The sequence below is a fragment of the Aricia agestis genome, chromosome 4 (genome assembly GCF_905147365.1).
Source record: "Aricia agestis chromosome 4, ilAriAges1.1, whole genome shotgun sequence".
Classification (NCBI taxonomy): domain Eukaryota; kingdom Metazoa; phylum Arthropoda; class Insecta; order Lepidoptera; family Lycaenidae; genus Aricia; species Aricia agestis.
The window spans coordinates 17,913,890-18,183,662 of record NC_056409.1 but is presented as its reverse complement, the minus strand read 5'-3'; the positions used below and the strand labels follow the sequence as shown (position 1 = coordinate 18,183,662).

General features: G+C 37.3%; 16 protein-coding genes and 1 long non-coding RNA gene across 31 annotated transcripts; 8 read left to right on the top strand and 9 right to left on the bottom strand.

The window, feature by feature from the left end:
• Nucleotides 1–2,539: 2,539 nt before the first annotated feature.
• On the top strand, nt 2,540–14,058 carry LOC121726281 (molybdopterin synthase catalytic subunit). The gene is made up of 6 exons (XM_042113573.1): nt 2,540–2,811; nt 3,451–3,566; nt 8,174–8,349; nt 11,197–11,430; nt 12,517–12,740; nt 13,790–14,058. The coding sequence occupies exons 1-6, from the start codon at nt 2,683–2,685 to the stop codon at nt 13,889–13,891; spliced, it is 981 nt and encodes a 326-aa protein (XP_041969507.1). The 5' UTR covers nt 2,540–2,682; the 3' UTR covers nt 13,892–14,058.
• A 636-nt stretch (nt 14,059–14,694) lies between these two features.
• Nucleotides 14,695–26,388, bottom strand: LOC121725835 (protein sel-1 homolog 1). 3 transcript variants are annotated; one of them, XM_042112945.1, is made up of 14 exons: nt 25,867–26,388; nt 25,611–25,732; nt 25,447–25,534; nt 25,015–25,238; nt 24,648–24,843; nt 22,599–22,741; nt 21,238–21,363; nt 20,313–20,435; nt 19,710–19,815; nt 18,995–19,143; nt 17,929–18,094; nt 17,472–17,637; nt 16,548–16,752; nt 14,695–15,629 (listed from the first exon to the last, which is right to left on the bottom strand). In XM_042112945.1, exons 1-14 carry the CDS (start codon nt 26,135–26,137, stop codon nt 15,489–15,491), a joined length of 2,226 nt encoding a protein of 741 aa, XP_041968879.1. In that variant the 5' UTR covers nt 26,138–26,388; the 3' UTR covers nt 14,695–15,488. The 3 variants fall into 3 exon arrangements, with proteins under 3 accessions (XP_041968879.1, XP_041968880.1, XP_041968881.1); XM_042112946.1 differs by having other exon boundaries at nt 14,695–15,617; XM_042112947.1 differs by lacking the exon at nt 21,238–21,363.
• A 214-nt stretch (nt 26,389–26,602) lies between these two features.
• On the top strand, nt 26,603–39,181 carry LOC121725834 (alanine--tRNA ligase, mitochondrial). Its single transcript, XM_042112944.1, has 14 exons — nt 26,603–26,949; nt 27,357–27,530; nt 27,783–27,928; nt 28,499–28,654; nt 28,896–29,040; nt 29,119–29,252; nt 29,337–29,640; nt 29,783–30,582; nt 30,677–30,826; nt 31,154–31,280; nt 34,801–35,015; nt 35,979–36,180; nt 36,654–36,773; nt 38,658–39,181. The coding sequence occupies exons 1-14, from the start codon at nt 26,755–26,757 to the stop codon at nt 38,772–38,774; spliced, it is 2,985 nt and encodes a 994-aa protein (XP_041968878.1). The 5' UTR covers nt 26,603–26,754; the 3' UTR covers nt 38,775–39,181.
• A 456-nt stretch (nt 39,182–39,637) lies between these two features.
• LOC121725836 (protein CLP1 homolog) lies at nt 39,638–49,807 on the bottom strand. Its single transcript, XM_042112948.1, has 9 exons — nt 49,637–49,807; nt 49,403–49,564; nt 44,631–44,850; nt 43,623–43,793; nt 43,350–43,438; nt 42,244–42,345; nt 42,037–42,168; nt 41,544–41,725; nt 39,638–40,367 (listed from the first exon to the last, which is right to left on the bottom strand). Exons 1-9 carry the CDS (start codon nt 49,727–49,729, stop codon nt 40,256–40,258), a joined length of 1,263 nt encoding a protein of 420 aa, XP_041968882.1. The 5' UTR covers nt 49,730–49,807; the 3' UTR covers nt 39,638–40,255.
• A 780-nt stretch (nt 49,808–50,587) lies between these two features.
• On the top strand, nt 50,588–77,207 carry LOC121726428 (transcription termination factor 2). Of its 3 annotated transcripts, none has more exons than XM_042113797.1 (21): nt 50,588–50,863; nt 50,982–51,074; nt 51,509–51,589; nt 51,671–52,096; nt 56,347–56,519; nt 56,611–56,829; nt 56,986–57,417; nt 57,860–58,069; nt 58,389–58,518; nt 58,771–58,890; nt 59,023–59,223; nt 59,404–59,508; nt 59,652–59,851; nt 60,213–60,422; nt 63,824–64,015; nt 64,416–64,554; nt 65,039–65,223; nt 65,604–65,784; nt 67,655–67,818; nt 68,552–68,709; nt 76,410–77,207. In XM_042113797.1, the coding sequence occupies exons 1-21, from the start codon at nt 50,695–50,697 to the stop codon at nt 76,567–76,569; spliced, it is 3,948 nt and encodes a 1,315-aa protein (XP_041969731.1). In that variant the 5' UTR covers nt 50,588–50,694; the 3' UTR covers nt 76,570–77,207. The 3 variants fall into 3 exon arrangements, with proteins under 3 accessions (XP_041969731.1, XP_041969730.1, XP_041969732.1); XM_042113796.1 differs by having other exon boundaries at nt 51,665–52,096; XM_042113798.1 differs by lacking the exons at nt 50,588–50,863; nt 50,982–51,074; nt 51,509–51,589; ... (2 more) ...; nt 56,611–56,829; nt 56,986–57,417 and adding an exon at nt 57,605–57,709.
• Nucleotides 77,208–78,224: 1,017 nt separating this feature from the next.
• On the top strand, nt 78,225–79,133 carry LOC121726434. Its single transcript, XM_042113809.1, has 2 exons — nt 78,225–78,395; nt 78,653–79,133. The coding sequence occupies exons 1-2, from the start codon at nt 78,293–78,295 to the stop codon at nt 78,961–78,963; spliced, it is 414 nt and encodes a 137-aa protein (XP_041969743.1). The 5' UTR covers nt 78,225–78,292; the 3' UTR covers nt 78,964–79,133.
• Nucleotides 79,134–80,356: 1,223 nt separating this feature from the next.
• LOC121726432 (RNA-binding protein 4.1) lies at nt 80,357–84,905 on the bottom strand. 6 transcript variants are annotated; one of them, XM_042113803.1, is made up of 5 exons: nt 84,786–84,905; nt 83,905–84,713; nt 82,247–82,315; nt 80,844–81,807; nt 80,357–80,521 (listed from the first exon to the last, which is right to left on the bottom strand). In XM_042113803.1, the coding sequence occupies exons 1-4, from the start codon at nt 84,792–84,794 to the stop codon at nt 81,756–81,758; spliced, it is 939 nt and encodes a 312-aa protein (XP_041969737.1). In that variant the 5' UTR covers nt 84,795–84,905; the 3' UTR covers nt 80,357–80,521; nt 80,844–81,755. The 6 variants fall into 6 exon arrangements, with proteins under 6 accessions (XP_041969737.1, XP_041969741.1, XP_041969742.1 ...); XM_042113807.1 differs by lacking the exon at nt 80,844–81,807; XM_042113808.1 differs by lacking the exon at nt 80,844–81,807 and having other exon boundaries at nt 82,247–82,312.
• A 131-nt stretch (nt 84,906–85,036) lies between these two features.
• Nucleotides 85,037–87,949, bottom strand: LOC121726133. The gene is made up of 3 exons (XM_042113366.1): nt 87,062–87,949; nt 85,282–85,842; nt 85,037–85,071 (listed from the first exon to the last, which is right to left on the bottom strand). Exons 1-3 carry the CDS (start codon nt 87,447–87,449, stop codon nt 85,037–85,039), a joined length of 984 nt encoding a protein of 327 aa, XP_041969300.1. The 5' UTR covers nt 87,450–87,949.
• A 1,540-nt stretch (nt 87,950–89,489) lies between these two features.
• LOC121726132 lies at nt 89,490–91,800 on the bottom strand. The gene is made up of 3 exons (XM_042113365.1): nt 91,770–91,800; nt 90,093–91,063; nt 89,490–89,507 (listed from the first exon to the last, which is right to left on the bottom strand). Exons 1-3 carry the CDS (start codon nt 91,798–91,800, stop codon nt 89,490–89,492), a joined length of 1,020 nt encoding a protein of 339 aa, XP_041969299.1.
• A 5,491-nt stretch (nt 91,801–97,291) lies between these two features.
• Nucleotides 97,292–98,784, top strand: LOC121726431 (transcription initiation factor TFIID subunit 7-like). Its single transcript, XM_042113802.1, has one exon. The coding sequence runs from the start codon at nt 97,334–97,336 to the stop codon at nt 98,534–98,536; it is 1,203 nt and encodes a 400-aa protein (XP_041969736.1). The 5' UTR covers nt 97,292–97,333; the 3' UTR covers nt 98,537–98,784.
• A 4,277-nt stretch (nt 98,785–103,061) lies between these two features.
• On the bottom strand, nt 103,062–125,011 carry LOC121726430 (probable beta-tubulin polyglutamylase). Of its 3 annotated transcripts, XM_042113799.1 has the most exons (16): nt 124,880–125,011; nt 124,307–124,409; nt 116,906–117,492; nt 116,418–116,554; nt 116,095–116,312; nt 113,004–113,217; nt 112,104–112,360; nt 111,334–111,533; nt 110,867–110,939; nt 110,034–110,160; nt 107,941–108,121; nt 107,441–107,600; nt 106,708–106,854; nt 106,223–106,555; nt 105,837–106,034; nt 103,062–103,437 (listed from the first exon to the last, which is right to left on the bottom strand). In XM_042113799.1, exons 2-16 carry the CDS (start codon nt 124,402–124,404, stop codon nt 103,278–103,280), a joined length of 3,090 nt encoding a protein of 1,029 aa, XP_041969733.1. In that variant the 5' UTR covers nt 124,405–124,409; nt 124,880–125,011; the 3' UTR covers nt 103,062–103,277. The 3 variants fall into 3 exon arrangements, with proteins under 3 accessions (XP_041969733.1, XP_041969735.1, XP_041969734.1); XM_042113801.1 differs by lacking the exon at nt 124,307–124,409; XM_042113800.1 differs by lacking the exons at nt 124,307–124,409; nt 124,880–125,011 and adding an exon at nt 122,683–122,823.
• Nucleotides 125,012–130,151: 5,140 nt separating this feature from the next.
• On the bottom strand, nt 130,152–131,939 carry LOC121726313 (26S proteasome regulatory subunit 6A-B). Its single transcript, XM_042113623.1, has 5 exons — nt 131,306–131,939; nt 130,964–131,159; nt 130,695–130,891; nt 130,489–130,619; nt 130,152–130,396 (listed from the first exon to the last, which is right to left on the bottom strand). Exons 1-5 carry the CDS (start codon nt 131,858–131,860, stop codon nt 130,189–130,191), a joined length of 1,287 nt encoding a protein of 428 aa, XP_041969557.1. The 5' UTR covers nt 131,861–131,939; the 3' UTR covers nt 130,152–130,188.
• Nucleotides 131,940–143,094: 11,155 nt separating this feature from the next.
• LOC121726661 (ribosome-binding protein 1) lies at nt 143,095–173,096 on the bottom strand. Of its 4 annotated transcripts, none has more exons than XM_042114113.1 (21): nt 173,022–173,096; nt 171,517–171,742; nt 169,944–170,120; nt 169,573–169,746; nt 168,692–168,836; nt 168,218–168,406; nt 167,063–167,214; nt 158,457–158,569; nt 155,954–156,107; nt 155,626–155,706; nt 153,850–153,963; nt 149,924–150,029; nt 149,551–149,645; nt 148,703–148,819; nt 148,045–148,185; nt 147,110–147,211; nt 146,184–146,675; nt 145,856–145,972; nt 144,089–144,184; nt 143,757–143,816; nt 143,095–143,677 (listed from the first exon to the last, which is right to left on the bottom strand). In XM_042114113.1, the coding sequence occupies exons 2-21, from the start codon at nt 171,715–171,717 to the stop codon at nt 143,666–143,668; spliced, it is 2,838 nt and encodes a 945-aa protein (XP_041970047.1). In that variant the 5' UTR covers nt 171,718–171,742; nt 173,022–173,096; the 3' UTR covers nt 143,095–143,665. The 4 variants fall into 4 exon arrangements, with proteins under 4 accessions (XP_041970047.1, XP_041970046.1, XP_041970049.1 ...); XM_042114112.1 differs by lacking the exon at nt 173,022–173,096 and adding an exon at nt 172,675–172,884; XM_042114115.1 differs by lacking the exons at nt 169,573–169,746; nt 173,022–173,096 and adding an exon at nt 172,675–172,886.
• A 2,509-nt stretch (nt 173,097–175,605) lies between these two features.
• Nucleotides 175,606–194,474, bottom strand: LOC121726663 (NTF2-related export protein). The gene is made up of 2 exons (XM_042114117.1): nt 193,891–194,474; nt 175,606–175,621 (listed from the first exon to the last, which is right to left on the bottom strand). Exon 1 carries the CDS (start codon nt 194,308–194,310, stop codon nt 193,894–193,896), a length of 417 nt encoding a protein of 138 aa, XP_041970051.1. The 5' UTR covers nt 194,311–194,474; the 3' UTR covers nt 175,606–175,621; nt 193,891–193,893.
• LOC121726662 (lipopolysaccharide-induced tumor necrosis factor-alpha factor homolog) lies at nt 190,304–191,350 on the top strand. Its single transcript, XM_042114116.1, has 3 exons — nt 190,304–190,386; nt 190,467–190,906; nt 191,023–191,350. Exons 1-3 carry the CDS (start codon nt 190,378–190,380, stop codon nt 191,135–191,137), a joined length of 564 nt encoding a protein of 187 aa, XP_041970050.1. The 5' UTR covers nt 190,304–190,377; the 3' UTR covers nt 191,138–191,350.
• Nucleotides 194,475–201,049: 6,575 nt separating the features above from the next.
• On the top strand, nt 201,050–269,269 carry LOC121726012 (venom carboxylesterase-6). The gene is made up of 11 exons (XM_042113228.1): nt 201,050–201,100; nt 209,193–209,434; nt 210,293–210,531; nt 211,524–211,718; nt 212,526–212,721; nt 214,219–214,353; nt 214,724–214,859; nt 216,167–216,400; nt 237,316–237,488; nt 268,393–268,676; nt 269,016–269,269. The coding sequence occupies exons 2-11, from the start codon at nt 209,315–209,317 to the stop codon at nt 269,191–269,193; spliced, it is 1,890 nt and encodes a 629-aa protein (XP_041969162.1). The 5' UTR covers nt 201,050–201,100; nt 209,193–209,314; the 3' UTR covers nt 269,194–269,269.
• Nucleotides 248,204–249,313, top strand: LOC121726014. Its single transcript, XR_006035473.1, has 4 exons — nt 248,204–248,408; nt 248,488–248,690; nt 248,935–249,012; nt 249,231–249,313. It is a non-coding gene; the product is annotated as an uncharacterized LOC121726014 (long non-coding RNA).
• Nucleotides 269,270–269,773: the final 504 nt, after the last annotated feature.

The window sequence follows — 269,773 nt, the reverse complement described above, 5'->3', positions numbered from 1 at the left end:
TCTATTTTTAAACGTCGAATCGTATCGGTGTCTCTTTCTTCGCCTGAGCTATGACGAAAATTCGATTTTTTCCAGATTGTTCCAAAAAATAATTATTTATCGAGGTATTTATTGCAATCAAGACATGTGGTAAGAGGTTCCATGTGTTTACTTTCGAGTCATAATTGGTACATTTTCGAAACACGCACGACGTCATTTTCAATTTATTTATATAGGTAAGACAAGACGTGGCACGTTCGTGACTGAGCTTGATGCAGATTGCAGACTAAACAACAGACGGCCCGATTGGGCCGTATTTGAATCTTCACAACGCGCGCGGTAGTAACATATCTGCTTTGAGTTTTTCATCATTGACTAATGCCTTATATAGCACGAATAAGGGATTAATAAACTTATAAATTGTCTTTTTAGCTTACAAAAATACCGATTGAAAAGCCCAAAAAACGTTGTTCAAAACTTACGTATTTAATGTTAAATCCACGTGTTTGAGGCATTCTTTGACCATTCTTATGGTTTATTATTTAGCGGAACTACAAAACTCAACAATATCTAGCATTAAATGTTCACTAAAAACCTTTATTAACACTTTTATTACATGAAATATGCAGACCGACTCCTTTGTTATGTCCTAGTAAGTAGGACATAACATTACACGCTTTTAACGCTTAGTTATACACCGATATAAGGCTCTCTCCAGTCTATAGTACCTCAATGGTTCATGGAGTATGATTCATTTCATAGAGTTCGACAAGGCTTTATATGAACGTAGCGAGAAAAGGAACTACGCTAACGCTTCTAAACATGCCAAAAATGACGTCTTCGTATGATACGAAGACGTCATTTTTGGCATGTTTTTGACAGTTCTCCTTTACCAGCAGCGCTCCCGTCAATGTCACCCACGTTCATTTAAAGCCTTGTCGAGTTGTATATAGCTTGTCGATTTACCTTGCTACAGCTCGACAAGGCTTTAAATAGTTTATTTGAATTATGCTGGGATTATGAACGTGGCAAAAAAAGGAATTAACGCTGCCATCATACAAAAACGTCACTTTTGACAGTTCTCCATTACCAGCAGGAAGCAGCGCTCACGCCCACGTTCTAAATACTAAAAGATATTTTTTAAAGTTTAAAAATATTTTGTAGTAAATTTACTATATATTTATATATTTTTAGTTTTTTTGTATATATTTTTTAGTGTTTAAAATATATTTACAGTCGGGGCAATTTAATAGGCCACATTTGACATCTGTCAGAATAATCTCCATAGTGAGGTGAGCTGCATAAAAACATCGACCAAAACGAATAAATCGATACGCACTTGAAATAAAATATTTGAATTTCATATGTTATTTATAAAACCAAAAACGAATTCCTGTCCTATTATTACTTTTTTTTTTTGCAAATTCAAGGAGCAAAATAAGACAAGTACATAATTTACAAGAAAAATGGCATTTATTCACTTGAAATATCAAAACTGTTAAATTTTGTATTATCATTATTCATTTCACATGAATATGTGTTACTTTTCACAACGTGGTTATGAATTTATGGGGATATTTCGTTACAACTAATCAATGCATCTGATTCTACTTATTCGCTTTCGATTTTTAGAGTAACATCCCTAGAGTTTAAAAAGAAAAAAGGTCAGCTGACGTAACATTGTACCGACGTTCAGTTCTTTAAATCATAATTTGTTTTTTATGTTTAAAATTGTTTATCAGTGAAAATAAATAGTAAAAGAACTCGTATTGGTTATGTTTATAATAAATATGTAATCGTTATTAGAAAAAGTGAATAAATTGTGCAGTAATAACAATGACAAAATATTTATTTTTTATGGCGTCGTTACAAGGCTACCAGGCTCAATTTTGTTGAACTGTCAAATGTGGCCTATTATATTGCCCCGACTATAGTAGTAAATTTTTACGCAGGAACCTAGGTAATTACTATTTTAAGCTGAAAAATAACTCAAATATGTTAAATATTTTCGTATGAAAAAATGATTTTGATATTACGTAATGTATGAATAAGAATTTCGAGGCACTACGCAGGTGCCTGGTGCGGCCCGAGCATTACTGTATGGCCATTTTAAAAAAATTCTGTGGTCGTGTCAGTGTCAAAAATCAACAAATTATGCCATTTGTCAAAAAACTGAACGAGCTATTACACGGTCGTGTGATAAAATTAATTTAAAATTTAGATTCTATAGAATCCACGTTTTAATAAATAAGGAAACGGTATGTTTTTTTTATACGTATGAAACATAATATCTATTACATTTCGTGAAAATAGTGATAATTTTGTACTGGAATCAAGTTATAGTTTGGTAATGTTGCACTTTACCTTGGTAATTTTTGTTTATATAGAAATTGCATAATGAAATATGGAATATGATGATGTACCAGTGAAGCTTTTATTTTTCGCAAAGTCCAAGGAACTTTCCGGTACCCGCGAAACTTGTTTTCGGCTACCTGCCAAAATAAGCTACGAAAAACTTCTGAACATTATATCGAGACAGTTCAACTTGGAGACTATTAAAAGCAACATTCTTATAGCGAAAAACGAAGAAGTTTGTTCAGAGTGGAAGGATATAGAGCTCCGACCCGGGGACCACATAGCTGTAATACCTCCTCTTAGTGGTGGTTAAAATAGTTCTTTATTTAAATTGAATTTTTTGAAAAGATGGATCACCTTAAGCTCACAGTTGACAAACTCTCAGTGGAAAGTATAAGTGACTTGGTCGTGGATGATAGTTGTGGTGCTGTTTCTATTTTTGTGGGAACCACACGGGACAATTTTGAAGGAAAAAAGGTATATTGTTTACTTTGCCACTAGAATTCACTTAGATAGAAAAAAAACTTTCAACATACCTATATTTGATGAAGGTATAGTAAAGTTATAACTTTAATTGCTAATTAATTTGTGTAGTATCTCCCCGCCAAGTCCAGCAAAAAAGCGGCATGGCCGTACCATTCTTTTCTTGAAGCAATTCAGGCTTTTTTTGACCCCTCTATAACTTTGTTGTGGATAAAACAACAAGCCTGAATTTTCAGTTGCTAAGCAAGCACTGTATAAACACAGTATATTTCAAATTTTATTGAATTTGAACCAGTATTTAAGAATTATAACTTGTAAAACTTTCTTAATATTGTCACTCACTCACTGACTGACTGACTGACCAAACATCTCCTTGATTTAATGTCAATAGCTTGCACCAATTTCACTCCCAACTTTGAATAGATAATTAGCAATAAAAATTGTCACTTCTCATTGATATGCAAATACCTTAAATACCTTTGTAATTTCCATAGTTAGTTCATTACCTTTGCTTTGAAGTGTGTGGACCGCAAAGGTCATTTTATTTCATAAAATGGATCCCAGCCGAAAGTAATAATTGGTGACCCCTGGTATAGAGCATACATTTATTTCATAATGTAGTGGTTGTTTTAGGTTGTGCATCTTGAGTACGAAGCTTATGAGTCCATGGCACTTAAGGCTATGAAAGTGATATGTGAGGATGCAAGAAGAAAGTGGCCAGCTGTTCATGGAATTGCTATTTACCATAGGTATGTTTTTTGCCAGATCTACAGACTTACAATTAACTTTCATTTCAAAAAGGTTAGGGCTCTCTATTATATAAAAGTTATCAGGGTATAATTAGAATTATTGTTAATTTGTTTATGTGATTTTTTTTATATATATTAATTACTAGATGTCCCGCGCGGCTTCAGACTTTTTACGGCGGCTTTTTACAGAAAACGTACATTTTCCCATAAAAAATATTTCCCCCGTTTTTCCCACATTTTCCTGAGTTTCTTCGGTCGTATTAGTCTTAGCGTGATAATATAATATAGCCTATAGTCTTACTCGATAAATGATCTATCTAACACTGAGATAAGTTTTTAAATCGGACCTGTAGTTCCTGAGATTGACGCGTTCAAGCAAACATACTCTTCAGGTTTATAATATTAGGTAGGTATAGATTTTTTTTTAATTATCGCTTGACAAACTCGAGTCTCGATCTAAAAGACTATGAAATGGTATAATATGGTAGTGATGATGATGATGAATGTAATTTGCATAGTAGCATATGCTTTCCGTTCTTAAAACAACGCCGAAACTCCCAAACTTGTATCTATAAAGACTCAGGAGTTCTCTCAGCACCTTCCGAACCACGGTATAGCAGGTATATCTCGGTGCAAAATCTTACTTGTTGGTAGCATATGCTTAGAATACTTCTCACGAAACCGAAGTCACCACATGTTTCCCTATAAGTTTTGAGGAGTTCCCTCGATTACTTATGGATCCTTCATCAGATCACCACTTTTGTGAATATAATACCAAATTGGGATGATACCAAAAGAAAAATTTTGAAAATCGGTTAACAAACGGCGGAGTAATCGTTGAATATAAGAAAACGAACATAACACCTCCCCCATTTTGAAAGTCGGTTAAAATTGTAGCCTATGTGTTATTCTGATGTATAAGCTATATTATTGTAAAGTTTCATTAAAATCCGTTCAGTAGTTTTTGCGTGAAAGAGTAACAAGCATCCATACATCCACACATCCACACATCCATACATCCAAACAAACTTTCGCCTTTATAATATTAGTAGGATTAGTAGGATTTTTTAATGGGTTTCAATTGAAAGATACTATAGTTATAATGTACCTGTCACACTCAGACACAAACAGTAATTATTACTTACTTAACTGTATTTAACCTCTCGAATACCGGGATGTCAAAATTCTATGGGAACTATATTTTCTATCACCAAAATTTATATTTGTCATCAAGTTGTATCACCTAATAAATAGATCTATCGCCACGAAATATTTTCGTTCTCAGATAAACAAAAATTGTTCCCAGGTATGAATTATCAAATTAATGTTAATATATCATGTGTAAAATAAGAGATCGATAACCAATAAAATTATATTGCATTACATAAATATAAACTTCGTTCTTATAATAACAGTTTTGTTACTTAAATAATAGCTCTGTGCTCAGAATGGTAGATCTGTCACCAAATAAATCGATTATCGATCCCTGACTGCGACTCCTTTTTATTTGATATTTTGTCACCAATACAGTAGTAACATTTTATTTCGTTCAGATATTAAATTAATAGTATTCGTTACCAATTTAATACATCAATTTATAATTTTAATGAAAAAATGATCAAAGGGGCGGAGACAAATTGGCGCGCTTTAAAAATTGACCAATCCGGCCTCAACGATGGGTAGTAGGTAACTAGGTTCGATTTTTTTTTAATTATTTTAACTTTAATTAAGTGTTTTATCTACTATTCTGCTAGCCATAAGCCAGCTATTTTAAACCAGCGCTGATTGTTCAGTGGTAATTATTTTAAACAATAAATATTGATTATTTTGACTTTAATTGTTTTATTTACTACTCTGCTAAAAATTTTATTTAAATATAATTTATACTACCAGTGGAAATTTAGAACCTTGGGAGTCTAGTTAAGTAGCAGAATCTTTTGGTTGAAACGATGATGACAACCCTAATTTTTTATTTGAACTTAATGCAATTTTCTAGTAACATAATATGATTTATTGGTGATCTCTTTAAATTGGTTTGCTTAAATACTTATTAGGACACACCTATTATAATACATACAAAAACATTTATTTGGTACTAGACCTTATATCTCAGGATTTTAGGTGATTTATTGTGGAACTGATTTTGCATTGTTTGGTGACTACATTTTGGTGACAGATCTACTATTTTGAGGACAAACCCTATTATTTAAGAAACACAAAACTAATTAAATTGGTGATAGCTTAAATGATACCCAAATTCTATTGAGCCTCAAATACCCGCGTTCTATGGCGCCATTCAAATTTTTCGAATTTTTTTTTTCAAGTTTTACAAAATTGCGCCAATCAGGAACTAATTTAGTGCATTCTTTTTGTAGCCAACTTCATACTCTTAAAAATAATGTATAGAACAAACGAAATTAAATCTTAAATACACTAAAATAAGTTACAAAACAGCGTGAGGTCGAGTGCATCAGGTGGCTCATTAACGTGCCGGTGGTACACAGAGGTATTTTTACGGGTAGCACGTTAAGGTGTCGGTGGGGTTCGAGAGGTTAATGCGGGCTCTACACTCGCGGCGCGAAAGCCCGCGAAGGCCGCGAACCGCGAGTGTGGAGGGTTTCGCAGCTTCGTGTTTGCGCTTCGCGGCTTCGTATTTGTACGCATCGTATTCACGGCGCGTAGCATCCGCGAATCGCGGCCGCAATTCGCGCCGCGAGTGTAGAGCCCGCATAACATAAGCTCCATGCATGGTCTGTCTAACTCTTCATTAAAATAAAGCTTAATCATGATTAAATGTCTTTGGGTGTGGCCGTAAGTAAATGTGTAGGGCGAAAATCATAAACTCCAATTTTAATTAACAAAAATGTTGATGTCTACTATCATTTTTGGTGCACATAACATATTTACACAACAACACTCCAGAGCCCTGTCATGCTGTAAACAAATTTGTAAGAGATAACAAGTTACATCACCTTCTTATCACAAGGTTCTTAGACTTGAACCATTTTATCTATTTTATTTATGAATGTTGTTTCCTTTATCATGTTTGATAACAGTACGACCTAGTCTAATTTTGTAATTCAGTTTAAAAGGGAATGCTTATAATAATTATTACAAATATAATATTATTATTATAATATTTATTATTGGATGTTTCCATCAGCTCATATCTACAATTTGGCAAATATATATATATATATATATATATATATATATACAATGTGTCCCGACACCGGTGTCCGATCCTTTGATGTCACGATGTATGGCATATTTTATCGACAAATTGGCTCTCAAATTTTTTGTCTCTCTCACGGTTGTGAAATGGCAGCCATTTTAGTTTTTCTCGGGCTTTCACACTAATCTGACCAGTACTTATCGTGTAAATATCCTATGAAGATAAAAAAGGTCTCATTTGATAGCTAAACTTGTGAACTACGCTTACATAGGCAATATGTTATAAATTTCGTGGAATTAAACATAGAAAAACGAAAGTTTAGGAAAAAAAAAGTATATTTTTTAATTAATGGCTTTTTGTTAAAATCTAGCGCATTAAACTGGTTATTTCTTATTTTAAAAAGATAGAAAAGGTTTTCATCTTAAATAAATTCTTTACTTCAATGCTCTAAGTCAGATAGTTTAGAAGTTATAACGATTTTCCTATGAAGTATAGGTCAGATTAGATGGAAGCCAGATAAAAATTTTTTTTCAAAAGTTGGCGAAAAAAAATATTTGAAAGCCAATTTTTTACTAAAATATGCCATAAATCATGAGTTCCAATTTTTTTTTCTCCAACTTTGAATTTATATATATATATATATATATATATATATATATATATATATATATATATATATATATATATATATATATATATATAATATATAAGTATATGACACATAGTATACTTAAAGACTAGCTGGTACATGATGAACTTTAATATTATACTAGTTACAAACTTAGTAGTAATATAATTTAAGTGATCAGTGCCTTTATAGCATAAATAACAATTTTTTACCTAATTTTATAGCCTTGTGGGTATTTTTATAAATTACACTAAATAACCCGCATGTTAAATCCCAGATAATCATGTGTGCCTATGCTACTAGTCAAATACAGTTCTAGGGTAAAAGAAGACACCATAAAACACCTGCACATGGTTGGTCCCAAATGCATTGACCTCTGGACTAGTCCAGTATATGCTGCTAAATATATATTTTATGCTTGGAAAACCATAGGGACATAAAAATAACCTGTCTCAAACTGTATTTGAAGAGTTGATACATTTAAAAAGTACTGCATTTACAACAGATGCAAAGGTCTTAATTTTATATACTCGTACATTTGTTTATGTATGCGTAATTTATCGCCATACATTATGGTCCACGTGAAGTATGATGGTACAAATGATTTTGACCTCGACACGCGGCATTCATAAACATGTCGCATAATTTATCGTTTTCATTTGTCGTTTATTGTGACAACAGTTAAATTAAAAAAAAAAACCTGCCGCCTTTAGATATCTGCACATTTTACCGGCGAAATATCGCGTTTCTTTTATTACGTATGTAAATTCAAGAAAGCGTTGTTCATCGACGGTTTTGTTCCAGGTTAGGCAACGTACCTTGTCGCGAGGCGTCAGTGGTCATCGCAGTGAGCAGTCCTCACAGGCGGGACTCTCTCGACGCGGTGGCTTTCTGCATAGACCAGCTGAAGGCCAACGTGCCTATTTGGAAGAAGGAGGTGTACGACGGCGAGGAACCGGCATGGAAGGAGAACTTTGAATGTGCGTGGTCCAGTAAACGTAGACCTATCAACGGCAATGCCATTAAAACGTAGACAGTGCCAGTTTTAGCTCTACCAGCGTCCTGGGCGAAATTTCTTCGGCGCCCAGGGTGCTGGTAGTGTGTAGGGGTTGCGGCGCCCTTTTTGTTTGGCTTCTGCGGCCCTTTTTAACCGGCGCCCTGAGCGGTCGCCCAGCGTCGCCTCCCCTAACGCCGCTACTGAACGTAGATGTATTAACGGCGATGCTTCTTAAGGGGGCGACTAACCCAAAAAAATCAAACATCATCCTTCTCTCTTCACACTCACGCCCGTCTTTCATATGCCAGGTGAAAAAGGACGACGCGGATTCATCGCCAAATTAGTTTTTTCTCAATAACTCTATAAATATACAACATTTTAAAAATCCGCTAGGTCGGTTTCTCAATGATAGAATTTTATACAATGTGTTAAAATATTGACTTAGTTTAATGCACGGTTATGGCAATAAATGAAAAATTCGTGAAAATTAGATGCATCTTTGTGATTTTTTTCTATCGAGAAAATTTTAAGATTTCGTGTTTTTGCTCAAATCGGATTCTTAGAAATATAATGTATTATCTAATTTTAGAAAATGAAACAATTCGGAGCTTATTTTCAAGTATAAAAATGAATTATAAAATCGAAAATTTTGGGTTAATCGGCTCCTTAACGTAGATATTATAATATACATATAGTAATTCTTTGAAGACATTGATGCGTAGAATTATGTTGTGTTATAATATTAAATATTATGTATGTACTACAACCTTTGTAGTAAGGTACTACAACTAACTATATTCTTGCCTTTTTACTAAGTGTTAGGAAATATTTATACAATGTTTTTTTCTTTAGTTTAATTACTACTTAAAAGAATTAAAGCTTAGCTTTGATTAGAGTGATATAACTGATATAAATCATAGATGAGTGATGACAGAACAGAACTGAAGATTTTATTTAAGTATTTAGATATTGCACACTGCACTAATTCGACTTACACGCTGCATTAAGAACACAAGGTTAATACACCCAATTACAATTTTTAATTGCATTTCGTGAGTACATAACAAGTATATAAGTACACATTATACCACAATAAAATATGCACGCTCAATTGGCATGTTGCCACCTAGATATTTGCAAGTTTTGCTGCCAGCGCCACAGTTATAATAATCGTTTCCAATTCATGAATTGCAATAATGAAAGGAAGTGTATTAACTGTACATTATACATATGTTACTAGTTTTTTAAGTGGCCAGTTCGTGCATGAATGCTTCAGAGTTTTTGCTCGACTATAGTTGACTACATTATAAATGTAGGAGGTATAATATGTAGGTAAGATCTGTAGATGGTTGGTTGGTTTTTTGTTAAAATATTGATAGAGAAATATTATCGCATGAATTGAGGAAGGAAACATTTATACCTAATACCTATAGACCTAAATAGCACACTACTATTAGTAATTTTGTGCCTATAGTACTTAGTTGACCCGTAAGAGTAAACTAGATCTGATAATAAAGGACTTTCATAATGAAATAGGTTTAAATTGTTAATTGAGTAAAGTTGTGCATAATAATAACTAGTTTAAGTATCTAGGGTCGTCGCCCGCGTCCGCGATCATACTATTTTTCATTTATGCCGCGGCCGCATATGCGTAGTGCTTCGCTCTAAAACCGATACTATTGGACGATCTGCGTATATCGTCTCATAGCACGAAGCATCGGACGATAGACGCAGGTGCGGCCGGGCCGTAATACACACGCGAGCGCCGCACGACCATACACGTCGCAATTTAGTTACTACCGTACACGAAATGCGGCGCGTACGTTGCTGACAAATGTGCGATCACCTTTATATTGTTGTGCAGCCGTCTAGTTAAAGTAGCCAGACGTTTCGTTACTTAGGGCTTCTACGAGTTTATCTTTGTCATCATCTAATAAGAATATTTACAAGGGAATATATTTCACTTTACTGTACTACCAATCAGCTAAAAAAAGTTAATTTACTTTTCATGTGTTTAATGAACTGCCTGTGGCGGCATCGAGTTGGCTGGCTATTTAACTGGATGGCTGAGACAGGATATAGTAATAATATCTCAATGGTGATAAATGATAATATTATATACTTAGTCGTATATTACACGATGCGTGAAATTTCTGGCAAGGTGACTTGTGACGTCACTCATTGCTACGTGCATAATAATATATACCCCTTTAGTTTTTTTCATAAAAGATTAAGTCTTTCAGATATTATATTTGTGTATCTATATTTTTGAATTATAATTATGTCCAAGGTTCTTTTAAGCTGTATAATGTAGGATGAAAACTGCTTTTAAGCTAAATGCTTAAAAGCAGTTTTGCATCATTTTAGAGGTATTTTTAGTTCCTTTTTACCTTACATCATATTATGTTACGCTTTTTCATTGAAGTTACATACTTTACTTACATTATTTATTTATGTATAAAATATATTTCTACTTTATTTATAGATCAAGAAAACATTATTTAGCAATACATAATCAGATCATGTTTATAGATAGTTGGTATGTTTGGTGAAACAGGAAAATATTATAATTGTTACCAAAAATAATTGCGATAAACGATTAGATCGTCACTGCTGTGATAAGAATAAATTAAACATTCGAATTTGCCTGATATCTTAAAGATGTTTAAACATTTAGATTTATCAAAATTACTTTTAGCTGTTTTTAATTAAGTTTTCTTTAAGATTATATTTTTATTATATGTATATAGCGGTGTTTGTGTTGAAAATAAACGTTGTTAGAAAAGCATCTTTTTATTACAACCCTTCTCACGTGTAGTTTTCGTTGCAGGTGTTCAAGCACCGACTGAAATTATAGACAAAAGTTTGGTACAGATCAATGTATCGAACGAGGAAATAGAGAAACGCATAGAGAACTTTATAGAAAGGAAGAGAGAGCAGGTGAATCTGAGTAATATACACGACTTCATACCGAATAAGTGTGAAGAGAGCGAGGAGTCTGACACTTGTGCACGAGTCAGAACGCAGTTTGTTAAGCGTAACGATTCTAAAGGACATCTTAAAAGTAAGTTAGTTGAATTAAAATGTATTTATGAGAAAGAAAAGTCAAAAAATCATTAGATAGTTCTAGATGAATTATGTTAGTCTCCAACTAGGATGGACCTAGGTCCCCATGACCACAAAGGGTCACTTCACACTGCGACACAGGAGTCAAGGGCGCACGCGCGTGTGAACAGATTAACTCTTTCAGAATGTCGCGTCGAGTCCCACAAACGAGCCGAGACGCATGAGTTATGTTATAAGTAACCTTAATAAACATCTGTTCAATTTCTTAAAGTAAACAATGACACAGGCTACAATAATTTTTAAAACATATTATTGTGTTTATCACATTTAGCATAAAAAATATTCAGCGCTTTAGGAATAAAGTTTCACATTTAAGTGATGTGAAAGTACGTTTTAGCCTTAATCATAATAATATGAAAGTAAGACTGATCACTTTCTATTTGACCTTACATTTAATCACAAGCCCAGAAAGCAATAAGTTATGTGACAAAAAAACATTCGAAAATATATTGTGACGTGCTTACTATTGATTATACACTGCCAGTTTAAAAGGTAACACTGATTAGCGTCTCACGACTACTGCATATTTAGCAGGTACCTACACATAATTTAACTCTATTTGCTAAGTAGTTACACCATAGTAAATCAGTGCCCTGTTATGAAAATCATGACCCTTTGACCACTATAAGTCTTATTTGCCCCTGTCTTGGCAAAATTAATCATAAATCGTGGGTTAATATAATTAAATTAATATAAGACATGGTATTTTGACAAACTCTAAGCAATAACCCGGACTGGCGTAAGTGGCCCATAGGCCATATTGTGGCACCTGCTACATAATATTATTTCGGCCACAATGTCAGTGGCTATACGTCTATTACCAGTGGCGCACAATTATTAATAAAAGACAATACATTATACTGCTTTATTGACCATTGACAATCGTCAGTGACATGCAGATTGAGAGCGAGACAGTATTGTTCGTGGCTACTGAGTACTGGCTCCTGTCTGAATCTATGCTTATCATGGATGTAGTATATTATTTGTAGCTCGTACGCTCATGATGCTAATATCTCCATTACAGTTCGCAAGGTGCACAACGAGTGGGGCCCGCAGACGGTGCGGCTGGACGCGGAGCCCGCTCGGTCGGAGAGCGGCTTACCCCCCGCCATTGCGGAGCGCGTGCTGGCGGTCGAGACGTACCTCGGCTCCGGGCCTATACCGCCCGACATCTACCGCCGGCTCAAGGCGCTAGAGGACAAGATCGCGCACCTCCAGTCCATCTCGCCCGAGTACGCCGTGTTTTGGGTGAGTTGGTAGTATTAGGAGTTCTAGTTTTGGGGGTGTTGGTAGTTGGTAGCATTGACGCGAGGCCCCCAGTTTTGGTAGTTTTTTCTTATGAAATTAGGTGGGCAAACGAGCAAACGGGTTACCCGATGGAAAGCAACTACCGTCGCCAATGGACACTCGATAACATCAGAAGTCTTTAGTGTTGGTAACCTTGACGCTAATCCTTCTCAAGTTTTCTGCCGCACTCAAGAGACGAATATTAATTACTTAACTGTAATTAAATGAAGATTTTGATATAAACCCCATACAATTATCTAACAAATTCTTCATTAAATTAAAGTTAAATCATCATAAAATGTCTCTGAGGCCGTTTGTTTTGTAACTAGATTCTAGAATTTAAATCTCGAATGGTAATTTGCAAGCGTGATAAGCATATTTTAATCGACCACCTACACAGCTATCTAAGTATGTGCATTGCACATGCATCATGATTACAGCACTAGACATGTAAGAAATAACAAGTACCGAGTAGCTTAAACAGTTTATCAATGATCTTGAAATAATTTTATATCTATAGTTACAAAATAATTTTAACGATTCTACGTAGAAATTAAAGATACATTAAAGACGTACGTGGAAGAGCCATGCTTATAAGTGGGAGAGCCATGCTTCGGCACGAATGGGCCGGCTCGACCGGAGAAATACCACCTTCTCACAGAAAACCGGCGTGAAACAACGCTTGCGCTGTGTTTCGCCGAGTGAGTGAGTTTACCGGAGGCCCAATCCTCTACCCTATTCCCTTCCCTACCCTCCCCTATTACCTTATTCCCTCTTAAAAGGTCGGCAACGCATCTGCAGCTCTTCTGATGCTGCGAGTGTCCATGGGCGACGGAAGTTGCTTTCCATCAGGTGACCCGTTTGCTCGTTTGCCCCCTTATTTCATTAAATAAATAAATAAAAATAAAAAAATACCTATAAATTATTATTGTAGTGTCCTTATATAATATTATATAGGCGCAGTATGTATTAGTGTATTTATTACGTCATAAATCGTGATAATGTTGCAGAAAAACAACAAGGAGGAAATAAAACAAGAAAATCTCGTCGACTACCAGTTCTCGGCCGACGATATTACACGCAAGATTGAAATGTTGGAGAAGCAACAGTGAAATGGAATGAAACAGTTACAACCAGTATTACTGTTGTACTCATAACTTATAAGCATAGATACTGAATGTTGTTTTTTATATTTGAATGTAAGTGAAATAAACAACATTAAAGCGTGGTAATGCGAAATGTAAACTTTCAAGAGCTGAAATAAAACAAGTTTTTTATAGCTTAATTTATTTATTTACAAATAACATAAGTAACAAATTAAAAGTAACATTGTAGCTTTGGAAATAATATTTTTATTGACTTCTAAAGCTTGACTATGAAATGGATCGTTTTGTTTAAATGCCTGTTACATTATAGTTCTCTTTATTTCCTCGTCTAGATCCAAAATATTGTATACCGTAAATAGTAGTATTGAGATCAGCCATCTAGTATTTTAATATGACAAAACAAAAGGAAAAAGATAAAAATATGTCTCCAACCGAGTCCAAAACATTATACAATTGTGTTAAACCAAGTCGTGCAATTGATTTCGTGCCTGCGACATAAAACTTATTCATTTATTTTTATATGGACTGAAACACAGGAAAAAAAACTAAAATATTAAATATAATCTGTGCAATTTATATTTTTGTGTTCACGAAGAAATGGAAAATTAAGATAATAATGTATGTACTCTCCATTCACAGTAGCCGATATTTTGTGTGTTTTGCTTACATGCAATATTTAGGGCCTGTTTCACCACTTCCTGATAAGGCAATCCACCAATTAACTTGACAGATCAAGTATGGAGAATCTGTCAAAAAAGTTGTGAATAGTCTATTAGGCACTTTATCAGAAAGTGGTGAAACAGGCCCTTAAATAATAAAAATAAAACAAATATAACAATAATTTTAATTACTGATAGTTATTAACAAAGACTTTTTTCATTTATGATTTAAACCGTTTAAGGATAAAACCAATGAACACTGTCCATTTAAGACTATGTAATACTCGGGCATGGTTAGCCACAACTTCTTAAAGATTAATCAGACAACCATGTATCACACTAGTCCATAAAATTCTGCGATTTATGTCCTAAATCCACATCGATATACAATAAATTCTTAAGAATATGTCAAAGTACACCAATATGGTTACTGAATCGTAGGGTAGAGGTAAGAATTTATCTTGTATGACTTCCGTTAATAAACCCGAAAGGATTTCATACTATGCCGTTGGTTCTTCATCGCAATATCAACGATCTGTATCGTAGTTTTTAGGCTAAACAATCATTAAAAATCCGGGATTACAATAATTCAAACATCGTGATAAATATAGAGCGTTTTGAGCAAGCGATAGTGTCCACTAACGCCATCTACATTAGGTTTTACGGATTACCAAATTTTATTATTTTCGTTTTGATAAATTTCATTATAAATAAAGTTGATCGCACATTTGTCAGCACCGTACGCGCTGTACGCGTCGAAAGCACAGCATAGTACACGAAATGCGGCACGTACGATGCGGGCGAATGTGCGAGGTGTTATACAACGAATTCTAAAATGCGGCACGTTCGGCGCGTGCGTGCTAATAAATGTGCGATCAAACTGTAAAAGATACCTCCTACCTCTGCCCTGTCATGAACGAATCTCAAACAGTGCTAACGCGGCCCTAGGCGGCGGCGGGGCGGCGCAGGTAGACGACGAGGCCGAGCGCGCCCGCCAGCGCCGTGATGAGGTACAGGTCCCAGTTCGACAGGAGCGGCGACTCGCCCGACAGGAATATCACCGCCAGCGGACTCTGCGATACATACTGACATCATTCACACTTTAGGGAGATAGCGTTGCGTACTTTGAGTTGGACTGCAACAGGACAAGCGCATCCATCGGATCGGAATCGGAGCGTACGCAGCGGACGGATTTGTTGTTTTGTATTGATTCCTATCGTACTGCGTGCACAGGATCGTCATTTCTGCGCCTGACAAATTATAAAATAATGAAGACGCTCCGTCCACACCATAAGCTCCGATTTCGACCCTGTGAACTTGTTTATCGCGCAGGAACCGTACATTTTTCCGGGACAAAAAGTATCCAATGTCCTTTCCCGGGACTCAAGGTATCTCCACGCCAAATTTCAGCAAAATTGGTTGAGCGGTTTGGGCGTGAAGAGGTAACAGACAGACAGACACACTTTCGCATTTATAATATTAGTATGGATGGATATCATAAATTTGACATAAACAGTACCAATATCGTAGTACCTGCCAACGAATCAACATCACAGATGGTACGAAGTCGTTATGCTGGCTTCTCACGGCGCATAATATCACGAGCCGCAAAGCGCCGAGCCGACTTGTACTATCGGAGAAGTTGATTCCTAGTCAGATGGAGGACCTACGTAGTTTGGTCGCGTTACGTCAAACCCAACAGACACATCACAATAATTAACATTGAATCGACATGATCCGACCAAATGAAGTTGGTCTGTCAACTGCCTAGGAATCAATTTCCTCAATGGTACATACGAGCCAACAGGCGAATCCGCGCTACCCGTTCACGGCGCGTAATATCACGAGCCGCGCCTTTAAAGTTACCGACTTCAATCGGATCGGATCGCCAACCCGCGCCACCTCGAACCACCCCCTTCACACGGCGCGTTGCTCGAGTTGGCGCGGCGCGGCTCGTGATATTACGCGCCGTGAGGCCAGCATTAGAAAAATGGTGGTCTCACCTCAGCGAGGCTAGTGAGCGCGGCGGCGGCAGCTAACCGCGCGGACGCGAGCGCGGCGGGCAGGCGGGCGTCGGGGCTGGCGTCCGCGGCCAGGTCGTAGCAGCGCTTGGCGAGGTGGGCGTCGCGCGCCAGCCCCAGCCCGCGCTCGTGCATGTAGCCCAGGTTGAACGTCGCCTGCGCGCTATGCAGGTGCTCCGACGCTATCCTGTGACAAACGGTACGAACACACTTATGTACTGAGTATAAACTTACTATGATCTTATACATGTCGCAGTCGGATTGTAAAATCTGCCATATTACATATCGGCTAGCTGTTCAACAACAGGGCCTTTTTAATTCGGCGGTTCAACGATTGGTCGGTCGGTCAATTGTTTTTAATAACAGCTAGCCGTAATGTAATATGGCGGATTATGCAACCTGACAAATAAATTGTAACTAATGCTACTGTCTCGTAAATTGTCACTTGATAGTCGACTGTTGCGAACAAGTTAACCAAAAACCTCTTGCATTCACGCACCTCATGGCAATATGTCATCTACAAGATTGTTGTCCATATGTAGCAGCTACAAAATAATTTAAACTGTCTCAACACGATTGCACTCATGACTCACAACAAGCAACATGCACCTTGTGTTTGCAATCTCTTTTTAAAGGCTTACTATAGCAATACTTGTATAATATATGCACACACACACACACTCGATTTTTTTTTAATCTTTTCGCTTGCAGCAGGCTTAGCATGGCCACCATGATAGAAAGGTTTATTCTTACAGTAACGTAGACAAAGTGATGTATTAACAATGAAAATCTGTCAGTTTGTCTGCAGAAACTGTCAGCGTTTCTATTCTTTCGCATGTCTACTGTAACCGTGCTAAGCCTGCAAATGCGTCCGTAGATTAGTAGGAGGACTATTTCCACCCTCACCTGTAATGGTGCGCAGCGGCCTCCAGGTCTTGCGGTGTGCCTTGGCCGTAGTAGTGGTAGTCACCGAGCTTGACGCGCGCGGGGGCGTGGCCCTGCGCCGCGCCCCGCCCCCACAGCTGCAGCGCGCGACGCCAACGCTCCTCCGGTCCGAACAGCTGGACTTCGCCTGCTCATATAAATACATATAGCATGTTATTCAAATTTTGAAATACATACCACCTTATTAGTAAAGTTATGTATACAATGGATTCCTTTTACATTTTTGTCTTTCGATCTACCTTACAATGTATTAGAGAAGAAACCTTGTACAATTCGTTTATTAAGTAAATATTATTATTGTTCTAAGGAACTATCATTTATTCACAGATACCTTGTAACTTGATAAACAAGAAAAAGGGCTAGAGTATATGTATGGAGGTATTCGAGAGAAAGAGATAGAGATATAAGAGAGGCGTACCCTCATCTAGTAAGTAGGCGGCATTCGTCTGCGCGAGCTCAAGGCCGCGTTCAGCCAGCGCAAGGTACTGCAGGAATGCGGAGTCGGCGTCGCGCGCCCGCCACGTCGCGTGCGCTCGCATCAGGCGCGCCGACCACCGCCCGCGCTCGCACACGTTCTTGAACAGCTGGTGAAAGTATCATCAATTAATTTTTGAGTAGATTTTGTAAAGTGTCAAGTTGAAAGTCTAAAGGCCTGTTTCACCACTTCCTGATAAGTGCCGATTAGGCTATCCACCACTTAACTTGACTCTGTCAAAATCTGTCAAAAAAGCTGTGGATAGCCTATTCGGCACTTTATCAGATAGTGGTGAAACAGGCCCTAACAGCCATGCCACACGACGCGGTGCAGTGCCGCATCAGAGGTCATCTCGCCGGACTACCGGCCATACGGTGTGTGCGGCGCCGCAACGTTTTGCAGTACTGTAGCCGCGACGGACCCGAGCTCCACCAATACATACACCCCTCCCCGCCTCGTCTCGACTCCAGTGCGCGTGCGGTTCAGCGCCGGAGCGCACCGGACGGCGCCGTGTGCCATACCATACATTTTTATATGTAGTAGTACACTGGAGCGGCACCGGTCAGCCGCCGCACCGCCGCCACACCGCATCGTGTGGCATGGAACTAAGACTTCTTACAGACGAACGGCATTTGTCGACAGCCGTCGACGCGTGCCGTATGATATCTTATTCGAATCAGATAAATATAACGGGCAGAGCGGAGTTGTGCGGTAATCAGAGGAAAGGAGTGAAGGGAGCAGCAAAGGCGACCAGCCTCCAGACCAGACCTCGAGCCACCCCCTTCACACGGCGCGTGGCTCGAGCTGGCGCGGCACGGATCGTGATATTACGCGCCATAAGCAGCCATCATTATCTAATAATTACGGTTTCTAAATCGTAAATGACAGGTGTTTAGTGTAAGAGTATAATTTCCTAAAAACCAAATACGGTGCAAAATTGTTAAATTATATATTATGTGTCTAGTAGTGTAGGGGCGAGATCGATGTATGTATCAAGATGATTTATCACCTCGACGGCAGTAGTACAGGAGCGCAGCACGCCGAGCCCCTGCGCATGCAGCTGGCCGAGGTGGTAGAGAGCCAGCACGTGGCCGGACTGCGACGCCAACGAGAAGTACTTGTTCGCCTGCTTGAAGTCGCGCCGCACGCCGATGCCGCCTGTAACCGCGTGTGTATTATGGGTACAAGACAACCATCATTTTGCGGCAGAATCTAATCAGAACATCTATCGATCAGAAAACCGATTGCTCATTATTGTCAAATAAAGAGTCATCGGTTTGTATCTTGATTATTCTGACAATTAAGACGAATCGGTTTCTAAAAAAAATATAATTTCTGACAATTCGGGTATTTAACTGAAGACACCCACCGAGTAGAGTGGGGAGACCATAAAGTTCATTCATGTTCAATCATGCTTGTGTAAGTGTATACACACACATATTTTTCACACAGATGAAAACCAATTTTGGTTTCGTTTGACAGCTCGAGATTGTTGCTCTATTTGGCTAGGTATATTAACTTTATGGGGGAGACAGTGCTCTCGGCCAATCGAATTGTCTGTTTACACTGTTTCTCCACTGTCTCGTCACTCTACTCGGTAAGTGTTATCCAGGCCTGAAAGTCGCGGCACAATATAGTGAGCGAACGAGTCACGCTTACTCGCTATCGCTATAATATGTAGAGTGATCACGGTATGGTAGATTAAGCTAAAAATCAATACTTACCGAAATACATAAATCCTAAATGCAGCTGTCCTTCCACCCAGCCCTGGTTGGCCGCCATCGCGAAGTATTTGAAAGCGGTCGCCGTGTCCTTCGGCACACCGCGACCCTGCAGGAAAAGTTGGAGCATACAATTTACTACTGACATAAACATTTTTTAATACTCTTTTGTAATAATTGTGATAATATTGGACTAATTTGGAATGCTATATATTAAAAAACTTGTAAATAACTTTTGAGTTTACCAAATACTTTCAATTTACTATAACAATAAGGATAATATCCGTCACTCGCAACTTTAAAATTGCTTAACGAAACTGTAAGCCTACTACGAAACAATTTTGAGACCCAAACAATCGGACGAGAACGCCGCGTCCTGCTCTAACAACGTCATTTCACGTTTGTTAGAGTAGGACGCGGCATTTTCGTACGATTGTTTGAGTCTCAAAACGGTTTCGTGGTACGGTCCCTGAATAGGGCTATCTGAGCATAGAGCTACCAAAAACTAAGTAGCTTATTATTCGTCTCATCGAGTGACTTAAAAATCGAACACTGAGCATTTCCATTAAATATGAATACCAAGCGATCTAAAAGTTGCTACTATACCTGCAGATACATGATGCCCAGGCCGCTCTGTCCAACAGGGTTGTTGAGTTCCGCCGCTTTCCGGAAGTAGCGTAGAGCCGTCTCGTTGTCCGCCTTGATTCCATCTCCACCCTCCAGATATATCTGAGAATTAATTATGTCAAAAGCTTAAATATTGTAAAAAGTTTTTGGTTCTATTGAAATGAATTAATGGGTTTGATTGATAGCGAAATAAATAATAATCCAGCATAAAATTAAAGATCCTTTCATATCATTTTCTATTTTTTACTTTCACTTAATAGCTGGGATTTAAATTCACGGGACCTGAGCATGAGGCCAAAAAAACAATATGGTAGATCTGACCCAGGCACAGATATTCATCAGTCATCACTTATCTCTTGAACGAATCCAGCTCAATAACTAATGAGCCGATATATTACATACATAGAAGACATTATTTTATATGTAATTTGAAATTCACTTTATAAATCTGCAGGGCGATTAACGATTCCCGTTTGACACGGATTCAGAAACTTTACCATGCGGTCATTCCTCTGTGGCTGTTGGTGAGCGAGTTGGTAGCTCAAGCCGGGGGTCGCGGGTTCGAATCCCACCGACGGAACAAAAAAAAAGTTTTAAATGTTATTGGGTCTTGGATGTGTATTAAATATATGTATAATATAATAAAAATCTTAAATGTATGTATAGTATAAAAGTATTAAATATATTTCTGTTGTCTGGTACCCGTAACACAAGTCCTTCAGGTACTTACCACGGAGCCAGACTGAGGTGGTGTGAAGCGTCCATAGATATTATTATAGATATTATTGGCCTAGCACGGCGAGCGTTTATTGGATGTCGCGCGATGAAGTTTCCGAATCCGAGTCGAATTACGCATCGTGAATCAGGGGACCGGTAAGATAAGGTGAGGTAAGCAAGCACTTGCCTTGCCGAGGAAGGCGTTAGCGACAGCGTTGCCGGTCTTGGCGGCCTGGGAGAAGTAGTGTCGCGCCTTCGATATGTCCAGCGTGACGCCGCGACCGCCCTGGAAGTGGAGCTGACCTAGCCCCACCTGTAACAAATAGTCCATGCTAATATCATAAATGCTTAGTGTCTGTCTATTTTTCAGTTTGTTAATATGTTACCTCATATTATGCTTAAACCTCATGATTCGATTCGATGTTGATGAAAATTGGTGTGGAACAATTGAAAGTCCAGCGAAGGGACATTACATAGTTCTTGTTATGGGTAAATGTATAAGTACTCAGAATAGTACTCTTATGAAATAATAACTTATGAAATAATCATCGCATATTCTTGTTGATAGTAAGTTTACTATCAACATGAATATGCGATGATTATTTCATAAGTTTTATGCTTTTCTGTTTCGCTCTTTTATATTTAAACACTGAGCAAGAGAAACAAACAAACTTAGATAACTATCTAAGTTGATTCTCGCAATAATGCTGCGGCCCGCCATAGAGTGCGATAATTATAATTAGATTGATATTGATGTGTTAAATGTGAGAAAAAATGTAAATAATTTTAAAACTAAAACAGACATTCACTGCAGGAACACTAGGAATAAGCACAAGCTAGATATACCAATAACCAGGCTTAGCAAAGTGAGTAAATCTTTCAAAGATCAATGTATACGTTTATACAATAAAATCCCAGAACACGTCCAAAATCTTTCAATTAATAAATTTAAAAAAGTTGTTAAAGAACGTTTGTGTGCTAGGGCATAATATTATAACTGATGTTCTCAATGATAGGCGATAGCACACATTGGGAAAAATAAGCTGACTGATTGTAAGCTGCTTCTATAATAAACTAGCTGTCCCGGTGAACTTCGTGTCACTTAAAAACCTTCCCTGGACTTCTACACGAATATTTTACGACTAAAATTAGCCCAATCCGTGCAGCCGTTCTCGAGTTTTGCGCTTAGCAACACATTCAGCGACTCATTTTTATATTATAGATATTGACACATTCTTACATACTTTTTGTAAAATTGTTTAAGTTACTATTGTAATTTTCCATCTTTTTAGTAAAATATGGCCCCTTGCGAGTTACTTACGCCGGTTCTTCTCGCCGTGTTAGTTCTCGAACCGGTGGTAGGCCTCATGTAGACGTTCTAAAAGTGTTAACTTTATTAACCTATTTAGAAATAAATATTTTGGTACAAATTGCATGCAAACTTTGATACGATTTGTGCAGATTTATTTCCGCAGCCCTAACACGCTGCAGCTCGGCATAGCGTGCCTTAAACCAGCATTATTTTAAGACTGCTAGTGCTAGTTGTACCTGGGCCTGCACGTCGCCCTTCTCGGCGAGCAGCTGGTAGTACTCTATGAGGTCGGAGTCCAGCGCGCCACCCGACTCCGCCTCGTCCGCCAGCCGCGTTCGCTGGATCGCCGGCCCACCGCTCAGCGTCACCGAACCCGCCACTGAAAAAAAATTCATTATACACTTCTTTTTTTAAAGTGATTCCATAGTAAATCGCCAATGTCATTGAATAGACGAAGTTAAATGTAGGCCTGCAAGAATGACACGTATTAACACCTCCATCGTGGTTATCGCAGACAGAATAGATTTTCAATTGTTACGCGGCAGCCGGCTGCCGCTTGGTAATCGATGGGTCAATGGAAGCCTGGATGTAAAGTAGCTGAGACTTTAGCCGCATAATCTTATATCTTTATACGAGCAATTCTTGTATATATGTTACGCTTAAAGACAGAAATCGCTCAATGAGCGAAAAAATGGCTCACAACGCGTTGTGGTCACAGTGAAACAGCCACGACGCGAAATTCGCGTCGTGGCTCTAATGAAAACGGCCACGACGCGTTCTGGCAATCACAAAAAGACCATAACGCGAAATTCGTGTCGTGATATGCTATTCGTTTTTCTTGATTTGTTATTGATTGATTAATCGTCCTTAGGTATGGAAGCTAATATTTAAATTACCACGCGTACTACAATATATTATTTCTTTTACTAAATCACTGCATAACGTATTTTTCATATTATTTGAAAATATTCATAGTTCCATAATATCCGTGCTAATATTATTACTGTCTGTATAGACAGTAATAATAATATGAAAAATACGTTATGCAGTGATTTAGTAAAAGAAATAATATATTGTAGTACGCGTGGTAATTTAAATATTAGCTTCCATACCTAAGCTACAATATATTATTTCTTTTACTAAATCACTGCATAACGTATTTTTCATATTATTTGAAAATATTCATAGTTCCATAATATCCGTGCTAATATTATTACTGTCTGTATGTCTGGCGCTGGTGATGGATTTTTTATAAATAATAATGATAAACACGTTATGCAGTGATTTAGTAAAAGAAAAAATATTTTGTAGTACGCGTGGTAATTCAAATATAATCTTCCATACCTATGGACGATTAATCAATCAAGAACAAATCAAGAAGAAAAACGAATAGCATATCAGCCACGACACGAATTTCAAGTTATGGTCTTTTTCTGATTGCCAGAACGCGTCGTGGCCGTTTTCATTAGAGCCACGACGCGAATTTCGCGTCGTGGCTGTTTCACTGTGACCACAACGCGTTGTGAGCCATTTTTTCGCTCATTGAGCGATTTCGGTCTTTGAGCGTAACATATATGTAATAGGCATGATGACTATTTTTTTTCTTATCGGTAATTGAAAGACACTTAAAAAATAGAAACATCGTTGAAAGAATGATTTTGATAGCTTAAAAATTCACCAAGATATGACAATTCAAATATCTCGTAAAAAAGACCTGCCCGAAACACTCCATACAAAGTGCTACGAAAGTATGACGTCAGTCTTTCGTAGTTTGTACGCATCGGGAGACAACTTTGTTCGACAGGTATATTAAATATTGCGTTTATGAAAGTGGTTTCATAACAAAAGTTGCTTTTAATTGCATAAGTTATCGAATTGTATACAAATATTAAGAAATTTAATTGAAAAAAAATTCGACTTGAATATCCAACTTTGAAGGCGCATAACAAAAAAAATACAAATGCTATCAAGCTGAAATTTTGGGAACACTTATTTTTTACCGTGATTTCTTCATTTTATTAACAAAATTCGCTAATCTTTGACCTTGTCATCATCCCTATTGGAATCTCAGAATCGGCTCCAACGATTTTCATGAAATTTAGTATATATGGGGTTTCGGGGGCGATAAATCGATCTAGCTAGGAATCATTTTTAGAAAATGTCATTTTATTCGTGTTTTATCGAATACCGAGCAAAGCTTGGTCATACAGCTAGTAATTTACTAAAAAAGAACTTTTAGAACAAACAAACAGATTTTTTATTTCTGGAACCTAAAAGTCACCAACCTTTAGAGGCCACTTTCATGTATAGCTCCAAAGCTTTGGGGCAGGATGAGGGGAGAGTTGCCCCGCTCCAGTAGCGGTAAGCCAGAGCCATCTGAGCAAAGTCGCTATCACCCAGCGCACCAATCATGTAGTGTATCAGCGCACGACCTTGTGACACCGGCACACCAATGCCAGTTGCATACAAAAATCCTAGGCCCTGAAATTAAAAATTAAAAATTTTTTTGGAGTTAAACTTTTAAGCACAGTATGAATACTAAATACTACAAATTTCATTTTCACTATAAAATTAGAATTATTTGTCTTATATGTATATATATGGACATTTTCAGCAGCTGGTTTTTTAAAAGATGTGTCTAGTTTAACTCACAGCATGTGCATCAGCATTGCCTTCTTCCGCCAACGTCTCAAATGTTATCTTTGCCTTCATTATGTCATGTTCGACACCTTCTCCAAAGAGGTACGACCAAGCCAGCTTGATTTTTGCAGGTGCATATCCATATTCCGCAGCTCTCTTTATTTGCAATATAGAGCCCAGTAGGTCTGGCGATCTCCTCTCTAATTTTTTCACAGCATCATCATATATTTCTTTGGCTGCAAATACAGTTTACATTATATTACAATAATACCATTACAGAACATCTTTATGTCCTGTAACAGCCAATTATTGTTATAATAACAGAAGGATATTGATATTTGTACTATATTAGATATTTTACTTTCTTTTAACATATATAATTACTAAAATATTATTTAGGATTTAGATGTGCATTTACAATAGCAAAAAAAAATCTGTTATTACCTTCTTTTAATTCCGGAGACAGCTCTGTTTCTTCTTCAGGAAGTTCTGGTAATTTGTTCAGTAGCTCTTGTGGGTCTTCATCCAGTTTCTATAACAAGTAAATAATAAATTATTTTATGAGTTAAATTAATTAAAAGGTTACCTTTAACTATTACAACAGTTACCTCAGGTTCACTTTCGAGACGAGCCTCTAGTTGCAGCAACGCACTCTCTGGTTTTATTTTGCTCTGCAGCCATTTTAGTGCTAGCTCCATCTCCTCAAGTTCCTTTTCTGATATTACCGCTTCTGTAAATAAGTCATTCTTAAGAAATAGTTACATTTTTTAAACCTTTTAAATAAAAAACGATAATACAACAACTTCTGTAGAATTTTTTTTGAGTTACACTCGGATGTTTTGATGCACTTCTATTAAAAATTACCATTTGGATTCAGTTCCTCAACTTTTAGCTGTCTGCGATTCTTAACTACGTTATCTAGAAACTTGTATCCTGCATATACATCATTATTAATAGTTTCCAGAGTTTTCTTTACATCTTCGGCGTCAACAGCTCGTTCGTTTTCTACAGTTTCGTCATCTTTGTCATCGACTTCTTTCTGCTTACTGAGCCGTCTCCTTGACTCCGGACCCAGTAGCTCAGAAGCCGCCAGAACAAAGCAAAAACATAAAACATAAATGTTTAGTAAATTCATTTTTGGACATTTATGTTTTTTGTCCAAGTTGTAATAAAATTATGTTTAAATGGTATTTTGACTTCTGAGGGTGTTTGTTTAAAGTTATATACGAATAAAATCACAAGCACTGAATAACCACTAGTAAATATACACGTGTACTTCAGCGGCTCATTACATGTTTGTGGAGCATGTTTAATTAAAATTTATAAAATCAAGCACAAAAATAATTCCATTTCTTGCGATTTGTGACGTTTTTCGGCAATCGACTGTTGACAGTTGACAACAGGTGACCCATGACCATTGTCTTTTATAAGTGGATGCGGCATTGGTCTCTGGCTCTAACGCATTCCTTATTTAAAAAACGTATTTGTCAAAAGCAAACAAACTTCAAGTTGACATTTGTCGGTAAACTTTTGTTTTCAATCAAAAGAATTAATAAAAAAGAAGAAGAAATAATGTTTATTTAGAGGTATTAAATAAATTAAATATAATTCAATTAAAATTGTATTAATTGTGCAGTGTTAAAATCTACCCTTCCATGTAACAAGTTATAAACAAGAATAAAATCACTTTTTGTTAAAAAGTTTTGACCATGTAAATTCAACAAAAGTTCTCGGTTAAGAATATTTACCAAAATGTTGCGGCTACGTGGCTTCACCGGCAATATGAAAATAAATATTCCAAAACGTCTGTTGTCTTCTAGCAGTCACATACGAACCACCTTTGTTGATCATTTCGTTCAACAACATAACCACAAATATGTCAAATCCAGTTCAGTCGTTCCTTTATATGATCCATCTGTGCCTTTTGTAAACGCTGGTATGAATCAGGTAATAATTCAATAATTATAACGTCTAGCTTCACCCTTCACTTCCTCGAAAATGCTGTCTATTTATGCTTCCTTCCTTCCAAGCACATACTCAATGCATACTTCCTCATAATATTTTTCTTCAATATACAAGCTATCTCAACTATGCAGTTTGATTATAATTGCAGATATTTATGATGGTCTACATCATAAATCTCTATTAGGGGCTATCCACTTAATACCACATCACACAAAATTAAGACCTTTTGAATATTTCGCCCCCATGTTACAATTTCCTAAATAGTCTTGACAAATTAATACAATTTGTTAAGACTTAAATTAAATAATTTAATTTTTCATTCTCTATTAATTCTTTCTCACTCATTAATTCTCTTCTAGAATTAAATAATTCTTTTATTTGTTTTTCAGTTCAAAAGTATATTTCTGGGTGTGATAGATCCTCCATACCCACGCGCTGTGAACTCTCAAAAGTGTGTGAGGGTGGGGGGGAAGCACAATGATTTAAATCTGGTGGGATTAGATGGTCACCACCACACCTTTTTTGAGATGCTCGGCAACTGGTCTTTTGGAGATTATTATAAGGTAAGTCATATCATAAAGAGAATTTAATTTTTAATCATCACACAGTTAAACATATTATATGAAGTATGTTTATTGACATTATCATTCTAACTATTACAAGATTTTAATTTTAAAGACTATATTGATAGTGATTGTGTGAACTAAATTCCTCACTTCATCACTCTTAAAAATTTAATAATACTCCATAATAAAGGTACAAAATGTTGCCTAAGTGAATTAATTTTTTTATTAATAACATTTAAATAATTTCAGAAAGAAGCCTGTCAAATGGCTTGGGAGTTACTGCTAGGTCCTTACAGACTGAAACCTGAGGAGCTCTTGGTGACATACTTTGGAGGAGATTCCGTGCTTGGGCTTCCTGAAGACAGGGAGTGCAGAGATGTTTGGAGACAAATCGGGTGTGTAGTGATAATTGTGGGCATAGAATAATACTGGGTGATTTTTATTCCATTTAAACTCATCATAATATTATAATAGGTATCTACAAGAAGATGAGTACTTTAGTAATAAGCTTACCTAGTATAAAAAATTAGAGTCAACTTGTTTTTTACTGAATAGCAGTAAAATAGGAAGATTTTTTCAACATGGTGTACCAAGAATGTAGGATGAGAGGCAGCCTTATAGAAACACTGGTTACTACAATGTCGATGGAATTGAGAATTTGTTCGTCTTAAATGAAAATAATCATCTTTGGGGACATCCACTAAAGCTATGGAGAACACCACATAAGAGCAATCCCCTAAAACACTTCTTACCTAATAAAGTAGTTTCTGAGTGGAACAAGCTGCCTGATAATGTAATATTGGCCCCTACAGTAAATTCTCTAAAGAACAGACTAGACAAACTTTAAATTGTATGATATAATGATACACATTACACACGCATCAGCTTATAAGCTGCTAGTGTGCTTATTGATATTATAATAATAATAAGAATCATAATAATTTTGAGCTTTTTCTTAATTCTAGAGTCCCAGACAGTCACATTAAAGGTCTAAGTGCAAGTGACAATTTCTGGGAGATGGGAGCCACTGGCCCATGTGGTCCCTGCACTGAGATACATTACATAAACCCTGATGGCAGCTTGACTGAAATATGGAACATTGTCTTTATACAGTTTAACAGGTACCATTTAAACATAATATCTGTATTTTGGTCTTATATTTTTTACCTTCATTGTTTATAAATAGGTTAAGATCTGACTTAGGTTAGTTTCTAAAGAACACTCCATTTAAAATTATTTGTGATAATATTAAGACTGGCTCCAAGATAAAAGGTATCCTACTGTAGAGACCAGAGCCCAGTATTGAGAATGCATATCTGAACTACTGTGGGTAATAAAGTTATTAACATTATTACATTTCAGAGAAGCCCGTGGATCGGTGAGACCTCTCAGTAAAGTTCATATTGACACTGGCTTGGGCTTGGAGAGGCTGACGACGCTGTTGCAGAAAGTACCATCCAACTATGACACCGATCTCTTTAAGCCCATCATAAAATCTATTGAACAGGTGATGCTCTGTTTTCGTTTATTATTTTCATAAGCTCTAAGCTGCAGTACGATACATTCATGTAAATTTTTTCGACAGAATAGCAAGAACATGTCTCCATACTGTGGAAGTTATAGTCAAGATGCGACAGTCGATCAGGCCTACCGCCGACTAGCAGACCACTCCAGGATGATCAGTGTCTGTCTTGCTGATGGTGTCTTCCCTTCTACTAGGTGATTGCAAAAAAGTTCAAGCCAAAGAGCTGAACAAACTCAGTTTTAAGAGAAATGTTGTTTACTTCTTATTTTTTTTTTCAGTCTCAATTTGAAACAAATAATGAGGAGAGCATTCAAATTATCATCAGATGTGTTCAAAAATCCCAAACTTCTGATACACCTATATGACCACGTGGCTGACATCTTGGGAGAGACATATCCCGAGCTAGTTGCACGACAAAAAGACGCTAAACTAGTCATCGAGCAAGAAATGGAGGGATATGCGAAACTAAGATCTGATCTAGCAAAGAAATGGAAAGATCTTACGAAAAGATACCCTGAAGTTGAGAGTATGAGTGACGTTGAAATGGCAGGCTTTGCACTTGGCTATAAGGAGTTTAAAGAGGTTTGTTAACAAGTTATTCTATGTGTAATTACATATTATGTTAAATTAGAATTTTAGTAGAATGTTAACTTGTATGATGCTTCAAAACAAAAAAAATATTGTATGTATCGATTATATTGAAAAGAGAATTATTATCTTCCAGACAATGTCAAAAACAGATTCCAAAATTCCTGGCGAACTAGTGTTCAAGTTGTATGACACTCATGGTTTTCAAGAGGACATTATTGAACGAATAGCAAAATTAAATAATTTAGAATTAGACAAGAGAGGTTTTATGAAGTTATTAGCGGATCACAAATCACGACACAAAACTGCATTAAAAGAACAAGCAAACACAAAAGGCGTCTTGTTTGATAAAGTGATAGAAGATATAGTCAAAAAGGGAATCAAACAAACTAATGATCAGCCCAAGTATGATTACATACACAAGGACAACGAAATTTATTTCGAACCACTAAAAACAAAAGTTATCGCATTACTAAATGAGGATATAGAGTGGCTAGATTTTGCAGAGCCGAGCATAGATAGACCTTATTATGTGGTAACAGAGAGCACAAACTTCTATTGTGAAGAGGGTGGCCAACTAGCTGACACTGGCCAAATTTTATTCAGTGGCAACATCAATTTTAAAGTAAATAGTGTTTTTAAAATTCGAAACTTCGTATTTCACAAAGGTCATTTTGAACTAAGCAAGACCGACTCGCAATATGTAGATAATAAAAGTGAAGTCGTGTTGGAAATAGATAATTCTAGAAGGTTGAGCATTATGAGAAATCATACGGGAATACATTTACTCAACGCAGCTATTAGAAAAGTGCTTCCTAATAGTGTAGTATGTCAAATTGGATCTAGTGTGACGGATAGAGGGCTATGCTTGAATCTTTCTGTTTACGGTGAAAAGTTGTCCCAAGATGTCATACTTAAAGCACAGCAGCTAGTTAGGTATGTAATATGTATTAAAAATGTGCTTTACAGAATTTTCATTAAAAAAATAAGGCTTTGTTTGAGTTGATTATAAATTATTTGACACTTACAGAGAATCAATAAATTCAAATGCACCAGTGCAGACTCAAATACTGAACAGTACACAGCTCTCATTGGAACAAGATGTGCTGACTGTGCCCGGTGAAACCTATCCTGAAAGTGGCTTGAGAATGGTCACCTGTTTTCCACCATTACCTTCCAAGTAGGTGGTAATAGTTTTACCTTCTGCTTAAAGACAAACGGCCCATCAAGATATTATTATCATTTCGGGTGGGCCATTTTTATTTCTGAAACTCTTTGCTTAGATAAATGCCTGTTAATAGAACATATTACATTATTATTCACTACATTACAGTATCATATCCCTATATTATTTATTAAAATTTTGGCACCTAATGTCACAATATATTATGTTATTTCTGGATTTGCCAAAAAATATTTTTTATCGGCATAATATGTAAGTATGTTTGATGTTCCTGGAATGCCAGTTTCCTTCTCTTATAATACATCGTAACGTACGATGATGCAGGGAGTTGTGTTGCGGTACGCACGTGTCGAGTACGGGCGCTCTGCGGGATGTGTGCGTGACGAGCGTGCGCGCCGCCGGCTCGCGCTCGCCCGCTGTCATGGCTGTTACCGGGGACGCTGCAATACAGGTATTAGAATTCAGTGCAATGTATATGCGAGCGTAAATTATAAGTGTGTTTGTTCATTTTATAGTACGTTACTGAAATTTACATCATTTTGAGAAAATATATTACTTTGAAAATAAGAGGTGGAGATCTGCTTACGTATTAAACCAGTCAGGTTTTTAAAGAAAATTTTCCTATTTTTATGTCATTCTATAAGTTTTAACGAATCTAGTAAATCACAAACTTCGATAAAGCAAACAGTAAGTATACATAATATATATGTCGTAGGATGATTTGATAAATCGGATTATCGCGATAATTCTAGGGACTTCGCGAAAACATGGATAATTAGACAATGATGATTACATTTTTCAACCTTACTGACAAAAGGTCGTTTTTCGCGAAAACGCGAGTCGCCTTAGTAAAATTGCGAAATGAATCGTTAGTTATTATCGAAAAAAATCACTGATTGGTCGGTTTAAGCGTCCCACAACAACATCTTCTCTGATTGGTTGAAGACTTGACGTTTTAAGTGTCAATTCATTGTCACGCGTTGTTTTGTTTGTGGTTGTTTTTGTAAGCGAGCTAGCAGTTTTTGATAATTAATGTGTTTAAAATTGCAGTTGGACTTGAAAAATAGTGCGAAAAATTATGTAAAAGTGTGTCTGTAAATACAACATGACTGATACAAGACGTGAAATTAGTGCTGAAATTTCAACAAAACCAGAAACTAATTCTGAGGTTATGGTTGAGATAAGAAAAAGGTTAAATAAAAAGTAAGTTCCTATGACGAGGCATTGTCATTGCTTACACTTTATTATTCTATGGTGTAATACCTCAAAGATACATATAGGAAAAGATAGTAACCAATCAGAATAAGAGTTGGCCAGTAAGCAAAAATCAAGCCAATCAGCGTTAAGAATGTGCAATGTTACTAAGGCAACTCGCATTTTCGCAAAAAACCTAACTTTTTTAGATTTTTATTTTTAACAAAAAATTTAAACCGACTTCCAAGGTAAAAACAATAATAACATCCTTATAATATTATGAACTAAAAAGTATTAAATATTTTTTCCTATCTAATAGTGCCTTTTTACGTATTCGGCTAAAACTCAACTAGGTATTTCTGTACTCAATCTTCATCATTTTGAAGTCGGTACCAGATAGCTGAATCTTCAGTTTGCCAGAATATTTGAAACTTTTGTAACTGGCACCGACTTCAAAATTATGAAGATTGAGTACAGAAACAGTTGAGTTTTAGCCGAATACAGAAAAAGGCACTATTAGATAGGAAAAATTATTTAACACTTTTTAGTTCATAATATTATAAGGATGTTATTATTGTTTTTACCTTGGAAGTCGGTTTAAATTTTTTGTTAAAAATAATAATTTCACTCTTTTTAGTTACCTAGTAAACTATCGCGTACTATACGTAGAATAATTAATACACTATATTATTCTACGTATCTTATTACAAGCTCACCGGTGAGCGAGACACAATAGAATAACAGTAGTTTTCCAAGAATCCACGATCGAAGGATTAATGGGAGTATAATCAGTAAAACCGTTTCGGAAGAATAAGGACACGAGAATTTTAAATAATTTATGAAGATAAGAAGATGTACTTATTTATTGTTTTAAATATTAATATTATAAGGCACTTATTTAAAGGGGCAGTTGTAAATTGCAGTTTTGGTAAGTTAAAAATTATAAATGGCACGTGTAATAACTAGTTAAGCAGTTAAAACTAAGCAGTAAAGTAAAGTAAAATGAGTTATAAAAAATACTGAAATGGATCATTGAAAACATTATTGAACAGTAAAATATTTAAATGAGCGATAAAAATTAATAAATGAGTGGTTACGTGTGGGCAGTAACGAATCGGAATTTGTCACTAAAAAATCTCATTCTAAGCAGTTTTTTAAACAATGAGGTGGTAAAATATAATAAAATAGGCCAAGTGCAAGTCGAACTCGCATTATACAGCGTATACTCGCGTTATAAAGCGAAAGTAAGGCGGTCGCCGGCTGCTGCTGCAGCACGCTCGCTCGGCTCCCTCTGTGTTGTGGTCTAAGTTCTAACCTAACCTACTCTTGGACTTGCTGGATTGTGTTTGTTTTTGTTTTGGCGGGGGGCTGCGCCCCCCCGTCCCCCCGCTACGATATCCGTGGTTAAGTAGGCCTTCTGTTAAGTCATTATCGAACTGCTCATTCCATCATTTTTATCTCTCATTCAGTTATTGGACTGCCCAATTATTTTTTTATTACTGTCCATGTTTTACAGTCGCAATAATTAATCAACCGCCATAAAATTAAATAACTGCTCAATATTTTTTTAAACTGATCATAATAACATCTCAAATATTTAAATAACCGCTCAAAAAATTAGTTCCCATATTATAATAAACGTCATAACTCATTATCCTAAAACGTATATAAACTACTTAATAGAACAAAAGTTCTGATAAAATTCTAATAGTCTAATTCAGCAACTCCACAGAATACCTACACATTTGTATAAGCTACTCTAATTTAACGAAATTATAAATAGTTTCTTTTAAACACATTGACTTATAAGTGGGGAATTATATCGTAAAAGAAACACAAGCACGAATATTTGTTCGTAATTTATTTATTTGACAACTACTTTGCTACATATCCCCCAATAGGAGGTGAATTTGTGTACGAATTCGGACATCTACCGGCTGAATTTGTTATGTTTAATTTTGGTGACATTGGTGACCCTGACGTGGTAATGATGATGTTGATGATAAATGTAATTTTCATAGTAGCATATGCTTTCAGTTCTTAAAACAGCGCCTAAGCCCCCAAACTTGTATTTATAAGGAATCCGGAGTTCTGTTAGTATCTTCGGAACCATAGTATACCTCGGTGCAAAATCTTGCGTTTTGGTAGCATATGCATAGGATGCTTCTTATAAAACCAAAATCACCATATGTTTCCATATAAATTTCGAGGAATTCCCTCGATTACTCATAGATCCCATCATCAGGTCACCACTTTTGTGAACATTCGAGTGAATCACAAATTGGAGTGAAACCTAATACAAAAAAAACAAAAATTTCGAAAATCGGTTCACAAACGGCGGAGTAATCGTTGAACATACACAAATAAAAATATAAAAAAAAATATCTACAGCCGAACATATAACCTCCTCCTTTTTGGAAGTCGTTTAAAAAATTGAAAAATACAAACAGCATTATCTAATTATCCGTGTTTTCGCGAAATCCCTAGAATTTTCGCGATAGTTCGATTTATCAAATCATCCTACGACATATCTATATATATAAAAATGGATTTCCAAATGTGTTAGTCGCGCTAAAACTCGAAAACGGCTGAACGGATTGGGCTGATTTTAGTCTTAAAATATTCGTAGAAGTCCAGGGAAGGTTTTAAAGTGACACGAAGTTCACCGGGACAGCTAGTATAATATAATAATGTATTATTTATGATTAATCTCAAAAATGAATATGAATCTCCTTTTTAGGAGTCTTACTAACATGAACAGTGTCACAAACTTACAGGCGCGAGAGTTGTTTTGCCGGGCGCAGAATTTGTCGCAAGTGGCGGAGTTGGCCGACTTTGAACAAGTGCGTGAGGAGGCGGGGAGCATCAGGCGCGAGTTGGCGGAGTTGTGCGGCGGCGGCAAGCCGTGCGGCGAGTACGCCGACTGTATACAGCTGTTAGACCGCTGCGTCAAGCGCGCGCAGAGCAGTGACAACACCGATGGGGCTTTAGAGTAAGTGTTCATTACGATACGGAATAAAATAAACAGTTTAAGGGTCAATTCTGACGCGTAGATGCATTTCTAAATTTCTGTTGAATTGACAGATTTGCATGACGTCTCACGCAATTGAAGTCTGTCAAATCGCGTCGTGTCTGTTTGGTACGCGTCAGCGTTGCGGTCAGAATTGATCCAGAGCCTCTTGACATTCCGCGGCGCCATATAAATGAAATATTATGTAACATACGGGGCTTGTCTTGTGTTATGATGTAATACGAGTTCCAACTTTGAGATCGCGTGTCGCATAATACATTGGTTCTTACACCAACACACAAATATTAGAAGTTTGTGTTAATTCAGACCGCAACGCGACGCGTAAATGCATTCTTAGGTTGGGTTGCACCAGAGGCAGAGGTTATAGTTAAAGTTAAATATGGCGTCCAAACACCCCATATTCTCATGCGACATCTGTCAATTTTTCCGGTTATAGTTAAGGTTAAAGTCAAAGTTAGTTGGTGCAACCCAGTCTTAATTATGGATTTGACAGATTTGCAAGACGTCTCACACGTTATTGTGATCTGTCAATTCGGTACAAATTTGGACATGCATCTACGCGTCGCGTTGCGGTCTGAATTAACCCTTAAGGTAAGACGCAACGCGACTCGTTACGCCCACATTTTATTAATATGAAATCGTAAGAGGAAAACCGCATGTGGCAGCGATGCTTCACGTCAAAAAAAAATTAGTTCTATGGAACTAATTGAAGTGTCGCCTCGCGTCGTTGTCGCATTAGTGTGGTTTTACCTTTAGTATGGGACATATACCTGTATTTGTCGTTTGCCTGCGATCGGTCTTACCCTAGATATTAAAGGTGACTTCAGTGTAAGTGTATCCGCTCTATTACGTCGTACACGTTAGAGCGGATAGTTATAAATTTTATTTACGTCATAAGGTACGACTCATAGAAACTCCTTCCAGAGCGATTGCGAAAGCGGAGATATCTGAAGCGATATCAGAGGCGGGGGCGTCGGGTCGTCGTTTCGCGGTGCACTTCCTGCGATGCGCTTACCTCATGCCGGCGGGGGGCGTGCGCCGGCTGCTCACGGTCCCGCCCCCCTGCCCCGCCCTGCTGCTCGCCTGCGCCGGGGGCGTTATTGTCGCGACTGCGCATGTTCCACAGGTTCTGTCCAATTCTAGACCCTGATTATCACAATTGTAATTGGCCTAACGGCTAACACTAACAATACATAATGTATTTCGAACAGTAATAATATTTCGTATGTCTTGTATTTTAAAAAGTAGAGAAAATTTAAATAGACATTTTCAGTTTTTAGTGTTAAAGCTTTTTTTTCTTAGTATTACTAGAAATGACTGGTACGAACATAATATTATTAGAATGAAACGATGAGTGGTTTATCACTAGAACAAAACTATAGTCTATATCAGTGTTTCCCAAACTTTTTCATCCACGGACACCTAGCTTCCTAGTCGAAGTAGATATATAGCATAGTTTTTACGGACCTCCTTAATAAAATAAACAGCAAAATAATCGGATTACGTATGGTCCAGAGATGTCTTGACTCGTGATGATTCGTCCAGGGGTCCGCGGACAGCAGGTTGGGAAACATTGGTCTATATAATTATGTTTCACAGGAGCTGGTAACGTCGAAGTTCACGGCGTCGTCGTGGCTGGGCTGCGTCGTGCCGGTGTTCGGCGCCGGCGTCGAGCGCGCCGCCGCCCCGCACACATTCGCCGAGATGACCGCCACTAAGGTACTGACTTAGGCCTCAGCCTCGAAATTAGCGGGCAGCGGCGCGTGGCGTACACGGTGGCTTCCCGCGCCACCGCCACCGCTCCCGCCCGCTAAATTCGAGACTAAGGCCTTAGGGCTCGAACCATAAAGTTATTATACCTAGCGGAATAAAGCAACAGTCTCAAACTGTCAAACGAAACCGAAATTTATTTACATCTGTGTGTAACTATTTGTTTACGTATACACTTACACAAGCATCTTTCTAAGAGATTAAATTGTCAACGTGCCGATAAGTGCCGACTGTACGTCAAACAGATGAAAAAAATTAGTTCCAACTGTCATGTATCACACGTCTCTTTTTACCGTGCAGTGTTACTGATAGTGACATCTCGCTTGCTCAGGCCTTTGTTTCTCTATTCCGCTAGGTAGATATATTAACTTTATGGGCTCGATCACGTAACTGCGATTTCGCATCGCAAATATCTGTGAAATGTTCATAATTGTTGTCACGGTGTGTCGGGGGACCGCCAACAGTGTATTTTGTATTTTTTATCGCCATGTCACTGATTGTCTCGATTCGGTTTGCTGTGAACTGACCCTTAAAGTAAAATGTTATGTGGAATCAAATATCTACATTAGCGGTCCCCCGACACACCTTGACAACAATTATGGACTAAAATATCACTTTACACTTAGGAATTATTTAAACTTAAAGTCAGTAAAATATATTATTTCATTACTTTTTGAAGTTGTTTGGTGGGGGTTTTTTTAAATTTCTTAATTTAATTTTATTTCATGCTTTTTAAACTTGTGATGGTTATAGTGCAGAATAATTCCTAACAACAGGATCATATTATATCCCAATGAATACCATCTACGAATGTCCTTTTGGATGAGGCCGTCAATATGAGTCCAAACATGAAACCTCCACTTTGGGTTCATATGGAGCTCGACTCCTATAGAATCCAGGTGATGCTGCAGCAGCAGCATGCAAAAATTTATTGGTTATCTACGTCTTACTAGTCGTAGCAATTCAAATGAGGCCAAACACGAAACCGTTGCTCTAATTTGGTGAGGAGTTGGGTATCCTATTGATTACCAGGTGATGCTGCAGCACCAGGTCAACTTTCCATCAATGTGTAAATATTCATAAATGTCACGAACTAGAATGCAATAAAGCCCACCAAACGACTGCAAGTTGCTAATCGGCCCTTCACGAACCTGATGAACCGCGATTTTTCAGCACGGAGCAGGCTGATGATGATGAACTATAGCTAAGAACACTCTCAATGAAGTCAGCTTTCAAACAAAAAAAACTAGATCAAAATCGGTCCACCCGTTTGGATGCTACGATGCCACAGACAGACAGACAGACAGACAGACAGACAGACAGACAGACTGACCGACAGACAGACACGTCAAACTTATAACACCCCTCTTTTTTGGTCGGGGGTTTTTTAATTTCTTCACTTTCTTGACGGACTATACATTAATATATTATAAATGCGAGTGTGCTTGTCTATTTCCTCTGCACACTTAAGCTGTTAAACCGGTGATGAGATTTGAAAAGGAAATGCTTTGACTCCTGGAGAAAGGGCATAAAATATCTCAGGATAAAGGTAATTATTTTATCGTGCATTAACATATTTTAACTGTGCAACAGTTAACGCATGGTATACAAATTTCGTTATGGGCAACATAAGTGGGTCCCTAGACGAGCAATTTCACGTAACATTATTGATTGTCTAGAGCTGTCTGATATTGAACATCGCGCGCCTTCAATCTAATTGTCAAATAAACTGTTCAATAACATTTAAGCGTAATATTGACAATACATTGATCGTCTAGGGGCCGGCTTAGATATATATATTGCTTATTCACGTGATTGCATAACGTTTTGCAGGTGAGTCTGATCACGTGCGAGCAGCTGGTGCAGGACGCGATGCGTGTCGCTATCAAGTTTGCTCAGTCGCACCTCTGCGCCGCCGACGACAACACGCGCGACACCAGACAAAACTAGTTCGTGTGAAAATACTATAATAACTAGCAGTTATGCTTCGGCCAAACCTGCGCGACCAAAGCGACTGCGTCTTCAATCTTATGGCGCTTTGAAAACCTGCGAGACGCCGCCGCCGCGCGGTAGACGCTCCCACTTCGCAGTCGCTTTAGTCGCGCAGGTTTGGCCGAAGCTTTAGGCGGCCCTACCTATGTAAAAACAGTATACCACGATAATCGTACATTTACCCAAGTATCCTATCAGCTTCCTCGCGGTCCTGTAGTTTCAGAGCCTTTTCAATGAACTGAAACTCATGGTTTTTTTTCAATAAGGAAGTATTGTGAGAAGTTGTGACTAGACTATATACACGATTAAATAGAAGAACATGCAATTCGTAGATTAAAATTATTAATCTACGAATTGCATGTTCATGTGCATAATATTATTTCTCTATATAAAAATGTAGATACATACTTATTTAAATGTAAATAAAATGTCGTGTTATATAGTATAAAATAATCAATCTGTTATTATAGTTTTTATTATTGGTAGGCTATTACCATATAATTCGAGAGACAAAATTGTCAAATGTTGTAGAAGGAATATGTTAAAAACATGTCCTTTAAAATTGTATATTGTAGTATTTGAAATTAAACAATTTTCTATTTAAAACTTCGTTTATTTAAAAACATTAATATCATATTACAATTAAATCACTATCACTTCATTCAGTCATAAAAATATACAACATGATGGTAAAAAATGTATTCCATATATTTTCATAGCGGTATGCTTAAAATTACACTCTAAAAGTCCTAGGCAATATTTTCTTAAAAGATTTTTAATTTTATTTTTAAGTAGCCTCGCGCATTTTGGTTTTCTATTAATTTGTGATATCTCTCTGCAACTTGCAATTGCTTTTTTTTTTGATGCGCAATTGCAAAAGAGCAACCGATAGAAAACCAGTGGCAAATGGCAATCTTCAAACAATTTAATGGCTTTTGTACTTATTACATACCTATTATAGATTCGAAATAACTTTTTTCGGTGACAGCCATTTACTTTACTAAAATCTAGCAGTTTATCTAGTAAAACCCAGGTTCTAACCTCCTTACTGATAAAAAAGATACAGAGTGAATGAGCTTATACAATGTGTGTACCATGTTTCAAGTAAATTTTTCAATGTATCAAAGAAGGACAAAACATTGCATAGCGTATCCGCTTAGTGTTCATACTTTATAGTTACACAGACGAACGATACTTGTCGACGTTGCCGTTCGTCTTTCGTTAATAATTTAATTAGTAAGAGAGTTACGCCCCTATCATTAGTCGTTTTCTTGAGATTGTTTCCACTTGACTCAACCTTAATCCTCGAAAATGACCTTTTATTGAACAAACGACATATCAACGACAATCTCGAGGACTAATGATACGGCCGTTAGTGTAAGGTTCAACACACCACGAGCATGCTCAATGGGCGGCAGACGCCTAGACGGTAGACAGGACTAGTGGTTGTCCATATACTGGAGGTCGGACAGCAGCAGCACTGTCGCCGGCAGCGGTCGCGGCTGCGGCGACAGCACCGTCAGCGTCTGTCGCTCCGTGTCCACTGACGTGCTGAAAACAAAAGGTTACTTTAGTCCCAATGTCAGGGAACTCTTGTTGTATTTGATGCAAGGAAGTAAGATCAGTGTTTTAGGCTGGTATAAATAGTCAGTACTTAAGATGCGACCCGGTCTCAAGACACGATTCGGCTCTTCGATTGGTCCAAATTTTGACAGCCAACCAATCACAGAGCCTGAACCGTGTCTTGAGACCGAGATGCATCTTGAGTACTGACTATTTATACCGGCCTTAGACCCAATTTCACCAACCTCTGTTTGTTAAATCCTAACAAGGCATTACTTAACGGACCTTGGAAAATTAAACAGACTGTTAAAATACTTATGTCCCACAGTAAAAATTTAACAGCGGATTAGTAAATACAACGTTAAGTGAACAACGAGTGAATAATATTCAATTCGTTCGTTCTTGTTATAAGGCGACGAAATTGCAATGTACAAGTTTAATACGACATGTTGGCTGCAATGTGTCATTTTCACCTTATTCGTCATATACCTAGGGGAATAGAGAAACAAAGGCCTGAATAAGAGAGATGTCACTATCAGTAACACTGCATGGTAAAAAGAGAAGTGTGATACATGACAGCAGCACTCTTTTTTTGACGTCCAGTCGGCACGTGCCGCACGTTGACAATTTAATCTCATAGAAATCATGTTCAATCATGCTTGTGTAAGTGTATATGTACACATATTTTTACACACAGATAAAACCAATTTCGGTTTCGTTTGAAAGCTCGAGATTGTTGCTCTACTTCGCTAGGTATATTAACTTTATGGGTTACGCCAACTGTTTAAGCAACTTGTTGGTGGCGTTGCCATGGCATTACATGATTTGGACATGCGCAATAAAAGGTCTTGTGGCGCATGCGCCGAAAATAGAGACAATTCTGATATTTACCTCTATTTCTTTCGAACAAGATGCAAAATGCAAAAGCGTTATTTGGGGCTTTTACGTTTCATAGATTCGGGTGTTTCCGTGATTACGACAATTTGCGAAGATTGATGTAATCACGGAAATGATGCGCATTATTAATTTTGGAGTACTGTAATTAATGTTCCACTCTGAGTGCGGCATGCAGTAAGACATTTAAAATGTTGCCTATAAAATAATTGTTAAAGCAGTTTTTAATGTGAGTGTGTGCTGTAAATTGTAATTTAGGGGTACACTTACACGCAAACAAATCCGGCGAGATTACAGTGCAGGACGTGGTCGTCTGGTGCGGGGGCGAAGGACACGGCGAGCAGGCGGTGCGCGAGCGCGGCGGACGGCGGCACCGCCACCAGCCGCGTGAGCGCGTCCGCCGCACGCATGCCCAGCGGCAAACACGAGTCCGGCAGGGACGGGGCGCCCACCTGCATGTTAATTGATCGTCAGACTTGCATGACGTGTTGCACACCATTATCCAAGTAATCTATGCTACTCCATATCAGTTTTGTGAGTGTGGCTGAGGCCTACCCGAATGTCTCTATCTAAATAATCCATGTTAATATTATAAATGCGAAATGTCTGCCTTATCCATCTTCAAGCTTTGATGTGCTGCATCAGTTTGGAATTTGGTATGGAGATACTTTGACTCCTCGATAAGGACATGCGAAACTACTAAATATATTTTATTTAACGATTAAATTATAAATTGATTTATTTTGTCTGGAATATATCCTACCTTATAGATTTTCAGGTCACTGAATTTAACATCAAATGAATGTGGATAGTAGGGTGTTCTTTTGCCGTAAAAGTATTCCCTTATTCTCGAGTCACGCGCCTCGGCTCGCTGCGTTGACGACCTCTCAACAACCTAAAAATACAGTTGTTAATAGGAAATAAAATACACATATTTTTAACAATATTCAATCTACCATTGTTTACTTACCCCTCCACTCTTTGGTAAATACACAACTTTGACAAACTTAGGCATGTCTCGTTTGAGTTCATTGTATAGTCTTTCATTATCCAGCACTAAAATAACATCTACCTGAAACATTACAGCACACAGATTGAAGAAAAATTTACAAATTTCCATTATAGCTATTTACAGATGTGTTAAAATAAAAAAATCGGCCAAGTGCGAGTTGGACTCGTCCATGAAGGGTTCCGCAGCAGCAAAAAGGTTTATTTTTATGACATTAAAAGGTTTTTGATTTATTTTTATATTTCAGTTGATTTAATTAAAGTTAAATTAAGGTTTAACACTTATGACATATAAAAAACTACTTGCTAGATCTCGTTCAAACTAATTTTCGTTGGTAGTTTTTATAGTAATGTATATTATATATTTTTGTAGACTTATCATGCTTCTACTATAGAATTTAGGGGGGGCACACATTTTACCACTTTAAAACAGTCTCTCTCGCAAACTATTCAGGTTAGAAAAAAATCATGTTAGAAACCCCATAGATACCCCACACGCATAGGTTATATCAGGGGTCACCAAATGGCGGACCGCGGTCCGCATCCGGACCGCCGACCTATTGTGTGCGGACCAAGCATTTTCAAAGATAGCTTCGTTTAAAATAAATTGCGGTCTCGATGAACATCTCCAGGATTAAATTCCAATAGCTTACACCAATTTCACTCCTAACATCGGAGAGATAATTAGCTACAAAAATTGACACTTTTTTTCATTGATTTGTAAACTTTACATAATATTTTTTTGTAATGTGTGGTCATTTTATTTCTTAAAATGGACCCCGAGCGAAACTAATTGGTGACCCCTGGGTTATATCATGGGGACCCCTAAAATTTTTAATAATTTTTCCATTTTTGTATCAAAATCATAATGCGGTTCACAGACTACATCTACTTACTTTAAAAAAAACCTGACATACAGACGGACAGACAGACAAACATTACAAATCCATAAGGGTTCCGATTTTTGCCATTTGGCTACGGAACCCTAAAAACGTTATAAAAGCAAGATAGAAAAGAAGGTCTCATATTTTATTCATTTCATTAGTTATAATGCAACAAGATGGTTACCTCAAATGCCTGTGCAGCATGCGTCAACACTTTGTACCCTGCACCCTTGATCCAACCACATGTATTTATTATCACACCTGATGAGGAAGCTGAAAAGATTTAAATTCTTACTTAAACATTACTTAAAAGTTTAAACGTTATAAAATATGTATTTTGAAAAGGCTTTCTTTGAAATGTGATGAAAAGGATAACTTTTAATTGGTAACATGAAGAGCTACCTTAGGCAGCATTAGCATTTACAACTATATCACATCAATAATATAAACCACAAACCTTTTTTGTTATTCTCACACCTCTCAGTAATAACTTCTGCTAGCCTTGAAACAATAGTGTTGTAGAGCTCTAAGTTATCATTGGGTGAAGTATGCCCAAAGTGGTACACCAAAGGTGCCTGCTGACTAAAACCTTCCTCTATTGATGCTGGTCGCTCAACTAATAATGCACCTAGAATAAACATTTTTATCACATATATTTTTAAGTGTATGAACAGTAGTCAAACGCTAAAATTAGAGGTAGATTAACATACCTACACAATCACTACATATTATAAAACAAAGTCGCTTTTTTCTCCTCATGTCCCTTTGTTCCCTTTAATCTTTAAAACTATGCAACAGATTTTGATGCAGTTTTCTTTAATAGACAGAGTGATTAAAGAGGAAGGTTCATAAGTTTAAAAACATGAAATAGTGGAGCAATACTGTTATTTTTGGGGTTTCTAATGTGATGTCGTAAATAATTTCATTTTTTTCTACTAACATATTTTAATGTGATGTCGTAAATAGCAAACACAGGCTGAACCCTACGAGATTTATCAAAATAATGTACAAAGTATTGTACTTTGTACATTATTTTGATGTACAAAGGTCTACAGAAAACTCCCTGATGATGTATGTCTATCTCTCATGGATATCCCACAATAACATTTTTTTGTCATTTACTTTTAACTACAAATAATGGCAAATTTTCAAAGCGATTTCAACCAATACGGCATTAATCCTATTCCAATTAAATATTTTAAATACATTATTGATTTAATAAAGATCTATATGGCCCTTTACAGCATATGATTTGAATGAATATTTTTGAAGATATTATTACAGATTTTAAAAATTGCGGGACATAGCTTTTGCGGCGCTACCACGGGTAGTAATGAATATAAATCAAAACTATCTCATGAATCAATTTTAATAATTTTTTCAGTGAGTGACATAGGCTATATATATTTTATACCTGTGCGAAGCCGGGCAGGTCGCTAGTTTTTTTAATATAAAACAGACTTACCAATTGTTCCAGGAACACTTATGTGTCCTTGTCCCACATCCAGGTCCACAAATATAGGTCTTCTGCCCATCCTGACTGCATAGTTGAGAAGGATTTTTGTTAAGGTAGACTTGCCAACATCACCCGGTCCAACTACCATAGTTACGGGTCCTCTGGTATTCTCCTGCTCAGCAGCAACCCTTTGTTGTTCTAATGCTGCATGAACATTCAAATATACTACCTATAATGATATCAGAAAAGTCTTGTAACATGATAATATAACATGTATAGGAACTGGATACACAACCTGAAAGGCGAATGCCCAAAAGTGGTACCAATTTGTCTCATGCTTCAATATGAAAATATAATAGTACTTAATTCTTTTTCGAATTTTTCAACGTAATTTCACGCCAGGAATCCAATATTTGAACTGTAAGTATAATCCATACTAATATTATAAATGCGAAAGTATCTCTGTCTGTCTGTCTGTCTGTCTTGCTTTCACGCCAAAACTACTGAACCGATTGCAATGAAATTTTGTATACAGTTATTCTAGAGTCTGAGAAAGGACATAGGCTACATTTTGATGTGGGAAAATATCTTATTTCCATGAAAATATCGATGAAAATGAATTCGCATTGCGCGTGGCCAGCGCTCATCCCGGGGGTCCTGGGTTCGAGTCCCGCAGACGGAACAAAAAGTTTTCAATGTTCCTGGGTCTTGGATGTGTATTAAAATAAAATTTCAAAAATCTTAAACATATTTTATGTATAATATTATAAAAAATCCAGAAATATATCGATGCAATGAACATTTTAGTTCTAATACGATTCAGCAGATGGCGTTTTATTTTTTACTTTATTGTAACATAGAATTAATCATACTTATTAGTTAGTATGTTTTTGTTTATAGTTTTTAATACGTTAGAATATTATGTTTAATAATATTATCACTTGGTATAATAATAATCAATCTATCTTATCTTATAGAACTCCTACTGCATTTCTAATATATGTGACAAGTTGACAACAGAAGGCGCTCTAAAATAAAGGAGTTCGAGTGTACCGTGTTGGCCTATATTCCATCCAGAAAATATATCAATGCAATCAACATTTTAATTCTAATATATGAAAACAGATGGCGTTTTATTTTTTACTTTATTATTGTAACAGAACTAATCATACCTACTTTACTATATAATATTGTTTTTATTCATAACTAGCTGTTGCCCGCGACATCGTCTGCGTGGACTTTAGTTAATAGTTTATAGCGCGCGGTGTCAACAAAATTTGTGTCAAATTTAAAAACTTTTTAAAACCCTGGTAAGTGGTACCCCTCTTAGGGCCGCGCTACACCGGAATGGCAGCGCTGAAAGTGCTCGCCTCGCATGGCAGCGCCATTCCGGTGTAGCGCGGCCCTTAATTAATCAAAATACCCAAAAACAGCTGTGCAGTGTGCACATAATCTATACTAATATTATAAATGCGAAAGTATCTCTGTCTGTCTGTCAGTCTCGCTTTCACGCCAAACGCCAAAAGTATCTCTGTCTGTCTGTCTGTCTGTCTGTCTGTCTGTCTGTCTGTCTGTCAGTCTCGCTTTCACGCCAAACGCCAAAACTTCCGAACCGATTGTAATGAAATTTTGTATTTTAAGGCTTTAGACTATCTGAGTCTAAAGCCTGAGAAAGGACATAGGCTACTTTTTTACTGGAAAAAAGGGTTGTAAGGGGGTGAAAATGCGTAAATTTGTTTAGTTCCAACAATTTATAATAGATGGCGCCGTGCGTCTTCTACATCGCGCTGACGCTTGCTCAAAAGTCTTTCTATAAGACGTGGTATCATCTTACATTTAAGTTTCGATTTTTTTCGATTGTTATATCTATTCTACGGTATTAAATAACTCAGTACTTTATCTGTGCAGTGACGTAACCTTAAATCTATCAATGATAAATAGTTTATGGGTAAAGTTGTGTAATTGGAGGGCTAAATAAGCTTTAAAATTTGGCATAAAATATAAAGTTTAATATAAAAAAATGAAATACTTATTGTGTGCACACTGCACAGCTGTATTGATTTAAGGGGTACCAGGGTTTTTTTATAAAAGCTTTTGACACCAATTTTGTTGACATCGCGCGCTATAAACTGAAGTCCACGCGGACGAAGTCGCGGGCAACAGCTAGTTTAAAAAGCAATTATTATTGCAATCGTTATAAATAGGGTTCCGTTACCCGTACCATTATAGAGCAAAATTAGGCCATAAATTGTATTTTTTGTATGGGAAATTTTATTATTAAATATTAAAGTAAACATATAATTAACGATTTTGTGAAAAATTCCTGTTGTCATTATTAATATAGAGCAAAAAAGGCCAAAAAACACATTTGTGGTATGGGAAATTAAATATTAATTTTTATTTGTTTTTTTTTATGAAATAAGGGGGCAAACAAGCAAACGGGTCACCTGATGGAAAGCAACTTCCGTCGCCCATGGACACTCGTAGCATCAGAAGAGCTGCTGGTGCGTTGCCGGCCTTTTAAGAGGGAATAGGGTAATAGGGGAGGGTAGGGATGGGAAGGGAACTCACTCGGCGAAACACAGCGCAAGCACTGTTTCACGCCGGTTTTCTGTGAGAACGTGGTATTTCTCCGGTGGAGCCGGCCCATTCGTGCCGAAGATGGCTCTCCCACGTATAAATTTTTCTTATTTGTTGTTATAGGGGCAACAGATATACATAATCTGTGAAAATTTCAAATCTGTAGCTATTACCTTTCTTGAGTTACAGTCTGAAGACACACAGACAACGAAGTCTTAGTAATAGGGTCCCGCTTTTACCCTTTGCGTACGGAACCCTAAAAAACCAGCCAAGTGCGAGTTGGACTCACCTATGAAGGGTTCCGCAGCAGCAATAAGGTTTATTTCTATGAAACTACATAAAAGGTTTTTGGTTTATTTTTATATTTCAGTTGATTTAATGAAAGTTAAATGAAGGTTTACAATTTATGACGTAAAAAAAAACTACTAACTAGATATTATCTCGTTCGTGTTTTTTTTTTCATTTTCTTGTCGGACTGACTATTTAACTCAATATATTTGTCGGACAAGTTGATATAAGCATTGAGAATAACATTATCTATCATTGGTATTTTTGTCCAAAAGTTAGTTTTGTAAGAAAGTTCGAAAACGCAGCAGCGCCGAAATTTTTCGCATGGAAAAGTTTGTCGGACTCATCGTAAACAAGGCACTCACAAAGTGGTAAATTTGTGTGTATCAGAAAAAAGTTAGTTCCGTGTACTGGGGACTATTGTGTTACTGATTAATTATTATTGTTCTTAGAATAATTAAGCCCTTTGTGTAATTGCCCTTTTTTCCTTTTGTTTAAAATAACAACTGTGTTTTTGTTAATGTTATAATAAAGCCGCTGGACGTTTAATGCATATATATTATGTATTTGTTATGACAATGTTTGGATAAAATAAAAATACATTGTTTGTTTTATTTTTGACTCCAGTCAACAGCATGCTCCTTGTGAGTATAGTATTCCTTGACACTTGACAGCATGAGCATAAGCCCAATAGCACACACGACCAGGTCGTTCAGCCATCGAGGTAGATACCTTAGTATGAAACTGCCATAGACCAGGCTCGCACTTGGCCACGAAGCAGAAACACCATACTTTCGATGGCTGCTAGTGCGCTATTGCCTTTTGGGCTATGTGTCCATTGTGAAAAGTATTGCGACTAAAATGTTACTTACATATTACTAATATAAGCATTGAGAATAACATTATCTATCATTGGTATTTTTGTCCAAAAGTTAGTTTTGTAAGAAAGTTCGAAAACGCAGCAGCGCCGAAATTTTTCGCATGGAAAAGTTTGTCGGACTCATCGTAAACAAGGCACTCACAAAGTGGTAAATTTGTGTGTATCAGAAAAAAGTTAGTTCCGTGTACTGGGGACTATTGTGTTACTGATTAATTATTATTGTTCTTAGAATAATTAAGCCCTTTGTGTAATTGCCCTTTTTTCCTTTTGTTTAAAATAACAACTGTGTTTTTGTTAATGTTATAATAAAGCCGCTGGACGTTTAATGCATATATATTATGTATTTGTTATGACAATGTTTGGATAAAATAAAAATACATTGTTTGTTTTATTTTTGACTCCAGTCAACAGCATGCTCCTTGTGAGTATAGTATTCCTTGACACTTGACAGCATGAGCATAAGCCCAATAGCACACACGACCAGGTCGTTCAGCCATCGAGGTAGATACCTTAGTATGAAACTGCCATAGACCAGGCTCGCACTTGGCCACGAAGCAGAAACACCATACTTTCGATGGCTGCTAGTGCGCTATTGCCTTTTGGGCTATGTGTCCATTGTGAAAAGTATTGCGACTAAAATGTTACTTACATATTATAATATTAAAAATTATAAATTGCCCCTAGATATAAGCGCCTTACTCTGTTTTTAGAGCAATAACATTCGCTTGTGTATGACCTGTCAATAAAATAGATGCTTTGAAGATTTTGAGGTTATTTTAGATTTTATCAAATTACTCTGAAACCACAGTTTGTTTACAAAGATATTTTTATAGGAGCTAATATGATAATTATAGACTCTAAAAAACCAAGTTTGGTTGTGAAGCAAAATGGTACAGGGTTCCATATATTTTTGGGCATTCTCCTTTACAAAATTCCTTTATTTGAATCAGTGGACAGGAGAAGACTGGAGAAGAAGAGAGCATAAGAAAATATACTTGATATTTTAGATTTTGGGGAATAATACTATTCATACCATTGGAGTTTCCTTAGCTACATAGCTAACTTCGGTCCGACCGCGCAGCTCGACGGTGCATCCGTGCCACGTAAAAACTGCTACTTTTGCTCCAGTGTGGAATTCATATGGCTTGGCTTTTACGAGCTCCGTCCCGAACAACTCTGCATAACCACTTTTAACCTGAATAAACGACAGAACCCATGCAGTATTATTAACAATAAACAAGGAATTTAAAGGAATATAAATATTTACCTCCAAAACAACTTTCTCGTTTTTGGACTCAACCTCAAACCTTAATTCGGAATCTGGTTCTAACTTAAATTCTTGCAACTGAACCTCAGTCATTTTATAAATATGTTAACTCATTAATAATAAAACCAATAATCAGAAAATGCTGCTTTTATTGTAAGTAATTCAAGAAGTATAAATTTAGCCAAAGTTCCGTCGCTTTGACATTTGCTTTTGTTTTGACTCAGTGTTGCCAGACGGCCAACTCGGTTTCTCCCCAAGTGTTCCCCGAAATCCCCCCAAAATTCGGGATTTCAAGAAAAATCCCCCCACAAATTATAAAAAAAAATTTTGTTCATTATGAATGGGAATTTCACAAATGGATACGATGAATCTACACTATTTCTGCAATAGCGTCCAATCTTTATAGAATCAGCATCTTCGCGAGCTCCTTGATCATTTTTATGGTTCCGTAAGTCGTAACCAAAGGGTAAAAACGGGCGCATAGTACTTAGATTTCGCCGTCTGTTTCCAGATTTTTTCCTCCAACAATCCCCCCAAAAAATTGTTCCCCCCAATTTTCCCCCCATCACCTAAAAAAACCCCCAAATTTGGCGGGATTCCCCCCAATCTGGCATCACTGTTTTGACTTCCTGCTTCCAGTTTAAAATAAAGTACTCTGTGGTTTTGACATTTGTTTTTTTTTAAGTTTAAAGTCCCAACGAAGCGTTTAGATATTTTTAGATGAGTCTAGGCCGAGTGCCGACAAAGATATTTTTATGTTTATAAATAATTAACAAGACCACTAGTAACTGATTAAGGAATTATTAGTTATATTAACAATACTTTTATGCGTTAAGTTCAATTTAACAAAATGTGTTTTTATCAAGAACAAACTACAAAGTACAAACTGACATTTTGCTATGAAAAAACTCTTCTAGCAATCCTAGCAATATCAAAACGTTACAACGACAAGTGAAGTTTTGAAAAATGAAAATTTTGGAAAGTTTTTAAAATATGGTTTTGTAAATATTGCGTGCTTTACAAAAAGTATTGCTCTATAGTTCTTTTTATAAATTAAAATGGAGAGTTCATTTTTTGAGTACCGTGACGATACTATTGACGGCAGTGGTGATAACAGTGAAATTATCGATGATAGCTATTTGGACGAATCGTTTGCTCCTAAGAAAACTCCTGCTAAGAAAAATAATACAGCTTACATACCAGAATCTGATGATGATATATCTGGAGGTAATTTTAACAACTATATTATCAACAGAAATTTCAGTCTAAAAAAAATAATCATGACATAACCTGCTCTCAATAAACGACGAATAACGCAATGTTTTCTTTTCTATTCTTATTACAGAAGACTCGGCTGAAGAACAGAAGGAATTACCCAAATCAAAATGTCAAAGGAGCAACGTGAATAAACCATTGGTTTTGTCTGGCAGTGATGATGGTATGTCCAAAAAAACTTAATTAATTGTATACTTATTTAAATAATTTAACTGTCTAGAAATCTAGTGTCTAAAACAGGGATGGGGAAACTACGGCATGCGGGCCATCTCCGGCCTGCGAAGGTTTGAAATCCGGCCCGCGACCATCAAACAAAAACCAAGAGAATATTTCGTATTGTTAGTTGTTAGTAAATAAAAGTTTAATTTAATTACAATTTCTAATTTCTTTTTTATTCCAACAGTTATTTTGTAATATTTGCACAATAAATTAGTGTTTCAGAAAATATTTTTATTTCAGTACTTATTAACATAGTCAAAAATGCAACAACTTGGCCCGCCATATATTTTGTTAGGATTATATTGGCACGCGAAGGAAAAAGTTTCCCCATCCCTGGTCTAAAATATAACTTTTGTTTGCACTATTTTCCTATCTTAGATAATGAAAAGAGACATAGTATGAGGCGACATGGTAACTTCACTACAGAGAAGATTGTTACCAGTTCATCAGAAGAGGAAGGTAAGCAGGTTTTGTATGGTCTAAAATCCTTAATTTTTATTGTACGGACACCATAATGATTACATCATATCAAAAAAACAGGTCCAGTTTCTCCGGAGATGGTACCACGAAGGCGACCTATGACAAAACCTCGGAGGTCTACAGAAGAATCTTTCATAGGGCGAAAAAATAAAAAACGCATAATGCTTATTGAATCAGACACAGACAATTCAATTTTAATTGAACATAATAAAAATAGAAAGCTTAAGTGTTTGCAAGATACACCCATTAAAATCGACTCTGGAACTAATATGTTAAAGGACATTAAAAATATGAGCATTGAAAGTGATCTCAGCCAGTCAACGGATGAAGAAATAAGTTACATTCAATCAGACAATACAAATGATGGTGATAATGATAGTCATGTAGACAAAAATAAAAAACAAGAAAAAGATAAAATAGGAAATGTTACAAAAGACAAAGTTGAAAACCCTGAAGTTACAGAAAAGCATGAAGTCACAGATGATGGTAAGACCAGTAGTAAAATTGATGCAGGTGTCTTGACATGGGCTCCTAAGGTTGTTTACACACACGCCGCAGCGGCAGCGGCACCGCCACCGCGGCGATGCCGCTGCAATACTCATCATTGTATTTCTATGGGCCCTTACACACAGCGCCGCAGCGGCAGCGGCACGGTATCGCCGTGTGTAAGGGCAAATAAATAATCGGCACCGCGGTGGCGGTGCCGATACCGCTGCGGCGTATGTGTAAACAGCCTAAGTGATAAGAGTGTTTGAACCTGTCAGAATCGCCTCAATCCATATTAATATTAGAAACATGGAAGTGTGTCTGTCTGTCTGTTACCTTTTCACGCTCAAAACGTCTAAACCGATGTTGCTGAAATTTGGCATCCAGGAGATATTTTGAGTAGAAAAAAAACATAGGATATTTTTTTATCCTGGAAAAATGTACGGCTTCCGCGCGATACGCGCAACGGGCGTCATCTAGTAGTGTATTTAAATCTATTGGCTAACACTTGGTTTAATTCATCAAGCAAGCCCCATACGGTCGCCGGAGACCGAGACACAATAGAAATTCTATTGTGTCTCGTTTTTCCAAGATCGACGGGTTAAAGAAGCTACAACCTAAAAATTCCAACTCAGATGGTGATTTTTGGAGTTTCGATAATCAAATAAAAATTTAGCGATTTTTTCCTGGGAAACTTTACTAACTGAACTGCTAAGAATAATACTTTTTAATCCTTTTTTAATAATTTTAACAAATCCCTCGGCTTGGCCGTTACTAGAAGGATGATAAACGGGTGAAAAAATGTGAGTAATATCTACCATTCAATTTACAAAAATTCGCGAATTCTAATGACGTAAACGATGTACCATTATCAGAGACCAAGGTATGGGGAATTCCAAATCTAGATATCACATCTGTGAGTTTCTCGATAACGGTCCTGGAACCATAAGAAGAACTCACATTGTAACATTCGACCCATTTAGAATAAGCATCGACAATAATTAAATACATCTGATTACCGAATGGCCCCAGAAAGTCTAAATGTATCCTATGAAACGGGCGCGGCGGGTAAGGCCACGGTGAAAGCGGCGCGCGCGGCGGAGAGGGCCGCAGCCGCGCGCATACTGCGCACTCGGCGGCCAGTTGCTCCAGCCGCTTATCAATGCCTGGGAACCACAGCCGCTGACGCGCTTCAGCTTTCATTTTTACTATTCCGAAATGGGAGCTATGAAGATCATTACATACTTGATCTTGTAAGACTGACGGAATTACAACCTTATGTCCGCGCATTAGGCAACCATTTTCGACGGATAAATCCAAACGGCATTGAAAATACGGTTTTAACGTAGCATCCGAAACCTTTCGTGGCCAGGCGGTCATTAAAAAATGTGTGACTTTACTTAATATCGGGTCCTTAACCGTTTCCTCACGCAGACGCTGCAATGTGACGGGCAAGCTGCCTTCCACTACGAAGTTGACATACGCTGCTCGCTCTTCGTAGTCGCTCGGCTCCGACCCCTCTGCGTCGCGTGTCGCGCCGGGCGGCGTCGCCCCCACCGGCGCACGCGAAAAATAGTCGGCGTTGTTATCAGCGCTGCGCACGTACTCAATAACGTAATTATACGCCGCTAAAAACATGGCATAGCGCTGCAAACGGTTTGCGGTCACTTCTGGGATACCACGACTTGGGCTAAAAATTGACAGCAGTGGTTTATGATCGGTTCTCAAAATAAAAGGTTCAGCTCTGCCATACAAATATTGGTGAAACCGTCTTACTCCAAAAATTATGGCAGTAGCCTCCTTCTGTATTTGAGAATATTTCTTTTCAGCTGAAGTGAGAGTTCGAGACGCAAATGCTATAGGCCTCTCCACACTACCATGACAAAACTGTGACAAAATGGCACCCAAACCCGTTGGAGATGCGTCTACCGTTAACACTAACTTTGCCCTGGGGTCGAAATGAGCGAGAACTTGCTCAGAAGTCAGAATTTTTTTAATATTCGTAAAAGCCTGATCGTGTTCAACAGACCAAACCCATTCGGTTTTTTTATGAAGCAAGTTATATAATGGACTTAAAATGGAAGAAGCGTCTGGAACAAAACTACGATAATAATTTACCAGCCCTAAAAATGACTGCAATTCTGACACGTTAGATGGTTTTGGTGCTTCCACGATAGCTTTTATTTTTTCAGGTGACTTCCTTATACCATTCTTATCTATTATGTGGCCAAGATATTGAATTTCATTTTTGAAAAATTCGCACTTATTCAACTGCAAGGTAAGGCCGGCCGCTTCTAACCTTTCCAGCACCGCTATTAACCTTGACCTAAGCTGGGACGGGCTACCACTCACCAAGATATCGTCCAAAAAACAGACAGTGCCTTCAATCCCCGCCAGGATGCATTCCATCGCTTTTTGAAATATAGACGGTGCGCTGGCCAATCCGAACACCAACCGCGTATATTTAAATAATCCGCGGTGGGTATTAATACAAGTTATGTCCTGTGCATCATCCGATAAAACGAGCTGATTATAAGCCATTGAGAGGTCGAGCTTAGCAAATTGTTCACCTCCGTGAAGTTTGGCGAACAGCTCATGTACCGTAGGCAACGGGTATTGCTCAACAATCAGCTGTTTATTTATTGAGACAGAGTAATCAGCGCACAGTCTCACTCCGCCATCCTTTTTGAGTACCGGAACTACAGGAGATGCGAACTCAGAGTGTTCGGTAGGTTTTAGCACGCCTAAAGTAAGCAGACGATCAATTTCCTTATCAATTTTACCTTTTAATGCGAAAGCGACCGGGCGGGGTTTGAAATAAATCGGCTTCGAATCCGGTTTTAATTTTAAGTTTATTTTGTACTTATTAAAACAACCTAATTTATCAGAAAAAAGCTTGGGAAATTTTTGTACCAAATGACGATCAAATATCTCGTTTGATTCATAAAGATAATTTACAACAGCGGGCCCTAGCTCAAGGTCAAATGCACATATGAAGTCGCGGCCTAGCAACGGCGGCGCGGCACCCGCGGCCACGAACACGTCCAGGCTGCGTGATCGGCCTTCGTACTCCACCGGCATGCGCACTATCCCGAGACAACTTATTTTGCCCCCCGTGTAGTCATGCAACTGCCTTTTAGTTACTGACAATGGTACATTGCTAAAATTCGCGTCATACATTTTCTTTGAAATTACACTAACGGCCGAGCCGCTATCAATTTCGAACTCCAAAAACAGACCGTTCACGGAAATGCGCGCTGACATAGGTTTACCCTGAGCACAACGAATATTGTGAACCGACTCACCGTCATCTCCTTCATCCACAGAAGCCTCCTGAACGTAATTCACTTTATTTGACGAGCACATACGACGCAAATGGCCTTTTTTTCCGCACTTTTTACACTTGTAAGCCTTGAACCGACACTTATCGCTTTTGTGGTTGCTATAACCGCACACACTGCACTTTTCGCCATCGGAGACGCTGAACACGGGCGCGGGTCCCGCGCCGGCCGCCGCCCCCGCACCGCCGCGCGCCGACGCCGAGGCCTCGCGCGCGCACCGCACACTCTCCGCCAACTCAACCGCCGTGTTCAAGGTTAATCCCTCCAGATTTTGCGCAAACAGCTTGTCCTTCTCGTGGCCAGCTACCATACCCATGACAAATCTGTCCAGCACGGCCTCCTCGAGACTTTTGAAGCTGCAGTGAGCCGCCAACCCCTTGACTCTGGCCGCCCACGCTGAGTGACTTTCACCCGGCCGCTGTACCGCTGCGTAAAAATGGAACCGTTCTGCGAAACCACACCTCTTCGGGGTGAGATGTTCGTCCAACAGTTTTACAACACTGTCAAATTCCACTTCTTCTAATTTTCTCGGTAGGGCCAAGTTGCTAGCTAACCTATATGTTTCCTCTGATAATGCACTGAGCAAAATCGCCCGATGCTTGACCTTGCCCTTGTCCTTGTCTTCATTCAAATCATTTGCGATAAACCACTGGTTCAATCTACACTTGTAGTTATACCAGTCCTGAGCCAGGTGGTCGAAATTCGACAGAAATCCATACGAAGCCGACATTTCGCGAGGATCCGGTTCGTCGCCACGTGTTTTATATTGCAATTTGCAAGGGAAAGGGACGCGTGCAACAAACACCGTAGCTAGTTTCACACTGCTTTAATAAATGGCCGACAGGGCGCGCTCGCAGGTGCGCCTCCTATCCTATGCAACTATACATACATAACAATTATTGTTTACAGAGTGTACAGACAACGTTAATAGATCAAGTGATGAAAATCATATTGATGTAACTGATGAAGAACATGATGAGGAGGAGGAGATGGTCATGTGTAGAGCAACCAGAATGAGCATCATGGGTATTATACCAAAAGAAAACGAAAGTGACGATTCTGATTATATACAATCAGAGGCAGTGAGTACAAATAAATTTTTCATAATATAGTTTAATATCAATGTTATTTTTTAAAAAATTGTATTTTACCATGATTATTATTTTATTCTAGTCAGGACGTACATCCCATGGTGGATCAGAAACGAGTTTGCCTGAAGTGACTTTAAAATCACCAGAGAAGGTTATTAAGGATATCAGACGTAGTACTGAAAAACAAATTAGCGTAACTGATGGTGAACATGAAGAAAATGCTAAGGCTATGTCAAATGCAATCCGTTTGAGCATCATGGGTGTGGTACCTAAAGATAGTGATTTCATACAGTCAGAGGCAGTGAGTACTCTCCTAAACTTGTAGAGCTTGTCCATAGTAAAATGACATGCCCCTCTTTAATATTTACAGTATATTTTTCTTAATAATAAAGTTGGAAAAGGTCTTTAATGCATAGAACTATTAAAATTTTTCTTGATTTTATTATTTGTATTGTAGTTAGGTTGTCCACTCCATGGTACATCAGAAACGGATCTACCAGAGGTATCTCTTAAATCACCAGAAAGGCTGTTGGATGATAGCAATTCTTCGAGAATATCTTGCTCTCCCTTCAACAGCCCCTTTCGAGACGTCACAAATACTGAACCTGAATCAGAGAAACCTGAGGATGTGTGTGACCTTACTCACTTTGACTCACCAGAACTTAAAGGGCCAAATAAAGAAAATAACTCAAATTCCAATAAAAAACAACTGGAGAATGATGTGTACGATTTAACACGTTCAGATACTTACGATATTCAGAGTAAAGTGAAGAGTAGGTTAAGTAAGGTCAGCAATGTTAGGAATTTAAGTGAGGAAGTAATAGATGATGATATAAAAATCATTGACCAAAAGCCCGAGGTGATTGCACTGAGCAGCGATGATGAAGAGGTTTGTAATATTTTATTTAATTATCATTTTTCTTTTAAATTAAATTTCTCAAATATTATTATTGAATTTCCAAACGCACGCGTTTTACAAATTTTATAAGCTGATAACAATAAACAGTTTGCATTGATGTAATTATAAAAAAAAATCTTTTGACAATTATTGAGTGAAGGTAGTTTTAAAATTATATAAAACGGTTACTTAGCGATTTGCGAGTTTATGAGAGGACCATGATATAGAAGTTAGATTTTAATTAGTGAGGTTTTAAAATAACAGTGTAAAAATGCCGAAAACAGTAAGTTTTTAAATAAATTTCTAAACTTTGGTAAAATGGACTTTTAATATTGTATGGAAAATTGCAATAATTCATGATTTGTTGTTGAGTCGTAACCGTTTTCGTTTAATAAATTACTTAACAGCTGATGCTTATGTTACAATTTGCCAGGATATACAAATAAAGAAGTCTAATAATCCCAAAAAGTCTCCAAATCCAAAGAAATTGGTAAAAGATGAGCCAGTTAAGCAAGATAGTACAATCAAGCAATACTTTGTGCCCACCAGCTATCCAAACCAAGTGGTGTATGTTAAAAAACATGTGAGAGAGAATGAACTCAACAAACTAAATGGACTCAAAGAAGATTTGCAAAATATACGGGTATATTTCCTTTATTTTAGCTACCTTAGCTACTTTTATATCTGATTATTATTGTTTTGAATGTATCTTATTTTATTTTATACATGAAAAACTTACAGCTACTGATTACTGTTAAGCGACTATAGACATAGTGCACTGCAGTAATAGATACTTTTTAACTTACTTCCAAAAAAGGAGGAGGTTATAAGTTCGGCTGTGAATTTTTTTATATTTTATTTTTGTTTTATTGTTACTCTTGGAAGCCATTCCATGCTGTTCAGCACAATTTGCTAGCTTTACAACGATCTTGCCCCGTCGTTAACTTTGCTTGTTGCTTTAGTACCTGTTGAGCAACATGGACGTGGACACCCTGCCGGACGGCGGGGTCAAGCTGATCGAGCGGCTGACAGAGCTGGAGGAGCAGGTGCGGGCGCAGGGGGACAAGGTCGCCAACATGATCGTCGAGCCGGGTGAGTACCGCGAGTGTACACCGCCAGTGTAGAGCCGATTCATGCCTGTCTGCCATAATGTCGTAGCCGTCTAATTGAATCGGTCAGCCAGTTCGTGAAATTCATAGAAACCAATTATGTTATAAAAATAAAAAGTAATATCTATAACCGTAAAAAGGTCACATTAAAATATTTAATTTCAAAACGCATTCAGTAAACGGACCTCATACAAAATGTTGAATAGCATATTTTCATTACAAAATGTTGTTGTAGACACTGTCACGCCGGACGTGATAGCGAATGACGGCTTCGGGAAGGACATCAAGGGTCTCTCTTGGGAAGAAATCCAAAAAGCCAGCAATGCAGTGCAACCGAGAATGTTCGGAAAACAGGGTAAGATTTTACGTGTTTAGACCTTATATTTAATTAATTAAAAATTTCAAGATCTTGCAAAGGCAACTCAGTGCCTTGTCTTCAGCTGTGCATGTAGATAAGATGTAAACGTGCCGTTCCTTTTGTTTGTAGCGATGTCGACGCACATGGCGGAGCGGGAGGTCATCCTGTCGCGGCTGCGCAACCTGCACGAGTCGCTGAAGACGCGGCCGGAGGAGGGCGCGCTGGCGGTGCAGCCCGCGGCGCTGCGCTCCGAGCTCATGCAGCACCAGCGGCACGCGCTCGCCTGGCTGCGCTGGCGCGAGACGCAGAGCCCGCCCGGCGGCCTGCTCGGTGAGTGTCTGAAGTGAGATGATCAAGACGCGGCCGGAGTATGCTGCACTTCTATGCCTACGAGATGGTGGCGCCAGTTCAAATTTTGGTCACGTGCCTACAAGATTATTGTAGGACTGTACTTTTTATTTAATTTCAAGTTAAAGTTGCCCACATGATTTAACGAACGTTTTGTTCTAGCGGATGACATGGGTCTGGGCAAAACACTCACTATGATATCACTGATCGCGAGCGACAAGGAGAAAATACAAGATGATGATGACGACGACCAGGTTAACAAAAAATGTGAGTTATTTTATTTAAGACATGTATTATTTGTTCACAATTAGTACTCTGCAGTCATTTCTTTGTTCCAAATATTCACTGGTCTATCTTGCATACATAAGTTTGAGTCCAAAATTGTTATTTCGTCAAAATATATTGTTTAGTGGTGCGCGGAGGCACGCTGGTGGTATGCCCCGCCTCCCTGGTGACGCAGTGGGCGGCCGAGGTGTCGACGCACTGCGCGGCGCACGCGCTGTCCGTGTGCGCGCACCACGGCGCCGCGCGCGCCACGCAGCCGCACCGCCTAGCGCCGTACGACGTTGTCATCACCACGTATAATATCCTGCAGCGGGAGGCTGAAAAGGTTTAAAAAAATATGTGTGCTTTATTATACAGATAAATTACAAACATTATTATTACAGAGCTGTAAATTAAAATGCTTTGACCAGTCTCAAAGCACGCGAATTTACAGATGGTCACTGAGAATTATATTCTTTTGTAAGTACTAAAACTTAAAAGCTAGTACTTGTAAGTACTTGTAAGGTAAGCGGAAGCTATGATTATAAAGAAGGCACTGATTGCTGATTTAAAAAAAAGACTTGTCGTCGAGAAATATAGTATTAGATGTAGATGATCCGAATTGCGATCTTTTATTTATTTATTTATAGGATGCTAGAACTTCTCTGCAATCACGGTCGATTTAATATTGCTTGTTGACGTTACAGAACGGCGTGCTAACGCGCGTCGCATGGCGTCGCGTGATCCTGGACGAGGCGCACGTGGTGCGTAACCACAAGGCGGCGACGTCGCTGGCGGTGTGCGGGCTGCGCGCGCGCCGCCGCTGGGCGCTCACCGGCACGCCGCTACACAACAAGGACCTCGATCTGTTCGCGCTGCTCAAGTTCCTGAGATGTACGCCGTTCGATGAGCTGCCAGTGAGTGACAGATTAATTAACTGTGGAGAGTTATACGCACGTCAACAACTAAACGACTACTTAGACAAACACATAGCCCAAATTTCGCTTCCCATCATCCCTTACGGTAACGCTCACTTAAGATAGCTCAGCAAGGTTTATGGTAGTAATTTGCGTTTCTTGGCTTCAAATACATTTAGACTATTATATGAAAATACAGATTTATCGAACTCCTTTGTCCCACAATTAGTGCGGATAATAATAGAGGATCTACTGTTATTCGCTATGAATACAAGTCATAACCTAAACTCTCTTTCCTTAGGCTGCGTTTCCACCAGAGATGTGTTGCACGAAATGTGCTTTTGAGAAGCAATAGAATCGCTTCATTGACTTGACGTTGCAGTGACCTCGCTCAGTGCAGCAATCTTATTAGATCTTAAAAACACATTCCTCTTAACACATCTCTGGTGGAAACTCAGCCTTATGCTAAGGTAGTTAATGGTGCTTATAATTACTGTTTATATATTTATTTCTGCGTACAATAAAAACTAAGGAAACGTAACTCCCATACTTCAACTGTTTTAAATTTGGCTCCTATTCAGATTTTCGCCAAGGTCGTATCCCAGGTAACGTACCATAATATTGCGCGCCGGACGACAGCCTGCGCGGTTATAGTCATTGTCATAGTTATAAAACCAATAATTGTCAAAAGCGGATAGTATTATGCAGTATACACCAAGCACATCTACTATCAGAGCACATAATAATTATTTTAAAATCAAACATTTTCCTCTGATCCTTAAGACATCGATAATAATTATAATATACATGTAACAATTATGAACAAACCTTGTACGACTCGGGCGAATCTAAAACTGTCCGAGCACCTAGAGAAGACGTTTTCAGATTACAAAAATCTATGTGCTAAATTATTACAGAATTGAAATTAAAAACTTACGTAAATTTTGTACTTATAACTGACAATTAATTAATATACTTAATATGTTAATAACAGTTATCATTTTTTTATTTTTGTTCATTTACAATATTAAAGGAAACTAGAGATCGCCCAATGGTCGAAATTCGACCTTACCTGCAACGACATTAGGACTACTACCTATATTTTGTAAAAAATATTGACTTCATCATAGTTTTTTCAATTCTTGTCTCTGGGACTCAGCTGATCTCAGACTGGCCGTTTAAGCATTGTCTAATAGTATCTAAAATTAAATAAGAAAAAACAATAATCCATTTTCAATTTGTCAACTTGTTGTCAACAGACTTCAACCATAAATTAAAGAGTATAATTCGTATGTATAGGCTTGTCACTCAAAAATCTGTCATTTTTCCTAGTAGTAGTGTCGTAGTGTGTGTAACGTTTTATTTGTTAAAAATATATACGATAAAAGCATAATTTTAAAATAATATTAGCTCGATGCACTCCTTCACCATATAAACTATAACTGTGCGAAATTTCATGCACCTACGTTTCCCCATTTTTCGTAAAAAGGGTTACAAAGTTTTTCTCTCACGTATTAACCGTTTCCGTGCGGATGTCACCGATAGGCATCATAGGTAGCTTTTCTGTATGGCGGGTGACGCCCGAGAGGAGATAAAATGTTTACCTGTAAAACTGTGATGAAATTACATTTTTCAGAGGTTTCTCCTCAATGAAAGTGGCTTTATTTGTTACGTATTTTACGTGTACAGTGTTAGTTTTAGGATATTGCATAAAAACTTACACTTCAGGAGTCCTAAACATTTTATAAATATATAACGCCAACACCAGCAAAATCTCACATCAACATAATATATTTTTTGATTATTGCACTTTTAGAATAACATGGAAATATAATAAGACAAACACAAAGAGACCAGCTTAATTTTATGCAAATACCCTAGCATCCAACTTAAATAAACCATCTGTTTTGGGTCGACAAAAATAAAAGAAATTTAAGCATAATTTTAAACAATTCACTTACAGATGAAAGGTTATTCCTGTATTAAAAGTCGTATCTGTATGCCTTCTACACCATTTCACAGGGCATTTAGGCATTTTAACAACAAAAATATTGTAAATAAAAGGTAAGTAAACAAACCTATGTAAAAAATTGTAAAATAAGTTTGACAAAATTGTCATGTCAACCTGGTTGAATGTCACTGGAGTATATATACACATACACGAAAAATGTGTAGGGGAGAGGGGGGCTAGATTTAACAGAGGTAAGTATTAACAAGCCTATAACTACTAAATTAAATGACGATACGTTAAGACGTTCAATGTTATAAGTTCGGGCGACGTTGGCGAACAATTTGCGACAATTGAGTTGCCCATCGGCCGCCGCGTTGTGAAGTTACTGTACGTCGGTGCAAAAATACAGGTATTCGGACTTTTTTACGTCTCGAATTTTTTGATTCATGCTTTGATTATTTGGTTTTGCGATTATAGATTTTTATATAATTAATGGTTATTTAGTTGTAAATTACATTACCGTGTTATTTTACTTCATATACCTATAGTTTTTTTTAAATAATTAGTTATATGCAAAAAGGTCCTCGGGGGCTAGTTTTAACAAAAGGAACGGGGTAAGTATTAACCCGTTAATATTTGGTATTACAAGCCAGTTGGAGCTGCCGCATCTGCCGAAAGAGGTACGTCGATCACTCTGGCGGCAGCAGTACACGCTATCGGCAACACCATACCACCGATGTTCATAATATATCCGAGCATCAGATTCAATTTTTGTTGCAAGCGGTCCACCAGAATACATAGGGACTGAAAACAGCTCAGGGTGAATGACAGAAAAGGAATTTTATTTTATTTGAGAGAATTTTTATTGTTATTTAACATTTGTATGTCAAAAAATAAATAAATTACCATTTTATTGTTTTGTTTTTTTACTTCCATGGTTAAATGAAATTCTGACAAGTTTTGCTAGCGTTAATACTTAATATTTGCCCCCGAAACGGGGCAAGTATTAACCGCTGACTTTAAAAAAAAAATGCGTCTCCCTTCGAATCCAAGTAATTTAGGTGAATTTTTAGCTTAGAATATGCAAGTCATATAAATTTCCGTTACTCGGGTATAAAAATAATAACATAAGGTTTTCAAATTAAGAAGATAAGTGACAATATATAAAATCTGTTAGAACTAGCCCCCCTCTCCCCTACCGAACACATGCATAAATATGCATGTATTCGGGTCACATTTTGTAGTCTTTTGGTGCATTTTTTTTGACGGAGTTACTCTTCCTTAGTTTTTATTATTCGTAGATTTATTTATAAGGTTTTAATCGCCACATTCCATTTTTAAATGTTTAAAAATTGCAATATAAGTTTCAATAGCCACATAACTTTTTATATGTTTAAGAATTCAAATATTATATTTTGAGAGCAATTATATTAAAGTCATCGATTATTAGATGTGGAAGAAGTGGATCGACAATAAGAGCGCGGGCGGTCAGGAGCGGCTGACGACGATCATGCAGTGCGTGATGCTGCGCCGGACCAAGCTGCAGCTGCAGGAGATGGGCCAGCTCGCCTGTCTCCCGGATAGAGACACCATAGACAAGGACGTCACGTTAGACAAGGAGGAGATGAACGTGTATCAGAAGGTGGGTACTAATAAAAAGTTTAAATAGGATGCATGGAAGTTGATCTAGTTTTCTGAGTTGATCTTAGCCATTCATCAACTTGCTTGCTGCTTAAAATTTAAGGGTTTCTCACAATTCTAATAATTATGTTTTGTGCAGGTGGAATATTTTAACATTATCCATTAGGAGTGAATATCCATGAAAAGAAGCAGCTGTTAGTATATATTATGTAGTCAACTTTGTAAGTTGAAAAAAATTGCTGTTCCATATGAAACAACTTAGCTCATTAGCACTTTTGTTTATTCACTTCTTAAGGTTTTAGGTTTGGATACTGTTTAAAAATTCTTCCTGTATTATATATTGCATATCATAAAATAAATAAAGTAAAGGGGCTAAATACTAATATGAAGTGACGTCACAGGTGCTAGTGTTCTCGAAGACCCTGTTCGCGCAGTTCCTGCACCAGCGCGCGGAGCGGCAGGCGGAGGCGTACGGCGTCACACGACCCAGCAGAAACGAAGCCTACGATAAAATGCACAAGAAAATGATCGCGCTACAGGGTAAGTGGGCATTAGCTTGCTCTGGTTCCTGAAAATTACTTGTAGTCTTTTACCGGTTGCGTAAACAACCGTACACGTAACCAGGGGCCGTACCACAAAACCGTTTTGAAACTCAAACAATCGTACGAAAATGCCGCGTCCTACTCAACAAACGACAGACAACAAAAAACAAACTAACAAACAAGAAATGACGTTATTAGAGTAGGACTCGGCATTCTCGCTCGATTGTTTGAGTCTCAAAACTGTTTCTCACTGGATCACGAGTCTTAGTTTAGCTGTTATAATGAAATGGCCAGTCACAAAAACTGGTGCGGGAGAGGTTATTTTTGCAAAAGGCACGAATCCACTGTCAATCAAAATACAGCATTTTTTATTGACATCTGATATTGTTCATCACCTGATGTTTTCGCCCGTTCCATTGCTGTCGCAAGGTGTAAGATCACTTTACCGGACTTCAGAGCAGTTTAATACAGAACATTTGCAGGTGCCAAGCCGGTAAAATCCCACGAGATTCTGGTGCTGCTGCTGCGGCTGCGGCAGGTGTGCTGCCACTGCGGCCTCATCGCCGCCATGTTGGACGACAGCGAGGACGTGCGCGAGGACTTGGGCAGCAAGGACCTGCTCGCCGAGCTCAACAAGTTGTCACTGGAAGATGGGGATAAGAGGAAGGTGGGTGACTGGTCTTGTCGGAATAGAAGCCTCCTGTGGACCCACGTTTAACGACTATGGTAATGTTGTAAATGCGAAAGTGCTGCTGCTCGTCACGCTTATACCGCTGAGCCGGTTTTAGTGATATTAAGTATAGAAAGTCTTTTAGGTTCGGAACAGGTGTTGGGAAATCATTACATCCCGGAAAAGAAAAAAGAAACAAATCCCGGAAAACAAACAAACTTGGTATCAGGGGATAATATTATCCGGGAACCTGTTGCTTCTCATGCACATGCTGTACAACAATTACTTGAAACAAATGCTAACCGTCAGCTTATATCGTCTGGAGGTTTGCACCTTAACACGAATCTATAATAAGAGCGTTATTCTTTTGTCTGTAGAGCGTCGGTATCGACGGGGACGAAGAGGAGGAGGGCGGGGAGGGTGGGGAGGGCACGAGCGTGGCGGAGGCGATCCGCTCGGTGCTGTCGCCGCACAATCCCGTGTTCGACCTGCTCAAACAGTCCTCCAAGATCCGCGCCGTCATGGCCTGCCTCAACGAGCACGTGTTCAGCAAACCCGGTACGTGTTGAATTTAGTTAGTCTAAGCCCTAAGGGCTTGTTTCACCACTTCCTGATAAGTGTCGGATAGGCTATCCACAACTTATCTGACAGATACTTCATAGTCCATCTGTCACATAAGTTGTCGATAGCCTATCTGGCACTTACAGGATGTGGTGAAACAGCCTCTAAGTGATGTTGAATTTAGTTAGTTTAACCCTCCGTGTACTAGGTGACTAATCTCACCATGCTGTACCTACTATAGTTTGTGCGTTGTAAGATGATATGGGTGACAGTTTTCATGTTCCTTGCTACAGGTTTTTTACAAGAAAACAAAAAAAATCAAAATGTAATAAATTATATTCCATATACAAAAACAAATGTTTCCTATAATTGTAAATGAATAAAAATTAAAAGATGCTAAATGCTAACTTATTAATAAAAATTATAAATATTAACTGTGAAATAGGAGTATAAAATTATTGTTACGAAAACATTTGAAAAATGTCATATGCATGAAACGGAACTTATGTCAAGAGAGCTTGACTCTGTTGAATCGAAATCAAATCGATAAAAAAGGGCGGCCATCTTAAATCGCCGGCACCACTGAAATGTCAGTACGAAATCGGTAATTTCGATTGCAATTCCTTTACGAAGTGATTCGATATTTTTAAACTATCGATTAATTTTTGTTAGGTAACTTCCCTACTATTGTCAATTATAATGTGTCACGCATATCATCATAAAACGCACAAACTATAGGTGGGGTATGACATACCCCAACAATGAAAGGCAGTTAAATTCGAAAAATTGTTCCTTGTGATTGTAACATAATAAGTAATATATTTAAATATCTAATAATGAATTGGTCTAAGCAAAGTAAATTCAATTTTACATTATAAAATACATTTTATAAGCAATAGTCCAAAAACTTGACTTTTTCTTCAAACTGTAAACTATGAAATCTTTTCTTCAGTACAAAAATCAAATGGAACCTATTACAATCAAATTCTTCTCAATTTCTAAGACTATAGTATATCTAGTTTTAACCTATTTATAATATCAATTTAAAATAAACAATATGAAATAGATCTTGGTCACTTAAGTTTTCGTAATATTGACAGTTATTTAGACAGAAAAATTAGTATGTAAAATAAATAATATGGACATATTATATTTTTTGCAAATGTGCCCAGTATTCCTATATATTCCAGTATAGGCCATATCCGGTATCCCTGATTTGATCTTCATTACCAGCCGATTCTTGTTCGAAACGCATTAGCTCAGCGTCACAGTCATCATCTTCTTCAGTCAGTGCTCGTAATTTTTTTTTTCGATAACCGAGATATTTTTAGCAAAAGTTATACCAGAAAATAATATTTCATCAAGTTAAACACCAAATTAAACATATAAATAAATAAAAACAAAAGAAGTTACACTTACTTTTTTAGCTACGTGCTGTACTAGGTGGGGTATGTGATACCCCAGCGCACTTTAATCACATTTAACAGAATTGGTGATAAACGTAGGACTGAATATTTGGTAGGAATTAAAACAGCAACGTTTTATTTGCAGCTATTGAGTAAACCAACTCGCATACTTTTTTCGTTTAAAAATGCTATCAATTTTTTTTAGCGCTGGGGTATGTCATACCCCACCTCGTACACGGAGGGTTAAGTAGGTGATGTGTGTAACCAGATGTAATGTAGACTATGTAGACTGTAATGGTGCTATTGTGGGAATACCGGTGGAGGCCGCACAGGTAGATCTTCCGACCGAGCGAGGTGATTATTATGCTCGGCCAGGCTGCAGCTCCCTCACGTTATTTCAGACGTAGTAAAGTTGTTTTAAACAATTTAATAATGTTATCAGTTATGTATAAAACCAACAGGCGAGAAGGCGGTGGTGGTATCACAATGGACGTCGGTCCTGTCACTTGTTGAGCGGGAACTAAAGCGGGAGAACGTCAAGTGTGTGACGCTGAGCGGCGCCGTGCCCGTCACCAAGCGGAACGCGCTCGTCACCGCACTCAACGACCCCAACTCCAACACTAGGGTTAGTACCACAGATGCTCGAAATAACTGAGTTATGGCGGCGTCGCCAAATCCTGGACAATCCATACTAATACTATTAATGCGAAAATGTGTCTGCCTTTCTGTTACCTACCTCTTCACGTGCAAACCGCTGAACCGATTTTGCTGAAATTTGGTATGGAGATACTTTGAGTCCCGGAAAAAGACAATAATATCTATGGACGCTTCACACCACGTCAGTCTGGTCCCGTGCTAAGTACCTAAAGGACTTGTGTTACAGGTACCAGACTACGGAAATATATTTAATACTTTTATACTATACATATATTTAAGATTTTTATTATATAATACACATCCAGACCCGGGAACATTGAAAACTTTTTTGTTCCGTCGGCGGGATTCGAACCCGCGACCCCCGGCTTGAGCTACCAACGCGCTCACCACTGAGCCACAGAGGTCGTCAAAGACATAGGATACTTTTTTATGTTAACACGCGATAAACGAATTTTTGCGCATCAGAGTTGCGAGCATCATCTATAGTGTTGAATAATTCATCTATTCAGAAATACGTAAAATAGTTTTAATACATTTGTACCCTCTAACACCCCCCAGGCAGCTCTGGATTTATGTATAGGCTGTATAGGCCATGACCATGACGGCAGCGTCCTAGGATGGCAGGCAGAGTTCGTACTTAGCGGCGGCAAAATTAATGTGGCCTAAACTAATAAAAAATATAAATCTGGCCCTGCCCCCAGGTGATGCTGCTGTCGCTGTGCGCGGGCGGCGTGGGGCTGAACCTGTGTGGCGCGAACCACCTGCTGCTGCTCGATCCGCACTGGAACCCGCAGCTCGAGCAGCAGGCGCAGGACCGCGTCTACCGCGTCGGACAGAAGCGGCCCGTCACCATATACAGGTAAGTCATATTTTTTTTTATTCCGGTAATCTATCATAACAGACCTTTCCCTAATGCGATATTTTTTTTTACTCATAAACATTTTCATTTAACACAATTACTAAGAATAGTATGTAATCAAAACACAGCATATATGTCTGTGAATCAAAATAAAAATCAATCTTCCTGTCTTTTGTGTTTGGACGTAATGAAATCAAATGTTGATTTTGAATCATGAATCAAACAACAGTTATTTTTGAACCCGACACCAACATTGTGGTGGCCTTCTCCGTGTTGTTTCAAATTTTATTTCAGTGAAAAATTTCCCATGGCTATTTTGAAATGTATTTCGAAGCTACTCCAGCAAATACCTTTGAGCACAAATTGATATTTCCTGCCATAAAATGTCAGCAGGCGATACCGCGTGGACACTTGCCAACTCGTGATCGATGGGATATTCAGAAATCTGTGGGCTTAGCATATAGTCGGCGTTACGGCTAGTGACGAAATCTTGCACCTAACGGACAAATGCAGATGTGGATACTTTTTAAACTGTAAAGATATTTTTACGGTCAATGTGACGCGACCGGAACCATTCACAAGGAAAATTCCGCCGGTCTGCTGACGTCACGCGAGGATTCTCAACATGTCTTAAAAATAATAAAATGTTCCTCTCGTAGTTTTTAAAAGAAAATTATATTTACTTTTTCTGAAAGGAAAAATCGCTAAAATACGTTACATTATTCTCGTTAGTTTAACGGCTTGAATATTATAATAATACCATTTGCTACGTACCTATGTTTAAGGAAGGCAGAACGTAATATAAATAAATAAAAACAGAACCACAACAACGCAATAGAAATAAATAAAAACAGTTTGAGAATCGTCGTGTTTTGAGCGCCAGATTTTTTGTTCACACGAGCGGGAGAGGTTCATTGAGAATGCGAGTTCGTCACACTACTAATTACCAAGTTTCGGTCGAAATGGCTTCATTAACATCTATAGTGGCTCCTAGATGAAGCGTACATAATAAATACTAGCTGTTTGACCGAGCTTTGCTCGGTATCCGATGATAATGACATTTTCTAGAAATGATTCCTAGCTAGATCGATTTATCGCCCCCGAAACCCCCTATATACTAAATTTCATGAAAATCGTTGGAGCCGATTCCGAGATTCCAATTATATATATATATATATATATATATATATATATATATATATATATATATATATATATATATATATATATATATATATATATATATATATATATATATATATATATATATATATATATATATATATATATATATATATACAAGAATTGCTCGTTTAAAGATATAAGATTATACGATTTAGGTACTATAGAGCGTGATTTTTAGAAGGCTAGTTAAAGGCCTTTCTGCACGTTAGGCCATCGAGGATACGCCGTGTATTTTAACTATTGATTAACAGAACATAAGATTTAAATTTTAAAGTATGCGCTTCGACTGACGACGTCCTTCGTACCACTGATCGGACATTAATTTTAGTAATCTCTATCAAATCCTGTCACATTAATGATAATACGAAACGAAATATTTTTGTTGCCAAGAATTCTCACAAACGGGACGCGTCGCCCCGGGTTGGCATCGAAAAAATTTGGCTGTCCGATGTATATGACTAATATTTTCTCAAACTTTGTTCATTTATACGAAGTCTACAGTTTTATGATTTAATTATATTATTTCCGCACTTTTATAATAATTTTAAATTATTACCTCCGTAATACTGACTGACCTAATGTCTGCTCAACGTCTCCTAAAACTCGTAAAGCTCCGAGTATATACACAAGATGTTCCGCGCGGCTTCGCCTGCGTTATTTAGGAATTTCACGGAAACCGTACATTTTTCCGCAAAAAAAAAGCCTATGTTCCTTCACGTGGTCTATTCTTCATGTGCGCCAAATAAGATAATAAAACCAGCCAAGTGCGTGTCGGGCCACGCGCAATATAGGGTTCCGTAGTGCCGCTAAATTTTTGTATGGTCAATGAATGTACGTATTGTAATGAATTTATAACGTGTTTCACACTACTAACAACATCATCTCAGTTACTTTCAAGGGAATTTGAACGAAAAGTTCCTTTATACTTCGCCGAATACAATTTTTAGTTGATCGACTATTACTCACTATTTTATGAAGTCTTCTTAGCCGTGATAGTGTGGTAGACACGCATCAAAATCCATTCAGTAGTTTTTGCGTGAAATTCATCTTTAGAAACATTCCTTTTCATAGTGATGCGCTTATTTAGTTACTCTATAGTTTAGTACAGAGTTAGTACCTCGATCGTGGAAATCGCAGACAGTAGATTTAAGCCGGGTGCCGCTTGAGGATTGATTGGTTATTTGGTTAAACGGTAAACCTTTTAAATCTGAGCATTTTTATACTTTAACAGCATCAATAGGAATTTAAATCATTGACTGCCGCACTCAGAGTCGAATATTAATTACATAATTGTAATTAATTTAAATTAATATATTGACAGTAGCCCCATACATTATCTGACAAACTCTTCATTAAATTGAAGTTTAATCATCATTAAAATATGTATCTGAGTGCGGCAGTGAGACGTTTTTTCTGACATTATAATATTCACTAGACGTTCCGCGCGGCTTCGCCCGCGTAAATTAGATATTTCACAGACAAATTAGTACACAAAAAAGTCTATGATCATTCACGTGCTTTACTTCTTATGTAACCCAAATAACAGAAAAAATGCTCTAATAGTTCGTGAGATAGGCCCTTTCAAATAATATCCCCTGTTTTTTTCCACATTTTCCTCTATTTTTTCCGCTCCTATCAGTCTTAGCTTATAGCCTTTCTCGATAAATGGGCTATCTAACACTGAAAGAATTTTTTAAATCGGACCAGTAGTTCCTGAGATTAGCGCGTTCAAACAAACAAACTAATAAACTCTTCCGCTTTATAATATTAGTATAGATTATATTTGTTAAAACTGTAAATGTTACCAATAACAGAATGCCAATTTCGCATTCTTGCGACATAGCTTGAATATCGGACATAATGTATGGCAGACAAGGCGTTATAACAACACATTAATTGTACATAGTTCGGTATGTATCACTTCTTAAAATATTTCCACGTAGGTAAACATCGTTCCTAGAATTTTATCCGGCTGAAATTCCAGATTTGTAATTCATTTTATTGAATCTAACTAGAAATATTTAACATGGTTAGCGCGTAAACGTCAAAAATAAAAGTTAGTCATTTAATAATAATAATAATAAATTATAATATATCTATAGACTGCGACAAGTGATTTTGGCAGTCCTCTTGTGGTGTCAACCTGACACTGCCTAAGGAATTCTGCAGCGACCGAAACAGGTAGAAATCTGAAGGTGCAAGGTCAGGACTATACGGCGGATGCATTAACACCTCCCAGCCAAACTCCCGTAATTTTTCTTGAGTGGCTAAAGATACGTGAGGTCTAGTGTTATCATGGGAAAAACCACACCCCTGCTGTTGATTAATTCCGGACGCTTTCTCTCAACTTCTTGCTTTAATCTCATCAGTTGTTCGCAGTACAGTTCAGAATCGATGGTCCTGCCTGGCGGTAACAGCAATGAATAATGCCCTTCCAATCCCACCACACACACAGCATCACCTTGTTGCGAGTTAACCCGGGTTTCGCCACAGTCTGTGAAGCCTGACCGGCCTTTGACCACGATCTTTTTCGCTCGTTCTTGTTGTGCGTGATCCACTTTTCATCACCAGTTATCAGCTTCTTCAAAAATGTTTAGGTTTCATTACGTCGTAATAAAGAATCACAAATGAGTACACGGTTCATTAGGTTTCTTTCAGTGAGCTCATGAGGCACCCAAATATCGAGCTTTTTTGTGTACCCAGCTTTTTTCAAATGCGCCAAAACCGTTTTGTGGTCAATCCCCAGTTCTTCAGCTACATCGTAACTACTAATATGCCGATCTTGCTCCACTTTTTCAAAAATGGCATCAGTTTTGTCCGCAACAAGGCGACCTGCCGAGCTAGCACGGCCACCAGTAGAAATGCGAAGGTATAGACAAACTGTGGAGATAAACTTAAGGTGAAGTTCTGATCTTTTTTCGTTCAGAAAAATTCAATTAAAATGCCACTTTATGACAACCTATAGTCCTAAAAATTCAAATAATATTCGGAGCGTGCGAAGTGGGTGGAGGGGGTAAAGAAAGCGATTGCCACGCTTGCCGCGGCAAAAATATGCAACCAAAGGGGCTCAGCTAATAGTCAATCAAACATGTCAATCTTGTTTTGAAATTTTTAGAAATTGGTCTTAATTATTTTTGTATCGTAGACTGCAAAAATAACAGCAGAAATAGGTAGTCACTATACAAATTTAATGTTTTTCCTAAATCCACTAGGAAATTAGATCAGATATAAATGAATAGCTGCTGTAAAAATGAAAAAGTATGTGATTCGATATAACCTAAAATTGCATTATCAGTCAAGTCAATTTTATTTGAGTTGCATTTTATAAATATATGAATTGAGTACCTAACTATTATTTTAGTGTTGATGAATGATGGATCACCATGGTGTCTCTCTCTGGACAAAACTTGCAGTGATAGTTTCATAGAATATTTCATTTTTAAATCCAAAATACCTATCAGTTGGAAGAAATAGTGACTCACAAATGACGATAAACCAGATACTCTGGTTTAACTGATCTTTTAGAAGCTGGAGATAGAGTATTGAATGAAAAAGGTTTTTCAAGTTAGCAAGTTTTAGATGAAAGGAGTAAAAAAGTTAAAATTATTATGCCCCCATTTTGAGCAAAATAAAACGAGTACTCTCAAGAGGAAACCGAAAGGACTTATGATATTGCTCGAGTAAGAATCCATAGTGAAAGCAATGATATTCTATGTTACTATTTTAGAAACTCATTGATTGAAAGTGTACCTAACTCAGAAACATGAAGAATGTTTGCAGTTTTTTAGTAAATAATTTATAGACTCCGATTTTCTTCAAGAGTATTAATGTTGAAAAAAATAAATAAAAACAAGATTTTTAAAAACATTATATTTATTTTTTTCAAGTGTAAAGTATTGCTCGTATTTTTGTTACTGATTAAAGCAGCAGCTGGTTATAAACGCAGCTGCATTTTACTCCAGCAACAACCCGATGGCCGATCATTATTATCTATCTGTAAGAATGAATAAAAATGTTTAGACTTGCTTTATCCAAATGTTTAGTTACGTTTTTTGGTTGGTTGAGTACTTACGTTTGAACTTGTTTTATAGGGTGCTAAAGTCACCGATGTTCGGCGAATTATATTGGCTCGTATTAAATAACATTGCCATTAGTTCTTAGCTCTTCTACATCCCTTACATGTCCTGCTAACACCAATTTATTTCCTTTTAGCATAGATTGGGCCTTGAAACTTATTGGGTGTTTTACACTCTCAAAACCAGTTTTTTTATGATTTATTCATTTTCCACAAGTAGTTTTTAACTAAATATAACCCAAATACCGTTAATTATTGTTCTATATATATTCTATTTGCTTAATATTTACAAAATAAACAAACTCTTGTTGTTTATTTTTTGACACATGCCCCTAAAACTTCTTTTAAAATATGTCACTACTGATGTGCACGTTCCGAATATCCTACTTTATGACAAATATTATAAGTCTGTCATAAAGTGGCATTTTAATTGCATTTTTGTCGGTCGCGATTAGCCGCGGTAAAGATCGGAACGGACCTTAAGTTTATGTCCACATAGTATTATCCTATGATCAAACTGTTATCCTATGATCCGACCGTAAAATCCTGCAGGAATCGTTTTTTTCGATCAAATATATTTTAAAATAATCTTTAGAACGTATAGAATGGATTAATGTTGGGTTGCCTTGTCAAAAGTAGCCGCAAGTACCTCTAATTAAGTTGAATGTTCATGAGATAAATGCATAATTTGCATGTATATTTTTTTTCAGTAAATTTTACATCATTTGAAAGAAAATGACGTGAGAAAATAAGATATAAATGGTTGTCAGCTCTAAGTCGGCCGCAACCTAGGGTTGCCAGCCCGTAAACAGACATAGTTCTTCATCAAAATTGAAGCATCGATTTTTTTAATAATGTTGATACCAAATTAAAGCTTTATGCATTTTGTACATGAATATCCATGGTTGCCAGTTGCACGATAGCCGCAAACTGGGGTTGCCATCACTTTTATATATAACAAATGTTCAGGCCTACAATTATTATGCCTGGCATTATTTGAGGACGTCGAGAACTCGCAAGATTGCTATTTTTATTCAACAGGCGTTTTTTATTTTTATGTGTATTGTCCTGTCATTCCTCAATGTCATTCCTTCTTAATTCTCTTACTTTTCTATTGAATACACGCAAGTTTGTATTACGGGTTCATTTTGCTCAATTAGAGGTACTTGCGGCTACTTTTATCAAGGCAACCCAACATTAATCCATTCTATACGTTCTAAAGATTATTTTAAAATATATTTGATCGAAAAAAACGATTCATGCAGAATTTTACGGTCGGATCATAGGATAACAGTTTGTCCATACTTTCGCATTTCTACTGGTGGCCGTGCTAGCCCGGCAGAGCGACGTACATCTTTGATATCAAAATTTCTGGATTGAAAACGCTTAAACCAAATTTGCGCTACTCTCACAGATACTGCATTAGGTCCATAAACAACACAAATTTTTTTCGCTGCTTGTGTTGCATTTTTTATTTTTTTACCTTTTTTTAGGGTTCCGTAGTCAACAAGGAACCCTTATAGTTTCTGTCCGTCCGTCAGACGTCAGACAGACACCGTCTGTCTGTCTGTCCGCGGTTTTGCTCAGAGTCTATAGGACCTACAAAGCTGTAATTTGGCATGAATACACATATTAATGATGCCGACAAAATGGTACATAAAATATATTTTTTTATGGTACCTCCCCTACAAATCAAGCGGGGATAAATTTTTTTTCGCGCCCACCCCATCGTGTGGGATGTCGTTGGATAGGTTTTTTAAAAATATTATGGGTATTCATAGATCATTTTCTGATTTAGAGATGCATTTGTGAAATATTAAGTTTAAAAATGGAAAAAATCGTCCGGGGGACGATCTTCTACCAGCTAAACGGTTGTTTCTGGAAATGTGAAAAAATTCACGGGAGTAGGAAATATGCTGAATTTAAAAGGAAAACTATCACGGTTAAGAGCACTTCATAAGTTATTGAGTAATAGTCGATCAATTAAAAAAAAATCGGCGAAGTATAAAGAAACTTTTCGTTCAAATTCCTTTCAACACAACTGAGATGATGTTGTTAGAAGTGTAACACGTTATAAATGTACATTCATTGACCATACAAAAATTATCAAAAACTAGCGGTACTACCGTGGAACCCTATATTGCGCGTGGCCCGATACGCACTTGGCCGGTTTGTGATAAAATTTTAAAATGTACCTATCGAATTTTTTCATTACAATCACTCATTTTAACAATAAGAAAAACAAACGAAAATCTCACATTTACCTAATTTGAATGCGGAATTGTCTTCTCTTAAATTAAAACTTTGTAGTTTTTAATGATACCAAAATCAGCCAGATACAATTGGTATAGCCCAAGAGATTTTATGACAAGTTCATACATACTATAATACGAAAAGATTTTATCATAGTCCGCTACACATTTTCTTAATTGTGCTTCAGATTCATGTGCTTGGACACGGTGGAGCAGTCGATCCGTCAGCTGCAGCGCGCCAAGCTGGACATGGCGGACAGCGTGCTCACCGGGGCACGCCCGCACGCCTCCAAGCTTACCATCGAGGACCTGCGTATGCTCTTCAACATGGGACCCCAAGGGACATAATCTCGACGCAAAGAGGCTATACTTCTATCATAGGCTACCGAGAAATGATCCCCTGGCTGCGTATACTCTTCAACATGGGACTCCAGGGGACATAATCTCGACTCAAAGGGGGCATATTTACATCATAGATTACCGATAAACAGTCCCCTGGCTGCGTATACTCTTTAACATGGGACTCCAGGGGACATAATCTCGACTCAAAAGGGTCATACTTATATCATAGACTACCGAGAAACAGTCCCCTGGCTGCGTATGGGCCAGGCCACAACACTGCGTTGCAGCGTCGCATCGCAAAAACAAAATCGCACAGAAAGGCGATGCCATGTGACAACGCAAAAATTTCATCGGAAATGTCGATGACCGGAGCTATACCAGAGTATGAGGCTCTAGGGTCACTTACATTATTACACCAAAGCAATGAGTATAGCGTCCTAACCTTACTATAAACGGAAATGTCTAACTATAGTACTAAGAGACTTGTTCAGAACTCTCTAGAATTATATGAAGATAAATCGCGCCTAGATATCAGTAAAGTTTAGGTATTTACTCATTTTATGTGATACGAATGCAACTAGATTAGACGCTATCGGAAAAGCGACAGTGTCAAAAACATAAATAGTATTTTCATAAACTTTTCCCATGGCTCGAATATGTCTGTCAGTTATATTTACTATCTGTATTTTTAAAGGTTATTCTAATCTTCGACCGTATCATTGTGTTTAGAAGTTAATCTTATTTTTTATTTTATCGTAATTTTTTTATACTATCACATTGAAATTATATACGCAGGTTACGCGATCAGTTTTTCATCAATCTGATCCTTCAATCCGGTAAATATTGATGGAAAACTGATCGTCTAACCCACGGATTGATAAACTGAATTTTTTTAATACGTACTTTTTATAACCATCAGTATTCCGTCAATCACATTGATGGATCAGATTGATGAAAAACTGATCGTGTAACCTACGTCGGTTAAGTAATGTAAAGCTATACAAGTATCTATAATGATTATAATTTGTCTTGTCTTGGCTTAAATATCTACGAATTATTCTTTTTAATTTTAATAGAAATCAAAATTGTCCTATTCTAAAATCGTAATGTTAATATTTTTCACTTTGACATTATTTTTTGTGTTTAACTGTTCATCAACAGGAGGATTGTAGTTACTAGTTACTAAAGCCAGAGGAGACGTCTTTAAAAGTATATTTTCTTTATATTATAATACCTAAGTCTTATATTATTATGGGCAATGAAAATTCGAATGAAAAGAGCTAATAAATAAATATTATGCTACGAACAAGTTTTATTTTTATTGGACTTATTTTTAAAGTCCAAATTAAAGCCAAACTCATTTCAAAATAAACTTAGTTTTTAAAGAATAAGGAAATCTATAGTAAAAAAATCTTAAGTTTTATACAACTCGCTTAACTATAAAAAACCTAAAAACTATTCATATTTGTTTACTGCGACGAATGTCTTTAATTGCTAGTTTTCACTAAACTCCCACTGGCGAGTGTTTTGACGATTACAAAAATTCGTAACGTTTCTTGGACTTCTCACATACCACGAAAATGACCGAAAGCTTTCGTAAACCGCAGTCGTTAACATCAAGACAATATTGTCTAAATATATCGCGGGATTCACGGGCGGGCGTTAGTCAGTGCGCGCGCGCAGTGTCTGGAGACCGCTCGCAGTGTTTACCGTGCTGCAGGCTGCAGCCATGAGCATAGAGCACCGCTCCATCACGGGCTCCGCGCCGCATGTCACCAAGCGTCTCTGCACTGTGATCTTGTCCCTCGTCGGTGTGATTTGCGTCCTCGGAGGTGAGTTTGCAAATTATTTGGCCATGTTATCTTTGATGAAGATTTTTTGCAATGATATGCAATATTGAACTTGTTAGTTGTGTTTAGAGTTTTAAAAGTTTCGTTATTGTGCCGGTCGTCGATGTTTTGATAAAATCAACAATAATTTACTAATATACATAAGTTAGATTTCATTCATTTAATTAAAGTATGAACTTGTAATAGAGAACCATAAAAATTACGAGTAGTTTTAAAATATTTCACACTTTACTTTCCAGGATTCCTCCTCGGTCGGATGGCGCAGAACCAGGTGAGGAAAACCAGCGATATCGTACCTATTAACCTCACGACGTCCGCGGAGAATCTGTACAAGAAGGCCAAATCGATCGCGCCCAAAGCGATCCACCACTACGATCCGGGGAAGGTGACGGCGCGGCTGTTGGACGTGTTCCACTGCAGCGCGGCGGAGTGCGGCGCCGTCACCGAGCACAACGCCGCCGACTTCGTCAAGAACGCCATCAGCATCGAAGTCAACAAGCTCCTGAGGTCCATCCAGAACGCCTCCGCGTATCTCGACTCGTTGAGATGACAGTGAAGTGCGCAGACTGTTTTACATAAGTTTCTATTCCATTTTATAAGTGTTAATTTTAATGAGCCAATGGCCATTAAAAGTGCAGCTCTACTGTCGATTTTGGTGCTGTGCTGTTTGTCACAATTATTAAAAAGGGGAAATCACATTGTCATAAAATATTATGTTTTAATATTATGAAGCTTTAATAAAACTTTATGTATGTTATGCTCATTTTTAACACAACTTCTTGGTTTTATGATTTTCATATTTTAAATTAAAAGTTAGTAATTGGGTCAACCCAGCTACTTGTATTATAAAAACTAGATGTCCCGCGCGGCTTCGCCAGCGTAAATTAGGAATTTCACGGAAACCGTACATTTTCCCATAAAAAATAGCTCTTATGTCCCTACTCCCTTCACTTGCTCTACTCTATATCTGTGCCAAATATTACCATAAAAATTGCTCCAGTAGTTCGTAATTTCTAATATTTCCCCCGTTTTTCCCATATTTTCCTGAGTTTCTTCGGTCGTATTAGTCTTAGCCTATAGTCTTACTCAATAAATGAGCTATCTAACACTGAAATAAGTTTTTAAATCGGACCTGTAGTTCCTGAGATTAATGCGTTCAAGCAAACATACTCTTCAGGTTTTTTAATTATCGCTTGACAAGCTCGAGTCTATCTAAAAGACTATGAAAAGTACCAATAACATGGTATAATATTATGGTAGACGTGATGATGATGAATGTAATTTGCATAGTAGCATAATATGCTTTCCGTTCTTAAAACAACGCCGAAAATCCCAAACTTGATCTATAAAGAATCAGGAATTCTCTCAGCACCTTCCGAACCACGGTATCCTCGGTGCAAAATCTTACTTGTTGGTAGCATAATATGCTTAGAATACTTCTCACGAAACCGAAGTCACCTCATGTTTCCTTATAAATTTTGAGGAGTTCCCTCGATTACTTCTGAATCCTTCATCAGATCACCACTTTTGTGAATATAATACCAAATTGGAATGATACCCTATATATCAAAAGAAAAATTTTGAAAATCGGTTAACAAACGGCGGAGTAATCGTTGAACATAAGAAAACGAACATAACACTAAATTTTTAATTAAAAAGTTAAAATTGTAGCCTATGTGTTATTCTGATGCATAAGCTATTTTATTGTAAAGTTTCATTAAAATCCGTTCAGTAGTTTTTGCGTGAAAGAGTTACAAACATCCATACATTTATACATCCAAACAAACTTTCGCCTTTATAATATTAGTAGGATTTAAAAACAGGACAAATATTATGTAAATCGTAAATGATTCGGCAAAATGCCAGTCTACACGATTGTATCCCTGTAGGGCACTGATATTGGCATACCTATCAGTTTAGGGCAAAATGTAAATGAAACAAAATTACATACAGATAACTATTTTATTTCACGCGTTCATCCCCTCCATAGTCTAAGTTCTTTAATCCCATCCATGATCTATCCATAAGAGCTTACTTTGGCAAAGTACCCTTCTTGAATTGTTCCTTCCAGCTTCTTGAGTTCAATCCTTCACCCAGCTCCCCAATTCCTGTCAAACAAATATGAATTAGAATGCAACCTGACCATTTTTTTTAAATCAGGTTTAGCGAATTGAAACCCATGTCAAGGGAATAACAGTGACGGCTTGTGTAGATTTTAACACTAGAAATTGAAAACGTTTCATCTCATGTAGTTATGGTTACGAAACCGTGTCTATATTATTTCTGCGTTTCTTCTTAAAACCGTCCTAGATAACATTCATATTTTTATCCCTAAACCTTCTCCCTAGGAAGGAAAGACGCACAAAAAATGTCGTCACTATATAAAATGCGATAGTGAATTCCGTTAGGATCCGTCAGCTCCGTACTTACGATTGTATCATTCGCATCCCTCTATCTTCGGTCGCCGTCGCCTATCTACACGCCCAGACCTGGCTAGAGCCAGTTACCGCCGAGGCGCCGCCGACGACCGCTACGCTCAAGCCGCTCTGACTGAAAGGACTCGCACGCACTTTCAGGTTGAAAGTTGACGCTCGACAACGTTTAGTAAAACATTTGCAACTATGTTAAGTTTCCGGACCGACTACCGACCGCACTGTTCTACCTAACAGTCGTAGCGTCGGTTCGCTCAGAGAATCTACCGTCTACTTTGATGTTTCTCGTCCTTTGAAACGTATCAAACGATCGTGACGATATGTACAGTAAAATCAAACAGTAGATTTCTATAAGCCGTGACGTTAACTTTACGCATAAGTGGAAAGGAAGCTATGGGAGGCCCCGGGGGACTGTCGCAGGTGTCATGCAGTGGACTCGTTACACAGGAGTGGTTGAAAGTCAAAACAATTTTTTTTCCAAAAGGAGTTTAATCTAAAAGAAAAATATTATACACATCTCGATTGCCTTAATTAATTACAATGATTAAAACGCAAGATTTCGCATGTTTACGCAGTAACGCCTAGATAAGACACGTCGAACGAGATCGCTCGACGGCGGGAAAAAAAACGCCGCTTCATATTAATACTTATTTATTTAAAACGTTCGAATGTATTCCTTGTTCAAATCCTTAAATCGACTGAGTCGAGAGTTCGCACCGGGACGTACGTCAGATACCGTCTTACCGTATGATTAGCAACGGGTCGGGCGTATCGCGGACGTGACGCAGAACGCGCACTAGAACGCGCTCGGGAAGACTACGCTAGGAGGTTAGGTTTTGTTCGTGTGGCGGGTCGTTAGATCGGCGAGTACGGTGCGGACGTACCGCCGCGCGCCGCCGCGGGCGTCGCGCTAGTAGTGGCGGAGCGCCTCCCGTCCGCCGCGCCCTGCCGCGCCGCCGCCGCTAGTCACACACACAACACGAGCTCAGACGCATCCGCACTGCCGTGCCGCCAGCCGCGACATCTCTTATCTATCTAATCCGTTTATGTTGCTCGAGTCTATGCACATCTTAACATAAGAGATGTCGTGTTGAGCACCACACGATAGCAGTTTATTTAGTACTATTTAAGTGATGTCTTAGACTTATTTATTGGATTTTAGATTAATAATTTGACTTTGAAAACTTTAAAATGTTTGTACTTAAAATTGCATGATTTGATAAGACTAAGTTATACTTTAACAGCAACCAGAGAGGTGGTTGTAGAAAAATAGTAGTTTTTTTTTAAGAATAAAATAACCTTTAGAACCTTTTTTATATTTAAGAGGTAATTTAGTTTACAAGAAATGTAAACAATCTCTCTGGTTACGTCTAGCTGATATGGAAAATATGAGAAACTTACCGTCCCAGGGGTGGGTACTGTTGAGCATATGGGTCTCTGTCATAGCCGACAGCTCCGGCTCCACCCCTCCTGAAATAATTTACTTCCTATAAACACCTATAGCATAATATGTAAACGGATTTTTTTATGGCTTATAATAACTGATCACCAGAAATAGTAACATTTCACAGACAAAAATAGTAAACGATCACCAAAATACAGACCACCATTTTAATGTAAAATGATAGCCAAAGATTTAACATCTTAAAACCAAAAATAGTAAATGATCACCAAAATAAGTAAATGATCACCAAAATTAGTAAATGATCACCAAAATTATACTAGCATTTTAAAGTAAAATGATCACCAAAATTAGTAAATGATCACCAACATTATACTAGCATTTTAATGTAAAATGCTCGCCAAAGATTTATTATCTCGCTATACTATTTATGCAAAATGACTCCAAATAAATCATTGTTACTTAAGCCAAAAGTAGTAAACGATCACCAACATTATACGTTAGCATTTTAATGTAAAATTATAACCAAATATGTTAATTTTATTTAGCAAATATCCTATTAAAGAGAAGAAGACAGATAGACGGACAGTAGGACAGACATCGAAGTCTTAGTAAAAGAGTCCCGTTTGTACCCTTTGGATACGGAACCCTAAAAACGGGACTCTATTACTGAGACTTCGATGTCTGTCCTACTGTCCGTCTGTCTATCTTTCTCTAGGACCTAGGCTGTAGCTCAAGAACCGCTCCAGCTAGACTTCTAAAAATTTCACAGATTGTGTACTTATATCTGTTGCCGCTATAACAACAAGTACTAAAACAAAATAAAATTATTATTTAAGGGGGGCTCCCATACAACAAACATTGTTTTTTTGGCCTTTTTTGCTTGATATCAATATTGACAACCGGTAGGCACGTTGATATTTTCGCAAAGGCCTTGATTATATTATGTTAACTTCAATAATTAGGTAATAATAATAATAAAATATTTTAAAAGGGGCTCCCATACAAAAACACAACTAGGTCTAATTTTGTTCTATAACAGTACGGAACCCTCCATGTCCGACTCCCACTTGGCCGACTATTTTGTTAATAATATGCTTACATGTTTTGTCAATCGTAGTGATTTATTTGGACAGAAATATCGTATTGATTTGCCCACAAGGATTTGGTGATCATTTGCTATATTTGGTGATCATTTTCTATATTAAGTGATCATTTACTATATTTGGTGATCATTTACTATATTTGGTGGTCATTTACTATATTTGGTGATCATTTACTTTATTTGGTGATCATTTACTATATTTGGTGTTCGATTACAATTTGAAGTGTTGTCATGACTAAAATAGCTGGTAGTATTGCAATTTGAGACTTTATTTTTTTGGTGTTAATTATCTTTTTTTGGTAAACAAGTTTAGGGTATCAGTGCATTTTTTTGTGGTCATTTTTTTTGTTCCCTTTTTTTATGACAACTTTTAAATAGTCACTATCTAATATAATTATAAAATTCTCGTGTCACCGTGTTTGTCCTCCAAAATATAGTTTTTTTACTTCATAGACAATATTTTGTCCTTATTTCTGTAACTAATAAAAGTTCAATATTTCTACACAATAATTAAATTTTATTATTTATGAGTGTAAATGTAAAGAAACTTACATTGCTGGTGGTGTCCTTCTACTGTACATGTCTCCATTGCCCATTGGAGCAGCTCTAGGCGGTGCTCGGTCATAGCCAGTGGCAACAGGTATGGGGCCACCTCTCATCGGCACTCTTCTGTCCATCATGTCTCTCTCGTCAGGGTACATGGGCGCTCGTCTGTCATCGGGGTACATCGCTGCCATGTCGTCGACGGGCGCGCCGTAGCCACGTCTGTCGTCTCCGTACATCGGCGGGGGAGCACCGTACTGGTCTCGGGCGCCACGACCGTCCATTAATGCGAAACCTCGCCTATCTTCACCGCCATAGCCGTTGTAACCTCGGTCGTCGTAGCCTCCGCCACCCATCGAGCGATCCATACCTCGGTCGTAAGGCGCGGCGCCACCCATACCACCGTTCCTCATAGCTCCACCGCCCATAGGCGGTCCTCTCATGTCGGCCCCGCGCATGGGTCCCATGCCCCTGGAGTCCCGCATCGGCGGGTATGGCGCGTCGCGAGGCGGACCGCGCATTGGGCCTCCACCTCGACGATCTATCGATCCGCGCATTCCACCTCGCATACCGCCTCGACCTCCTCTTTGCCCGCGTTCTTTGATACGACCGCGCTCGACAGTAATAACACCGCCATTGAAGTTGGAATTGTTTAGAGCGCGAATAGCCGCCGTCGCTTGATCTTCTGTTTGCATATGTACAAAGCCACATCTATTCATAATGTCACATTCTGTGACTACTCCAAAACGTTCAAAAAGCTTTCTCAAATCTTCAGGTTTTGATCCTTGGGGTAAGCTTCCCACAAACACCTTAGTTTGCTAAAAAGACGCAATACATGAAATATGATACTTTACGATGAAACATTATGTATTAATGAAAAATATACTTACTGCAACCATTTTGGAATTCCAAAAGTATCACTTATCTTTAAATTATAATTTGCACGTGCGAAAAACTATACGGCTTCACCAGTCACCACAATCGCAAGATGGCGGTTACTTTGGAGTTTGGGCTTTTTTTTTTTTTTTTTAATTTATTGGGAGCTGGAAACGAGTCCTTTGCTCCAAAAAAAATACAATATTAATACAAAATACAACAGATTAAAATTAAAAAAAGGAATGTCTTTCTTCTATGTTGGCTCTCACCACAGGCTCTCACCAATGTTCACACTAAGCACTATTTACAAAAAAAAAAAAAAAAAACAAAACACTACGGTACCTATTTACAATTATTTTTAAACTTTTTCCATCGTTGAGCATATATAACGGTATAAACATTTGAAGAAATTGTAATTAGACAGTAAATCTTCTGGGCGGCGGGGTACACTTATATCTTCATCTTTACAAATTTTATCTATTTCAGAGCAGAGTAAAATTCTGTCCAGACCTAGTGCTTTGCAATCATAGATTATATGTTTGAGGTCAGCATCATTTTCTAAGCATTTGGGGCATTTTGCATCATCTAAAATTCTTAATTTATGGAGGTGGGAGGGGACCAAGCAATGTCCAAATCTCATCCTTGTTATTACTGATTTGAATTTTCTTGATTCAAACTGTACAGTGTAATACCATGGGATTGAAAAATCTTTCTTTATGTCACTGTACCATTTACCCTTATTAACCTTTACTATATTCCAGATTCTTTTCCATAGCTCAAACATTTCATCTTTGACAGTCAAAAAGAGGTCTGTAAATGGCACTTTTATGATGTCCTTATGATCCTCATCTGGTGGTCCTCTAGAGGCTGTATCCGCCCTCTCATTTCCAGCAATTCCTCTGTGGGAGGGAACCCATAGAAATTCAATATTAATGTTATTACTGACTAATTCATGTAGAATGTTTTTGATCTTAAAAATTAAATAATTACTTTTGAAACTTAAATTACTATTATCTAGAGCTACTAACACACTTTTACTATCTGATATTACAAGAAAATTATTTACATATGACAAAGTTTTTATATATGTAATTGATTGTACTGTCGGTTCTTGGTGGAAATTCATGTTGTACACTAATAAAACACACTTTTCTTGCACTTTTTCCACTATATTAAGATATTATTATAACTTTTAACAAATAACACGACCGGTTTCGAAATTATTCATCATCAGGTGTAAGTTTAACGTCGGTACTTTTAAAAAATTAAATATTATCAAAACAAACATTAGGGTTGTCAGCATCGTGGTACTTTTTACAATTTGGTAGAATTTTTATTCCAAATAAGACTATTTTCTACTAATGTTAAATTAATATTTAGTTGGATTTACCCATTTTTTATATTGATAAATTAATAATGTTGTGCTGGTAATGTCACATATACAGATTTCAGAGCCTAAAATTAAGTAATAATTGTTACATTTCTAAAATTATTATAATTAAAATAATTATGTCACAAAATTTCTCTAAAAATTATTAAATGTCAAATAAATTAATATAAACAATGTCAAACTAACAATAATAAAACTTAATAAGACGATACAATTGTCTAATTACATCACCAATAATTTAATTGAATTGTCCATAATATTAAAATTATAAAAATTAATATCTATATGAATGTCAAATAAATTAAACTAAATTAAATCATGTCAATAAATAAAATATAATGTCCATAAAATTATATAAAAATAAATATCATGTCAATAAATTAAATTAGCGGTGAAATGTAAATTGAAATTAATGTATAAGTAATAATAGTTTATATATCCTGTAATAAAATTGAATTTGAAAGGCATGTTTGGTCGTTTAACAAGTTCCCATATTTTTTGTGTCTGTTGACTTCGATTCGATCGATTCGACCAGCACAACATTATTAATTTATCAATATAAAAAATGGGTAAATCCAACTAAATATTAATTTAACATTAGTAGAAAATAGTCTTATTTGGAATAAAAATTCTACCAAATTGTAAAAAGTACCACGATGCTGACAACCCTAATGTTTGTTTAGATAATATTTAATTTTTTAAAAGTACCGACGTTAAACTTACACCTGATGATGAATAATTTCGAAACCGGTCGTGTTATTTGTTAAAAGTTATAATAATATCTTAATATAGTGGAAAAAGTGCAAGAAAAGTGTGTTTTATTAGTGTACAAAGTTTTTATATATTGTAATGCCATATAAACAGCATAACATTCGGCTGTGTAGATAGAACACATATTACTGATTATAAAACATTTGGTAACATCCATAAATTCATCATAATAAGCCGATTTAACCTCATCTATAGTTTTCGACCCATCTGTATAGATTTTGTAAAAGTCTGTTTTCTTTTCTATAAAACTGAGAAAGTCGGTCTTACCATAGATGTCTCCAGTTGTTACCAAATATTTTTTCTCTAGAGAACCTTCAAAGTTGTCATAAATTGGCCATAGATCACTAGAATAAATGTCATTTGTCATATTTAAAACCAACTGTAACAAAGTCGGCATCTGTGGCAAAATCCTTGTAGAAATAATTTGTGATGTTATTACAGAAGAATCTAATAAACTAGTTATTTCCTCAGATACTTTAAGTTTTCTTACAGGAAGTGAGGACTTAATTGCAATCATCTTAAACAAAGTATTTCTTAGCTAACATGAGTCGTCTCAAGAATAAAGGAGGAATATAAGTTTCAACTTCCATTGAGTTTATAGGGGTGGATTTCATCGCACCAGTTATAATGCGCAGTGCTTGATTTTGAATGATATCTAACTTTTTTAGAAGACTAGCGCTAGCATTAATATATGCTAAGCAACTATAGTCAAAGTGGCTCCTAACTAAACTTTTATACAACATTGAGAGAATTTTTGGATCAGCACCCCAAAAAACTCCTGCTAAACATCTCAATATATTGAGTCGCTTGTAAGCTTTATTACATATATAATCTATATGTACATTAAATTTAAGTTTGTTATCTAAAACTATACCTAGAAATTTATGTTCATTTACTAGTGAGATGATTTCATTATTACATTTAACTTGAACATTACATTGACTTTTACCAAAAGTCATAACTGAGCTTTTTGAAGAATTAATATTTAGTTTTAGTTTGTTATTATAATAATTTAACAGTTGCTTAAGAGCTAAATTAATATTACAATTGGCCGAGCGTAGTAGACGATTAATACAATAGATAACTATATCATCAGCATATTGTAGAACATTAACACCTAATACTTTTACATATTTACAAATTTGTGATGTATATAAATTATACAGGATTGGAGACAATATCGCTCCTTGCATTAAGCCTTTATGTGCAAATTTTGGACCATGTAGTATATCATTAAATTTCACATAGACAAGACGGTGATTTAAGAATCTATATATCCAATTTAAAAACCTACCAGGAATCCCCAATTCACTTAAAACCTTAATAAGTACAGACAAATTAACATTATCATATGCACCTTGCACATCTAAAAATACACAAATTGCATTTGAATGAGCCATTATAGAATTCTTAATATCATTTATAAATGAAACAAAGCCATCAACTGTACTTTTTCCTTTACGGAAACCTAACTGAAAATCTGGTAATATTGAATTAGTTTCTGTAAAATAGTCTAACCTAACTTTTATCATATTTTCAAAAACTTTTCCAATGCATGAAGTGAGTGATATTGGACGGTAAGAATTATGATCATGGATTGGCTTATCTCTTTTCAGAATGGGCAAAACACACTGAGTTTTCCACTCATCGGGAATAACTTGTTTGGACCATAGGTGATTGTAGATATTAAGAAGAACTGCTTGTGCATTTTTGTGTAAGTTTTTAATTATTAAATATGGAAAATTATCCAGTCCAGGAGTAGAATCTCTTCTTGACATTAAGGAACTATAAAATTCATCCCAGCTAAAATCTTTCATAAAGAAGTTGAAATATTCACTATCATTATTACTTTTAAATATATCTTCTAATGAACTTTCACATTCTTCATCATTTGTAAATTTGTCTAAAAATTCTGGTACAAAACTATCACATTTACTATGTATGCTAGAATCTACACGCTTATATTTTTTGATAAAATTCCAAATATTCGTGACTGGGGTGTATCTATTAAATGTAGAGCATAAATTTTGCCAACTTTTTCTCTTTTCCTCTTTTATAATCCTTTTTTTGAGTGCATCTAATCTCTTATAATTTATATAATTTTCCATACTTAAATTACTTCTATATTTTTCCAAAGCTTCTCTACAATCCTTTACAGCCCTATCACAAATATCATTCCACCATGGAGTAGGTACCTTTTTTTAAAATTTTTTAGATGAATTAGTTATTATAATTTTTGGAACACATTCATCTCTTAAAGTGTTTAGTAGATCACAGAAATGATTATAACTTTCTAAAGGATTTTGTAAATTATATTCAAAATCTTGAAATAGATCTTTTGACATATTAAAGAACTTATCCCAGTTAGCTTTTTTGAATAAATACTTATTTACATTTTTATTTATGTCATATTGCATAGGAGAAGTATTAAGTTTTGTAAAAGTTGGAAAGTGATAACTTCCCAACGGATCGTCACCGACATGCCATTCACAATAGGGAGCCAACTCTGGACTCACTAGTGTAACATCAATTGCAGAAGTGTTATTGTTTGGTCTGCCTACTGTAGTAGCACAACCTGTATTTAAAATACATAAATTATATTCATCTATAACTTCATACAAGTCTCGTCCTCTTGTATTATTTATTGTACAACCAAAAGCTATGTGATGGGCGTTACAATCACCCGATATGATAATAGGTTTAGGAAGATTATTAATTATTCTTTTTAATTTTGTTTTATTAATTTTGTTTCTAGGTGGACTGTAAATGCAAAGGATTGTAATGGAACCTATACCTGTTTCTATGGTTATGGCAATAGTCTGTATATCTTGATAATTTGGAGTCGGATGCTGCACATACTTTATAGAATTCCTAATAATTATTGCCACTCCTCCGTGTTCATTTGTAGCATTTTTATAAATGAAATTATACCCAGGGAAATGAACCCAAGGACTTGAAGTTTTAAGCCATGTTTCATTTAATAAAGCTATATCTATTTCTTTATCTATTAAGAGTGATTGAAGTAAAGGTTTTTTATTATTTAAACTCTGGATGTTATGCTGTACAATATTAATACTATCCATTACTTATTAAAGTTTTTAATGAATGTTTCTTTAATATGTGTTGTAGTCTTAATCTCATTAGAATTTCCTATACTTACAATAGTGCTTATTATGGCTTCTAAATTTTTTTGATTATTAATAATGTCCTGGGCTGATATCTTTTCTGGAACAATTTTAACATTTTGAGGATTAGCTTTTGTAAGAGGTGGGAAAGATGTTAAATTATTTGTTATGTCTGCATAAGTAGAATTATTAACTCTCAAAGATATGTTTTTCTTAATTTTAGAAGCCTTAATTGGGCACTCCTTAGAAATAGCTAGGTGATTACCTCCACAGTTTTTACATTTTAAAACTTCTGATGTGCATTCTTTATAAGAATGATTCTCTGCACATTTAGAACATGCTTGTTCATTAAAACAATATTTTGCAGAGTGATTGAAAAGTAAGCATTTAAAACATTGTAAAACTGGAGGTATATAATTATGAACCTTATATCTCCATCCATCTAAGAAAATGCATTGTGGTAATACAGTGCCAGAAAAAGTAACAGTAATAGTATTTAACGGAACAAATGTATTATTTTCTTTTTTCATAAACCTACGTACACCAATAATATCAAGATCACTACTTATTTTTTCAAATAACTCCCTATTGCTAATTTCTTTAGGAATGTACCTGACTACCCCAACCCTTTCCACAGAGGCAGCTGGGATATATGCTCTTAAGTTATTCTCTTGTATAAATTGGGCATTGAGGAAATCATTTGCTAGTGCCGCTTGTTTGAATATTATTTTTATTTTGCGGGCGCTTATTCTAGATCTTTCATGGACCCCTTTAGCATTTTTGAAAATTTTTGATAAATTTAGGGGGTTCATATTCCCTATTTTGGTGTCTTTATTGCAATGCTCTACGAAAACTATGAATTCTCCATTGGAGGTAGTATCGGGATATTTTCTTGTGTAAGAAGGCTTTTGAAATGGTTTATACTTATCGCCTGGGCTGTCGAAAATTTTTCTTTTCTTTGATGAAGACGATTTGTAACTACTTGCATCATCTCCATCGCTTTCACCTTACATTTTGTTTGTTTTTCCTTTTATTTTATGTAAGAAAACTAGCAAATAAAAATTTTAACAAATTTTTGTTCAAAAAAGGCGCCTTCCTCTTCCCGCCAAAAAACTGGAGTTTGGGCTTTGGGGCAGTGTTGCCAGATGGTTTCGACCTTTTATCTGTAGTGGGAAGTTGGGAACTGCTAAAATCTGTATGTCATATAACATATTGTCTCAATTTTCTGTATAAAATCTGTATTAAAGTCAAAAAAAAATATTCATTTTAATCATTATCCACGCTTTTTATGAAAAAAAAAAGGGATATGCATTGACGTGATAAGGTGATAATCGTATAATAAATAAAAATATACTCGTACATATAAATTGGTAACTTTTTATTTATAAACATTTAAAATCTAATAGAAAAAAAAATTAACACACTAAGGGCCTGTTTCACCACTTCCTGATTAACGTACCGGCGCGCGGCGGATAGGCTATCCACAACTTTTATGACAGATTCTTCATACTGACATGTCGAGAAAGTAAAGTATCCGGGACACCTATCAGGAAGTGGTGAAACAGGCCCTTAACATAATAAAAAAAACATAGCATTAAGATAGAAATATTATTTTCATTAAAATTTTTTATTAAATTTCGACAGCAACTGCTCATCAACCTCTAAATTATAGCATTGTTTCGCACCAATCAGTTACTTTGTATGCAAAAGACCTTCAATGGTGCCCGATTTAGCCTGTTTCATTGTTGAATTTTTACAAAATTAATCATATTTACAAAATTCTGTAATTCTGTATAAATATCTGCATCCAGTACTTATCAGTTATCTGTATTACTCACCAAAAATCTGTTTAAATACGGAGAAATCTGTATATATGGCAACACTGCTTTGGGGAATGGGGGCACAGATTACTAGTATATTATATTTGTTTGGTTGTTTTGTTTGGGGGCTTTGGGGCTTGGCAGTTGGCGCGAGAGTCGCCAGTGATGCCAACTCTTTAAAAAAAGGAATATGTTTTAAAATGTATGAAGTCTGGTCCAAATTTCCACCATTAACGAGACCTATATAGAAAAATTGTCTACTAAATACTGAATTATTATAATTTATAACCAGACCGCAGTAAAAATACCCTGTCAGTGAAAAATTATGACTGAATGAAAAGTCGTGTTTTTTACCATTTTGTATGAAAAACATTGTGGATTAAGATGTAATAATAATGTATTGAGTTTGGTGCAAATGTCCACAACCAATAACACTTACGTAAAGCTTGCTAAATATGGAATCATTGTAACTGGACCGCAACCAAAAATAAACTGTAAGTAAAAAGTAATGACGGAATGAAAGAGTTTTCTACCATTTTATTCCATAAAATAGTGTTAATATGATTCATTGTACTTTTTAACTACTCCATCTATGTTATGACATGCCACTTGGCATTTCCTATTAGGTTTTCGCTGAAATAGATGAATATTAATATCAATATTTTCGCTTAAAAAATATTTTTTCATATTATGGTCATAACTCATAACTTTGTCTCATAATGAAAGTTACTCTATATATGAACAATAAGTCAATATGGGTCTCGTTAGTGGTGGAAATTTGGACCACTTTACTGCATTCTCCTTTCCTGCTAAAGCATGCAACTCAATGTGAAGCATGGAATAAAATAAAAAAATACCGTAACAAGGAAAATCAGCTTTTTTCAGCCTAGTGTGTTTAGACACTTACTGAATTTCAACCGAAATCCCCCAAATTTAATAATCCAAATATTTATCACGGGGTGCGTTTCTAATTTATGCTGAAAATACTACTTCAGCTGTTCCACATGGCGACCGTAATTGTGATTGCCGCAAAAACGTCACTCATAAAATATTAAAAATGTTCATAAAATAATAAAAACGAAAGTAATATAATATTACACTGCAAAAATGTTACCCCAAAATATCCCAAAAAAATGTACTCCTAATTTTTTTTACGTCCGTGCTAAAACCCACTATATTTATTTTTTATCACTAAATTTAGAGGGAAAATCCCCATAGTTGGCAACACCTAGGTACCTACCTAAACATGACCAGTTCGAACAAACCATGAACTAACCTTCACTCTTCACTCAACGGATACCGGTTCAATGTTGCCAATTATGACTAAAATATTTTAGGCGCAGAGGCGCAGACTATGGCGGCTCTCGACATAGGCGAACGCGTTGGCCAACGCGTCTGCAGACGCGTTGGCCCAATGTGTAGAACGGGCGTTCGCGCGTTGGCCGTAGGTATTTAGACGTTGGCCAACGCGCGAACGCCCGTTCTACACATTGGGCCAACGCGTCTGCAGACGCGTTGGCCGTGCGCTTGCAACGGCGTTTGTGAGTAATCCACATTACACGGTCACGTTATGGCGGCTCTCGACATAGGCGAACGCGTTGGCCAACGCGTCTGCAGACGCGTTGGCCCAATGTGTAGAACGGGCGTTCGCGCGTTGGCCGTAGGTATTTAGACGTTGGCCAACGCGCGAACGCCCGTTCTACACATTGGGCCAACGCGTCTGCAGACGCGTTGGCCAACGCGTTCGCCTATGTCGAGAGCCGCCATTACATACAACCGAAAGGCCCCATCCCCACTCGCGCGCAAACCGCGCGCGGCGCCGCGAAATTCCTGCGAAGCATGAGTGAGAGATCCGATTCGCATATGTATCGCACTTCGCGGCCCGTTCCCCGATTGTTACCTGCACAAATTTAGCACCCCATCGAAGGATTTTTGAAATCAAAATGACCTTAATCGATAGGTCTACGTTAGGTCCGTATAGGTCCACCATAATTTTCGTTAGGTCCCCTATAGTTTTTTAATAAATATTTTTTTTAATTTTGCAAAAAAAAATTGCATCTTAGCATCTCATCTAAACCGAAACTGATTATTTTTTATATTTTTGCATTCTATATCGTTAGGTCTGGCTAAAATGGTCACATTTAGCAATTCCTCTCAATCAATTCAGCAAATGAATTGTCAAAACTGTCAAACTGACAAATGTCAAATCAGTACAAAAATACAGAAATGAATTGCAAGCAGAGTTGCATTTTGCGATTTTAGAAAAATTAATCATATTATGATTCATATCATGATTCTTCAAAGCGACCATTTTAGCCCCGCTGTATAGGTCCACAATAATTTTTGTTAGGTCGCCTATTATATAGTTTTTTTAATAAATATTTTTTTTAAATTTTGCAAAAAAAAATTGCACCTTAGCATCTATATTAATTTACTTGGTGCGTTGAGCGCATGCGCCGCGAATAAAAATAATCAAATGAATACTATAGAAGCAAAACCTATAGAGCAATACTGACCTAACGATAAAGAATGCAAAAATATAAAGATTAATCAGTTTCGGTTTAGATGAGATGCTAAGATGCATTTTTTTTTTATAATATTTAAAAAATTATTTATTAAAAAACTATAGGGGACCTAACAAAAATTATTAACGACAAAGAATGCAAAAATATAAAAATTAATCAGTTTCGGTTGAGATGAGGTGCTATGATATCATTTTTTTTTGCAAAATTTAAAAAATTATTTATTAAAAAACTATAGGGGACCTAACGAAAATTATGGTGGACCTATACGGACCTAACGTAAACCTATCGAATAAGGTCATTTTGATTTCAAAAATCCGTGTTGATGGGGTGCTAAATTTGTGCAGGTCCGATTGTTGTCGGTTTTCTGTCCCGCGACAAAGAGATTTTTTTTAATCTTTATTTTAATAAGGGCTTTTGCCATAAAAGACATGCCAGCATTGTTTAGTGAACAGAATATAATTAATCCTACTTTAATAATAATAATAATAATAATAATAATAATAATAATATCATTTATTTGCCAGAGTGAAATGTACAGTTGTATGGTCTTCGTAATACTTTCTTTTATTATTATTCTTTATTACTTTATACTTTATACTTTATATACTTTATTACTTTATTTACTTTATAATATATTATAATATATTAAAATTATAAAGGCGAAAGTTTGTTTGGATGTATGGATGTTTGTTACTCTTTCACGCAAAAACTACTGAATGTATCTTTTTGAAACTTTACAATAATATAGCTTATATATCAGAATAACACATAGGCTACAATTTTAACTGACTTTCAAAATGGGGGAGGTGTTATGTTCGTTTTTTTATATTCAACGATTACTTCGCCGTTTGTGAACCAATTTTCAAAATTTTTCTTTTGGCGTACAGAGTATCATCCCAATTTGGTACTATACTCACAAAAGTGGTGATCTGATACTGGGAGCCATGACTAATCGAGGGAACTCCTTAAAATTTATATGGAAACATGTGGTGACTTCGGTTTCGTGGGAAGTAGTCTAAGCATAATATGCAATCAACAAGTAAGATTTTGCACCATGGTATACCATGATTAGATTGGGAAGGTGCTGAGAGAACTCCTTTGCATTGCTTTAAGAACGGAAAGCATATGCTACTATGCAAATTTGAAATTACATTCATCATCACTACCATATTATACCTTATAAGTTACATGCATCCCATGATTATGAGCCTATTATGACTTATTGGTACTTTTCATAGTCATTTAGATCAAGATTCGATTTTGTCAAGCGATTTAAAAAATATTTGTTTGTTTGATTGATCACGCTAATCTCAGGAACTATTGGTCCGATTAAAAAATATATTTTAGTGTTAGATAGCTCATTTATCAAAGAAGGCTATGGGCTATTTTATCACGCTAAAACTAATAGGACCAAAGAAACAGAGGAAATGTGGTTAAAACGGAAAATTATTAGGAAGGGTTTATCTCACGAACTACTAAAGCAATTTTGTATGTTATTTGGCACAGATATAGAGTAGACTACGTGAAGAGAGATAAGCTATTTTGTTGCGAAAAAATGTACGTTTTCCGTAAAATTCCTAATAATTTACGCGAGCGAAGCCGCGCGGGACATCTAGTTTATAATATTAAGATAAATACGGCTCAAAAGCGCAAACTATAGTGCGTCAAGAAAGTGAAGAAATTAAAAAGTGGCAACATTGCGGACATGTCGCGAACTTTGCGAGTGTGGATCAGTAAATTTGGCAGTATGCGCGATTCGCGCCGCGGTTCGCGGCGCGCTGTCGCACGCGAGTGTGTATCGGCAGAAATACTCCCTAGTCCCTCGTCAATACTGTGGCTTGTGGGCTGCAGCATAGCCCTTAAGTAGCCGGTAGCCGGTAGGTACCTAAAGTTTTAAAAAAGGTCTTTGGTTTGTGGCAAAGTACACCCTCGGTGTCAGAGCCAAAAGCCAAAAAAAAAGAAAAAAAGATTCAGTGTTGCCATTTTAGTGCTTTCGGCACTAAATCTAGTGCATTTTTGGTATGTTCAGTGCGCATCCAAGATTTTTAGTGCATAGTGCAATTTTTAGTGCTTTTTTCATGTCTGCTCTTTAATTATGAATAAATTGATATAGTGGCCTTTTTCTGGAATCATTTCACCGCTCACGCTATCTCTCGCATTTATAGTCTGTCAAAAAAGTTAAGAAATTAAAAAGTGGCAACATCCTAGTGTCATCCCTTTTTGTTCTTGATTGATTTGAAAGATAAAAAACGATAATATGACACTACGATGTTGCCACTTTTTAATTTCTTCACTTTTTGACAGACTATACACGAGTTGGATATCGATGATGTCACCACTCACCAGTCACACACTAGTGTCGCTCTCTGCTCTATGGCCGGGGATTTTTTTCAGTACTCAATCAAGTCGTTCTTTAACGCGTACGTACATACGTTTTGTTTTGCGTCAGTTACATTGTGTCCCTTGATAAGTGTTTAGTTTGAACTTTTATACTTTCTGTTGACTTTAAATATTTTGAAATGGAAGTAAGAAGTACTTTGGAAAAAAAAACTGTGTATAAACAAATTCGTATTAAAATGTAGGTATTAAAAACTATATTTTGAATTTTATATGTCTTTCTTTTGAAATAAATGTCAATTTTAAATATTTAGTGCTTTTGAAGTCGAATTTCGAAAATACCACAGATCTAGTGCAATTCTCACCGCTTTTAGTGCTCTACAGACATTGCCTTCTGGCAACACTAAAAAGATTGTCACCATAGTGATTATATTCTTTGATTGTCACTGTCAAAAATGTCAAACTCATGGCAGAAGTCATTTTTAAAATCAATATTTCAATAATTTTCTTGAAATTCCTGCGAGTTGCGAAGTTTATGTTTTGTAACTGTTTTGTAACTCAATAAAACAAACTTCAAAGGTAAAACTTAAAAAAATGAATCGCGATAGGAGGGATGTAGAGTATCCGACTGAGTTGGAGTCCCAATTTATCCTGAGATTACCCGAAGAACCAGCAAAAGTTCTGAGGGATGTCTTAAAAACTGGTGAAAATCTGAAAAATCGCTTAACGATTCAGATAGAAAACGATATGAGACATGGAGAAGTCAGATTTGATCACTGGTTAATGCACGCTAAAATTGTAGACCTGCCAACAATTGTTGAATCTCTTAAAACAATAGACAACAAGAGCTTTTATAAAACGGCCGACTTATGCCAAATGATGATATGCAAAGAAGAGGCGGATCAGACGCCAACAGAGGAAGAATCTCCTACAAAAAACAAAAAGAAAGATCCCTATAAAGTAGACAAAAAATTTCTTTGGGCTCATGGAATTACACCTCCAACAAAAAATGTAAGGAAACGTAGGTTCAGGAAAACATTGAAGAAAAAATATGTAGAAGCACCGGAAATAGAAAAGGAAGTTAAAAGATTACTCAGAGCTGACAATGAAGCTGTTAGTTTCACATGGGAAGTTATCCAGGAGGATGATGAGCAACACTCTAAACCAGAAAAACCATCTTCAAACAAATCAGAAAGGAAACCTAAAGTGGAACGTAATGTTAAGAAGGAAGCACCAACTGCAACAGTTACCTCTAACTCTAATCCCTCAAATGTAGTTGACATATTTGGTGGTGCTGTCAGTGACAGTGATGGCGAAGATGATAATGCACGGGCTAATATGGAGGACAGTCGAATGTCACCATATGACAGTCGCATGTCTGACAACAGTTCTATGATGGGAATAGGGGAGATCTCCTCTAAAAGAAATTCTTTACCTATTGAATTTGACTCCCAAATGTTTAACACCTCCCAAGGGCCAAAAAAGAAATCCTCTAAGCCGAGAGATTCAATGCCCTCTACATCAGGGTTGAAGAGTACCCTGTCTTCAGAGGATGATGGTGACTACCAACGTGACATGCACAAGGACAGCATGACCCTTAGGGCTGAACAGCTCAAGGAGGAGCTGGACGAACTCAAACAAAGAAGACAGAGAACCCAGCATGAGATAGCAGGCATGGGGAATTTGGCATTGCGGCAAAGATTCCAAGACATCTTGCACACGTTAAATCAGGATATAATGTATAAAGAAATGGAGTATCAGGGAATATTGACTCTGCAGAACTCTGAAGATATTTAGATTAATATAATGATAAATAATAGTCTATATTGCGATAATATAAAATCATTGACAACAGCTACTTATTATTGTAATGAATAAAAAAATAAGGTTAAATTTTTTTGGCTTCATAATATGATAACTTAAAAAAGGTATTGTTTTAATAACATTAATCACTGATTGTTACCATCTTATCCTAGTTGATTCTTCTCTTTATTATGTGTATTATATATTATATTATGTGTTTGAAATATACTCAGTACTAAATTGGGTGTGACTGTTATAAAGGTAGAATTTTGTATTAAATAAACCAAACCAAAAGTGAAGAAAAAAAGTTGTTTATTTCTGACACTATGAAATAGAATAAATAAAACAATTTATGATTCATTATCATATTATTGTATTCAGCATATTGAAAATATATTCTGCAGATGAAGTACATTAAATTCATTATAACATTTATCACATCACCTAAGCAAAGCTTATTGCTTTTGAACTTGATTGCGTGCAGTGTATGGCACTACATTGACATGTCAGTTTCACCAGGGTCCAGGTACAATCTTGATAAGGCCATGTGAATGCACATCCTTTAAGCTTTCTAATTAAAATTTTATTTCTATCATATTATCTCCCCTTGTTAAATTATTTTTAATAAAATTAATCCACCCAGTAGTAAACTTAATCAAAATAATTTGATGAATACTTTGATTCAAAATACCAACATTTAAAAGCAGCAAAAAAATAATGCTATTGCCGATTTGCTAATTCTTTTTCCGATTTAAATACAGGATGTAACAAAACTAAGTGATAATACTTTGGGGTGTGTATGAGTTCCTAGCAGAGAGTTCACTGTGTAAGTAGCAGTACCTAATTTTTTTTCACCTTTGTATGGGCAAGTGCCCCTGCGTCACGAGGTTTCCCATACAAAAGTGAAAAAAATGGTCTTTCAGCGCTGCTACTTTCACAGTGCTCTACAAGGAACACAGTCTTACACACCCTAAAGTATTATTACTTAGTTTTGTTACACCTTGTTTAATTAAGGTGAGACCGCATTTTTCAAACGTCACTTCTATTGAACATGAAGTGCCGCGTCGTGTCGCTGCCGCGTATCGTCGCGTAGTGCGGTCTCACCTGTATCGTGTTATCCAAAGACTATTGAGTAATGGCGTTTTTGTACTTACTATAATATAATATACTATATAAATCGTGAACAATATTTTCTAAATAATTGCCACAAAACTAGCATTCAACTTTTTGCTAAATGGGTAAGAATAACCTGTCACAATATTATGTTTTTAATAATATATGTATGGAAAATACTGTCACAACAATGTTTAACTAAATAAGAAATACATAATAATAAAATATATCATGAAGAATGTAAGTATAAAATTATATTATATGAAGTAAAAATTAAAGTCTGGAAACTCTGGAAGAAGCTCCTCAGAGCAGAGACAGTTCAACATTGCTCTGTTGCGTAACATCGCCGTCGGATCGGCAAGGTCGCGTCATTTTACATACATGTTAATGAATAATGATATTCTTTAGTGCTTCGAGTCAGACGGAAATCTTCGTTATATTCGGATACGATCCGTCGACGCAAGGCGCAGGTGCAGTGTGGCCGCGCTCTAATAAAAATGTTATTTGACAGATCTTTTATAATTTGCAGACCAATAATTATAATGCCTCATATTTATCATAGTATCAAGATTCTAATCCTGTATAATAAATAAGCATAGACCAGCGGTCGGCAACACGCGGCCCGCGAACGTCTCACTCGCGGCCCGTGAATGTGTTATGAATAAGTTATATTATGACAAATCAAAAACAGTGTTTTCTAATATTGCCAGTAGTAATTGCCTCTTAAGAACGTAGCTGTTTGTGTCATTTTATAACAAACACTAAACTTATTTCCCATCATAATGACGGTGTAGGTATACTGAGCTTCTAGGGTTAATACGAGTATGATGCCTGCGGCCCGCCTTTAGTTTGTTTTGCCAATTTGTGGCCCTTCCCTACCAAAAGGTTGCCGACCGCTGGCATAGACAATCAATAAAATCTCATTATAAAGTAAACCAAGTGCGATTCTAAACATGAATTAGCAACATTCCCGTTCAGAGCTTCGTTGTTTTTTGCTAATGAATAAACCAAACATAACAAACAATAAATAATTCAAACTTAAAGCGAATAATTATTAACAAAACTAAAATATAATATTTAAGAAAACTTTGACAGTCTCCGAGAATGGTAGATTTCAGACCCATTTCTAATTTAAGTACACAGACAGCACTAACTACTCAACGTCTAGCTACCTTAGCATGGGCGTACCGAGGGGGGGGGGGGGGGGGGGGCAGTGGATCATGTTGACGTCCCTACTAAGTATATTATCTGGTACTTTTATCCATAAAAATAGAAAATTAAGAATACGAATTTTTGCCATTTGTTTGCAATATTTTTACAACTAAAAATTATTAATTTTTTATATTATTCTAGCTTATGAAAAATCTGATTTGCCCCCCCCCTGGCCCAGAATCTGGGTAATTTGCCCCCCCCCTGGACCAGAACCTGGGTACGCCCATGTACCTTAGGGTCACAGCACACATATCAACTCGGAAAGGGATCGGCAGCGTATCGTCTCGAGCCGTTCAATATTGTTTGTATGAAATTCCCTACTGCAACGCAGACTACGCGGAATCGTAACGTAATCGCCTCGCCTGTGGGTTAGGACATTAATGCTTAACAGCAACCAACTGTTATTCTCCAAAAATGTATAGTGGATATTTTAAAGATTTTTAGAATTAATTCAAATTCAGTAGGATTATAGCTGCTTTTTAAAAATTGAGCTTAATTTTATGGCATGGTGTTGCAATAGTCAAACATTCTTAAGTCCCCATTGTGTACAAACGATTTTACGTTTCTCTAGCACCTCCCTCTTAAAAGTGACTGCTTTTGTAAATATATTTATATTAAGTACAGGTGTATAACATTACGTCTTTGGTGTAAACGGTAAGCATAGGTATGTACTAGTGATTTAAAGATCGAGGCACAGTTTAACATTACAAGAGCGTTTGACATCACTGATGTCAGGTATTTAATACCAATGTCAATTATCAATGCAACTGACCTAGCCTGACCTGCGTGTACCATCGAAGAAATTGATTCATGCAGACGGCGAACCTATGTCATATGGTCGGATCATGTCAATTTAATGTTAATTGTAATCTGTCGTCTGGATTTGACATAATACGACCAATAGTCAATACATGTCCGCCTCCTCGACAATTTTTTCCTATTTCCAGGTCAAGCTTTATACATTTAATACAATCTCGACAATAATTACAATTAGTTGTATAATACGTAATTTGATGATTTATTTGTCAAATTGTACCTAACATCAGTGTAACCAAGTCACCCAATGTGAAATTATTGTGTTTAATCCTATTCTACAATTTATTTCTAAACATTAAAAATTCTATCTATTTACCATCCCCGCGTCCTCTCATGATATCACATAAGGAACTTATCACCTCTTAGCAAAATTAAGGCTACGTGATATAGCGTGTCGCTATAGAGGCAAACAATTTTTGGGGCAGGTAGAGTTTATACTAAAAAAATAAATTTTATTTTAGCTACACGATCACTAACGGCCATTCCCAATATTTGATCTATCTCTGGTTTTGCCCTACTAGAGATAGGAATAGCTCAAATTAGACATTAGAGACATATATTTTATGTCAATTGTGAGCTATTCCTATCTCTAGTCCCTACTAGAGTTTTGCCCTCAAAACCAGAGATAGATCAAATATTGGGAACGGCCATAAGACTAGACGATTCGAAACCTTAAGCATATCGACCACAGATCATTAATACTATTGACACTCGGTGTGACCATTTAATTACACAACTTGGACAATGCCTATTGGCAGTTTTGTTAATTGAAAGATCCATTATCTGATCCGATATCAGTATCGTAGGCTGATATCCGATATCCCAGGCCAAGCTAGCTAGCTTAACACGCAGTTGCGTATCATAAGTTGACCTGTCGTTTACGTTGGTACCATATCGCATCGGATAATATAAAAACTCTCTTACCTCGTAATTAGTAATGATACAATTATATCACTTTAAAATTGCGTTTGCACTACGTTATCTTGTTTATATTAATAGTACTTTATTTATTACGATATAATTTGAAATAATAAAATAATTTCTTTAATATTCAATCACTCATCATGACTAGCGAATTCAATTTATTACTAAGTCTATAATAACTAGTAATAAACGAAACATTGGTCAAGCAATATGAATTATTTGAAAACAGAATACAAAATATTAGTCAAAAGGAATTTTACTTAGTTCGATTCACATAAAATGATTATAAATCTTTTTTTAACTTGCCAATTTTTTCGTCCATTACTTTCATTTACTTAGATAAGATTTGAATGTATTAAAAATATAATAGCGATTAGCGTCCTACTTTCAACAGTCGCGTAGCAACCTCCATCGTGGGTATCGCAGACACAATAGATTTTCAATTGCTATGCGGCAGCCGGCTGCCGCTTGGGGATTGATGGGTTAACAAAATATTTTTAGCAGTGTTTTAAAAACCTCAGCAGGCTCCTACGAACTAGATTTCAATGCATAATCAAATAATTTCACCGTTACCATTATAAATCAATAACATAATATAGAAGATAGATTGTGAAGAGTGAAGACGCGATGTCATCGAATATTTGGAAAGATTGAAGTGTTACAATGTCTGTTATGACTTCGCATACTTGAGTGCTTCGTTAAGCGGTTTCTCCTCTAAGAGTGAGTGTTTGAGGACGGCGGCGGATTCGACGGGAGCCGACTCGGAGTCTTGGGCCGACGACTCGTCCGGATCCGATCGAGTTGACGTCTCCGATGCCTCGTCGTCCGACCTGAAAAGTTGACGTACTGTTTAAAATATTAACTATAATAATCATAATATTAATACGCGAGCGAAAAACTTTGTAACCCTTTTTACAAAAAATGGGGAAACGTAGGTGCATGAAATTTCGCACAGTTATAGTTTACTAGAGATCGCCCAATGGTCGAAATTCGACCTTAGTTTCAACGACATTATTACTACCTACATTTTGTAAAAAAATATAGTATCTAAGATTCAATAAAAAAAACTGTACTTAATCCATTTTCAATTTGTCACCTTGTTGTCAACAGACTTCAACCATAAATAAAAGAGTATAATTCGTATGTATAGGCTTGTCACTCAAAAATCTGTCATTTTTCCTAGTGTGTGTGTAATGTTTTATTTGTTAAAAATGTATGATAAAAGCATAATTTCAAAATAATATTAGCTCGATGCACTCATTTACCATATAAAATATAACTGTGCAAAATTTCATTTACCTACGTTTCCCATTTTTCGTCAAAAGGGATAAAAAGTTTTTGGTTCACATATTAATATATAGATATGGTGAAAGAGTGCATCGAGCTAATATTATTTTGTAATTATGCTTTTATCATACATTTTTTTGAAAAATATAACATTACACACTCTACAACACACGCACTAGGGATAAGCCTATACATACGAATTATATTCTTATATTTATGGTTGAAGTCTGTAGTCAAATTGAAAATAGATTTAGACCCAATTTCACCAACCTATGTTTGTTAAATCCTGACGAGGCATTACTTAACGGAGCTTAGAAAATTGAACAGACTGTTAAAATACTTATGTCCCACAGTAAAAATTTAACAGCGGATTAGTAAATGCAATGATAAGTGAACAACGAGTGAACAACTATCAATTCGTTCATTCTTGTTATAAGGCGACGAAATTGCAATGTACAAAATTAATACAACATGTTTGCTGCAATGTGTCACTTTCTTCCATAGTAGTATAATAGTAGATAATGCGACCAAATTAAAATATCACTGCTCGCATACATTTGTTACGCTATAATAGTTCTTCTTAATTTACCAGGTTAACACCAACGACTGTTAAAGTTAACGCTCGAATTAGTATCACGTTACCTCTTTCGTTTTTCTTATGAATGAAAGAGAAGACTTGACATTTTAACAAGCTGTTAGCACTAACAGACGTTGGTGAAATTGGGGCTAATAATTATTATTTGTCAAAGCTGAAAACATGAATCATAATACAAACTTTTATTTACATATTTCGGTTTGGTAATTTTGATACAAGTTAGTATATTTGCAATGTCAAGGAAAATCCAAAGGCTAAATTTTTGGCAAAGTGAAAATAAATAATTATTCATAACTATGAAAATAATTAATAATAAGGACGTAGCGGAAACATGGCGGAAAGACTCAAAAGTCAAAACAGATTCTTTTATTGATATTGCATATTATTGTCTTTGAAAGTTGTTATTTTGACTCATATAACAGCCTGTTAAATATTTAACGGACCTCCATAGCAGGAATTAAATTTAACACCGTGTTAGGTGATTTAGCATGACATTAGGGCATGGTGCAACGCTCGATAGCTCTAACAGGCCATTAACTGATTTAACAAGCCATTATTTATTTAACATTGCTTGATGAAACTGGGTCTTAGTCTTTTTATTGAACCTTAAATACTGTTAGACAATTATTACACGGCCAGTCGGTCATCATTTGACTTTATTAATCTGAGACTGTCGCAGGAATTATGTCTAAATAATTGGCCAAGTGCAAGTCGGACTCGCGCACGAACCTACGGTTATAGAGATAAAATTGGCGAAAAATTTTATTTTTCAGGGAGCCTCCTTAAAATGTTTATTTTATTTACATTAACATACATACTACAGATAAAATTAAGGATATTGTGAAAATTTCCAGTGCTTAGCTGTTCCTATTATTGATTACGAGCCAAAAAAGTAAAAAAAATAGGTTTTTGTATGGGAGCTCCCTTAAATATTTAATTTATGTTGTTTTTAGTATTTGTTGTTATAGTGGCAACAGATATACATAATCTGTGAAAATTTCAGAAATCTAGCTATAGTTGTTCTTGAGATACAGCATCGAGACATCGGACAGACAACGAAGTCTTAGTAATAGGGTCCCGTTTTTACCCTTTGGGTACGGAACCCTACAAATAATAAAAACAATGTTTTGACAATAGAATATCAATACAAAAGCGTTGTTTTTCATCTGAGGTCGAATTTCGACCATTGGGCGATCTTAGTAATTATAAAAAAGCCACTTCGCCTAATTTATGATAAGGTTAATGTTCCTTTGTTTCTGGTCTAATAATAATGCGTAAAATTTCTAATCGCAATTGAGTCACCTTAATTAGCATGAACGAAACATGTCTCAGGATAAGCATACTAACCTATATCTTCGGCAGTTGCGGTGTGTGAGCGCAGCGAGCAGCCGCAGCAGGGCGGGGCGGTCGGGGCGCGTGGCGTGCGCGCGGCGCGCGGGCGGCAGGTCCACGCTGAGCGCGGCGCCGCGCCCGTCGTCGAGAAACGTCGCGACGTACTTGTCCGCGCGCAGCACCGCCAGTAACACCTCCTCCAGATCCGCCTCGCTGTTGACAGTTGAGGACGTAAAAAATATGTCCTTAGGATTTTTATTTAGAACAATATGACGAAATTTAACAACCCTATAAGACAGTGAAATTCGCATCAGTAATTGTTTCAACCGTTCCAGTTATCATCCGGAAACTATTTAATGAACAAACAGACATTTATTTGTATAAATATATGGGAGCATCACCTGGCAGCATACAGGAATTGTGCGAAGTGGATATTGGGGACGCAGCCGGCATCATCATCGCTATCGGTGTAGAGGTCAGTTTCACGGCAGTACATGTAGAGAAAGTCGTTGAGGTGGCTGGCGACGACGGCGCAGCGGTCCTTGTCGCACATGGTGGGCGGCGGTGCGCGCACGCGGTACGGCGTCCGCAGTGCGCCGCTCGCCCGCCGCAGGAAGCGCAGCACGAGCGCCGCCTCGCTCCCGGCCCCGCCCCCCGCCCCGTCTTGCGCGCGCGATAGACGCTTCAGCACGTGCGTCAGGTATAACCCGAACAACCGCCGACCCTCGCCCGCACTGCGACGTCAGATTACAATCCGATAACTAAACGTATTAATCAAGTGCGTAAAAATAGCTCATTATCATTAACTTTCAAGACTTCTGAGAAACAATTTTCAACATAATAATCATAATTAATGCTATATCATATGGTTATTATTGTTTCTCACGTGAGTCGCAGGCCGCTAGCCAGCTGCCGCTTGATGAGCTCCTTGGCGTGTCGGATGTCGCGCGGCGGAACGGGGCGCGGCGGCGCGTCGCTCAGCTGCACCGCCGGCGCCGCGCCCGCGATGCTCACCGTCTCGTACCGCTTCAACCTTTACCATAATAATACGTATAAGGCTACGAATAATAAAAACTAAGGAAAAGTAACTCCGTCAAAAACATGCTCCACAATACTTGTCAAAAAAGTGTACCTTAGGTTCACATTTTAGTACATTTGCAATATTTAGGTGACCTTGAGCGGTACTCTGCCTCTGAGGCTGACGTTACATGACAGATCAAAAGGAACCAAATTTAAAACGGTAATAGTATGGGAGTTACGATTCCTTAGTTTTTATTATTCGTAGGTATAAGGTCATAGTTTAAGTGGGCCCTAGACGATCAATTTTATTGTGCAATAAATTTGTTAATAATAAATTTTAATTTATTGCACAATAAAAAAAAAATTATTGTGCAATAAATTAAAATAAAAAATAAAATAAAATTCTTATTACTCGTTACAAATAACCTAGGCTCCAGCTTAAATATGTACACCCGAGGTAATCGATTTCTAGACAGTTAACAGACCTACGTCCGCGTCGTTTGGTCGGCTTATGTCAATTCATTGAAGCTGTGATCGGTCTGATGGGTTTGAATTACCGCGACCAAAGTTGATTGGCCAACTTCTCTGATAGTACATACCTCTCCGGCGTGTCAGTGGGTGCGGCGGCGTCATGGAAGTGCGGTAACACGTGCGCGTGTACGAGCAGGTTGTGGTTGCGCTGCACGTAGCCCCCGCCCCCCGCCCCGCCCGCGCCGCCGCCCAGCGACGTCGAGCACATCGGCACGCCCGACACCGGGTCTAGTGGTGGAACTCGGTTAGTGTCGGATCAAGTTACCCCCTCATATCCATTAATATTTATTTAAAATAATTATCTTTATTCCTTGTAATAAAGATAATTAATTTACGCAGCGTATTATTATTATTTCAGTTACGGCGTCTAATTTGTCTGTCGTGTGACATTTCCAATGTATGTACCAGAAAATGTTGTCTTTCGTTATTAACATATTCTGGTTAGTAAGGGGTATTGAATTAACAAATGAAAGGAAAAATGGCTATTTTTCAAAGTATAAAAATAAAATTATAAAATTCATAAATTACAGACACGTAATTAAACCAAAATAGTGGAGAAGTTTCATACCTAGATACTGGGAGTACTTCTGCCAGGAGTTCTGGCTGGGGAATATCCGCACGAAGCCGCCGCGGCGCGCGTACTGCGCCCGCACCGCGCGCACGAGCCGCCGCTCCTCGCTCGTTAGCCCCGCCCCCGCGCCCGTCCCCGCCCCGCGCCCCACCGCCTCCGCCGAGTGCACGCGCCGACCCTGATGTAAAATAAAATCACAGTCATATAAACAAATACCTGAAGTATAAGTACGTGTATTATGTGACAAGGAGAAGCCATCTTGCATTGCCGCCATTTCCGGTCCATGTCAAAAACTTGTAATTTTCAATACAAAGCCACGATTAACAACATTTGACACTCCATTGTCAATCGCGGTTTATATAGAAAAGGGTAGTATTTAATCGAGTGACTGTAAATTACAGTTTTAGGTGTCAAAATTACTAAATTTGGGTTATAGAATTACTATTTGAGCGACTGAGAGTGAGTGACTGGAAATTAACAGAACAGCAACTTAGAAATTATTTATTTGAGTTACTTAAAATACAAAATGAGCAGCTTTATAATTTTTGAGCGACCTTATATCTGTTTGAGTGTCAACGTTACGTCCTGCTTTTTTTTCAATATTGGGCTAATGTAATTTTTATACTGAGCGGCATTTTATCCTAAATGAAGTGTTTCGAATACCAAAAACCACTTTCAAAAATACACTAAATATTTAATGAGCCGAGTATAATGACCACACATTAAAACAAAAAAAAAATGAATATGAAATAACTATTTGATGAAACACTTTTATTCAGGGACTACTACAGACAGGGATAGAACAATTTTTTTTTTATTACTATGAAGCAAATTTTTTGTGAGTAGCTTCATGTGGATAAGAGGCTCAACAATTTTATATGTGAAAAAAAGTGGTAGGTAGCACAGATAGAAAGGATTTCATACTTTGATTTGATGATCCCAAAATATGTATTGTTCTATTTGTAGGAACTTAAATTATATAACGGTAAAAGATTAGAATCATACCCAACGATTTAGAGGGGCAGAGGAGGAGGGGGGGGGGGGGGGGCGGTAAACCCCGTTTATATATAAAATCATTAATAAATTACACAAATTATAATCCTTAATGGAACGTCAAAGAAATGGGTAAAATTTTAATGGCGACCTATACCAAAAAAAAAACAACTGGCTTCAATTATGATTCGACGTATATTCGAGTAGGAGCCCCGTGTATGGGTGGCTTACAAAAAAAAAACCACGATGGCTAAGGCCAGGCCCGCCTTAGCCATCTAACCTAACCCAAAAAAGTCGTATTGGTCCGAAGCCCAACTGCAACGATTCGTCGGCCCGCCTCCATTCGGATTCGCACGCATTTAACAATATGTAGTTTTCATTAAAACACGTATCAAAAAATAAAATATAAAGCCTCAAATAGAATATCAGTAACCAATTATCATTAATAAAGCAGCTCACAAAAGTTTGCTCAAAATGAACTTTTTAGTAGCTCGTAATAAATAACCTCACTTAGAAAAATTTAATCTATATTTAATATTGAAGTTGCCCGCTATCTATTTTCAGTCGCTCACTTAGTAATACAGTCGCTCGGATAGAATTTTAATATCTGAAATAGATTAATCGCAATCCACATTTTGTAAGCTCGTTTTGGATTTTATTATAAATCAATATTAGTCGTTAGTTTAGTTTATTTTTCGCTTAGTCAAATTAATACCGCTCATATTGTTATTAAAACAGTATGTTCATCATCAGTCGTAAAGTAATTTTTTATTCGCTCGTTTTATTATTTCCCTATAGAAAATGACAAGTTTTTTACAGGGTGTCAATGACCGCTACCGCCATGTTTCGCCGAGTACAGTAAGTATAGAATATTTAGCTATCGGGATATGTAAAAGTTCAGACTCAAAAACTGTCTGAGGTATACAGATTACAGTATACTAAGGGCCGTAAATAAAATGTAACAAGAGAGACCAATGGAATGAAATGCAAGAAGAGAACATGGTAAACTAATGTGCGAATTTCGACCACGGACCTCTCACACAACTAAATAATAATTTATGTATGAGAATTTAGCCAACATGTTGCCGTTGTCTGACCTGCGGCGCTCTCGGGCGGTGTGCGTCGCGGGGCGCGGCGGGCACGGCGGGCAGCCCCACCAGCGTCAGCGTGTCCGCCAGCAGGGCCGACTTCACGCGCGCGTCCAGCGGCGACTCGCACGCCAGACTGCGGAAAATATGTAAATGATGTAAAATGTATTTTTAATGATTATGTTAACTAGCATTGATGACGAGAAATTATGTTTTTTTTAATTATGTTATTTCTCTCGTTCTTTGTGTAAGAGAATGCTTGTCATTTTAAAACAGGCTACAAGTTTCACAGTTTGGCCGCAATTAGCCTAACATTCCTGCATCGCGCTATCGAAGTTTTCTGAGCGCGTCGGTATATACGACAGCTGAAATGTATCACGTGGGCTTCGGCTTGACCGAGCATACCACCTCGCTCGGTCGGAAGATCTTCATTTGCGGCCACCACGCACATATTGTTACAAGCCGTTAAGGTTCCCCAACACAGGCGCGTTATTATCTAAGGTCGATAATATCGCATGCGGTATTGCAATAATGGGTCCCGATTCCTTGCACACAGCTACATTTTTACAGTCCGATATTTCTTACGAGTGAGCGCCGGTTATTATCGCAGTTGTGTGTACGGTCGTTTGCGTTCTGATACAAATCATTCTAAAACTCATATCGGAATATCGCAGGACGGAGAAACGCAAGGTCCTACTTCCATTGCGGCGTTATTATCGCAGCAGTGTGTAACTACATGGCCATCCTAATACAAAATGTATTGAATACAGATATCGCAATAACGCGTGCGATATTATCGACCTATAATAACGCGCCTGTGTGGCCTTTATACTACCGCTTACCTTGGTGACAAATTAATTTCCAGTAGCCAAGGCTTCAGCATATCGTCTATGAGGATATCATAACCGAACAGTTCTGTAACAAACGTTATTTTAAAAATAAACTAGCACCTTGACTGACTGGTGATAACACAACTACATATAAAAAAACCTTGAATCGCTGATTAATGATGATACACATTACACATAAATAGAAATTACTATGTTTAAGCACAAAACAATAGGCGTGATCGTTTTTTCGTAAATGTATTACAAATGTAAACATTGTGGGATACACTAAGGCTCGCTTCGCTCGCCCTGATTATTATTAGTGCCATGGGAATTGGGATAAAAAAAATATGAACTCTAAATATAAGTGCAGTTGTGTTCTTTCCCGGAACGCAGAAAATCTAATTTGATCCAAATATGAAGGTTTAAGATAGAGTGAAACTTTAACACTGTTAATATTATCAGTATAAATTATAACTCACCGAAGCAGTTAAATGTGTGCGGCACGAAGACGCGCGCGGCGGCGGTGATGGTGTGAGCGCCGGCTAACACCGACTTGACCACCAGGTCCTCGATCGCGGCCATGAGTGCGGCGGTGTCGCGGCCGGCAGCGCGCAGGTGCCGCAGCAGCGCCGACAGCGTCCACTTGTGGCCCACGTTGCCCGCCGTCGCGTCTGAACATCTAGACAACGAGTGTTAGGTTACGTTACGTTGTAGTGGCGTCAAGGTTCAAAGTTTAAAAGCACGCATCCCATGAAAAAATATCACCTGGATAATCCATGTCCTGGCCAAAATACTAGTGGACTGGTCGTATTGGCATAACGCTGCGTCTTGGCGTCGTATCACAAAAACAAAATCGCACAGAAATGCGATTCTCATGAAATTTTGTGAGCATATTCACCCTTTTAAAATTTTTGGACGAAATTTTTTGTTTTTATTTTTTATAATGTGGCATTAAAAAATACATACAACCCTAAATTTTTACTTTTTTATCACAAACCCCTATAATTATTAATACTCGAGACTGACGGCGACCATTGTTTGTGCGACGGGATAGCCGCGATGGTCGTTGCCATGGTGACATACTTATTTAGTCACTTCAATAAAATAATATGGGCGAAATACTTTATAAAGCAAAACAACGTTTGCCGGGACAGCTAGTAACCTTATAGCATTGACATCTCTGGCTTTCTACTCATCTCCTCTTTTTATTATTTCTAATTATTCCTATTACTTTATTAACATTACTCACTTGATATAGTCCGTGTGGTATTTGTTAATGCTGTAGTTACACAGGTGCATGCAAGGGTTCCAGAGGTTTTTATTTGTGTTGTCGTACTTTACAGTGGCGAAACGCACCAGCCCCTCTTCATACAAGTATATGAGGAGCGGGTCTATAGACGTGACGCACACATACAGCCGCAGGTCGCACTTGTGTCCGCCAATCAGGAGGGGTTTGTCGATGTACTTGGCCACCACTACGTTCTCGTCCTTCGGGATTTGTTCCGGCTGGAAATGAATAATACAGGTTTTTTTTTCAAAATAAGATTTTTTAAAATTCAATCTAGTGATATTTACCGAAAGATTTTAATTGTGTTTCGGTTATCAAAATCAAGTTATCAACTTTACTAGCATTTTCGATAAATTCTGTTTTACATTACATCTTAAACTGATAAATGATAATTATAAATTCAACCTGTATAAGTAGTGTGCATTGGGTAACAATATATAGAACAATTCTATTGCATTCGTCCATTAAGCTGCACATTTTCTAGTAACCTACTTATGGACTTTTCATCACGTAATCAAGATTCAAGGCAAACTTTAGGCAATTTTTGAAGCCATTTGTGTTAGTGTCTAAACACACCATGCCGAAGTTCCGCGGCGGAAGTTGACCATGATTAAGCATGCAATGTATTTTAAATTACCGATGACACATGCGTTTGACGTAATCATGCCGAACTTCCGCCGCGGAACTTCGGCATGGTGTGTTTAGACTCTTAGTGCCTTACTCAGTGCCGAATTTATATTTTTATGAGAGCAGGCCACTTTATTTCCGCCGCCCTCTGGATTTCTGAGATCTAGGCCTTTATGGACGCTGCCGCCCTAGGCCGTTGCCTGTAACGGCCTATAAATCCGGGGCTAGCCTTACCGTATTCACGATGTATATTCCCCGGCCGCGGCTGGAGGCGGCGGGTTTGACGATCCACGGCCCCTTGGTCCGGTAGTGCGTCGTGCAGAGCTCCTTGTACTCCGTCGGCATCAGGAACGACGTGGGGATGAAGTCGAAGTTCTTGTAACCGCGGAAGTACTGCATCTTCTCGATGTTCTTGAACAGTTTGTCTTTGCGCGTGAGCTCGTACGATCTGAAAAAGCACAATCTGGAGCTGTAGCAAGGCTTGGCGCCTATAAAATTGAATACAAAAGTTTAGTCATCGATAAAGACGAAAGAACAGAAATTAGTAGTAGGTGTTGGGGAAACTAATTTGTCAAACTAAGGGCCTGTTTCTGATAAGTGAAGAATAGGCTATTCACCAATTAACTTGACAGATGTAGTATGGAGAATCTGTCAAAAAGTAGTGAATAGCCTATTCGGCACTTTATCAGAAAGTGGTGAAACAGGCCCTAAGTCAATAGACTTTTGTCTACTAACACAATTTTGTAGTGACATGAAATGGATGTGTGCTGACATTGAAATGTTAAATCCTTTCTCCGATACACATACTTTTGTGAGTGACGCTAACGGCTCTAAGCGGTGGCTAGATCACTGCGTGGTAACAGGGGTAGCCGCTCACTCGGTCAAAAATGCGTATGTTAAATACGATGTAATGTGGTCGGATCACTACCCATTAATAATTCAATGCAAAATAGATATCGTACCTATAACACCAGCTGTACAGCGCTCTAAAGAACATAACCGGGTAGTGTGGGGTGAAAGAAGCCCCGAACAAATAAAAATCTATAGACAGGAATGTCATAATCAGTTAAGACAAGTTGATATCCCGCATGAACTTTTGGCGTGTTGTGACAAGATGTGTAGTGATCCAAAACAGAAGTATTATAGATAAGTTCTATGATAAAATTGTAATTATTTTGAAAGAATCTGCCGTGATAAGTTGCGCAAATAAGAAATGTGCAAAACGAGTAGTGCCAGGATGGAACAAATATGTATCTGATGCTCACAGAGAAGCTCGGCAAAAGTTTTCTCAGTGGGTAGCCCAAGGGAAACCTTCGTCCGGCTATTACTATCAAGAAATGAGTGATGCTAGAAGAATCTTTAAATCGCGCTTAAAATGGTGTCAAAACCACGCCGATCAAATAAAAATGGATATTCTGGCATCACATCATAAAAGAAACGACTTTCGTTCCTTTTGGAAGCAAACGAATAAGTTGCAGCCAAAGCCGGGCGTCCCAGTGAGCATCGGAGGGTTAACTGGCCACGAACAAATTGCGAACGCGTTTGTAGACCATTTTTCAGTTAAATCTCCGCTAGGAAGCTCGGACTGCGTGCTGGATGCTGAAACCGATATGACCAGGATGATCAAAATAAAAACAAGTAATATCTATAATATTATAAGGTCTATGACAAGAGGCAAATCACCTGGTCATGACGGTCTCAGTATCGAGCACTTGCAGTTTGCTGGCCCACACTTACCACGAGTTTTGTATTTATTATTTAATTTTTGTCTGAGTCATAGCTATATGCCGAGTGACATGATGAGAACGACAGTGGTACCTGTAGTTAAATGTAAAACCGGTGACATTAGTGATAAAAATAATTACAGGCCCATTTCGTTAGCGACTGTCATCTCCAAAATATTTGATAGTGTTTTGAATGCGCAGTTAAACGCCTATGTGGAGCAACACGATAACCAATTTGGTTTTAAACCGGGTCTATCGACTGAAAGCGCTGTACTGTGCCTTAAGAGTACTGTTTCTTATTATGTAAAGAGAGGAACACCTGTCATCGCTTGCTTCCTTGACCTTTCCCGAGCTTTTGACCTCGTTTGTTATAATATCTTATGGCAAAAGCTCCATAACTATGGTCTACCAATAGAACTTATAAACATCCTAAAATATTGGTATCACAATCAAGTCAATAGTGTGCGATGGCAGGGCGTTTTGTCGCGTGCCTATGGTCTCGAATGTGGTATGAGACAGGGGGGGCTGACGTCACCAACCCTGTTCAACATCTACGTCAATGATTTGATACGTGAGCTCAGTGGCACCAGGGTTGGCTGTCATATAGACGGGGTCTGCGTAAATAACATCAGCTACGCAGACGACATGGTGCTACTTAGCGCATCTGTATGTGGCATAAGAAAGCTGATATCCATCTGTGAGTCATATGCAAATTCTCATGGCCTGATATATAATGTAAAAAAGAGCCAGGTCATGGTCTTTAGAATAGGGGGCAGGTGTCCACCCAGTGTCCCATCTGTCTTTATTAAAAAAAGCCTCCTAGAAAGGTTCTATAAATTTAAATACTTGGGACACTACTTGACACCTGACCTTAAGGATGACTGTGATATTGAGAGGGAACGGAGAGCGCTATCAGTGAGGGCAAACATGCTCGCTCGTCGGTTTGCGCGTAGCTCACCTAATGTCAAGGTGACCTTATTCAGGGCTTATTGCACCTCCTTCTATACGGGTAGCCTGTGGGCCAGTTACACCCAGAAATCGTATAGCGCTCTTCGTGTCCAATTCAACAACGCGTTCAGGGTGTTGTTGGGTCTGCCTTGGCGCTGCAGCGCGTCAGGGATGTTCGCTGAGGCACGAGTAGACTGCTTTTATGCAACCATGCGAAAAAGATGTGCGTCCTTGGTGCGACGGGTGAGGGGCAGTACCAACAGCATACTGAGGATGTTTGCAGAACGTTTGGATTGTCCTTATGTTAATCGATGTGGAGCTGTGTCACATGGATTAGCAAAATAGTTGACAACTTGTTAATATTATACTAGCTGTTAGCGACCATTTTGTTAAATTAAATTAAAACCTTATTTATAATTTTTTTAATACTAACATTAGCTTTTAAGAATAAAGTGTTACTAACAATTGGGCCAAATGTAGTCTGAAAATAAAATTTATTATTATTATAGAATTAACTGATAGTCATGAACTACATCTTATAATTACGTCTGATATAGCGGTATTTTTAAAACGAGAAATTGGTCCACCAGTCACCACACATTCCCTCCCCCGCTACTGCCGTTAACTCCTGATACAGCGGTAGCGTCACCTACCTGGGAAAATGGTTAACCCGCTGGTAAGGCAGCAGCGCCCTCAACACGTCCGGCTTCGGATGCAGTCCCGACCACATCAGGTTGAACTCCTTGGAGTCGGAGGTGGACTCCAGCAGGCCGTGCGCCTGCAGCAGCCGGTGCAGTAGTTTGGTCTCCGTATTCACTAACTTGTACTTTATCCTGAGGGTGCGCGCGGGCATATCGCTGCTGTCTAAAACCTTTAACACGTCTTAAATTAAAAAAAAAAAACGTGATGCTTAGGTTCACAATCTTTGCAATTATTAGGTTAGATTTTCCTTTTTTCGTAGTTTTAAACTTTTTACCTTTATATGATCGACGTCCTTGATGACCATATTCTCCCAGTCGTTAGCTTCCACCGCCGGTAACGTGTCCCTTCGTTGCATCTTCTTGGTAGTTTTGGCTTTGCTATTTTTGGTATATTTGTTCTCGTCTTTTCCATCTAAGAATTAGAAATAAAAAGAGTTTTAACCGAAAGGTTCAAACAGCGATTTAAATAGTGTATTACCGCATTACATTTTATAACGCGCAATGGTCTAAAAATACGACCAGCAAACCTTGAAGAAAAGAGCGTATTCTCTCTTAAAAGGCCGGCAACGCACCTGCAATCAATCCTCCTGCAATCTTCTGACGTTGCTAGTATCCATGGGCGACGGTAGTTGCTTTACATCGGCTAACCCGTTTGCTCATTTGCCTCCTAATTTTATAAATAAAAAATATGACCCAAGGTCTAAACATTTTTTATGCCGCGCAGACCGAAGTGCATTAATTCCTAAACGGGATGACAACTCACCTTTTTCTCGGGGCGGCGCCTCTTGCGTATATTTGATGCTAGGTGTGGAGTATTGTTTGGTTAAATTATTTTTTTTGAGGGTGATCTTATTGAGGTCGTTGAGAACGTCCTCGATGTTCCTCTTGCGTTCCGCCTTGTCCTGTCCGCCTGCGTCCTGTCTGGGGACGGTGTCCTGCTCGCCGTCGCTGGCGTGCTTCACGATGTAGGCCTGGCCGGTGTACTTGTTGTTGCTCCCGAAGGTCTCCATGACCTCGTGCATGATGTTCTTCTGTTTGATGTTGATGGAGTTGGGGTCCGCTGAGACGAGTCTCTTGGCCATATTCTTCGCCTTGTTCAGGAGTATGGTCGTCCCCGTTGCGGAGTGGTTCTCCGGTTTTGCGGAGTCTGGAGGTGCTTTTGTGGCGAGGACGCAAGATCGGAAGACCAGCACGGCTCCCCTGGCGCCGACGGGCCCGCCGACGATCCAGTCGGCCGCGGCCTCCTGATTTTCTTTCCCATTGTTAGGCGCCTCCTCATTTTGTCGCATGCTCGAGTTTGGTTTTCTTTGGCCCGACGTAGACGGAGCGGTCGTTTCTGATACATGTGGACTGCGAGAAGAAATATTACAGAAATTAACATACATTAACTAAAATTAATTACAAATGAAGGTTGGTTCAATGAAGTGTTTGATGCCTAGGCATAAACAAATACGAACATCTTAATGTAGGTGTTACTCCGCTCGGTAAAATGCTCGAGAAGTTCATGAAATGGAATCAGGAGTGCAAATTTATGATATATGACCACGACATAGGTAATTAAGTCTAATTTTGATGTCAGAATCGACTAAATGAGGCTGATAGGATATATTCTTTAGGAAAGCACTCGTTCAAATGAATGACATTAATGGTAATGTTTAAGAATACTTAATAGTTGTTCTATTTTTATGGTTGTTTATAAAACAGTAATAGCATGTGCTCACTATTCCTAAACATTTCACTACAACGCCACGCCAGTATGTTACATATTATTCTATTATGAAGCAGGCATCGAAATTGGCATTTAAGCTGCATTGCGCTAGCCTGACTCGACGGCATTTGCAATTTTGCCTTTGACAAAGTATTTTTGGTGAGGTAATATCACAAACCAATTTCCGTCGAGCATTGTATAAATACATTTACGAGCCTTCAAGAAAAAATGCTGCCTCATGTAATATGTATCGCAGACACTCGATTCGCCTTGAACTGATCGATCCGTGTATGAAAGCATCAATTAACTAAGTCGCTGGGTGTAAAAATATAAAGTTGCAAACTACAGCTAATACTACATATTTTCAATTAAGTAATTGTATCGTGATGTCACTCAATAACAGTTGAAAAGAAAAGAAATACTTCGAAATGTATATAATAGTTTCCCGAACAGAAAGTTTAATAGGTTATGGGTTAATGATGAATATTTCTAATAGCCTTTGAATCGGACAAGAGCCCGATTTAGATATTACTCTATTAATGAACCTTCGAAATAATATTTAAATGTAGTTGGCAGAGTCAAATATTGAAGTCTTTAGATTATGAGCAGGTTTGATCGACGTCTGCAAAATCATAACGTTTACAATATAGCGACAAGTCGGGCATACATAATGCACCAGCAACTGGTCGGTCGCCATATGGCGAGTCAATAGGTCGCTTGTGATCAAATAAGGACACCTACAGCCATTCGGAATTGTTAATTCTAGTAAACACGTATCCCTTTGATAAAGTATAAAGATAAAGTTTGACGACCTCCGTGGCTCAATGGTTAGAGTGTGTGGCAACTCAAGCCGGGGGTCGCGGGTTCGAATCCCGCCGACGGAACGAAAAGTTTTTCAATGTTCCTGGGTCATGGATGTGTATTGAATATGTGTATGATATAATAAAAATCTTAAATATATGTATAGTATAAAATTATTAAATATATTTCCGTTGTCTGGTACCTGTAACACAAGTCCTTCAGGTACTTAGCATGGGGCCAGACTGACGTGGTGTGGTGGAGCGTCCATAGATATTATATTATTATAAAGTAAGTATCTCATTGTATGATGTTAGGAGGTGGATTTAATCTTATTATAATTTATATATTTTTGAATAGAAGTTAATAATTTGCTGTAAAATAAAAATGCATCGGCGTTACTTATATTTCTTTCCTATTCAAAATCTAAAAGAAACCTTATAAAATTAAAAATTATAGTATATTTTGCTAGGTGTGGCTGTTGAAAAACACTTAAAGCTTGATGAGCAGGCTATTGTGTTTTTGTCAACGATAAACGATCCAAATTACGGTATTAGATGACTAATATCCGTCATGAGCATGGCGGAAACCGTTTAAATATTCCGCACAAACTCGACGTGCACTTCGACAGCCGCGGCGGGCGGCGCGCGGCGGCGTGACGTTACAAGAGCGAGGCCACACTGCTCTGATGCGCTGCGGACTGCGGTACGCATTGGCTTGCGGTACATCAGAATGGAGTAACGAACGCAGTGTTGTGGCCCCGCCTGGTACTATGCAAAGCGAATAGGACTGAGCCACAACGTCGTATCGCAAAGAATCATTGCACCCAATGAAATTGCGGCTTGATATACCCACAGACATAGATCAAGATAGATATCGCATGTTGCTCCATCTGTATGAAAACGAGCGTGCCACTTTTTTATAGCAACTGTGACGTAGGTACCCAAGAAAAGAAAAGTGCCCATTATCTAGGCCAACGTTTCTATTTGAATTTCTTCAGCTCAATACGGCATTTTTAAAATTCCGATTGACGTCCGATTCCGATAGCAGACTAAAGAACAGACTTTCGAAAGACGAGCATTGCTCGTCGTTTGGGAGCGCGATATGGCACGCGAAGTACATACACATGCCGCATGCGGTATCTATCATTATCTATGTCTGTGGATATACCATACCAGAGGTACGGCGACGTACGTTACTTACGTTACCCAACATATGACAGTAACAATTCATCATTGAGTCTCCTAGACCACCACGTCTGAGTTCTAATGACTCGACGCATCAATGTCGCATGGTAAGAAAATAATGTATGGCATACCGACGCTAGAGCGACGCCCGCTGCGTTTACGCACCGCAATGGAGCAATGTGGCTTCGCTTTAACTCAAGCGATCCCCAATTGCATGTCTATTTACGTTCATTAGTCACGAATTAACTCCCAGCTCATCCCCCGTTGCTCTGGCGTGAGTAATAAATGCACTAAACAGAACACCACATATCTAGACCAAACATTGCTAAATTGTACACTATAATAAACCTATTTCAGTATCAGAGTCCTGAGTGTGGGTTCGGACTGAGTCCTCGTTGTAACAAAAACTTCGGGACCAAGATAATTGGTCTTTGACAGAAGCACTCTTTTAGCATTAGGAGAATATACTAGATCTAGAATGACACAATTATGATGCAATGTTAAAAATTATAATATTATTATGAAGCCGTTTTCCTCATGGTGAAAATAAAATTACCCTTTTCAACTTCTTCGCCAATTTGAGGGCCTCGTGCCTACGTAATACGAGGAATTCTTATCTTGGCATCGTTCGCACGTGTTAACCCCAGCCCACCCTTCCGTTTCTGGGCACGTACCCCTAGTAACAGGCCATTAAGTATAATTATTGATTAGCGTGATCGGCGGAACTCTCGCGAGTTCACTAGTGCTACAAGTGACTAGCGACTATCGCATTTTACATGCAACCCAAAAATGATATAAGTCGAATGACTGGTTATAAATATTAACAGTCCATATTAACCGGCTTGCGTAAACCAACTGCAGTTTTGCTCATGTAAATTACTTCAGAGCAATAGAGACCATACAATCGTAAAATACTATTGCGAACACTTTTTGCTTGACCTACATCCAGACTTTTTTATTTATCTTATAACATCCCAACATAAAAGCACAGTTGTTTTCGTTTAAATAAACAGCTGTTTTCAAAAATACTGACCTTCAAAAAAAGAGCAGAGCCTGGAGTATGTAGACTGTAGAGGTTGGTCAGTTCATTTGCTAATTGCTACAACTCGCAAAAGCATAGTAGACCGTCTCTAGAGGGACCAAAAATGGGATGGCTCATGGCTCGTACTAATCATACCCATAAAAATAAACGAAGGATGGCATCATTCAATCATACCCCGAAAATAGAATAGGTAATTATTAGGGAAGTATAGTGTGTAAATTGTACCATCGAGAAATTAGCCACTGGCCTTATACTTTTTAGTTTTTTGGAATATTTATTACTCATATTTTTCTAGAACTCAGCATTCAGCTATAATTATTTGAGAAATCTACTTCAACTTCAAAACCACGTTTCAGTAACAAAAGTATAGCATCTGCGTGAAGTTACGATTATCATAATTGTTACCAATGTTCACGGTTTAAAATGTAGAGCAATTGCCTTTCGAAACATTACCGAAAGGTTGCCTGCTTTTTGTTTTTTTTTCCTTATACATACGTATCTGACTGTGAGGGTGTGCACAGTGCAGTGCCTAGTAGTTATGTCTATTGTGCTCCCTATCTTATTAAGTTTCGTATGTAGTTCTATCTGCATGTTAATTTTAGATCAAATCACTGTCCTAATTTCTAAAACCGTCAAACAGAGCGGAAAAATCCGTAACCTCAATTCCTTAACATTTATTGTACCACCAGCAGTGACCTTTAATTGTGGACACATTAATGTCTTTATTGGTGTAATTTGCAGCTTAATTCGTTTATGTAACACACGTTGATTTCATAAATATCGAGTTCGGCCTTAAAAACAATATCGTTTACGAGCTCAAGTGGGAAGCGTATATTCTGTATAGCTACAAAATTCATGGGTCGTAATGGTCCGGAGACCAGAAGTACGACTGGCGATAGTTTGTTCCAAAGTTTTATTACCCTCGGCAGAAAATTTTAGGTATTGCGCTTAGAAGGCTGATATGCCAGCCGGCCAGTCAGTGGCGTAACTATAACATCCGGGGCCCGTGGCAAATTGATGGGGCCTTATCAGTAAAAACCATCACATTAATAATAAAACAATGTGTAAAAAATTTCCGAACTCACGGCCTCTTGGGCTTTTGGTTCGGGGGCCACCCCTGCCACCCTATAGTTACGCCACTGCTGCCAGACATAAGAATGATACTTTGTCGCGTGGAACGCAGTAAACCTGCATCAGATAAAAGTCCCATAACTTTCTGGGTATATTTCCGTGAAATAAATCAAGCTTAGCTCTTTGAGACCTATTTGATATGGCACGCCTAGACCGTAGATGGGATGGTCGTCGAAGTCTGTACGGAGATATCAGATAAAGATCTGCTTAACTTAGGAATTGCTGATACAGCGAGAGCTGACTAACTTAAGTGACAAGATTCACAGTTCTAGGCAAAACGAATATGCGTAGGTATTACATACGCAGATTGGAAAATGCGCGATATCCATAATAGCGGGAAACGATTTTGAGAACTTTAAGGTGGTGGACGGCATTTATGCCCTGCCTGATTTCGCAGAAAATGTACAGTAAATTCTTACTCGACAACAATCTCATTAAAATTATTTAAAAATTAAAAACAGTAGGTACTTAATTAATATGCAGCTCATTTGAACCAAACGCTAAAATACTCTTTTTATTGCAATGAGTAAGTAAATAAAAACTTATATCTGCATCAGTAATCAAAATAAAACAAATCTACCATCCACAACCTGTACACTCAGAAATTAATGAGAGAAAAGACCATCCAAGGAAACATTTTTGGTTTGGGAGAAAAACATTTACGAAAAACTTACAGGAAAACCTTTCCCATCGTCACGCGGGCGCGTCGTGTACAGCACACGTTGGGCGCTCGCTCCGTACGCTACTGATTACCAAGTTTCACTGCTCAGTGCTGACTGCTGAGTGGTCGTGGCCCGTGGCTCATGACACACCGTCACGCATCGCCGCGCTAGACAGGGGCACCTCGGTTTTTGTTATGATTTTTGGCAACGATTTGTTCAATTATAAAAAGTATGACAATAAAACGGCCTTGGCGTTTTACGGGATGGAAAGGCGTAGCGAATATCGCGGATTCGCGGGTGACTACGCGAGGTGGAGTCGGACGGAGTGGTGGGAGTGGTCGTGGTGCATTTCTCGATATCCCATTTTCGATTCGATTTTTTCTTTCTTTTGCCCTAGTCAGGTAAATAGGGTCAGAGTTGTGAATTATTTGCTATCTACGTTATAGAAAGTGATAACTGATAAGACGTGATAAGCGACGAATACTAATTTGGAACAGGAAAGAAGTTTAGGCAGAGATCTCGCATAATTTCTATCAGAGAACGATGGAAAAATTTGTATTAAGTAATTTCCACATTGTCGAAGCACGTAACGTAATAATATGATAATACGCATTCTCTATGAATAAAAAGAGCAGCAATATGGCTTCCATAATAGGGATTTAAGAAAAGAATGCTGAATGATATGAACACTGAAATATTTAAACGTCTTGATAGAAATATGATACTGAAAAGATTTTTAAACATTGTAGATATTAACCAGTTTTGAGTTTACCTTATCATTCTAAACCACTCTCTCGCAACTATAAAAATCGGCCAAGTGTCGGACTCGCGCACGAAGGGTTCCGTACCGTTATAAAGCGAAAAATAGTGTTTTTTGTATGAGAGCCCCCCTTAATTATTTAATTAATTTTATTATTAAATATTAAATTACAAATATAGTTAAGGATTTGTGAATATTTCAAGTGCGTACCTGTTGCCATTATAGAATACGAGCAAAAAAAAGCCAAAAAAAAATCATGTTTGTTGTATGGGTGCCCCCCTTAAATATTTAATTTGTTTTATTTTTAGTATTTGTTGTTATAGCGGCAACAGATATACACAATCTGTGAAAATTTCAAGTCTCTAGCTATTACCGTTCTTGAGTTACAGCCTGGAGACAGACAGACAGATGGACAGACAGACGGGCAGATATCGATGTCTCAGTAATAGGGTCCCGTTTTTACCCTTTGGGTACGGAACCCTAAAAATAGCTTACCACTGCAACCTGGTTTTCACATAATATAAGAGTGAATGTTTGACATTGTTTACTATAGAAAAACAAATTACTGGAAGGCCGAGTTTTATTAAGTTTTGCAATGTTTTAAGTCCAAAAATATGTTACTCCAAGCTAATAATTTCAGTGTTTGTGGTGTATAAGTACCAAAGTTGGATAGCCATGCAGAAACGATATTTTTACAGCATGTGCACCAGTATGAGACGGCTTTCCTTTACAGGCTGGGTTTAGCTGAAGAAAAACTTCTGTATCAGTATATATATAACGCAGGGCTTCCCAAACTATGCATTATACAAAGGGTGCAAAATCTGAGTAAAATAAATATGAAAATATAATAAAATAAATATATAATACAATATTAACCTGGCATGTGGACGGTTGTGGTTGATTTTACTATGTACTTTTGGTAAGTCACCTGCAGATATTTTAAACTGCGGCTTGAGTTCATCTTCATGTTCCATGATGTCTTTGTGGAAGCAAGTTAGGCAAATAAAATATATTTAAAATTTATTAGTAAAATTTTAAATTTAAGTTGTGAGGATCTACCCCCTAACTTACAAGATTTATAATATTATTTACAGATCCATGGTGAGTTTTATTTCAATTCTAGTAATAAATATAAGTACCCTGTTTTATAAACATTATTATATTCTAGTAAGTTGATGTTTATCTTGCACATTATAAGGGTAGGTATAATATTATGTATATTCAGTATCATTTCAAGACGCCAATATACATTATAATAAGTAATTAAAAAGGACGGGATGGAAACATCGTAAGTGGTAATGTCTAACTAGAATTTTTAATCTTTCTCTTATCACCGCATTTTAGGAAACATCTGTTAATCAATAACATCATGCGGCATTTCACTATTTTACTAATAAATTTGTCTGTCATTTCACTAGCTAAAGGTAAACAATCAGTAAGGTTACTTACGATTCGCTGGTAGGTATAGCGACGAAAAGCGCCCGCGATTTAATGCACTTGCTGAAAGACTAACATATCTTTAAATGTTTGTGTAGTTTTTAATTTAAAATAAATCATAGCAAATTAAAACAAAAAATTTTCAAGAAAGATCTCTCTGCAATAAAATTTGAATTTTTTTTCTTGCATGGTTGCATGACAAACGTCAATGAAAATGTCAGCTGTGAGCTGTCATTTGTCAAAAGGACCATAGACTAAAGCCCAATTTCACCAACGTCTGTTAATGTTAACAGTTTGTTAAAATTTCATTCCTTCTCTTTCACTCATATGAAAAATGAAAGAGGCTACGTTATACTAATTCGAGCTGTAACTTTAACAGTCGTTGATGAAGTTGGACCTTAAGATTTTTTCATAAACTTTTAATATACGGTCGTAAAGCGGGGAATTGACTATCGGGCCGCCCGCTACGGCCCGTCCGCCCGCTACGGCTCGTCAATTCCTAGGTATGGGCACAGAGTCTGTGCCCGTACCTAGGAATTGACGGCAGACATGCGACAGACCTGCCCGTGACGGGCGGTCCGTAGCGGGCGGCCCGATAGTCAATTCCCCGCTTAAGTTAATGGATTTTTCCCGTTTCCGTGCTGCAGAAACCATAGCGCTATTCCACTTATCCTAGCTATGAAGTCCTAACTAGGATCCTAAAAAATTTAGTCAAGTGGAATAACATTTAGAAAGCTAGGATCCTAGCTAGGATAAGTGGAATAAGCGCTTTAGCAATACGTGGCAATACCTTAAAATTAAGCACTTATTCTACCTTACTAAATTTAGTAAAGTGGAATAAGTGCTTTAATGGCGCATATTACACGTATCAATATATCACGATTCCGTGATAATATTGATGGTGTATTAAGCCGAATTGTAGAATCATGATCTGATCTGATATCACAGAGATTTCAAAAATTCTTGAAATCCCATGAAGTTAATATACATATTTAACTTTATGTGAAATCCACGCGATACCTACTGGGGCCTGGGTGGCGCAGTGTGCTGAGTATTCATATTATAAAGGCGAAAGTTTGTTTGGATGTATGGATGTGTGGATGTATGGATGTTTGTTACTCTTTCACGCAAACTACTGAACGGATTTTAATGAAACTTTACAATAATATAGCTTATACATCAGAATAACACATAGGCTACAATTTTAACCGACTTTCAAAATGGGGGAGGTGTTATGTTTGTTTTCTTATGTTCAACGATAACTCCGCCGTTTGTTAACCGATTTTCAAAATGTTTCTTTTATATATATAGGGTATCATCCCAATTTGGTATTATATTCACTAAAGTGGTGATCTGATGAAGGATCCCTAAGTAATCGAGGGAACTCCGAAGGGAAAATTTATAGGGAAACATGTGGTGACTTCGGTTTCGTGAGAAGTATTCTAAGCATATGCTACCAACAAGTAAGATTTTGCACCGAGGTATACCTGGTATACCGTGGTTCGGAAGGTGCTGAGAGAACTCCTGATTCTTTATAGATACAAGTTTGGGAGTTTCGGCGTTGTTTTAAGAACGGAAAGCATATGCTACTATGCAAAGTACATTCGTCATCATCATCACTACCATATTATCATCATCACTACCATATTATTATACCATGCATCGTCCCATGGTTATGAGTTATGACTTATGAGCCTATGAGCCTATAATGACCCTGTTATTGGTAGGCACTTTTCATAGTCTTTTAGATCGATCCTAATTTACGCGGGCGAAGCCGCGCGGGACATCTAGTATATTAATAATATACTTTTGATAAATAAAGATACTTAATAATTAGATAAGGAATTGTTATAACAATAAAATTGTGACTCAGTTGGTGGGCTGTTGGTAGCTCAAGCCGGGGGTCGCGGGTTCGAATCCCGCCGACGGAACAAAAAGTTTTTCAAAAAATTCCTGGGTCTTGGGTGTGTATTAAATATGTGTATCATATTATAATTACTTCATAAAAATCTTAAATATATGTATAGTATAAAAGTATTAAATACTAGATGTTCCGCGCGGCTTCGCCCGCGTAATTTCTGAATGTCACGGAAACCGTACATTTTTCCGCAAAAAAGAAACCTATGTCCTTTCACGTGGTCTATTCTTCATGTGTGCTAAATAACATAAAAATTGCTCCAGTAGTATCTTTCCTCCGTTTTTTACACATTTTCCTCTATTTCTTCACTCCTATTAGTCTATTAGCGTAATAACATAATATAGCATATAGCCTTCCTCGATAAATGGGCTATCTAACACTGAAAGAATTTTTCAAATCGGACCAGTAGTTCCTGAGATTAGCGGGTTCAAATAAGTCCTTCCAAATAATTTTCCCCGTTTTTTCCACACTTTCCTCTATTTCTTCGCTCTTATTAGTCTTAGCGTGATAAAATATAACCTATAGCCTTTCTCAACAAATGGGCTATCTAACACTGAAAGAATTTTTCAAATCGGACCAGACACCAGTAGTTCGTGAGATTTGTGCGTTCAAATAAGCCCTTTCAAATAATTTCCCCCCGTTTTTTCTACACTATTCTCTATTTCTTCGCTCCTATTAGTAGTAGCATGATAAAATATAGCCTATAGCCTTCCTCGCTAAATGGGCTATCTAACACTGAAAGATTTTTTCAAATCGGACCAGTAGTTCCTGAGATTAGCGCGTTCAAACAAACAAACAAACTCTTCTGCTTTATAATATTATATAGTATTAGCTGTTGCCCGCGACTTCATCCGCGTTAGTATAGTAGATCACGTCCCAAGTATTATTTATTGTACAAAAATATTCAATGTACAGCATTGACTTTCCTACGATTTTATTATATATAGATGTTCCGCGCGGCTTCGCTTGCGTAATTTAGGAATTTCACGCGACCGTACATTTTTCCGCAAAAAAATAGCCTGTGTCCCTTAACGTGGTCTATTCTTCATGTTTGCCAAATAACATAAAAATTGCTCCAGTAGTTCTTAAGAATCTTAAGATAATAAGCAATTTCATATAATTTCCCCCGTTTTTTCCACATTTTCCTCTATTTCTTCGCTCCTATTAGTCGTAGAATAATAAAATATAGCCTATGGCCTTTCTCGATAAATAGGTTATCTATCACTGAAATAATTTTTCAAATCGGACTAGTAGTTCCTAAGATTAGCGCGTTCAAATAAGCCCTTTCAAATAATTTCCCCCCGTTTTTTCTACACTTTCCTCTATTTCTTCGCTCTTATTAATCTTAGCGTGATAAAATATAGCCTATAACCTTCCTCAACAAATGGGCTATCTAACACTGAAATAATTTTTCAAATCGGACCAGTAGTTCCTGAGATTAGCGCGTTCAAATAAGCCCTTTCAAATAATTTCCCCCCGTTTTTTCCACATTTTCCTCTATTTCTTCGTTTCTATTAGTCTTAGCGTGATAAAATATAGCCTATAGCCTTCCTCGATAAATGGGCTATCTAACACTGAAAGAATTTTTTCAAATCTGACCAGTAGTTCCTGAGATTAGCGCGTTCAAACAAACAAACAAACTAACTAACAAACTCTGCAGAATTATAATATTAGTATTGTTACGGTACATGGTATACGGACACGTGGTGCCATCTAGCGACAAACCAGCGAAGCTTACCGAGGGAGCACAGGCAACATAAATCCCCTACTCAATACTAGATGGCATGAGGTGCGCAAGTACATACTCGAACCTTCTAGAAAGGTCCAATGTTTGTTTACCGTTTATTAGCGTGTTTACGTGTTTTAATTTAGACCTTATGACTGAGTCCATAAGGTCTAAATTAAATTCAACTTACTGCACTTATCGTAAGGACGGCAGTTTTATTGTGGTACATGCCCGAGCCTCCTAGAAAGTTCCCACGGTTGTTTACTTGTTTACGTGAATCGGGAACTTTCTGGAATTCGTCTCGCCATATAAAAAGAGCCGCAGGCAGGCCCGGCAAGTCAGTTCGTTTCGAGCTATCATCAAGGCGATTTCGGAGTGACAGCAAGTGATCAATAGTGAGTGAACCAGTGAAACCTGCGACTTGGCTACGATCTAGGACAGTGATAGTGCTTAGTGATTGGACCTAGTGATTAGTGTTTGGACTTAGTGCTAAGTGTTGGACCTAGTGTGTGCTTGTGTGACCTAGTGATAATAAAGTCTTCAAGAGAGAGTCACCAGGTCTTTCTCTCCAGATCCTCGAACCCTAGCACGTAACAGTATAGATAGATTATATTTCCGTTGTCTGGTACCCGTAACACAAGTCCTTCAGGTACTTACCACGCCACGGGACCAGACTGACGTGGTGTGAATCGTCCATACATATTATTGGCCTAGCGCGGCGAGCGTTTATTGGATGTCGCGGCTCGCGCGATGAAGTTTCCGAATCCGAGTCGAATTAGGGTGAAGCCAAACGAGGGTAATTTGTGAGTCGCAGAATTTCTGCCAGGCAGAATTCTGCCCAGCAGAAATTCTGTTGGACTGCCACACAAACGTAGTTTTGTGAGTCGGGGTGAATTTCCGTCGCAGAAATTTGTTGGGCTGCCAGACGAGTGCATTTTATTCAGTTGCAACATTTATACCAGGTATTTGTGAAAATGCATCTCAAAAGGTGGGTCACAGTTTTCAAATATTATGAAATTCTGCGACTCACAACTCACAAATTACGCTCGTTAGGCTTCACCTAATAATATAGTAGGAACTGACCGCTCGAACGTAGAATGCGAATGCATTGAACGCTTGAACGCGTGACCGCTCTCGCCTCGTCTGATAGGTGGTCAGAGGTCGAGTGACGAAAGCGGTAGCGTGGCACTGGCTACAGCACACGCCCAGGCTGAAATACACAAAACACTCGAAAATACCTTTATTTATTATATTAATTTAATAATCAGAAAAAACCAGACACACATCCACACTCGTAAGGGGCCAAAGAGCAAAGGGGGTCAATCTGTTATAAAATGTCAGATCTGCAAATATAAATTATTATTTTAAAACTATTACATTATTTTCATCAAAAGGAGTAAATTATAGTTGTGTTGGGGAATAATGTTTAGGGCGTTTGCTGCGTGAAGCGTGCGCTCGGCGCGGCCACCCACGAGGGTGCTTGTTTCATGTCATCCCATAGAGCAGCACTGTGTTGAGTGGGTCAGCCGTCGCACGATTACTATGGCGAGCTGTGCGCTCAGCCGCCGCAGCCGCACCGGGCACATGCTCAACGCAGCGAACGCCCTTAAAGGAATTGATAAACATAATATTTGTTATAGTACTAAATATGCTTTTAATTAATATAAAATGTTAAGTTTAAGCATAATAGCTAAGATTTGCTTTCTTCTTGGCTTGTACTTCAAGAATAGCATCCATAAAATCTTCATGGGTGACTGCAGTGGCAGAGCGTCTGAGAGCAATCATACCAGCTTCCACACAAACTGCCTTGCACTGGGCACCATTAAAGTCATCAGTGGAGCGAGATAATTCTTCAAAGTTAACATCAGGAGATACATTCATTTTCCTTTAAAAAATTAGAAACAAATACCATGTTATTGTGTGCTTTAAGTTGTTATAGTTTGTAAATCAACAATCAAATGAAATATTTAGAATTACCTTGAATGAATCTGCATGATTCTGGCTCTTGCTTCCTCATTAGGGTGGGGGAATTCAATCTTCCTATCAAGACGACCAGATCTAAGAAGAGCAGGGTCCAAAATATCAACACGATTTGTGGCAGCAATGACCTGTAATATTTATTAAATAAATTGATATTTGCATAAAATTTTAGTAGTTTTGCTTATTTTAGTATATTCACGTACCTTAATATCAGCAGTTGAACTGAAGCCATCCAACTGGTTAAGTAGTTCTAACATGGTACGCTGTACTTCACGGTCACCTGCTTTCTCGGAGTCAAATCTCTTTGTACCAATAGCATCAAGTTCATCTATGAATATGATGGCTGGGGCTTTTTCCTTGGCAAGTGCAAAAGCATCACGTACCAGCTTTGCGCCATCACCTATAAAGTAATTTTTTTTAATATTTTAAATTCTTTGAGGGCTACTCAGAAAAGAAAAGAAAAAATACCTACCAATGAACATCTGCACAAGTTGTGGTCCAGCAAGTTTCAAGAAAGTAGATTTTGTTTGTGCAGCACAGGCTCGGGCAAGGAGCGTTTTACCAGTACCGGGAGGCCCATACAGTAGTACTCCTTTAGGTGGGTGGATGCCGAGGTTTACAAACTTCTCCTTGTGAGTCATAGGCAGGACCACAGCTTCAATCAGTTCCTATAACAAAAGAGACAATAGTTAATACTTTATTAAATTAACTATTTATGGACAAAATCTGTCTCAACCTAAGATGAAACTGTATACATCTAAGTGATTAAGGCTACTTTAACAATAAACCAATAACACAACAATGTTTTACTTGCCTGAATTTGTTTATCCAAGCCACCAATGTCAGAATATTGCTCGGTAGGTCTTTCATCAACCTCCATAGCCTTAACACGGGCATCATATTCGGCCGGCAACGTTTCCAAAATTAAGTACGAGTCTTTGTTGACTCCAACCAAATCACCTGGCTTCAGTTTTTCTGCATCCACCAACCCTATGACTGGTAAGAAGTATGTTTGTCTGGTAGAAGTTTTAATGACTGCACATTTTCCTTTCCTTTGGGAATCGAGATCGACGACTGCGCCGTCTTCCTCCTCCTCTTGGGGATCCACGTCGAGTAGCTCGATCACATTGGACACCAAGTACGGCAGAGTTTTGTTTACTTTTATCTTTTCCGTATTCTCCTTAATTTTATCATTTTGAGCTTGGAGCTCATGGGAAATTCGCATCACTTCGCTCTTCATTATCTTAATTTCATTGTCCAGTAAACGAGTCCGGCTAATGATCTCTTCTGTTGGCATACGTAGAACTTCATCGCTGAGTGCTTCCTCCCCATCCTCCCAGATGGACTTGTCTTCGAGTGTGGTAGTCATTCTATGATTTTATATTTATTTTTTGAAATTGTTTGATTAAAAAATAACTGTTTGACGATTTTCTTTTCGAGAAATGGATTGTCATGACATTAGACGATAGATAATTTGTCATTTTGATAACGTCAATGTGACATTAGTATGACCACAGATTACTAGAGTATGACCATAGAGCAGTTCAAACTTTCAAAGCAAAGACGCCGCGCTGCGAAGCATCAAGCGAAGCATACATCGTGTGAATCCGATTCGCATATTTTTCGCACTTTGCACACAAAGTGGCGCGGCGAGCGGTTGCAGCTGAAGTTTTGGATGGATTCACACAAAAAAAAAAGTATCGCTGATATAGGATAACTTTACTAGCCTTGGGCAAGATTTTGAGATTTTTCAATTTGACCTTATAGTATTGGATCCGACCGTAAAATCCTGCATGAATCATTTTTTCCGATCAAATATATTTTAAAATAATCTTTAGAACTTAAAGAATGGAATAATGTTGGGTTGCCTTGTCAAAAGTGGTTCGCAAGTACAGTCTGTCAAAAAAGTCATGAAATTAAAAAGTGGCAACATCGTAGTGTCATCCCTTTCAAATCAATCTAAGAAAAAAGGGATGCCACTACGATGTTAACACTTTTTAATTTCATGACTTTTTTGACAGACTGTACCTCTAATTAAGTTTAATGTTCATGAGATAAATGCATAATTTATATGAATATTTTTTTCAGTAAATTTTACATCATTTGAAAGAAAATGACGAGACAAAATAAGGTATAAATGGTTGCCAACTCTAAGTCTGCCGCAACCTAGGCCCGTATAAATAGTTGGCTCTTACCACTAAGAGCTCGCTTAAAACGTGTTTCAAGCTGCTATCCTTATTAATAAACCTCACTTGAGTACCTACAGCTTTTAAATGCCTTTGATCAAGTGAGTGGACCAGCACCCCATCGATTTTTGAAATCAAAATGACATTAATCGATAGGTCTACGTTAGGTCTGTATAGGTCCACCATAATTTTCGTTAGGTCCCTTAGGGTATGCGCGCACGGGCAACTTAGTTGCTCGGCGATTTATTTGTCTCTTGATGAAGTCTAGGAGCTAGTATGAAAGTGCGCGCACGTAGCGACGCAACTCTGGGCAACTTTTTCGTTGCCCAGAGCCCGCGACGCAACTGTCTCCTTCCCTATTGGTTTCTATGCAAGTGCGCGCACGGGCAACAAAAAAGTTGCCGATCGGCCAGTTGCCACTCGACTGCCGCTGCGTGAGTTTGTGTGTACTTGCAGCAATGAGTTTCTAAAATACTAGAGTAGCAATAGCAACGTCTTACAGAATATTCTCAGAAATGCGTAACCATTTGATAGCTCAAAAGACAATGTCAATTCATAATATTGTTATTGTGTCATTATGTAGGTCAGATATGCCTGCAGACATCTTCGACCACTTCGAAGATGGCTCGAACGCGTTGCTGCCGTAAACTGCCAATCTAGTAAGATTCTGCACAGTTCATCGAAACTTTCGACACTCAGTCTAAAGTAACTAAAAATTTTTTTTGGGTATGCTCTCAATTTCATAAAACTAGTATAAAATTTCCCGAGAGTCAGCCGATCGCTCCATAGTGGATGCACCCATTATTCTATTTTTCGACGCTTTCTTCGGTTTTTTATAGCGAGTGCAACGACCACTGCAGCCGCCGTGAAGTTGCCCGTGCGCGCATGGTCTTATAGTTTTTTAATAAATATTTTTTTAAATTTTGCAAAAAAAATAATTGCATCTTAGCATCTCATCTAAACCGAAACTGATTATTTTTTATATTTTTGCATTCTTTATCGTTAGGTCTGTATAGGTCCACAATAATTTTTGTTAGGTCGCCTATAGTTTTTTAATAAATAATTTTTTAAATTTTGCAAAAAAAAAAAAACTTAGCATCTCATCCATAGATTAAATATTATAGTATAGATGTAGTCTTAGCCCGTCATCGCGTGGCCATTTTGTGCTTATTTTCATACAAGTAGTGTGTTTATTTTCTTGAATATTTCTATTTGTCGATTATTTCGAAGCACTTTATGATACAGGAAAGAAAGTCAATTAGTTCATAATATCGAATAACTATAGTTCAAGTGATGAGAATCCGTAAACACGCGTAAAAAGCTATGCAATTTTTATAGCCAAATTATTAATTGATGTGATATTTTTAGCACTAATGCCTTATATAGCACGAATAAGGGATTAATAAACTTATAAATTATCTCTTTAGCTTACAAAAATACCGATTGAAAAGCCCAAAAAACGTTATTCAAAACTTACGTACTTAATGTTAAATCCACGTGTTTGAGGCATTCTTTGACTATTCTTATGGTTTATTATTTAGCGGAACCACAAAACTCAACAATATCTAGCATTAAATGTTCACTAAAAAGCTTTATTAACACTTTTATTACATGAAATATGCCGACCGACTCCTTTGTTATGTCCTAGTAAGTAGGACATAACATTACACGCTTTTGACGCTTATACACCGATATAAGGCTCTCTCCAGTCTATAGTACCTCAATGATCTCATCTAAACCGAAATTGATAAATTTTTATATTTTTGCATTCTTTATCGTTATGTCTATAAAGGTCCACAATAATTTTTGTTAGGTCCCCTATAGTTTTTTAATAAATATTTTTTTAAATTATGCAAAAAAAATTGCATCTTAGCATCTCATTGTTTCTATGCTAAGATACCATTTTTTTGGAAAAATTTAAAAAATTTTTTATGGTGGACCTATATGCCTCTTGGATACATAGACTTATTATATATGGATATCTCTAGTGGCGCGGCGAGTGGCAGATTCAGGCAACACGTGGGTGTCAGAACTCAGAGTGCGATCAGCTGTGAAATACGGTTTACTAGTTAAAAATTAAAACACGTTGAAAACGTTACAAAGTGCTTTCACGAATCCTAGATTGGGAATTTTTGCCGCCGCCCATATTTTCCTTATTTAGCGTTTTATTCGTTTCTGAGACGGAATTGGGAAACGTATCGAAATCAACATACCGATTATTAATCATGCTTAAATCTAATTAACGCATAAATATTTCTAAAATATCATGTGCAAGTTATTTTTAAATATCATTGTTTTATGTATAATAATATATTGTAATTGAAAAAACGATATAAATAAAATTATCGTCAGTTCAATATTTATTACTAATTCCTTCAATATTCACTTTCGCATTTATAATATTATCATACTAATATACTAATTACTGATATTTCTAATTTACTAATAATATTATAAGTGCGAAAGTGTGTCTGTCTTTTACCTCTTAACGCCTAAACTGCTGAACAGATTTTGCTGAAATTTGGCATGGATAACTCCATAATATTATATTCTTAAGAGTCCCGAAAAAGGACATAGACAGTGGCGTAACTATAAGAACCGGGGCCCGTGGCAAATTGATGGGGCTCTATCAGTAAAAATCGTCACGTTTATAATAAACAATATTATGTACTTAAATATTTTTGCCAAATTTTAAATGCACAACATCAAGCATGGGGTAGTCATAAAGACAACTCATGGGGCAATGTATTGCTGGACTTGGTAGATTATCACCAACTGTGCATTCTTAATTCCGGCCATCCAACCCGTCATACTGCTCCTCATGAAGGTTGCAGTGCTCCTGATTTATCCATTTGTTCACCTAATCTTTCATCTACTTTTTACTGGAGTGTTTTAGAATCAAGTCACGGTAGTGATCATTTTCCCATCATTTCCAGGTAGAAACAGTAATAAATCGCCTTATCATAGTCAGTCCTCAAAAAAATACAATTTAAACAATAATTCAGATTGGGATAAATTTATAAATTTACTTTCAAATCAGTTGCCATTCCTCCCTGACATAAAATCAGAAAATACATCTATTTGTGCAGATGCCTTGGCCAAGGCATTCATTAAGGCAGCTGATGACACTTTTCCAAAAAAGAATTTATCATCTATTCATCCACCATCTCCACCTTGGTGGGATCAAGAATGCACAGTTGCTATTAGGAACAGGAAAGAAAGTGAAAAACTGTACTCGTACCTATAATAGAAACCCAAATATAATTAACTATCAGCATTACCTTGATTGTGTTAGAGAAACAAAAAAAACTATTCAGGACAAAAAAGATAACAAGCTGGAGAAAATTTTGTCTATCTCTAAGTCCGGATGTACACCCTACCACAGTCTGGAATAACATAAGACGATATAGATCAGCATTTAAACCTTCCTTCTATCCCATGCCTGAATCTCTGTCTAGTAACTTTCTAGATAACTTAGCTCCTCCTTCAGTTTCCTGTCTATCTCCATCTCAATGCTAAATGAAAATTTTGAGGACCTTAACTCTCTTTTTACTCTGGACGAACTTAAAGGGGTAGTAAAAAATTTAAAAGACTCTTCTCCCGGACTGGATGGTATTCCTTACAGTTTCTTTGAACATGCAAACGACGAAATTTTACAGTATTACCTGAAATTAGTTAATGAAATTCTATTATCAGGGAATATACCAACTTCATGGCGGATGCAAAAAGTGATACCCATATTAAAGCCTTACAAACCACCGTCCTCCGCCACATCGTATCGTCCCATTATATTGTCTTCAGTATTATTAAATATTGCTGAACATTTAGCCAAAAATAGGTTAATTTGTCGTTGCTTGTTTTCTGGACATAAATTCGGCATATGATAATGTAAATTTATTTATACTAAAAGAAAAGTTAATTATTTTGGGTGTGCCAATAATTTTGGTAAATTTTATCATAAATCTACTGTTGGAAAGAATTATAATTTTAAATTTAGATGACCGTACACAAACAAGAGTTGTCCGTAAAGGTATTCCGCAAGGATTTGTTTTAAGTCCTTTATTGTACGACTTATACACTGCTGACTTAGAAAAATGCTTAGACTTAAATAACATAATAAAACTGTTACAATACGCAGATGATAAGGCTATTTACATAATTTCCAATTCTATACGTGATGCTTGTAGGGATCTGACAAATGTCTTAAAGAAATTAAAAATCTGGATGGACAAAAATGGCTTACAGTTATCGGTTGATAAAAGCTCGGTGGTTTTATTTTCACGGATGCGTATGCCTCCGCCTGTAACAGTTTTTTATGATGGAATTCTTATTCCTGTAAAAGAAAATGTAAAATTTTTAGGATTGTATTTAGATTCAAAATTGAATGGTAACGCACATTTTGAATACATCTATTCAAAATGTGAACGAAACCTAAACATGTTAAAAAGTCTTTCCGGTGTTTGGTGGGGATCCCACCCCTTTACAATGAAATTATTCTATAATGCAATGATAAGAAGCATATTAGAATATGGGACTTTTCTTTTAGAGCCATGTAACTTGAGTGCATTACAAAAAATTGATAAAATACAAGCTAAAGCTTTACGCATAATCTGTGGTGCTATGAAATCATCTCCTATAAACGCTCTTCAGTTGGAGTGTTGTGAGCCTCCTCTTCAACTCCGACGACAATATCTGGCAGATAAATTTTTCCTTCGCTGCTACCAACTTCTTAATCATCCTTTAATTCCTAAACTTAATACTCTATCTCAACTTTGTTACGATAATAGTAAATACTGGCTTCATAAATCTAAACCCCCACTCATTCATAGCTATCGTAAATTCTTGATTTTGGACGCTCCTACTTATCGCTCCCCTTTTCCGTTATTTGAATCTTCATACGAAGCTCTAACCCTTATGCCCGATGTTCGTTATGATATCGGTATCAAGAAGTCTGATAAATATTTTGCTAGAAATATATTTAAGTACATAACTAATAACAATTGGCAAGGATGGCATCATTTATACACTGATGCGTCAAAGAATTCTGCAGACAGTCATGTAGGAGTAGGGATCTACCATTTACAATATAATATTGTGCAAAAAGTTAAATTTCCTCCCGAATCCTCTGTTTTTACTGGGGAGTGTTATGGTCTTTTCAAGGCTATCGAGTACATTCTACTCGGTAGGCTTGAGAAGGCTCTAATATTTTCTGATTCCTTAAGCGCTTTGCAAACCCTAAATAAGTTCCCTTTCAAATTAAAAAAACTGTTTTCCTATTATTATTCAGATTCGTAATCTTTTATATAAATGTAAATTAAAAGGCTACTCTATTACTTTTGTATGGATACCTAGCCATTGTGGTATTATAGGCAATGAGTTAGCTGATAAAATGGCAAAAGACGCTATATTCTGTGGAGACGTATTTCCTTTTCATAACTACACGATCATGATTTGGTTGCTCTTGCCAGGAACTCTCTCGTAGAAGCGTGGGATGAGTCATGGAGACTGAGCAGTCAAACAAAAGCAGTTCATTATCAAAAAATTCAACCCGTAATCCCAACTAAGCCTTGGTTTGCTAAAATTCATCTCTCAAAAAACGTAACATCATCGATTATTCGAATGAGACTGGGTCATTTGTGCATTCCTATTTCCTACACACCTTAAGAGAATTGGCGTTCGACGTGATGATTTATGCGAGTGTGGCGAAATTGGAGATTTAAACCATATTATTTTATCCTGTCCTCTCCATGATCATTCCAATTTATATAATAGCTTATCATTGATTCCTACGAGGGCTGCTATTTATGTATCCGGAACTGGCCACTTACAAGAACAATATTTAAAAAGTAATTACAACATTTGAAAATAGAACTCTTTGGTTGAAGAATACATTTTGTTTCATGTGACTGTCAATTATTTTTCCATTGTGGCGTCATTTTGAAAATTGCGTGTCTTCATTTGCCATGGATTTAACGCGTGAACATTTTCGTGCAATGATTTACTACGATTTTCGGCGTGGGCTAAATCAACAACAGTGCTTTATTCAACCCACCGCAACTTTTGGAGATGAAGCACCATCAAAAACCACTGTTTATCACTGGTACAGTGAGTTTAATCGTGGGCGGTCTATGCTCACGGATGAAAATAAAGAAGGTCGCCCAAAAACAGCTGTTGTCCCACAAAATATAGATGCTGTGCGGGAACTAATAATGCGTGATCGTCATGTTACATATCGCGAGATAGAGGCGTCCTTAGGCATAAGTATGACGAGCATACATAAGATATTACACGAACATTTGGCTGTAAAAAAAATATGTTCGCGTTGGATTCCGCACAACTTGACAATCGATCAAAAACGGGCTCGTGTCGATTGGTGCAAAAAAATGATAAAAAAATACAACCGTGGTACGTCAAAAGCCGTTTATAATATCTACACAGGTGATGAATCTTGGATCTATGCATATGACCCCGAAACTAAACAACAGTCAACGGTGTGGGTGTTCCAAGATGAGCCGAAACCAACAAAAGTTACTCGTGCAAAAAGTACTTTGAAGCAAATGGTCGCCTGTTTTTTTGGAATTAATGGACATGTGGCTACAGTGCCATTAGAGAATCGTAAAACGGTTAATTCTGAATGGTATACGACCATTTGTTTACCAGAAGTCTTTGAAGAAATAAGAAAGGACAACCGACAACGCAGAATCATATTACATCACGACAATGCTAGCTGTCACACCTCAGCTGAAACAACTCAGTTTTTGGAGGGTCAAAAGATCGAATTGACTGGTCATCCGCCGTACAGCCCTGATTTGGCACCTAACGATTTCTTTTTATTTCCATACGCGAAGAACAAATTACGTGGTCAACGTTTTTCGAGCCGCGAAGAGGCTGTTGATGCGTTCAAAATGCACGTTTTGGAGATACCTCAATCAGAATGGAAAAAGTGCTATGAAAATTGGTTCCAGCGTATGCAAAAGTGTGTCGATCATCGCGGCGAATATTTTGAAAAGCAATAAAACCATATTAAATGATATATGTTTGTTTCTTTTTTTAATTCCGGATACATAAATAGCAGCCCTCGTATCCCATTTCCTACTTCTGTAAATACTCTACTTCATTATAATAATAAACATGTATATATTTGTTTAAGTAATTACCTATCTGTAAATAACATTAAAATTTAATTTTGTATTTCATTGTAATTTATTTACATGTAAAGTTAAAAACTATTTAATTAACGTATTCCAAATTCCGTTCCTGTTATTCCTTCCGCTAGTTCCTTACCTTTTACTTGTCTGTGGCACAACATACGCAAAATTGTGTTAAGTTGCCAAGAAAAAAAAAAAAAAAAAAAAAAACCCTAGCGACGATTTTCGTCATAATACGTCAAATTTAAAAATTTCAACATCAGTTCTAAGTAGGCATACTCTATCATTCTGTCTACTCTGGCTCCACTTTCACGTCGTAATAGTCGATTACCTACTCTGGTCTGTGGTATTTCTTTTACACGGATGATTCGTTCTCCATCATCATGGATTTCGAAGACTTCATGAACATGATTACTTTGGTATTAGTTTGTGCTCTATATTTTTTAATTAGGTAAACAACCTGTTTTTAGTAATAAGTAATAACTAAGAATATGATCTTACAAATAAATAAATACAAAATAAAAAATCATATTATTCAATGAACTAGAGATCGCCCAATGGTCGAAATTCGACCTTAATTTCAACGATATTAGGACTACTACCTATATTTTGTAAAAAATATTGACTTTATCATTTTTTTCAACTCTTGTCTCTGGGACTTAGCTGATCTCAGACTGGCCGTGTAAGCATTGTCTAGTAGGTATCTATAAGATTCAATAAAAAAAACTATAATCCATTTTCAATTTGTCAATTTGTTGTCACTAGGACTTCTAAATAGGACAATAATTGGAATAAGGGCTTTACTCGGCCGCATCCACACTCGCGCGTGGACCGTGCGCGACGCCGCGAAATTTCTGCGAAGCATGAGTGTGGATCCGATTCGCATATTTTCGCACTTCGCGGCCCGTTCCCCGAGCCCCGAGTTTGTTAGGCCACATCCACACTCGTAAGTCGTGCGTGGACCGCGCGCGACGCCGCGAAATTTCTGCGAAGCATGAGTGTGGATCCGATTCGCAAATTTTCGCACTTTGCGGCTCGTTTCCCGGCCACATCCACACTCGCGCGCGGATGGTGCGTGACGCCGCGAGATTCCTGCGAAACCATTTAATTGTAAAGCTAAAAGTGTCTGAACTATTACTATTGTAAACATCTTGTGTAACCACTTTTACTGCAAATAAATGATTACTGAAGTATGAGTGTAGATCCGGTTCGCATATTTTTCGCACTTCGCGGCTCGTTCCCCCAAAGTTGTCGTTTTTCTGTCCCGCGACAAAACTGCGCATCCACACTCCCGCGCAACAGCACGGCGCGGATCGCACATAATGCCAAATCTACACTCGCAAAGTTCGCGACAGCCGACATCATGCCGACATGTTCGCAGTGCATCATGCATTAGCTATGTCCACCCTGTGCACTTTCATCTTCAATTTTCATCATCAACTTTCATATCGGCGCATTCAATAATTGAATGCGTCAAGAAACGCAACGCCAATATTGTTATTTTTGAAGTTTTGGATACGGTCAGAGGGCATGCCTCACGTTCGCTGTTTTTATCATAAGTCTATGGTCCACACTATGTGCTTTCATCTTCAAATTTCGTCATCTTCTTTCATTCAACTTGAATGCGTCAACGAACGCAATGCCAACATTGTCATTTTTGAAGTTTTGGATACGGTCAGAGGGCACGCGTCGCGGGCATGCCTCACGTTCGCTGTTGACTGCGCTATAACGCATGTCCTTGACGAACAGAAAAAGGCACAGTGTGGACAAAGCTGCTATTGTCTATCAACATCGCTTTCACGAGAAAGAACACAAAAACAAACTTGGAAGCAATGATATTCTATGTTACTAAAGGAAGTATGTTGATTGGAAGTACTGGGTATCTCAGAATTATTTTTTCAAATTACCTATCGTACCGATTTTAGTTGATAACACTATAATGTATTAAATTGATACTAGAAATAATTAATAGTTTGTAAAACACCCCACTCGTTTTACGAACGTCAGTTATATTAAGGAACGTGAAGGGCTGAAGGCGCTTTGCAGACGACGGGGCGGGGCGGGCCGGTCAATTTCGATGCGTACGCCCGTCGATGTCTGCGGCTGCCCGCGACGACCCCGTCGTCTGCAAAGCGCCGAAGTGTCGCGCAGCGTCGTGTCGTGTTAGGTGCGGTCTGGCCCTAAATGCTAAGACGGCATAATTTACGAATCGCGAATCCCAGACAGCTAGGCAGTAGGTAAGTATAATAATTGAAATAATCACTTCTCAAATTATATTATTTTATTTAATAATGTCTTTATTTAATAGTTATCATAATATGAATCTTGATATAAACTGCCTTATTATAAAAATTAATGCTACTTATAAAATACATATTATATAAATATAATATAAACATCCAGGACATGGCAATCATTTCTGTCTAGTCTGGCATTGGCCAGTGGTTGGTAAAGATTACGTTAGACGATCGGTGTAGTTTAGTAACAGTGAAATGGCCTTACATTACATGAATCGTAAAATATACACTTCAGTTGGTTATTATAATTAAGGAGAAAATTATAGCTGTAATTATTATACTACAAGTGGCTACCATTAAAAAGCATTTGATTTAATAAAATGAACAAAACGGTCGGCATAAAGCATTATTATAAAATTCTTATTCTAAGGCACTGACTGAAAAAATATGCTTTGAAATTAAAATTAAAAAGAAAATTTACCTAGGTGTTTATAAACTATACATTAAACAAGGAAATGCACACAAAATTTTAAATTCGGTATATCAAACAATATAAATTTTAACAAGCTAACTGCTAAATAACACTAGAATTTGCCAAAAAATAACAAACTTTTTATAAATACGCATGTTACACTATTAGTCTCTTCAAAGTTCAAAGTAACCATCTTCATCTATGCTGTTATATGAGTAATGTTCTGCTCCTTTTAACGTTACTCTATATTAATAATTTAAGTAAATATTTTTTTTTAAATATGTCTAATTCAAACTACTTAAATACTATATTGCCTCAACAGTATTCATAAAACATACAAATCATAAGTAGTAACTTGTGGCACAGCAACCAACAAAAATTAGGTATGTATTAATTATTTATTGTATTAAAAAAATACAATAAAAAAATCGATATTGGAGTTTTCTTTTCCTATTATTTATCAAAATAACTTAAAAACACCACGTAACTCAATTACAGCGCATTTTTCACTCATCCAGAGTCATAATATCATTATTCATATAACAACAAAACATCATTTTTCGATTTTACAATTATGCTAAAGTAAGTCGTTACCAAAATCAATTGATACGATTTACTTACATTAAAAGCATTTTAACTATGATACAACTAATATGTTATAATTGCATTGACTTAAAAATAATTATATAAGCTGATTTATTATTTTAAGAGTAGCACACCTACTCGATCTTTACAATGAATAGTATTTGAACATCGGTTTTGTGTGGGGTCGAACAACTGGGTTACTGCGACTTTAAATTTGAACTTTGTATGCGATCACTGCGGCAGTGGCGGTTACTTAGCGGCTCACATCAGTCCACGTGCTTCAATACATGTCAAATAGAATTCAACGGTCGCGCGTCGGCAGACGGTACTAAATATAAGCAAAGTTTATTCTTGTGATGCCCGGACGAATAAACTTTACACAAATCTTATTTTTAGCGTGCGTAAGGTTAAATTTTAATTGGCAAGTTTTCACGCATGAAGTTGGTGTGATAGCCTCTAGGGGCGGGGCGGGCGGCGCTACCGGCGCGCGCCGTGCGACCGCCGCTGTATTTCTATCTCACAATTTGTGCAGACGTTGTCTGTTTGTTATTTGCCGACCTGAAAAAAACAAACTCAATTAATAGTACGTCAGGGCTAGTACGTGATATTTATATGCATAAAAATAAAATCAGCGTACCGCTAATGGACCATTGTGAACATCAAGTTTTTCAGTTAGTCCCACTGACATCAGTTTCTCCTGTAATAAAAAGAAAATTCTTTAATTGACCTATAATAATTATCATATTTTATTTTAATTATTATTAATGCGTCTAATAGTACTTGTAATTATGTCCCAATAACCAGCAGACGAGAACATTCTTGTAGGTTTAAAATTAATACACTTAAAGCCGAAATATTACAGAAAATCCTATTATAGACTTTGGATTTGGACATGGATTGGCATACTTTTTTGGAACTTTCTAAATGCTAATAATAATAATTGTAAGTGTCCAAATAAAAATACATTACCTGTGCGATTCTTTCAGAGTCTGTAAAATTGTTTATGTGGTTAGGTTTTTGTGCCTGCTTTAGTTGAGCTTCCAATGTGTCGATCTTGCTCTGGAGCTGAAAGTTAATATAATAATTTACAAATGAAAAATATTTCAAAATATAATATTATTATGTATCTAAAACAATGTGTTTAATATAGTTTTATTTTCTGGTACGGTCACCTACATAAAATGCTTTAAAATTTTCAAGTGTTTTTAAGCCCCCACCACATTTAAAACATTAACCTCGAACGTCACTGTAAACCCTTTCAGTAAAACAACAAAAAGAAAACCCAACAAGATTACATTCTTTCTGTCAACATTTGCTCCTATGAAATGTGATGAAAAATGTGGTAACTATGAAATAAAATTTAAAATCATATGAAGGCACAAAGAAGGATAAGTGTTAAGTATAGAAAGACTCCACGATACAAACTGTGGACACGCAGTAGTGTGCGTTCTACCTCGTCTACGATGTTGTACAAGGACTTTTCCATGCAGGAATATGCGAAGGCCAGGGGTTCCTATGTCAAAACATTCATGTTATTTCTTAGCTACTGCGTGACAATGTAAATAATACACCACGTGGTCTTATTTTTTTAGCTATTAGTCAAGTTTAATAGTTTTAGGGAGTAACTATTTTATGTTTTGTGCCACAAATAAAATATTCCTAGCCCCCGATGTGGTGCGCACGGGCTGGCGATCACGAATTAGTTTTAAGAAGTAATCATTATCTAAGATTAGCTATGAGCTTCTCTTATAAAAAAATTAAACGAGGTTTTTTTTATTTATTTAATTTGGGGCCGTCTATGGGCACTGCGCCCATATCCTTTTTAGGGTTCCGTAGCCAAATGGCAAAAACGGAACCCTTATAGATTCGTCATGACTGTCTGTCTGTCAGACCGTATGTCACAGCCACTTTTCTCTGAAATTATAAGAGCAATACTATTGAAACTTGGTAAGTAGATGTAGTCTGTAAACCGCATTAAGATTTTGATATAAAAATGGAAAAAATATTAAAAATTTTAGGGGTCCCCATAGGTACAACTGAATCAAAATTTTTTTTTTTCATCTAACCTATGCGTGTGGGGTATCTATGGATAGGTCTTCAAAAATCATATTGAGGTTTCTTATATCATTTTTTTCTAACTTGAATAGTTTGCGAGAGAGACTCTTCCAAAGTGGTAAAATGTGTGCCCACCTCCCCTCTAATTTCTAAAATAGGGGCATGATAATTCTAAAAAAATATATGATGTACTATAAAAACTACCAACGAAAATTGGTTTGAACGAGATCTAGCAAGTAGTTTTTTTTTATACGTCATAAATGGTAAGTAAACCTTAATTTAACTTTCATTAAATCAACTGAAATATAAAAATAAATCAAAAACCTTTTAATTTCATAGAAATAAACTTTATTGCTGCTGCGGAACCCTTCATGGGCGAGTCCAACTCGCACTTGGCCGGTTTTTTGCTATCTTTTTATTGTTTTTCGCACCAAGGATAGTTGAAAATTGAACAAAGTATTAGTCAGTGTGCTGATTCTGAGTTTTCGTCACCAATTTACACTACTCACAAGCTAGTACCCGTGAAGCAGTTAACTTCGATTTGTGTGACATCGAAACAGCGCCTCTAGCGACAAACGTTAGTAACTAATTCTATTTCATACAAATTGAATCTGCTTGTAAACAGTGACAAACAACTCGGGTATAAGCACACAATATGTGAATGTAGAATGTGGTTGTTACCTGCAGCACGGTGGTCTGCTGCAGCAGGTCGAGTTCGCGCTGCTTGTCCGCGAGCAGCTGCTGCCAGCGCTGCTCCTCGCGCGACACGTTCGCCTGCAGCCGGCTCAGCACGCCCTCCTGGCATGTTACACACACATGAGCTTAATGTTCATAACCTAAGACAAGGTCTTTAGGCCAACAGTGTACATAATAATATAATGTAAAAAATAATATAGAGTTGATAATTATAGTCCTTTATTTTCCAGCAATTTACACCTTGATCTGTCTAGTGACTATTACTAAGAGAAGGGGGACAGGACACATGGAGAATAAAATGAAAAATACTAACTGTATCATCGATAACCCTCTTGTACTTGTCCACGAGACTCTGCAGGTGCTTGTTTTGTGCTAGCAGGTCTGTGACCCGAGAGTTGTCTGTACTCGAATTTTCACATAATACTTTTTTACTAGCTTTCTCGCTCTCCTCTATTTTCTTTCTCAATTCAGTCTCTAATTTCACTCTAGCCTCGTCTTTTTCCTGTAGCTTCCTCCTCATTTCCTGTTCTACTTGTTTCTTTTCTGATTCCTTCTCTCTGATCGTCTTCTGCATGTCTTCGAGCTGCTTTTTGACTTCAGTCTTCGGCGTCGTGCTGCTGAGCTCCGCCTCGAGTTGCTTCCTCTCCTCTTCTCTCTTCTGGAGCTCCTTCTTGAGGTTACTGGCGAAGGTGTGGAGCCAGTCTGCGGCGGGGGCGGCGGCTGCGGGCGGCGCGGCGGTCGGGCACGCGGCGCTCAGTACGCTCACGGCCTCGCTTATCTTCGACTCCTGCTCCTTTGTAACTTGCTGTTGGACCGAAAGAATTCGATGAATTATATTCATTCGTAAGTTATCTCCTCTCCTATTTACGTAAAAAGGGCATGAATATGTCTTGTAAGTATGTAGTTATGCATGCTTAGTAAGCTCATCTTGGCGATTATTATTTACATAACTCATACAATAATATAAATAAATACAAAATATATTTTACATAAGTATAATATTTATGATATCTGATAGATGAAGATATATTTTGTTGCTTAGATTTTTAGTTTCTATTGTACACGAACTCTACATATTATTATATTACGACTTGCTTGACATAATATTATTTAAGGAGTTTTTTTTTAACATTAACTAGGTTCTCGAGATTTTAGAAGATATATATATATTTAATGAAAGCGGCTACAGCTAGGACGCGAGGCCGGCCAAAGATCTGTGTATATGTAAGGTGGACTTACGTTAGGCATGTCTTGGGCCGGCGCGGCCGCACATTTCGCCTGCAGCGCCCTTTCGGTAGTTTGTAACGCCTCCATTATTTTCCAATTTTTAGTTCTCAACTCCTACCAATAGGTTAAACGGAAAATGTATTGTTAATTATCTATTGTTCCATTTTTAAAACGAAGAATGTTTAGAGATAAATAATTATGTTATAATAAAATAATATTTGGCCATTGGATAAGTTATAATATCATTGTTAATACATGCAAAAGTCGTCACACATGTTAGAGATTTCCAGACAATTGTCAAGCTCTTGGAAATTATCAAGTATTTAATAATAAACTATTTTATATCGTTATGATATAAAATAGTGTATTGTCACTGAGGTTATCAGACAATACAAGCTTGTAACGATTTGTAAGTACTATGATGTAAATGCACGACTGTCCTTATTTTTTTACATATTTAATTTGTTACAGTCAAATATCAATTAAAGGCATCGCTGTCTTTTAAAAGATTCAAATTTATATCTTAAGATATATCTTAATATGTGTAGTACAAAAAGAATAATAGTATACGACTAAAAGTCGATAGTCGACACTCAAGTTAAGAAAGAGTATAATTAGTAATTACGCAAATCATACCTAATGACTTTTAGTTTAGTTACATCTAGTAATTGTAGTCAATCTTTTAATTTCACAAGTTACTGATAAACTTTGACATTGTAGATGGCCACTCTTTTTAAAGCGAACAGGCTATAGTGAACCAAAGCGAAAGTTACGCTGCACCGAACTCTGAATCGTACTGGATTATAGTATAATCGAAGTGTATCTCGAGTGAACAACTATTGAATAATAAATACGGGCGTAAATTCCATTTACAATTTATACAAAAGTAAAATTAAAATGTGGTGTAGAGTAAAAATCGCCCTTAATACGTAGTGGATATGGCTTACGTCGTTCTTGCGGGCGTGGTTCGCCAGCTGTTCGCGGAGCTGGGCGAGCTGCGCCTGCTGCTCGGCGCTGCTGCGCTGCGCTGCCGACAGCTCCTCGCGCAGCGTCGCCACCACGCTCTCCACTTTACTTAACTCCGCAGCCTGTTTAAAAAATATAAACGAATTTAATTATGTATAACGAATACATAGCTGTGCCGGCAATGTTGTATTGCCATATAAAGTATTTCGCCCATATTATTTTATTGAAATGAAGTTAAATAAGTATGTTACCATGGCAACGTCCTTCGCTAACCCGTCGCACAAACAATGGTCGCCGTCAGTCTCGAGTTGTAATAATTTACTATTATTTTTTCAACAAATGCACTTATCAATATAAAAAAATAGCCAGTAGCCGATTCTCAGACCTACCGAATATGCATATAAAATTTGATAAAAATCAGTAAAGCCGTTTCGGAGGAGTACGGTAACTAGCATTGTGACACAATAATTTGATATATTATATTAAGAAGAAATATATACTACAGGGAATAGGCTATTTTCTATAGCTTAAATTACACTGTTCTCGTGAGATTTTATGCTGCGTACAAAGTTTATCACTATGTTAGTAATAAGTTTATTGACAATAATGACAAACAGAGGTATATTATTGTGGGCGTACTTTGTCGTCGTTGGGCAGGCCGTTGTGCGCAGGCGCCGCCCGCATCGCTCGCATCTCGGCCAGCTCGCTCTCCGCGCCCGCCAGCTGCTCGCGCACCGCACGCACCTCCTTACTCAGCTGTAGCAAAGGAATACCATCTAGTTAGTTTATTATTTAGGAATAAGTGCATGAAAATTGTATATATTTCATTAATTATAAGTACTGTGAAACATGAATGTCCAAGAAGTTACAGTACATTTAATATCATAAATATTATCTAAAAACTTGTAGCTAATCTAAGAATAATTACTGACGGTCTAATATGTCTGACGTTCAAGATTGTTTATGAAAAGAAGGTGAAGTTTTAGCAAAGTTGAATATTTTGACGCGCTAATTTTAATTATAGTCCGTCAATAAAGTGAATAAATTAAAAAGTGGCAACATTGTAGTGTCATCAGTTTTTTTCTTAGATTGATTTGAAAGGGATGACACTACGATGTTGCCAATACACTATACTTTTATTATTCGCATTAAAAATTTAGTAAATAGACCAACAATATAAAAGGTTGAGAACTCGTGTAGATGAACACGCCTGGCATGTTCGCGGCATTACATAATAAATTATTTTCGATGACATAAAAAATATTAGATCATGGAACCACTTAAGAATTCATTAGCTTACGGCACAAAGTTTGTGCTCTGAGCGTTTCGGTGAAAAACACTGTCTTATCTTTGAGATATTGATGAAAAACGGAGAGCACGCCCGGCGTGCTCGCGGCATAGAGATAAAGATTAGTGTGGACAGTGTCACAAGGTGTGTTAGTGGCACTAAATGTGTTAACTACATCGATCAATAGAATAAATATTACCTCAGTTTTCTCTTTCTGTAGACCCTCCACCTTCTCCATGGCCGCCTCGGCTATCTGTGCCAGGGACGTGAGCCGTTGCACTTCATTTTGAAGTTCTATAAAAAAAACATGTTAGTAGACTGTAGCCATGTTAACATTTTTCTTATTAAACTACTTGATAAACGAAATGAGTGTATAAGGGAAATATAAACAATTACAGTCAGAAAGAGAGCTATATACCTACGACGTCACAGTGTACACGCCTTTTATTACAAATGGCGGACACATTAACACAATGCGACGTACGTCATATTGGTTTTTCATGTGTGTGTGTGTGTGTGTGTGTGTGTGTGTGTGTGTGTGTGTGTGTGTGTGTGTGTGTGTGTGCACTAACCGGCGCGGCGGTCCCGCTCGGCGCGTAGTTCCTGCTGGGCGAGCTGGTCGGCGTGCGCTGCGCACTGCCGCTGCTGCTCCAACTCGCCGCACACGCGCTGCGCCTCCTGACGACGTATTATATATACTAAGTACTCACATACGGTTTTGCTCGATCGAGCAATCACGTCGAGCAAAACCCGCGGCTTGGGCTTTCGTCCACACATTGAGCATTGCTCGATATTTTTACTCTAAATCGATAAGTATAATATTTAATTCCATCGAGCCGGCTCGATGCGCGCCTTCGAGCTGTGAGTTTTGCGGTCCACACAGTAATTATTAGCAGTGGAGTACTTAGCATTACACATATTAGAATTTAGATCATTAACGGCCGTTATCAATATCCTATCTATCCATAATCTTTTGCTACTAAAGATAGGCAAATCTATATTTTTGTCCATACTTGTGTTTCAATAACGTACTGACAGATACCATTTCCTATCACTGTAGCCTATCTACTATCGGCGGGAGGACGGACAGCCTACTAGAGATAAGGAAGCTCATACAAAACTTTGTTACCTGCAATCTGCATTTCAATTTGAGTTTCTAGTGTCTACTTACTCGCCGATAGGCGGAGCTACGAGGGCTGCATTTTAAGGCCCGTATAAATAGTTGGCTCTTACCACTAAGAGCTCGCTTAAAACGTGTTTCAAGCAACTATCCTTATTAATAAACCTCACTTGAGTACAGCTTTTAAGTGCCTTTGATCAAGCGAGTGGGCAACGTATTAATAAACCAAATCTTGCACTCAACTGTACTGTCAAACTGACGCTTGAGCGCGCAACGTATTAATAAACGAAATCTTGCACTCAAATGTGCTATCAAACTGTTGCTTGAGTGGCTAATTCGTGAGTGTGGGCAGACCTTGACTTAAGCGCGCTCAGGGATACCAATTTAGGGATTTTTCCCACAATTAGGAGAAAAATACCATCTTGGGGATACCATCGTAGGGATTTTTCCCACAATTAAAAGAAAAAAAAATAATTTCAAGAGTATTTTCTGGGGTATGGAATGCTTATTTTTAAACACAAAATTAATATACCAAGCTGTTAATAATAATATTAATAATATTATTATTATTATTATTATTAATAAATATTATTATTATTAATATAAACCGTGCTCTGCAGATCTAATTTTGCCATAAGTACTAATAAAGGCTTATGTTGTCTACTGAAATTAATTAATAAACAAATATAAGTACTTTATTGTGCAAAAAAATACAATAAATCTTAAATATTAACAACAATTATTGATAAATAAGACATATAGTACACAAGGCTGCCATTTTACATAGAAGCAATTTCTTCCAGGCAACCTTTCAACATTCAGTGATAAATCCAGGAAAACGGTAATGTGCAAAAGTATAGTTACCTACTTAAATTAAAAACTATCAAAAGCACAAAATTAAACATGCGCCTTAAAATACATTAATAAAATTATATAATAAATAAATAATATACTAATAAATACAATACATACAATAAAATATTTAAGTTAGGAAATTACAGGTTTAATGCCAACTAGTAAGGTTATATTATATTGCCTAATGCCTTCGTCATCAGTAAATGAATTAGTAAGATAGACTTGCTCTGTGGACTGTGCTAAAGTAACAGAATAATACTAGGAGGTTTAATTAAAAGTCCCTTTCTAACTATTATAGTCCAAATGACACTATTGGGACGGATTTTATTTGGTAAAATAGGTTCTTTAATCTTTTCAAACACCACAGGTTAAGTATAAGGTAGGGATTATAAAATAATCTTTTACTTCATCATTATCTTTATTTTTACTTTTAGCATATATGTTTCATCAGTTACATTATAAACCCTTAGCCACAGAAACAAAACAAAATATTTAAAGTATCTTCTAAAAGAAAATGAAAATTGTTATTGAAATTTTTAATATTTAAAGTTTATACTGTGTCTGTGTTATCAAGTTCTAAAGTAAAGAAAAAAGGTAACTTCAATTGTTTAGTTGGATGTAGAAGGTCCAAAGAATATTTCACTCAACTTACTGAAAGACACAAATGGATCAATCAAACTTCAGAGCCGGATATAAGTAGTTATAACTTCATAGAGATATAACATCATCTTGCCAAGATCTTAGGGTTAGATAAACTCACACAGCTCTGTGTCAGCTGTTGATAAATATAATCTATAATTTTGCTAACAAAATTACTACTAAGTAATAAGGGCTCAAGCCCGGGCTGTAAGACGGATGATCTAAAATTTCAACGTTTTGGGTTCACATAAACATCTTTGTTTGACCGGCGATATGCGAACATGCGTTGTCATGGCCAGGAACATACGACCTCTGAATCGTTTTTTTTCGAAATTCGGTGATGACTTGTGGCAAACAAGCTGTGGTATACCAATTACCAGTCAGCGGTAACCGTTTTGCAATCTTCGGGTATAATAGTGGCGATGTGACCACCCTTTGTCACAATGGAGGCGAACAATTTTTTTTAAAGTGCTCTGTGAGTCCATGACTTTGGTCGATTTTGGCTCATTCTAGAAGACCCAGACAGTAGACTGCTGCTTAGAATTTGGATCATAAGCATATATCCAAAACTCGTCACCATTGAGCAAATTATAAACGTGCTTTGACTCTCTTCCTGTGTGAAACTAACACGTAGTTTTGCGACAAAAACTAACACGGGCTGTTTTTGGCCGACGCTAAGCAAACAAGGTATCTAACGAGAAATCACAATTTTTACTCCAAGTTTTTCGTGCAAGATTTTTTGGACAGTGGTCCCTGAAATGCCCATGGATGCCTCTATTTCGCGATATGTCACATGACGGTCTTCGAGGATTAGCTGCTGCACGGCTTCAATATTCTCTTGCGTTACGACGGTTTTTCGACGACCATCACGTGGCTGGTCACTGAGGCTAGAGTGTCCACTTTAAACTTCTAAATACCAGCGTTCTATAATCAGTACTGAAGTGATCTCCTCAAAACGCCGAAGTCGCGATAATCAACTTCGTTAATTGTAAAAAATTATCGCACGGAAATTTTCCTTTAATATTTCCATTTTTTGTTTTTGAAATCAATACAAGGAGATCAAAATCATCTGCGCGTTCTCATCGCGTTTTGGCAGACATTACACATTTTTTTGACGCAAATGAAACGCGCGTTAGTATCGATACAGACGCAAGTTGAACGCTATTGTAACGCGCTTTGAACACGCGTTTGTATCGATACAAACACACTGCGACTCAGCGGGGAACGACGGGTGGAGGAGGGGCGCCGTGTCCCACACCGCGACACGAACGCGATATAAACGCGATACAGACGCGATACCAGCGCGCGCTTACAGCACGTCCTAGTTGCGTTTGAAAAACGTGCGTTTGTATCGATACAAAAACAAGGATCGTGTGTAAAGGTTAAAACGTGTCGGCTTCCTTACGTTTGCTGAGCGTTCAACTTGCGTTTGTATCGATACAAACGAGCGTAAAATCTATCTTTAACTGTAGATACGTTATTGAAAACGGCCGTAAGATAAACTGTATTTAGATAACATCATGACTATATTAATTAGTGAAAAGGGGAGCGAAATGTATTATTAGTAATCTCAGGAATCGCTACCGTCAGACATTTGTGTTATAAAATCTGCCTTCGATTTAGATATTACAATTCAATTTGCGATAAATGTGGAGCACAAGCAACATTTTAATTGTCCCGCAAGTATGAATAGGTTCAACCAAAATAAGTATTAATTTTATGTAGTCATATTAAACATAAACTATGCAAGAGTAACTTTTTATTCGGCGCTACACGACATACTATGGCTGGGGGTGGATCGGTGAGAAATAAGCCACATCGATCCGAGTACCACCTAACAACGTCGCTTAGCCAATACTCGTCCACCAGCGTTGCTGCCTTTACCTGCAGCTGCTGCGCGAGGTCTGCGGCGTGCTGCTGCGCCAGGCTGGTGTCGACCACGCGCGCCTGCAGCTCCGCCTGCAGCGCGCCCAGCTGACCCAGCAGCGTCTGCTCCGCCTGCACACAATCCATACTAGTATTATAAATGCGAAAGTGTGTCTGTCCGTCTGTTACCTCTTCACGCTTAAACCGCTGAACCGATTTGCTGAAATACTTTGAGTCCCGAGTGAGGAAATAGGATAGTTTTTATCCCAGAAAAATGTACAGTTCCCACGCGATAAAACGATTTTGGCGTAACGGAGTTGCGGGCGTCATCTAGTTGCAATGTTTTAAATTTAATTAGCTTAGACAGCAAACAAATATAGGTCTACCAGAATCTGATGGCAAAAAGTGAGAAAATAAATTGACTCTTAGCAATACTGGGGTAATTGGAATAAAACATTTTGATCCTTTTTTATCTTATAGCGGCTGATTCTGTGTGCTATATATGCAAATATAAAAATTTCTCCAATGATCAAGGATATTTTTTGAAAAACTGCTGTCAAAAATTGCCATCAGATTCTGGTAGACCTATAGTTCTGTACGAGGGCTCGGAACCGGTATTTTTGAACCAGGTTAAAAAGCTCTTTAACCTTGTTTTTGGACAAGTGTTCGCTCGGAGCGAAACCGAGATACCAGCGGTATTGCTTCTGAAATTAGCCTGGTTAATTCCTCGCGGAAAGTAACTAGTGCAGTGATATTATCTTCTATCCCTTTCTAGTGCACCATCTAATAGCCAATATGCCTGGCTTATTTGTTTTGAATGTGTGGACAATCATGGGTGAAAGTCGTGGTGTGTGTAAAAAAAAGAGTGGGCGGGGCGAACATAATCGCGAACGGTTCTAACCGGTATATTGAGCAGGAGCAGTTTCATTTTGCTCTTTGAACGAAAACCAGTAATAATTTCGGTCCGTTCAGAGCGGAATCGAAATGAGAACGCTCTTTTGGAAATGTATGGCGTTTTTAACGAACAGGATCGCGAAGATTAACCAGGTTTCCGAGCCCTGGACTTCGACGTCTGACGTTTCTGTCAAGCGCGCGCGCTCCAATGGCGCTGCCGAAACGTTTAACGATGAAACCAGCCTATGTGCTAGTAGCGCCCTCTGCTTAGTCTGCTTCGACCTTTGCATACTATTTCCTATAGTTTGTGCGTTTTATGATGATATGCGTGCCACATTATAATTGACAATAGTAGGGAAGTTACCTAACAAAAATTAATCGATCATTTAAAAATATCGAATCACTTCGTAAAGGAATCGCAATCGAAATTATCGATTTCGTACTGACATTTCAGTGGTGCCGGCGATTTAAGATGGCCGCCCTTTTTTATCGATTTGATTTCGATTCAACAGAGTCAATCTCCAATGACATAAGTTCCGTTTTTCAAATCTTTTCGTAACAATAATTTTATACTCCTATTTCACAGTTAATATTTATAAATTTATATTAATAATTTAGCATTTAGCAACTTAACTATATTTTTTTTCATTTACAATTATAGGAAACATTTGTTTTTGTAGATGAAATATAATTTATTACATTTTGATTTTTTTTGTTTTCTTGTAAAAAAACCTTTGGAAACAACGTTTGCAGTAAGAGTCAAGAGATGACAAGTATATGTATTGGAACAATTATGAGTTATTAAATGTCACAATTCACAACTAACAGGTATCTCGGTGTAACCAAAAATATTTGTGACCTGTACTATCTTCGTTATTGAAAAAAAAATTGAAATATTACCTCAGACAATCTTTGAATATGCATTTCCATTTGGACTCGCTGCGCTTGGGCCTCAGCTTCCTCGCTCAATTTCGCTTGGAGCTGAAAATATAAACAACATTTATTAAAATCTATTCAGAAGTTTCGAAACCGGAGAATTTTCTTCTTTATAACTTTCGGATGGATTCCTAGCCCGAATCGGACAATCCAGGATAAAATCAATTTAAAAGCTAAGCTTTATTTTAATTATTGTAAACGGAATAATCAATTCTCTACCTAATTTGTTTTTTTGCAATTTGGAATAAAAGTATTATAAAAGTAAACATTTACGCAACACTATTATACGCACCACGATCTTTTCCTGTGCGAGTGCGCGGTTGTCCTCCAAGAGGCGTTGCAGGCGCGCCTGCTGAGTGTGCATGGCGGCGCGCCCGCTCGTCGCCGCTTGCTCGCTCGCACGCACAAGCTCCGCTGAGCGTGCGCGCTCAGCGTTCAGACTCGTACTGCAATACCAAAGATTAGTTCATAACATGAGAGAATAACTACCGCTCTCAGAGACGAACATTAATTACGTAACTTGTAATTTAATGAAATGAAATATTGCAAGAATGTAGTGCATAACATAGGTCCTTAAATTATAAAATACTGTTCTAAACATTCTGCCATCAAGGTGGCGTGCAAAAGTCAAAGTAAACATTATTGAAAGTTATTTATAGAATTAAATTAAGAATCTATTACAAAACAAAGTCCATAATTATTAATTTATTTTTAAAATATTCATTAGAAGTCAAAATAAGTAAAATTCACAAAAAATAAGTAAAATAGTAGGTATTGTGTCAAAATGTCAAAATTACACTTATAAATTCAAAAAGTAAAATTTCAATCTTAAAGCTATTTACAACTATAATTCATATATTCTTGGATACTATAAAAACTTTTTTCTGCTAACCACTTTGTAATTTCTCTTTTGAAGACTAGGTTATTAAGGTCTTTAAAATGGTTTGGCAATTTAATATATATTTTGATGGCATTAATGTATACATTTCGTTTAAAAATATCAAGCCTACACTGGGGCATATATAATTTAAATTTATTTCTTGGTGGGACGGTTCTTCCATTTGCATTTGCACTTAGTATGAAGTACCTATTCTGGATGCTGTTTCACAAATACATTAATATCTCTTAAGTACATACAAGGTAATGGTAAGATGTGAAATTTTTCAAATAATGGTTTACAGCTATCCAGTGACCACGCTCCACATATTGCTCTAACCAGGCCTGTCCCACTCGCGCCTTTAGGTATCGAACTGTAAGTACCCCTTTAAAGGGGCAGATCACAAGGGACTCACAAGCGAGCGGTGACGCGCGCGCAAGATTTTTTCGTCGCATATATCTACGTACTGATTTAACCGCTGTGACAGAATCATTATTAATCTGATAAATATGAACAATTGAAAAAGTCAAAGAAATATTTCAATAAAGTAATTTAAGACTTTAAAATAAAAAAAAAAAAAGAGAAAAAAATACACTAACATAGCAAATAAACCAATTTGTTATAAACAAACCACATACTACACATAAATAAACACAAGTTACTATGTTTAAGTTGTAAAAAATTCCTGACCAGCTCCTACACTATAATCGAATATAAAACTATTATAAAATATATGTTGGGTTACTAAAATTTGATTATTACTATAAAAAAGTTTGCTATTAGTAGCTATAGTAATTAAAAGAAGATTATTCTATTTTCTAAAAGGTGACAATCTTGATTTCGTCAGAAAGGGTACCTCTTACGCGATAGAAAGAGAGCGCACATGTAGGCAAATATAATTGTAGGCACCTAGCACTGCGCGGTCGGAATTTGAACTTTATAGTATCGCAGCAAGAGTTGTTATTTTTTTAAACGGGTTTCACGAGTTGGGCTTCTGTTGGTACTACTAATATATATTCGTTGCTCTAACGCACTGTTTTTGTACTCTAAAAGCACTTTCAATTTCAACTGAGTTGCCCTACAATTAATGCAGATTAGCAGTCGAACTCTTCATTTAATCACCATAAAATGTCTCTGAGTGCGGCCGTAAGACGAGTAGCTACATAATTGAAGGGAGCCAAGGGTGCTATTCGTGTAGTCACTCAAGCGTCATGGAGACCTAGTAGGTTTTTTACATTAGGTAAAACTGATAAAAAATAATAAGAGCGTTTTTTTATTTTAGCGGTGGGTTCAGACACTGCAACTATTTTAGAGTTATGAAAAAGAAATTAATATATTCAGAAAATTGCTTATTCAGGTAAATTATTGTAACAAGATTTTAGACAACAACAACTAAATCATTTAGTTTAGTGCAACATAAAATGTCTGCGAAGCTAAGTTAGGAAAATATTAAGCTTTATGATTTATATTTTAAAATGTACAGGCTTACCTAACCTTTCAATCTTCAGTGCTTTATATGAAAGCTTCTTTAGGATATACGTCTAAGCATCCCCTATCTTAATCTGACAGCTCCGATGACATTTCAATATTCGAAAATAACGTTTTTTAACCCACCACGTGAGAAACCCGATTTCTATACCATGATAACATGTCGGAAGCCTGTACAAGCTTAATTTGACGCGCTCGAGCTTTTCACGAAATCTCCTCTTCCCCTCCCTAACTGTACAGTGGCAACGTCTGACTCAAAGGTATTTGGATGATGGTCGGAAAAATGTAAAAGGTAAGTTAAGTAGATAGGATCTCACTTTTCAGCTATCGGGACACCATACAACACCGTCAAGAGATTGACAGACAAACAGACAGACACACTTTCACATTTATAATATTGGTAAGAATTATTACTATTAAAAAGACATACCGAAGCTCCTTGAGTTTGGCGTGCAGCGCCTGCGAGGCCTCCACCTCTTCCGCCAAAGCCTTCTCCTTCTCCGCCAGTTGCTTCTTCAACTTCTGCATCGGATCGTTGGGTCCCTGCGCCAAATGAGAGGCATTTGTTAAATCTCTAAATAGTATAAAACAAAGTCGCTTTCCGCTGTCTGTATGTATGTGTGTATGTATGCTTAGATCTTTAAAACTACTCAACGGATTTTGATGCGGTTTTTTTTAATAGATTGAGTGTTTCAATAGGAAGGTTTATATGTATAACATATGCATAATATGGTAGAGAAACACTGATAATTTTAGAGGTTTCTAATGTTATGTCGTAAATAAATTCATTTTTTTGCGTTTATATTGCAAACGCTGGCTAAACCCTACGAGATAGATCAAAATAATGTACTACAGTATTGTACACCTTAATAAGGTAAACAAAAAAGTCCGCGATGGTATATGTCTATTTCTTAGGGATAACTCACAATAGCCATTTTTGTTCTTTACTTTTTACGAAAAATAATGGCTTATTTACGAAGCGATTTTAACAATTTACAACATTAACCCTTATCCAAATAAACATATTTGGAAGCTAAGACATTAAATGTAGATTATAATTGTCTTTTACACTATACAATTTCGATCAATACTTTAGAAGTTTTCAAACGTATAAACTTACGCGGAATCAAAAAATATGTCGCGCGGCGGCGGCCGAGGGACATAGCGTTTACGGCGGAACCGGCCGGGGGCTCTCATAAGCTTCGGGCTTATGTTATTGTAGTAGATAGTGTATTTCGTCATTGTGTGGTTGTGCAGACGGTAACGCAGAGGAGCAACCACAGCGCTTTCTTTCAGATATTCATTGTTTCTGGTTCTTTGGTTTCTGAATTGTCGATAAAAATATATTTGACTTGGTTAGAAAAACGGACTTTTGTTTTTGCTTTGCGATTGGGTTATTTGTTGCTTTGTGGGTATTACTATACGATCATGCCTGGAAGACGTCGTCGTTCGAACATAGGTCGTAGTACAGTGAATGCCAAAAGAGCACGTTCAGCAAGAGATGAAGAATCGTCAACGGAACGTGAGACTCGCCTCAGCCAGAATAGTGATAGAAATCGGATACAGAGAGAAAGAGAATCGTCTGTAGAGCGTTAGGCTCGCCTCAGTCGGAAAAATGATAGAATTCGGATACAGAGAGAAAGAGAATCGTCTGTAGAGCATGAGGCTCGCCTCAGTCGGAAAAATGATAGAATTCGGATACAGAGAGAAAGAGAATCGTCTGTAGAGCGTGAGGTTCGCCTCAGCCAGAATAGTGATAGAAATCGAATACAGAGAGAAAGAGAATCGTCTGTAGAGCGTGAGGCTCGCCTCAGCCAGAATAGTGATAGAAATCGAATACAGAGAGAAAGAGAATCATCTGTAGAGCGTGAGGCTCGCCTCAGCCAGGATAGGGATAGGCATCGAATACAGAGAGCAAGAAAATCATCCGCACAGACACATAGCAACACCGAACAAAACGAACAACCAAACAGCCACAGACCCGAGAGAGTAACTAATTCATGGGTAAATAAAGAAAATTCTGCCATTTTTTGCGAAACTTTTATCGTTTACGCAGCACAATAGGAAAAATCACCCGATTTTGAAACATTCTTCATTGGTGCTCCGCTTCTATTGGTCTTAGCGTGATAATATATTATAGGCTATATCCTACAAATATTATAAAAAATTTATTTTATTTCTAAAAATAGTTTGACGACCTCTGTGGCTCAGTGGTGAGCGCGTTGGTAGCTCAAGCCGGAGGTTGCGGGTTCAAATCCCGCCGACGGAACAAAAAGTTTTCAAAGTTCCTGGGTCATGGATGTGTATTAAATATTTATTTTTTATTTATTTATTTCTTTTCTCTTATAATATACATAACAGTTATACACTTCCTGCAAAACTGCTTACGCAGTTTGACTGCAAGTTACAGTCTCTTTAATGTTTAAATATCTAAATACTTATTACTTATATTACTTACTTATATTATAATGATATGTGTATGATTATAATAAAAATCTTAAATATATGTATAGTATAAAAGTATTAAATATATTTCCGTTGTCTGGTACCTGTAACACAAGTCCATCAGGTACTTACCACGGGGCCAGACTGACCCGGTGTGAAGCGTCCATAGATAAAAAAAATCTATACCTACCTAATATAATAACATTGAAGAGTATGTTTGTTTTAACGCGTCAATCTCAGGAACTACAGGTCCGATTTAAGAACTTATCTCAGTGTTAGATTGGTCATTTATCGAGTAAGATTATAGGCTATATTATATAATATATTATCACGCTAAGACTAATACGACCGAAGAAACTCAGGAAAATGCGGGAAAAACGGGGAAAATATTTTTTATGGGAAAATGTACGGTTTCTGTAAAATTCCTAATTTACGCGGGCGAAGCCGCGCGGGACATCTAGTAATAAATAAATAAAACTTTATTTCAGACTAATTTGTCCATAGATTTGTTAGAGATAGTTAGTAACAATTAGCTTATACAGGGTGTAACAAAAATAAGTGATAATATTTTAGAGTGTGTACGTGTTCGTTGTAGAGAGTACACTGTGAAAGTAACACCGCTGAAAGACCAACATTTTTTTTCACTTTTGTATGGGAAAACTCGTGACGCTCGGGCCCTTGCCCATACAAAAGTGAAAAAAAATTTTGGTCTTTCAGCGCTGCTACTTTTACAGAGAACTCTCTGCAGGGAACCCGTACACACCCTAAAGTATTATCACTTATTTTTGTTACACACTGTATAAGTATGTTAGTAGTGTTAGTAGAGTCTGTAAACTATAATATTTACGACATCAAGCCTATCCCTATCTCCATCCAGTATTTTTGAATGGGACAGTCTAATTTAGAGGCAATGTTAAAATTTGTTTATGTATAATTGAACAGTACATTTTTCCGTATCATTTCACAATACAAACTATGTCCTTTACCAGGACTCAAAGTGACTCCATGACAAAATCAGTTAAGCGGTTTAGGTGTGAAGAAGCTAGACTCTAGAGGTAAGGTTGCACATTGCTAATGTTAATTGCACCAATTAACCTATAATTGGTTCAATAGAACGATAAACAGAAGCTTTTAAATGGTAGCCATCAAATGTGTACTTACATTAAAATTTTATGGAAGTAAAAAAAAATTAAGGAATGGGAATTTTGGCAAACAATAGACATTAGATCCGTATTCTTAAAACATGTTTTTAACAGTTTATGTTTGTGAGTCACTCTCTTGTGAGACACTGACTGGCCAATGACTTTTATTGTAATCATATAAACTAGCTAGCTAAAATGAATAAACTACAGAGAAAGTATATATTATACGAAAGTACTCAAAGCTGTGTTGTGAATACCTACACATTATTTATTAAAATATTTTAATGCATATTAATATACTTATTACTAATATCATAAAGGCGAAAGTTTGTTTGGATGTATGGATGTTTGTTACTCTTTCACGCAAAAACTACTGAACGGATTTTAATGAAACTTTACAATAATATAGCTTATACATCAGAATAACACATAGGCTACAATTTTAACTTTTTAATTAAAAATTTAGTGTTATGTTCGTTTTCTTATGTTCAACGATTACTCCGCCGTTTGTTAACCGATTTTCAAAATTTTTCTTTTGGTATGTAGGGTATCATCCCAATTTGGTATAATATTCACAAAAGTGGTGATCTGATGAAGGATCCATAAGTAATCGAGGGAACTCCTCAAAATTTATGGGGAAACATGTGGTGACTTCGGTTTCGTGAGATGTATTCTAAGCATATGCTACAAACAAGTAAGATTTTGCACCGAGGTATATCTGGTATACCGTGGTTCGGAAGGTGCTGAGACAACTCCTGATTCTTTATAGATACAAGTTTGGGAGTTTCGGCGTTGTTTTAAGAACGGAAAGCATATGCTACTATGCAAATTACATTCATCATCATCATCATCACTACCATAATATTATACCATGCATCATCCCATGATTATGAGCCTCTTCATAGTCTTTTAGATCGAGGCTCGAGTTTGTCAAGCGATAATTTAAAAAAATCTATACTTAATATTATAAACCTGAAGAGTATGTTTGCTTGAATGCGCTAATCTCAGGAACTACGTCCGATTTAAAAACTTATTTCAGTGTTAGATATAGGCTATATTATATTATTTTATTACCACGCTAAGACTAATACGACCGAAGAAACTCAGGAAAATGTGGGGAAAACGGGGAAGATATTAGAAAGGGTTTATCTCACGAACTACTGGAGCAATTTTTATAGCAATATTTGGCACTTATATAGAGTAGACCACGTGAAAGGAGTATTTATAGCTATTTTTATTCGAAAATGTACGGTTTCTGTGAAATTCCTAATTTGCGCGGGCGAAGCCGCCCGGGACATCTAGTATTAAAATATTTTTATTAAATAATGAATCATTTACTTATATAAATTAATAAAAGTACATTGATAAAATTTGTTATTATATCATTATGTGTTTGTAGATAAAGAATATTCTAAATAGAATAATGCAAACATGAAACATATTAGGTATTCTCAAACTATGTTATATATTACTAGCGGCCCGCCCCGGCTTCGCACGGGTGGACATTGATTTTTAAATATTTCTTTTTCAATCTTTATTTCTTAGTCAATCTTTATGTTAAGCAGAACATAAAAATGGTTTACACTATTTAGCCTGTAACTACTATATTATAATTATTATACACATTTTTATTGTATTTTTTTATATTTTAAGTGTTATGTTTGATTTATAATTATAGAAATTAATTGTAATAGCAATCAAAAATAATAGTCATTCAAAACGTAATGAATTAATGAAGCATTATAATATTATCCCATCAATGAAGCGGCACCCAGCTGTCGCATAACTATTATATTATAAATCTATTGTCTCTGCGATTCCCATGATCGAGGTAATAATAATTAATATTTACGTGGACTCTCCGGGCGAGCACACCCGCGCGGCGCGCCTTGACGACGCCCAATTCGCAACGTGCAGCAGAAATCGTAATATTTTAATTTCGCCATAACATTAAAACCAAACGTCCAATTTTAATCATTCAAAGACCAAATATTATCTACATTAACTGTACTTAGTAATGAAATAATTTATTTTGATAAGAATTAATGCCATGAGTAAAATAAAGGCATTTAAATGTAGTCCAAAAACATTTCAAGATTTTTTAATAAAAAAATGGTTATTGTGTTTCACTCAACATAGATAGGTATAGTGTGTCGCGGACTTTTTTGTAGATATTTAAAAGATCTACAATTACTTAGAACATTTTATGGTTCTATCTTTTATAGTTTAGGCAGCGTACGCGAAAAAAGTAACATTTCTGGTTGATTTTTTACACCTTGCGTCCGAAAATCCCAAATATATTACGGAACCCTATTTTTTTCCAAAATAAAATTTAGCCTATGTTCTGCAGAATTAATGTAGGATTCCAATGGTAAAACAATCTTTTAAATCGGTCCAGTAGTTTCGGAGCCTATTCAAGACAAACAAACAAACAATCAAATCTTTCCTCTTTATAATAGTAGATGTTTGTACTGATAATAAATATGATGATTGCATAATTGGAAAGTGTTGTTACAAATAATATCTATGACCTCAATCATGATAAACTTTTCGTTTGCGATAAAATGGTCCATTTTAACACATTGTTGTTCACACAAGAATATTTAATTTTGTTCAATTCCGTCAGAATAATTATTCCAAATTTCATCATTTTAGTCACAAAATGTTTGTTAAAAATAAAACTATATGCTACAAACAAGTAAGATTTTGCATAACATTTATTACTTACTAGAGATCGCCCAATGGTCGAAATTCGACCTTAAATTTAATTATCTTCTTTTGGCTCCCCGTTTAAAGTATTCACTATTTCAGATTTAATAAAAAAAAAACAACAATCCATTTGTAATTTGTCAACAGACTTCAACCATAAACAAAAGAGTATAATTCGTATGTATAGGCTTGTCATTCGAAAAGATGATAGTGTGCATAATGTAGTGTGTGTAATGTTTTATTTGTTAAAAAAATGTATGATAAAAGCATTATTTTAAAATAATATTAGCTCGATGCACTCCTTCACCATATATAAACTATAACTGTGCACAATTACATTTACCTACGTCTCGCATTTTTCGTCAAAAGGGATCCAAAGTTTTTCCCTCGTATATCCTACTTCCTACTAATATTATAAAGGCGAAAGTTTGTTTGGATGTATGGATGTGTGGATGTATGGATGTTTGTTACTCTTTCACGCAAAAACTACTGAACGGATTTCAATGAAACTTTACAATAACATAGCTAATACATCAGAATAACAATTTTAACCGACTTTCAAAATGGGGGAGGTGTTATGTTCGTTTTCTTATGTTCAACGATTACTCCACCGTTTGTTAACCGATTTTCAATTTTTTTCTTTTGGTATATAGGGTATCATCCCAATTTGGTATTATATTCACAAAAGTGGTGATCTGATGAAGTATCCATAAGTAATCGAGGGAACTCCTCAAAATTTATAGGGAAACATGTGGTGACTTCGGTTTCGTGAGAAGTGAGTGAATACCGTGGTTCGGAAGGTGCTGAGAGAACTCCTGATTCTTTATAGATAAAAGTTTGGGAGTTTTGGCGTTGTTTTAAGAACGGAAAGCATATGCTACTATGCAAATTACATTCATCATCATCATCACTACCATATTATAATATGGTACACCATATTATAATATTAGGTAGGTATAGATTTTTTTTAATTATCGCTTTACAAATTCGAGACTCGATCTAAAAGACTATGAAAAGTACCTATAACAGGGTGGTATACCATGCATCGTCCTATAGTTATGACTTATGAGCCTATAAAGACCCTGTTATAGGTACTTTTCATAGTCTTTTAGATCGAGTCTCGAATTTGTAAAGCGATAATTAAAAAAAATCTATACCTACCTAATATTATAAACCTGAAGAGTATGTTTGCTTGAACGCGTTAATCTCAGGAACTACAGATCCGATATAAAAACTTATTTCAGTGTTAGATAGCTCATTTATCGAGTAAGACTAAAGGCTATATATCATCACGCTAAGACTAATACGACCGAAGAAACTCAGGAAAATGTGGGAAAAACGGGGGAAATATTAGAAATTACGAACTACTGGACCAATTTTTATGGCACAGATATAGAGTAGACCAAGTGAAGGGAGTAGGGACATAAGCTATTTTTTATGGGAAAATGTACGCTTTCTGTAAAATTAGTAATTTACGCGGGCAAAGCCGCGCGGGACGTCTAGTTAATATCATATACAATTCAAACATGTCATTGCAATAGCTTTAAGTTTATGGTTCCTGAATATTACCATGATAGATTTTGTTATATGTAAAATTATAAAACTTATTATAATAATATAAGCATCAGGACTCAGGAGTCAGGAGACGACACTTTGAACTAGCTTCACTCCTTTAGGCTGCGTTTCCACTGAAGCGGAGCGGAGCTTAGCGGTGCCGAATTGACCAATCACCATGCTCGAAATCTTCGATGTCATTCCGCTGGAATAGCACGATTGGTCAATTCGGGCACCGCTAAGCTTCGCTCCGCTCCACTCCGCTTCAGTGGAAACGCATCTTAGTGGTCTACTCGATTCCTCCCCTTACATTAAACTTCAGTCCGCAAAACTTGATCTGTATGTAGTACACTACTTCCTAACTTATCATAATATTCCTAACTTATCATAAAAAGGTAAACCCTTCACAACTTTGCAAGTTTCTTTCGCCGAGTTAAGGTTTAAAAAGGCGCTAATACTCACATACGGTTTTGCTCGATAGTTTTATTCCGAATCGAAGGAAATATATTTGACATATTTAATTCCATCGAGCGGGCTCAAAGCGAGCCTTTGAGCTGTCAGTTTTGCGGTCCACACGGTGGTTATTACTTATTGCTCGATTTGGAGTAAAACTACCGAGCAAACTGTATGTGAGTACTTAGCATAACACATTTCAGTTGGCGTCTAAAAATGACAGTGGACTTTCTAATAAAATTATTATTTTTAACAAAAAATTAAAACCATCTTCCAGGGTAAAAACAATAATAATTTAAAATGCAAAAAATATTAAATAATTTAAAAATTCTTACTCTTTGAAGTGCCTTAGGCATAATTCTCCTAAACCTCAACTATTTCTGTACACAATCTTCATTATTTTGAAAACGGTACCAGCTAACAATACTGAGTTCTATGACAAAACATTTTTTATATTTAAAACTGGTACCGACTTCAAAATAATGAAGATATTGTGTACAGAAATAGTTGAGGTTTAGGAGAATTATGCCTAAAGCACTTCAAAGAGTAAGAATTATTAAATTATTTAAAAAACAACTGTCGGGAGTTGCAGTGTGTGGAGGGCCAATCGCCCTTCAATGGGATATTTTACAGCAATGTTTTGTTCAACATCGATATTGTGATATGACGTTTGCTGTGTATGTGCTAGTAACGCCCTCTGCTTCGACCTTTGCGTAAAATTCCCCATACCCACCTCAGTCCAATCGGAATGCTGCGGCAGGGGATCGTGGTGTCTGTCGAGCAGCGCGTCTATCAGTATCTGGACCTCGGTGCGGGAGAGCGCCGCCGCGCGCACCGCACGCACCAGCTCCGACACGCCCACCGCCGCGCCCTCTCCTGCCGCCGCTGTTCGGTGATCGAAAAAATGCATCTAAAACCGTCTACTATTTCTATATTATTTTGCGTCGTAAGTCAACCGTCATAGGAGGTTAAGTTACAGACTACGGTTGACTAATCCCATGCTAACAGTAGTATAAGTTAGCATGGGATTAGACGTGGTGTACACGGCCTGCTTTGTACTATTGTTTGTGTGGATAACAAAGAATTTGAATTGAAAGTCTACTATTGGAAGTCAAAGACGAGTAAGCAAAAGACGTGGCGAGACCAAGTAACCAAGTTTTTAGGGTTCCGTAGCCATATGGCAAAAAACGGAACCCTTATAGGTTCGTCATTTCTGTCTGTCTGTCCGTCCGTATGTCACATCCACTTTTCTCCGAAACTATAAGAGCTATACTATTGAAACTTGGTATGTAGATGTAGTCTGTGAACCGCTTTAAGATTTAAAAACGGAAAAATTATTAAAAATTTTAGGGGTCCCCATAGATACAACTGAAACAATTATTTTTTTTCATCTAACCTATGCATGTGGGGTATCTATGGATAGGTCTTCAAAAATCATGTTGAGGTTTCTAATATCATTTTTTTCTAACCTGAATAGTTTGCGAGAGAGACTCTTCCAAAGTGGTAAAATGTGCCCCCCCCCTCTCTAACTTCTAAAGTAGGGGCATGATAAGTCTAAAAAAAATATATGATGTACATTACTACAAAAACTACCAACGAAAATTGGTTCGAACGAAATCTAGCCAGTAGTTTTTTTTATACGTCATAAATGGTAAACCTTAATTTAACTTTCATTAACTCAACTGAAATATGAAAATAAATCATAAACCTCTTAATTACTAAAATAAACCTTATTGCTGCTGCGGAACCCTTCATGGGCGAGTCCAACTCGCAGTTGGCCGGTTTTATTTCTATTGTAATATTGAACTATTTTACTGATACTATGTGTTCTGGGCCTATTAAAATAATACATTTTCTGTCTCTAAGAATATTCAACATTTACCATTACCTATGAGCGACGATACATTCTGTTCGTGTTTCTTCTTCTTGTTCTTGGCGGGTTGGGGCGGGGCAGGCTGGGCGGGTATTGCCTGCTTGAGCAGCTTGTCTGTGGTGAGCTCGCTCGGTTGGGGCGGGTTGAGCGGCGGCACCACCTCCTCCACTACTTCAACTGGCGCCTTCTTCTCTGTTTTTTTTGCTATATTGGATGAACATTTTTGAAGGTGCCTTACATGACATAAGCACACTAAGCTTAGAGCGCTTAAAGACGAACGGCACTTGTGTCGTTCGTCTGTAAGAAGTCTAACACGCCGCACAATGACCAACAAGTGATAATAGTAAAGCCAGTCGTTTTATCGAGGCTCTTCGACGCCACGTAAGCAAACAGAACGCCCAAAGAATTTTACCGAGTAATTCCAATTAAGGGACTATCATAAAATTAAAATTTCGAATAGTAAATGCGGCTTAGGAATTGTTTTTTTACCTTTTCTTTGTTCCATTGGTGCCTCAACAGATCTGTCGCGTTGCTCCTCTTTTGGTGTTTCGACAGGCGATGTTTTAGCTGCCTTCTGTTTGCCATGCTTAGACTTTTCTTTCTTCTCCACTACCTCTTCTTTCTTCTCGGGAACCTGTAAAATTAAGCTCATATAGCATAATTCCTCCACCACACCTGTTTAAATATTGCGGGGACCGAAATGCGTCAATGTGTTTGACGAACGTAACGTTGCGTCAATACATATTTACTTAGACATCATAAATGAATTAGCAATGTCTAGGCAAAGCAGCAAGAACATTTTATTACTAAAACTTTAGGCAATTTTCGAAAATTTGCAGTGAAATTATGTAATTCATTATAATTATAATTTATAGGTGTTACAACAACAAAAAGTCTACTTGAGAACTTGTGCTTCAAAATCGTCAATTTAAAAATATAATTTTTACTATTACTTATTTTTCTTAGGATTTTATGAATTAGATTTACAGCTCAAACTAAATCGGATATTTTGTGTCTATGTCATGCAAAATAAAAAGATACTTAAATTTTACGTTACATTTTTATATCATAGACACTTATTAAATTAATAAACCAAAATGTAAATATATCTAAAATCACTACTCATAACTAATACAATATGTTTGTATGTAATGCACTATAATATTATGTTAAAAAAATATAACTATGGGACAATAGACGAACGTTACAACAAAACATACTACTACATGTTTAACAAAAAGTTAAGAGGTTCTTACACCCAGGAAAAAAATTTAAAGAAATGAAGCTTGTTGGTGTGTCTCCCGTTAATGGGTTAGGCTGGGATATGTACATGGGTTTGACACAGAATACTGACGGGACACGCAACTCACTTTTTCGGCAACAAGTGATGATTGCATCAACTCGAACTCATCTTTGGGTTGCATTTCTTCAAAGTGGTTGGAGACATTGATGGTAGACGCTGAAGTCGGATCGCTTACGCAACTCGGATCCTCTTTATTTATTAATATTGGCTTTACTTTAGGATCCTTGCCGCGTTTGCGGATCTGTACAGGAAGTATGACATGGCATTTTTGAATTAGGTTTTCACAGCTTCTATTTTATTTTATGTAACTTGAGGCTTCTAATATGATTTGTAGCCCTATTTGTTATACATAGGAACTTATGCATTTGTCTATGAAGTTATGACTCCTTGAAATTTAAATGGCAAAATGTATAAGATAGTTAATGATGTATGCTTTACCTTAACCAGCTGGGGTGGTTCATCAGCTGCTACTTCTACCACAACAGGGGGGGAAAATTCAACGTGAGGTTTAGCCGGGACGGAGTCATCATCAGCACCACTCTCTGCCAGTGCTTCACTCTCAACTTCACTCCCTGTCACTGCTGCAATTTCCTTATTCCTCTCTTTCTTTGCTAGCTGTGATAACAGCAAATAAACATAGAATTATACATAATACAGCTCAGAATGGCAAATCCATACTTCCATACTAATATTATAAATTCAAAAATGTATCTGTCTGTCTGTTATCTCTTCACGCCCAAACCACTAAAGCGATTTTGCTGAAATTTGGCATGGAGATACTTTGAGTCCCAAGAAAGGACATAGAATACTTTTTACCTCGAAAAATTTACGGTTCCTGCGCGATAAACGGTTTTAGGCGCAACGGAGTTGCGGGCGTCATCTAGTTAATAATAATTTAAAAAAATATGCATTGTACATTAAATGTGATTAAATGCTGATGATAAACATTTTATGAGATTTAGGAACTTCCATTTTTCAGCAGATGACTGCCATAGTTTGGAGTTAAAGATTACAGCATAGCTATATATACAGTATATAAGTTATGTAACTAGAAGTGATTAACGCGAGCAAAACTTAACACTAACTGTTAAACTATAGGGCAGTGTTTTTCAACCTGTGGTACAGAAGCTTCGCTATCCCTCAAGGGTACACAAAGCTTCTGTATCTTCTGATCGGTTGCCAGAGATCGAGAGAACTATTTCAGTAAAAAAACTAGAAAGATTAAAAAAATATATACACAATGTGTCCCAACACTGGTGTAGAAAAAGGAGGCTCGCGAAACATTTTTTCACACCAGGGGTCGTGTCATAAAAAAGTTGAAAAACACTGCTATTGTGTAATAATACTGATAAGAGCTGTTTATACTGCAGAAAAAATAAAACTAATTTTAACTGTTTCACTGTCATGTATGTAATGTGAGTCACTGTAATGATTTCAAGACTTGCAAGCTTTTATCTAAAATTTATAATAATAATAATTAATTAATATAGTGGAAAAACTGCATGTCAAATTGTGTTTTATTTGTGTTTAAAATGAATATCCATCAAGAATTTACAGTACAATCAATTACATCTATACATTTTTTGGTGTATGGCTTTTTGAATTGCATTTTATTATATTTTTAATATTTTCAACATTTTTAAATTTACTCATCCATATTGAAGTGGTTAATAGAGCTTGGCTCTAGACTTTGGTGGTAGTAACTTTTATTCTCAAATTGAAACACCAAAAAAATTCAGTTGGGTTAGGACAAAACAGGCCAATCACCTGTCAGTCCAGCATGAAAGATAGGCATGTAAAGTCAGTCCTACAATTTATCTCTCAATAGTATTGGTAAAAGAAAAGAAAGTGTGAAATGAGTCTTTATTGTGCACACACATACTGACTATTACTCTTGAGTAGGTGGCCTGGGTTTTATAAATCTGGGCACCCGCACTATAATTTAGTATAAAACATTAAGATCATGCAGAAAGGAGTAATCAAGGATCAAAAGTACAACCGAAATGCATACCTTCTTATTAGCTTTCTTATTGGTCTTCTTATTCTTATTTTTGCCATCAGCAAGTGCAAGTAGCTCACTTGTAGCTTTGCGCTGCTGAGCAATAGCTTCTTCATAGCTAGTTCCCGAGGTGGAAAACAAGCCCATAAGAAGCAGCACTGCAATCCCTGCCACTCCAACGCCGCATAGCACTAGCAATGCTTGCAGTTCCATTGGATCTGCCGCATATGCTTACATACTACAAAAAAGTAACAAGATTAAGAATAATAATTTATTTTAAAAAAATCATCTGTTACATTCATCACCTTCACACTTTGACAGTTACAACTTTATAGAAAATTAAAGATTACAGATTTAATTTAATGAAAGTATTTTGGCGCTTACTCAGGGTGAGCCTGTCCTGCAAACCATACAATCTGTATTGAACTTCTCACAAAGATGTCAGGTTTAATCATATTAATATACCTTGCTCAATATACCTAGCGGAATAGAGAAGCACAGGCCTGAGCAAGAGAGATGTCACTATCAGTAACACTGCGTGGTAAAAAGAGAGGTTTGATACATGACAGCAGCACTCTTTTTTTGACGTCCAGTCCGCACGTGCCACACGTAGACAATTTAATCTCATAGAAATCATGTTCAATCATGCTTGTGTAAGTGTATACATACACATATTTTTACACACAAATGAAACCAATTTCGGTTTCGTTTGACAGCTCGAGATTGTTGCTCTATTCCACTAGGTATATTAACTTTATGGGTTTAACAATAAAAAATTCCTGCTTCTATTGTTAAGGGTTAAGGTTAATTAATTTTCATTTAATTATTAATAATGTTTATTAATGTTATAGAGATGCGCTGTAAATAAATCGAAGTAAGCCAATAGTAAACATATACCATCTCTAAAAGCATATAATTATAACTTCCTATAGCACATTCATGACATTCAAAATACCTTACATTTGTTGATATTAAGGGTCACAATTAAATGTATCAACTCTCTATTGGAACGGCAGTACGTGGCTATTTTTATTTTTACAGTAATTATTTTAAGCCGCTACATAATGACCAAGAAGTGATTACGAATATTTGAGTAAGAACAAGCACATATACAATACACGTAAGCTTCCTTGTAGTACTACTCATAGAAGCTTTAGAAAGGTTACTTACAAAAGGAAACTATAACTGAACGATGTAATGGCGTTATTATTAAATTTAGGAATATTTAACAAGCTTTAAATTGTACTATTTGCTGAGCCCGGATTGCGACCGAAAGACTGACACGTAAGCAATGACACATGTCAAAGGTTATTGACAGTAAGTCTTACTATTTGGTGTTCTTTGATCGGCGTCCAATCAAAAGAAGATTCCAACGCCGTATATTTTCATAACTTTATTAAATTCTAGCAGGTTATCAATATAATATACATATTTCATCGTAAGACTATAACTCCAAGCTTTCCTTGTAAAAGTAGGTAGAAAATTAAAAGAATCTATGATGCAGTCAAACTTCTTACCAGTAGGGTATCTCGATGATTCTTAATAGTAATTATATTTTTGAAACACTATTTATTATACTAAATAAACACAAAAATTAGGAAGAAACGTTTCGAACGACAGCCGCACAGCCAACCACAGAATACAAATTACTCAAGCCAACTGACGTCTGACAGTGACGTAAATCATAGAGTAAAGACTACACATAGACTATGTAGAGTCCACAGACTACAATATAGTCTATGATTTACTTCTCGTCACGTTTATGCCACGGCCGCACATTGCGCATGCGTTTTTAAAAAACAATACCTGTATAATATTTATCTTAGTGCTGCCATCTAGCGTCATACAATATCCGCTGTGTGTTAGTGTATTATTAGACACTTTAGTTTTGCCATCTACCACTAGATGGCAGGCGAGTCGTTGTAGATCGCGCTATAGAAGTTACTTCAATATTAATATAAGTATCCTCATACATTTGAATAAACTTTAGTTTTGCCATCTACCACTAGATGGCAGGCGAGTCGTTGTAGATCGCACTATAGGAGTTACTTCCATATTAATATAAGTATTCTCATACATTTGAATAAAAACTTGATCCGTACTCAAACCCGAGTTTCATTGACACACCTATAGGCGCCTATACGAGTTTGATCATGGTCCTATCGGAGCCGGATGTCAATCGCGAAGTGCCGCGTAATTGTTTTTTGAGAAAACTACTTGCGGGCAGTGGATCGCTGTCGCAAACGCAAGTAACAGGAGCCAGCCGAGGCTAAGTGCAGCATCGGCGAGCTTCAGACCGTGTCTTCGGGTGGAAGGCGCTGGTCAGGTCACGGTGGGCGGAGCCTGCCCATCATCAACACAAGCTTCTGGCGCGGGAAGTGACCCGCGGAGGTGCCTCAGAACAACTGCTGCAGGAGCGGATCAGCGGGTACTGAGTTCCGAGGGAATTTAGGGCTTCCCTCCCTCGGTACATCACCAAGTGCGTGTGATTAGTGAGTGATAGTGTGTGTTCGCTATAATTGGATTGATCCCGTATCTGAACAACTGTAAGTACTTTCAACCTTATAACTTAAAGGAAAATAACTTAGAAGAATTTCAAGCAAAATAAGAAACTTATAAAAACTTTAATATCGTGGACTTAGAATATGTTGTGAATTTTGGACTTTAAAAATTTGTGTTAATTTTAACTTAGGTACTTAACTTTCACGTAGTATTTAGACTTAGAATAATTTTCAATAAAACGGAGGTACGGGGAACCTATGCCCGATTTTTAAAACAATAAAATTACTTAGAAAAATTTCGTGAAAATTTGTACAACAAGATAAAAACACTTAGAATATTTTTATAAAAATTTGTAATACTCTTGATAAAAGATCTAAAGTTAATTTTCACTTACCTTTTAATTTTTAAACATGGAAAACATTATTAGCTTTCAAGAAGACTTGTACCAACGCATGGTAAAGGCAAAAACTAATTTTAAGAAATCGCCGAAAGAGCGCATTACCAAAGAATATGTAGATGGTAGATTAGAAATTCTTGAACAGTTGTGGTTTGAATTTTTGTCTGGTCACAAAGACTTAATGAGAAATTATCCAGCCAAAGATGTCAAAAGCTCAATTTATGTTACCAATGATTTTTATGATAAGGCTGAAGAATTTTATTTAGAGTATAAGTGTGATCTCAAAACTTTATGCAAAAAATTTGAATCAAAGGTAACAGTTAAGGGTAATGAATCGATATCTTCAAATAAAACGCATGCAAACTATCCACAAATAAACATACCTTATTTTTCTGGAAATTACCAAGAGTGGACATCGTTCAAATCTCTCTTCAAGTCTCTTGTTATAAACAACGAATGTTTTGATGAGATTCAAAAGCTTCACTACCTCAAATGTTACCTCAAAGGAGAAGCTGAACAATTAATTAAACATGTAGCTATTGAAGAGGGAAGCTTTGAGCGTTGTTGGCTAATGGTGAATGAACGATACAACGACAAAAAGTGGATATGTCATCACGTTCTAAAAAGACTTTTGAGTCAAGGAAACCTCACCACCGAGTCCAGTAGTGGGCTTAAGGAACTTGTAGACACTACAAATGAATGTATGGCTTCTCTGGCAAGTTTAGGTATTAAAGTTGACACGTGGGATGTAATTGTAATACATCTTATCAATCTGAAGTTAGACCCAGAAACGCGACGTCAGTGGGAGTTTTACTGTACCGCAAAAACTACTTCTGACGAATTGCCCACTTATAAACTTTTTGAAGGTTTCCTCAAAGAACGGTTTTCAGCTATTAACCGATTGTCACAATCAAGTAATAAACCTTCTAATATTACTACTAAAATAAAGTCTTTACATATTTCTAATACTGTAACTTGTGTCCTCTGTAAAGACTACCACAGAATTAACCAATGTACGCAGTTCCATAAAGCGTCAGTTGACACACGCCGCAAAATCGTCACTGACAATAACTTGTGCTTTAATTGCTTGGGTAGTGGTCACTCTGTCAAAGAATGCCGCAGCAAGGTGAAATGTCGGGTGTGTAAACGAGCACATAACTCTCTTTTACACCCTAAGGGTGACAACAACGGAAACAATGAAGCAAGTGAGAGTGTTGCCGCGTCTAATGATACTTCCACGCAATTAGTCTCATGTGTTTCATCTAGCAAACGTACTTATCAGCAAGTATTACTTGCAACAGCTTTAGTTAAAGCATCTTCCCGAAGCGGAGAAAACTTTATATTACGAGCCTTAATCGATCAAGGATCGCAGTCTTCATTCATAACCGAATCGGCTGTACAATTCCTAGGACTGAAGAAGATATCAGCTGAGGGACAAATATCATGCTTGGGTGGCAGTGCAACCATCGTCTCCAAAGCAACAGTTAATATTCAGCTCCAGTCTCTATATGACCCCTATTTTACAATAACAGTACGGGCATACGTGATTAACAAATGTATCACGTCCTTTCTACCCAGCAAAAAGGTAGACACTATACAGTGGGATGAACTACATTCCCTTAATTTAGCTGATCCGGAGTATAATATTCCGAACAAGATCGACATCCTTTTGGGCGCAGAAGTGCATGCGCAGATAATTAAAGACGGCCTCAAAAAGGGACCACTTGGCACACCTTTGGCTCAAGCAACAAGCTTGGGATGGATCTTATCAGGTGTAGTCAACGGTAATGCTAAACCGAGTGGTCAATTTACATCACTACATTGTTGTACTCGCTCGGACGATAACAACAATCTCTTAAAGAAATTTTGGGAAATTGAATCAGATATTCAAATGCCAAAGGAACGTTTATTTACTCACGATGAACAACGATGTGAAGAATACTTTGCGAAGACAACACGTAGAGATCCAGATGGTCGCTATGTCGTTCGTCTTCCGTTCAAGAACCAGAATCCTCAAGTAACATCTTCACTGGAAATTGCAGAGAAAAGGCTGAAATCACTAGAACACAGATTAAATAAAGATAAAACATTACAAACCAAATATAATGAAGTAATAAATGAATATCTCATTCTTAATCATATGGAACTTATACCTGAAACAGAAATCAACAATGAAAATGCCGTTTACTTACCACATCACGCGGTCGTGAGAGATGATAAAACGACTACAAAGGTGAGAGTTGTTTTCGACGCGTCCTGCAAAGGAAAAAATAACAAATCACTGAATGATCACCTCCTAGTAGGACCGACAATCCAACCAGAACTTAGACATATCATCATGAAGTGGCGCACGGCACCCATATGTCTTTCAGCTGACATTATTAAGATGTTTAGGCAAGTGAAGATGGATGAACGGGACAATAATTATCAAAGAATCCTATGGAGAAAAAATCCTTATGAGAAAATAAACCATTATAGACTTACCAGAGTTACTTTCGGTACAGCTTCTGCACCTTACCTGGCTGTAAAGGCACTCCAGCAAGTAGCGCGTGATCACGAAGAAGAATATCCTATAGCAGCTCAGAAAACATTAAATGATTTCTACGTAGATGATTTTATGAGTGGAGTTCAAAATGTGAACGAAGGTATTAAGCTGTTTAAGGAAATGAATGAGTTACTAGGTAAGGCGGGTTTCAAACTACAAAAATGGATAAGCAACAATGAAAAACTTAATGAACTAATGGAAGGAAAGGATGGGACGACAGGAAAGGGAAAGGATAAGGAAATAAAAGAAGATGAACTAGTAAAAATAATGGGACTTACCTTTGACCGAAGCGAAGACGCGTTCCGTTTCGTAGTAAACCTCCCGACGCTGCAGGAACCTGTAACAAAAAGAAAAATTATATCGGACATAGCACGTTTTTATGACCCGCTAGGGTGGGTTGGACCTAACATATTATTAGCCAAGATAATGATACAAAAGCTGTGGCTCGCAGGTATTGACTGGGACGAAGTCGCCCCAGACAATTTACTAAAAGAATGGTTAACTTACCGTAGTGAACAAATTAAATTGACTAAAATACGTGTACCAAGATGGTTGGGGACATCTAAAGCTGATCGCGAAGTTGAGCTGCATGGTTTTTGCGACGCATCTAAATCAGCGTACGCAGCAGTGGTGTACATTCGAACTTTGGATCCTGAAGGCAAGGTTAACGTCTCATTAGTTACAGCAAAATCGAGAGTCGCACCTGTGAAGCAAGTCTCAATACCGAGACTTGAATTATGCGGTGCAGTCATGGTAACTAGATTGTTAATCGAAGTAGCAACCATACTAAATATTGCAAAACCCAACTTGCACGCCTGGACGGACTCAAATGTCGTTCTGGCATGGTTAAATAAACATCCCAGCAAGTGGAGTGTGTTTGTAGCAAATAGGGTATCAGAAATTTTAACAAACTTAGACCCGCCCAATTGGTCGCACGTTAGCTCTAAACATAACCCAGCTGACTGCGCCTCTCGCGGTCTAAGCCCAGCTGAATTGATTAACAATTGGCCAATATGGTACAGCGGACCAGAATTTTTAGCTAAACCAACCATTGCCTACAATAAACCTAACAAATTAGAAACTGATTTAGAGATTGTTCAAGCTCACTGTACTACGTTAGACGATAATGCTTTACTAAATAGATTCTCTACTTTAACAAAGGCAAAAAGAGTACTAGCCTATTGCATGCGGTTCATCAATAACACTAAGAAAACTACTACTAAAAACGCTACTACTTACCTTACAACTACAGAATTAAATGAAGCCTTAAACATTTACATTAAAAACTGTCAATTAAGCTACTTTAGTGAAGAAATAAAGAAAATTAAATTAAAACAAGACTTACCCAAAAGCTCCAATATAAAATCACTTACGCCATATTTGGATGAACACGGTATTTTGAGAGTAGGAGGACGATTACATCAATCAGATTTGTTAACATTCACGCGAAAACATCCCATCATTATACCAAAAAACTGTCGCCTTGCTCAACTCATTGTGACTGATGCCCACAAAAACTCTCTTCATGGAGGACCGCAAGCCACTTTATGTCTCGTTCAGACGAGATATTGGATCATTGGTGGCAAACAGATGGCAAAATCTCACTACCGTTCATGTGTCATATGTGTCAAAAACGCCGCCATCTCAAAAACACCTTTGATGGGTCAACTACCTACAGCTAGGATCACTCCATCTCGACCGTTCAGCCACAGTGGACTGGACTACGCAGGCCCAATCCAAATAAGAATGAGCAAAGGCAGAGGCAATCGATCGTACAAAGGATATATCGCTTTGTTTATTTGTATGGCAACAAGGGCCATCCATTTAGAAGTTGTAAGTGACCTAACATCAGAAGGCTTCTTACAGGCTTTCAAGAGATTTGTATCCAGACGTGGCCATTGTTCAAATCTTTGGAGCGACAATGGCACGAATTTTATTGGAGCATCAACTGAGCTCAAAAAACATTATATAGCTGAGCAGAAGCAGCTGCTCACAGAAGTTGCCGAAGCATTAGCAGTCACTAATTGTGAATGGCATTTTATACCCCCCCATTCCCCCAACTTTGGAGGTTTATGGGAGGCAGGTGTAAAATCGGTAAAGTACCACTTGAAAAGAATCGTTGGCAACTCCACCCTAACCTACGAGGAGATGGCAACGGTCCTTGCTCAAGTGGAAGCATGTCTGAACTCTCGTCCGTTGTCGGTGATCAAAGACGATCCAGACACCATTTTGACACCCGGACATTTTCTCATCGGAGAACCACTGGTAACAGTTCCTAATCAGAACCTAGAGACATTAAATGTAAGTTCATTAAGGAGGTGGCAACACGCTCAACGTATGCTTCAGGCTTTTTGGCGACAATGGTCGCAAGAATACCTCACCAAATTTTTAGTGCGATATAAAGCGAATTCAGCGTCCATTCACCAATTCAAAGTTGGTGACACTGTTATCATTAAGGAAGATAACATGCCTCCCTGTCGCTGGCTTTATGGCAGAGTGACTGTCACTCATCCTGGCAAAGACAATATAGTACGTGTAGTTACTCTTCGAACGAAGTCAGGTTATCTTAAGAGACCTACTTCAAAACTTTGTATACTTCCCATTGCGGAATAAATATTATGTACCCATAAAATTGTTCTCATGGTTTAAAATAAGAAAATGTAGATACTTACTTTTATACAGTCCATTTACTTGTTTGATATGTAACACTATGACAATCTAAAGTGTATTTTTAAAATAGACTTGTAATTTTTATTTCAAAATTTATAAGTCCAAAGGTCTTACTTAAAACTTTGGCCTTGGTGGGCGGCATGTATAATATTTATCTTAGTGCTGCCATCTAGCGTCATACAATATCCGCTGTGTGTTAGTGTATTATTAGACACTTTAGTTTTGCCATCTACCACTAGATGGCAGGCGAGTCGTTGTAGATCGCGCTATAGAAGTTACTTCAATATTAATATAAGTATCCTCATACATTTGAATAAACTTTAGTTTTGCCATCTACCACTAGATGGCAGGCGAGTCGTTGTAGATCGCACTATAGGAGTTACTTCCATATTAATATAAGTATTCTCATACATTTGAATAAAAACTTGATCCGTACTCAAACCCGAGTTTCATTGACACACCTATAGGCGCCTATACGAGTTTGTTCAATACCATTGCTGCATTGGCAGAGCTTCATAACGTTATCGAATACCAGAAAAAATATCGTTTAGTATAGTCTGTCAAGAAAGTCATGACAGGCGGGAAATTTTTTTCAAGTGAAAAATGTGCAAGGTGACAATATTTAAAATGTAATAAGCGTTCTCTGTAAAAATATAAAGAAAAAAATATTCCTTTAAAGCGTGATTGCGTTTAGAAAATTTTCCCGCCTGTCATGACTTTCTTGACAGACTATAACGTTATTTTCTTAATGGTAGTCAGAAAACGGCATTTTTTAACGATATCTAGTAACATAACGAAAATTATCGTTATAAAAATATCGGTACTTAAATATAACGATATTTTCTGGTATCAGGTATGCGACGTTGCCGTTAGCGTTGGTCGGGCGCGCCTTTTTAAATTCTCAGAAGTATAATAGTAATGTATGCGTTAGCCGTTAACGCTTTAGAGTTATGGTGGTTCCTTTCCCATAAAAAACAATCGACATTAATTAGCTAATTTCATACTATTGCTGCATAAATTTATATGCACATCTATTTATTTTGCAATACCATTCCCGTGAAATATATTATAAAATACTTTATTTCACACAGAAGTCACATTTTTCTTGATTTTTTTATAAAAAGTGACAATTGTGGCTTATGTTTGTTGATTGCATGAAGGTATAATACTATTGGAGGGAGGGAGCCTATTTTGACAGTTGATAATGTTACTCTTTCTTACTAGCGATGCAGTAAGTTGAGTGAAATAGAAAGCTCATATCGGTGTGTAAACGTCAAAAGCCTGTAATGTTATGTCCTACCGAGTAGAACATAACAAAGGAGTCGGTCTGCATATTTCATGTTTTAAAAGTGCTAATAAAAGTGCTTAGTGAACTTTAAATGCAATATCTTGTTGGGTTTTGTGGTTCCGCTAAATAATAAACCACAAAAACGGCCAAGGAATGCCTCAAACACGTGGATTTAAGATAACATTTCAGGAGTTCTGTGCCACTTACGACGGTGTTAAGACAGCGCGCTGTTAAATACCGTCGTGTGTGGCACTACAAGTCAGCAGACTGGGATGGGATGCGGTCGTTTTTTGCATCCTATCCTTGGGGGCACGTGTGCTTCTCGCCGGATGATCTCGACAACACTGCCAACTCTGTTGCCGATGTGGTGATGCAGGGGATGGAACTTTTCATTCCGACCTCTGTAGTGCCAACTGGCGGCAGATTTCGTCCCTGGTTTGGTTCATCCCCCAAAAAAGCTTCTCGCCGGAAGCAGGAGGCTTACCAATCCTGGGCCAACGCAGTGTCTGCTCGAGATTTAAATACCAGCACATATAAAAAGGAGTACAACCTTGCCTCTAGGTCCCTCAAGAAAGAGATTACTCGGGCAAAGCAACAGCACGTCAATAGAATTGGCAAGAGACTTGAGCGCCTCCCCTCGGGAACCCGTGCATTCTGGTCTCTGGCCAAAGCTATTGAAGGAAATTTCTGCAAGCCAACCCTACCATCCCTACACGTAGGAAATGGATCGTTGGCCCAGGACGCAAAAGACAAAGCCGATCTTCTGGGCAAGCTCTTTGCGTCAAACTCGACCCTGGGTGACGGGGGGCAGAAACCGCCGACCATACCGCGATGCACGAGCATCATGTCGGATATACGGTTTCATCAGCGCTCAGTGCGAAAAGCCCTCTGTTCCCTTGATATCCAAAAGTCGAGTGGGCCTGACGGAATCCCGCCTATTGTGTTGAAAAAGTGTGCTCCAGAGTTGGCTCCGGTCTTGACGCGTCTTTTTCGGCTCTCCTATTCTACTGGCATCGTCCCGGCTTCCTGGAAGACAGCCTTGGTGCACCCGATCCCCAAAAAAGGTGATCGCTCAAATCCTTCCAACTACAGACCAATCGCTATAACCTCTCTCTTCTCGAAGATAATGGAATCCATTATCAATAGCCAGCTTCTTCGATGCTTGGACGGCCAGGGATTGCTAAGCGACAAACAATACGGGTTCCGTAAGGGTCGCTCGGCTGGTGATCTCTTGGCATACCTGACTCATCGTTGGGCTCAGGCAATTGAGTCGAAGGGAGAGGCATTGGCTGTTAGTTTGGACATTGCGAAGGCCTTCGATCGGGTTTGGCATAAAGCGCTGCTATCAAAGCTTCCATCATACGGGCTACCCGAGAAATTATGTAAGTGGGTCACTAGTTTCTTAGCAGACAGAAGCATAAAGGTCGTAGTTGACGGCGAATGCTCGGAAACTCAGTCTGTTAATGCTGGTGTCCCTCAGGGCTGTGTGCTATCGCCTACTCTATTCATACTGCATATCAATGACATGTTACAAACCAAAGGCATTCATTGCTATGCGGATGATAGTACAGGTGATGCTGTATATACCGGCTCCCCTAATATTTCTCGGCAAAATGTCACTGAGAGTCGAAACGAACTTGTGTCTAAGGTGGAGAATTCATTGGAGAAGGTCTCTGAATGGGGTAGACGTAACTTAGTCCAATTCAACCCCGCCAAGACACAAGTCTGCGCGTTCACCACTAAAAAGTCACCAATGGTCGTTTATCCTCGTTTCGAGGGCACATCTTTAACCATCTCCCCTAGCATTGAGATACTTGGCGTCAACATATCGAGCGAAGTCCAGTTCCGATATCATCTTGAGGGTAAGGCCAAATTAGCCTCAAAGAAGCTTGGCGTTCTTAACAGAGCGAGACAGTACTTCAGTCCGGACCAACGCCTACAACTCTACAAGGCGCAGGTTCGGCCTCATATGGAATATTGTTCTCATCTCTGGGCAGGGGCGCCAAAATACCAACTGCTCCCTCTGGATCGTATCCAACGAAGGGCTGCTCGAATTGTTGATTGCCATAGTGTTTCAAACAGCTTGGACCCCCTGGAATTACGCCGAGATGTTGCTTCACTCTGCATCCTCTATCGGTTGTATCACGGGGAGTGCTCTGAGGAATTGTTCGGAATCATACCACCTGCAACTTTTCGCTATCGTCCCACGCGAAAAACATACCATCCTCATCACCTTGATGAGTGGCAGTCTTCCACAGTGCGTTTTTCGCGTAACTTTCTGCCGCGCACTGTAAAACTCTGGAATGGGCTGTCACCAGCAGTATTTCCGGACCGATACGACCTGCAAACCTTCAAGAAAAGAGCGTATACCCTCTTAAAAGGCCGGCAACGCACCTGCAGCTCTTCTGATGTTGCGAGTGTCCATGGGCGACGGTAGTTGCTTACCATCAGGTGACCCGTTTGCTCGTTTGCCCCCTTATTTAATAAAAAAAAAAAAAAAAAAAAAAAAAAAAAACATACGTAAGTTTTCAACAACGTTTTTTGGGCTTATCAATCGATATTTTTTGTAAGTTAAAAAGAAAATTTATAAGTTTAATAATCGCTTAATCATGCAGTTTATGCCATTAGTGATAAAAATGTCACATCAAGTAATAATTTGGCTACAAATATGGCATAGATTTTTACGTGTGCTTTAGGGATGCACCTTGCTTGAAGTATAAATTTATATCGATAAAAATATTGTCATGGACTAAATGTTTTTTTTTTCAGGATTTGAAAATGCTTCAAAATAGACGATGAACAGAAATATTTAGACGCAAGTTTCATGCAAGTTTTTAATCCTTACTCCCTTATGAAGGCATCACAATATTGGGATTATCATTTCAAACGTAAGTTTGAAACAATGATTTTATTGAAATAAAAAAGTTATATATATTCAGTTGTTATGCGGCACCTGGGTTCCGCTTGGGGCTTGATAGGTTAAGTATGGAAAACTTACATAAAACATATTGCCCCGTATACAATATTATAATATGTGTATATTTTATAGTATTAAGTACATTTAATGTCACTAAACCAACTATTTTTTAGGTTTTTGGAATGCTTCTAAAGAAAAGTTCAATATGATGGTGATGACGGAGAGACCTATAGTGAAGATAATATTATTTTTAAGTTTAGATTATAACCGAGTAATCTGGTGGTGAGATGGAGTGAGGAGGGATGGTTTAAGTGAGGGAAATCCCCCTTATCACTACCACCCTCAGTAGACCCCCCCGTTAAGGAGGGGTGTTGTCAACTGTTTTCAGTATAATTCTCGAGGCATACTAAGGTTAGCTAAAGTTTATATTTTTATAATATGGATTTAAGTATTCAATACTCGTATGTACTCGCAGTCATTAATTGTGGATCAACCCACATTTTTTAAGTTATGGATGCCATTTTAAATGATCTAAAGAACATGACTGCAATACGTAATATTTTGTAGCATGATACACAAATTCAGTCATTAAACAGAGGCAGACAACCTTCCCCGTAATCCATATTTAAAAATTGCTAATTTCATATTTTTTAATTTAAATCTTGACGTGCCAAAATTTTGTAATGTGCAAAAAATGGAATAAATACTTTTTGAATATTAATACTAATAAACAAATTATTTTTAGTTTAAAGAAATGCTCCTAGAGAAGAGGTCAATGTGATGATGATGACAATTGGAAACCTATATAAAAGTTAATATTATATTTACTTCAAAAGCTGCGACTAAGAACATATTCAATAAAACCTTATGTTTGAATATTTTTTATTTTCATTTAATTTCTAATTTTTAAGTGTGTACTGTGTAATATTATACAATGTGTCCTAGCACCGGTGTCCGATCCTTACATGTTATGATGTATGGCATATTTTATTGACTGAAAGATCGGACACTCGTGTTGGGATAGTGGACACATTATATTATTGTGTCCCGTCACGAGTATCCAATGCTTGAACGTCTTTATTTCTTCGATAATACATAATAATTGTTATTTTACAAAATTGTTGTTTAATAGTAATTAAGTTTAATAAAGTATTTTTGTTCTTCTGCTGTTTTCTTATAAAAACTGTTGATTTTATTGATATTACACTCCGGACAAGCCTTCGTGGCTTATGGAGTATACATATTATGTATATTTTAAACAATCTGTGTAATTATATACTTAAATATTTTATTTATATTAAAGTATTTTTATTTTTCATATACTTTTGAACATGCGGGTCGAATTGATAACCTCCTTTTTTGATGTCCTAAAAATCTATAACGTGATAAAAATCTATAACATAAAATTATGGTCGACTATTGGTCGATAGCTGTAGGCTAATTTTATATTTTTATCGATTACGCCCATCTCTACAACATAAAATGGCCACGCGCTGGCGAGCTAAGAATCCATCTACCTATATCCTTAATCTATGCTGCCGTCCTTCATACATAACGCATCTGCATGGCGGTAACTTTCGAGTAATTCGCGCCTTAAGTTTTATTCCTTTTTTTATTGTCCCTTTGAAACTAACAGGAATATTCCAAATATTTTTATTTTGTTTGGTGCCTTTACATGTTAACTTTGCATATGCGATCCTATATTTAATATATTTAAAGACGGAAAATTGTTTATGACTAGAAAACATGGATTGCATCTTAATTTACTAAACTTAACCAACCATAGACTTAATATTATCCAACGCATGTGTGACAGTTGCGTTCAAAGAGAATGTCATATACTACGTAACAAGAGGTCGGACTTAGAAGAAAAAAAATTAACATTTATTATTTTTTTAAATTGAAACTAAAGTTAAAATTTTTAAGTGCAACCTTCTTCAAACCTTCCACTCTAAACATACCAAAAATTAAAAAAAAAAAAGAAATGAGCTCAAATAAATGTTTTATGCACATAAAAATTATTGAACATATCTAAATAAACACAAAACAATAAAACAGATTTAATCCACAAGGTTTAGGCAACAAATCCGTCCGCTGCTTACGCTCCGATTCCGATCCAGTGGACGCGCATCTTTATACATACACACATAAGTATTATTACTTTGTTTTGTTACACCTTGTACATACGACAGCTGAAATATATCGCGTGGGCTCAGGCCAGCTGTATACCACCTCACTTGATCAGAGGATTTTCCCTTAGTGGCCGCACCTCTCATATTCCATACCTTCCTTCTCCTCCTCCTTAAATCTTCTTAACAACCATTGCCTGCAGACTAAAATGTTGCAAACTAGTACAGGGACCTAAAAATCTTAAATTAATGAAAAGTTTTTCATTTACTACATTTCCATACATAAATTATTATAGTTCATAACCTTAACGTGCAATTAATTACTACAATAAATAAATAGACACATTTCAACATTTTCGAAATTAACTGCATACATACTGATACATTATAATATTTTCCATGAAATAATAGTCTATCTTTTTCATATTATTATAGTTTAAGTTGTAAATTATTATACAAATATGCAAATAATCACTATGACATACTTTGTATTAGAACACAGTATGACATAGTTATGTTTTGCTTCAATTTATCAATTTACGGTTATATTTACATTTTACAATGGCTTACCTTTTGTTTTTCAATAATTAATCCACTAATTTACAATTTTTGAAAGAGTTGCTACAAAATAATTTTCACTAACTGAAAATCGAACTTTGAGTTTTAAACTTCTTCTTCGTCTTTTTTATCAACCAATCACAGTCGATCTTGCTTAAAAATTGCACAGATTATCCAACTTAGTTGCTACGTTTAAATATTTTGGAACCCAATTTTTTTTTGTTCGAAAGTTTCACCCACCTGGTTGCGTTGTTTATGTCTTGTGATGCTTATGCTTAGCAAAGATTAGGGAATTACTTACATTTAAGTTGCAAATACGTTCAATATGACTAGCGAAGAATAATAAGATCAGCTCACATGCATTTATTTTTTTTGTAACCGAACATAAAAGAAAACAACTTTAAATAGATGCATAGCAATCCATGAACCGGTACATTATTTCTTAACCCTTAATCAGGCCCCATGTACACTGACATTAAAAAATGTTTTTAAATATTATGGTGTGGTCTTAATTTTACCTGTACAATGTATACCTAAAAACTGTTTCTTAAAAAATATTAAAATTAAGACAAAAACTAAGTGGTCCTATTAAGTGGCAGTAACGAAATGCCCTATGCCTGTGGAGCTCTCTGGCGTTTTATAATTTGTTTCCATTTTCCCTATTTTTACTTAAGAAACTGCATACTTTGAACTTGGATCTCTTTCTCTGTCATAATAATTATGAGGTGGTGAACTATTCATAAAAATTGAAGAATTTTGAATACTTACCTATTATTAAAAATATTTTTTAGTGTTTAAATATTTAGTACCTAAGATTACTGTTTTGTAAGCGTGTGTACCACACGTAGTATCGACTAGAAGAATGTAATTTTTGTTAAAAATAAACCTAATAATAATTAACAATTCTATTTTTATTTCAAAATCATCTCTTGTATAATGGAAACAGTGTCCATATCATACTACCGCCAGACAAATGGCATATAATTACCACTTACTTAGAATAATGATTTTTCCCAAAATGAATTGTTTAGTAAAAAATTTTTAGCTTCATACGAAAGATACAAATAAATTTAAAAAAAGACAAAGATCACTATAAAACTCCAATTACCTAGATGGTTGATAAAGCGTACTATGCCTGATTAAGGGTTAATTTATTAGTTGTACTTACTTTATCACAATTATTTTCATGGCAATTCTTAACCTAATAAAAGTTGTACTAAAAATAAATGAAAATATTATAATAGGTACTCAAGGAAAACCTGATCTCAATTATTTTAGTCATATTTTAGTACAACTTTTATTAGGTTAAGAATTGAAAAATGATTGTGATAAACTAAGTACAACCACAGAATATACGAGTATATTAGTAGTACCAAGTACAACGAATAAATTAAGCAATAATGTACCGGTTCATGGATTGCTATGCATCTATTTAAAGTTGTTTTATTTTATGTTCGGTTACAAAAAAAATGCATGTGAGCTGCGGGGCTAATATGGTCGCTTTGAAGAATCATGATAATATGAATCATAATATGATTCATTTTTCTAAAATCGCAAAATGCAACTCTGCTTGCAATTCATTTCTGTATTTTTGTACTGATTTGACATTTGTCAGTTTGACAGTTTTGACAATTCATTTGCTGAATTGATTGAGAGGAATTGCTAAATATGACCATTTAGCCCCGCAGATCTTATCATTCTTTGCTAGTCATATTGAATGTACAGTTCGACAAGGCTTTTAATGAATATTATGTCAATGATGTCAATGGGCGCTACTGGTGAAGGTGTCCTATATGATAGTCTGTGCTGATTGCTATGAATGAGCATAAACAAGAGTGAGTCTATGGTCAGAGCAGCGGGGTTCGCACAATGACCATTCCTGAAGGACAAGATGGAAAAAGTTAAAATTAAAAAAGAGAATTGTATTAAGTTATAATAAAGAAGATGTTTAAGTTTTAATATACTTTTATTCCATTTCATAATATTAAACAGAAGGAGAACTGTCGAAAATGATATTTTTGTATGATAACAGTGTTAGTTCCTTTTCTCGCCACGTTCATTTAAAGCCTTGTCGAACTGTATGAATTGAAAATTAGATGCATCTTTGTGATCAAGAAAATTTTAAGATATCGTGTTTTTGCTAGGTCTGATTCTCGGAAATATAATGTAGTATCTATGTCTACAAAATGAAATAATTCGGGGCTTATTTTCAAGTTTAAAAATGAATTATAAAATCGTCAATTTAGGGTTAGTCGCCCGCATAAGATAGTGATAGGGTATTAGAGCGAGCGAGAGAAATGCGTAGCTCGATTTTTATTCGGCGGTATCCGCTTTTCTGACATTTCACTAGATTTAGTTTAGTGAAATGATATATCACTAGATTTGCTTAGTAAGAAGAAGTAAGAAACAAGAATATTCGGTATCTACCGCGATTTCGTGATATCCCTAGGGATTTCGGGATATCTCTGATATCTTCTTTTCCCTGCGACATATTATAATTATTTAATAGGACTTTAACAAGGAATACGTGTGGCACCAACGGAGACTCGTAAGGAAATGAACAGATTTTTAATAATATCGTATCTTATGCCGGCTCTTGATATAGGCGAACGCGTTGGCCAACGCGTCTGCAGACGCGTTGGCCCAATGTGTAGAACGGGCGTTCGCGCGTTGGCCGTAGGTATTTAGACGTTGGCCGACGCATCTGCGAGCTTGCCGCGCGGGTCGGAAATGTCGGCAAAAGATCAAAGGACATTTGTCGCAAGCTTCGCGCTCCATCCACACATAGGCCGCGCGATCAGTTTGCCCGGAGTTATAATTATGATAATTATTATAATATGTAATAATTTTTGTATGTAATAATTTAATAAATAATAAGTAGGTAATAAAATAATTACTTATATTATTTTAATATTATAAAATATTATGTAAAAGTGAGTTTATTTCTTTGTTTGTTACGTTTTCTCGCCTTTTATTTATTTATTTCCAGAATACTCTTTAAAAACTTTTTCTTGTCCACATTTACAAAGTAATTATAAGCTGTGAATAAATAAACAGCTGCAGCTGTTAGCGACTAAACATCCATTTTGAATCCGTCCGCACATTGGCGCGATCCAAAGCATACTGAACGACCTTCCTATGTGTGGATTACTCACAAACGCCGTTGCAAGCGCACTGCCAACGCGTCTGCAGACGCGTTGGCCAACGCGTTCGCCTATATCAAGAGCCGGCATTAGCCGTGTGTGATAGCTTAAGATACTATAATATTTTATATTTGGGCATCTTAAGATAAAATATTATCTTCACCGTCTGTGATGCGCTTAAGTAGTCTGTGTCCGTGAGTAATTTGTATTCTGTGTGACATCAATATATACTAGTAATCTGTGGCAGTGATGCCAGATTGGAGGGAATCCCCCCAAATTTGGGGGTTTTTTTAGGTGATGGGGGGAACAATTTTTTGGGGGGATTTTTGGAGGAAAAAATCTGGGAACAGACGACGAAATCTAAGTACTATGGTCCCGTTTTTACCCTTAGGTTACGACTTACGGAACCATAAAAATGATCAAGGAGCTCGCGAAGATGCTGATTCTGTAAAGATTAGACGCTATTGCAGAAATAGTGTACATTCATCGTATCCATTTGTGAAATTCCCATTCATAATGAACAAAAAATTTCTTTTATAATTTGTGGGGGGATTTTTCTTGAAATCCCGAATTTTGGGGGGATTTCGGGGAACACTTGGGGAGAAACCGAGTTAGCCGTCTGGCAACACTGATCTGTGGTGACATCCATAAAAAATTACGTAGGTATGACATTGTTTTCTATTGCGATTGCGTGTAAATCTATGAATTTTATTTAGTGCCTTTTATGAAAAAAGTAAGTTTTATTATAAAAAAATACTTAAAATAATTGAATGCCTGTTTAAGTATTCTACAAAATTGGTTGTATCTTTGCAGATACTTTACAACAATATGTCTGGAAGTAATCCAACTCCGAGTGTTACTACAGGCGCTCCAAATGCTCCTGATCTTAACGACCTTCCTCCTCCTTATTCCGCAGTAGTTGGTAACCCACAATATGGATTTGTCGTCCCTCCAGAACAACCGTTCGCACCAGGCCAACAACCCTATCCACCCAAAACTTTCACTGCTCCTGGGGTGTACCCTCACCCTACTCCCGGAGTGTATCCTCATCCAACCGACGTACAAAACCAGCCGCAGAGCAGTGATTTACTTGGGCCGAGTGTGCCTGTTGGTGTTGTAATGGCCCCAGCTGTTGGTAGTGACCCCACCACAGTCACATGTTACAACTGTGGGAAAGTAGTGACAACCAGAGTAACATACAAAACAGCATGGCATACACACCTAGTAGCAGGATCTATATGTGTTATGACAATGTAAGAAATGTATAATAATATAATTTTGTCTTGTATTATTTTTAGTTTACATCTATGTTTTTTTAATTCAAATTTTTGTTGAGCTATCTATGTTATTAATGTACTTTTCTTTTCAGGGTTTGCTCCCTTTGCTGTCTGGGACTGATTCCATACTGTTTTGATACATTCAAGGATGCCGAACATTACTGTCCAAATTGCAACACATTTATTGGAAAGAATAACAAATGTTAGTTGCTGTAATTTACTGTGCCAGTAAGACCTTATGATTTATTTTTTACTTAGTATTTATAGAGAGTAAAGAATCAATTACTTCAATGTTTGAGATGGTGATTGATCATGTTAGTAAAAAAACATGGGATTTTTAAAGCCGTAGAAATATTGTGTGTGACACAAAGCCATAAAATTTAATATTATTTTGTCTTGCTCGAATACTTTATTTATATCATAATATAATGTATACAAAATCAATCCATATCATTTTTAAAGAAATATCCATGTAAAAAGCTTCATGTTGAAATAATTTTGGTTTGCTTAGTTTACCTAATCATTGAGTCGATAGCACTAAAATGAAAAAAAAAAACACTTTTAGTTTTATGTTGTATCTGCCTTGTTAATTTCAAATATTGCTAAAGCAAATTTTGTATTATATATACCGTTAAGTCATTTAGATTTTTCATGATAGAATATTTTGGTACTCAAGTCTTTTGGTTTTTGGTGTAAGTTTTTAGATCTGTAAGCGGGCCTCTAGATGATCAATTTTATTGTACAATATCACGTATTGTGCAATATTATTGACCGTCTAGGGTTGATATTGAGCGTTCAATGTTATTGTCAAATAAATTGTTCAATAATATTGCACAATAAAATTGATCGTCTAGAGCAGTGTTTTTCAATCTGTGGGTCGCGACCCCTAGGGGGGTCGCGAAGCCTCACTTGGGGAGTCGCCGACAGAAAGAAAAAGCTGACGTATTATAGATCTTATGCCAAACTAGAAAAAATATTACTTACCTAACTTAGATAGCCTCTTATTAAAATTATTTCTTTGGCTTTCTATGACACTAGGGGGTCGCCAGTATATTTCAATCTGTACAGGGGTCTCGAAATCAAAAAGATTGAAAAACACTGGTCTAGAGACCCACTAATGACTAAGGTATTACTGATTAGTGATTACTGATGTTTAAGGCCTAGATTATAAGCACTTAAATTGCTTGAATCATTTTGTTATTAATTTAGAACTTAAAATTATTTTTCTATCCAGTTTCTTTTAATGAATTGAGGCCCAAGTAATTTCATATTTAAGTGTCATTGTTTTTCCTATTCACCAAAGTATAAACCAAATTTTGCATTCCTTCAACAAGTTATATTAAAAAAAAGAATGATAAAAGCTGTGATATTATTGTAACAAATGTATTGCTGATGCCTAGATGGGTAGAATTACTGTTGCCCATAAAGATTTTTTTTCCTTTACCTTTCAAGTTTAATATGCAACTAAACAAATTTTTGGTTGAATATTTTCTTCAACTGTAAAGTCAAATTAGCTACGTAAGTTCTTTTAGTATTTTAATTAAAATGTATTCATGGTTCTATTTCAATTATTATAATTAGCATGTAATTTCCTATTTATTTCTTTATATTATGTTGACTATTCTTTATATACGGTATACAAAATAAATGGCAGCCATAGTGAGTCCAGTTTTATTTGTAATTTATTACCTTTATGGTCATATTCAATAGTACATTATACATATTATACAGGGAATGTATAATAAAATACAGTAAATAATGTATGACTATGCTTTATTTATCTACAAAAAGATAAGATAGTAGCGACAAACGACAGATAAACATTAATATATAAATGGTTATCTAATCAATATCAGGTGCGTTTGAAAATGTCAAAAGTGAGTTGAGTTCACAACAAAATAATATGAATATACAAAGAAACACAAGTGAAACACCAGGAAATTGTATTGAAATGGATACAATCGGGCACCCTATACACCCAGAGCCACCACCTCCCTATACACGAAATGACACCACAAGCCAACCACAAGTAGTGCATCAGACAATCATAGTGCAACCCCCCTTCAAAGATGTGCCCATTTATTTCTCGTGCCCCAGCTGCCATAAGAGAGTGTTAACAACTGTTCAATTGGTTAACTCACACAAAACACACATGATTGCAGGATTTATCTGTGGCTTAACACTGTAAGTATTGAAATAATTCAGAAACTACAAATAATAAAAACTAAGGAAGAGTAACTGTGTCAAAAAATTTGTTCCACAAGCTACAAGAGACCTGAATACATGCATAGTTTATGCAAAAAGAGCTATGCATGCAAGAATTTTGTGTAATTATAGAAGTGACAATTTTTATTTCGTGAGTGTAGTGCTTGTATAATGGAGATCAGTGTTGTAGTGTTTTGGAGCTATTGTCATATTTTAGTGTGTGAAAAGGAACCAAATTCAAAACAGTTGAAGTATGGGAGGGGAGTTATGTTTCCTTAGTTTTTATTATTCATAGTTTATTGTTAAACATTTCTTGTTTCAAATGGTGTCATACAAAATATATCATGTAAGGTAATTTTTTTTAGAAAACTTTATACTGGAAATATTTGTAATAAGCTTGCACACCATAATACCATAGTTTCAAGAACCTCTAAGGAGTTAACAATAACATGCAGATTTGTTTGTAATTTTTCAGTTGGTGTATGCTCTGCTGTCTGGCTGCTATTCCATATGTTATACCAATGTTCAAAAAAGCGGATCACTACTGCTCAAACTGTAATTACTATCTCGGGAGTTACACAAAGTTGTAATAAAACAATACTTACAGAAATAAAATACTTGTTATTATAATATAAACCTTATGAATACTTTTACAATCAAATGTCACAAATATTTTTCATTTATGAGTTTGACTGTATTAAACCTATTTTCAGATTTAAATTAGAGGTTGAGTAAATTCAATGTACAAAAGTAATTTGTTAACTGCTGTATGGTACTTGTAATCTGAAGCAATCTGAAGCTATCTTCCATTTTCCATCTACTGCCACAATTAAAAAAGTTTGTTGAAATGGTTTCTTGACATCATCATTTTGATATGTTACATCACCACAGGCTTGTATTAGGTAAGTCAGCTTGTTGTATCCCAGATTCTCTGATATGGGCTGAGCGTCTAATGTTTTCAGAACATGATTGCTGGCAGGTAAATCCATCAGAAACTTCTGAATATTATCACTTCCATTTATTCCATTACCATTCCAAACTAGCAGCCCTGTCTGTAGATATAGTTTGGACGTTAAATGTCTACTATTATCAACTTGTTTGTAGAATACCCTTGTAAACTCTTCGGCTGTTTCACAAGCATTTTCAATATTTTTTGCGTTGACATCCGTCGACATAGTTTAAAGTTATTTGGAACTGATATTCACTTCCAAAGATTTCCTGTGTAGGTAATAAAGGGCCACTGAATAATAGAGATTACTTTAATATTAAGTGATACTCCTTAGAATAGTTCAAAGATTTAGATCTAATTTGTTTTTATAGAAACAATACTTTGAGGTTATGTAGATGACAATTGTTTTTGACAGTTGACAATTTTTTTTAGAGCTGTTAGCTAGCCAGCACTAGCCATGCACTAGCAAACCGTACCGTATCATCGTATATAATATTATGTAAGGTAGGTACGTACAGTACAGTCGGTACTGCAGGTACAGCTCGACAAGGCCCGGGCGCGTACTAGCAGCCAAGCCGCAGCGGCCAGCGGGCCAGGTCACGGCGGCCATCGAGATAGGTACCTTAAGCCGCCATTCCACCGCGGCGCACGCTGTGCTCGGCCACGCGGCGCACGGATTTATTAGTTTGACTACGTGGGTCAACGTTTCCACTGCAGAGGGCCGAGTGTGAGTTTTTGTTTCATATTCGATCGTGAACGCGTTTGGCGTTTACTAAGATTTTATATAGGATTTGTACAGTGCCACCTAGCGATGCTCACGGGAGTGAGCCCTGCTCCCATACAAAATTTTAGTAAATGCCAAACGCGTTCACGATCGAATGTCAAACAAAAAACTCACCCTCGGCACACAGCACACGCTATGCACACGGCCACGACTATGTACAACTGTAGCGCAGCACAGTTTTGAATACTATGTACACGCTTCCGTGTATCCCGTGCACAGCATGCGTAGCGTGGCCAGCGTTGAGCTACGTGTGCACCATATCCGAGCAAGCTACGTAAGTCAATTCGTGCGTAGCGTGTCCGTGGGTTGCAGTGGACACAGTCACATATATTTTCTTACAAAGCGAAGCTTGACGCACGTGCGTAGTCTCTTCATGCGCTGCGGTGGATTGGCGGCTTTAGAATGAAACCGCCATAGACGACGCGCACCTGGCCGCAACACGACCTGCAGCCACACCATACTTTCGATGGCCGCTGCGGCCTGGCCGCTAGTGTGCGCCCGGGCTTAAAGTTAAAGCCTTTAAATGAACGTGGGTGACATTGACGGGAGCGCTGCTGGTAAAGGAGAATGAGGCATTTTCTTATTTTTTTAATTTGATTGTCAAACAGTTTTCATTTAAGTAACTAAATTGCGTATGGGTACAGTTCGACTAGGCCACAGTAGAGCAATATGACATATCCCTACAGTAGTAAAACGAATGTACTTGCGCAGAGCAACGGAGGGGTGGGTACCCGCGGGGAAGCGGGCAGCGCGGGCCCGCGTATACAAACTCGCGGAGTTTGTATACCTGCGCGCACAGGGGTGACGTTGGCGCGTTGTCTACGAATTTTGTGTTGTAAAACGATAACTTATCTTATAAACAATGGAATATTATAATAAATGTTCATTGTACGGATGTAAATCTGATTCAAAAAACAAAAAGGATTAAAATTTTCATAAATATCGGCTCACAGTTTATACTAATATTGTGTTGGCCTTGGTGGCATTTATTTGCATCTCTGTTTTATTGTTTACGTTGTAAGAAGTGTAACAAGGAGAGAAACAATCTATACTAATATTATAAATGCGAAAGTATCTCTGTCTGTCTGTCTGTCTCGCTTTCACGCCAAACCTACTGAACCGATTGCAATGAAATTTTGTACACAGTTATTCTAGAGTCTGAGAAAGGACATAGGCTACATTTTGATGTGGGAAAATATCTTATTTCCATGAAAATATCGATGAAAATTAATTCGCATTGCGCGTGGCCAGCGCTCATCCCGGAGGTCCTGGGTTCGAGTCCCGCAGGCGGAACAAAAAGTTTTCAATGTTCCTGGGTCTTGGATGTGTATTAAAATAATATTTCAAAAATCTTAAATATATTTTATGTATAATATTATAAAAAATCCAGAAATATATCGATGCAATGATCATTTTAGTTCTAATACGATTCAACAGATGGCGTTTTATTTTTTACTTCATTGTAACATAGAACTAATCATACTTATTAGTTATTATGTTTTTGTTTATAGTTTTTAATACGTTAGAATATTATGTTTAATAATATTATCACTTGGTATAATAATAATCAATCTATCTTATCTTATAGAACTCCTACTGCATTTCTAAGGAGTTCGAGTGTACCGTGTTGGCCTATATTCCATCCAGAAAATATATCAATGCAATCAACATTTTAATTCTAATATATGAAAACAGATGGCGCTTTATTTTTTACTTCATTATTGTAACAGAACTAATCATACCTACTTTATTATATATTATTGTTTTTATTCATAACTAGCTGTTGCCCGCGACTTCGTTCGCGTGGAATTTAGTTTATAGCGCGCGGTGGTACCCCTCTTAGGGCCGCGCAGCGTGCTACACCGGAATGGCAGCGCTGAAAGTGCTCGCCTCGCCGCTGCCATTCCGGTGTAGCGCGGCCCTTAATTAATCAAAATACCCAAAAACAGCAGTGCAGTGTGCACATAATCTATACTAATATTATAAATGCGAAAGTATCTCTGTCTGTCTGTCTGTCTGTCAGTCTCGCTTTCACGCCAAACGCCAAAACTACCGAACCGATTGTAATAAAATTTTGTATACAGATAGTCTAAAGCCTGAGAAAGGACATAGGCTACTTTTTTACTGGAAAAAAGGGTTGTAAGGGTCGTAAATTGGTGATGGCGATGGCGCCGTGCGTCTTCTACATCGCGCTGACGCTTGCTCAAAAGTCTTTCTATAAGAGGTGGTATCATCTTACATTTAAGTCTCGATTTTTTTCGATTGTTATATCTATTCTACGGTATTAAATAACTCAGTACTTTATCTGTACAGGCAGTGACGTAACCTTAAGACCAAATTTCACCAACAACTGTTAAAGTTAATGCTCGAATTAGTATCACGTTAGCTGTTTCGTTTTTCATATGAATGAAAGAGAAGACAGGACATTTTAACAAGCTGTTAACACTAACAGACGTTGGTGAAATTGGGGCTAAACCTATCAATGATAAATAGTTTATGGGTAAAGTTGTGTAATTGGGGGGCTAAATAAGCTTTAAAATTTGGCATAAAATATAAAGTTTAATATACAAAAATGAAGTACTTATTGTGTGCACACTGCACAGCTGTATTGATTTAAGGGGTACCAGGGTTTTTTTATAAAAGTTTTTGACATCAATTTTGTTGACATCGCGCGCTATAAACTGAAGTCCACGCGGACGAAGTCGCGGGCAACAGCTAGTATAGAATAAATTAAAAATCTGTCAAATACCCTGTTACTTTATACTAATTATATACCTACCTAGCTAGGTAGGTACACACACTAAGTGTAACATTTTGTCCTTTGGACCGCCCTTACCGCGCACGTAATAAGAGTTTTGAAGTGCTTCTGTTACACCTGACGTGTGATTACTGATTAATTATTGGATATTTTATATATTCGAAATTTCGAATGCGTCTTCATTATTTTAATCCTTAGATCGTGATTCGTGGATCCTTGGAAATCTATTGTTATTCTATTGTGTCTCGCTCACCGGTGAGCTTATGAGGCTTGATGGGTTAATTCAATTTTTAAATACAGAACTAAAATCATCTAAAAATAAAGTTTCACGTAAATATCTGGCAGTACGACATAATATGTAAATATAACACGCTGATTAAACAGATTAAATGATAACATTTGCATTACAAGCACAAACAATATTTTATTTTTATTTTATTTCCCGTTCCGTGGCAATCCTGGCATATCTGCTCGGTACCTACATCGGTGGCGACATCAAACTTCAAAGGCGTTTCGTTACTGTAGGGACTAATATTAGCCGTGTTCGTTTCATTTTTTCGCAGCTCGGCAGCTGACTGTCAACTTCATAATTGAGTGTCATGTTCTAAAATACCAAAATTGCACCAACTAACTTTAACTTTAACTGTAACTTTAACTTTGACTACAGTGCAAATGTCAAATCTTTGGGTAAAATTAAAAATGGACGCCATCAAGACGCCATATTTAACTATAACCATAGAGCTCGACAAGGTTTTAAATGCAGGTGGCGAAAAAAGGAACTAACGCTGTCATCATACAAAATCCGCCATTTTTGACAGTTCTCCTTTACCAGCAGCGCTCCCGCCCACGCGCATTTATAACCTTGTTGGATCAGCTGTCATCTGTCAATTTCTCCGGGCAAAGATATGGGTAAAGTTAAAGTTAAATTCACCTTAACTATAACCATAAATTTAACTTTAACTTTAGCTTTACCCACGCCTCTGGTGCAACCCAGTCTAACAATTTCTGTCAGATTTTAGAACATGACACTCACACTGACACTAATTTTTAACTTTGCGAAAAAACGAAACGAACACGACTAGCATGGCGGCTAACGCACTTGTCGGATTTGGTCGAGTTTTTGAATTTAAGCTTTTGTGACCTCTTCTAAACACTGCACTGGTGCAAAAAAATTCTGACTATAATTAATATAAAAAAAAATCTAACTCTACTGGGGTACTATGTAAGGGGTTTATTACATTATCATTTATATATGATCATTTCTATGATCATATATAGGATCCAATATATATGATCATTTGATCATATCTGCATATAATTACATTATCATATTTCATTGATCCTATTTTACGTCATATGTGGTTTCAATAGCCAATGGAGAGCGCTAACGCTGACAGGTATTGACGTCAGGGTTACTAGATCTCAGAGAATTCGATTTGTCAAAAGACATCGTCATTTTTAATATGGCTTGTTTTTTGTTATTTCAGCAAGATTATTCAAGTAGGTATATAATTAGAAAAATAATTACATTACATTATTTGAAACATATTAACGAACAAGAAATCAAAAACTCTTTTTTATATTAAATAACTGGCAACACCTATTTCTATGACCGTATTGGATCCAATCTCTCAGCAAATGTCAAAAATCTATGATCAAGGAAGAAATGAATCATATTATGTCTATATTACATTATCCAATATCATTGACTCAATGATCTCGGATCCAATATATATTATGATAATCTAATATCCCCCTTAGTAGTTAGTAGGGTAAAATACGAGTCATTAGAATTTTTCAGTAGAGGAACACTAATTTACACTTTGATCGTAAAAATAAAAGTTTGTGGCTTTATTCGACGTAAATAATAATGGAATCGATATTGAGGGGCATTCACGTTTCAATATAAATAGAGTATTTTTTATCAGGTGGCGGTGTAACCAAAATAAATGAGCTGCTGCTTTTAATACTGCAGCACCTATAAGTGACTTAGGTAGTTTAAATAAAGATATCCAATAGACTTCTTATCTACCGACTAACTAAATATAGGTAGTTAATAAAAAATCCACCTCGTGTTTATGTCGCAGTCATCTGGTTGAAACTGCTATTAATTTGATTGAATGTCTATTAACTAGCGACTTCATTGACTGAAATCTTTAATTTATCTAATGACTTGTTAAGTTGTTGACTGTAAACCACCTGTAAACAGTTCGACAAGTCTTTATAAGAACGTGGCAAGAAAAGGAACTAACGCTGCCATCATACAAAAACGTATTTTTGACATGTGTTTGACAGTTGTCCTTTACCAGCAGCGCTCCCGTAAATGTCACCCACGTTCATTTAAAGCCTTGTCGAGCTGTAAACTAAATTACATACTTACTTACTTTTTTAAGACACTTCTTGAGTAGAAGTCTCTCCTTCTGTCTCCTTCATACTAGGTACTTGTATAGTATAGTATATACCTATATACTATACCGGGTGTAATAAAAATAAGTGATAATACTTTAGGGTGTGTACGTATTTCTTTCTTGTAGAGAGTTCACCGTGAAAGTAGCAGCACTGAAAGACTGTATGGGACAACTCGTGACGCTCGGGCCCTTGCCCATACAAAAGTGAAAAAAAATCCGTCTTTAAGCGCTGCTACTTTCACAGTGAACTCTCTACAAGGAACACGTACACACCCGTATTATCACTTATTTTTGTTACAACCTGTATAAATGCAAAAGTGTGTCTGTCTGTTTGCTTATTACACGCTTCACGCTTGGGTCAATTTATACTAGGGCAGAGTCGAATCGCATCGAAGCGAATTCCCAAAAACTGAACATAGACAATTCAACCTTAACTCCAGAGCGCAACGCACACATTACTTCTGCGAGACCAATCAGCGTTGTTCGGGCGCATTCACGCGAATTCGCGTGTATGCGCGCGCCTTTTAAAATTCTCAGAAGTATCGTTTACGCTTTGGAGTTAATTGTTGAATCTATGATGTTCAGTTTTGGTAAATCGCTTCGATGCGCTTCGACTCTTCGCTAGTATAAATTGACCCTAAACCACTGAATTGATTTTAATGATGATCTTATTTCTTAAATTATATCATTATTAATATAGGCTTGATAAAATGTGTCCCGCGAAATCTGAAGGCGTCTATAAATCACACTGAGTGTTATTAAATAATAGTCAGGTTTGTGGTGGTGGATGGTGTTAGGTAAGCACTGGGTTGGAGCGACCAGCCAGTGTGCGTTAACCTCACGTTCCCCGCCCGCGCTCGCTGTGCCGCGGCTGTCTTGAGTTTAACTCGACAAAATTGTATGAAAAACACCAAGTTTTACATTATTTCGAGATTGTTACGAGTTATCAACATACGGTGATAGGACAGTTTAACGAAGTGATTCTTGGAACTTATTGTAATTTGTATATAACCTGAATATTTTAGCGTTCGATCGTGTGTGAATTTGGAATATTGGATTGCAAAAAGTAAGACTTACACATTTCGCCAGGTACGTACTTTATACGTAACGTATTGCATTTAAATATTATCGTAAAACCTAAATACTAAGCTTTTTTCTTTACGTTTTTATTTACAAAATCTACATAATTAATTTTGGAGTCCGTACCAGGTCAAAATATTGCAATTGAAACAAAAACGTTAAATAAACAATGGGGTTGAGTACCTAAGTCAACTATTGCATATTATTATCAGTGGTAAGTATATTCTAAATTATGAAGATTAGGTAGAGTACCTTTTAACCAAAAAGAAGAGGGCAATAGTTTAGACACTAAGGGTCAATACACATTGCAAAGAGAGTAACGAGTCGCGGCGATGCGATGTACTTTTTAACCGACTTCCCAAAAGGAGGAGGTTATACGTTCGGCTGTGGACATATTTTTTTAATGTATGTTCAACGATTACTCCGCTGTTTATGAACCGATTTTCGAAATTTTTCTTTTGTTGTATATGGTAGTGTTCCGAGTTGGTACCATGTTCACAAAAGTGGTGGTCTGATGATGGGAACCATGAGAAATCGAGGGGACTGCTTGAAATTCAAATGGATACATATTATGTTTATGATTCCTTATAGATACAAGTTTGAGGATTTCGGCGATGTTTTAAGAACTGAAAGCAAATGCTGCTATGCAAATTGCATTCATCATCATCATCATCACTACACCATGCATCATCACATTATGACATTATTATTGGTACTTTTCATAGTCTTATAGATGTTTTCGATCATTATTCTGTAGTTTGTCTATTGATTTTAATATTATTTTGATTTTTGAAGTATAATACTATTATTTGAATTTGATGTTATGGCTACCAAGGTAGAATCATGTTGTCTTTACCTTGGAAGTCAGTTTTAATTTTTTGTTAAAAATAATAATAAGTAACCCATTACAAACTAAACTTTATTGACTATCTTAGAAGATGCATATTGGTTTGACATACTTACTGCTCACGATGTCGGGCTTTCTGCGAATGCATCGCAACGCCGATTGTGACGTTTTAATTTTTGCATAATATTTTTTTCGTAATGGTAACTTAGGTAATTAATTTGTGTTTTCCTAGTGGTTGAAATTTTCATGAGAACCACTTTTGGGTTGGGACTAAGGAGAGTCACTAGCACTGAAGAAAAAAACTTATTGGGTATCTAAAACATAATAAGCATCCAAGAGACGAGGCTTGCGATCACGAAATGTCGCGGTAATGTTGCTCAATAATTCTACACTAAAGTATTTGAAAGTGCGAGAACCTTAACCTTTCGGTTTTGTTAACCTCCATTGTCAAATTAGCACCTAATTATGTAGAGTTTAAAGTATTATAAATTGCAAAACTTAAATTATTCAAAGTATCTGGTTCCACAGACAGCACAGTAGAGCCCCCGCCAATATTACTAGCAAAATAATTTTACGCGAACTGCTAAATTCATAAACCACTTTGTTTGTAAAGAAAAAAAATATATTGCTCTCAAAATATCTCAAGATAGGAATGTTAATTTTTCGCAATAGTTAACGAGATTCTAAAATTCGCCTAGGTATGAGCACATTTTTGCGTAATATTGATCGCAAATGCTTTCTGGCATCCCGCGTTGATTAAAGAGTATCACAAATCTCAATCCTTGTGCCTTTTACAGCCTGTAGTCAGCGGCTTCCGTTCACTCAATTATGGACATTGGCCTCCTTTGAGCCCAGCTCCGAGAACTTCGCCACGATGTATTACGTCGTGTGTGCTAAAAGTGAAAACTAAAATTTAGCACTCATCACTTAGGTACGTGCAATTAATCTACAAACTTAGGGAACTTTCCGTGATTCACATTTGTTACGTAAATTACGGCACAACTGAAAACTGTCAAAATATAATAATTATTATTATAGGCCACTATAGGCTATAGCGGCCCGTCCCGGCTTCGCATGGGTGACCATAAGTTGGATTACGTTAGTTAAGTTTTAGTTGATCTCTAATATTTTATAGCAATAAATATAGCCTATGTTACGCAGGGTGAATGTAGTTTTCCAACGGTGAAAGAATTTTTGAAATCGGCAGCAGATTTTGAGTTTACAAACATACAAAAATACAAATCTTCCCTCTTTATAATAGTGTGAAAGGTCCATCCTTACGTTAGGTCATGATAGGCGGCCATGATTTGCCATTGCCACTATGCTTTCGCAGCTTTCCACTGAAGTAAACACAGTAAACGCAGCACTAAGTACATATTATTGAAGGGCTAGCAAAATGCCACTGGCCCCAGACTCAAGAGGGTACCGAGTTCCGACCCAAGAGAAACGAGCTCAGAAATAAACTACTGTCCCAACTATATGTCCTTTCCCGGGACTCAAAGTACCAAATTTCAGCAAAAACAAAACAGACAGCTGACAGACATACTTTCGCATTTACGTATAATATTAGTATGGAAGTATGGATTGTACCTGTGATAGTGGAAATTTGCCACGGGCCCAAGATGGTCTATTTACGCCACTGAACATATCGATGGGCAATTTAATTTAGCCTCGGAAGGGTATATACTCCGTATTCGAATATGCCGCTCACGTTCATAATCGCCTGTATTTTTTCAGCATGAGCCTTATATTATGTCGCTTCTATGTTCTTAATCTTTGCTGCACTGCACGTCTGGATGAGGCATACCACTTTAGCTTTTTACTGTGTACACAAAAGGTGACCATAGGACTATAGAAAACCTAATTATTATTTATCTTTATATAAAGTGTTTTTATCCATAATATTTACACGTACTCTTTAAAACGGGTAGGAAATAAAAATCATAGGACTGGCCTTGCCTAGTTCGGGGGACCGAAATTGTAAACGTTTTATAAAACATTATTATTATTATGGTCAATTCACTATGTGTGATTGTATTTGTTTAAAATAGCTGTCTGTTAATTTGCGTACCAGGCTTAGTACACCAAACAAGTCAACACTTATAACAATTAACAACCTTATTGTTATTTTGATCACAGCTATCCTGACCTCCTCTATTTGAGGTTCAAGTTCGGACATCGATCACGAATCGGCCGTTATAACACGCCTCTAGTTTGTTTATGTATTATGAGTTTAGACAACTATCTCGTACTAATAAAAATATGCGTTGCATAATTTCCTTCTAGTAGATTGTAGAACAAACACAATAGACTTTACGACATACAGCTGCGGGATCCTGTTTACATTTTAAATTATGTATTCTAGTTTGAAGCGGTGAAAGAGTAATATTCTCGACATACATGTTGTAGGCACGTTGTAGGTATGTTACATAGAGTAAGAGCCGGGAGCATGCAAACGTTCGTGATTTTGTGAAACTGAAAGTTTTTCTGTCCATGTCAACTGTAGATATAAGAACATGTTGTACTTATACTGGGTTAAGGGTTTATATCTAACTTACGTAAGTATAACGCTCAATATTGTTATTTTCTTCCGGAATAATCTAGGAATCTCGTCTTTCTCTGCCGGACACTTATGAAAGTCAAAGTTGTTATCCCATAGTTACATAATGGCGCATACACACTCTAAACTCTAAAGTAATATATCTAGACGTGGGAGAGCCATGCTTCGGCACGAACGGGCCGGAGAAATACCACGTTCTCACAGAAAACCGGCATGAAACAGCGCTTGCACTGTGTTTACTGTTTCGCCGAGTGAGTGAGTTTACTGGAGGCCCAATCCCCTACCCTATTCCCTTCCCTTCCCATTCCTACCCTCCCCTATTACCCTATTCCCTCTTAAAAGGCCGGCAACGCACCTGCAGCTCTTCTGATGCTGCGAGTGTCCATGGGCGATGGAAGTTGCTTTCCATCAGGTGACCCGTTTGCTCGTTTGGCCCCTTATTTCATAAAAAAATATATCACTTATTGTAATTTTGTTACACCCTGTAGATGTGAAGTACAAAAGTTTCTCGAGTCCGGAACGACAAATGTAGAAAGTTAGTTGTGGTGAAGTGTCAACATCCGAGCGGCGAGCACGGAACTCATTTCCCTCCCCAGCACACGGAAGGTCCCCAGGACTTTCACGTAACGCTTACGTAACCCTTCCTTAAATTCGCTACCACATAATAAAGATCACGTAATCCGGCGTAATCGTATCATTAGCCTCTCGATCGTGGAACGTACGAGAGATAGATCAATCCACTCCGATGATTGCCAATAATTTTCTATATTACGAAGGTTGGAGATCACGTGTTACCTAACAGAGTTAGTTGTGGCTCATAATTCTCCTGCAATTTCGAAAAAGAAAATCCCCGAGACATCTGAGACGTTGAGTAGGCGTGTTGAAATTCGTCGTTTAAGGATGTAGAGCGTGCCTAATGCCTTTAAATAGCAGCATATACTCTAAGAGGACTCGTGTGGTTTATATTATTATGTAGTTATGTAGGGTCGTAACTAAAAGTATTATGCATCAAAGCTAACAGCTTAGATGTGTATTAACAATTCATCTCTTTACTATATGATTTGGCTCTTTGGTTATAGTATGAAGGTAGGCACTAGGCGACCGCCCAGGGCACCGGATAAAAAGGGGCACCGAAGGCAGACAAAAAGGGACACGCCTTTTTTTAGCTCTACCAGCACCCTGGGCGTCGAAGAAATGGCAACTGGCAATTTCATACATATATATATATATATATATATATATATATATATATATATATATATATAACTATTTTTTTTATGAAATAAGGGGGCAAACGAGCAAACGGGTCACCTGATGGAAAGCAACTTCCGTCGCCCATGGACACTCGCAGCATCAGAAGAGCTGCAGGGGCGTTGCCGGCCTATTAAGAGAGAATAGGGGATGGGAAGGGAATAGGGGAGGGTAGGGAAGGGAATAGGGTAGGGGATTGGGCCTCCGGTAAACTCACTCACTCGGCGAAACACAGCGCAAGCGCTGTTTCACGCCGGTTGTTTGTTTTCTGTGAGAACGTGGTATTTCTCCGGTCGAGCCGGCCCATTCGTGCCGAAGCATGCCTCTCCCACGTATGTATTGATGTAACTATTGATTGTAATGAATTAAGAGCAGCGCAGCAACAGTACAAAGGAATTATCGTTGCAGTAATCAGGAGGTGAGGTGACGTAAGGCGTTATGTTACTTATGTCATCAACTTTAAAACCTTTGTTCAGACAACCTCCAGTTTACAAAACGTTACATAATATTGGATTAACATAACGTTATGTAAAACCATTTCAGCCTCGAGGGTATTGAAAATACTTTGCATGTACCTAAAGAATTAAAAAATAATTACTGTCATATTTTATGTTACGCTTGTGCTGTCTGAATTTTTTTTAATAATTATTTTTTAACAATCGAACTGAGATTTCGTTTTAAATGACTGATTAACTTTACTTTACTTGATTTACGTAGTCATAAAATTATTTAACTAAGTGCGGCTCAGTTACAGGTGTGCAATGAAGTGAGTTGTTTTGCCATATAAATTATTTGTAGTATCAATATAAAAGTAAATAAAAATCTATTCTCACTTCTCAGGCCTAATGAATGTACATACAAAATTTCATTAAAATCGGTTGAGCCGTTTTGGAGGAGTTCGCGCGCACAAACACTGTGACACGAGAATTTTATATATTAAAAAATTAATAAGTATTTACAAATAATTGTTTCCACGAAGCTGTTTGTACAGCTTTAGTTCTCCTGGGAAAATTGTAGTCATTTTATTATTGACCTAGTGACACGTTAGTCGTTACTATAGAATATAGTGTGTTCCTTCAACCTCTACCTGCCGGTATTTTTGGCGGTTTAACCTTTAGTACAACATTAATGAGTATGTACTTATTACTTAATGAGCACTTTACCTTCACTATTGGGCAAGTAACATTGAACCACATGCACGTGCTTATAAACTACCTACATTTTATATTATTTGTCTGTTGTCATTGAATTAAATTTTTCGTTAAGTTTAATTTTATTCACACGCCATATCCGAAGTAGCGGAATTTTTTAAGAATTGTGGAAATAATAATAATTATGTATTATACAACACATGTTTAATTAATGTTTAGTATTGGATATATACGCTATATAATTATTATTAGTATACTTACGTATATTATACTTCCGTTTTTTGATATTCGAAATTAGAATGTTATTCCTCTTGAAGGTAGATAATAATAATCAACGTTGGTCGTGGGTGCAGCGTTCATAATTATTATTATACATATTTATGAACGCCGAACGCGCGTTATTTATTATTTTATAAACGCACGCGCGTTGATGTCTTTTACTTGGCGTAGCTAAGCCCCCGTAGCGCGTAGCCGCTAAAGCCAAGAATAATAACATTATTATTATTCGTATTCAATAATTTCGTTATACACTAATAAAACACAATTTGCGTGCACTTTTTCCACTATATTAAGAAATTATTCTTGATATACCTAGTAGAAAAAGTGCACGCAAATTGTGTTTTATTCACAGATGTTTCATTAGTGTTGAACATGCATTTCCACCAAGAATCAACGGTACAATCAATTACATATAATTTTGTTATAGTAAATGATTTGAATATTCCTTATTTATATTGATCAGTAATAATATTAATTTTTTTGCTGATAAAACCATAGATGGTAAATAATTGTAAGTTAATGGGTCACAACTCACAAGTCGTACGAATTTTGGTAGCGCATTACGTAACATGTTCGGTAGTTATTTTCGAATCAACAATGTTTTTGCTTAATATAAAACAGTATATAGACGTGACGTGCGCCGGCGCCGGCCGCGGTCGGCACTCGGCAGTGAAAGTGCTGTACAGTTTGTATATAACAATTATAAACAATGGGAGCACAACACGGGTGATTGCGTCTGCGCCGCCGAGCCGGGCTCCTCTGACAAAAAGGACTTAAGGGGACCTAAATACCCGTTTTCTAAAATGTAAAATGTAACGGCCGCACTCAACATTTAATGATAATATTATATTAACTTTAATTAAATGTCATAAGTCCACCCATTTTCTGTCTGCATTTAATATTATGCATTTATGCATATTGTAATATTTTGTTTACGTGTATTAGTACCGTTAGACATTGCTCGATATCCGCTTGACGGTAAAGAAGGAAGCGACGTAGACTTCTCCATTTTCTATTATAATATAGCAGTTAATACTAAAGTTCTGATAAAGGAAGTCCAGAAGCAATATGTAACGATAAATGGTTTTATTGAATTAAGATGATTTAGCAAAATAATTTTGATTTATCGATAATCACTTGGCTGGCGTTCAATGATTGAAATATTTATTGCAACTGAATCCATACTTATATAATATTATGAATATGAAAGTGTGTCTGTCTGTCTGTTAATTACCTCTTCACGCTCGAACCACTGAACCGATTTTTCTGAAATGTGTGGAGATACTTTGAGTCCCGGGAAAGGACATAAACATAAGATACTTTTTATCCCGGAAAAATGTACGGTTCCTGCGCAATAAACGAATTTTGGCGCAACCGAGTTGAGGGCGTAGTCTAGTAGTTAATAAATATCTGCAGTTATTAATAAGATACTGTTGACTGTAGTTAAAAGTTTGTCTCAGTGTTGCGGTCCCCTTGCCCTCGGCTGCGCTTGCGCAGGCGTTACAGCACCTACAGTCTACACCGCTTCACCGGGCAAACGCAATCGACATTCAATATCGGAGTCGGCCGCGGCGTGTCGTATTACAATTTCTTATTTTGAGGGATTTGTAATTTCAGATTGTTATTTCATTAATTTACTTAATAAAATAGCAGATATTTTTTGTGAGGAGTGTCTCCAATCGCTGAAGGTTGCGGTTGGATAGGCCGAGGTGACCTCAGTGTATTCGGTCCAAGCATTTCATTCGTTCGCCGGACGACATGGTTGCTGGTGTGTTGGCTACTACTTATTACATATTTTAAGCACGATTTCTCTATTTTGTAGACTTCATTTAAAAAAAAAACTCTTTTTAAGTATTGGATAGTACTCATATTTAGGTTATATTAAAAAAGGTTTCAATCATTGCTTCTGTTAATACCCATGGCCGTGCAACTATTCCTAATTTTGTTTGGTTCCTCCCATATTGTATCTGATTTTTCCTATTTTTTTCAGAATTGTGCTACAAAGCTGACAGTTCCAGGCTTCCCGGCACGAAGCCCAATGTGACTCAAGTGACAGTGTAGTGACAGTGAGTGACAGTGAGTGACAGTCGGAGATAGTGTACTAGTGTAGACATGAAGTTTTGGCGCGTGGTGTTGTGCGCGGTGGTGCTGCTGCTGCGCTGCGACGCGCTGCCTCCCGCGGCGCTTGGAGATGTCGTCGCCAATGCCGCGACCAGCCTCAACTCTATGAAGGTGGGTGTGGAACCGACGTCAGTGTGCATGTGTGAGGGTGTACCGATTATGTATCGTCATCAACATCATCACACACATTTAAATTTGGGTGTGTGTCCGACGTAAGGGTACATGACGTGCGACGTTGTACCGACGGGATGTTGTTATGTTCACACAAAGTAAAATAAACATATCGAATAATATATAATTTAATTCCTAATAAAAAAAAATCACATCAATACTGTCCTGGATATTTACTTAAATGCGAAAATCAATCATCTCTCTGTGTTACTTATTCAGGCTTAAATCACTGAACCGATTTCGATAAACGAAGATACTTTGAGTGCTGGTAAAGGATGCGATAGTTTTAATCCCGGAAAAATCAACGGCTCCCGCGTGATATAAGAATTTTGGCGCAACGAAGTCGCGGGCAACATCTTGTCTTGCACTTAGCTCTTCTTTATTGAGCATGATACACGAAGATATTATTTCGCAACTTCAAATTCACGTTCATACTTCTATAGCTCGTTAGACTTATTTGGCAACGCTAAGTGCTGAGTGATCGTTATTGTAAAGCGACACAATACATACAAATTCGTTACGAAATGTTAAATGATGATCCTACGCATACCTATACCTATAATTTGCAGATAAGAGAATAAACAATCTTCAATGACTAACATTTTTAATTTGTATGTACTCCCTTTTTGTTGTAACTAGGAAACAAATTGCCCATACAAAAATAAGTACCTAACTCTTTATCCGCGCTGATACTTTCGCAGTGAACACTGAACTCTATACAAGTGATACATACATACCCTAAAGTTTTATCAAATTGTTTTGTTACACCCTGTACATTTACAATGGCGACTATCGCAGGTGACAGGTGCATGGCGGCGGCTGTCCAGCACGGTGAGCGAGTCCGTGGGGCTGAAGCACGCGCTGCGGCGGCTGCAGGCGGTGCCGGCGCGCGCGGCGCGGCTGGTGCACGCGCTCGTCGACCGCATGCGCGTCGGCGGCGGGCCCATGGTGTCCACGCGACTCGGCACGCTCCGCGGACGCAGGGTCGTCGCGAGAACCACGAGTCAGACGCCCTATTACAGCTTTAAAGGGATAAGGTAAGGCTGTTCTAAGACGCTTGCAGCTTGACCTCCTTCAGGAAAATCCAAAATTCCCTAGTAAACACTTGACACCTCTTCCTGTAGTTCGGTAACTTAACTGTTGCTACTATTGCTTGATCACTTCTTGATTAAGACAGTAAAATGTATTAAAAGATGTGAAGAAAGTAATTACTAGATAAAGACCCCCTTGAACTGATTAGGTTTGTCCAAACATTTCAGCTCTCTCTCTATTCTTGTGATAAAGGCATATTAAGTTCGGTAGCAACTGTGGCTATCGTTACCTAAAAACTCCTTGATGAAAACAGTAAAAAGTGCGAAAGAAAAGAAAGAAAAAAATCAGCCAAGTGCTAGTTGGACTCGCGCACGAAGGGTTCCGTACCATTATAGACCAAAAATAGTAAAAGTGATTTTTGTATGGAAGCCCCCCTTAATTATTAATTTTATTTAAATTTTATTATTAATTATTAAAGTATAAATACAACTGAGTATTTTGTGAACGTTTCAGATGTCTATGCTGTCATCATTGATACCGCGCAAAAACTGTTTGAAAAATCACGATTGTTGTCTCAGAGCCCCCATTAAATATTTAATTTATTTTGTTTTTAGTATTTATTGTTACAGCGGCAACAGAAATACATGATCTGTGAAAATTCAACTCTCTAGCTATTACCGTTCTTGAGTTACAGCCTGGAGTCAGATAGACAGACAGACGGACAGACAGACGAACAGACATCGAAGTCTTAGTAATAGGGTCCCGTTTTTACCCTTTGAGTACGGAACCCTAATGAGGTACCATAACATATTTCATCATGAGTCATGCTCTTGACACAAGAGATTTTCAGAAGAGTGGTCCTCAACCTTAGAATTAGATCACTTTCAAGGAAGACTTGATTGGATTTCATATAATTAACCGACTTCCAAAAAACAAGGAGGTTATTTTTAGGATACCCTTGCATCATTACAATAATTATGTAACGTTTTTGATACAGATACGCGCAGCCACCGCGTGGTTCTCTCCGGTTCCGTCCGCCGGTACCACTGGAGCCGTGGTCTGGGATACGAGACGCGCTGGAGGAGGGCTCGGTCTGCCCGCACCGGTTCATGCTCTTCGACACCTACAAGGGCGACGAGGACTGCCTCTTCCTCAACGTATACACGCCGGCTCTGCCAGATTTACTCACTGGGTAAATATGTCATAAACTTACCTAGTCCTACCTATGTTACAATCATTGTTTAGGCTTTTTTTTTATGAAATAAGGGGGAAAACGAGCAAACGGTTCACCTGATGGAAAGCAACTTCCGTCGCCCATGGACACTCGCAGCATCAGAAGAGCTGCAGGTGCGTTGCCGGCCTTTTAAGAGGGAATAGGGTAATAGGGGAGGGTAGGAATGGGAAGGGAAGGGAATAGGGGAGGGTAGGATGGGAAGGGAAGGGAATAGGGGAGGGTAGGATGGGAAGGGAAGGGAATAGGGGAGGGTAGGGAAGGGAATAGGGTAGGGGATTGGGCCTCCGGTAAACTCACTCACTCGGCGAAACACAGCGCAAGCGCTGTTTCACGCAGGTTTTCTGTGAGAACGTGGTATTTCTCCGGTTGAGCCGGCCCATTCGTACCGAAGCATGGCTCTCCCACGTATAAATATTTATTTCATAGGGCATCAAAAATATAATTTGCTGATTTTAGATGGAGTTTCGAATTGACTCCAGACTTTCATTCCAATATCTTGGAATAAGATAACGCGAGAAGCTTAAAATGTAGAGTTCAAATAGGAAATCAAATAGCCATTCACATCTTGAGTAATTAAACCTTTGCGTATAGCATTTCCAATTATGTACACGAATCTCAAGGTTATAACAATTTCTTCCAATCTTCAATTTCAATTATCCTTGGTGCGAAAAACAATACAAAGATAGCAAAAAAAGGATATGGGCGCAGAGCGCATAGACGGCCCTAAATTAAATTTAAAAAAAAACAATTTCTTCCACTTGTCAGCTACAACCCGAAGCTAGCGGTGATGGTGTGGATCCACGGGGGCGCGTTCGCGGTGGGGTCCGGCAACGCCTTTCTGTACGGCCCCGACCACCTGGTGGGAGCGGGCGTGGTGCTCGTCACACTCAACTACCGCCTGGGCGCGCTCGGCTTCCTGAGTCTGGAGACTGACGAGGTCCCCGGGAATATGGGGCTTAAGGTAAGCAGAAGTTCTTGGGTTGTTTTTTGTACTCTGGAGTCTGCTCTTGAATATGACATTGGGGTTCGGCTAAGCGGCCTATTGAGCTGGTAAAAACAATAAAGAATTTTATTTTAATTGCACTGAAAAAAAAACTCGTCCATTTAATCACCTAGATACTTCGTATGTGCTTGTTTTATTTGAGACAGCAATTGTTATTTGTGCTATTACTTTTAAGATATTTTTACTTGGACTGCGTTTGTTGTTTCATATTTGAAATATTTTTGCATGATTAATTTAGTGAACAGCCTGATTTTTATAATTAAGTAATTAATAAAATTATGCTGTTGCCTAACAATATGGGTCTCTACTCTCTCGCTGGCGTTGCGGAAGAGATCGACAGGGCGCGATAGCGAACCATATCTTCATAATGGAAACGGTCTTGGCCGACTTTTGAGACAAATAAAAATGTCTGAGGCTCACTCAGCATGAATTTCACACCGTAGCCGCTTAACTAACAATGAAATTACTGTTACACTGTTACACAAAGTCGTTGCTTCATCTCCGTGACATACTCGTATGCAAAATTGTTTTAGATGCGAAGAACCTGTATCATACATCTATATATTATGTTACGTTCTAACTTCTACAAAATAACTTTTTATTTATAACACAAGTAATATAAACTTAACTATAATATAAATCATTTTAGGCGGAACCGAGGTAGAGCCGCAGTATAGCAACGTGTTCTCGCAACGATCGTAAAAACTCTTAACTTTACTATAATTAAAATTGCTCTACATTTTTACGTATAGCAATTACGTAATGCATCGTTTTATATAAATATAATTATCGAGATAAGGAATCTAAATTAGCACATTATTATATTAATCACAAGTTTTCCATAAGCTCCCTGCTCCAGTAGTGCTAGCACGGCGACCAGCGGAAATGCGAAAGTATGGACAAACTGTGGAAATAAACCTAAGGTGCCGTTCCGATCTTTTTTCGTTCCGAAAAATTCAATTAAAATGCCACTTTATGACAGAATATAGTCAGAAACTGTGGAGATAAACTTAAGGTGCCGTTCCGATCTTTTTTAGTTCCGAATAATTCAATTAAAAAGCCACTTTATGACAGACTATAGTTCTAAAAATAGTTCTAAAAATTCAAATAATATCCTACATTATGACATATATTATAGTGTGTCATAAAGTGGCATTTTAATTGAATTTTTCGGAACGAAAAAGATCGGAACGGCACCTTAGGTTTATTTCCACAGTTTGTCCATACTTTCGCATTTCCGCTGGTCGCCGTGCTAGCACTACTGGTATAGTGTGCAGGGTTTAGAGTGTATCAGATGCAAGCCTCAGAGGCTGTCTGCCCATGCATGGGTGCACACCATATATTATGGCACGAGTTTAACGTGCAGGCTTCGCATAGTGTATAATGTTATGTCATTAGATGGTGAATAACAGTTTAAGTTTTTTAAGTTAATTATCATGTACATACAATGTTCAGGACCAGGTAATGGCGCTGCAGTGGGTGCGGGACAACATCGAATCTTTCGGCGGCGACCCCGGCCGCGTCACCATCTTCGGCGAGTCCGCCGGCGCCGTCTCCGTCCACCTGCACATGCTGTCGCCGCTCTCCAAGGTCAGTAATTACTATTTTATTTATTAGTGTACAACCGTAGGTATTTAGCGTCAGACAGTTCACCCAATTTAAACCATTAACTGACTTGTCACTCAAATATCCTGGAAATGACAAGGGTGGCTAGTAAATTGACGCTAGGCGAAGCATATCACATTGCGAGGACTCGATAAAAAATCCTACACTCGGGGCCTTCAAAAATTTTATATGGACTCCCTAAAGGCCCATCCCAACAATATAATTTGTAATGTAATATGTAAGTAATAATAATTATAATGATCTGATGGACTGAACTGATGCCAGACTGACCATGTAGCACTAGTCTAAGAGGGGCGACGATACAATACGTCACTAAAATGTAATGTTCCATCAGGGTCTGTTCCACGGCGTGATCGCGGAGAGCGGCGGCGCGCTGTCGCCGTGGGCGCTGGCGCCGGCGCCGCGCCGCAACGCCTTCCTGCTCGGCCGTGAACTTGGCATCGACACCAACAACACCGCCGAGCTCTTAGGTAAACTACTGTTATGAAACTATTTACTCAACAGTTAAATCTTAGTGGGCCCCTAGACGATCAATGTTATTGTGCAATATCTATTTATTTATACATTTTGCACAATGTTGGTACATAGGCGGACTTAATGCCAAATTGCATTCTCTACCAGTCAACCTTTAGGTGTTCAGAAACAAATATCAGATAACAGTATCACGCTTCAATTTTATTGAACAGTTTATTTGACAATTAGATTGAAGGCGCGCGATGTTAAATATCAAGCCTAGACGGTCAATAATATGACGCAATACGTGATATTGCGCCATAAAATTGCTCGTCTAGACACTGATTAGGGTATATATTGTCGTCTAGGGGCCCGCTTAGAAATTCATCTACGCGTCGCCACAGAATATTATATATTAGTAGTACCAAGCGTCGCGTTGTGTTCTGAATTGATTGATTTGATTGATTATTATTGGAATAAGGCTAAAGCAGATAATTACAACCACATGAGTTAGCTTAAGGGTAGACTGTAGAGGTATTAACTTATAACGTGACTTAGTGCTTTCGTATGTAACTCTGATGTTTACAACATCGATTTATTATTTATGAGTTTTACACTATTCTCTTGTAGAAAAATCTTTCTATTTAGATTATAAAGCGTTCTTTCGTAATGTACTTTCAATTTCATCTTAAAGGTGAAACATGATAAAAACTGAGGAACGACATAATGACGATAGTGATTAGTGATGATGACGAAGATTAATTTCGTCATTCAGAACGTTTTAAAATGGTCTGTGCCAACTGCCAACATTGCAGTCTGTTTTGTTTGCATTACAAAACTCAACCACCAGTCCAGTCTCTTTAAATTCGAAAATCATTAAAATATCATATGAAGCAACTCTGGCAGACGACCTCCAGTGTTAGATCTTTTGACCTTTTGCCTAACGACAACACTCGTTCGATAAAGTTTATTTAATTACAACTTCAATTATCTATTGTAATCAAGGTCGATACTATTGCGAACTGTGGTTGGTAATGTAATTATTATGAATGAAGATTTCGTAATCTTGTTACCTCAGATAATACTGACAAAATATTTAGTCAAATAAGCCAACTATGCCAAATATATACATCATAAACACATTTTGAGACTTGAGTGTTTGTGCTGACTGTACCAACACTCAAGTCTAAGTAAGAACTAATATTATATCCCGCCAAAACTTTTCATGTGAAATGTTGCCAGACGACCACATAAGATGTGCCCTGTGAAAAGGATTGAAATGCTCTATGTCTATACTCTATATTCAAAATATTATCATGTTCAGGCTACCTGCGCGCGACACCGAGCGAGTTGATCGTGAAGGCGGGCGCGAAGATGGCGGGGGCGCCGGGGAAGGCCGCCGACCTCCAGTCCACCGTGGCGCTGCCCTTCCTGCCGGCGGTCGAGCCCGACGCCCCCGGCGCCTTCCTCACTGCTGCCCCCCGCGACGCCCTGCCCGGGGCTGACGTGCCCTTCCTCACCGGGTACAACGCGCAGGAGGGGATCATACTCTTCCGACGTGAGTACTGTAACACCTACCGTTACAGGGTTAATAAAATTCGGTGTCCAGATAACAATTAAGTATATTAAAAAAAATACAAATTAAACATGCCCGGTAGGTGAGACACAAAATTTATAAGGTCGTGGTAAAGTGCCTACTCGACTGTCACTTATGGACCGTAGGGCTACTCTCCTGGAATATTCGTGTGAAGCTGGGACGCTGGAGGCACTGCTTCCTCACAGCCGCAGCGTTGAATTAAAGTTGACCAGGAAGGAGCGTGCGACGGCCGACGCAGTCAAACAAATGCGGAGCAGTGATCCCTGGAATCCATATTAACTCCGTCTCAGTACACTTTCCCCGCAAGCGTCTGGCGGCCTATCCACGGTGCCCGAGAAGAGCGCCCTCTACCTACAGCGGTAGCGGTATTGCCGTGGTAGACCGTCAGGAAATAATAAGTTCTTACATAAAAAAAAACTTAATTACATAAATTCCTACAAGCACGGACGTAAAAAAAGTACGGACGGATCGCCATTAAGAAATGAGTGAAGCACCCTTAATAAGCCCAGGCGATCATATGTACACATCTTGCACAAACACTCGCACTGTAATAAGCCGATCGTACCGCCATTACGCAATTAGACTGCATCGCGGTGACACGTCTTTGTCATTCATAAATAAAAATAAATATGCCATCTTGTGTTGTAAAATGGTGCAAGAACAATACAACCTTACACAAAAAACATCAAGGAATAATATTTCATAGGTAAGATAACATATTTTTAAAGTATTTTGATAAAATAATGTAAATATTAATTCAACTTCAACAGGTCAGTAATGTCCATAACAAAGTGGGGAAATTTTCCCCAAACCGGGGAAAATTTTAAATTATTTTTACATAATCAAATAATTAATTTTATTGTCTTTTATTAGTGTCATGTAAGTATTTAGCATACTATTGACCAGTAATTAGGCAGGAATATAATAATAGGGATGTAGACAGTAAACGAAATCTAATACAAATTATTGTTTTTTTGAGAGTTTGTATTATAGAATTACCGAAAATGGACATATTTTACGTAATAACTTTATAATATTTTTTATATTTAATAAGTGATTTTTTAAATTGAAATAAGAGTGTATTTATTTTTATACATATTTTTAGGTGTAACAAAATACTTATGTACTATCAGAGAAGTTGATTCCTATGCAAATCGGGGATATAAGTAGTTTGGTTGCGTTACGTCAAACCCAGCCGACAGATCACAATTGACATTGAATTGACATAAGTATTCGACCAAATAACGTTGGTCTGTCAATTGCATAGGAATCAACTTCCTTGATGTTACATCTGTAAAATAAATATATTTCCTAAAAATAGTCTACACCCCTATTAATTTCTTAATTTACAAAAGTGGATATAATTGTTGTTTGACGACCTCTGTGGCTCAGTGGGTTCGAATCCTGCCGACGGAACAAAAAGTTTTCAAAGTTCCTGGGTCATGGGTGTGTATTAAATATGTGTATCATATAATAAAAATCTTAAATAATATTTAAGATTTTAGATATGTATAGTATTACAGTATTAAATATATTTCCGTTGTCTGGTACCCGTAACACAAGTCCTTCAGGTACTTAGCACGGGGTCAGACTGACGTGGTGTGAAGCGTCCATAGATAAAATTGTTGTCTTAGATTTCCTTCAGTAGTAGGGGAGGGAAGGTGCTATTGGTGTAGTCACCCGAGCGTCATTGAGACCTAGTAGAAATGAAAATATTGAATGGACCTCTAGACCAGGAATACATTTAACACCATGTTAGGTGATTTGATTTGACGTTAGCGCATGGTAGAACTCTCGATAGCTCTAACAGGCCGTTAACTGATTTAACAAGCCATTATTTATTTAACATTACTTGATTGTTTGATGAAACGGGTTACGGGACTTAAGTATCTTATATCTTTTCGTATACAGGTTTCTTATATAGGTTTCGGGGGCGATAAATATGTCTAGCTAGGAATTATTTTTAGAAAATGTCATTTTATTCGTGTTGTATCGAATACCGAGCAAAGCTCGGTCAAATAGCTAGTAATAATTTTATTATTGTAAATGTTTGTACATAATCTTTATTACTAATAATGTTATGTAAATAATATACTTCTCTGTACGTAATATGTGTTTTTTTTCTATCTATAGTGTCATAAAAATAATATTTTCATTATGACATCTTTAACAACCGCTTACATTTCTGAAGCGAAAAAAACATAAAAATATGTTTAAGTATAAAAAATACATTTAACTTGTCCGAGTTTACAAGATTTAAAAAGTAGGGAAATTTATGATTTATATGGCAACCCTCATATCACGCACACGTCCTACACGGGCGGCCATAACTAGGCTTCACTCGTGATTAGAGAAGGTTACGTCCGTACTTTTTTTACGTCCGTGCCTACAAGTAATCTAATTCCATCTATTAGAAAAATGTTATATTTTTCCAATTCAAAACAAGTTATTAAAATTAAATCTTAATTAATACAAGTTAAATACAATTTAGAAATGTATATATACAAGAGTTTTGTTATAAAATAGTATAACTAAATGTGTGCTAACAAAACTTACCCTAAGACGGGGATTACTCCAATTAAATTATCTCAACTAGATTAATATGAACTATTAGACAGTTAATGTAGCAAAATATGCGTACATTAATAAATAAAATAATTTATTTAAGCATTGGAAACAGGCTTCGAGTCGTTTTTCTTTTCATCTCCTCAAATCAAAGCAGAAAACCTCAGAACCAATCTTTCAAATAAAAATAAATGAATTAATACAATTATTCTTATTTTCAAATTATTGTTTTTTTTTCAGAACAGAATTTGGCCAAGGCAAATCGAATGTTAGTTGTTCTTTACAACTAAACATAAATACCTTTCATAAATAAAATATTATTATGAATTATTAAAAATGTAATTAATATATTAGTAGTAAAATAAGTAAAATATAATAACAAATCGAGTGTAGGTAACGTTCCGTTACAGTACTTAACCGTTTATGTACCATCAGAGAAATTAATTGATTCATAGCCCATAGGCTGATAGCGGACCGACGTCATTTGGATGGGTTATGTCATTTCTTACAGACGAACGGCACTTGTCGATGGCACGCGTCGTGAAGTCGATGCGTGCTGTCGACGAGTGCCGTTCACGTGGAGCGCTAACTTCGACCAAATCGATAGTACTCGATTGATTCATAAGCAGATTGCGGACCTACTTTACTTGGTATATTGGTATATTATGTCAAGTCCAGCCGACAAATCCCGACCAACATTGGTTTGAGGTAACCCGTCGCCAAATCACTTAGGTCCGTCATCTACCTATGAATCAACTACCGGGGATGTTTACAATAGGGATGATGACAAGGTCAAAGATTAGCGAATTTTGTTAATAAAATAAAGAAATCACGGTAAAACATATTAAGTGTTCCCAAAATTTCAGCTCGATAGCATTTGTATTTTTTTGTTATGCGCCTTCAAAGTTGAATAATCAAGTTGATTTTTTTTTCAATTATATTTCTTAATATTTGTATACCATTCGATAACTTATACAATTAAAAGCAACTTTTGTTAAAAAACCACTTTCATAAACGCAATATTTAATATACCTATCGAACAAAGTTCTCTCCCGATGCGTACAAACTACGAAAGAGTGACGTCAGTCTTTCGTAGCACTTTGTATGGAGCGTTTCGGGCAGGTCTATTTTATCAGATGTTTGAATTGTCATATCTTGGTGAATTTTTAAGCTTTCAGAGTCATTCTTTCAGCGATGTTTCTATTTTTAAGGGTCGTTCAATCCATACTAATATTATAAATGCGAAAGTATCTCTGTCTGTCTGTCTGTCTGTCTGTCTCGCTTTCACGCCAAAACTACTGAACCGATTGCAATGAAATTTTGTACACAGTTATTCTAGAGTCTGAGAAAGGACATAGGCTACATTTTGATGTGGGAAAATATCTTATTTCCATGAAAATATCGATGAAAATGAATTCGCATTGCGCGTGGCCAGCGCTCATCCCGGGGTCCTGGGTTCGAGTCCCACAGGCGGAACAAAAAGTTTTCAATGTTCCTGGGTCTTGGATGTGTAAAATAAAATTTCAAAAATCTTAAATATATTTTATGTATAATATTATAAAAAATCCAGAAATATATCGATGCAATGAACATTTTAGTTCTAATACGATTCAACAGATGGCGTTTAATTTTTTACTTCATTGTAACATAGAACTAATCATACTTATTAGTTATTATGTTTTTGTTTATAGTTTTCAATACGTTAGATTATTATGTTTAATAATATTATCACTTGGTATAATAATAATCAATCTATCTTATCATATAGAACTCCTACTGCATTTCTAATATATGTGACAAGTTGACAACAGAAGGCGCTCTAAAATAAAGGAGTTCGTGTTCCGTGTTGGCCTATATTCCATCCAGAAAATATATCAATGCAATCAACATTTTAATTCTAATATTTGACACCGCGCGCTTTAAACTAAAGTCCACGCGGACGAAGTCGCGGGCAACAGCTAGTTACCAATAAGAAAAAAAAATAGTCATCAAGCCTATTCGAACGAGAATCAAATTCGCGCCTAAATTTTGTTACGGAGCTCGTGCATGATTTTGATTACTATCACTAATGGTCAATTTCTGTGGTTTTTCACTGGAGTTTATCTACTCAATAGTTTGTTGATTGTTAAATTTTTTAACGTTGGTCATTCAAAAGCGTTAGGAAATAGCCAAACTTGTGACAACAAATCCTTAAGAAACGCGTCATAAATTTATATTTTGCGACTTGCGGTCCACAATCATGAATAGCCTGCTTTACACATTCTGATTTCCCAACGACGCGGGTACGATTAAGTTATTAACAAAGAGGTCACCTTGATATTGACAAAGTTTAAGAAAGTGTGCATTTAAAATGAAATATGCGTTAAAATGTCGTCTCCGGACGGCAAGCCAAGCTATTTGACCAGTATACAACAAAAAATATTAGCATAACTAATCATTATTAATTAACTAATAGACTAACGAGCATGATCTAATGAAGTGCTTATATTGACAGCTCAGTGGAAAAGAATAATTGGCTTTTAAGTATAATAACTAGCTATTTGACCGAGCTTTGCTCGGTATTCGATAAAACACGAATAAAATGTCATTTTCTAAAAATGATTCCTAGCTAGATCGATTTATCGCCCCCGAAACCCCATATATACTAAATTTCATGAAAATCGTTGGAGCCGATTCCGAGATTCCAATTATATATATACATATATACAAGAATTGCTCGTTTAAAGATATAAGAGATAAGTATCTCATATCTGCGAACAATGAGTTTCTAAAATACTAGAGTAGCAATGTCTTACAAAAGATTCTCAGAAATGCGTAACCACTTTTTTGTTCAAAAGACAATGTCAAGTCATATATTCGATATGTCATTATGTATGTGAGATATGCCTGCAGGCATCTTCGAAGTGGCAACGCGTTGCTACCGTAAACTTCCAATCTAGTTACGTTAGTAACATAGAATATCATTGTCTGCGAACATTTCTTATTAGTCTTCGTGCGTACCGCCACGCGTGTGTAGAAGATTGTAGGTCCACGCGACGTAACAAGAACTAGATAGGGTACCCGGAACGCGTAACTTTATTCCGATAACATAACATTATGACGTGATGGGTACAATTGATATCCCACATTACTCGACTTCTTTTTCTAATGTAATGTAGTCTATTATGTAAAATCATTTGTCTTAACACACTAGGTGACGCCTGCAGTTCGTTGCACTAAAGTTCGTTTATTGCTCGGGGTTCGGGAAATTCGGGAATCGTACATTTTTCGGGGATAAAAGTATCCTATGTCCTTTCCGACTCAAAGTAGATACTCCATATTAATTTCAGCAAAATCGGTTTAATAGCGGTTTGGGCGTGAAGCGGTAACAGACAGACAGACACACTTTCGCATTTATGTTATTAGTATTAGCACAGACCACAGTACAGCAAATTTCCTCTTACTAGTGAAGATAATATTTACTCAGCGTAGGTACATCATCATATTATTTTGTCGAATTACTTTTACAATTAACTGTATTTTTCGGCCCGGATTTTACGGGTGACTCTACATCCGATGTGACCTACAAACTGGAATAAATTGACACACCGGAACCCCAAAACATAGAGCTGTATTTTGTACAGCAATCAGCATCACATTTTCCCATTAACTTGTTAAGTACGGGTTGCGAAAAGGGTTAACCGTGTTTTTAACCGACTTCCAAAAAGGAGGAGGTTATAATATGTTCGGCTGTGGAGTTTTTTTTTTTTTTGTATGTTCAACGATTACTCCGCCGTTTGTGAACCGATTTTCAAATTTTTGTTTTGTTGTATTATTAGGTTTCACTCCAATTTGGTACCATGTTCACAAAAGTGGTGACCTGATGATGGGATCCATGAGTAATCGAGGGAACTCCTCAAAATTTATATGAAAACATATGGTGATTTTGGTTTTATAAGAAGCATCCTAAGCATATGCTACCAAAACGCAAGATTTTGCACCGAGGTATACTATGGTTCCGAAGATACTAACAGAACTCCGGATTCCTTATAAATACAAGTTTGGGGGCTTAGGCGCTGTTTTAAGAACTGAAAGCATATGTTACTATGCAAATTACATTCATCATCATCATCATCATTACCACGTCAGGGTCACCAATGTCACCAAAATTAAACATAACAAATCCAGCCTTAACTCCAGAGCGTAAGGCACATATTTGACATTACTTCTGAGAAGTAAGCTGCTTCGATAATGTCTCACTTCCATACAAAGTAATACAAACTGCGCGAAATTGCCGAGATATTATTTACCTACTATTCTGGAAAACAACCTAATTTCGACCTTATGCATTGCACTTAGCGTTCATTAGTACAACTAGCTGTTTGACCGAGCTTTGCTCGGTATTCAATAAAACACGAATAAAATGACATTTTCTAAAAATGATTCCTAGCTAGATCGATTTATCGCCCCCGAAACCCCCTATATACTAAATTTCATGAAAATCGTTGGAGCCGATTCCGAGATTCCGAGATATATATATATATATATATATATATATATATAAGAATTGCTCATTTAAAAATATAAGATAACTGTCTGCCGTCGCGCTTTAATCTGTCAAGCGAGCGGCGCGGGGCCGGGCGCGCACTAGCGGCCGAGCCGCAGCGGCGGCCGCGGCGGCCATCGAGATAGTCATCTGTCATTTTATAGTAATAGAACACGTTTCACGAAATTACTGAGTTTTAAATTACATATAGAAATAGATTTCCTCTCTTGCAAAAAATGATTCTAGAAAATAAAGTACACACAAACACTAACTATGACTATATCCAACAATCAGAACCACAACAACAGCAGCGTGAAAATTTAGTATACAAAAAAGGAACAATACCTTACTATTTCTCCAAGCTTAAAACCGCAAATGTGTCTAACAATAGTAACAATAAAACGTTTTTTCGATCGCAAACTTAATTATAAAGCCCTAACAATTCTTCACCAAAATATAGCCGGTGCCATAAGCAAATCAGATGAAATAACTGCCGCGTTATCGGAGCTTACTAAAAATGGAAAAGAGGTACAAATCTTGTGTTTAACCGAAACTTTTATCAAAAAAGGTATGGAGCAATTATTAAAAATTCCTAACTTTAAATTAGTTGCTTCATATTCTCGAAACGCTAAACGAGGTGGCTCGTGCATACTCGTCAAAAATAATATACAGTGCAAAAGTCTAGGTATTGTTGGTGATTTATCCTGCGATTTAGGCTTCGAGGGCGCTGGCATTGAACTTACGTTTCATAAAATTATAATAATCTGTATATATAGAACACCCAATAGTAATCCTTCGACCTTTTTTGACAAGTTAGAAGCACTTTTACTAAAAATTTCAAATAGATAAAAAAAAAAATACTTTGTGGGGACTGGAATATCGATACTCTTAAATACTATACATATAACAATAATAGTATGAATCTTATTAGTTTATTAAAAAAATTTGACATTACGTTACATATTAAATTACCAACTAGGAAAAGTGCTTGTCTTGATCAATTTGCAAGCAACATAAAAACATTAAAAGTTGACATTGTCCATCTAGGCCTATCGGATCACGAGACAGCCCAAATTTTATGCGTTCACATTAAAAAAGGCCGCGAAATAATTACATGGCTTGAACTTTTTGTAAGCACATATCTTCTTTAAGTTTTTCGGAGGTATACGAACAATTTAATCTAAACGACGCGTTCAATAAGTTCCACGAGTTATTTAAACTTTTTTATGACTTATGTTTTCCGGAGATTATTATTAAAAAAAGCAATATCAATGACAGAAATACATGGTTGACAAAAGGTATTAAAAAGTCATGCATTATAAAAAGAAAACTTTTCTTCAGTTACAAATACAATGCCTCGAATAAAAAATTTAACTACAAAAAATACAGAAACTATCACACAATTCTAAAAAAATGCATTCGTAAGTCATTGCAGCTACAAAATCAAAATTATATATACAAGAAAAAAAAAACAAATGTAAGGCGGTCTGGGAAGTTATTAATAGAAATATTGGTGATATAAATAAAAACAATGATATTCAATCAATTATATACAATAATAAATCTCATTCAAACCCCCGTGACATTTGTGAAATATTTAATAATTTTTATATCAATATGACTAATACCCATAATTTTAATTTTAATACAGATGACATTAAAACAACCTTAAGTAATAATAACATAAATACAATTTTTCTAAAACCGACTGACAAGAATGAAATCATTAGCATAATAAAAAATCTCAATAATACAAACTCCGTAGGATATGACAATATTAAGACTAGTGTCATTAAAGCGTGTGCTAAACATATTTCTGGACTGTTAAGTGATTTAATTAATCTTTCCATTGAAGAGGGTGTTTTCCCGGATATGCTTAAAAAGTCTATTATAAAACCCTTATTTAAAAAATGTGACAGTCACGATGTAAATAACTATCGACCAATAGCCTTAATACCGGTTCTGTCTAAAATATTTGAAAAGGTCATGCTTAAGAGACTGTATGATTTCGTCATTAATAACGGGGTACTAAAATCAGAACAATTTGGGTAAGTATAAGAAAAACAGTAGCACGTCCCTTGCATGTTTTCACTTAATAAAACATGTTACAGAAGCAATTAACCGAAAGCTACCAGTAGCAGCAATCTTTTTAGACATGACCAAAGCCTTTGACTTTGTCGATCACAAACTACTTCTCTATAAGTTGTACAAATACGGCATACGAGGAAAAGCTTACGAGTGGATCAAAAGTTATCTCAATGATCGGGCTCAATGTGTAGAGATTGCTAAGATTGAAAAGGGTTCAAAAGTTATATATCGATCTCTATTCAAAATTAATAAATACGGAGTCCCTCAGGGAAGTATACTAGGACCTTTTATATTTCTGTTATATATTAACGACCTTCCAAACGTCACAATGTATAAAACTATATTATTCGTAGATGATACGACCCTAATAATTGAATGTAATGACCAAAAAACATACCAAAATGAAATTAATAAAAATCTTGACAAAATTATAAAATGGCTGCATGGTAATAATTTAAAAATAAACTTAAGTAAGACTAAAATGATACAATTTAAAAATCCTAGGTAGAAAACTATCGATCTTGACATTAATTATAATAATAATAAAATTGAAGAAGTAGACTCAATAAAATTCTTAGGTTTAATGGTAGACAAATATTGTGACTGGAAAGCGCACGTTGAATACATGTGTAATAAACTTGACAGATTTGTATTTGCTATTAAAAAACTACGTCTGACGGTATCAACTGAAGCTGCATTAAATGCTTATCACGGGTATGTCGCTTCAACACTTTCATACGGTCTCATATTATGGGGTAACTCCGTGGATTTTATTAAAGCTTTTCGTGTTCAAAAAAAATGCGTGAGAGCGGTTTATGGTGCTTGGTCGTTGGATAGCTGTAAACCTTTATTCATAAAATCTAACATTCTACCGTTGGTTTGCATGTAAATAAAAGACATCTGTACTTTCGTGAAACAAAACCCTGAATTTTTTCCACTAAATTGTAATATGATTAACAGAACCGTCACTCCACGGAATAAATTCAAACTTTTTCTACCTCAATGTAAAATAGACATTTTCAAGCGAAATGCTTACGTAAATGCTATAAAAATATATAATAAACTGCCTAATCGATTTAAGGAATTACCTATAACTGCAAGAGAGATATCCAAATGGTTGCTAAAATATTGTTTTTATTGTTTAAATGAATACATGTCTCATGCGTCAGAGCCAATGTAATGTACCAGTTTCATGAAATTTAGTATATAGGGGGTTTCGGGGGCGATAAATCGATCTAGCTAGGAATCATTTTCAGAAAATGTCTTTTTATTCGTGTTTTATCGATAATCGATAAACTGAAAAATATGACTCTTCCTGACATCTATTGGCGAATAATAATACCATTTTGTGAGCAACTAATTGTTTTAACGACCAGCAGATGGCGTTATTAAGTAATACGAAGTCAATGAGTGTTTGCTATACTGAGCAAAGCTCGGTCATCCAGGTACTGTAGTTTATATACGTTTTAGGATAATTACGTTTATTATATGGTATGGGAACTAATTTTTTGAGCGGTTATTTAAATATTTGAGATGTTATTATAATCATTTTAAAAAAATATTAAGCAGTTATATAATTTTATGGCGGTTGATTAATTATTGCGACTGTAAAACATGGACTGTAATAAAAAAATAATTGGGCAGTCCAATAACTGAATGAGAGATAAAAATGATGGAATGAGCGGTTCGATAACGACTTAACAGAAGGCCTACTTAACCACGGATACCTTAGCGGGGGGACGGGGGGCCGCAGCCCCCCACCCTGAAAGGGGGGGGGGGGTTCGGGGGGCGCAGCCCCCCGCCAAAACAAAAACAAACACAATCCAGAAAGTCCAAGAGTAGGTTAGGTTAGGTTAGAACTTAGACCACAAGTCACAACACAGAGGGAGCCGAGCGAGCGCAGCGAGCGTGCTGCAGCAGCAGCCGGCGACCGTCTTACTTTCGCTTTATAACGGTACGGAACCCTCCATGGGCGAGTTCGACTCGCACTTGGCCGATTTTATTATATTTTACCACCTCATTGTTTAAAAAACTGCTTAGAATGAGATTTCTTACTGACAAATTCCGATTCGTTACTGCCCACACGTAACCACTCATTCATTAATTTTTACCGCTCATTTAATTATTTTACTGTTCAATAATGTTTTCAATGATCCATTTCATTATTTTTTATAACTCATTTTTGTTTACTTTACTGCTTAGTTTTAACTGCTAAACTAGTTATTACACGTGTGACGTGCCATTTATAATTATAAATGGCACGTCACACGTGTCATTTATAATTCGGTGCCAGTTCCAAAAGTTTCAAATATTCTGTCAGAGAACTAAAGATTCAGCTATCTGATACCGACTTCAAAATGATGAAGATTGAGTACAGAAATAGTTGAGGTTTAGCCGAATTCGGAAAAAGGCACTATTAGATAGGAAAAATTACTTTTTAGTTCATATTATAAGGATGTTATTATTGTTTTTGCCTTAGAAGTCGGTTTTATTTTTTTGTTAAAAATAATAATTAATTCGTAGCTGTCGCAACCCAAATGACCGCTTAGGAAGTATTTAGGACTAGAAGGTAACTATCAATTTTTGCCGCACCTTCACGAGTAAGCGGAAATCCTTGAGGACATTTCGCAAGTGCTGCTGAATTCGACTGGCGCGGAACCCAATGTGAAATGATTTGTGTACATTTACTTCACTCATGTATTAACCGAATGCTTGTCGGACATAATATTATGAGTCGGTATACAATATTGTTGATATTCCTTAATCTGTCTTCCAATTTTGAAGACGCCTGTAATCGTTGTTTAAATCTTATATTTTTTTCTCTTGACTCGTAATTAATAAGTACTAATATTACGTGTACCGTGTACGTCCTTTCCCAAAAGGACATGGAAAAGTTTTTATCCCGGAAAATTTACGGTTCCTGCATTGGTATTTAGGTATTAATATGTTGTTACTTGTTACACTTCAATTTACAAAACTCTAACCCACCAAAAACATGAACTGTAAAAGGAGCCAAGCAAAATATTGCATAGCTATTCAATACTTCTGTCGTAAAAAGTTTTCAGATCACATTCAAGCCAAGCCTTCAACTTATTTTGTAATTTAAATCAACATTCCGTAAATGTATCAATATATTTCTTTATTTTATAATTATTATAGTGGCTTGGCAATGAGCACAAGAAAAACAAATATAAAACTGCATATTTAAAGGAGTTCATACTTACACAGACGGCAAACGTAGAGTGTTTTAGTATGTAACGACGTATGTGGCCGATGGTACGCAATAAATCAAATTAGTCACTGATTATTTCTCTAGAGAGCCGTGATGCTCAAGGTGTTCCTGCGCATCGCGGTCCCCCGAGTAGCGGGGTGGTTTCGGGTCTGTAGATGATCGCTGGTAGAGTTGCGGTAGGTTCTATCGTACCCGCAACTCTGCCTTAAGCGATGAGTGGAGCACCATGGAGTTTTAGTGGGTAGCAGGAGTCCCACATACCCCGGCCGATATCCCCAATTTGCCGGGGATGCGTAAAGCATTTCCCCATGTTAAAAAAAAAAAAAAAATCAAAATACAAAAAACACGATTTTTTTCCCTCTTTTGCTCTATATCCATAATGGTAACAGTTTAGTGTACAAAGGCTGGGGTCTTCAAATTAAATACTGGATGAGCTGAATCACTTTATTCGCACAAGTTAGGTAGGCGATGGGCAGACGACTGACTCTCGCAGGAGTTAACTCGCCGCGTTACAAATATCGCTGAATTTACAATATGCAATTACCGAGAATTATAACACACACTACATACACCCCCTTCTAAAATAAAAATGATTTACATAATTGACAAAATATAACATAGAAATTTTTTTGAATTTAGCAAAAACATTAACATTTGGGAGCTTATGTTGTGACAATACACTTAAATCTGTACCCTGATTACAATTTAATTCCTTCCTTAACATCTTCCTTGCACGTGTAACACAAACTTTGTATATTAAAATAGCACAAAACACAAAAAGGATGACTGCCATAACAGTCACCGTGATGCTCAACACTTCCAATGAGGGAATTTCCTATATTTTTAATTTGATTGTCAAACAGTTTCCATTTTAGTAACTAGATGGCGTATGGGTAGACAACTATCGGTAATACCAGGGAATACCATCAATAATTGCTACAAAACTGGGCAAAAGAATGTAAAACTTGATACATTTCAACTTGAAAAAGACGCAATAATATTCCAATGAATAGGATAATAAAATTATTATAACGATGTTTTAGCTAAAATTCACGAAAGAAATAGCCCTATTCACCGATATTCACACCAAATGTCACAGGAATTATACATTTTGGTTTTGACAACATCTTACCTGCACTTGTGCAAGATAACGGATATTTAATTGCTAATATTTTACCAATAATGAATATCAAAAGCCCAAAAACCACAATTTGGGAAAAAATAATAAAAACCACACCAACAATAAAAAGTAGAAAAAGTTTGAAAGTGACATGCCCGCCAAAACTCTTTCAGTTGTCAAGTTTCAGTTTGACAAGTTTTTATTATGTCATCGTGTTCCTAAACTATTACCAGTGTACTGGCCTAATCGCTTAGGCCAATGATCGCTTAGGTTTAAGATATTTTGATTTATGTCACACTTAACAGTACACTGATATTTTTTGGAAACACAACCCATATGTAGTCAGTGATGCCAACCTGTAGATAATTTCAGATCGGTGAGGAACCAATAGAAAATCTAGAAGTGTCTATCCTTACGCCATCTAGTTAAGATTGTTAAAATTAAAATTAAAAAATATAAATGAAAATCCCTCATTTAAAATTAGTATTAGATGCTGTTGCGTGATTCGCTCCGTTTTGAGCGATAACAATTTCTTCATCTTTCTTTTCAATCGAATATGTTTTTCCCATTTTGCTAAATTATAAAATTTAACGTTTGATGCTGTAAAACTGAGTTAAACTGATAACTTAAAACTTTGTGCACTGAGCTGATAATCAAATTTATATATTATTATATATAACTAACTTGTTGAGCTGAGATTTGAAATAAAGTGAATGCAAATATTCCTAACTTAACGTCTTATAACAATTAATACGTGCTGAGATGACATTACGCAACCTTCGCGTACTTACTTGCTAACAAAAATGCCAATGTACCATTAACCTAGTTACCATCCAAGAATCTTACAGGTCTTTTAATTTTTCTGCCACTACGTGATTTCTGTAAAGGCGTATACACATTAGCCTCACTATGCTGATCTAATCTACTGTCATGTCTAACTTCATTTTCTTCCAAAATATACGCGGGCTTAAGTCTATCAATCGACACATTACATTCTCTATTACCAATTAATATTTTAAAAACTTTACTATTTCTTTCTATAACTTTATATGGTCCGTTGTACGGAGGCGTTAGCGGTCTCCGTACCGCGTCCACTCTTAGAAAAACATGTGAACAGGAATTTAGATCAGCATGCACAAAAGTACTATTGCTATTTTTACATGCCCTTTTTATGGGCCTAATTTTGTTCAAAGTGTCTCTTAAATTACTTATAAATGAATGTGGATTATCAATTTTCATACTTTTATCTGAACAAAATTCTCCCGGCAACCTTAAACAATGACCCAGAGCAAATTCCGCCGCGCTAATATTATCATTGTCCGTTTGACAAGCAGCTCTTAATCCTAACATGACCGTAGGTAGTTCTACTAACCATGATAGATTATTATTCAATCTAGCTATCAGAGCCGACTTCAAAGACCTATGCCACCTTTCTATCTTACCATTACACTGTGGGTGGTATGGGGTAGTTCTAGTTTTTTTGAATACCTAATAATTTAATTAAATCTGTGAATAATTCGCTTTCGAACTGTCTACCTTGATCGGTAGTAATGATTTTAGGACAACCGAAACGACAAATCCATCCTTCATAAACTGCTCTAGCTACCGACTCTGCCGTCATGTCCTTTACAGGGCAAATCTCAGGCCATCGCGTTAATCTATCGTGGCGCAGTAACGAAAACCGTGCTCAGTTTCCGGTAAAGGTCCGATCAAATCCAAGTGCAAATGATCGAAACGCTTGCTATGACTAAAATCGCTAAGTTTCGAAACTGTGTGCCGAATAACCTTACTTCTCTGACACCTCACGCACGTCTTGGCCCAGGTCCCTACGTCCTTATTCATGCCTGGCTAAAAAACTTTTTTACTAATTAACGCACGCGATGCTCTAACTCCGGGATGAGAAACGTCATGAAATTTATGAAAAAAACTTTTCCTAAATTGCGCTGGTATATACGGCCTAATTTTCTGAGCTGATGTTTCACAATATATTTTAATATCGTCATTATTATCGAGCGCTAACTGTTTCCATTGCAATTTATCATTTGTTTTCATTAAATTCGCGAGCTCAGCGTCTGTCGCCTGTGCTCTCGCAACCTCCACGTATTCACTCGAACTAGGACATATGATACTCTCGATTCTCGATAAAGCGTCGGCCACCTGATTTTCAGTGCCTTGAATATGTTGTATGTCGCTTGTAAATTCGCTAATATACAACAATTGACGCGCTCGCCTAGGTAACTCTTTATTAGAACTTAATTTACTCAAAGCAAAAGTGAGAGGTTTATGATCCGTGTAAACTGTTAAACTACCTTCGATTAAATCCCTAAAGTAAACTATTCCCGAATAAATCGCTAAAAGCTCCTTGTCATACGTGGAGTACTTCTTTTGCGGTTCTGATAATCTTTTTGAAAAATATCCTAAAGTTTTCCAAGAATTTTCACTTTGGAATTACGGAAATGTTAGCGCCTGTGTCGATCAAAAAACTATATTTCGTTACATTATCTTTAATCAATAAACGATGGCTTTTGGTAACCTGACCTTGAGTACATCCGTCCACCGAGCCCGCATGTACTCCGTCTAGTTTCCCGACTGCTTAGCTTGCCACGCGCATGGTTGCTCGCAGCGGCTGGCCCTCGATCTGTACCGAGAGTGAAAACGGCACAGCCAGTCCGGGTCCCCAGGTACTCTTCGCGGCCGCGAAGTCGGTCTTCTCCTGAAGTCAGTCGGTCTGTCGTTGCTCCTAGAGCGCCCGCGACTCCTCAGTTCGGCGCGGAGCGCTGCAACCTCCAGCTCCAATCTGCTCATCTGCTCGTCCGGCTGTCCATCTGCTGCCTTCTTGCATGACACGGCTGCCACATCTCCAACGTTTTGGTGTATTCAGTGATCTTGTCTGCCATGGCCGCCAGCTTGTCCAGAGACTGATCTTCACAAACCGCCATGACTGCTCGAACAGGCTCTTAAGTGTGTTGTCCGAAATTTGTGCGCTGCGACCCAGATCCTTCATGCGCCTTAAAAACTGGGAGGATATTTGCGAACCCAACTCCAGCTCCGACACCAACTTCTGCATTTGTCTTTCGTCACTCTCTTCATAAACCTGCAGCAGTCTCTCCTTAAGCGCCGTATACTTATCCTGGGCGGGTGGTGACATCACGAGGTCGCTGACCTGCTGAATGGCCTCTTTTCCCAGCTTTGATATGACCAAGTTGAATTTGGTCTCTTCACCCTGCTTCTGTGGGGCCATTACAGACTCGAATTGTGCGAACCATAGCCTTGGCAAGTCTGTCCAAAATTCTGGTAGCTTGGTGGACACGCTTATCGATGCCAAAGCCACGCTTGACGCCTCTTCCTTAAACTCCATGTCTGATGCTGAGGCTTTACTCATTTTTCTTCTTTGATTGAGCCGATGAGTCGACCGGCCGAAGAGCTGATGAGCCGACTGCCGTTGTATTCGCCACGTGCCACGCGCGTTCTTCTATTGCGTCACGCTAACTTCCTGTCGCCGCGTGGAATTCGATCTTTAAAAAAAAAATATCCCACAGCCAATGTCACTATTTACACTGATTCCCTTTACTACAAACTTTCTTCGGTAGTTCTTCGTCGGGGTCACCAATTTAGTGTACAAAGGCTGGGGTCTTCAAATTAAATACTGGAGGTAGGCGATGGGCAGACGACTGACTCTCGCAGGAGTTAACTCGCCGCGTTACAAATATCGCTGAATTTACAATATGCAATTACCGAGAATTATAACACACACTACAACAGCAAGGTTTATGAAAATTTCAGAAAATACTTACTACAATTATATTTTAACTTTAATAATTATTAATAAAAATTAAATAAACTTATTATTTAAGGGGGGCTCCCATGCAAATTTACGGCACAGAACCCTATGTACGCCAGTCCGACTCGCACTTGGCCGGTTTCATAATTTTTCCTTTCATTGTGAATAAAGACCTATCCGGGTACCAAATTTCAAGGTTCTAAGTCTGCTAGAAGTACCTTAGAATTTTGATGATCTGTCAGTCAGTGAGTGACAAAATGTAGTAACTTTGACCATCCGTAACTATTAAATTATTTATCGAAATTTCATGTAATTTGGAGGTCTAACTAGTTTTCATACTTGCTCCTAGGGACCGAAATTCTAAATCCCTAGCTTTGTTAACATCGAAGATAAAGGGGGTGTGAAATAGCCGCGAACCGCTTCGAGAAAAGTATGGTACGGCCGTGCCTTTGCTAAAAAGCTTGGCGGGGGCACGGCCGTGCCCCCAGATACATAAGTCATATTTAAGTTCATAACATAATGTCAACAGTAGCGTGAAATCGTGATTCCCCGTAGTAAATTTTCTTGCAAAATCATTTCACACATGTTATATTGTATATTATAAAACTATTTGACTTGCATAACTGTATATTTAAAATGTTATACAGAAATTTCTAGATATAAGCGATGGTTATTTCACTGTTGAAATACTGTGAAGTTGTTTAAATAAAATAAGGTCGCTTAAAAACGCTACGTGAAATTTTATCCATCCTCCTAGGCAAAAAAACGTACCTAAACACTCTTAATTGCAGTGTTTACATTTTTTGCCTATCTATCTTATATCTTTAAACGAGCAATTCTTGTATATAGGGGGTTTCGAGGGCGATAAATCGATCTAGCTAGGAATCATTTTCAGAAAACGTCATTTTATTCGTGTTTTATCGAATGCCGAGCGAAGCTCGGTCAAATAGCTAGTAAATATAAAATAAAAACGTCCCTTTATCTACAAGACGTACCAAATGCGCGTTTTTCTTTATGGAAGCTGTAGTTATTACATAATCAAATATTGTTTATTTAATGCTTAGTTTTATTGTGCGAGTAGCATTGTAACGATCAAGATACGCCTATCTCGATCATAACATGCTTTAAATTGTGGTGATAATCGTAGATACGAGTGTTACTGTGATGTCGGAATACGAATTAGCTCCGGTGTGCTGTAAATTCCCACATTATGTTTGATAACAAACGAGGCTTTAGGGGACGACACAGCCTCATATTATCAAGGATTATGTGACGCAGACCTTACATAAAGTCAATTCTAGGGAACTCGAGTGAATCGAATCGCATCGTTTGTGAAGCGAAATTACTGACATACTGCCATAATAGTAGCGTCTGGTAAATTCTATTGGTGTCGCTACATTTATGTGATTGAAGTGAAATATACTATATGATTATAGCACAATTTTTTCTTGGATGCACCGTGTAACAAAACTAATTGATGATACTTAAGGGTTTCCCTTGTGTTTCTTATACTTATTATAAATTTCACTGTGAAAGTGGCAGCGCTAAAAGAGTCACTTTTGGATTCTGCGTCATGTTCACTGCGTTACGGGTCCTTTCGCACCCCGTACGTTGACATCAGTCAGTTCGGAGCTGAATATGTAGTGTCTACTCGCTGTTGCGGAGATCGTAATTTGGAGAGTTTTTGTTGTATAAATGAGATGAATAGATATTTATATTTCTTGCATGAAATTGAATTGGGAATCGTAATAATAATCTACGGGGTTTTTTGAACCCCGTTGCGACCAGGGAGTAAAAATTTTAATTAGGTGCGTCTACGGGGTCTATATCACCCCGTACCTACAGATGATTGCTTACCCCGTACGGGGTGATGAGCTCATTTGCGTAGGTGCGTCCTGAGATGCAAAGTGTATCGATAATTTTTTATCGCGGCGTATGTTGGAATTATCTCATAAATTATGGTAAAAATAGCGAAGTAGCCGATAAGCTTGATGTATCAACATCTTCAGGATTACGACAGTCAGCATCATCGGAGTTATTACAGCGATTTGTAAGTCCAATATACGATGTGATCACTAGCTCTATTAACATAGCAAAATGTTATATTAAATTCAGAAAACCCTACACAAGACAATAAATATAAAAATGAATTATTCATTATAAATACATTTAAATATGCTGTAAAAATATCGATAGTTTTATAATGTTTACTCCCATCACTTACATTTTATCGATAAAAATTTATTCTGTGCGTTAAGGGGTTTTTGGCATCCCGTATTTTAATGAAAGATCTAGCAGAATAGCGCTGAATATCAGTCATCAAACATCAAAGTCTAGATCTATTTCTGGATTTTCGGGAAATACATTTAATGTAATAGACCTATTTAATACTCGACTCTGATGTTCGTTAAATTTGACGTTTGTGACCCCTTGTATCACTATCGCCGCTTCCGGGTTCTCCGGACTCGACCTCGTAATGATATCATTTGTGAGGTCAAGCAATATTTAATTTAAAATATTTTGCAAGAAATTTTGTAATAATATTGACCCCTTTTAGGAGACAAATATGCGGGGAAACACGACAAAATCCTGAATCACAAAGTAAATGTTGTAACATTCAGAATAATATGGCAAACGGATTTGGACGGAGAGTTGAGAATCTCGTTAGTTGCACAACATCGCATGACTCAGAGCTTCTACAGCGGCCCATGCTCACAAAAATTACAGTAAAATGTGAGGTGTTACATAATTTCAACATGTAAATATCAAAAAACCTATTCTTGTTTGAATGCTCTACATTTAACTCGTAAATATAAGTGATGAAAAAATCTGGGTACATACTATTCATAAATACTATGACCTAACAGTAAGTGGGTACGAGATGGTACGCCGTACGAGTAATAATAAATCGAGCAGTATTATCTATAGGCTATTGGTATCGTAGAGAGCTAGTGTCCCTCTAGCAATACTCTTATCAACAAGCTTTTTAAACACTGATGAGTAATGAAGTCTACTATAATACAACGTGTAACAAAACTAAGTTATAATACTTTAGACCTTAGGGTGTGTATGTGTCCCTTATACAGGTTGTCACAAAACTAAGTGATAGTACTAGGGTGTGTAGGTATGTATTCCTTGTAGAGAGTTCACCGTGAAAGTAGCAGTGGTGAAAGACCAAATTTTTTTTGTGATTTGTACTATCTGAGAAGTTGATTCCTAAGCAGATGGGGGGACCTACGTAGTTTGGTCGCGTTACGTCAAACCCAGACGACAGATCACAATTAACATTAAATTGACGTGATCCGTCATCCGACCAAACGACGTTGGTCTGTCAACTGCCTAGGAATCAATTTCCTCGATGGTACATTGGGTAAGCGCCCACGCCACCCACGTCATGAATTTTTCCATAAAAAGGTGAAAAAAAGTTACTCTTTCAGCGCTGCTACTTTTACAGCGAACTCTATATAGGGGACCCATACACACCCTAAAGTATTATCTCATAGTTTTATAATTTAGTACACTTGTATATTGTATTATTTTTTTAAATTTTACGTTCCTGTCCCAGGTTTACAACGGTACCCGAAGCTGATACAAGAGATCGAGAAGGAGTTTGTCCGCACCGTGCCCCCCGAGCTGAGGTCCACCGACAACCGGACCGATCGCATCGCGGACCACATCCGCACCTTCTACTTCCAGCAGCGCCCCGTCGACTTGCACAACATCGACAGCCTCATCGACGTGAGTTCGCGAACTTTCTATCTGTAAAAACGTTGACAGTTTTTGCTGACAAAACTGACAGACGTTGTCCATCCATCACTTTGTCTACTTTACCGTTAGGGCGAAGCCAAACGAGCGTAATTTGTGAGTCGTGAGCCGCAGAATTTCTGCCGGGCAGAATTCTGCTGCATTCAGTTTCATACAAAAGTCCTGTTTGATTCACACGAGCGTAATTTTGTAAGTCGTGATTTGTATGAAAAAAATTCTGCCCGGCAGAAATTCTGCGACTCACGACTCACAAATTACGCTCGTTTGGCTTCGCCCTAAGAATAAACCGTTCTCAGGTTTTTTTTAAAGAAGCGAGGTCGCTGTAGCCCTGACGTCACTGCGACCCATGAGGATCTATTGTGACTCCTTCGCACTAGAGTATCATCCCCAACCCAATACTGCTCATAAATTGAACGATATGGTTGGGGTTGGTGCCACGAATTTCCTCTGTGGATGAGTATTCGTGGCGACCAAGGTGCCTGTTCCTGCTCTGTAGTAGAGCAGGACAGTCGAGGAGAAGGTGAATAGGTGTTTCGTCCTCCTCCTCACAGAATCTGCAAGACGTTAAGCTACATATACCTTTCTCTTTTGGACACTGGACTTGCTAAGCCTGCTGGTTCTAGAATGTGCATAATATACTTTCGCTCCTACTTTCTGGTCATCAGAAGAAAAATGTAAACGACGAGCTTGTAACAAATTACGTAAGATGGGCCTTTTAAATGCTTAACCCTTACGAACAAAAATTACGTTTGTAATTTTTCCTAGTATCGAAGACTTACTTAACTAACTTTCAAAATGGGGGAGGTTTTATGTTCGTTTTCTTATATTCAACGATTACTCCGCCGTTTGTTAACCGGTTTTCAAAATTTTTCTTTTGGTATATAGGGTATCATCCCAATTTGGTATTATATTCACAAAAGTGGTGATCTGATGTAGAGGATCCATAAGTAATTGAGGGAACTCCTCAAAATTTATAGGGAAATATGTGGTGACTTCGGTTTCGTGAGAAGTATTCTAAGTATATGCTACCAACAAGTAAGATATTGCACCGAGATATACCTGGTATACCGTGGTTCGGAAGGTGCTGAGAGAACTCCTGATTCTTTATAGATACAAGTTTGGGAGTTTCGGTGTTGTTTTAAGAACGGAAAGCATATGCTACTATGCAAATTACATTCATCATCATCATCACTACCATATTATACCATTTCATAGTCTTTTAGATCGAGACTCGAGTTTGTCAAGCGATAATTAAAAAAAATCTATACCTACCTAATATTATAAACTTGAAGAGTATGTTTGCTTGAATAAGCTATTTTTTATGGGAAAATGTACGGTTTCCGTAAAATTCCCAATTTACGCGGGCGAAGCCGCGCGGGACATCTAGTATACATATAATATATCCTGTAGAATATCTCTGCAACCTCTGCAACTCTGTAAGGAAATAAAAATTAGCTACCTTAGTTCTAAGTGCAAAGTACTTTTCGTGGGAGAATAAAATTATATATTTTCTGTATCACAGCATCTCGCGTATATCTGTTTCTCAACGAAGGTGTACGGTGTACCGAGTTTTCCAAAAAACATTAGAAACGAGGTCATATTAGTTATAATAGGTACTGTTTGTACGTGACTATAATAATATAAAGGGTTGGGACAAAAATTTGAATAAGTATAAATGTTCAAACCGTGAGAATCTTATGATGCAATAGGACAGCTTTGGTGTGTCTTACGTTAAAGAGAGTAAAAAGTTTGCAAGTTTGGTACCATGGGAACACTATTATTAAAAGCGAAATACTAATCGTAATCGTTGTGAGAAAGTAAGTTGTAATGTTAGCAGGTCGAACGCACTGTACCTACTACCTTTCATAATCTGTAATGTAATCGGTATTGAGTATTGACTTAGTTCAATATAGTCTGAACCGTGAGACGAGGCATAAAACTACAATAAAGCATAACAATGACAAAATTTTCTTTGAAGTTCATTGCAAAAAGTAAAAACTATAACAGTTTACCTAACTTACTAAACACCTTCATCCAGTATCAGCCAATAGTCGTCCACAGCTGAGTGCTGGACATAGGGCTCTCTCAATGAACGCCAAGATGACCGATCTCCTGCTACTCGCACCAACCTTAGCTAACATTATATTTTTGGTTCGGGATCTTATAACCTAACCGTTAGGTTATAGGTTTGCAGTATCTAGGTCAGTCTGAGGCTACCTAATTTAATGAAATAGATTTTGATGTTATATAAGTTGAAATCTGATGTGAGCGAAATGAATGAGTGACAATACCAGGGAATTGGCTTATATTCCATCTTAATTAGGCACCTTATAAAGACTTACGTAGATCATGGGCGCCGGCAGGGGGGTGCCAGGTGGTGCACTTGCACCCCTTGGGAATCTTGAGATCAACAGGAATTATTGAAATAAAAAGCCGTCTGTAATCCTATTACCGTGCCGTACAAAGATAGTTCGTAATGTTTCGGCACTAAATGTATTCTGTTGACGTAAATAGACAGTCACTGTTGTTCGTAAAAAGTAAAAAGAAAAGAAAAGAAACAAAACTAAAATCTGCACCCCTTCGAAATTAAATTGGGCCGGCGCCCATGACGTAGATGAATTAACCATCTCTTTCTTCATATTGACGAAAGAGATAACATGAAATGTTACTAATGAGGGTTGTAACTTTTAAACAATTCCGTGCAAGTGGGTCTTCCAATATCCGATAAGCAGTTGTTTGAAGTAAACGTTACATAATATATTGTTTCCTTCGAGCCTATAATTATGTAACTTACGGAGTTCACTTTCACGAGCGAAAGGTATATTTACTACCAGCTGTTGCCCGCGACTTCGTCCGCGTTAGCATAGTAAATCACGTCCCAAGTATTATTTATTGTACAAAAATATTTAATGTACAGAATTGACTTTCCTACGATTTTATTATACATATATAGATGTTCCGCGCGGCTTCGCCGGCGTAATTTAGGAATTTCACGTAACCGTACATTTTTCCACAAAAAATAGCCTTTGTCCCTTCACGTGATCTATTCTTCATGTTTGCCAAATAACATAAATATTTCTCCTGTAGTTGTTAAGATAATAAGCAATTTCATATAATTTCCCCCGTTTTTTTCCACATTTTCCTCTATTTCTTCGCTCCTATTAGTCTTAGTGTAATAAAGTATAGCCTTCCTCGATAAATAGGCTATCTAAAACTGAAAGAATTTTTCAATCGGACCAGTAGTTCCTGAGATTAGCGCGTTAAATAAGCCCTTTTAAATAATTTCCCCCGTTTTTTCCACATTTTCCTCTATTTCTTCGCTCCTATTTGTTTTAACGTGAAAAAATATAGCTTATAGCCTTCGTCAATAAATGGGCTATCTAACAATGAAAGAATTTTTCAAATCGGACCAGTAGTTCCTGAGATTAGCGCGTTTAAATAAACCCTTTCAAATAATTTCCCCCCGTTTTTTCCACACTTTCCGCTGTTTCTACGCTCCTAAAAGTCACAGCGTGATGTTATATAGCCTATAGCCTTCCTCGATAAATAGGCTAGCTACCACTGAAAGAATTTTTCAAATCGGACCAGTAGTTCCTGAGATTAGCGCGTTCAAACAAACAAACAAACTTCCCAATTATAATATTAGTATAGATTTGCAGGGATACTTGCATAATACACACATTATTCGATACGATATATTTGAATTTTTAACACTAGATCAACTCCGTTGCCCCAAAATTCATTTTGCGCGCCGGAACCGTACATTTTTCCGGGATAAAAATTATCATAATTATGTCCTTTCTCAGAACTCAAAGTATCTCCATACCAAATTTCAACAAAATCAGTTTACCGGTTTGGGCGTGAAGAGGTAATAGACGGGAAGATAGACACACTTTCATTTTTTTCATTTCGCATTTAGAGGTATAATTATTATTAGTATGGGTACAAACGAAGGTACAAACACATGACACATCCTATGTTAATGTTGGCCTGATAATAATGATCATGAAAGGAGGTGGAGACATTACACAATCACATTCTTTCTTAGGTTATAATTTTATCAGGCACTATATAACAGTGAATGTGTCAAAGTATTGCTATGAAAGTGTTAAAGGCACTTTGTAAAACGTAAATTTAATATTGTAGTTAGGGAGGCGAATAGGGGAATTTTTGGTAATACTCGAGCGTGGCAGTTTAAGATATGAGAGATACCTTGGACCTAATAGAACAACCTTGTAAAGTATTTAGCTCTATATGTAGTGACGCGCGCCTAGGATAGACGAACAGATTAGTAAAAAAAATCGATAGTCTGAAATACTCGAGCGCGTCAGATTAAGATATTGGGGGTTGATTTTAGTGTTTTAAGACTAAATTTAACTAATCTGACGATAAGTCCTTGACGCCGCCGAGTTATAGGGTCGCAAACTTGTAAAATTTCATAATAGTCCCTTCGTCTTATATGTATATATTTAATTATATTTCTTCGCTTCATTCTTCGATATATAATTAACCAGTAGTACCTTTGTATATCTGCTTGGCATACGCGTTTTTTTTTTAAATTTATGTAGGTAAGTTGAAAAATTACATGCTCGCTAGATCACACGGCGTTCCGGCGTGCCTCATTCTTTGTTAACGCGAGGCAACGCGAACACGTATACTTAGTAACCATGCCAAAGCGCAGCTGGTTATTATTATTAAGATAATTGAGTCAGTGTTGTAAGTAACTAAAGTCAATGTTATTTTATCGTGTAACAAGAAAATACATGTAAGTACTATTAAATACTTAAACTACCGAGGCCTGGACGAGCCAATTATATTCAATACTAACCGGCTTGTACTGCGACCACGAGTTAATAAACGTACAATGTGATGGGACTACGAGTCTTTAAAATACACAATCTATAATATTATGTATGCTTTATTTGTTTTAAGAATAGAATTATAGAAGTATATGTTTGCCGGATTGGGGGAAACAACTGCAGGTGATTACTGCAATTATTTAATTAACCGGCATGTACTGCGATTGTGAGTCAATAAGTACAGTGTGTTTGGACCGCAAGTCCTTTTACACAATCTATATTATTATTTTATATGCATCGGAATTGATTGCGGATCTCTGACGATGTTTTACCTATTCTAAAAATAGAACTATATTATGTTTGTCCGATTGAGGGAAATAGTTGTAAGTTAATTACTGCAAGTGTTTAATTATGTTAAGTTATTTTATAAACCGCCATAATGTGTGGATTGACCGCGAGTCTCTAAACACAATTTATATGCATCGGAATTGACTGCGAGTCTCTGACGATGTTTTATCTGTTCTATAAATAGAACTATACGTTGGCTGGTTTGGGGGTTAACAGGGAGTTATTTTATAAACCGCCATAATGTGTGGATTGACTGCGAGTCTCTAAACACAATCCTTATGCATCGGAATTGACCGCGTGTCTCTGACGATGATTTATCTAAAAATAGAAGTATAATGTGTTGGCTGGTTTGAGGGGATTAACTGCTAGTTAGTTACTATTTAAATTTAAAATATATTGATATTTTTTAAATCAACATAATGCACGGATTGACTACGAGTCTCCGACAATGTTTAAAAATAGAAATTAGCAACTACCGCGCGTTTTTCCGCGCTCTTTGTTCTATAAATAGAAAAACATAATAATTATTATTATAATATTAATATTATCTTTGCCGGTTTCTAGAGAACAGCTATTTCGAGTTAATAACTAGATTGACTGCGAGTCTCATCAGTTAACAACCAATGCGCGTCCCGCGCGATCCTTTTGTTCTAAATATAGAACTACGATTATAATTTACTATGTCTGCCGATATATAATTTTTATTATTAAATAAATCTTGCATCAATTTTGGGACTCGAGATACACCGCGAGTGTATAACGAAACTTACTTAATAATATCTACGTAACGAGATAGTTACTATCCTCAATATTTTTCGTAACATATTTTATCGACTTATAAGTCGATTATAACGAGCTACCCCAATATTTAATTTGGTCCCTTACTAAAAGTGACAGATATAGGTACGGAACAATCAGGTTTCGAATGAACCCGAAGCTTTCCCGAGTACCTGCACCGATAGAACCGGTCCAGATCCGGATATATCCAGGGTTCTCCTACTGACGTTAGGTGAACCCTCTTTGGATTCGCCAGATTATTGTTTTAAATGACCCTAAAAACGATTAAGTATACTGCTTATAAAACATTCCTGATAATAAGTATTGTAGATCGATTCCATTTCGATCGATTATTATCATTATAGATTTCACCTCACAAAGTCTCGATATTATCAGACTTATCAACAGTATCTGGCTTATCTCGATATAAATTAGTATCAAACTTATCAGATAATACAATATTATCAGTATAACTTTGTAACGCAAACCTAAAACACTCAAGACTCGATAAATCTTGTCTCAATATCAGACCGAGATTATTATTGTTTCGCTGGATAATTCCAGTATTTGTTCTCAGAGACAAATTAGTACATGCCAATCAATCGGGTACCTTTTGGGCTCTGAAAAACCCTTCCCGCTACCCGTCAAAGAACGGGGGGGGGGGGGGGGGGGGATATAACCGTCGGCTGGCGCCGCTAGTACTGTACCGCTACAATCAACTTCCTTCGAGTTCGAAGAGTGATGGAGGCGACTAAACGCTCAACACCGCAGCAGTAGTGCTGACAGCTATTTTTATAGATATTTTATAATTATATTATATTATTATTACTATTATAATTATTGTGGGCTTTACACAGCTACCCGCAACCCGCGGCCCGCGGGCCGCATGCGGGCCACCGGGACTTTATTTGTAGCCTATTAGAATTTGAAATTCACGCCCACGGGCAAAATATTATACAGTCAACGTGAAAGTTTTTTTCACTTGTAAGTCGTTATTTTTTAAACCTAAAAATGTTTGTTGCGACCCGCGACACCAAGACCAAAAATGATTGCGGCTCGCAAAAAGGGTTGGGGACCACTAGCTTAATATATTATACATCTTGACATGAATAAATTATTATTAGAATTTAAAACTATATCTTCGTGTACCCTCACCGAAGGTTACCTTATTTCAAAGATTTTCTTTCCCCCAAACAAAGCGGCGGAAAATATTGTATTATATTTTAAATTTACAATTTTTGAATTATTTTAAATTTGAAACCACTTCGTTAGTTTATTTCGAAATGACATGTTAATTTGGAAAATTAACTTTTAAGGTTTTCAAGCCAATACCCAAAAGTGGATATCTATCAAATAGATTTAAGAGCCTACTTCTTGGTTCCTTCCTAGTAACTCACTAGCCGATCGAAAGATTTTAATTTACTGATTATGAGCCTTAAGTCTTAACGTACAGACTATCAGATGCGCTATTTTTTTTTTCACAAAAAATATAAAGAAGGAAACTAGACCAGGCGTAGGCTTTATCACTACTAGACTTACCACGCTTAAACAATATTGACAATGTTCTAGGCGAGAATTCTTCAGCCTCAGGCGCCCTTTTTTTTGTTAACGTTTTATTGTAAATAGTGCCATGGTTGTATTAAATCCACAACAAGTATATTGTAAATATTTAAGTCTTGACGATTATAAATATATATACTAGCTGTCCCGGCAAACGTTGTTTTGCCATTTAAAGTATTTCGCTCATAATACTTATTATTATTTTATTGAAGTGGCTAAATAAGTATGTCACCATGGCAAAGTCCATGATTGCTATCCCGTCGCACAAACAATGGTCGCCGGCAGTTTCGAGTTGTAATAATTTACTATTATTTATTCAACAAATGAATACACTAATAAAGATAAAAGAGTAGATGTTGTCTGATTCTCAACCCTAGCTCGCTAAGATTTACGAAAATCGGTCGAGCCGTTTCAGAGGAGTTCAAATACGCACACCGTGACACGAGAATTTTATATATTAGATATATTATGTAATAGTATATGCCTATTAAAAACGGAATAATATAGAACAGTTAAATCAGTGTACTATTCGTGAGCTAACTCAACTGATAGGTGTTTTGACACCTTCATATCCTGATTTCTGACTCCCGCCGCGGAAACAACTGGTTTTCAGCGATTAAAATATTTAATACTAAATAAAATATGCAATGATAAATACGATAACAGAATCACACTTATTCTTGAATAATTGTTAAAACATTTAGCCTGGTGGACCGAGAACACAATATTCTCGACTTTCAATCATATTAATATGCATACATTATCGACGACTTCAGAGCCGGACCCAGTTAAAGCAGTAACCTTAAAATTTATTCTAAAATACTTTACTTTGAATTAGATTTTAGATATTTATACTCTGTTCAATCTTATTAGTTAATAGACTTATTACAGAGATCTTCGTCCGCTCCATCGGAACCTTAGCCAAACAATTTGACAATGGCTATAATATCTTCTACAGCCTGTGCACTGTCATTGTTTATGAACAATGTTGACATTATTGGTTGGTTACATTGGCTCAGATGAATGTGTGAAGACTGAAGCGTCTTTCGAAATAAGCTTTCCGGTAAAAATATTTGTATAATAAATACATACTTGAGGCGTATAGTACCCGCGATCCACTTACAAATTATTCTTTTTTTTTTTTCTTGCACTCTGTACCTACTGAATACGGGTCTTTACTCATTGACTTAAAACTTTCTGCCTAATAAAACTCGGCATAATAAAAAATTACGGTTTTAAATATCGGTATCGAAAATCATATTACAAAGACATCAACTCCCGGGCGTGATCGGATCGGTGATGATATTAAATTATGTAATTCCTTTTTATTAAAAAAGTTTCAAGTTATATTTAAGTTATTACGCCGTGCGATGGTTATTCAAGATTATATTAAATAGGATAATGGTACAGAACGGGTTATTATTGCTAACGTTTAACGCTCCGCATAGAACAGCCAACTCCCAGTCGGTTAGTCGCTGGATAAAGCAGGTGCTGTGCGAGATCGGGGCAGCGTTGACACGAGCGTCGATACGAGCATCGACACGAGCATCGACATGAGCGCCGACACGAGCGTCGACACGGGGACTGAAACTGGACACGATTAGTAAGACGACAGTCGACAGGCAGGACTAGCGACTACAATATTTTCGATATTTTCCTTAGCCATCATTTTATCGACGAACAAAGTTTCGCTGAATCAGTTATATTATAATATTATGTATAATCACCATGATCCCAGTGTGTTATCATTTGAATCACAAACCATAGAGGTTTCTTACGTTTCGTTTCTACTGACTGTTATTATTATTAAATTCTTTCTCGAATATAATGATTACTATTCATAATAAATATTGTTTTTCGTAAAAAAAAAATCTTTCTTTCGTTACTCTGAAAATCTACTGGTTAATTATATATCGAAGAATGAAGCGAAGAAATATAATAAATGATCAAACGAACTTACTAAGTGAAGTTCGATCATTATTATATGAGTCGCTTCATTCGAAGATATAATCTCCCTCCCACCCAGTCTGCACGAAACTATGTTTGCAGTACCCAAAGAAAGAAAGAAAGATTTTTGCATTACTTCTCTCTAAACATAATGAGGCACGCCGGAACGCCGTGTGATCTAGCGAGCATGTAATTTTTCAACTTACCTACATAAATCTTTAAAAAAAAACGCGTATGCCAAGCAAATATACAAAGGTACTACTGGTTAATTATATATCTTCGAATGAAGCGACTCATATAATAATGATCGAACTTCACTTGGTAAGTTTGTTTGATCATTTATTATTTATTGATAGCACTATACTCGGTAATTGCTATGAACTTGACCTACATAATTATTTAGGTCACAGGAGGTCGGCGCGAGCGCACACCTGCGCTTGCTCCCCGTACAACTTCGTTTCAGGCACTGAAGCGCGGGAAATAGGCACTTATCTCCTGAAGCTGGAATGTCGTTGCGTCACAGGTGCGGGTGTTATGCCGTGCCGTATCGTAAATAGCAGCTACCGTACTCTTATTTAAGTATTCTAAATGATGTTTTATTATTTTATTGTATCTTATATCTTTAAACGAGCAATTCTTGTATATATCTACAGGGTGTAACAAAAATAAGTGATAATACATTAGGGTGTGTACGTGTTCCTTGCAAAGAGTTCACTGTGAAAGTAGCAGCGCTGAAAGACCAAAATTTTTTTTCACTTTTGTATGGGGAAACTCGTGACGTTCGAGCCCTTGCCCATACAAAAGTGAAAAAAAATTTTCGTCTTTCAGAGCTGCTACTTTCACAGTGAACTCTCTACAAGGAACACGTGCACACCCTAAAGTATTATCACTTATTTTTGTTACACCCTGTATATATATATAATTAGAATCTCGGAATCGGCAGGGCTATCACGTAAAAATAGCGATTAACAAACCATCAGCAAAAATCGCGCGATGATCGCGCGATCGATTGCTGGGTATAAAAAAAAATGGTATCATGTAAGCGATCGCTCGCGGATCGCTCGCTTATCGTTTCAATGCACTTTTGCGAGTACACTAGCGCCAAAAACAATTTAGTAGCAATCAAAGGAACTATTATTGGAATGTCAAATCAAACAAACTTCGACAATGTTTACAAGTGTTCACGTTTCTAATGTATACAAAAGTACTCTGCGTTCGCTTTAGTTGTGATTGTTTCGTGAACAAAATAGCAAGTGAGCGAGATTATACAAGTACAATACTGTAAAATGTAAAATCTTTGGTATTTCACCAATGTATTAGCTGGATTTCCTTGTGAAATAGCCAAAGGAGTAGATCTTGGGTCAATCTGAAAAGAAAATGTTGAAAACCGTAGAATAATCTTGCCCATGAGCCTAAAGCTCTAGAATCTAGATCAACAAAATCTTGAGAACAATAGAAAAAGGTAAGCATCCTTAATTTGTACTTTCCTGATGTTACTTCTCCCTTTTTTGCCTTTTCATAACACTTTTCTATTTTTGTAGTACTGGGCTGACCTTAAAAGTTAAAAGCAATAGCAAGATGAAGCTATGGCTAACAGAGGTGGTACTTTGGGGCCTGCTGATGCTGCTGGTAATCAAAGATGATGATATGGCTTACCAATAAACAAAGTCGACAATGAAGTCTTGGCTTTCATCGCAGAGCACTAGTATTTGGTGATGGTGAACATAGAATTTTATTATACTCTGTAAGTACTAATTAGGTAAGTTCTACAATTTCTAACTAACCTATTAAAAACATAATCTTAATAATTACCTATATTTTTATTAGATAAGTGAGTTTATATAGTGAGGCTGAAATGCCAAACCATCCAATACAATATTTTTGGATGATTTCTGTGAAAGTAGTTGTTCCTTACAGTAAATTTTACATTAGTGTTGAATTATAGGCAGAAGTAAAGATTTTTTTCTTAAAATAACTTTATTTTGCAGATATTATGGATTTCATTGAAACTGGGCCGTCTGCTTCAACTACGAGTAATTTGAATAATATTGCTTTTATTATACTCTGTAAGTATACAATTTCTATCTAACTTATTAAAAACATAAACTTAATACCTATATTTTTATTAGTGACTTTATACAGTGAGGCTGAAAAGCCAAACCATCCAATACAATATTATCGGATGATTTCTGTGGAAGTAGTTGTTCCTTACAGTAAATTTTAAATAAGTTTTAAACTATACAAAAAAATAAGTATTTTTTATTAAATTAACTTTATTTTGCAGATATGGATTTCATGGAAGCTGGGCTGTCTGATTCAAAGTACCATACCGATGACAAACTACGGAGTGCTGCTGAATCAACAATATTTGACTCGTCTTATTAGTTATAACAAATATTTATTATTGTTAAAATCATTTTAAAATGAAAAACTTTGTGTTAAAATAGATGACTGTGTGAAACTACATATTATACTTTGTCATATTAAAATTATAATAAAAGTTGTCATATACAGTGTTACCTATAGTTTGGGGTTTATATTAAATAAAAAAACTCACTTTGTATGTACTTTATTTCTTTATTTTGTAAATTGACATTTTATAACATTATATAACTGATATGTAGGTACTGATAATAATTATTAACTGTTAACAAAACATATTTTAGTGAGAATACAATAAAAAACCTTTAATAATTTGAATGTAATTTTGTTTTTGGTTCAGAAACCCACATTAGTATTAAATATGTAATTGATTATTAGGAATACTAAACAGAATACAGCTATTAATAGAGTTACTATAATTGTTAATTATTAACAAATGCAAAGTAACAACTTTAAAGACTAAGTATATAGAGTTATAGACTATACTGAAGGAATTGAGTGATATTGATAAATTTACATAAGTAGGTACATAATTAATAAAAACTTTACTTTGTAAGTATTAAATCAATTTGTAATAAAAATAATAGTTGTATTTTTATTTTAATACTAGCTGACCCGACAGACGTTGTCCTGTCTTGACGATTTAACCATGATTAAAATGAGTATAGCTCCATGCCAAATTTCATCAAAATAGATTAAATGGTTTAGGTGAAAATCATAGTTATCATCATAGTAAACTCACAGAAAACCGGCGTGAAACAGCGCTTGCGCTGTGTTTCGCCGAGTGAGTGAGTTTACCGGATGCCCAATCCCTCAACTATTCCCTTCCCAATTCCCAAATTATCTATTTGTTGACTTCTGTTGTTCGCTCGACGATTCTGCATTGCCAACCGAGCTGTTTCACGGGCTGCTTCACTTTGCTCTCGTGATTGAGAAGCACGAAGTCGAGCCATACTATTGCGGCGCTGTTCACGTGCAATTTCTTGTTCTTCTTCAGTCCTTTCATTTGCAGTATTTTGTATTCTTCTTGCATTACGGCTTTGTCGGGAAAGATTCGATCGTCTTGGTCGCGGCATTATTAATTAAACTTCACTTCACTTCAATCCACTTGTTAATTATTTATTTAATAAAAATAGTTTTAATATTGATTTCTTACAAATATCAAATTGTCATCCATACGTCATTACATAGCTGTCATTTTACGTCAATTACATAGCTGTCATTTTCGTTTTGTTATTCCAAGTCTGATTCTTTTTTGTTATACCACGTTTTATAGTGACTGACGTTTCATGTCAAGTCACACAGGAACGCTGTCGAACGGGATAAAAAGTATCCTATGTCCGTCTCCTGGCTCTAAGCTACCTCCCTACCAATTTTCAGCCAAATCTGTTCTGCCGTTCTTGAGATATAAGTGGTGTAACTAACACGACTTTCTTTTATATATATAGATACTTATAGTACATGTTAATATTTACAATATTGATATTTAAAACATCAGGATAAAACACTAATAAAGAAATTAACATTATTCATAAGAGCTTGTAGCACCTCCATCGTGGGTATCGCAGACCCCAGACAATAAATTTTCAATTGTTATGCGGCAGCCAGCTGCCGCTTGGGGATTGATAGGTTTTAAGCAGTATTCTGATTTTAATAAACCTTTTTAACATTGGTTATAATATATTTCTGTTATTATTAAATAATACAAGACTAAATCTTTTATTTATTGTTGCACATTTCATTATATTGGAGATTATGCATAAAATAATTAGTCATAAAGAAAATGTTTTACTTACTACTTAAAAATAAACCTTATTTCTGATGTATGTTTAAAAGTACTTATTCCATTTAATTCTACTTACATGAAGATAAATAACAATAACTTAATAGTAAACTACATGCAAATGAAACAAGTAACACTGTTTTACTGCTTTATTTTTCACTTCATAAAGATCACAACCTCTGCAAGTTCTTTGCGGTCTGCCACTCACTAAAAGCTGGTTCTCACTTTTTCAAAGAAACTGTAACATCCTGCAATGGCTTAAGTGTGGTCCTAAACTTGTTGAAGCACTTGGAAGTCGTCGTACTGGCAGGCGACGTGATAGTTGTTGCAGATGTTTCGCAACAACACAGCACATGTGTTAATTGTTGTTTTTCTTGTCAATGTGTTTAACTCGTCACAAACAGCTCCTTATTCAACCCTTGTAATGGGTTTTAAACTCAGAGTCAGACAGTTCCAGTGCCTGGGCTCGGTCGAGATTGCGAGGTCTTATTTAGCTGTATTTCTGGCTACATCTCTTGTTTCTCCTTCAAGAATGGCTTCTAATATGAGCACTGTATGCGCCAATGTTATAAAAATACGTTTTACAGTTTAAATATTGAAGCAAAACACAACTAACCTCTCAGCGATAAACAAGCAATCGGTAAAAAATCACCTTTGTTGTGATCGCTATTTGACAGTTCAAATTGCTCGCCGATCGCGATCGCATTGCTGTCAAAAGCCTTACGTGATACGATTCATACGAAATAAATTGCAAAAGTATGGAGATTTAGCGATTGTAATGCAATTATAGTTCCTTGATTGTTCGGCAGAGGGAGTACTGTCGCTCGATTGCAATCGTATTGTTTTTGCTGATACATAATACGAAATTGCGATTTTTGCGCAATTTTTGCACAATTTTTGCTATCGTTTTGCTTTCGCGAGATACGTGATAGCCTAGCGGCTCCAACGATTTTCATGAAATTTAGTATATAGGGGGTTTCGGGGGCGATAAATCGATCTAGCTAGGAATCATTTCTAGAAAATGTTATTTTCATCGGATACCGAGCAAAGCTCGGTCAAACAGCTAGTTATTATATTATGTATAGTATTATTATTATTATAATTTATGTTGAATCTGTCGTGCGTCAGGCGTAATATGTATAGGAACCACGGAAGATCAGGTACCGCGGTGCAGTGTTCTGCGCCGTGGTAATACACCTGAGTGGGTATCCTTTTCGGCATTATACAATGCACTGCCTAATGACATGACATTCTCTTTGCCTAATGATGCCATATTTTTTTTGTAGTTTGTTTGTTTTATTTTTTCTTTTGGTTTATTGTTTGCTTTTTTTTTTGCTTTAGTGTGTGCAGTGTATTGTATTTATGTTTGAATAAAATTTTTATTATTATTATTATTATTATAAAAAAAAAACGTTAATCCGGCATTCTCGAGCGCGATTTTTTTATTTTTTATTTTGAAGAATATAATCTAAAACTTACTAAAAATACAAAATCTGCCGGTTTCCTCATGACCGGAAGTGTGGAGGAGCCATTTCGTCTTCCGAAAAACGCGTTGCGGCGTATAAAGTGGCCCATTCATTATCCTGCTTTGCAGTCCGGCGTGCAGGCCTGCGAAATGACGTAGCCCACACATTATCCTGCTTTGCCGTCCATCTAGGGATGTGATATACTTGTGTAGCAGTACCTACGTTCGTTCGCCGATGAAACAAAGAAAACAACGCGCTCTGAAAAGAACGCACGCCGTCTTTGTATACGTTCGTTATAGAAGTTGAAACACAGAAGAAAATCGCTCTGCAAAGAACGTACGTTCGCAATGACGAGAGAAACTGTCCGTGTATTAATACCGGACATGAACCGGCCTTGAAAAAGGCATTTTTCTAATAAGAATTCTTCACAACAACACTACGCGTCTTCACATCGAGGTTACGTCGAGCGAGGGATCTTCGCAGCGTGGCTACGGTCTTCATGGCGTTTGCAGAGCTTCCATCTTCACAAAATGGCGGCACTACAATTATTACCGGCACGGCGTCGACCGGCAGCGAGACGTCGTCGGTAAGGAATGCGCGCGCGGACTGAATTCGCGGCCCGCGAGAGCCCATATTTATACTCGGGCGATGCCAGCGCCGCGAGCCGCGGTGCGTCCAGTTTCCCGCGCGGCAATCATAATTACCTTGTAAATATTTCCTATTCGATTTTTTTCCCTTTCATGTTTCTGTAAATATTTTTGTCCCTTTCTGTACATCTCTTTCTAATTGTAATAGCCAATGAAAATCAACCTTTTAACTTCGTGTACATTTTTTAATAATAATAATTATCTCATTTTTTTGTATATAAGCAGCACATTTTTGTAAATAAATCACTTCAGTTCACCACAGTAAATCGAGTTTTACTCTTTACTCCTCCGACCTCTAGTGAACTCTTAGAGAGACCAACCGGTCCTCTAAACTGGTGACCCCGTGAACAACAAGCAACCTCTGCAAGAAGAAACTCTGCCCGAAAAACAAGAGGAATCTTTGCCCGGGAAATCTCTGCTCGACGAAGTTCTGCTCAACAACGCTGCTCACAAACCTCTGCCCGGCGAACCGCTGCCCGACGAAACTCTGCTCAAGATTTTCCCGCACCAAATCCACACAATGGAATCCAGAGGCGAATCCCTGCCCGAAACCTCGGCACTCACCAGCAACCCGGCGACGTCACCGTCATCGCAGGAAATCGCCGGCATCGCACTATCAATGCGAATTCCGCCATTCTGGAGGGACAAACCCAGGCTCTGGTTCGTCACTTTCGAAGCAGCCACCAGCAGCCTACAGAAGAACCAAAGCCAGCTCTCCCAGATGGTCATCGCTCGTCTAGAAAAAGAGGACATCGAACAGATCGCCGACCTACTGTACAACCCGCCAGAGACGAACGAGTACCAAGCACTGAAGGACCGACTCATCTCCGCATATGAGGAATCTGACAGCCGGCAGTTTCAACAGCTTCTGTCAGACATGGAATTGGGAGACCAGAAACCATCACAATTACACCGACGAATGCGAAACCTGGCTCGCAACAAGGTCCCCGATTCCACCCTACAACTCATGTGGGCCAATCTCCTCCCGACAAATATTCGCTCCGTCCTGGCCGTCAGTGAAACGTTCCAGTCGAAGACCACACTCGACGAACAAGCTGCGCTAGCCGACAAGATCATCGAGCAGTCACATGTAAATAATGTAAATAGCATCTCATCAACTCATCGTGTAAATAGCTCCGCATCAACATCATCGAACGTCGAGTGCCTGCTCATCGAAGAAATCCGCAAGCTGTCACTAGAAGTCGCCGAGTTAAAAAAACAACAGTACAACAACAATAATTATAGAAGAGAAAATTACTATCAACGCTCAAGGTCAAGACATCGATCGACATCAAGATTCCGGCAACGATCGACATCGCGTCCTCGGTCTACATCACCATCGCCATTCTGTTACTACCACAACAGATTCGGCAACGAAGCAAGAAAATGTACACAACCGTGTACGTTCAACACGACGGAAAACTAGACAGAACGTTGGCAGCGGCGGAATCCGGCGTTCACAATAAACAATACCGCCTATTCGTCACGGACAAGACTACGAATCTCACTTTTTTGGTAGACACGGGTGCCAATATATCCGTCATACCGAAAAAGAAAGGCCTCCATCTCCAGCCGCTACCTTTTCAACTTTACGCCGCCAACAACACCGTCATCCCGACATACGGCGAGAAGACATTAGAACTCAACATCGGACTTCGCCGACCATACAAATGGAAGTTCATCGTCGCCGCAGTCTCGAAGCCAATCCTCGGTGCCGACTTCCTGCAACATCACGAACTCATCGTCGACTTGAAAAATAGAAGACTCATCGACGGGAGAACCAGTCTACATATTAACGCTCCCGGACGCTACACAGACGTACCTACTGTCCGTAGTGTCGACAGCACGCAGGCGTACCACGATATACTAGAAGACTTCCCCGGCATCACGAGATTGACAGCGATGAATATTACACCGAAACACAGCGTCAAACATTTCATCGAGACGTCTGGGCCACCACTACATTGTCGCGCCCGACCGCTACAACCGCATCGCTACAACCAAGTGAAAAAAGAATTCGAAAATATGATGCAACAAGGTCTCTGTCGTCCCAGCAAGAGCGCCTGGTCTTCTCCGCTTCACGTCGTACCAAAGAAGAACGGCGACATAAGGGTGTGCGGCGACTACCGACGACTAAACGCAGTAACGAAGCCCGACCGCTACCCTATTCCCCGACTGCGAGACTTCACCTTTCAACTCGCCGGAAAAACTATTTTCTCGACGATCGACTTAAACCGAGCCTACCAGCAATTACCAGTCCATGAAGAGGATATAGAGAAGACAGCAATCATCACACCATTCGGTTTATTCGAATTCCCGAGAATGTGTCCCGGCCTTAGGAACGCAGGCCAGACATTTCAACGTTTTATACACGAAATACTGCAAGGCTACGACTTCGTCTTCTCATTCATCGACGACTTGTTGATCGCATCCTGCAGCGAAGAAGAACATCGCCAACATCTGCGGTGTGTTCTTCAACGCCTAGAAGAAAACGGAATCACAATCAACCCAGCTAAATGTGTACTCGGCAAGCAAGAAGTTAAATTCCTCGGCTTCACCGTAAACAGCGACGGAATCAAGCCGCCACAAGACAAACTACAAGCAATAGAAGAATTCCCATTACCAAAAAACATAGAAGAATTGCGACGTTTCCTCGGTATGCTAAATTTCTACCGAGACAGCATACCGAACGCCGCCACTATTCAAGCCCCGCTACACGCATACCTACATAATGCGAAAAAGCGAGACAAGACACCGATCGAGTGGAACGAGACATCAAAAGAAGCATTCACGGCATGCAAAAATAGCATCAAAAACGCTGTTTTGCTCGCCCACCCGAATCACAAAGCACCGATCGCTATTTTCTCCGACGCCTCGGACACCGCAGCGGGAGCTGTAATACAACAATTCAACAATAACAAATGGCAACCACTCGGCTACTTCTCGAAGAAATTTACAACAGCGCAAACGAAGTACAGCACCTACGATCGCGAACTTCAAGCTATCTACATGTCAGTAAAATACTTCAGAAAAATATTCGAAGGCCGAGAACTCATTATCTTCACCGACCACAAGCCATTGACATTCGCCTTACAGAAGAAATCATCGACATCGGAAACTCCGAGAAGAACCCGACAACTACTTTTTATCTCCGAATTCACGCACGACATTCGTCATATCAGCGGAAAAGACAACATAGTCGCCGATACATTCAGCCGCATCGAAACAATCAACACGCCGTCAGCTGTAAATTACGAAGAGTTATCTCGCGCGCAAGAGCGAGATAGCACGCTACCTACACTCTACAGCCAAGAAAACTTAAGTTTCAAAACAACTACGCTACCTAACTCCGATATCAAGATTGTATGCGAAACTTCAACAAAACACGTTCGGCCGTACATTCCGCAAGACTTTCGACGCGCCGTGTTTGATTCCATTCATAACATAAGTCATCCTGGAACAAAAGCATCAAGAAAACTCATCGCGCAAAAATTCTTCTGGCCGTCAATGAACTCCGACATTAGCGAGTGGACAAAAACCTGCATACAATGTCAGCGAAGCAAAATACAACGACATACATCGAGCGCCGTGTCGACATTCCCACAAGTCGACCGCTTTCAACATACACACACCGACATCATCGGTCCGCTGCCTACAACAGCGAGTGGTCATAGATACCTACTTACTATGATCGATCGCTCGACCAAATGGCCTGAAGCTGTACCGCTCACCGACATCACCGCCGAAACCGTCGCAAGAGTATTCTACGAACAATGGATAGCGAGATTCGGGTGTCCGACTACAATAACAACCGATCAAGGACGCCAGTTCGAGAGTCAGCTGTTCGTCAACCTAACTCGATGTATGGGAATAGAAAAAACCCGTACAACGCCGTACCACCCGCAATCTAACGGCATGATCGAACGCTGGCATAGAAGTCTCAAGAATTCACTGAAAACAAGACTCATCAACAGTAATACATCGTGGATCGACGAGCTACCTACAGTTTTACTCGGACTACGCGCCGCCATACGAGAGGACACCGGAGTCAGCGCCGCCGAATTAACCTACGGTCGTAACTTACGATTACCGGCCGACTTCTTCGAATCATCATCATCATCGAGCTTAGATCATACCTACATCGAGCAACTACGAAAAAACATCAACTCTCTCAAGCCGAAAAACAATGTACAGCGCCACGGTAATCAACGCAACATCTTCATACATCGTGATCTACTTACGTGCGAATACGTATTTTTACGTAACGACGCCGTAAGGAAACCACTTCAAACACCGTACGACGGGCCGTACAAAGTTCTCCGACGAGAAGAAAAATACTTCGTAATACAACTACCCGATCGCACAGCAACAGTATCCATCGATCGTTTGAAGCCCGCCTACATACTGAGTGAAGATTACCTCGGCGAGTCAACGAGCAATGTACAACAGTCACCGGTAATTCTCAACTTACCTAATACCAATTTACCTGTTACCTTACCTTCACATACCAATAATTTACCTCAAAATACCTCATTACCCTTACCCGTTACCTCATTACCTTTACCTGTTACCTCACAACCATTACCAAGTGCAACACCGATCAAGCAGAAGTTACCAGCAAGTCCAGCACAGAAGACAACAAGAACAGGCCGTGTCATCAGACTGCCGGTACGCTTCGCTTGAGGGGGAGCACTGTAGCAGTACCTACGTTCGTTCGCCGATGAAACAAAGAAAACAACGCGCTCTGAAAAGAACGCACGCCGTCTTTGTATACGTTCGTTATAGAAGTTGAAACACAGAAGAAAATCGCTCTGCAAAGAACGTACGTTCGCAATGACGAGAGAAACTGTCCGTGTATTAATACCGGACATGAACCGGCCTTGAAAAAGGCATTTTTCTAATAAGAATTCTTCACAACAACACTACGCGTCTTCACATCGAGGTTACGTCGAGCGAGGGATCTTCGCAGCGTGGCTACGGTCTTCATGGCGTTTGCAGAGCTTCCATCTTCACAAAATGGCGGCACTACAATTATTACCGGCACGGCGTCGACCGGCAGCGAGACGTCGTCGGTAAGGAATGCGCGCGCGGACTGAATTCGCGGCCCGCGAGAGCCCATATTTATACTCGGGCGATGCCAGCGCCGCGAGCCGCGGTGCGTCCAGTTTCCCGCGCGGCAATCATAATTACCTTGTAAATATTTCCTATTCGATTTTTTTCCCTTTCATGTTTCTGTAAATATTTTTGTCCCTTTCTGTACATCTCTTTCTAATTGTAATAGCCAATGAAAATCAACCTTTTAACTTCGTGTACATTTTTTAATAATAATAATTATCTCATTTTTTTGTATATAAGCAGCACATTTTTGTAAATAAATCACTTCAGTTCACCACAGTAAATCGAGTTTTACTCTTTACTCCTCCGACCTCTAGTGAACTCTTAGAGAGACCAACCGGTCCTCTAAACTTGCAAAAATCAATATCAGGGCTTCTAAGTACGAATACGTAACGAAACGAAGCATATAGGCATGCTCTACGTGGAATATTTAGATGGTTTTGTTCAGAGTAGAACCTTTCTTAAGTGTAATTTGAGGGAGAAACAATCGTTTTTTTTAATGACACAGCTCACGTGTCATACGCCACATGTTAAAAACATATATGACACGGCTGCCGCGTCATCCGCATTAAATTAGTTAAAGTATTTATTTATTTACATGATTTTGCTCCTTATTATTTCCATACATATACAGATTGAAGTCCTATGCAAGTATTTTCAGGGAGCCTTAGTGATTCAAGAGGAAGGTTTATAAGTATAATAACATTCATTAAATAGCGGAGAAATACTGTTATTGTTGGGGTTTCTAATGACGTGATGTCGTAAATAATTACATTTTTTCCGCTTACATTGCAAACGCAGGCTGAACCCTACGAGCTTTATCAAAATAATGTACCAAGTATTGTACATATTAAAAAGGTCTACAGAAAACTCCGCGATGGTAGGTATATGTCTGTCTCTTATGGATATCCCCTACGAATAATAAAAACTAAGGAAAAGTAACTCCGTCAAAAAACATGCTCCACAATACTTGTCAAAAAAGTGTACCTTAGGGTCCTTAGGTACACATTTCAATAAATTTGCAATATTTAGGTGACCTTGAGCGGTACTAGGCTAACATTACATGACAGATCAAAAGGAACCAAATTTAAAACGGTAATAGTATGGGAGTTACGATTTCCTAAGAGTTTTTATTATTCGTAGGATATCCCACAATAACAGTTTTTTGTGATTTACTTTTAACGGCAAATAATGGGTAATTTTTGAAGCAATTTTAACTAATACGGCATTAATCCTTATTCAATTAAACACTTTAAGTAACCCTTACAGGGCCATAAGGTATCCAATATGAAATATTATAATGCAATACAATATTTTAGCAATTTTGGGTGTAATGTAAGGGAATATCGATAAAAAAACAAAGCAGTGTGTATACATTTGCTGTAATTTCGTGGGGAATATTTTCCCTGTGGGCCATAAGGGTAAATAAACGAACAGTGAGAATTATTTGATACTTATTTTATTTATTGCTTTGTGACACAAATAATAATAATAAAAAGAGATATAAAAGTAATGTAAAAGAGTTAATTATGATATTCTGCGAAACAATTTCGCTTACTTGTAAAGCACAAGTGGACATGGCACATGGCATATTCATTATATTATGTCCTATTTTCTATGCGCTTTTTCGCACAATTGACACAACGCTTCATCTTCTCAGCCTTTTGCATATTGTGAGTTCTTCATCAGTCTACCAGTAGGTAACATCTAAATGTAGGCAAAACATGGTAACCCATAACATAACTCATCCCCAAAAACGCCTTCATTTCGTCCAAGCCAACAGTAAAAGATCTTCCGTCCTGTTGTGCGTATCTGATACGTTCTTTTACTATAATATCAGATACTAACTGATCAAGTTGTGTTACTTCCATGAAAATATCCATTGGTAACAACATATCATGCCGGTCAGACAATATATTTATACGCCCAAAATCATACTCACTTTCATAAAATGTATGAGGTACGTATGAGTTCGTTCTCCAGCCAAAAATAGGAATAGTCTCTGAAGTAGCTGAACTGGAAGGTAACGAGTTTCTTGATCGAAATCTTCTATTTCAACTACACTGGTTCCATTTTCTATATCCTGAGTTATGAACTGCTGGTCTTCTTCATCTAATGGCAACTCGTCTTCGCCATCACTATTGTCTGCTGCCATATCTCGTCCTCTCCTATGTAGAATTCTCGGCACCCTCTTCTAGCCATTTCTGTAAAACATTATATAGAAGAAAATGACATAAAACTACCCGAAAACAATACAATATTATATGGTACCCTAAAATTAATAGTTCAATAAGTATACCCGTTATAGACCACAGGGAATAATGTTTCCCTTTATGTAATTTGTAATTTTTAGGTACTTTCGCTAATTTTATTCAGTTTACTTCATTATTACATAAAATTATACTTACCAAATAACATAAAACAGGTGAAATAACACAGCAATTTTATTATAACTAGTCTAAAAAACTTTGAAGAAATGCAGAGTACAGCCCGCGAATGTTTTAGTTTTGGCGCAAAAAGTTTGACAGCTTTCTTTTTTTTTGGGAGTTCAAATACACATTCACAGCCTTCTGCATACGTCCTATTTTGAGATCCAATGAAAAAAATATCGATTTGGTGATAACTGAGTAATCAATTACGAATTTTATAGAAGGGAAAAATGTTTCCCTTGAGCGTGAAAGGGTTAAATATATTATTGATTTAATATAGATCTATATGGCCCTTTACAGCATATGATTTAAATGAATACATATTTTCGAAGATAATATTACATACAGGCCATACAGCTCGACAAGGCTTTAAATGAACGTGGGTGACATTGACCTGCTGATAAAAGAGAACTGTCAAACACATGTCAAAAATAACGTTTTTGTATGATAGCATCATAGATTAAGTAAAGCATTATGATAGAAACGTTTAGTTCCTTTTCTCGCCACGTTCATATAAAGCCTTGTCGAACTGTATTTAAAAATTGCGAGACGTAGCTTTTGCGACGGTACTGAATGCAGGCCACGGGCTACTACCCGTGGCCTGCATTCGTTTCATCTGCATTTCACTTCATCTCAATTCGATAATGAATATAAATCAAAACTGCTAATTCAATTTTAATTATTTTTTCAGTGGCTATATATTTTATACCCATGCGAAGCCGGAGCGAGTCGCTAGTAAATTAATAATATTATTATCTTTGCTGTCAAGTGTCAACAAGGAGTTTTTTCGGGAATGGGAAAGAGTGATGTTGTGTTTTTGTATTATTTTCTTAAATTGTGCTTACTGGGTTTTTAATGTGTAATATTGGTAGGATGTTAACCATTAGATATTCGTTAGCGTGCACAAGTGTGGGAAAGAGATGCAATATCCAGAAACGTGCTATTTTGTGTTCCCTCCAAAACTCCATCGAAAGTTTCAGTAAAGCGTCTACCACTTTACTGAATCGACCGACTTGACTTCCTGACTGTATTGACTTTTACTTAGACTTTGACTAGACTTTTAGACCTGATAATATAGAAAAACGATGCTGAAAATTATTGTATTATAAAATATTGTTTTCCCGCCATAATATACTCCGCCGAAGTGCCATACTAGCCGAAGTGCCATATTAAGAAAACAAAATGTCAAAATTTAGGCCTGCAAACATCCCACAACCACATTCACGGTCCTTTGCGGCGGACTGCAAGTGGTGGGCGGAGCTTGCACACTTTGTGTAGGACTCAGGTCGCGTCCTGCTCGGTGTTGCAGGCTGCCGTGCAGGCCTGCAAGACAGTCCTGCCGTGAATGGGCCTTTTAAGTCGCGAACGATACATTTTACAAAAAAAAAGTTTAAATAAACAAAAAAGGTAATTTTATTTTACACAAAAAAGGTCTCTTTACATTTTTGTCCAAAGTTAAAACTTTTTGACTTGAAGCATTATAAAAACTCAAACTCCCGGTTTTTTGAGTATATATCTCGAAAACTGAGGGTGTTAAAAAATTGATATGAAATAACGATGATTAAATTATGTGACTTTTGTTATATCTCAATTTTTTTTTTCTAAAGCTTCTCGACAATTTTCGTGGACTCGAAAAAAGTTACGCGTATCTGTATTATTAACATGTACAGTTTCATGTATGTATATTATTCAATAGCCTGTTGATCTTCAAATTGTTTTTTGGACGTACCGAAAGCAAAACGAAGTGAAGAATTGGAGCAAAAAAGAGGAATTTGCCATAAACATGTAATACAGACTGAGATCAAGGAGAAAGAAAGGAAAAAAAGAAACCAAAAAAACCTTTCCGGTCAGAGTAAGAGAACCCACCAACATTTTTGTCAGATTAAGAAAATATGCTTTCAGGATACCGAGATAAACCTCCCCTATGAAAATCTGACGCGCTCGAGTTTTCCAAAAGAACCTTTTTTTTTTGCATTTTCAAAAATTCATCGTAACTCATCGTCACGCCGAAATTCAGTTTTTTTAAAGGGAGCTTCCTTGGGGCCTACCCTAGTTTAACACCCCTTCCGAAAATCTGACGCGCTCGAGTAATTTTTTTTTTTGCATTTTTGACTACTTTATATGCCTACCCCCACCACGCAAACCGACAGATTAGTATACCGATGTTATCAGAGGCACTTGGGGCATACGTAGTATAAATATATCTGACGCGCTCGAGAATGCCCAAGTAACTGTTTTTTTTTTTTACATTTTTGAAAAACCGTACACGCCAATCCCACCGCTAAAATGGTTTTTACCATACGAGCTTTTCTTTTCGAAATTATTTTATCTTTCGATTTTGGTAGGTATCGACGGCGCCGTTGAATTACGCCATTTAGCTACCTCGCCTCCCTAACTATTGTTATGCTATACACTTCATATTCGTAGCATGTGAATATTATAAAGGTATACTTATGTAATACTGTACCTATATATAGCCTATTAAGAAATTTAAAAAAACCCCCGCCAAACAACTTTAAAAAGTAATGAAATAATATATTTCTTTACTTTAAGTTTAAATAATTCCTAAGTGAAAAGTGATATTTTAGTCCATAATTGTTGTCACGGTGTGTCGGGGGACCGCCAACAGTGTATTTTGCATTTTGTATCGCCACATATGTCACTGATTGTCTCGATTTGGTTAGCTGAAAACTGACCCTTAAACTATAATGTTATGTGAAATCAAACATCTACATTAGCGGTCCCCGACACACCTTGACAACAATTATGGACTAAAATATCACTTTACAGTTTACACTTAGGCATTATTTAAACTTAAAGTAAAGAAATATATTATTTCATTACTTTTTAAAGTTGTTTGGCGGGGGCTTTTTTAAATTTCTTAATTTTATTTTATTTCATGCTTTTTAAACTTGTGTTGGTTATAGTGCAGAATAATTCCTATCAACAGGATCACATTATATCCCAATGAATACCATCTAGGAATGTCCTTTTGGATGAGTCCAAACATGAAACCTCCACTTTGGGTTCATATGGAGCTCAGCTCCTATAGAATCCAGGTGATGCTGCAGCAGCCGCATGCAAAAATTTATTGGTTATCTACGTCTTACTAGTTGTCGCAATTAAAATGAGCCCAAACACGAAACCATTGCTCTAAGTTGGTGAGGAGTTGGGTATCCTATTGATTACCAGGTGATGCTGCAGCACCAGCTCAACTTTCCATTGTGGCGGTACCTACAATTCGCCTAACATTCCTGCATCGCACTATCGAAGTTTTCTGAGCGCGTCAGTATATATACGACATCTGAAATGTATCCCACACCATCAATGTGTAAATATTCATAAATGTCACGAACTAGAATGCAATAAAGCCCACCAAACGACTGCAAGTTGCTAATCGGCCCTTCACGAACCAGATGAACCGCGATTTTTCAGCACGGAGCAGGCTGATGATGATGAATTATAGCTAAGAACACTCTCAATTAAGTTAGCTTTCAAACAAAAAAACTAGATCAAAATCGGTCCACCCGTTTGGATGCTACGATGCCACAGACAGACAGACAGACAGACAGACAGACAGACAGACCGACAGACAGACACGTCAAACTTATAACACCCCTCCTTTTTGTCGGGGGTTAAAAACAGGGTTTGTTAACCTTTTTCCATCCTTCCTCGGATACTAAACAATACTTTCATGTCTTAAAAAAAATATCTCTCCACGCCGCGCCGCTTTATGGACACTTACTATATTTTATTAACCGACTTCCAAAAAACGAGGAGGTTATATATTCGGCTGTGGATATTTTTTTATTTTTATATGTTCAACGATTACTCCGCCGTTTGTGAACCGATTTTCGAAATTTTTGTTTGTTGTATTAGGTTTCATTCCAATTTGGTACCATCACAATAGACATATCATTCTGTCTACTCTGGTACCATGTTCACAAAAGTGGTGACCTGATGATGGGATCCATGAGTAATCGAGGGAACTCCTCGGAATTTATATGGAAACATATGGTGATTTTGGTTTTATAAGAAGCATCTTAAGCATATGCTACCAAAACGCAAGATTTTGCACCGAGGTATACTATAGTTCCGAAGATACTAAGAGAACTCCGAATTCCTTGTAAATACAAGTTTGGGGGTTTAGGCGCTGTTTTAAGAACTGAAAGCATATTCTACTATACAAATTACATTCATCATCATCATCATCATTACCACGTCACGGTCACCAATGTCACCAAAATTTAACATAACAAATTCAGCCTTAACTCCAGAGCGTAAGGCACACATGACATGACTTCTGAGACAATGACATTACTTCTGAGAAGTAAGCTGCTTCGATAATACAAGTATGAAGTAACATTAATTAAATAATTAATGTTACTTGTATCTCAGATCTCTCAATTAAATATTTATACACTTTCCTTGCACTTATTCCACTTTATTTTAAGATATTTATTACAAAATTGTTAAATACACGACCGGTTTTGAAAAAATCATCATCAGGTGTATATTTTTTCAAAGCCGGTCGTGTATTTAACATTTTTGTAATAAATATCTTATAATAAAGTGGAATAAGTGCAAGGAAAGTGTATAATTATTTAATTGAGACAGGCATGTTACTAATTAAATTAAGAGAATAAAATAACGCAGTTTACTTTATTCTCAAAACTTCACATTAGAAATATTTCGTGCAAAGATCGCTCGAGTCGAACGAGTGGGACCGGTTATAATAGATGTCCGAATTCGTACACCACATGTGGCCGCTTTGGAGTTGAAGCGTTCGAGACCGGTTTCCTGCACGATATAATTTGTTGCTAATAGTTTGTGTATTCTCAAAAGGTCACACTCGAAATATTTCGTGTAAAGATCGCTCGAGTCATACAACTTACAAGTGCTAGGGACCGGTAGATGTCCGAATTCGTACACAAATTCACCCTCCTATTGGTGGATGTGTAGCAAAGTAGTTGCCAAATAAATAAATTACGAACAAATATTCGTGCTTGTGTTTCTTTTACGATATAATTCCCTACTTATAAGTTAATGTGTTTAAAAGAATCTATTTATAATTTCGTTAAATTAGAGTAGCTTGTACAATATAAGTACTCTGCGGAGTTGCTGAATTAGACTATTAAAATCTTATCAGAACTTTTGTTCTATTATGTAGTTTATACACGTTTTAGGATAAGTAGTAAGTACGTTTGTTATAATATGGGATCTAATTTTTTGAGCAGTTATTTAAATATTTGAGATGTTATTATAATCAGTTTAAAAAATATTGAGCAGTTATTTAATTTTATGGCGGTTGATTAATTATTGCGACTGTAAAACATGGACAGTAACAATAATTGAGCAGTCCAATAACTGAATGAGAGATAAAAATGATGGAATGAGCGGTTCGATAACGACTTAACAGAAGGCCTACTTAAGGCTGCGTCCCCATCAGACACGGCGCGGCGCCGGCACCGTGTTACGGCACGACACCGCCACCGTGATACGGTACGGCGCCGCACCGTGACACGATGCCGTGTACGGTGCACCGCGCGCCCCTATTCTGGTGAAACTTCCGAACAAAATTTGTGTCCAAACTTAAACGAGGCATATGAAAATACATATCAATGTCGCGTAATGCAAATATTGTCATGTATACCGAGGAAATTTTATCTATAATAAATAATAGATAAAATTTCCTCGGTTTCTTTTTAACCGACTTCAAAAAATATTTCATTATTCGTGATCCATATCCAAATAAGCATGTTCGAGCGCGCCAACAGCTAAATATTGATGGAATAGGGCCGAATTGATAACCTCCTTTTTTTGAAGTCGGTTAAAAAATAGCAAAAATTGGCTCGGTGCGGCGCGGCTTGTGATATCACGTGCCGTGAGAAGCCACCATTACCTGATAGTTAAATACAAAAACAAGAGAATAATTTTTTCGCGATCCATATCCATTATCCAGACAAGCACTCTCGTTCGAGCGCAAATATCGACTGAATAGGGACGCACCGTACCGTATCACGATGGCGGCGTCGTGCCGTAACACGGTGCCGGCGCCGCGCCGTGTCTGATGGGGACGCAGCCTAACCACGGATACCGTAGCGGGGGGACGGCGGGGGGGGCAGCCGCCTCGAAAGGGGGGTTCGGGGGGCGCAGCCCCCCACCAAAACAAAAACAAACACAATCCAGAAAGTCCAAGAGTAGGTTAGGTTAGGTTAGAACTTAGACCACAACACAGAGGGAGCCGAGCGAGCGCAGCGAGCGTGCTGCGGCAGCAGCCGGCGACCGTCTTACTTTCGCTTTATAACGGTACGGAACCCTCCATGGGCGAGTTCGACTCGCACTTGGCTGATTTTATTATATTTTACCACCTCATTGTTTAAAAAACTGCTTAGAATGAGATTTCTTACTGACAATTTCCGATTTGTTACTGCCCACTGCACGTAAGCGCTCATTAATTAATTTTTACCGCTCATTTAATTATTTTACTGTTCAATAATGTTTTCAATGATCCATTTCATTATTTTTTACAACTCATATTTGTTTACTTTACTTCTTAGTTTTAACTGCTAAACTAGTTATTACACGTGCCATTTATAATTTTTAACTTACCAAAACTGCAATTTATAACTGCCCCTTTAAATAAGTGCCTTATAATATTAATATTTAATAGAATAAATAAGTACATCTTCTTATCTTCATAAATTATTTAAAATTCTCGTGTCACAATGTTAGTTACCTTACTCCTCCGAAACGGTTTTACTGATATACTTACTCCTATTAATCCTTCGATCGTGGATTCTTGGAAATCTATTGTTATTCTATTGTGTCTCGCTCACCGGTGAGCTTGTAATAAGATACGTAGAATAATATACAGGTGTATTAATTATTCTACGTATAGTACGCGATAATTTACTAGGTAACTAAAAAGAGTGAAATTATTATTTTTAACAAAAAATTAAAACCGACTTCTAAGGCAAAAACAATAATAACATCCTTATAATATGAACTAAAAAGTATTAAATAATTTTTCCTATCTAATAGTGCCTTTTTCCGTATTCGGCTTAAACTCAACTAGGTATTTCTGAACTCAATCTTCATAATTTGAAGTCGGTGCCAGTTACAAAAGTTTCAAATATTCTGGCAGACTGAAGATTCAGCTATATCTGGTACCGACTTCAAAATGATGAAGATTGAGTACAGAAATACCTAGTTGAGTTTAAGCCGAATACGGAAAAAGGCACTATTAGATAGGAAAAATTATTTAATACTTTTTAGTTCATATTATAAGGATGTTATTATTGTTTTTGCCTTAGAAGTCGGTTTTATGTAATAAAGATCTATTGTGAAATACTGAGAATGTAAAATATTCGTTGAACCTTCAATGTATCATGAAACGCAGCATCTTAAAATTGGTCTTGCAGTCTTGGTCTTGCAAAAAAGCAATGCCGGGACCAAGACTATCCCTGATCTCAAAACTAGAAAAACCAAGACCGAGACCAGAACAGGCAGATTTGACCGAAACCAATATCAAAATTGTACTAGAAATACCAAAACCATTGAATGTCTTGGTCTGCTTATCAGTTATCACTTATTCATTGACCCAAGTTTGCAACTGTTACAGATGTTCACGGACATAATGTTCCTGCGGCCGTCGCTGGAGACGGTGCGGTTGTACGCGCAGTCCAACCGGACCAGTCCCACCTACTTCTACCGGTTCGCGTTCGACGGCGCGCTGGGCCTGTTCAAGCGCATGCTGGGCATCAACCACCCCGGCGTCTGCCACGGGGACGAGATGGGCTACCTCTTCTACTTCTCGAGACTGAACTATCGTCTCGATGAGGACTCGACCGAGTTGGACGTGTCGAGAAAAATGGTGCAGATGTGGACCAACTTCGCCAAAACTGGGTAAGTCGCAGCCCGCACTATAGTTAGATTAGTACTGATTAACGGGTGAACGTGGAGGTTTCCTCCACGATTTTCTCCCTTATTGTACGTCTTGAGTTCTGAAAATTTCTAAGTTTCATGGAGTAATGTAATCCCATAAAACATAATAATTGTTAGATCATCATCGGCCTTATCAGACACTCGCAGACTTTCTTTGCTTTGCTTTTGAGGGACTCCGATAGCTTATCGGTGGAAATAAAATCTTATCTTCGGTATATATTTAGGTATATCACGATTCGCGATTCGTGACCATCGTAACTGCCACTTTCCAATTCATTAAATAAGTTTCCTAATGCCCAGGAACCCAACACCCCCCATCGACTACGAGTCCGTGGTGGATTTCAAGTGGGCGCCGGTGAACGACACTCACCACGTGACCTACCTCGACATCGACGGCAACTTCACGATGCGCACCGACCCCGAGCCCGCTAGAACGCGCTTCTGGGATTGGCTCTACGACAACTACGGACCCGCGTGAACTTCGCAAGATTGGACGCCATACAGTTCGTCCGTTTGAAAGTTTAATGCATAGTTTCTGAGTTAATTTGACAGAAATTTATCTATTCATTTCTGTGTATGGCCTTTGATTAGCTAGCGTCTAAAAATTAACCAATCAACAACGAGCTGAAAATATAGGTATATACATAATATAATAAACTCCTGTCAAAAAACCTTAGAAACCTGGCACAAGTTAAGCTATTTAATGTGTAGTGCTTAGGTGGTTTTGCCGTTATCGTATTGATTCTATAAGTTAATTTTACCTGAGTTGTATTAAAACATAGATTTTTAAATATAAAGCGAACGGAAAAGCCTGCCTCGTAAATCGAAATGATCCTCATAGAACGATTTCTTATTTTTGACCAATTTAAACAGATAAATTATTACAAATGAATTTTGATAAGTATTCATTTCGTATGAAAAATGAAAATGAAACCTGTAATATCTTAATATTACGTTTTGTAGTAAGAGGGTGTAATAAGGCTTTTTATTAGGGTTCTGTACCCAAAGGGTAAAAACGGGACCCTATTACTAAGACTTCTTGTCTGTCCGTCTGTCTG

Coding starts and splice junctions, on each gene's coding strand:
- LOC121725835 (XM_042112945.1), bottom strand. CDS start 26,137: ATGAATTTACTAAACATTTATGTTTTATGTTTTTGCTTTGTTCTGGCG. Junction 20,436..21,237: donor CTAACGCCTTCCTCGGCAAG/GCAAGTGCTTGC, acceptor ATTAATTCTCAG/ATATATCTGGAGGGTGGAGA. Junction 18,095..18,994: donor CCTGTACTACTGCCGTCGAG/GTGATAAATCAT, acceptor TACTTTCACCAG/CTGTTCAAGAACGTGTGCGA.
- LOC121726132 (XM_042113365.1), bottom strand. CDS start 91,800: ATGAAACAGGCTAAATCGGGCACCATTGAAG. Junction 91,064..91,769: donor TAAATCGGGCACCATTGAAG/GTCTTTTGCATA, acceptor ACAAAATGTAAG/GTGAAAGCGATGGAGATGAT.
- LOC121726431 (XM_042113802.1), top strand. CDS start 97,334: ATGAATCGCGATAGGAGGGATGTAGAGTATCCGACTGAGTTGGAGTCC.
- LOC121726430 (XM_042113799.1), bottom strand. CDS start 124,404: ATGGAACATGAAGATGAACTCAAGCCGCAGTTTAAAATATCTGCAGGT. Junction 116,555..116,905: donor GGCGCCGCCCCGAGAAAAAG/GTGAGTTGTCAT, acceptor TCTAATTCTTAG/ATGGAAAAGACGAGAACAAA. Junction 106,556..106,707: donor GCTAGCGGCCTGCGACTCAC/GTGAGAAACAAT, acceptor CTGACGTCGCAG/TGCGGGCGAGGGTCGGCGGT.
- LOC121726661 (XM_042114113.1), bottom strand. CDS start 171,717: ATGGAACTGCAAGCATTGCTAGTGCTATGCGGCGTTGGAGTGGCAGGG. Junction 155,707..155,953: donor TCGCACAGGAAAAGATCGTG/GTGCGTATAATA, acceptor TTATATTTTCAG/CTCCAAGCGAAATTGAGCGA. Junction 153,964..155,625: donor ATATTCAAAGATTGTCTGAG/GTAATATTTCAA, acceptor GATTGTGTGCAG/GCGGAGCAGACGCTGCTGGG.
- LOC121725836 (XM_042112948.1), bottom strand. CDS start 49,729: ATGACTGAGGTTCAGTTGCAAGAATTTAAGTTAGAACCAGATTCCGAA. Junction 44,851..49,402: donor TAGCTAAGGAAACTCCAATG/GTATGAATAGTA, acceptor ATATCATTATAG/GTAGTATATTTGAATGTTCA. Junction 43,439..43,622: donor GTGTGAGAATAACAAAAAAG/GTTTGTGGTTTA, acceptor AAATCTTTTCAG/CTTCCTCATCAGGTGTGATA.
- LOC121726133 (XM_042113366.1), bottom strand. CDS start 87,449: ATGATTGCAATTAAGTCCTCACTTCCTGTAAGAAAACTTAAAGTATCT. Junction 85,843..87,061: donor TACCAAATGTTTTATAATCA/GTAATATGTGTT, acceptor TAAAAACTTTGT/CATATGTAAATAATTTTCTT. Junction 85,072..85,281: donor CTATGATTGCAAAGCACTAG/GTCTGGACAGAA, acceptor TTTTGTAAATAG/TGCTTAGTGTGAACATTGGT.
- LOC121726432 (XM_042113803.1), bottom strand. Junction 82,316..83,904: donor AGAAGGACACCACCAGCAAT/GTAAGTTTCTTT, acceptor AAATTATTTCAG/GAGGGGTGGAGCCGGAGCTG. Junction 81,808..82,246: donor CAGTACCCACCCCTGGGACG/GTAAGTTTCTCA, acceptor GTGTGTGACTAG/CGGCGGCGGCGCGGCAGGGC.
- LOC121726663 (XM_042114117.1), bottom strand. CDS start 194,310: ATGTCGACGGATGTCAACGCAAAAAATATTGAAAATGCTTGTGAAACA.
- LOC121726428 (XM_042113796.1), top strand. CDS start 50,695: ATGGAGAGTTCATTTTTTGAGTACCGTGACGATACTATTGACGGCAGT. Junction 51,075..51,508: donor TTTGTCTGGCAGTGATGATG/GTATGTCCAAAA, acceptor TTCCTATCTTAG/ATAATGAAAAGAGACATAGT. Junction 59,509..59,651: donor CGACCAGGTTAACAAAAAAT/GTGAGTTATTTT, acceptor TATATTGTTTAG/TGGTGCGCGGAGGCACGCTG.
- LOC121726012 (XM_042113228.1), top strand. CDS start 209,315: ATGAAGTTTTGGCGCGTGGTGTTGTGCGCGGTGGTGCTGCTGCTGCGC. Junction 211,719..212,525: donor CTGCCAGATTTACTCACTGG/GTAAATATGTCA, acceptor TCCACTTGTCAG/CTACAACCCGAAGCTAGCGG. Junction 214,860..216,166: donor CAACACCGCCGAGCTCTTAG/GTAAACTACTGT, acceptor TATCATGTTCAG/GCTACCTGCGCGCGACACCG.
- LOC121726434 (XM_042113809.1), top strand. CDS start 78,293: ATGAGCATAGAGCACCGCTCCATCACGGGCTCCGCGCCGCATGTCACC. Junction 78,396..78,652: donor TGTGATTTGCGTCCTCGGAG/GTGAGTTTGCAA, acceptor TTTACTTTCCAG/GATTCCTCCTCGGTCGGATG.
- LOC121726313 (XM_042113623.1), bottom strand. CDS start 131,860: ATGACTACCACACTCGAAGACAAGTCCATCTGGGAGGATGGGGAGGAA. Junction 131,160..131,305: donor GCTTGGATAAACAAATTCAG/GCAAGTAAAACA, acceptor CTTTTGTTATAG/GAACTGATTGAAGCTGTGGT. Junction 130,397..130,488: donor ATCATGCAGATTCATTCAAG/GTAATTCTAAAT, acceptor AATTTTTTAAAG/GAAAATGAATGTATCTCCTG.
- LOC121725834 (XM_042112944.1), top strand. CDS start 26,755: ATGTTGCGGCTACGTGGCTTCACCGGCAATATGAAAATAAATATTCCA. Junction 30,827..31,153: donor TTTCCACCATTACCTTCCAA/GTAGGTGGTAAT, acceptor ACGATGATGCAG/GGAGTTGTGTTGCGGTACGC. Junction 31,281..34,800: donor CCGGGGACGCTGCAATACAG/GTATTAGAATTC, acceptor ACAAACTTACAG/GCGCGAGAGTTGTTTTGCCG.
- LOC121726281 (XM_042113573.1), top strand. CDS start 2,683: ATGGATCACCTTAAGCTCACAGTTGACAAACTCTCAGTGGAAAGTATA. Junction 2,812..3,450: donor ACAATTTTGAAGGAAAAAAG/GTATATTGTTTA, acceptor TGGTTGTTTTAG/GTTGTGCATCTTGAGTACGA. Junction 3,567..8,173: donor GGAATTGCTATTTACCATAG/GTATGTTTTTTG, acceptor GTTTTGTTCCAG/GTTAGGCAACGTACCTTGTC.
- LOC121726662 (XM_042114116.1), top strand. Junction 190,907..191,022: donor TCTATATGTGTTATGACAAT/GTAAGAAATGTA, acceptor TTTTCTTTTCAG/GGTTTGCTCCCTTTGCTGTC.